General features: G+C 33.0%; 7 protein-coding genes, 1 long non-coding RNA gene, 1 other non-coding gene and 2 pseudogenes across 13 annotated transcripts; 8 read left to right on the top strand and 3 right to left on the bottom strand.

Annotated features, from left to right (window-relative positions):
• The first annotated feature begins 15930 nt into the window (after nt 1–15930).
• Nucleotides 15931–21239, top strand: LOC114416610 (protein LEO1 homolog). The gene is made up of 12 exons (XM_028381541.1): nt 15931–16229; nt 16333–16670; nt 17072–17213; nt 17320–17505; nt 17959–18135; nt 18616–18747; nt 18823–19002; nt 19082–19213; nt 19355–19459; nt 19546–19794; nt 20339–20497; nt 20901–21239. The coding sequence occupies exons 1-11, from the start codon at nt 16104–16106 to the stop codon at nt 20471–20473; spliced, it is 1902 nt and encodes a 633-aa protein (XP_028237342.1). The 5' UTR covers nt 15931–16103; the 3' UTR covers nt 20474–20497; nt 20901–21239.
• Nucleotides 21240–23756: 2517 nt separating this feature from the next.
• LOC114415933 (protein MAIN-LIKE 1-like) lies at nt 23757–26125 on the top strand. Its single transcript, XM_028380793.1, has 6 exons — nt 23757–23768; nt 24039–24080; nt 24171–24392; nt 24486–25145; nt 25249–25413; nt 25949–26125. Exons 1-6 carry the CDS (start codon nt 23757–23759, stop codon nt 26123–26125), a joined length of 1278 nt encoding a protein of 425 aa, XP_028236594.1.
• Nucleotides 26126–34217: 8092 nt separating this feature from the next.
• On the top strand, nt 34218–39107 carry LOC114416611 (chaperone protein ClpB1-like). The gene is made up of 8 exons (XM_028381543.1): nt 34218–34494; nt 34804–35297; nt 35919–36582; nt 36853–37034; nt 37118–37740; nt 37828–38107; nt 38203–38400; nt 38478–39107. The coding sequence occupies exons 2-8, from the start codon at nt 34812–34814 to the stop codon at nt 38784–38786; spliced, it is 2742 nt and encodes a 913-aa protein (XP_028237344.1). The 5' UTR covers nt 34218–34494; nt 34804–34811; the 3' UTR covers nt 38787–39107.
• A 19002-nt stretch (nt 39108–58109) lies between these two features.
• On the top strand, nt 58110–65246 carry LOC114416612 (flavonoid 3'-monooxygenase-like). Its single transcript, XM_028381544.1, has 3 exons — nt 58110–58638; nt 62756–63205; nt 64371–65246. The coding sequence occupies exons 1-3, from the start codon at nt 58195–58197 to the stop codon at nt 65016–65018; spliced, it is 1542 nt and encodes a 513-aa protein (XP_028237345.1). The 5' UTR covers nt 58110–58194; the 3' UTR covers nt 65019–65246.
• A 12047-nt stretch (nt 65247–77293) lies between these two features.
• Nucleotides 77294–77490, bottom strand: LOC114417603. Its single transcript, XR_003667862.1, has one exon. It is a non-coding gene; the product is annotated as a U2 spliceosomal RNA (small nuclear RNA).
• Nucleotides 77491–79437: 1947 nt separating this feature from the next.
• LOC114414282 lies at nt 79438–94410 on the top strand (annotated as a pseudogene).
• Nucleotides 94411–110797: 16387 nt separating this feature from the next.
• Nucleotides 110798–172384, bottom strand: LOC114416613 (DExH-box ATP-dependent RNA helicase DExH14). Of its 2 annotated transcripts, XM_028381545.1 has the most exons (49): nt 172096–172384; nt 171893–171954; nt 171607–171778; nt 169872–170316; nt 169708–169773; nt 161042–161146; nt 160623–160925; nt 160185–160301; nt 159994–160053; nt 147973–148044; nt 147745–147861; nt 147507–147668; nt 146409–146474; nt 146132–146284; nt 145968–146051; nt 145712–145786; nt 145494–145625; nt 145342–145407; nt 142291–142356; nt 141797–141919; nt 141520–141669; nt 140053–140265; nt 139380–139535; nt 139071–139295; nt 138887–138988; nt 138702–138782; nt 138506–138586; nt 133826–134029; nt 133612–133728; nt 133379–133501; nt 133024–133113; nt 132817–132942; nt 132633–132695; nt 131037–131125; nt 130678–130768; nt 130045–130194; nt 129771–129962; nt 129584–129649; nt 128371–128526; nt 128143–128286; nt 126810–126877; nt 126543–126708; nt 126008–126070; nt 124553–124648; nt 124279–124446; nt 116944–117114; nt 112773–112922; nt 112299–112430; nt 110798–111235 (listed from the first exon to the last, which is right to left on the bottom strand). In XM_028381545.1, the coding sequence occupies exons 1-49, from the start codon at nt 172200–172202 to the stop codon at nt 111155–111157; spliced, it is 6267 nt and encodes a 2088-aa protein (XP_028237346.1). In that variant the 5' UTR covers nt 172203–172384; the 3' UTR covers nt 110798–111154. The 2 variants fall into 2 exon arrangements, with proteins under 2 accessions (XP_028237346.1, XP_028237347.1); XM_028381546.1 differs by lacking the exons at nt 169872–170316; nt 171607–171778; nt 171893–171954; nt 172096–172384 and having other exon boundaries at nt 169670–169714.
• Nucleotides 172385–183966: 11582 nt separating this feature from the next.
• Nucleotides 183967–213317, top strand: LOC114416614 (PLASMODESMATA CALLOSE-BINDING PROTEIN 3-like). 4 transcript variants are annotated; one of them, XM_028381548.1, is made up of 4 exons: nt 183967–184233; nt 184536–184772; nt 185495–185528; nt 193234–193602. In XM_028381548.1, exons 1-4 carry the CDS (start codon nt 184182–184184, stop codon nt 193394–193396), a joined length of 486 nt encoding a protein of 161 aa, XP_028237349.1. In that variant the 5' UTR covers nt 183967–184181; the 3' UTR covers nt 193397–193602. The 4 variants fall into 4 exon arrangements, with proteins under 4 accessions (XP_028237349.1, XP_028237350.1, XP_028237351.1 ...); XM_028381549.1 differs by lacking the exon at nt 193234–193602 and adding an exon at nt 208340–208705 and having other exon boundaries at nt 183972–184233; XM_028381550.1 differs by lacking the exon at nt 193234–193602 and adding an exon at nt 192947–192986 and having other exon boundaries at nt 183977–184233.
• Nucleotides 213318–228795: 15478 nt separating this feature from the next.
• LOC114417491 lies at nt 228796–229399 on the bottom strand. Its single transcript, XR_003667761.1, has 3 exons — nt 229319–229399; nt 229148–229215; nt 228796–228878 (listed from the first exon to the last, which is right to left on the bottom strand). It is a non-coding gene; the product is annotated as an uncharacterized LOC114417491 (long non-coding RNA).
• Nucleotides 229400–239222: 9823 nt separating this feature from the next.
• Nucleotides 239223–244032, top strand: LOC114416616. The gene is made up of 8 exons (XM_028381551.1): nt 239223–239504; nt 240496–240548; nt 240892–241244; nt 241730–241888; nt 242107–242230; nt 242975–243208; nt 243322–243446; nt 243691–244032. The coding sequence occupies exons 1-8, from the start codon at nt 239490–239492 to the stop codon at nt 243963–243965; spliced, it is 1338 nt and encodes a 445-aa protein (XP_028237352.1). The 5' UTR covers nt 239223–239489; the 3' UTR covers nt 243966–244032.
• Nucleotides 244033–287245: 43213 nt separating this feature from the next.
• LOC114414273 overlaps nt 287246–288358 on the top strand; it is a 3919-nt pseudogene continuing 2806 nt past the window's right edge.

The following is a 288358-nucleotide window of genomic DNA, read 5'->3' on the forward strand; positions in this document are numbered from 1 at the left end:
GACGTCTAGTTGTTTCATCTTCTTGTGGAACTTCAGATGTTGATACATGAGAAAGAGGGACATTACCAGTTGGGACTTCAGGAGCTTGTGTGGAATCACTTGGTGGGGAAGAAATTTCAGGATTCATTGTTGGAACAGAGTGTGTTGGAGCTTGTGTTAGAGGTCCATGACATTGTGGTTAAGGTGCTGATTTTTGTGGATTTCTAAAACGCTTCACCTTTGGCATGACTACATATTCATGACAACAATATTAAGAGAAAAATAAATAAAGAATAATAAAATTTAAGATGACATACTATCAAAATTAAAACAAGATTAAAACAATTAATAAATGAAATAATAACAACATTTATATGTCAATCAACTATATCATATTTATACAAGTGTGAATTTCTTACTATTTTAGGAGTTACAATTCAATCAACTATATCACCGTTTAGATGACTTGTAGCCAATTGTACATATTGATCATCAAGCCTAGAAAATTGTTCAAGTTGTTGCTCTTGGTATGGCTCATTTTCATATCATTTTCTTCTACTTCTTCTCCCATGTCATATAAATCTCTTGGCTTTATGTGTACAACAACATTCCATCCTTCATTGACTACATCATCTACATAATACACCATTTGTGCTTGAGATGCTTCAATGTATGGTTCATGTTCTTCACGATCACCAATATGAATCAATCTATCAAAGTTAACACAATTAAAATTCCAACAATCCTTTTTATACCCTTTATCTCGTGTAGTATCAGCCCATTCACATTTTAAAAAGAATAACAGAGAATCCACCATAGTAGTTAATCTCAATGATATCTTCCAACTTTCCATAATAAGGTAAATCTGCTTGCCTTAAGTTGCCATCAATGCTACTTGAAACACATGATGTGTTAGATGTTAAGAAAACACCATTGTTTTGTGTTTTTAATCCTTCTTCTCGAGCCAAGGTTCAAAATTTGAACCCATTAATATTATATGCAGTAAATCTTGTTGCATTGTCCAAGGGTCCTCGTGCTAAAAACTTTAGATCAGTAGACATTTCATTCATTGTATCTGGATTCATAATCTAAAAAAATTGGAAGTTAGAGTTTGAAACAAAGATGGTAAAAAAATCTCTATCCACTAAATGACTACTTACCCGCTTTCTAAACCAATCAACAAACTCTTTATTGACTTTTTTCTCTATCTCTGTAGACGAAGGTCTTCTTCCTCTTGAACTCCTTTCTATGAATTCTCTAAATTCACTACATAAATTAATTATTATAATCAATACACATGACTATTATTTATAAGTAGTATAACAATAAAAGTTTATGTCACTTTACTTACTCCACAAATGGTGTGACTATAGTGCAATTAAGGAGCACATATCGATGAGCTTGCAATTTTTGCATTGGAGTTAAAGTGAACATTGAACAAAGGATTTTAAGTGACCTAATTCCCTATAGAAATAACTAACAATTAAAGAGTGTACAAGTAAGATATTTGTAATATAACATTATAAATTTAAATTATTTAAATCTTTACCTCTCTACTGGATACATATATCGATAATGCACTGGGCCTCCAAGTTTTGCTTCCTCTATAAGATTAACAGTTAAATGAACCATAACTGTGAAGAATGATGGAGGGAATAACATTTCTAAGTGGCGTAGTGTAACCACAATGCGATCTTGGAGCAACTGAAGTTCTGGAAGATTTAAAGTTTTACCACAAAGTATTCTAAAAAAAGAACAGAACTCCACTAAGACAGAAGTCACATGGTCTGGCAACAAGTTACGAATTGCTAGTGGTAGCAATTGTTCCATAATAATATGGCAATCGTGACTTTTTAACCCATATATTTTATTAAGTTTCTCATCAATACATCTGGAAATGTTACTTGAGTAACCATCTGGTACTGTAATAGTCTTCAAAGTTTTCAAAAATAACTTTTTGGTACCACATGTTAGTGAAAACAAAGCAAGGTGATACTTTCCATTATCATCTGGCCAAAGATTAGGCCTTAAGCCCATTTCTTTTCAATCTTTTCGAGCATTAAGGTTGTCTTTTGATTTATCCTTCTCATGGAGCAATGTATACATGACATTGTCGCATACATTTTTTTCAATATGCATAAAATCTAGATTATGTCGTAACAAGTTAGACTCCCAATATGGAAGTTCAAAGAATATGCTTCTTTTATTCCATTGTGTGACTTCTTGTCTAGATCTTTTTCTTGTTCCATTTTGAATAGCTCCAGTTCCAAATGTAGTATTAATATGTTCCACTTGTCGAAAAATGTCAGATCCAGATAATTTTAATGGTGGGTTTCGTTCTTCTATGTTTCCATCAAAGCGAACACGATTCAATCTAAATTTATGATTTCTACTTAGAAAATAACGATGCCCCATAAAACACCACTTGTTACAATTTCGAAGGCGACAAGGTTACGCATCTAAATTGCAAGTTGGGCAAGCCAATCCTGTGTGTATGTTCCAACCAGATAAGATGCCTAAGCCAGGAAAGTCACTAATTGTCCACATAAGAGCTGCTCGCATTCTAAAATTTTCATTTAAGGATGAGTCATAGGTGTCCACACCACTCCATAACTCACGTAACTCCTTTACAAGGGGCTTTAGGTACACATTTATGTTATTTCCAGGAGATTGCTTGCTTGGAATGATCATTAATAGAATGAAGGAAGTGTGGTTCATACATATCCATGGTGGAAGATTATATGGAATTAAGAAAACTGGCTAGATGCTATAGGTAGAACTCAAGGTCCTAGCAGGATTAAAACCATCAGTAGCAAGGCCTAAGCGAACATTTCGAGGATCTGAAGAAAACTCAAGATGGATTAAATCAAATGTCTTCTATGCCTCTCCATCTCTTGGATGCCTTAGCAACCCATCTTTATTGTCTTCCAAAACATGTCATCTCATATCTTTTGCAGTTTTACGACATGTCAACAATCTTTGCAATCTTGGTTTCAATGGAAAGTAACGTAAAACCTTTGCAGCTATTTTCTTCTTCTTGTTGGGTTTCCATCTAGATGTACCACAATGCTTACAAGCATCCAAACTTTTTTCATCATCTCCCAAATACAACATGCAATGTTTTGGACAAGCATCTATCTTTTTATAATTAAGACCAAGCTTGTTAATAATTTTCTTTGCCTCATAAATAGAAGGAGGAAACTTTGCTTTTTCAAATGCGTCATTTAACAAATCCAATATCATAGTCATTGCCTTATCGCTTAATCCACACAAAACTTTTATATGATATAATTTGATTATAAATTCTAGTTTTGTGTACTTGCTTCCTTCATACAATGTTTGGCTCCCATCGTTTAGAAGCTCATAAAAGCCATTATGATCTTCTCTTGGTTCATCATTTACTATTTCATCTTCATTTAATGGTTGTGATGCACCTACATTAGGGTCATGTTGCCTATATTGTTCAAATGTGTCATTGATCATCATTTCCATTGGGTTTTGAGGTTGAACACCACTATCTTGGAAAACATCTTCCACTTGAGAAGATTCTAATGCTTGCTTTTCACCATGAAGATCCCATATAACATAGTTTTTGATGAAATGGTTTATATAGCAAGTGATCTTCAACTATGTCTCTAGTTTGCCATTTCATAAACTCACATTTTGGACATGGACACCGAATCGTTTCTCCTACAGCTCCATTCTTAAAAGTAAAATCTAAGAATTTACTCAAACCAATGGAGTAATCAATTGAGTTTCGGGCCTTTGAAATCCATGACTTATCCATTACAAAAGATACCTAAACAAATTTATTAAAATAATTTATCACACTATGATAATATAACATAGTATAATTTGTATTAAAAAAAAGTAAGTCCCCCACAAAATTATAATATAAATTAAGAAGAAAAACTATAATAATTATTCTAACTAAAAAGAATAATTGGTGGGGGAAGAAGCATAACCTAAGATTCAATACCAATTTTTATGTTACAACTACTACCATATATGTTATAAAATAAGAATAGGTATTTAGAATAAAAACCAATGGAACCAACAAAAAAAATGAATTACAAAAAATTATAATAAATTACACTTGTTAGCTAACTAGTAGAGGTCGTAACATAAAAATACTATCATGAAAATGTAATGTACATTGTAAACACATAAAAATAAAGATTACAATATTTAATCAAAATAAGAGAGAGATGAAATACCTTTGAACTTCCAGTAAACGAAAGCAGGAGAATGTGTCTTTTGCTATTGCCGAACCAATTTCAACACCTCTCAAGAACTTCAGCTACAAGCTTTAAATAAAATAAGGAAATTAAGTTAGTATTATATACGACAAGTTAGTATTATATATATATATATATGACCTTAGTAGCCAAAAAAGAAAAAGCAAATTAACCACTTTGTCTAACGTTTCTAATGGAGTACTGCAACATGATTAATCTTTCTAACATTCATAGGTCACTTGGTCAAACATCCCCAAGCCTAAATGCATTTGTAGCTGGCCAAGCAGCAGCTTATAAGATGTTTGAGACAATTGCACAAAAGCCAAAAATTGATGCTTATGACACCAATGGTGTTGTCTTGGAAGACATAAAGGGAGATATTGAACTCAAGAATGTTCACTTTAGATACCTTGCAAGGCCTGATGTTCAGATCTTTTCCGGATTCTCATTGTATGTTCCAAGTGGCACAACTGCTGCTTTAGTGGGCCAAAGTGGAAGCGGAAAGTCTATTGTGGTCAGTTTATTGGAAAGATTCTATGATCCTGATGCTGAAGAAGTACTCATAGGTGGTGTGAATTTGAAGAATTTTCAAGTTAGATGGATAAGAGAACAAATTGGGCTCGTTAGTCAAGAACCTGTCCTGTTTGCAACTAGTATCAGAGAAAACATAGCCTATGGAAAAGAAGGTGCAACTAATGAGGAGGTTACAACGGCAATAAAACTTGCCAATGCTAAAAATTTCATTGACAAGCTGCCTCAGGTGTTTAATTCCAAAATCCAAACTCTTACCTTACGTTAGCAACTATTGCTTCAGGTTGCTTTCTTTTATCAAGTTAGTTAGTGTGTTTTACTCTGTTTGTAAGGCCTTGAGACAATTTTCTTATTTGCCAAAACACATGGCTATCCTTGAAACAGATATTGAAGTTGACGTAATTGATCCTGATACAGCCTCTGGAAAAACTTATCCATATGCATTGCAAAATTTCCAAACAAAGGCGCCGAAGGGTAAGCCTCAATTGTTTTTTTTTTAAATAAGATCAGAGGCAAATGTTAGTGATCAGAGTATCAGAGGGATACATATCATAGGCACAGGCCAAGTAAAACAACAAATCTCAAGAGGTTGCATATTGATTAATAAAAAATACAAAGAAGGTATATGGTGCTCTTCTTTATACTATCTATTAAGCCCTAACAAGTAACTAGCTATAATAAATTAAGTGATTAACACATGCGGGAGGCGATAATCTTTTCATTCCTAGAAGATATCATAATGAGTGATCATCCCAAATTATTGGCTCAAAGACTTTGATGCTTATCTCCAAAGATAAGAACTTACTAGGCACCTCTTGTATACATACAAACATATACCGTGTCAAATATGCCATAGCACAATCTATCATTCATTAGCGGACTAGTTGTTTTGCCTTTTTGCCAAGCAATTGTTAGCATTTTGTTCATGACTGACATTAGCTCTACGGTTTGCTTTCTCCAAACAACTATCCCTAACCAACTCAGTCCAATTATTGATTAACTTTGCTGCATGATGATCGCAGATGCGCCCAGGCCAATATGTACCATTGGGAGATTCCTTGAGTGAAAATAAATAGATAAATCAAAGTCACCATTACTATGGCCTATTAATGCTCTAAAAATTGGTATATTTTATATTTGAAAGTTGAAACGATATAGGTAAATATTTGGACAAAAAAATGAAACAATATTGATTATACTAGTATTCACATAGCAAATATGTGGCTCAATTATTGTTCTTGTAAAAAACATAGTTCTACTTCTGAAATTTATATACTTTGGCAATACCCAAAGATTGAAAACAACTTTATATCCTGACAGAGTATTCGAATCCATGTATTTCTGGGATTGGTTTGTGTAGGGAGGTTATAGCTTGTTTACGTGTTGGGTGGGTATTTTATATGTATCCCTAAATTAGAGAGGTCAAGTAGCAGTTTTAATTTAGATATTCACATGGCTAGATCTTCCACCTAGAGAGCAGTTTCAATAAGCAGAGGTTCATCAGGTAGACACTCCCAGTCACATAGCTTTTCTCTTTCTCATCAAAGTGGGGTACATGAATCTGGAGAAAGAGCCGGCGGGGATGCTGAGAAGCCCAGAAAGGTTTCTTTAAGACGTTTGGTCTACTTATCATAAACTTCTATACAAGTCTATGAACAAAAAGTGTTTAATCAAAATATTCATATGATTCAACATCCTTACATGAATTTGTGGACTCTCATTTCACAAGTATTGAGCTGAAAAGCCCTTTTATATATTACACTGAGCAGACCCAAGTTTGATCGGATTTACTAAAACTTTTTCCAACAATTTCTTCAAAACCATTAAGCACCTAATGCTAATCGATGAATAAACACTAAACAGCAGAATGAGAAGCTCGCAAAGTCATATCTTTCGATAGAAAAGAGCTTTTGAATCTACTCTCCGGTAACACTCTTTGCAACTATTCCCCCTCATCCCCTCAATGGTATTTAGACCAAGCTATAAATTATCCCAAAATCTATCTATCTATATTCGCAAGTTTTCATTCAACAATGGTGAATCATAATGCAAAGGAATTACAGAAGATTCTTAAAAGCAGTTTGTTTTAAAAAAAAAATCTTAATTCTCAGTTTTCACTCTCAACAACTAGGTAAGTAAACTGAACCTGATAACTAATTAAACGAAGGTTAAAGCAATACTTGGCCTTATTTTCTCTTTGCATCCTTCGAATCTCTTCATCTTGTTGTATACCCTGCAAGCAAAACACATGCTTGTATCAAGTGTGTATTGATTTTGTCCGAATATATACATAAAAAAAAAAGAAAAAAAGAAAACGAAGATGATGATTTGATTAATTAAAACAAAAATAAGAAAAGAGCAAGGGACCTTTGAACAAAGAGAGGAAGTACCTTTGAAGAGAGGGGTTTTGGGAAGCGAGAGAAGAAAAGAAAAATCAAAGCTTGGAACGAGAAACCGAGAGAAATTTTAGGGGTAACCTGAAGAGAGGGGTTTTGGGAATCTTTAATGAAGAGAGATGGGAAGTTGTGACTGAAAGAGAGATTTTGTGATTTTTTTGAGAGGAATTTTTTTTTTGCCGGGAAAAAACATGATTTATTTTATTTTAAAGAGAAAAGAGTGGAAAAATAATATTTAATTAGCAGAGGTTATAAACCTCAGCAAATTAAGCAAAAAAAATTTAGTTTTTAATAAATTAAGGAGGTTTCTAAAATCTCCGCAAAATAACCTCCATTATTTAACATTTTTTTTGTGGTGTAAAAAAAATTGTTACAAGAGTGGGAAAATGTAAAAGCAAGTAGAAAAGAAAACCGAAAAATATAGGAAAAAACATAGTTTATTCCTAATGATCATCATCATCTAACTCAAAGATATATCTAAATGCACAACCAACACTTGTGTTAGCACCCAAATTTGACCAAAAAAAAAAAACAACACAGTGGTTACCCTTTGTATGGTGAATACTACAATTTTAATCCTTAGATAAGAGATTATTAATTTTGACAATCCAATTGTTATACGTGTGATAAGCCTTTATCTCATTCATTATAAACTTAATAATTAAATCACAATCGGATAATATAAAGGTTTTTCTTATGACTAGCTTCCAAGCTAAGCTTGAATCTATAATAAACAATCACAATCTCTACCAAGGGTGGACCCAAACTAAAATGACAGGGTGGTCAACAATAAAAAAATAAAATTCATTTAACAAATTTATATATATATATATATATATATCATAAAAAATATTCATAAATTCATTATCAAAAATGTTAATTACTTATTAATCCATCAAATTATGAAACATCTTTCGTGCATGTCATGAAAATTATCTATAACTGAGTCTATACTAAATTTTCAATATATACTAGCAAATTTATATTTTAATATCTTTCAACCTTTATCTCTTATTGATGTTTTGACTCGTTATAACATCTTGTGTTGATGTGCGCTTTCAAAATTTAGAAATTATAACAATTTTCTGACCATCTAACAATACTTTGATAAACAAAAACTCATTTCGTTGCAAGAAAAATAAAGTTTAACAATTTTATATTAACAAAGCTTGAGAAAAAAATGATTATATAATAACTAGAATTACTCAAATATAATATTCAAATAAGATTTCTTAAAAAAAAAAGAGATAAAATTACTAGGGATTTTATATTTAAAATTTAGGAGTTAAGAATTGATTGTATAATAACTAAAATCTAAAAAAATATAATATATATATATATATATATATTAAATATAAGTTTGCTATTGATTATAGTTAGAGAAAAAAAAAGTCAAGAGATAAAAACAATTATACAATAACTAAAAATAATAAAATATAATCTTAAGATGAGATTTCTCTTAAAAAAATATAAAATTACTATGGTTTTATAATTTAAAAAGCCAAAGATAAAAACTGATTGTATAATAAGTAATAACTAAAATTTAATAAAATATAATATTTAAATAAGATTTTCTAAAAAAATATAAAGTTGCTATTGATTTGATAGTTTGAATAAAAATAAAGTCAAGAAATAAAAATATATCATAATATTAAATAACTAAAATTTAGTCAAATATAACTTCTTTTAGATGAATTTTTCTTTAAAAAAAATCATAGATTGATCACTACTTCACGCACCAATAGAATTTGGAGTGATTTTTTTTAATAAAGTAAGGAAATAACATAACAAAATCCAAACAACTACACTACACTAGGTGTATAGTGACATATAGTCTCTCACATAAAGATAAGAGGCTAATCTCAAAAGTGATGGCCTTGAGTATGATTGGAGCAGCTTCTTTACTTTCTCATCAACATTTTACGCACACAACAAAGCTAACAAATTTTACGGAGCCGAAATGATTTGGCTAGATGCACCATACTTATACATTGGTTTTGAAATTTTAAAAAAAGTCAGGGGGGTTCATGGTCTCCCTTATATATATCTTGATCCGCCTTTGATCTCCACATACAAGATAGAGGAATCACCCATGTTCTTATAGAACCCAAACAAAAAATAATCCTTATCAATCCATAATAAAGTTCCCAAAGTTAGATCTTTCAAAGCTACAAGAATACTCCCATCAACATTAACTACAATTGTTCCTTTGTTTGCGCGTTGTCAAGAAATCAAGCACAAACCACTACCAAAATAAGTGGTTGTGTTAGGACTTAGGACTCTAATATGTTGTCAAAATTTGTTGAGTAAAGACTATGGTCTAGCCCACTAGAGATTCTATATTATGGATTATCTTCACGCATGCCCACCATCACTTACGAAACACATTGGTCAAGCAAGTCTCATCAAAATGTACTCATTCTTTGTAAAGATGAGGAAGTATAGGTACATTGTTTGTCCATGCACCTCCAAGACAAATTTATTTAAATAAGTTCATGACACATTTTTTAGGCATTGGTCATTTGATTATCCAATAGGAAAAGTTAGAAAGAGATTTCTATTTTCATCCTTTTTTTTTTACTTTTCTTGTCCCTCATGTTTTGAACATTTTAAAATACCAAAGTTGCCCTTCATTTTTCTAACTAAACTACTACACATCACTTTATCTCTCATACCGATTACTCTTTTTCATCTCTCATACCACCTTCTTTGCCTCTCTACCTCATTACATCTTTTTCACCTCCCTCATTCAATCCTTCACTTTCACTTCCTTCTCTTACTTCACCTCCTTCATCTTATTTTTTCGTCTCTTTCACATTATATCCATCATTATTATTCAATTTTTCACTTTCACTTCCTTCTCTTATTTCACTTCCTTCATCTCATTTCCTTGTCTCTTTCGCCTCATATTCATCACTATTTTGAACCATTATGTAGGTAATTGGTCATTCTCCTCCCTTTTTTCACAATATCATAAAGTAATGTTTTCTATTTTCTCATAAATTTAACAAAAACTAGTTTCATAATGTAGAAATATGTTATGGAAATTAGTTCCATTGCCTACACACAAAAATAACAAAACAAAAACTAGTTCCCATTTTGTTTTAAAATCTAATACTCTTTGTTTTCTTTATAATATCTCATAAAGTTTAAATGTTTGTAGGTTTACATTATGGGCCTGACTTAGCATACATTTTTATACAAAATGGACATGCCAAATATTTGAAGAAACTTAATAGAAGCAAGCAAGAATTAGCGTGGATGTGAATCTCACTCATATGCAAATTGATTACAAGCAAACATTCATTGTTCCAAAGATAAAGTAATTCAATGTTAAATGTTGAAAATTTTGTTGGTTATGATTTTGTCAATATTGTTGAGCTGTGAAGTGTTTATTAATTTCATAATTTTGCTACTTAAGATGATTTATTAAGTTGGGTTTGAAGCATTGAGAGAAAAGTGTGAATTTGTTATCGTTGTAGAGCAATAAATTAAGTTGGGTTTGAAGTTGACATTAACATCGTCCCACACTAATGAAGTTGTGTTCAAAGGATGAAATTAATTCTAAAAATGATTCTTCTAGTTTTCATATTTTCCCACTTCATTTTTTATTCTAGATAAAAAAATTTGAAAGCAAACAAGGTTGATGAGTATTTGTGTTGTCCAATCATGGACAAATTGGGAAAAAAGGAAAGAAAAAAAACATAAAAAACTAAACCATTAATTTTAAAATGATTATACCTAACAAACAAAAATTATTTCTTACTCTGAGGGACATGTTTAAATCTCTCACCTTATCCTCCTTCTTACTCTTAGATTATGTTAAAAATATCAAAACTATAAATTTTACAAAGAGAGTTTTTTTTAATTGATTTAGGTTAAAAAATTCCCAAAACCCTACCCAACTCATGTAAGAGGTAAGTTTCACGTCTCAAATTAACTAGAAAATAGTTCAAAATCATGTCTTAAAATCGAAAAGGAACATGTTTCTAGAAGGATCATTTTGACTCGCTTTAAAAGTATAAAGGACAAATTGAACTTTTCAAAAGATAAAAGATCAAACTAAAAATATTCTAAATCATAAAGGACTAAAAGTGTATTTTAGACTATAATTTTTCATTGGACTTGACTAACTTAAATTTAAAATATAAAATATAACTTTGATGACACATGATCTTTAATTTATTTATATATAGTAAAAATTTATTTATTTTTGGCTCAATTGAATTTTGGTCTCCTAACCCAAATGTCATGTTGCCCTAACCCGTGTGGTAGTTGATGTGGTTGGCTGACACATGTGTTGATGAGATGTTTATATGCTAATGTGGTGTTGACATAACAATTAGGTGATCTTTTGACATGACAAACATAAATTATAAATAAAATATTAGAGTGAATGAAAAAAGGATTCAAACATTGTCACTTATCCTTCACCACCATTCATTTAACAACAACAACTCCCCTATTGGTAATAGTGAGGAATGTATAACATAAAAAGGAAATAAAAATTCCTCATCAATTTATAACCATTAAATATTATTCACACTTTGTACTTATTATTAAATATATAAAACAATATCATTTATAGTTATTAATAATATATATTATCTTATTCCCTATGTATATACTTTTTTACTTTATTGTTTGTCCTTTTTTATAATATTTTCTTTTAAAAAAATTGGCGCATTAAAATTTTTAATCCTATAATACCTTTAATTAATTACAATATTCTCTCTCTAAACATTAAAGTAGTGTTTGGTTTAAATTCCCTTGAGTGAATTTGAGATGAAAGTTTTAAAAATTAGTGTAAGTCCCAAACCTTTACACTCTACTTTATAACAAGTATTTTCCTTTTTTTCTTATCTTTTTCACTTTCACACCTCTTTCATTCTTTTAAACTAAACATATGATAATTATTTCTTGGTAAGAAGTAATCAAGTGGAGAGAAAATGAAGGTAATTTTAGAAGAGAAATATAAATAATTTGGAAATTTAATGATTAACTAAATTGTAAGAAATTATCATTTGATATTTGCTTTCATTTTTTTGTTAAAAATGTCAGTGTTTTATCAATATTTTAAATTTTAAAATAAATTATTTTATCTATTACTTTTTTAAATTAATTATTTTACTTATATTTAGTGTTGTGTCAAAATTTAAAACATTGATATAGTACTAACATTTTTAATGGAAAACATAAGAAATTATCAAAATAAAATTTTGAAATACAAAAAGGATCAAAATGACTTTTTTAAAACTTAATATACCAAAGTGAAAAAACACTAAAACATAATAAACCAAGAGTGACATTTAGCCTCAAATATATTTGTAATGAATGTATTATCATTATTTAATACTCCCTTTGAGTGGTTTTGGACTCGGTCCCCTCAAACAAGGTATCAGGTTCCAACCTTGTAGATGGAAAAAATGTGATTAGAAGGGAAGATCCCACTAAAGGTGATCACTCAGCTTTTCCGACGGAGATTAGTCATCACTAAAATTAGTGGATACTCTGCATCAATATCATGATGATAAAAAAATAAATGTCATCTTAGGTCATTTTACATATCCCAAGAAAAGCTAATAACTATATGAAATAGAGTGATAGTTTTACAAAACCAATCTTATTAAATAGATGAAAGAGAAACATATTAATATTATATTCAAAAACTAAAGTAATATTTAGTAGAAATATTGGTGGAAAAGTGCAATAAATGTTGCATTGAAAAACAAAATGCAACACTTATTTTGGATAATTTTTCTCAAATGTGACACTTATTTTGAGACAAAGGTAGTACTGAACATGTCATTATATGAATACAATAAATATATCATTAAATGAATTTACTACACATAATAAAAAGTTTACTAATATAATAATAATATATTTAATTAATAATAAATATATTTATATTTTACATTACTTTAATTTATTAATAACTATAATTGTAAAATTTAGTCTAGTGGTTCATATGTGTACTAAAATTTGGTCCAACTTTTAATTTAAATACAATATAGAGTAAATAATAGTTACAATCCTTAAGATTTTTTAAGAAGGCACATGATACCCATGTGTTTTTTTAACATTTACAAGAATCTCCTTTATAGGGATACACAATATAATGTTTTTTAAACAATTAGGGTATCAATGTAATATTTTTCAAATCATTAATGAGGTTATTATATGGATAGAAAAAAAAAAGAAAGGGTATTGTGTGCAATAAAAAAACTCTAGGAATGTTATTTACTCTCAAAAAACACAACTGTCATATTTTGATAAGAATGATGTTAGTGTAATGGTTTCATAAAAACTATTAAAATGGTGAAACATGAATTCAAATTCAACCAAAAAATTCATTAAATATTGGGTAAATAATATTTTTCATCTCTAACAGTGTTAAATGGTGACAATATATTTATTGAAAGAACAAAAATTCTAATTTAGTCTATGAATGTGTAAAAAATGTGACAATTATGTCATGCTACTAAGTTTCATATGACCATTATGCCATTAAGATATAAAATTCAGGGAACAATTTGACTTTAAGTTTTAATTTTTAAGGACCAATTCGATATTAAGTTGTATAGCAAAACATAATTGCAACATTTTTTTTATAGGTTTATGGAATAAATTAAAATTTTTGTTCTTCGTGGAACTAAATTGTTATTGCCTTACACTTTTGGGGACGAAATATTTAATTTACCCATAAATATTTAAAAGATGGCTAACTCGGGAATTTGATTCCAAATGAAAAAATGCTCAAGGATCCAATTGGCACGATTACAATACAAGGGCATAAGTGCAATCAAACCTTTACTTTTTTTATAAATAAAATATTCATTTTGTTTCAATTTTTTAATTTATAATTTTTGTATTTATGTTATCAAATATTTAATTCAATAACCAACCCAATTGAACTAGTTAGTTTAATGCCAGTTACATGCTATAATGAATTAAGATAAAAAGCTCTAAATTCAATTCAAACCTAAAAACTAAAGTCCAAACCTAAAAAAAACATTTTTTTTAAAATATTTTATTATCACAGATTTTGTGAGTTAAATCCAAATTGGATCATAATTAAATTTAGAAAAATAATCTTTTAGTAATTTAAATTGTGATTCATTGTCACTTTAGTTATTAGAATTAACAAAATTCAATTTTTTTTCAAAATTGTACTTCATCGCTTACTTTAATCCAAATTTATATAAAACATGTGACTTTAGTGATGATAGTAAGTGATTAAACTTGGTGACTTACACAATGAGCTAATTTTTTATTTATTTATAAAAACAAGTGCTTGTTGAAAAATATTTTTTTTATAAGAAGATAGGATTTGGTTATTAAAAATAAATAGAAATGACCTTTTTAAGCAAACACAATTTAAACAAACATAAAACTGTTTATGTTATTAAAATAATTTTTTAAAGTAAATAAGTTTAAATAAATTGGCCTAATATGAATTGTGGATTTTGGACTTTTTTTAATTTTCTTAAACCTAAGGACAATTCGAGCATTAAATTGGTTATTTATTTTTAGATGAAGACTAAGGTGGAAGACCTAAACATGTCTTCCACCATGGAAAAGTTTTTCTGGAATGTAATATTTGTTTATTTTTAAACAAATGGTTAAGATTTGTTCCATTTTATTTTTTCTTTCTCCTTTTCTTGATTTATGTACCCTTTCACTTGCACACTTGTAGTGCAACACGATACCATTGATTTCAATCATCGAAGATAATGAAACCATCGTAATGGCGACCATACCTAAAATAAACTTCAAGATGAACTTTTTTACTTTAAACGAGAATGCTATATGTAAACCTTTTTGTCAATATACATGAGCTTTCACTTTATAAAGACTAATAGCAAATAACTTTTTATTGGTGGGCCTAAAGTTTGAGCATTATTAATTTTATCGTCGGGCTGACCTTGCTTAACCCCTCCTTCTCGCCATCCTAACCTATCGCTCCATCTGCTAGCAATCCCACTAAACTCAAACTCCACAGTGCCGTCATTCTTGAAACCCCCAACAACATTTGTTGTTTCCAAACCCCAATGAAGTACATTAAAACCTTTTTTGACACTGTCCCACGCAAACGACGAAGTTGTGTTCAAAGGACAAAGGCTTTCCAACAATGGTGTTTTCGAATAAGAGAGTTTCAAATGGACGAGAAAGTCAACATTGACATTGTCTTGCGCAAAGAAAGAAGTTGTGTTCAAAGGACAAAGGAGATCCAACAATGGGGATCTCGAACAAGAGAGTTGCAAATGAACAAGAAGGCTGACATTAACATCGTCCCACGCAGACAAAGAAGTTGTGTTTGGAGGAAGAAATCAAGACTAAAAATGGTTCCTATAGTTTTCAATTTTCCTCTCTTCATTTTCAATTATTGATCTAAAATTTTGAAAGCAAATAAGTAAAATTAAGTATATGTGTTGTGAAATCATGGACAAATCGAGAAAAAAGAAGAGAAAACAACCCCTTAACCTTTAATTTTAAAATGGTTATGCCAGACAAAAAATATTTATTATTACTAGAGACATGTCTAAATCTCCCACCATATCCTCATTCTTAAGGTTAGATTATGTTTAAAAAAAAAACTCAGATTTTTCAAATATTTTTTTTCTTCTATGAATTTAGGTTACAAAATTTCCAAGACCCTACCCAACCCATGTAAGAGGTAAAGTTTTCTAACGAGCCACTACCCAACCCATGTAAAGAGGTAAAGTTTTCTAATCAGCCACGCCAATTTACAATAAGGGGCGTGAAATAATCATCATAATCATATTTCACTGATTTTAAAAACGCGACCCATCACTGTGTGTTTAACACACAGCAGAAAAGAACAAACCGCAGGTTCTTCCTAATCGAAACGGTTCCAAAGTAGTGAATAAACAAATTCTCGTGCCTAGGGTTTTCCCTTTTCTTCGATTCACACTCCCAGAGCGAAGCAACCGTCATGGGAGGAGGCGAGGAGAAGCGACACCAGATGATGCAGAACCTCTTCGGAGATCAATCGGAGGAGGAGGAAGAGCTCGACGTCGATTCCGAGCACGAATCGAACCCGCAACAAAATTACCCCTCCGTACACCCCCGATTCCACGAACCCTAACCTTTTCCCTTACGCAGGGTTTGGATCCCTAACCATTTCCTAACAATTTGCGTGTTTTTTTTTGTAATTTATACAGGACGAGGGGGAGGGGGAGGGTGTGGGGGAGCAGGAGGGAGAGGGCGAGGTGGAGGGCCAGGGGGAGGTTGAAATCGAGAGCGATGGCGACGGAGATGGGGAGCCCGACCGCGAGAGCGAGGGCGAGAGGGAGCAGAGCTCGCAGGAGGTGGAGGTCGTGGAGAGGGAAGAGGAGAGCGAGGGGAGAGACTCAGATAGTGACGTCAAGGACGGCGGGTACAGCCAGCGCGGCGTAACGAGCAAGCGGAGGGACGACTTCGTCGAGAGCGGATCCGAGGAGAATCAGTATGCTCACCATGATGACGGGGAAGAAGAGGTCGACGAAGCCAGAAGCCCTAGGTATCTTGATATCACATAATTCACTCATCATTTTTATGTTTTTGTTGTTTTCTTGTTGATTTCTTATGTTCTCTTAATTCTTATGCTCTTGCATGCATATGTTAATATTAATGAGTTTCTTTTAGATGGAGCTCTCTGTGTGCACGTGTGTCTTGCACAGAGAGTGCCTTAAAATAAAATTGCCTTCGAATTGTATTGTCGAATTATGAATGTTCAATTATGAAAGACACGATTTCAGATTAAGAGTTGTCTGTGGAGGCTTATTGTGAGATATACTTTTTATTGCCAGAAATTTTGGGTTTGATTGTGTGTGCGATGACATTGTTGGATGATGGTGTAAGTGAAGAAAATATAGAATGTGTATTGAGAGTGATAACTTTTGTCCTTTTTTCAAAATGCAGTGGGTCACCCAGGGATGAAAAAGATGAGACTCGGGACTTGCATTCAGCCCCAGAAATTCGTGATGTGTTTGGTGATTTTGATGATGATGAAGAGGAGGAAATGGGGTATGCAATCCAGCAGGACATTGAACAAGATTCGAATGTGAGTTTCTGGTTCTGGTGCCAATAGTGACATTTTTCATTTTATCTTTATCTTTGAATTGCCCAAAATTTTAAGAATTAATGATTCAAGTGATTTCATGCCTCAGAGATACCCTATGGAGGAGGAAGGGAGTTATGGAAAGAATCTGAGACCTGAAGATATACTTGCTGATGAAGATCATCAGTATGAATCGGAGGAGGAAAACATTGAGATAAAAACTAAGGAGAAGCCACTTGGCCCCCCTTTAGAGTTAGAGGTTCCGTTACGACCACCTCCAGCTCTTCCAGAAAAGGTCTGCCTCTAATTAATAAGTTTATATTTTTGAGTGAGAAGCCTGTATTTTAATTTTCAATTAGCTTTAACTTGGTGGCTGGAAAATACAATTAATTTTACCTCTTTTGCATAGTTCACATCGTTATGATTTAGAAGTTGGCATGTGTAGTGTGTGTGAGTGAATGTCCAGATTTCAAAATGTTTAAGTGTATTTTTTAGGACAGTTTCTTGATAACTTCCCAATGTCATGTTGGTGAAATGTTGCTAATTAGATGGGAGTTGAACAATCTCAGATTATGATAACAAGGTTATGATGAATACATTATTACATTTTAATATATGGTATCAATATAGAGGATTTTATCTACAAATGCATTGCCCTTTGTACTGATGTGCATTCTGGTAAGATATGTTGAATTTCAATATTCAACTACTCGTATTTTAAATTTTTAATCTCTCTCTCTCATTGCAGATGAACATGATTAAAGTTTCCAATATTATGGGTGTTGATCCAAAACCATTTGATCCTAAAACATATGTGGAAGAGGATACTTTTGTAACCGATGAATCTGGAACCAGAAAACGCATACGTTTGGAGAACAATATTGTACGCTGGAGGACTACTAAAAATCCTGATGGCACAACATCAGTAAGTAATTGAATATCGTTGTACTTATGCACTCCACCATGATCACCCATTTTCATTAGCTCTAAAGAATTGGGATGAAGGATATTCTGATATTCTTGTGTGTAACTTCTTGCCTTCTTTTACATTGTTTGTATTCCTTTCCAGTTTCTACTACCATTACACTTATAATTATGTCATAAAATGATATCATAAAATGATTGTAGCAAGTTATTGTGAATGTGTGTAATTTTGTTGCTGTTGGGATGGTGTAGGCAGTTTTTATTGTGAATGTGCTATTTGTAATCTTTTGCATTACTGGATGTGAGTGACAATGTGGACAAAATGGGTGCACGCGTTCTTATCATTGCTAGCTGTTTTTCAAACTTCAAGGCTGGAATAGTTAAATTTGAGCTACATCACTTATTTTGTAGTAAAAAACGTCATTTATAATCAGGTTGAAGGATAACATTTTTTAAAGAAAAATATTTTCTATTACTGTAGTGTGAAAGCAATGCTCGCTTTGTGAGATGGTCCGATGGCAGCCTGCAGTTGTTAATTGGGAATGAAGTTCTTGACATATCAGTGCAAGATGCACAGCATGATCAAGCACATCTTTTCCTTAGACATGGAAAGGTGAATTTCTTTATTCTCATGGATTTCTTGATGAATTACTGTTCCCCTCAATGGTCTATGTTTACATGCTTACAGGGTATCCTCCAATCACAAGGAAGGTTGTTAAGGAAAATGAGGTTTATGCCATCTTCCTTGTCATCAAATTCTCATCGGCTGTTGACTGCCCTTGTTGACTCAAGGCATAAGAAGGTTTTTAAGGTGAAAAACTGCATAACTGACATTGATCCTGAGAGGGAAAAAGAGGAAAAAGAGAAGGTATAATCAATAATTCAAGTTACATGCTCTTATTGTGTGTCTGGGGTACCATTATCTAATCTCTCTGTATTTTTAACAGGCTGAAAGCCAAAATATCCGCGCAAATGTGCTTCTTAACCGAAAGCGTGAGAAGGTGAATCGGAAGTATACTCCAGCTGTGGAGAGGAGGCGTCAACTTTCTCCTGGGTTTTTAGAGGATGCTTTGGATGAGGTATAATTTTAGGATTTTTTTTCCTCCCTAGATGTCTATGTTTCTTTTTTGCTTATCTATCTACTGCAGTTTTCTGTAGGGTATAGCTGTGTACTTCAATCTATGTCAGTTCTATTATTTATCCATGTTTCTTTCCTTCAGGAGGATGAAGCGGATTATTATGATAATCGTCGTTCTCAGCATCGCTTTGAGGATGATTTGGAAGCGGAAGCCCGAGCAGAGAAACGAATTATGAATGCTAAAAAGGTATTATTTCTCAGTCTCCAGAAATTTTTACACATGTTGATTTTTTTGCATTTACCATTGATGAGGGTTATTTTCTGGAATTTTAGTCGCAGGGACCTAAAGATATCCCTCGTAAGTCTTCCTTCCCACCTGCTAAATCCTCTCGGAACCCAATGGGTTACCCAGATGATGAGAGAGAGGAGTCTGAGTATGAAACTGAGGAGGAAGATGAGAGGCCTCCTTCACGTAAGAGGGATGAGGATACTGAGCCAGAGTATGAGGATGAGGAAGAAGAGGAAGAACACTATGAAGAAGCTGAACAAGTTAATGATGCATCAGATGAGGAGGAAGAGGAGGTACTGCTTATTTTATTAAAAAAATTAGTCAGCTTTAACTTTGGCAGTAGGCCCATGGAGTTATTTCTGATTAGTTTCAGATTGCTTCTTAGCAGTGCCTCCTTATTGTTAAGTGTTAATAAGGTATTTTACATTTGATTAGTTCATGCAGTTTGGTAGATTTTTTAATCTTCCCCATTTATAATGTTTCCATTCTGTGTTCTGGTTTGTACTGTGAAGCTATTTTTATTTTTGTTTATAGGACTACTGTACATGTGTCCTCTGTGTGCTTGTACATCTTGTAGGGGGATGTTCTTATGATGAACGTATGGTTTGTCAGCAATTTAATGCATGTCTCTTCTTTGCCACAACTGTGGATGAAATCCAAACCTTCTCAAAGCATCCAAAATTTTCCCCTTTTTTAATTTTTATGGTTTTCTTGTAGTGATTCCTGGCCTAATTGTTGTACTTTTACGAGTGTCATAAGTATAGGTGGAAAATAAGGATGATACCATGGTTGATTGCTATGCTGTGGTTTCAATACAATTTGGATGTTTTCTTGCAGGAACCAAAGCAGAAGAACAAGGAGTTTAGAGGCAGTGCCAAAAGGAAGGGATTTGAATCTGATGAGGACTCTCCTCCAAGGAAAACAACCACCCATCGGCGGATGGCGGTTGTGTACGATAGTGATGAGGACTAAACTTCCTTAAGCTAGATTTTCATGGTGAGTAGTCTTGGTCTTAAGAATTCAATTAATTTAGAATACAGTGTATGGATTTTTCTACAGTCATCCCATTGTAGATATCATATATGATATGATAAGATTGTTGACTTTTGTAATTATTATTTTAATAGTCATATCTAAAGTGATTTTTTAGTTGGTAGAAAGTTTAGAATCTTTTATACTCTGAAGGTATATGAAAATTAAACTCTAATCTTAAATATGAAACATACCGGTGATTTTTTTTGCTTTCTTGAACCATATGTTTTGTCCTTTTACCCCTCCCCCCCCCCCACCCCATTATTTTTGCATTTTATTATTGGTTGGTAAGTTATATTTTATTTTAGATTTGCAAGCTTTCAAAAAGAATAAGAATTTCACAATGATTTTTGCTGTGATGTTCCAGGGAAGTGCAGCTATCTGATGCAGCAAAGGCAGAGATGGCTCTTAGTTCCCCCCATATATAGCTACATTTTTAATATTTCATCCTTATATACATAAAGCAGAGCCTGGGACACTAAAGTAGTGTTTATTCTCAGGTCACAATATATGTTTTTTTGACTGTCTTGTTAATGGTGATAAAAGAAATTCAGTGTAAATAAGTTTGTTTTTCTGTATTTTCCGATCACAAATTTTCGTCCAAGGGGCAGGTAATGGTTGACAAGTGCCGGACCTAAGGAACTTGTTCTAGGTCCTTCCCTTTTTTACTTTATCAAATGAATGATGTCATTACTTTGCAACTTTATATGATAGTAACATTTTAGATTTTCTTTAGCTAAGAATAATAATTAAAAAAAAACTACAAATGTCAGGTTCTAATAGGAAATCATAACTCCTAAAAAAAAATAGGAAACAAGAAACCAATAGTTTTTCCTTTCAAGGGAAACGGCCAAATTTCCTTTGTAGGAGTTCAAAAGTTATGGAACTGTTTTGTACTGAAAGCGCAATTAAGTTACTATATTAACACCCCAAATAAGTTAGACGATGTGTAGCATGCATCGTGAAAGTAAGTGGTCTTTGGTGAATCACAACTTTTAGCCATCAAATTAATCTCAGCCTCTCACTCGAGTGCACCCTCAACAACATATATTTTCTTCCTCTTAGATTTGTATAGAGACATTCCCCTCTGTTGTCTCCACCATCGGCATTTCACCGTTGTGCCTCCTCCATCGTGTCGCTCCTTTGTCATAGTTGTGCCTTTGGTGTTCTTGGGTTCTTCCTTTGTAATGCCATCACTCGCTATAGTTATGACAAACAATGGTAGTGGTTGGTTCAGATCAGCTCGTGGCCACGACAAATGGTCAGATGCCGAAATATGGTGGTGACTGGTGAGGAACATCTTATGCCAAAGCTTGCCTTGACCACGATCACGCTCACACCATTTACCCACGATGTAGATCTATAATTCTAAACTTGGGCTTCGAATTGAGACAACCATTTACAATATCATCATTAAACAAAAAGGAGTGCTGCTAGGTGCACCCGGCAATTGCTGTGAAAAGGCCATAATGCCCCTCACTAATTTTTTTTTAAAAAATGAAACCTCTCTCTCCCCGTGTTTGCACTTCTGCTTCTTCTTCTTTCGGATCACCTCTTCTTCTTCCTGCTTCTTCTTCCTGGTTCTTCTTCTTGCTTCTTCCTCATTCTTTGGGCGTCTTCTTCTTCATTCCTTGCGCGTCTTCTTTGTGCCTCTTCTTCTTCTTCGTTGAGGAGGTTGCCGAGGTAGCTTGCGGTAGTGCTGCAAGAAAGCTTTCGCGAAGAGCAACGGTCGTTGAGGAGGTTAGCGCGTCCACCGTCGAGGTAAGCATCGTGAAGCTTAGCTTTTTATGGTCCAGTGTTGCCGGCGATGGCAAAAACCGCTGTCGGAAATCGTTGGGAGCTTTATGGATCAAGTGATCCGTAAAGTATGTTGAGTAGTTTACGAATCACTTGATCCGTAAAATACTCAACATACTTTATGGATCACCTGATCCGTAAAACTCACAGTTTGATTTTAATTGAAAAATTGCCAAATATTATTTGATACCTCTGAATGTATGCTAAATATTTGATAAATAGTGTCATGAATATCTATTGTTTCATACAAATTGCCATGAATGTATGCTAATTATTTGCTAAATACTTTATCTAATTTAATGCGAATATGTAATTGTCTTTTATGTGATTACATACAAATTCATTCCTTTAACTAAGTTATGACTAATATGATTGATATCCCTATAAGCTAACTTCCATGTGCTTCCATATAAGCCAACTTCCATGTACTTCCTTTAACTAAGTTATGACCAATATGATTGATATCCCTATAAGCCAACTTCCATGTGCTTCATATAAGCCAACTTCCATGTACTTCCTTTAACTAAGTTATGGCCAATATGATTGATATCCCTATAAGCCAACTTCCATGTGCTTCATCTCAACATATCGAGGCACACAGTCAACACCCAAGCAATCTGCAACTTCTTGTACCTAAATTCATATCTAACAATTTAATTAGAGGAGAACAACAATGAATAGAAATAGAAAATCCAAATTAGAGGAGAACAACAATGAATAGCAATCTGCAGCTTCTTGTACCTAAATTCAACAATGAATAGCAATGAATAACAATTAATGGATTAAACTAGGAAATAGGAATTTGACATGATAGAACTAGGAATTTGGCATGATGGTAGTTTGCTTAGAACCTCTGAGCTTGTATGTGAAGAAATGCATTTGGAATCATGAACCAACTATCCCAAAACCTTAAGTTATTTAGAACTCTAAGCCACATGGTCAGCTATAATATAATATCACAAATGATGAACCAACTATTCCATACAAATGGTTTTATATCAAACTTTAGAGCAATAAGCATTTTGGTCATCAATTAAGCAGCCATTCTATCACCTAATGCTAATACTAATTCAATTCCCAAAACCCTATCATAATCATCAATTAAATTTCAAAAACTGAAAACATAAAAGGTAGAGAAACAAAACACAAATTCTCAATTAATAAAAGAGACTTTAAATTTAATCACAACCTCGAGATCCTTGAATTGACTGAGAGCAAACCCTTAATCTAAAGATTAAAAGAGAATAAAAGTCTCTACAAATGTGTAAACATTATTTTATTACGAGAGAGTCTCTTAATTTGGGCTACACTAAACACTCAATGACCAAAATGATGAACCAACTATTCCATACAAATGATGAACCAACTATTCCATTTCAATGCAAATTTTAGAGCAATAAGCATTTTGATCAAATTTTAGAGAAATATGGCAAAGCAGGTCAAAAACATATTGGAGTAAACATTAATTTTGGTCATACAACAATCACTTCCATAAATTTACCGTTTAAGTTTAAAAAAAAATCACAACTTGCATGAGATATTAGAATGAATCATAAAAACACTTGGTAAACTACTTAGTAGTTAATATTTAAATTAATATTGCTTGGGGCTCATAGGAATGCACTTCACTGCCAGTATTAGAAAAGAAATAGCTCATAAAGGATAGAGTATCCTTTAACTAAGTTATGACCATGTATTTCATTTGCAGATCATGGTTAGGACCAGAGGATTAGGTCGTGCCTTAGGTCAGGTTACTGGCAGAGGTGTGGGCAGAGGAGATCGTGATGATTCCAATGATGCTCCGTAGCGTCGACGGCCTACTGCATCCGCATGGAGGCAGCGAGTCGCTGTGATTGCGGATCACGTCGATGAGCCAGTCATCCCTGTGCCAGATGTTCAGGATGACCCGATAGAGGCACCAGCTGCTATAGAGGACATTCCTGCGGACACAGGCGCAGAGGCTGCTGAGGACGCGCATGAGGGATTTCCGGGTGGTCCGAGCGACCCATCCGTGTTGACCCTGTATGCGGATCACGTTGCTTGCTGTGTGTGGACGAGAGAGGTATTTATACTATTTAATTTTAGTTACTTGTAATTAGTTTTCCTTTAAATGATGATTTTAACGAATTTTGCGTTTCTTTATACTTCAATTCAGGAGCTTCCTGAATTGAAGCTATCCTCTCATGGGAGGAAGGTCCACAGTTTAGGCAGGCCTGTCCCTACCATTGAGGGACTTGTTGCTGGTATAGGACTAAGTCCTCTGATCGCGTGTTCGGTAGACACCGGCGATCGGGGACTTTTGTTTGCGTTTGTGGAGCGGTGGCACCGGGAGACGTCTAGTTTCCATCTCCCGGTGGGAGAACTCATCATCACATTGGACGACGTCTCCTCGCTTCTCCATCTTCCCGTTATTGGCGACTTACACGCTTTTGAGCCCTTGCACGTGGACGATGCAGTTCAGATGCTGGTGGACTTATTGATGGTCTCTCCAGAGTCTGCTAGGGCCGAGACAGCCCAGTGTTGCGGACCGTACGTACGCCTGCAACGGGTACGTGATATATACGAGCGCCGATGCCAGACAGGTCATTGGACAGCTGCGGCTCGCGCATATCTTCTTCACCTTTTGGGTTGCACTCTGTTTGCTAACAAGAGTGCAACCAATGTCCATGTTGTCTACTTGGAGGCCCTTCGTGACCTCAGTATGACGGAGATGTACGCTTGGGGAGTGGCTGCTTTGGTGCATATGTACGACCAGCTGAACGATGCATCTATGAGCCACAGCCAACAACTCGACGGTTACATCACATTGCTGCAGGTAACAAATATGTTTTTTATTTGTTCAGCCTCAACAATGTTCAACTTTAAATTTTGTTACACTTTCATTATTAATGTTTATAATTTTGATGTTACATCTGTAGTGCTGGATTTACGAGCACTTTCCGTCGGTCGCGGACTCCACTGCTGATCAGGAGTATGACGAGGATTCTCCGCGTGCGTGTAGGTGGATTGCGACCAAGAAGACCGTGAAGAGCATTCGTACGCTGACGTACAGGGAGCGCCTAGACCGAATCCGGATTCCGAATGTCTGTTGGATCCCTTATGGGGAGCACTGAGAGGTCCTGGACTTCCACGTCAGATCATGCTATTCCGGTCTCTTGCGCTGGGGGCCTGTTGTTGTTTATTACCAACCGGAGAGGGTCGTGCGGGAGTTTGGCTACACGCAAACCATTTCTGCTCCTCCTGTCGATTCATGGGTCTCGTATGATGATATACACGGCAGGTGGATGCACTACGAGGATCATATCGTTCCAACAGGTGAGGTGTGCATTGTGCCAGGGGCGTGTTCCAGTGACTACATGGACTGGTTCTTCCGCATCTCCCATCCTTTCATGACACCAGGCCACACACTAGATCCTCTGCCTCATGGTCACGCCCCGCAGCCCTGAGTCGTCCCTCAGGCCCCGCAGACGGATATCCCTCGTGTGCCGGAGCCAGGAGCATCGTTGACATCTGCGGTGGAGCCTAGACATGTAGTGGTAAGTAATACTAATAATTTACGTCATTTACCTCAATATTTGCATAATAATTTGTGTAATTAGTTTGTTTTGTATGTAACAGGAAGTTTGTGATGACATTGCTGAGAGGTTGGAGCGCCATCTGAGTCTAGGGGTGGTCACGCCTGGCTCATCGACACATGAGGTGATCGAAGAATGCCTCAGGTTGGTCAGGAGTGTGACACAGAACCATCTTGTATATGTTAGGTCTAGACGCAGGCGGCGCACGGATCAGGCGTAGTTTATGTACATATTTTATATTGATATTCTATGTATATACAGATATTGTACATGAACTCATTTCATGAGTATTGTTGGTATTCTTTATTTTCATTAGTAATGTTAGTTTTATTTATTTTCATTGATTGTGTATTCCATTTGTGTCTATATGCACGCGTGTTATGAAAATGGTCTAGTTAACTTAGTTATAGTATATGTAAATTATTATAAATGGTCTAGTTAACTTAGTTTACCAACTAATAAAAAATAATTTGAAATATGACTTTAAATATAATTGAAATAAAGAAGTTGAAAAGGGTGTAAAAAAAAATTAAACAAAAAATAGACATCATTCGTTATCTAAGATCCTTATTTTATATAACGTACTAATATTTTTAAATTCTCTTATAATTACTATTTTCCCACTTATACTAATGATCATGTAAAAAATGTATTATAAACTAGTTAGTATTTTAATTTTTAATATAATACTAATTATTTTTTTTATATTCTTTATAATATTAATGATATGATTAATTCTTTATAATATTATCTTTTATGTATTTATTGATTTTTATTAATATGTATAAAATAACCTTAAACAATAATTATAATGGAACTGAATAAGTATTTTAATATCATCTTCTAAACAAATTTATTCTAAAAAAATATATTAAAAAATTAATTATTTATAATAAATCAATATTTATAAATATATTATAATTAATAAAATAAATAAATATATTTAATTATATTATAAATAAATATGCTGTATCTTTAAAGTATATTATAATTATTTTTCCTCTTACGGATCAACTTGATCCGTAGGAGAAAAATCAAGTAAAGACAATTTTGTCATTTTTTAAGAATGCTGGGTGCACTAGCAATAATGCTGGGTGCAACTAGCAACACTCAACAAAAAATGCTATTGTGAGATTATGTAGCAGCGCCACAACACCAACTCTAGGACTTGACCAAAATCGAAGTTTTGAGAAGAATATTCATTGTCGTTATTGCTATTGCTAATGTAAGATCACACATTCAAACCCACAAGAAGGACTAGCCACAAATCATATTTTCTTGCTATCGTACACCGAACAATAATGACAACGATGAAATCTAAAATCGAATTCGGTAGGATAAGATAATCGGATTTATTATTAAAATAATATTTTTTAAAAAGAGGAAAATGATTTTAATAATATGCAATTGAATATATTTAACTAAAAAGTTAAACTGTTAATCTATTATGAAACATGTTCCATTTCAAGTTAAAAATTGAACAATGTCTTATAATTATAGTAATAATTGACCAATAACCTTAAAATAAAAAATACAATCAAATTATTCTAAAGGTTAAAATTGGATCACAAAGATATGCAATCCAGATAAAGAGAGCATAAAAAGCTCATAAGAATGATCAACAGAGGCATGATCTTATTATTACTGAAAATGAAGTATATATACAATGTCAACTAAGGGAATAACAGAATATTAACATTATAGTTCATCAAAACAGAAAGTATAACAGAAAAATTAATAGAAAACTAATTACTGTTAAGAGCCCCCCTCAAGCTGGGAATGGATATTGAGCATTCCCAGCTTGGAACAAAATCCATGAAAAACAGCAGGAGTCATGGCTTTTGTATAGATATCTGCAAGTTGGAGAGAAGAAGCAACAGGTAAAAGCTTGAGAAAACCAGCATGCACCTTGTCATGAACGATATGACAGTCTATTTCAATATGCTTTGTTCGTTCGTGGAAAACTTGGTTAGATGCAATTTGCAAAGCCGACTAATTATTGCAGTATAAAAGAGCAGGACGAACAAAATGAATGCGCAGGTCTTCCAAAAGATAAGTAATCCATTGGAGTTCACAAGTCGTAGATGCTAAAGTCCTATATTCTGCCTCAAAAGAGCTCTTAGAAACTATAGTTTGTTTCTTGGAACGCCAGGAAATCAAAGAGGAACCAAGATAGACAGAAAAACCAATGATGGATCGGCAAGAATCAACGCAGCCAGCCCAATCTGAATCACTAAAAGCTTTGAGCTGTAAAGAGCTATCAGCTGACAAGAAAACACCTAAACCGGGAGTGCCCTTCAAATATCGAAGAACGCGAAAAGCAGCTTGATGATGAGCTGTAGTAGGACTTGAAACAAATTGACTTAAGTGTTGAACTACAAAGGCAATATCAGGACGTGTGGTAGTCAGATATATGAGCCGACCAAGTAGTCTTTGATAAATCAAGGGATCAGTGAGAAGAGTGCCAGAGGATGAATGAAGACGAGTATGATAATCCATTGGAGTAGAAACGGGACGTGATGCAAGCATGCCATTGTTAGAAAGAAGATCAAGAACATATTTATTGACACAAGTGAATGCCTGATGTAGAACGAGCCACCTCAAGACCAAGAAAAAATTTCAGATCACCCAAATTCTTTATCTTAAAAGTATTATCCATAAGAGCTGTAATACGAGAAATCTCATGAAGATCATTACCAGTAAGAACAATGTCATCAGCGTACACCAGAAGAGCAGTGATATTATTCGTAGAAAACTTGAGGAAAAGAGAGTGATCAAAAGCTGATTGCTTATACCCATGAGATGTAAGGAAAGAAGAAAGCTTAGCATACCATTGACGGCTAGCTTGCTTAAGGCCATAAAGAGAACGCTGTAAACGACAAAACTGGCCAGGTTTGGAAACATGTAGACCAAGAGGTGGCTGCATATAAACTTCTTCAAGAAGCTCACCATGCAAGAAGGCATTGTTGACATCAAGTTGCTTAAGGTGCCATTTATGAATGGCAGCAAGAGCAAGAAGCAGCTGAACAATAGTTAACTTGGCAACGGGAGAGAATGTATCAAGAAAATCGACACCCTCCAGTTGAGTATAACCCTTCGCAACTAATTAAGCTTTGTAACGCTTAATAGAACCATCAACATTGTATTTAATCTTGTAAACCTAGCGACAACCGATTGTAGTTTTATCAGAAGGAAGATCCGTAAGAAAAAAGTATGATTTGTTTCAAGTGCAGTAATCTCATCTTGCATAGCTTTAAGCCAACAATCAGACTTGGACGCCTCAGCATAAGTCTCAGGTTCAGTAGAAGAAGAAATAGAGAATATGAAATTTTTAAAAGGAGGAGAAAGAGGATCATAAGAAAGAAAATTATGAAGAGGATATTGAATACCTTCGGAGGAAGTGGTACTAGTTGATATAAAAGCAGTATGAAAATCTTTAAGATAAGTGGGAGGATGATGGGTGCGAATAGGATGATTATGAACAGGTAGGTGGGAGAAGGTGTAGAAGTGACAGAGGGGATAGTTGGAACAATTAGAGAAGGAGAGTTGGTAACAATAGGGTCAAAAGAAGCAGGATGCGTAGGTGAAAAAGAAGTAGAAAAAGGTAATGAAGGGTCTGAGGACAATGTTTGGTGAGAATTTGATAAGTAAGGAATCTGATCCTCATAAAATACCACATTACGAGATACAACTAGTTCATGAGTGTGCAAATTAAAAACTATGTAACCCTTAGTATGGCTTTTAAAACCAAGAAAAATAGATGAATGAGCCCAAGAAGCAAGTTTAGTGCGATGTGCAGTGATAGTACTAATATAACATAAACAACCAAACACAAGAAGAAGATTAATATCATAAGGTTGAGAATGAAGCATTTCATATGGAGATTTATTATGCAAAAATGGTGTGGGAATGCAATTTATAAGAAGAGTAGCATGTAAAAGAGCAAAAGACCATAAGCTTAAAGGTAAAGATGACTGAAATAACAATGCACGAGTAACATTGAGAAGATGCTGATGCTTTCTTTCAACGATACCATTTTGTTGTGGAGTTTCGATGCAAGTAGTTTGATGAATGATTCCTTTTAAAGAAAAATATTGAGACATTGAGAATTCAATTCCATTATCAGTCCGGATAGTTTTAGCTGATGTATTAAATTGATTCTCAATTTCAGCAATGAAATTAGTTATGTGAGAGTGAGTTTCGGCCTTAGAAACCATAAGAAAAACCCAAGTATATCGGGTGTTATCATCTACAATGGTTAAAAAATATCTATGTCCATTCATAGAAGTAGTAGAGCATGGTCCCCAAATATCTATATGTAAAAGTTCAAAAGGTTTAGAAGCATGGGAATGACTTAAAGGAAAAGGAAGTTTTCGTTGTTTAGCAAAATGACATGTGTTACATATAAAAGTACTATCACTGGACAAGCATGAATAACATTGCTTCATGATGAGCATGCATTGATGAGAAGGATGACCCAAACGAAAGTGCCATAAATCAATTGGCAACTTATTACACTGAGGATGGACTATAACAGACTGTATAAAGTGGTTAACAACTGGTTGAAGAACAAGAGTGTAAAGACCATCATGAACATCAATTGTACCAATCTTCCTCCTGGTTTTCGAGCCCTGATTGATACATGAAGAATGAGAAAAAATTAGTTCACATTTAAGGGAGGAAGCTAATTTGGAAACATAAATAAGATTGAAGTTGAAATTAGGAATGTAAAGAACATCAACAAGAAAAAGAGACTCAGAATTTTACTACACCAGAATGAGTGGCTGCAACTTGTTGACCATTTGGAAGTTTGACAACTATAGGACTAATTGAAATATTAGAAGAAAAATTATGTAATGAAGAAAAAACATGATCTGTGACTCCTGAATCTAATATCCAAGGAACCAAAGGGTTTGTGGCAGAACAAATTAAAGAATTACCATATATACTTGCAATAATAGAAGAGGACATTGAACCAATTTGATTGACACAAGACTTGGAAGATGCTGAAGTGCCATTGTTTGGTTGTTGTATTAAAGCCAGCAAGGCTTGAAACTGTTGAGGAGAGAAACGAAGATCTTGATTCTCAGGTGCCTGTTGTTGACCATTCTCCGTGACTCTACCATTACCTGTCACGGTGCTGTTTACAACATTGTTTTTGTTATTGGAGAATTTGTGTCCAGGTGGAAATCCATGCTTTATGTAACAAACTTCAACAGCATGGCCAATCCTATCACAACGTGTTCAAACTTTTCCACCACGATTAGTGATAGATTTTCCACTTTTATTGTTAGTGTTGGAAGGGAATCCATGTTTTCTATAGCAAACAGCTTCAGTGTGACCTACACGAGAACTATTGTTCACAACATTAATCAATGTTTCCTTTGTATCATAATTAACATTTCCAAGTAATTGACGTTCTTGCTGAGCTATATATGAAAAAAATCTTAGAAATAGGAGGCAAAGGATCCATAAGTAAAACATGTGACCGAACATTGTTATATTGATCATTTAAACCACCTAAAAATTGCATAGCTCGGTCTTCTAATTTTCGTTGAGCTATAATAAAAGAAACCTTGCACGAGCACTTGATAGAGCATATACAAATCGGATCCGGACGAAAATTCTCAAGTTCATCCCAAACAACCCTTAGTTTGGTGAAATAGTCAGTGACAATAAGTTATCCTTGTTGCATCGAAGAAGCTTCAAATTGAAGATCAAAGACGTGAAGAAGATCACCTTGCGAGTATCAAGATTTTAAATCCTTCCAAATTTCATCAGCATGATCCATCCATAAAATGCTATGACGAATAGAAATGGAGACTGAATGTACAAGCCAAGAAACCACCATATTGTTGCGCGTCGCCAAGCACTGAACAAAGGATTAGAAGAAGAAGGTTGTGGTGCACTTCCATCAACAAATTCTACCTTGTTCTTAGCACTAAGAGCAGTTAACATTGAACGACTCCAAGAATGGTAATTATTCGCATCAAGTAAAGGAGACACAAGAGGAGTAGCAGGATTCTCACTCGGATAAAGGTAAAGATGGCTATGAACGCCAGGTGTTTGATCTCCATCACCCATGATGATAGAAAGAAGAAGATAACAGAGTGCACAACAAAGCCCTTCAGATGAAGTGCTCTGATACCATCACAAAGATATGCAATCGGGATAAAAAGAGCGTAAAAAGCTCATAAGAATGATCAACAGAGGCGTGATCTTATTATTACAGAAAATGAAGTATATATATACAATGTCAACTAAGGGAATAATAAAATATTAACATTACAGCTCAGCAAAACAGAAAGTATAACAAAAAATTAATAGAAAACTAATTATTGTTAAGATTGGATTGAAATTCATCCAATTTTCTAATATTTTAATCTGATCCAAATCAATTTGGATTTTGGGGTTTGGATCGGTTCAAATTTATCGGTTAATTGGATTGATCTAAGATCGTGACTATTCTTACTTTTCATTATTACTCTTATGAAAGAAAATGGTATTTATAAGATTGAATTGATTTGATAAATTTAATAATATAACCTAAATCAATTAGTTAAGTTTAGAACTTCAGGTTGATTCAATTAGTCGATTGCTTTTATTTTAAATCGAATCAAAACAATTATAATATTTCCAGTTCTTGAATTTATCCTTTTCTAACTCAATGAGCTAATCAACAATTTTCTAACTTTCGTATTAATACATTATAGATTATGAATTTTATTACTTAAAATTTTCTTCTATTTGATATTTTCTTTTATTTTCCATCCATTTCATTCTTCTTTTGATCTTATCTAATATTTGTAAGTGCCTTAATTTAGTCATACTTATGATATAATTCTATAAGCATTTAATATCCAATCATAAATTATTATTATTATTATTATTATTATTATTATTATGACTTTTAAGGTAATATTATAAAAATAAATTTACTTACAATATTGTTGATTTGTAATTAAATGATAATGTAAAATTGTTTTACATTATGAGTAATAACTTTTTTTTCTCTCATTTTTATCACATTTAAAGTAAAAGAATTAATGAGATGCAAAAAGTGACAATTATGAAAAAAGTTAAATAACTTTGTAAGTCTTGGAACTATTTGACAATTTTCAATTAGATGACTGTTTTTTTTTTTGTTTTGTTAAATTGAGTCCTTGAACTTGCTTTTATTTTTTTAATTGATTCCTTTTGGCTAATTATGGTTAAAAAAATTAACCACAAGAACATAATTGCATTGAGTATTATCATCTCTCATGTTAGTATTATCACTTTTACATGGTCTCAACCTAATATATTCCATCAGATTCTTGAACCTTTTGTTACCCAATTTAAGTATTATTTCACAAATCTCTTTAAACTTTTCATCCTATAACAACCTTATTGCAAACTCACAATTAGCTCAAACAATTAAATATAAAGATTCAATTAAAAAAACAGTTACAAGTTTAAGGATTTGATTGGAAAAAATAATTCAATGATCTAATTTACAATTTTCAAATAGTTTTATTTTTTAATGATGCACGATTTTTTTATGATGAAATTGTCAAATAGTTTATAGACATACAAAATAATTTAACCAAAACTAAATATTAAACAATGTAAATTATTAGTCATTAAATAACAATAATTTTTTATTTATGTTAATGTAAAATTAAAAATTTATAAAAAAATAGACAACAACGGTAGACAATAACTCGAATTAAACCGACCTATTCTTAATTGATTTGAATCGACTAAACAAATTTTCAAGACTTGAATTAAACTCCAATTAAATATGACCAAGACAAAAATGTTTTTTAATATGAATTGGAACCAAACAAAAAAAAGTAAAAAAAAAATTGTTTATTCTCTTGCATTGTGTCACTCAAATATGATACATTAATGTCACTGAACATTTGTTATGGTACAATTTTTAATTTTTATGGAATCTTATGTTGAGAATGTACTCTTTGATATTTATTTTAAAAAATTAATATTTATGAAAAATGATATTTCTCAAAAATGTTTTTTAATGCGAGGGATGAAAATCTATCTTTTTTTTAGTTTAATTTTTTATTTACTATAATAAAAATATTACATTACTCATTTAATACGATAAATAATTAAACTATCCATAAAAATATCACATAAGTCATTGATTTCCAAAAAAATTATTATGTTCTCGATCATCAACAAAATGCTCATAAATTATAATTGTCGGATATAATTTTTTTCCCCCGTGAAACGCTTCCTAGATGAAAAAAAATAAAAACTAACCAACAAATCAAACCCCAAGAAGAAGAAAAAAAAAAAAAAAAACACAGCAAAACAAGAAATGGAAGTCTCTAGGAGCTTCTGCTACATCCCCAACCAAACTCTTACTCTCAAACTTTCTGGAAACATCTTTTTCTGTTAATAAATTGGCTAAATCCCTTCTTCCCCACTTATTCAATTGCACACCAAAACGCTCCATACTCGATATAGCTTACACCACTTGGGCCATCAAACCCCAACCAATTCTAACCATTTCTTTTCGTTCCGATCAGTTTTTCGTCTCTCTCTCTCTCTGTTTTCCGAAACCTTAATCTCTTGCCCGATAAGGTACATAATTGCATCTTCTTTATTCTCATTTCCATAAATAAAATCACCAATCATTCATAAATTACTATTATTATTATTGATAATAAGTTTCCATTGACTGTCATTTATTACTTTTTGATGAAAAATCTGTTTGATTAACAAGATTCTCTCCTTTAAAAATATACTATCGAAAATCACTTTAAATAATATTATTTCATTCATAATATTCGAATTCGAGACTTAAGAACATGGAGTCTGAATATGACTCAGAACCAATCACTTTTATTATTAATTGATCATCTAATACTAATCCCTTGTTTTAATGCACAGGGAAAATTATGAATCCTGATAAGTTCACCCACAAGACAAACGAAGCTCTGGTGAGTGCTCACGAAATAGCAACAAGCAACGGTCACGCGCAGTTCACCCCTCTTCACCTGGCGTCCTCTCTGATTTCCGACAAGGATGGCATTTTCTCTCAAGCGCTTTCAAACGCCGCCGGCGAAGAATCCGCGCGCGCGGCGGAGCGAGTCATCAACAATGCACTGAAGAAGCTGCCGTCTCAGTCTCCTCTTCCGGACGAGGTTCCCGCGAGCAATGCCCTCGTCAAAGCCATCCGCAGAGCGCAGACTCTGCAGAAGAAACGCGGCGACACGCACTTGGCCGTCGACCAACTCATCCTCGGCCTTCTTGAAGATTCTCAGATAGCGGAGTTGCTCAACGAAGCTGGCGTGGCGGCTTCGAAGGTGAAATCTGAAGTGGAGAGGCTTCGTGGCAAGGAAGGGAAGAAAGTGGAAAGTGCCACTGGTGATTCAACCTTTCAGGTACCAGTACTAAACAATTTAGGATCATCTTGTGAAAAATTTGAGTTGTTTAGCTTAGTTCATTTCTTTAAATTAGTTTGAATTACAGTATTTTAAAATCTGACTTGTGTGTGACTTATTCATGTCTTAATTATTCTTACTTTATGAAAATTTAATAATAGTAGTAGTACTAGATACTAATCCCTTTCCTTTTTAATTGTCGGATTTTTTAATAATCTTTGTTCGTGTTTATCTGTCGTCTGTAAAGTTCAAGATCATATTAATTATTTTTTTTATCAACTATACCCTTACGTGTTTGATGTTTCTTTATATTTAATTAGTTTACACCGTGGAGTGGAAAGAGAAATGGGTGAAATAAGAAACACCACAGCTTGTTTTATTATAATAACGAAAATTTATTGTATTTCTTGATTCCACAAATCAACCTTAAAAGACAGATTAAAAGGACGGACGTAGTAATAGTTTTGTCGAGTTTGTAAAATTTAGATGTGACTTATTTAAATAATCTAGCTTGATTCTAGTTTGAATTTGCTTATTTAATCAAATAAATGAGCTTATCCAGTATTTAATGTGTTCAAATAGTTCAAGATAGCTCAAGTTCGGTTTTTTCTTAATTTTCAGGCTCTGAAGACCTATGGAAGAGACCTTGTGGAACAAGCAGGCAAGCTTGACCCTGTTATTGGAAGGGATGAGGAAATTCGAAGGGTTGTGAGGATTTTATCTAGAAGGACAAAGAATAACCCGGTTTTGATTGGAGAACCGGGAGTGGGAAAGACCGCAGTGGTTGAAGGGTTGGCACAGAGAATTGTTAAAGGTGATGTACCTAGCAATCTTTCTGATGTTAAACTCATTGCATTGGACATGGGTGCATTGGTTGCGGGCGCAAAATACAGAGGGGAGTTTGAGGAGCGGTTGAAAGCGGTCTTGAAGGAGGTGGAGGATGCTGAGGGGAAGGTTATTTTGTTCATTGATGAGATTCATTTGGTTCTTGGTGCGGGGAAAGGTGAAGGTTCCATGGATGCTGCTAATTTGTTCAAGCCTATGCTTGCGAGGGGTCAGTTGAGGTGTATTGGTGCCACCACGCTTGAGGAGTATAGGAAGTATGTGGAGAAGGATGCTGCGTTTGAGAGAAGATTTCAGCAGGTGTACGTGGCAGAACCGAGTGTTGTTGACACTATTAGTATACTTCGTGGGTTGAAAGAGAGATATGAAGGTCACCATGGTGTTCGGATTCTGGACCGTGCTTTGGTTGTAGCGGCTCAGTTGTCTAGTCGCTACATCACTGGTATGTGCTGTGTGCTGTTTTGGTGTATAGAGATGCTTTAGTGTGTTTGAGTAGTACATTAGTTTTTATTTATTCATTAAGTTGTTTAATTTAAACATCAAGTTTATTGAAATGAGTAAATAGTTTATACACGCTTGTCATCTAATCACAAATTAATTTGATTTCTGAATAGTTGATAGGATAAATTTTTACATTGGAACTATATAGAAATTAGATTTGAATTGAAGTTATTTCTTATGTCTACTTAATGTGGTTATTTTGATTGTATAGGTCGACATCTTCCGGACAAAGCAATTGATTTAGTTGATGAGGCTTGTGCCAATGTGAGAGTTCAACTAGATAGTCATCCAGAGGAAATTGATAACCTTGAAAGGAAGAGAATGCAGCTAGAAGTGGAACTTCATGCACTAGAGAAAGAGAAGGACAAAGCTAGTAAAGCTCGTTTAGTGGAAGTAAGTATTGCTTTCTCTTGTTCTTGTAATTGGGAACGTGCTTGTAGTACACTGTTGTAACTCTCATTCTTTGCTATGTTCAGGTGCGGAAAGAGCTTGATGACTTGAGAGACAAGTTGCAACCTTTGATGATGAAGTACAAAAAGGAGAAGGAAAGGATTGATAATATACGACGACTAAAGCAGAAAAGGGAAGAGCTGAACTTCGCTCTACAAGAGGCTGAGAGGCGATATGATCTTGCTAGAGCTGCAGACTTGCGGTATGGGGCGATTCAGGAGGTGGAATCTGCAATACAAGAGCTTGAAGGGAACAATGAGGGGAATGTAATGTTGACAGAAACTGTTGGACCTGAACACATAGCCGAGGTTGTTAGCCGTTGGACTGGTATACCCGTGACAAGGCTTGGCCAAAACGATAAAGAAAGGTTGATTGGTCTTGCTGACAGATTGCACCAGAGAGTTGTGGGGCAAGACCAAGCAGTTAATGCTGTTGCTGAAGCTGTGCTGAGATCAAGAGCTGGGCTTGGAAGACCTCAGCAACCAACTGGTTCCTTCTTGTTCTTGGGTCCAACTGGTGTTGGCAAGACTGAGCTTTCAAAGGCACTTGCTGAGCAACTCTTCGATGACGAAAATCAATTGGTGAGAATTGACATGTCTGAATACATGGAACAACACTCTGTTTCGCGGTTGATTGGTGCACCACCAGGGTGTGTGGATTGACATTTTCACATTTCAGTTTATTGTTAGTTTTCTGTATGAACTACAGATAACTGACTCATTGTTTCGACTTTCAGGTATGTTGGACATGAAGAAGGAGGTCAACTAACTGAAGCTATAAGGCGGAGGCCTTATAGTGTGGTACTCTTTGATGAAGTGGAAAAGGCACACACATCTGTGTTTAACACTCTCCTTCAAGTCTTGGATGATGGGAGGTTAACTGATGGCCAAGGCCGTACTGTGGACTTCCGAAACACTGTCATTATCATGACCTCCAACCTTGGTGCAGAGCATCTCCTCACTGGACTTTCAGGAAAATCTTCAATGCAAGTAGCCCGTGATAGAGTGATGCAAGAGGTATGTCTCTTGACACCATTTGTTTAATATGTATGACAAAGGTCTTTGTGCTGTGTTTTGACTTGTGACCTTGTCTGTTGAATTTGTTGTAACAGGTGAGGAGGCATTTTAGGCCAGAGTTGTTGAACCGGCTCGATGAAATTGTTGTATTTGATCCTCTTTCACACGAGCAACTAAGGAAGGTCACAAGGTTACAAATGAAGGACGTTGCTAGTCGTCTTGCTGAGAGAGGAATAGCATTGGCAGTGACCACTGCAGCACTTGACTATATCCTTAGTGAGAGCTATGATCCGGTTGGTATCATATCATGATGTTCTAAATTTTGTTTACTGCATAAGGCTTAGTACTAAAGCTTTATGTTATTTTGCAGGTTTATGGTGCCCGACCAATTAGGAGGTGGCTTGAGAGGAAGGTTGTGACTGAGCTCTCAAGAATGCTCGTGAAGGAAGAAATTGATGAGAATTCAACAGTTTACATTGATGCTAGTGCTATGGGTAATGAGTTACTTTACCGGGTGGAAAACAATGGGGGCATTGTTAATGCTGTAACTGGTCAGAAGTCTGATATTCTGATTCAGATGCCTAATGGACCGCTACCAAGATCTGATGCTGCTCAGGCTGTAAAGAAGATGAAGATTGAGAAACTTGATGATGATGAAGATGGTGAAAAGGAAGAATGAGTGCAGAGTGATAACTTTTGGTGATCAAGAGTCGTTCAAGTTGATGTTTTTGCTCTTTTTGAACAACCTTTTCTGAATGGGGCTGATTAAAGAATGGTGAACACCTGAGTGTAATAGATGCAGTTTATTTTAATTTTTAATTTTGTTTTTGTAAATAAGTTTGTTAGAAACTGAGGTGTATATCTTTGCAAAGTTACAAATTTTGAGTGCTAAATGAAGCATATTTGGATTCGGATGTCCAACATTTGAATTCGATTAATGTTGAATAGTGTTAGAACCACAAAAATATATGGAAAAACTTGCTGATGTTGATAATTATAAGTTGAAATGGACTTAGATTCTTTGGTATTACATGATCATCTTATGCTGACAATTATTAAATTATGTATAACAGTTACAGTAATGCGGACGGTAAATAAAATGCAATTATTAATGGAGGGAGTAATTATTAATGGAACAATGGAAGGCTTTTTACGTTAACTAAAAGGAAAAAATAATGTAGTAGAATTATCCGTGAATACGATACATTTTAGTTTTACAACAACATGAAATTCACTTGATGATTTTTCAGTCAAACTGTTTGACAAACACTTGATGATGCCACATCCTGAAACTAATATACTTCTTCGCTTCATAGGTTTATAGGATAGTAACATAGTGTTTCTATCATAAGATCATAAAGAAATAGTTGAGCCATAAAAAAATTGCTAGGTGTGTTATTTCTCTACATCGACTAAAGAATAAAACTAATAGTAATGGATCGGAATATAGGCAGGAAAAGAAAAAGCTAGATTTATCAAGAAAACCTTTTGTAACCATGCAAGAGTGAGAGTAACTCAAGAAAAAAAGTTCAATAGAGTGAGAAAAATCATAAGATAACTAATACCTTAACATCAAATACAGGGAAATTTACATATCTAAAAAATGTACGTATAATGGTGTTAAAAAATGTACGTATTGATAACCATAATTTTTTATAAATTGAATAGCTCTCATGTTTAGCCATTAGCTAGGTCTATTTTTAAATCACAAAAAAAAGCTAGGTCTTTTTTTCTTCAAATTAAATTGGTCTCGATTAATTTGTTTATCAAGTTCAGACTCAAATTAGACATAATTGTTGTGATAAATTAGAACACTTTTTTTTTTAATTTAAATCGCATCTTGAGTCTAAATGTAAGAATTCTATCGTAAAGGAAAGCTTAGACAATGCTCATTTAAAGGGATATATATGGTTGAAGTTGAATTGATATCTAGTGGACTGGTATCAGCCTAATTTTTAGAGTATCACTTTTGTCGGAACCAAATCAGAAGGAAAAAAATTAGGCAACTTAAACTATTGAAGTCATATTGAACTTAAAAGTGATTTAAAGATCTAGAAGAAGGGAAGTTAACTTGAGACCCATGAAAATCTAACCTAGAATGTTACAACTTTTTGATACTTTACTCAAGTGTAAGTTTGGTCTTTAAAAAGTTGTTAAAAAAATTGTAATTAATTCTAGACAGTTATAATAATAGTAAAAAATGATTGCAAGGACAAAAAAATGATTTGTCAATCTAGACAATTGTTCAAAAAATGATTAAAAAATCAAGACATAAGGTAAGTTTTTATTTGACTCTCATTTCAAGTATTCTTAGGCCATCATATTGATCACATTAATGATGCAATTGGATTAGTTAGTGACACACATAGAGTTAGGAATGGAAAAAAATTTGCATTTGTGGATATTTGCCGATAAAATTTTTCATGGATAAAAGATGGATACTTTATATGAATATCTATAGTAATTTTTTTTCTCATTCTTTAACAAGTAGAATATGAGTATCATAGTATCTGTATCTGCAGATACCCAGTCTCCGTTAATTTACTAGTTACTGTTGTTGGGTTGCACTAGTAGGAATTAGGTTCCAAAAGATTCAAAATCATATCATATGTGATATCATTCTTATTTCTTTGTTTTTTTACAATACAAAATCCGATTTCTTTGATTAAAGACATGTAATCTTCGCATACAAAATCTGAAAATAGTATAATTTTATTTTCAAATTTACAGTAAATAAAGGGTCTGTTTGATAAAGTGTCTTTTAAAAAATACCTTTTTAAAAAATGTTTTTTTTATATTTTAAATATTGAAGTATATGTGGGTATTCATGGATATCCACGGCTATAAAAAATTCATGGATAAATTTTAACATAAGTTGAACTAATATGTCAATTATGTTATAAAATAATTAATGTCACTATATATAACACTAAAATTTATAATGTATATATAAATTTACATAATAAATTTTATGACAATTAATTTTATTCTAATATATTTAATGCAACAAAATTAATTGTCACAAAATTTATTATCTAAATTTCCATGTGCATTAAATATATATTAAAAATTAATGCATTCATAAAATTTATTATGTAAATTTATATGTGCATTAAATATACATTAGAAATTAATGCATTCATAAAATTTATTATGTAAATTTACATGTGCATTAAATATATATTAGTAATTTTAGTGTTATATATAGTGAGATTAATTATTTTATAACATAATTGACTTATTAATTTAGTTGTTAGAGTGTTGTGTTAATAATGTAAAAGTCATAGGTTTAAATTTTGCATGGACCATTAATTTTAAATTAATTTGTAAAATATTTTTAAAAAAAATGTTAAAAAAATCTGTAGTCCGTACGTACATACGGATTACGAATCTGTAAGTTCTTCAGGGGTAATTTTGAAAAAATTGAAAAGCGCTGGGTGTACAAGGGAAACTCAGGGTGTACAAAGAAATAGCCCCTTTTTATTGTAAAAAACAATCTCTAGCCTTTTAAATTCACGGTTGATTCTGTATTTCAAGTTTTTTCCTATTAAAACCAACTTCTACTCTTTATCTTGGGATAATTCATAGTCTCACTTAAGTCACTTTTATATGTACAAATTACCACAAAAATTTAATTTTCAACCTCTAGCCTTTTAAATTCACGGTTGATTCACCGTTTCAAGTTTCAACAATCTAATTTATAAAAGTCTGATTAAGGTAATGTTCTTGAACTCGGAGCAAAAGGAGTTGTTGGTTTGTGAGATGGGTGTTTGGGAGGGAGGTCTTTGGAGATGGGACTTTAGGCGGAGAAGGCAATGGTTTTAATGGAAATTCGTATGTTGCATGGTTTTTTTAGAAATTTTTGAAGTTGTCACTTTGAATTGGGATGTGGTTGACTCTCTTTGTTGGAAAACTACCTCAACAGGAATTTATGTGGTTAAGGATACTTATCGTGTTCTTTTTACAACCAATAACCTTGTTGACGAATTTTTCTATAAAGAGATTTGAAAATTACCTATTCCACATTACGTGACAGCCTTCACTTGGAGACTATCTAAGGATAGATTACCTTGTCAGGAAAACTTGAGAAGGAGAGGTGTGCTGGTGCAACCCAACAACAGTAACTAGTAAATAAACAGATGTAAAAATTGCCTATCCCTTTTGAATAGTTTTGATTTTAGAGTTTCCCACATATATAGTCAAAATTGTTTCTCATTCAAATTGGACAAATTCTTATTTACCATAATTTGGTTAGAATATTCACTTGGTATTTAAATATGTGATTGCAAATTCTCATTGATGCATATATACTTGATACTTTGACAAGACTCTTTAGGAGCTTACAAGCTCTTTTAACTAGGTTATAAACTATTTTGACCAAAATTAAATCAACTAATTTATAAGTTTTTAATTAATCTTTACCTTTTTAGCTTCTAAATTATTGCTTATAAGTCTTTATTCAGCTTATAAACTTTTACCTAATTTTATCAAACATATCATAATTTATAAAGAAACAAAATCTTGTGCTATCACTCCCTCAATTCATATTTTTTATTTGCAATTTCAGTTCACTCAAATGGCTTAAAGATGTAACCTATTATCACCACGAAAAACAGGAATTAGACTAGCGAGAGTTTTAACTATATCGCTAGTGTGTGACTTTGTCAAAAAAATAAAAATAAAAAAACACTACTTTTTAATATCTTTGAAATGATGTTGATGGACTCTGAGATTATAATTTCAATTATCTTAATATAGATACATGGTATTTCTAATTATATTAACTTTTATCCAATTTTTTTTTTTTTATGTTTAGGGTAACGAAATCCACACTTCAGTAATAAAAAAATTACAAATTTAAAAAAGGAGTTAAAGGAGAGAGTTGTGTACCTCATGTTAAACTTTGGTGTCCTTGCAAATTTTAAATATTATATTTTAATATTATTTTAAAAGGATTATGATACTATTGTATGATATTAGATGATTTTCATAGTAATTGTAAAAAATGAAAATAAAAAATAATACTCATTCTTATTTAAAATATCTAATTATATCTAATAAGTCCAAATTTGATAGAGACTCTTCATAAATAAATAGCGAATCTTTATCCATATAAATTGAACACAAATATGACCCAAAAAAAAAAATAATTTTATATATGAAATGAATAAACAAAAAATATTAAGGTGGTATTTTTTCCCCTAGTTCATAGACTAGGCATGTTTCTCAATCCTCAAAGGGATTTCCGCTTATAGTGTTATCATTAGTTTAAAGAAATTTTACACACACAAAATCAAATATGTATTTTTTTATTAAATTATTAAATAAATTATTTTCTCACATGTGAATTAAATTAAACATTTAATTAAGAGGATATAACTTAGTTGAACTAGTGAGTTGTTATAACTCCCTAATTCTCATGAATATATATTTTTTTAATATTTTAGTATAAGATGTGAGAACATTGTAATACTTATTGCATCTATCAAGGGATGAAAGTCTTATTTATATATTGAGAAAAACAATGTACTAAAAATTTAATTTTTACTTGATATAATTTTTTTTACTAGTAACTTATTTGTTTATCTCTATTCTCTTTTTCTCTAATCTAAACCAGTAAAGAGAAAATTTATTGTTCTTGTTTTTATCAATCAAACAACACATTATTTTTAGTTTATTTTTATTTTTATTTCTATTCATTTTTTATTTCATTTTTAATTTATATAAATTATTATTAAAAGGCTCTATTATTATATTTTCATAAAAAAATAATACATTTTTATTTTTAATTTTTATCTTTTTATTGAATATATTTTGTCATATTTATTTTTTTCTTATTAATTACTAAATTATTTTTCAATTTTTAATAATTAAATAAATCTAATATTTTCATTTATAATTGAATACATTAATTAATTTTTTTATACAAAATAAAAATTTCATTTAATCTGTTCCTTGCCATAGCCAATCTACAAAAAAAAAAATACATATTGTCAATAATATTTTAGAAAAAATACATGTATTTGAAAAAGTAAATGATGCCAACAACTTTGTGCCTGAATCATTTCAAATTATTCTTATTTTATTTTTATCTCTATATTTGATATTTTAAATTATTTATTTCCATTAGTTTCTTCTCTTTTATATATATTTTTTTAATTTTAATCTCATTCTTAAAAATAGTTATAAATAAGCTTATATTATAACTGAAAAATCAATTGTATAACTAAAATATAACTTATGTATTTAAAAATATTTTTCATTATAAATGTTAATTATATAAATTTATTCATAGACAAGATAATAAAATACTTGTTTTGTTTTATTTTTTTACATATTATTAGTCAACAGTTATTGTTATTATTTTTAAATTATCAAAATTTATAAATTAAAAATAATCAGTATATAAATATTTTTTAATTTTGCATAAATAATTAGAATAAAATAATTTGTATATTAAAATAATTTTTTAAAAATTATGTAAATAATTTACATATTAATTTATGAAATTTAATTATAAATTTATAAAATAAAAATAAAAATATGTAAATTATTCAAAATAAAACATATACAAATGATATAAAATAAAATTAATAGATTTATATATTAGATATTTTTTAACTTATAAATTTTGATAATTTGACTTTGAATTATGATATATAAAAATAATATTAACATACTTACATAAAGAAAATAAAACAAGTGTATTAGTCATTTATTAATTTATTTATATAGAAACGATTAAGAATTCAATTTCTATTAATATATTTTTTATTTTTAATTTCAGTTAATTTTTTTTACATAATTATCATATCAATCATTTACATAAATTATATGTCAGTATTAATATGTGATATTAAAGTTAAATCTTGACTTTGAATGATCAAGAGATAAAATGATTAAAATTATTTATTTTAAAAAATATATGAATTAAATGTTTTGATTTAACAATAAAAAAAATAAAAATAAAAAAATTAAAATTTTAAAAGAAAGAAAATTACAATTAATTTTTTTTCCTGTTCAAAAGACTAAATAAGTTCGAAGAAAATGTCAAATGATCATACTGAAAGCAACCTAATGTCAGTTTTCATCGATGCGATGAGTTATGAGTGTCGGAGGTCAACTAAACAGTTTTTATTTTATTTTTAAGGGGAGCGTCAACTAAAAATTTATGAACTACGACTCTCTCTTCTTTTACTTTTCCTTAGATTCAGGTGGAAATTTTATTAAATTGGAATTTATGAACATAATAATCATATTTATTTTTTTAGCAATTATGAAACTTTGGATTTTATTTATTTTTTTAACGTTAAATTGTTTATTTTTTTTATTTAAAATATTTGGTCACTAAGCAAAAGTTGATTAAAAAAATAAAATTATATATACTTTTTTTATTTTAAAATAGTATTATTAATATAAAATTAAATACTAAAAAATGATTTTTAATGATATTATTTTATTAAAATTTTTATTTTTAAACAATATAAGTAAAATCACCAAATATTTACTATCCTTTAATAACAAAAAATTATTGTCCTATTTCTAAAGATGATAGGATATTAGAAAACTAAATGCAAATATTTAAAATATTAAATAGTAAAATATGTTTGACATTCTTGGAAAATTTAAAAAATATTAATTTTATCTTTATAAATTTTTTTATATTAATTGTGGAAACTCTGCTACGTTATTAAAGAATTTAATTGTTTTTTTATTTATATCTTTTCAAGTAGAAGACATTATAACTTATTATTGTTTCATCTTTATTCATAATTTCATTACAAAGTACGAGAAAATTATTCAGGAAATGATGAAAGCTTGTAATCTTTAGGGATGTTTAGCCTCCAAAAATTATTTAATTCATTGGGGGGAGAGATTAACCATGATAAATTATTTAATTCATTTATAATCAAATTATACATATATGATTGTTAGCCACTTCACATTATTATTAAAATTACTATGGAGGACCAACAAAAATATGCTTTATTTTTATAGGACCAAATTAATAGTAAATTTTTTATAAGATGAAATTAATACTTTTTAAATTTTATAAACATCTCAAACATATTTTATCTTATATTAAATATGTCCTTTTACGGATTACATTAAAACTATCTTATCAGTTTATCTTATCAAGCACTTGTAATTAAATTACCTAGCCTAAAAAATTTTAGTTTTTCAACTTGTAACTTCGTAGTTTATAACTTATATAAGCTTTGAACTAATTTATCCACTAACAAAATCTTTACATTGATTTTGAGAGTTAAATTTACGGCCTTTTGACACATGAATGTGATCCTTACTAATTGAATCCAACTTTTTTTTTTGATACAAGAAGGACCTAAGCCTAGAGACTACGCTCTAACAGAACGCTGGTAGGGCCCGTAACAAGGTCCTTAAACATAAGCATCCTCACTTCAAAGAAATATTTGTTTCCTGCATTTTCCTATTGAATCTTGTACTTCCCATTATATTCTGAAAAGTCAATTCCAAAATGTAATGTTACAAATGCAATGGGAGGTGTAGGATTCAAATAAAAGCATGTATGATTCAAATTTCCTTCCAAGGTAAGAAACTCCATCATGACATGCAACCCCAAAGTTTTGGAGTGGGCAAATGCTGAGACAAATAGCCCCACTAAGGCCTTTTCTATTTACACCCTCATATTTGCTAAATATACCATCCTTTTTTTATTATTTTCCCAATCTACCCTTGAATACACTCTTGACTCCACTCATCTCTTTCTCCCTTTCACGTTACTCTCTGGAAAAATACATCCCCACCCTCTCTTCATTTGAAGATGACATTTAAATATACACAATTCCAAAATCTCAGTAACAAATGCAACCGAAAATAGCTATACACGTGAATGGTGGTTGTCTTTGCACCATCCATATCTTGGCATCAATTTTAGTAAGAACGTAGATAACAAATGCCAATTCTGCATTTTAGGGAAAAAATTACGTACTCCTTTGAGTAATAAAAACTACAAATCTACATGAGTAAACAAATTCATTCATGTACATGCCAGCAAAATATGTCACACATAAATTATACAAAGAAATCAGAAATTAAGTTGTACATGTTAACCCTTTCTTCATTTTGGTGTTATGTTTGCAGTTGCCGAATCTGTTTTGGTACACTAGGGTTTCCAAGCACGCTCCATGCTGCTCCCAACGCTGCCAATGCCTTCGTTCATGACGTTGCAACGCTCTACGACTTCCTTGCCGACACACACAGGGACAACGATACGGTGCAGATCCCCACCCCCAAGGTTCTGCCGCTATAACTACCGCCTCCGCCTATGCTATTCCTTTGGTGCTGATGCACTCGATGAGTCTGCCTTCATGAAGGCGAAGCACATCGCCCTCGAGCGCAAGGGCGTCACCACTATGATCACCACCAAGGAGTATGCTGGTCGCTTCAAGTTCGATGAAATCAAATCCATTTTTAATTTTGAATAGTGCACTCATATTTTTTGTTTGATAAAAATAGAAAAGTGTATTAAGGATTTATAACATTCACATAACCTATTCAATCAATTTAAAATGGTCTCTTTGATTATGGTGCACTCATATGCTATACACAATTTTTTTAAATGCATTTAATTTAAATAAAATTAACAATTTTCATGTTAAAAATCATATTTAATATAGATAAGTTTTACATCATAAATCAAAATTTAAATGAATACATACATATACATGCATGTACATATGTTAAAAGATTTTGCTCTAAAAGAATATTTATATGCCTATCAGCGTTTAGTTCTTATAAAATTACTTTTTTTTTTTCATTTTGATTATTTTAATTTTTTATTTGCTTAAGTTCCTGTTAAATATTTTTTCTTATTTTAATATGTGACGTCAAGGAAATTTTGTAAAGTGTTACGATTACGTTATTAAAACAGGCCTAATTTTGCATAAATATCATGGATTAAAATTTTAAAAAATAATATAAAAAGATGTATGTTAAAAATTTACAGGGACTGTAACAATAAAAGATTAATGGGTTGGTTGCTACTTCAAAGACTAAAATTAAAAATAACAATAAGGATACAAATATAAAATAATTAAGAGAATCAAAACAGGGACAAATTTAGGGAGACAAGCTGAACCATTGCTTTTATAAGCTTTGTTGTGAACACACATATTAAATTGATCATGATATCAATTTGGTGCTATTTATTTTTATATGTAATAAAAATAAAAAAACAAGTATAAGAGAATGAGAGATTTTATGTTCATACTAATTTTATGGTCACAAACTATTTTTTCCAAAATATTTAACGTTAGGTCATGTAGATAAATTCGTGCAACATCAACCATCAAATCATCTTTTTTGTTTATATATTATAATGTTTGTTATTATTATATTTATTATATACACATATATATGATTCAAGTGTTGAGTATCTTGATCAAGTCAATATATAATCAGACCCAGTTTAATAAAATTAGTTTAAGGTTAGGGTTTTCTTAATAAATATCCCAATAACACCAATTAAAAGATTTTCTTATATAATTTTAAGATCGTAGTTAAGTCATTATGCATTCATCTTAATCTCCAACGTCTTACCACTATGTTTACACGAAACTTGATCCTAGTGGGCTATAAAAGGAAATAATATTCTATATTACTATATTAAATTTTCTTAATTACTTACAAAAATAAATATCAAGTATCATTATGTTTTTAATACTTTAGACATTGTTCAAAGTTATTAGTCTCCTTAAGTTAACGGAGTTTATTATTATAATATTATAATATTATATATATAAACTAAATATATATAGAAGTACACATTAACAACGTGATTAAAACCCGTGTCTCAATGGGATACAATTATGATCTTTTCTAATTAGATTAACATTCATTAATTATTAGTTACCTTCTTTTTATTCTACATATACAAAATTGGTTGAATCACCGGCTGTTAATTGCTTGGTGCATCTATCTGCCGAAAACATGAAAAAATGACAATGATTATTTTTCAATGCGTTCATAATTTTTTTTTTTGTCAAAGTGCGAATAAATGTATATAGGTATTCCAGAAGAACAGGGAAAAATATTAACAAGTATTCACTATTCAGGCATGGTTTTGAAACTATCTAGTGCACTTGTTTGAAAAGTAATGAATGGTCAATTGATGAATTCAGCTTTCAGGAACTATTCTTATTCTGATCTTCATCTTCAAACTAAAAATAGATAACGTCGCATACGTCCCTTTTCTTGGTTTTACATGAAACTATTTACAATTCTCTATTGTTTATGTCATCTACAAAAGAATAAAATATCTGTTCTTTAAAATTGCAGCAGAATCAGACCCGTATCCTTTTTCCTGATATTTCCTTAGCTGAATTTCAAAATATATTGCTACCTCATGATATACAAGAAGTCAACTTCTAAGAATATATGAGTTTATGACCCTCATATATTGTTTGAATAGCCTTGTTATACGCAATTTAATTTGAATCTTGGATAATAGAAAAATTAAAAAATGGTGGTGGTCGTTGACCGAAAAAAAACTAAATAAGGGGATTTCATTTCATTCTAATTTTATCTTCTTGGTGTCATATCATTGGTTGCCAAACTTTAAATTAGACAAAAATATAATTAGTGTTCACACACAATACTTAAATAGATATTTTTTTTTCTAACTAGTATTTTAGTTTGAGATTACATAGAAGAAATATTTAATTTTATATAATAGAATTCATAATAAATATATTGTTAAATATATAAATTATACTTTAATTAAATTTATAATAAATAAATAAATGAATATATTTAAATATTAAAAAAAATCAAATTTACAAATAAAGGAGTTTCGGTGAAGGTGAGTCGTCCAACAATGATGACAATAGTTATGGGTGTTATGTTGAATGCTATTGTGAGATGAAAATTATAATTAGAACATCAAAACCCTTTAAACATTCGGGGAGGTTGTTTTACCCTTGTCTATTGTCAAAGGTTGTTTTCCTTTACTCGTAAGCATTGTTTGTTGATAATGTAATTGTTAAAGTTTTTTAATTGATATAATGACTTTCCATTCTTGACTTGCAGGACGATGGAAAATTACTTTTTTTATTGGGTGAATCCTATTGAAGAAAAGTGGATGGAAAAACTGAGGGTGATGATTGATGACTAGCAAAAGGAGTTGAAGATTGTAAAATACTTTCTTTCCCTTTTGTTTTATCTTATGGTGGTTTTGTTTATGGTTGGTTTAAGAGTGGCCACTGGGTGGTTAGATTGTATGAAATGGAAATGTAAGTTGTTGGTATAGGGATTGGTTGTAAATGTTGGTCGGGAACTATTTTGGTAGCAAGTTGTTATATTCAGGGATTTAAATGAATTTAGGTAATATTATTCAAGAATTTATTTGTCATTTTGTTGTAAACGTGAGCCTCTCAAATCAGCTATCTTTTGCTTCGTGCTACCTTATTAAGTTACGATAATGAAAAATTAAAGTTCAAATTGAAAGATCAGTGTCATAAAACATTAAACTTAAGCACTTTAATATTAATACAAATCAAACATAACATGATTAATGTCATTCTTAAACTATTAAAGATAGTAAAATTTCCACTGTGACAATACCAAAAAATAAAAAAAGTGTAAACAATGGTCATAACTCCTAAAATAAGCAACAAATTATGGCCAAATGACAATACACAATGTTGTGACAATGAAAATTCTCCAAAAAACAAACCATCATAATTATTTTTGTTCTAATCAACATATACATATATATCCCAAAAAAACCATTGTCAGCCATTGTTGCATGTTCTGTATTTGGTGTAGATTAAGACTAATCAATCTCATCCTATAAGAGTTAATAACATATATTTTGACGACAATTTATGGTTAGGTGCTATCAATATCCTTGGGTGGTGGTTGTCAATTTTTGGGTTTTAGTGGAACACCGCTATTTGTACAACCCCTTTTGTTGTGACCCGAATGACCACATCTTGTGCAAGTGGTTTCCTTGTAAGTTCTTTTTAGTTTATTGTTGCTAACTTGACTTTTATTTTGATCCCTTCTTTTTTATTTCTTTGGACAATCATATCTTCTTTTCATTGGTGGTGGTGTTGGCTTCTCAAAAGGAGTTTTCCCCGAGTATTGTTGGCTCGTTGTTGGGATGATGTAATACTCATAAGATGTATTGTAGGAACTTGTAGTCAACTTATCATTATAGTAGACTTCGGGTGTGTGATTGTTGAATCTGATAGCAGTAATGACATGTCTACAAGGCAACCTTGTTTAAGACAAAAAAAATAATGAAGTTATTATTCCACATATGTATAAAATAAAAACACATTTATAACTCAACTATTATATATGTGCTTGTGAGTTGCCACATTCTACATGTACATGTTTGACTAAGCAAGTCCACTTCCAGTTTGTTTTCATGAAAATGTACTTCAAATATGTTGCTTTTCAGGTCACCAACCCAATACAGAGTCCACTTGTTGCTTTCAATTTTCTCTTTTTCCAACCTTGATTATTGTATAGGTACCAAAGGTTCCATCCTAGCAGCCATCTTAAGCTTAGCAACAATCATCATGACATAACACTTGATATTTTCACATAAGCCCAAGCCCTGTTATTCTTCCTTTTAACAACTTCCATATGAAAATTGAATTCCATAACTATTGTTGACTATGAACACTTCCACCCTAACCCTCTTAGTTCCCTATCTTTCCATTGTTTATAGAAGTTGCGTCACAAATGCATCACACAAAATCTATGTGCATCACCAAATATTACCTTTTGCATAAATCAAAACACATATTCAATAATGTGTTTTAAAAAATGACACTTTAATCCTTAAACATTAGCACTTAACAATTTAGTACATGATGCATCCAACACCTTTCAATTTCTTTCTTTAGGTCACCACTAAAACCTTTATTGTGTTTTTAACTTGGTCCAACACAACCTTATATAGCACATCAACTACTATATTCGACTTATCATCCACTACACGCTCAAAGTAGACATGCACATCTTTGTTAGGGTGAACAATACTTGTGTTACACATGTGCAAGATGTCTCTTTCATTCTCCAACTAAAGCAACCCACCATCCAAACCTATCAGGTTCCAAAAAATACACAACAAAAAATCTTGAATAACCTCCACAATATTTACACAAGTCAATAATAGTTCACATTATCATCAAATCCACTTCATTGTCCTCCCAAACATAGAACTCACAATCAACAAACTTCATCGTGCCATGATCATCCCTTCTGAATTTACCCTTGTGGGGCACAACAACATTGACGTGATCAAACATCCTACAAGACATTAAAGCAAAGCTAGACTTTCTCCAAAATACAAGATTCTAATAATATTTAAGCACCAACACAAACACACGTACTGACAAGCTTAATAATCCAATAACAAGAACACTTACTTATCAAAACACAAAGACACAAATTTTATAAACAACAACATCATGAATTGAAACACTAATCTCGTATAAATTAGCATAACAACATTTTTTGATCGAAAAATAGAGTGCACCCACACTATAACGCAAATATATCAATACAACCCTAAATCCTAACTTCAATTCTTGGATAGAAAAATGATAGAATTTTCACCATCTTGGATGTCTTCTTATTAAAACAACAACGACAAAAACATAAAACACAACCACACACAACGAAACAACTTCCACAAAAAGGAAGTAAATAATGCACTAAAATATATTCAAATTCTTACCTTGTGACAAAGTGCATAACAAATAACAATGGCCTTTTGTCTTGAAACATCGAGTCAAAAAAATGCTCGTTGACGATACCAATGGTGTCATTAGAGGTTGTCTCTTTGACTCTCACTCACTCAAAGAAGATGGAAACACCAGAAGACTCAAAAGGTAGGCATTGGTGAGAATGAGTAACAAATGTTGTTTTTATGTATTATCCAAGTAGTAAAAAACCAAAATTACATATGATAGCAATTTAGTCCAACCGTGTCATTAACAAGAAATAAAATTTTCGATGACAAATAGGTCTAGTGATGCCATGTAGACACTTTCGTTTGAGTTAACAGAGAAAATTGATGGTAAGGATTTGTTGCATTTTTTGAAAATTCAGGGACAAAATTTTATTTTTCATTTTTAGGGACCTAAGTGTCAAATGCCTTACAAATTCAAGGATGAAAGTGAATATTTACCTTAAAAAAGTCTTAATTATCAATTTGGTCCCCAAATTATTTTAAAAAATTCAATTTGGTCCCCAAATTATTTTAAAAAATTCAATTTGGTCCCTAAGTTATTAAAAGATTCAATTTGATTCTCAAGTTTTTTTTAAATACACCAATTTTGTCTTTTCCATCCAATTAAATTGACATTGTTAGATTACGAATTTCAACAAATTTTATTTACAAATACTGAAATTTTTTAACTGTTACTATATTTATTATTATTTTAAAAAATAATTTATCATTTCTTCTTCTTCTTCAAATGACGGAGTGACATTATCATCTATTACCAAATCCTAACAAAACAACTAAATCCTCAAGTGAAAAGCAACACAAGACATCAAAACATTAACATTATCATTCAAATTCACATTAACATTAATTAGTAATCAATCTCAACCCCCACCCAAATAATATTTCAATGATTAAGTTAAACGAATGAAAAATGAAACTAGAAAAAAGAGTGGTTGAAACATAGGCGCGCAAATGCCAATTCTCGATTGGGATCAAATCTGAGTGAGTCCATCGTCGGAGAGGAACCTCAACGAAACCCTCCATAGATATACTGAGGAAGAAGACAAAAAAAGGGAAATCATTTTTTTCAAATAAGTGTAAAATATGCTTGCAGGCCTTGTAAAATTTGAAAAATATTAATTTCATCTTCATACAATTTTTTGTATTAATTTGGTCCCTATAAAAATAAAATATTTTGTTGTTAGTTCAATGGTAATTCCATTTCATGGTTTTCGGACGTGATTAACAGATTTAATTACTTTCTCTTACTACCTTTCGAAACACACTCGGAAGATACTAGAACCCAATGTTATTTCATCTTTCCCCCTAATGTCATTAAACAGTTCGAGAAAATTTCTCAGAAATTGACAAATTATTACAATTTTTGGGGAGATTTAGTCACCAAAAATTGTTAAATTTATTTTAGGAAATTCTAACCACCATAAATTATTTAATTCGTTTGTAATCAAATTTAATACGTAAGTTTATTAACTAAGTCAATTTTCCGTTTAACAGAGTTATCACTAAGGATCAAGAAAAATATATTTTATTTTTAAAAGACCAAACTAATATGAGAAATTTTTTATAACAAAACTAATATTTTTCTAATTTTACAAGATTCTCAAACATATTTTACTCCTAAAATAATAATAAATATAGTGACGATTTTGATGGTGTTAGCTTAATTGGATCAAAAAGATCGAATTGATGCATTTTAGAAAAAAATGAAGATGAAATTAAATCTTTTAAAAATTTGGAGACCAAATTAAACTTTTAAATTTTCAAGTTGATAATTAAGAAAAAGAAAAAATTATATTTTTGGTCCCCTATTTGTCTCTAATTTCGATTTTAGTCATCCTTAAAATTTATTCATGAATTTAATCCCCCAATTATATTCATAAAGTTGATTCTCAAATCCAAATTTAAACGATATACAAAAAGATTGATTATAACATGTCATGTGTCACGTTTTAATTAGACCATCAAAATGTGTGGCATTTTAACAAGAAATTAAACTGTATAAAAATATTTTACTCGAACCAATCACATCCCTATATTTTACCATGTCATATAATAACGTTTTAATTAAATAAAAAATAACAAAAAACAAAAACACACGTTATGTTCCACTTCACCACGTTCATCAACGTTCTCTGCTTTGCACTTTATTGTTTTGCATTAATCCCTTATGGAAGGTTGGGGGACTCTGAAGAAAAGAAAAAAAAAAAGAAAAGTTATGCAAATAAAATAACTTAATTGTTGTTGAAGGTGTAGGCAAAAGCGTGGATTTATGATTTATGGAAATAAAAGTTCACCAAATAAAAATTCAGCATATGTGGAAAGGAACAAAAGGAAAGGGAACAACTGCTTGCGGAAGAACGACACTGCAGTTGGGGTGAGAATTAGAGGGTGATGAGCAGCTTTTGAAGACATAAAATAATTCACCGCATGCCCACGACATCGCAACCTCGCCGTGGCCAAGGAAGTTAGGAAGGTGTGTGAATCTGAAATGAAGAAGTTGCAGCCAGAGGGTAAAAAAATTACATTTTTATTCTCCATTTTGTCCCCATTTTAGGTTAAAATGACACATTTATTCAATGATCCAATAAAATGTGATACATGATGATAATGAATGTTTATTTTTTAACTTTTAAATTTGGACTTAGAAATTAATCAAATTTACGTAAAAAATTAAATTTCTGAATAAATTTTAAAAATATTAAAATCGAAATTAAATATAACTAGCAGGATAAAAATATAATTTTGCATTAAGAAAATAAAAATAAAAATTAGTGACCTTGTTTCTCAGCAATATAGTTTGAATTGGTTGTAGATTTTGTGCATGGATTCCGGCTACCCTAAAGTTTCAAGTACGTGAAGGTGACGCAGTGCTTACCTAACACTGACACGATGAAATGTCAAACTGCGTAATCAGCTTTGACGAGTAAGTCCATACTGGAACGCTCTCAACTGCCCGTAATCCCAAGACTTGTTCACTCGGCGCACGTTCCTACCTACATTACATACTTAACCTGGTCAATTTCTCAATTTTTTTTTTTTTTTTTCTGTTAGGATCTTTTTGCGTTTATATTATATGCAAAACCTAGTTATCAATGCACTATAACTAATGACAACGACAACAACTTCCTCTTGTCTAAGTTTTAAATATTATGGTCTCCCTCATGACAAATGCTAAACTAAAAATGTCCTTTTCGCATAAAAAGTTATGAAATAATAATTGTGAAAATAACATTTATATTATGTTTGCAATGCTTTAGTTTGAGAAAGAAAATATATAGTGTTGAGTGCAAGTTTTTTTTCTTTAATTTATTGTCAAGAAAATTAATCATGTAAAAAAGCTCGAAGAAAATTATTTTCTATCATCGATCGCTATCGAAAAGGTATCATTTGTCCTGTATAAGCCAAATTAAACTCTTGACAAAACTTAAAACTACTATATTTATTGTCCATCACCATCACGAAAATTGGGTTTGCGATGATCATCCATCCACGATAGTTTCTAACATATTCATTTTAAATAAATTTTATATGAGATTTACAGAATGAAAAAGTTTTATCCCTTATTTAGTAACTACTTCCATTTTCTGTTTAGTGATATTTTACATAATTTTTTTTTATCGTACGTATAATGAAAAACATGTTCGAACGAATGCGTTAAATAATTATTTTTTCAACAATTTGAGGTGTGTTTGTTTTGCTTGTAGCAATGCGGTGATATGAACTCCAACATGCATTCGATGCCAGGGACAGATACAGGAAATCATCGAATGAGGATTTGATTTTTTTTTTTTTTAACTTTAGGATGAATTTGGTTTGAAGGAATGAAAGATGTTTGAAAATGAATTAGGATGAAATATTTAAATTGAAATAGAGTGTAAAAGTGTGTAACCTACATCAATTTTTAAAAATTTCATCTCAAATACATGTAAATGTAAATCAACCAAACATTGTCTTAATTAATTACTTAAATGTATAATTTCTAACAAATAAATATTTAAAAAACAATTACTTTTTGTAAAATTATTTATTAGTTTTACAAGTAAAACTAAAATTGATTTTTATTCAAATCATATGAAAAGAAAACACGTGCATTTATAATTATTCTAATTTTTTATTTTAAATTTTGAAAGATTTTTTGATCTCACACGTACAATAATATTTAAATAGACAATAATTTTAGTCTCATAATAAAAAAGAAAAAAATTATTAAATATAATAATAACTAAAAAAAGTTATCAAGTATATGTAATATAATATTAATAATAATTAATTGTAATAATTAAATATATAGATATATAAATGAGACTTATAATAATGCATAAAACATAATTAGCTAAGATAATAATAATTGATAAAAAAAAGTCATAAAATATCATTATTATTATATCTATTAATATATATATATATATATATATATATATATATATATATCTTTGGGTTGGATTATAACTTATTGTAACAAATATTATTAAATTTATTAATTATTATTATTATTATTATTATTATTATTATTATTATTATACACTTAAAAGCTTTTGGGAGGGGGGCTGAAGCCCCATGCTAGCCCCGTCTCTATTCACCACAAAAGCAAGGCACTTGGTGCTTTCTGAAAATGGATGTTGACGCGCCCAAACCTAAGTTTGTACCGCAAACACGCACCTGATATGCCAAACTGTGCATATGTATAAAAAATATTTTCTGAAAAGTCCTTTTCTATTTATGACTACCACTGACTCAAAGGAGCAATACAAATTTTTCTACTAAATAAATTATTATAATTCATATAAATTAAATATAATGAGACCTTATATCACGATAACAATCTATTGAGTTTGAAGAAGAAACTTTCAATTAAAAATATTCTTAGTTAAAAAAATACTACATTTTAGTATTATTATGAAGAAATGTTAATTATTAGTATTATTAATTTTTATTTGCAAGAAATTTGAACCTGCTATCTTTTCCTATTTTTACAATTTTTTAACATATAAGTTTAAGTGAATTGTATTTCAAAGGCTCATTTATTTAAGACTCATTAAAACTTATAAATCGTTTGGTATAGTAAGCTCCTCACGTAATCGCCAACGAGATTAGCCACATATACGACATATCGGTGGAAGCCTCCAAATCCTACTAGTCTAGATTTTTTAATAAATATAAAAATGACTGTGTCAACCGTTCAATTTGTTGGAAAATTAATAATTTTAAAGACGGTCAGCGAAAAGATTTCTATATATAGCGCCAAGGTTGAGCTTTATGAACAACATATCAACTAAAGATACTACACATAACTACATCATCTCAAAACCTAGTCTGAAACCATAGCACAAAATCAACCATGTCTCCATTGATTGTTGCCTTGGCTACAATCGCAGCAGCAATCCTCATATATCGTATAATAAAGTTCATAACACGCCCATCCCTCCCCCTCCCACCGGGCCCTAAACCATGGCCCATAGTGGGCAACCTGCCACACATGGGCCCGGTGCCGCACCACTCCCTCGCGGCGTTGGCCCGCATCCACGGCCCGTTGATGCACCTCCGCCTCGGCTTCGTCGATGTCGTGGTTGCCGCGTCGGCCTCGGTGGCGGAACAGTTCTTGAAGATTCATGACTCTAATTTCAGCAGCCGGCCACCGAACGCCGGCGCGAAATATATAGCTTATAACTACCAAGATCTGGTGTTTGCCCCCTACGGCCCACGCTGGCGATTGCTCCGGAAACTCACCTCCGTTCACCTCTTCTCCGGCAAGGCCATGAATGAATTTAGACACTTGCGTCAGGTGAATTCATTTTTCCTATATATGTCCACTGAATATCCTATGCATAGATAATGATACGTGAATATTGGTATATAATACGTGCACCTACTTAACATATTCCATTTTACCCTATCTTTCTTGAAATATAATACTATAACTTATTACATGTATAGTTCAAGAGATATAAAGCGGGTGAAACGATTAAGAAAAGAAACGTCATGGATTCAATCCTGTTGTTGATAAAAAAAAATTACATATACAGTTTTTTCTTGTCTTTTCCTCCCCACATCGGTTACTTTGTGTGAAATACTGCCATATTTTGTATAGATTCCTTGCGGTTTTCCTTTTATGTCATTGGATTGATTGTCCGAGTGTCTGTTTGGATATAACTGGCATTCAAACAAAAGTTATAACACTCAGATAGCTTTTGAATTTTTGCATTGGAAAGCATGATTTTTCTGTTCAACGAGATTTGAACGGGTTTCCAAACATACCCTGAGTGTCTTGTATCTACCTTTTTGTCCTTAGTAACTCTGGGTTAACACAAATGATTCTAGATAAAATTATATTAAACTATTATATACAGATATTAATGAATTTGCATTTGCAATATTATATTAAAGTTATGCTTGCTAAAATGAGTTGAAAATTCAAAATGTAGTTTATTAAATTATAAATATTTTATAAAATTAATTGTTTTTATAATAATAAAATTAACCGTTAAAATAATAAAAAAATATAAAATGACAGAAAGAGAATAAAATTATGATTTTATTTATAAGTAATCAGAAAATTTTATAAATATTTTAAGGATAATAAAATATAAAAAACTATAAATTAGAATCTAACATTATAAAAAAATGTTATTTCAAGTTATATTTTAAAAAATAATAAAAGTTATTAAAAAATTATTTATCAAACAGATAATATAAAGTTTCATATAAATGTAGAGTAAATAGTGTATATATTAGGTTATATATATATATATATATATATATATATATATATATATATTAAATTAGTCAAGTGGTTTTTTAGTCTTTATAATTTATATTTTAATTTTTTTTAGTTTTTATAGTTTTAAAAGTGATTTTTTTAATGTTTATTATTTGTATTTTAATTCTCTTTTAGTTATTATAGTTTGAAAATAATCTTATTTTTTTAGTCTTTTTACTTTATATTTTAATTATCAATTATAATTAATTACAAAATATTAATAAATAATTCGTAACTAATTTATCGTAAAATAATTTATAAAAAAATAATTAATAATTTATAATCTAGCTAATTGTTTTTATATTTTTTTAGTAAAAATTTAAAAATAATTAAAATATAAATTATAGAGACTAAAAATATCATTTTTAAATTATCGAGACTAAAAAAAATTAAAATATAAACAACACGGAGTAAAATGTAAACAACAGGGATAAATGAGTAATTTAACCATATATATTAATAAATTAATGAAAAAAACTACGTATTTTTATATTACTGATATTTTTTCTGACACATATCTGTACGTTATTTTACTTTTCTATTTGTACATTCAACTATTCATGATATTTGTTTGTATAAACTTTTTTGACAGTATTTCTGTAAAATTCGTTTTGTTTTACTCATCATAAAAGCTATTTACTTAATTCTTGTTCAACGCCACATTTGAAACGCGTGGTGCCTGGATTTAAAGACAATTTAATTCAAAGGATTTTAAGAATTGTTAAACTAGAAAATTCTTTAATTGCCTCTTGATGTTAAGCTTTTCATTAGTATATGTCGAAAAAAAATTGTCTCGCTTAGTATGTTTTGTTTAACATTTAAAAAAAATATCTTTTCCTAATAGTCTATTAAAAATGTTTTAAACTGGGGCTAGAAAAGAGGACGAGTACTTCGGGTCAAGGACACGCTATTCAATATTTTATTTAAAGAGAAATAAGAAGAAGGAACGAAAAAAGAAGAAGAAAAACTAAAAATTAAAAAAAAAACTTACAAACTAAAAAATTTAGTTCATCAGGATATAGGATCCACTCACGAGTTTCATCCCGGCTCATGATGTTTAGGTTTAGTTATAGAATAAAATAATTAAAGCTTAAATTTTAAATTTATCAATATTTGTTATTAGTTTTTTAAAATAAAAAAGTCATATATCTTAACTAAAAGACCTCACGTATCACTTTTTAAAATAAATAAATTCTCTTAATTTTTTATTTTAGGTCCCATTTTTTTTTCGAGTTGCCCTGTTAATGTTTATTCAGACTACGGTGAGTTTCGTGGGATAGCAAAATTCCTCATGCACCAAATAAGAGAGAAAATCTTCAAGTCGGTTACTTCGCCCCCGATCGATCAAATTAACAGGATATTTCTAAAACAGAAATAAAAAACAATTTTTTAAGAAGTGAATGCATGCTTGTTCCTTGTGATGATTGTTATCTTTAATGTATTAATTTCTTAAAAATATATTTATAAACCGTTTTATATGACTTGGTAAAAAATGTTAAAAGTCATTACATATATTCATAATATATTACTAACTCTTTTTAGGTCAAATTAATATGATATAATGGTAAGTCTTGATTGAATAATAAAAAAGTAAGTCTTGTTCTTTGATCATGAAAGCATAAATAGTCTTTTTTTTTCCTAGGTTAAAATAGTAAATCAGTTATAAACCTTTCGTGTTTTTCGGCCAAGATACACATGACTTATCATAAGGAAGAAATAGGGTGTGTTTGGTTAAATTTTCATCTTCTGTTTTCATTTTTTATTTTTATTTTTTAAAAATTATTTTCATTTTCAAAATATTAGAATTCTGAAAATATGTTTGGTTTGACTTCTTGTTATCTGTTTTCAGGAAATAAAAACACTGAAAATTTATGATATATTGAGTTTCATGTCTTTTTTTATTTTTAGATTTGCTTTAAAATTACAATCTTTGTCATCGCATTTTCATTTTACCTCCAAAATGAGGTTCCTGTTTTCAACTGAAAACACTAAAAACGATATTTTATTGTTTTCATTTTCTAGTTGTTTCCTGTTTTCATTTTTACTGAAAATGTTTTCAAAAATCTAACCAAACACATTTTCATCACCATTTTTTGTTTTCAGTAAAAATCAAAACAAAAAACAGTCAAACCAAACACCCCCTTATTATCTGACCTAATTTCTCACCGACGAGAGATGTTTTCTTATCCATTTTTCAGCATTACCTGACGTTCTTATATGAGCCAGACACGTACAGCTACAATTTATTTCTCAATTCTGAATATCGATTTATCATTTAATTTTTTGCTGTAGGATGACATTGATTTGTCCATTTTTGCTTGTCCCAAACGATTTTCGGCCCCATCTGACGTTCTCACTTATATACTTACGTACAAGTATAACGTCCCCCGTTTTTTTTAATATATTTTTATTTGTCTATGAATCATCGGACAGATTAAAGAATTTTTTTAACAATAATTTCATTTATAAATTTATTTTTCTTTTATTTCATTTCATTTCTATTTCTCTATTCCTTCACTATCACATCAATGATGAGTGATGACGAATACATATATAACTTTTTTTTGCCTTCTAAAGAAAAATACTTTATTTTTGTCTTCAAAACTACACATAACTCAAAATGGATGTCACTTTAATTGTACCTTTTTCAAAAAAAAATATTATGGATACTTGAAGCAGTTTTAGAAAAGATTCTTATAATTGGTATAATTAATTAATTGTTACTTAATTATTTAATAAGAAATAAAAGTATAATTACAAAAGTAATCACTTGATTTTTGTACGTGCCTAGTTTGTTAACCAAGTATATAAACTGTATAAAAAAGTTAAGTGAATGCAATTGAATTTTAAGCGGCTTCACAATTTTATTTTTAAAAGGATATAATGGAAGTCATAATTATTACGTAATGCAAATATGGAAAGACCTAGGTGTTCATATAGTACAACTTTGTTTTATCCTCTTAAAATGCATCTAGCTAGCTCTGCCGACAGCAAAAAATAGGACCGCGTAAAAGCTGCATCTTGTAAGTAGTGGCAATGGCAGCATTACGTTACCTTTTTAAAGAAGTGCCACGTATTCATTTCTTTCTCAAATTTAATGTCATTAATTAATTAATTCTACCTAACTCAACTCCACTTGCAGGAAGAGGTAGCTAGATTGACATGCAACTTGGCAAGTTCAGACACAAAAGCAGTGAATTTGGGACAATTATTGAATGTATGCACCACCAACGCATTAGCGAGGGCAATGATTGGACGAAGAGTGTTTAACGATGGCAATGGAGGGTGTGATCCTAGGGCTGATGAGTTTAAGGCTATGGTGATGGAGGTGATGGTGTTGGCTGGAGTTTTCAACATTGGTGACTTTATTCCTTCCTTGGAGTGGCTAGACCTTCAAGGGGTGCAAGCTAAGATGAAAAAATTACACAAAAAATTTGATGCATTTTTAACCAGCATTATTGAGGAGCACAATAACAGTTCTTCCAAGAATGAGAATCATAAGAATTTCTTGAGTATCTTATTGTCACTTAAAGATGTGAGGGATGATCATGGAAACCATCTCACTGATACCGAGATTAAAGCACTACTTCTGGTACCTATACTCTTCCATAACTCGTTTATAGTAGGATTGCCAACTCTTTAAAATCTTTGGTAATAATCATTTTTGGTAGAACGACATTAGGAATAGGAATAGCAAAAAAGAAAAAAGAAAAATTCGTTTCTCTTCTTGGTTTTATATAGACATTCTTCTTTCTAAAAAAAAAATTCATATCAAATAACTTATAACGTAACTGCACAGAGCTTAAGTTATTAAGCAACAAAGTTAGATAAACCATATCATTAAATTAAGATTATTTTACAATAACTTATTAAAGTGAACTGGATAAGATGAGTTAACCATTGACTTACTTTAATATAAAATCTTTTAAAATTATTATATCCTTCATTTATTTTAATCTAAAGAGTTGATGTAATAATATAAGATATTATTATATTTATATGAATAAGAATGATTTATTTAATAAAAAAATTTGTGTTTAATTTTTATCGTATATAAATTTTTTTTGGATGAACAGCACTCACACATTTTAAATAAAATTAATCTCTAATTTAATGAGTTTAGAAATATTTCATAATTTGTAACTATGGATGAAAAAAACCATCAACTTACTTTAATACAAAATCTTTTAAAATTAGTATTTCATTGCTCATTTGAAAATAATTCTTTTGGTACTAAAGATCATGCATCATCACCGACTAGAAACCAAAAGTTAAGCGCAATTATTGTTTTAAAATTTTCTAAGCAATCCATTAGTCTATTCTAAAAGTTAAGCCACATTGGACTTTTTTTTTCCCATTATTAGAAATCCTTACCTAACAAGTCCGTGACACTTCAGCTTAAAGCCTACTTGTAAGGTGCAACTGCAATTCTCTATTAGAGAAACCCATCGGACATTTCAATCTTAAAAAAAATGAAAAACTCTACCAAATTGTAAGGCTTCATTTTAAATTATACTTGGTAGTAAAATTTCAACCTAATATTTGTTTGTCTACAATTTCAACTTAATATCTTACTTTAATCTATACTTTTGGAGGGACACATTTGACTTTCCAATTTTCCAATTCTTATCCAACTACAACATCTCACCTTAGAATCTACTTGCTAAAAGGTCTAGTATCACACCTTGCAATAGTGTACACCATTTCTCAAGTACAAAAGTATAAATCACTAACTATTGACTTTGTTCATTTTGTAGAATATGTTTACGGCAGGAACTGACACATCATCAAGCACCACAGAATGGGCCATTGCGGAACTAATAAAAAACCCACAAATTTTGGCCAAACTCCAACAAGAGTTGGACACCGTTGTGGGTCGAGATAGGAGTGTCAAAGAAGAGGACTTGGCCCACCTCCCATACTTACAAGCTGTTATCAAGGAAACCTTCAGACTCCACCCATCAACCCCTCTTTCTGTGCCACGTGCTGCTGCCGAGAGTTGTGAGATATTTGGCTACCACATCCCCAAGGGTGCTACACTCTTGGTGAACATTTGGGCCATAGCCCGAGACCCAAAAGAGTGGAATGACCCATTGGAGTTTAGGCCTGAAAGGTTTCTTCTAGGTGGTGAGAAGGCCGATGTTGATGTTAGGGGCAATGACTTTGAGGTGATACCTTTTGGTGCTGGACGAAGAATTTGTGCTGGACTTAGTCTTGGGCTTCAAATGGTTCAACTTCTTACTGCAACCTTGGCCCATTCATTTGATTGGGAACTAGAAGATTGCATGAACCCAGAAAAGTTGAACATGGATGAAGCGTATGGGCTAACCCTACAACGGGCCGTGCCTCTTTCAGTGCACCCTAGGCCCAGGCTCGCACCACATGTGTACTCAATGTCTTCCTAATTTTTAAGTTCTACATTTTGGAGTTTTTCTTCCTTATAATTGTTGTCTTTTCTTTTGGTTAACAAGGATCCTAGTAACAATAAAAACATACATGGTGATATAGTATGTTAGTGTGTGAAGATCCAAAAACATGAAAAGGTGTCATTTCATATGTTTTTGGTAGTGCCTTTAAAATTTACTTGTATATGTATATGAATAATTGAATATATGCTATATGTTCAATGATTAGTTTAGCATGAAATTTCTTTTTGAGAAATGCTCGAAATATATTAATTTTGCTAATACACTTTTTCTTACATACATTCTTTTATTACACCCCCCCCCCCAAAAAAAAATATTTAGGAGAAAATAACCATCACTTTTTATTTTAGTTAACTTTTTTAGGAACAATATTGTAATTTAGTATAATTTAGTTTTAAAATAAAAAAATCATCTCTCTCATCTTCCATTTTCAGAGTTTTTTTGCCCAAATAATACAAAAAAATTAATTATTTACCCAAATAATATATCCAAAAATTATTTACATGGATAATACAAAATACTATTCAAGGTGAGAAATTGGTTCCCTTTCTCACCTTCTACTTTTTTTTTTCTTTTCATTTTGGTAGTTAAGAAATCAATTCCCCAATTGATTTCTTAACCACATTTTTTTTTTACGTTTAGAAGCTTCAGGAATCGATTTCTAAACGTGTTTTTTTTTGTAAACTCAGTTAAGAAATTATTATTTTTCTTAACTGAGTTTTTTTAAAAACATTTTAGAAAATATTATTTTAACTATTTTAAATTTGTTTTTTTATTAATATATATATATATATATATATATATAAATTTTTATATAACAATATAATTTTAAATTGCATATGTTGTTGTTAATTTTATATTAATTTTTTTTAAATCTTTCTATCATGTTGTCAATTCCACACATCATGCAACAAAGATTCATTTTAAATTAATTTATTTTAAGGAAAACACTTTTAATCCATTTTTATCAAATAGTATTTTTTTTAAAAAAATAATCCTTAAATGAAATATTTAGAATATGTGACATAATTTGAGAGTAAACGTACCTAAAGAAAAGAAGAAAAAATAAATGAAATCAAGTTTATCTAGATTGAAAAAGACAAAAAAATAAATGAAACTTAGATAAATAATTCAAGGACTAACATAATTAAAGTACAGACAAAAGTTAGAACAATTAGTTTGCACAATGACTACACAAATTCATTATGCATCAGAGCAAAGATCTTATAAGCAATTCTTGGTTTTCTTGGTTTGTGCAGTAGAGCAAAGATTTTATTTGGAGAATGTCCAAAAGTTACATTAAACTCAATCAAACCTTTGGTACTAAATTCCAAATAGATGAAAAACATTTTTCTCACATCATCGTTGCGTTTGAGCTTCTTGCAATCGTATTCAACAACCATCATTTGCGTAAATTGGTTAACGGTAAAAATATCAAGTAAAATTCTACAACTTCCGTTGGCGTCAAAAATTGTTTTCCTTAAGGCATCAAGCGACATGTCCCCACTTATTGGATGACTATAAGATCACTAGGGCATTCAAACACTATCCCTTCATATAATGGAATCATGCCACCATTGCAATACACAACTTTGCAACATCTGAAAACCCATTTTGAACCAACAAAGATTCAATTTTGGGATCTGGAAGAAGGCATAACTTGAGCATATGACTGAATTACATTATTTGTTATTTGCAGAAATCGAAATAATAACAACATGAATATTTGTAAATCATAACATAATTAACATTGAAAAGTACAAAATGTATTACATACTTCTCCAAATCTATGAAGATGTCGTTTAAAAAAAAAGGAACAGTTGTAGCTTTCATGGTTTAGGCTTTGCTACTAATGTAAAAAAAAGAAGTTAGAGAGGGATATATGAGAATGAGAGAAAATGAGTTTGTATGTGTTTATGATGGTAATACATTCATTGTATTTATAGAAAATTTTAACAATAAGACAATTTATTCGGTGCGATCTTGGTTGTTGATTTTGTCGGTGGTATTTTGGTCGTTCAACATGTGTTGCTCCAATCGGTGTTATCTATGTTGTTGATTTTTTTTCCCGTGGGATCTTGGTTATTTAATGTGCGTTGCTCCAGTCGGTGTTATCTAGGCTGTTGATTTTTTTGGTGGGATCTTGATCGTTCATCATGTGTTGCTTCAATCGGTGTTATCTGAGCAGTTCATTTTGTGGGTGAGATCTTGACCATTCTATTGAAAGTGGATGTGACAAGTCATTAAATATTATAAATATAACTTGCACTGAGGTAGTCAGTAAGACTTGTTTATTAATCAGTGAATAAGTTTGAATAATTTAAAAAGAGAAATTAAACTTAAATTTCCCCATGAATTTATATATATATATATATATACTTGCTTCTATGTGAACTTTTGTAAAGAAAATTTACAGAAATATAATATGAAGATCACCGACAAAGTAAAGAAATACAATGAGATAATTGATAGACAGTCAAAGGACCTAGAAGATGTTATTAGAGACCATTTAACACCTAGAGATATTTTTAAAATAGTCTCGCACTCATTTCATGACCCTTAGTAAATATTGGAAATTTTATGAAGTTTTTTATTTCATAAAATTCATGTATTTCAATAATCTTGACAAATAATTCCAAATAGTATCTGTGTATTATCTTCCAGTACATAAACTATTATTTTTAGCAATGTAAGAGAAAATATATGTGTCATTATTATTTTGAAAAAAATAGAATTTTATTTCCTGTCGGTAGTTCATTTTGGGTCCAAACTAGAATTTATCTGCAAACTTATTTTACCACTAAAATTGACAATGATGACTTTGCAAGTACATAAGTACATGAAGCCATAAATTCAGATTTGATTTTCCTTCTTATGCTTGGTCCTGCATGTCACATTTCCTTAGAGTTTTGGTGAAAAGTTGTGAGTTTTGAGTTGATACAAAAGGTTGTTGATAACTACTGATGCTGCTTGAGCATTTTCGTACTGAACATGTGTTAAAGAAATATGCATAGTTATCTTTTTGTGTTGATTTTTGTTTCATTGAAAAAAGTTGACTCAAAGCCTTTTTGAAAGGACTTAAGATTCATGTTAAAACATTGAGAAATGAGTGAGTTGTACCCTGTGCAAGTTGGTTATGTTGCTAAAACAATGTTGACTGAGTTATGTTGCTTGATTTACACAATTATCTTGAATACAATGAAACTTGCTAAGTTAGTACAACTAAGATTCACTCAATTCGCTCAAGTTTCTTTCGTCCAGTAAGACCAACACCGTTACATCACTTTGTTCGTTTTGTATCATATTATTGTCTTGTGATTCAACTTCTTAATACAAACATCTTCAAGCTTTATATAGACTTCAGAGTTTAAATCTGTTGAGAGATCCCAATTGGCCATTGTCTAATAGCTTTGCCACTTGACATGAGGTCATTATTATGCAGAGAGAGTTGGGGACAACAAACACTTTTTTGCAGCATATCTTCAAAGAAGTACAATCTGCCAGTGTCGCCTAGTACTCAGAGTTGACTTTCAGTGTACAAATTGAAAGAAATGTTAACAATACAAGTCAAAAGGAATTAAGAATGTCAAGACAAGACAATTTAAATCTTCCCTTTTGTGCGCTATGGCACGGGTTGCTTATTGAACCTATGGACGTTACCTTTTGATGATTATTTTCAGTACTTGAGGATCGAGTAACTGTTCCATTTCCTTTGTACTGTAAGCCAAGTGCTAAAGCACTTGTCTTCTTAGGATTGGATGCTAAGGCAGTATGGTCCACAACCTTTATGTTCATGCTTTTATGCTTGTATCTCATAGAGATAGTTGAACCTGTAGCTTAAGTATGAAGGGTTAATACATGAAGTTTATACTTTGTTAACATCAAAACCTTAGGGATTTAATTGTTTGGTACAATCCAATATGACTTGGACGCAACCAGACTTAACAAGGATTGGAACGAGTTTGATTATATTTAAAAGCTAAACATCCTAAGCTTTCTTTAAATATAAAATATGCTCATTTTCATTAAGTTTTCAAATGTATATAATTTTTATAAGATGCTTGATGTGCACTGATTTTAGCTTGTGTCAACTTCTCAAAAGGTTTATAAAAGAAAAATTGTTATAAATAGTCTATCTTATTTTTTTTAGTGATTCCAAAGAATTTAAAACCTAGACTCATTTATCTTTACTGTGATATAAAATTAGTTGCATAAATATTTTGAAGAATTAGATTTATACTCTAATCTTATTGGTTGTTTTGTTTGTCAATACTGTGAAGCAATTTGACTTCTTTGATTTTTATAATTTTTGTATATTTTTGCTTGATAAGTAAAATTTTCTATTATGAAAATAGGCTTAATTATATTTCCATCAAGATATATAGCATGAGCTAAACAAAAATTATTTGAGGTATAAAATGTTAATATCTTTTAGCTGCTACTGCAAAGTAAATTTTAAAATGAATTTGCATAGTTCTATACTATTTTGATGTAAATGATTTCCAAAGTTGATTTATATATGTATGTGAGTAAATTGAAATGTGTTCTTGTTGAATATAATAGATATCATAATAAACTTAACATAAATATAAGTCCTTGTGAAAAAAATAGGTCATTGACTTAATAATTGTGTAAATTGTATGAAAGTTATGTTGTTGTTGGTGGGTTATGAATTTGATGAGTAAGTAATGATGTGATTATCTTATAAATAAGACATGAAAATTGAAACTTTAAGATTTTAAGATATCGAAGGGACATAGGGTTTCCATAGAGTCTTTCTAAAAGGACCTTGTCCAGTGAAAGGACATGTCACCCTCCAGAAGTTTGGTCAATGCTCCGTAGAGTCCTCTTGAGCAGACCTTGTCTAGTAAAAGGACATGTTGCCTTCCTGAACAACCATTTTCCTGGATGCTCTGCAGAGTCCTGCTGAGTGGACTTTGTTCTGTGAGAGAACATGTCATTCTATGGAGGTACCAATGATTTGGCACATCCATAGAGTCCTATTGAGAGGACCTTGTCCTGTGAGAGGACATGTCGTTCTTTGGATGAAACTATACTATATTTCCTATTGATCCTGTGAGAGGGTAACCTCTGTTTTATGTCCTTATAAAAAACTATAATGAAAAAATGTAATAATTTATAAGTCCCTGTGAGAGAGCAAGAGTTAAAATATTTAACCACCATATACAATAATGATTTAAGTCATTGTGGAAGGGAAAAATTGGAAGTTGTTAAATAATTATTGAATTGTCAAACTAAGCTTGTATTTGTTGTTTGACTTGTAAAAATATGTTTTCTTATTTCTTTAATATGAGAGTTCATTAAGTTCATATAATGCATGGATTTTCATATATATATATATATATGCTTTATCTGTTTGGTTAGCTTATCCTTGCATTATTTGTCTGTGTGTGTGATTGTGATGATTCCGACGTTCATGGAGTAGATGGAAGGAACTAGACCTTGTGACATTTTCTTTGTAGAGCTATGCCTTACCATCTAGGGCCCTAAGCATAGGGATGGCAACGGGGGGATAGGTTGGGGACAGGTTTAGCCCTTCCTATCCCATCTTTGCAAAAGGCAGGGCGAGTACATGTATGGGTATAAAAGAGACAGGTTTAGAATTTTAATACCTATTGGCTTTTATTGGCGGGACGAATTTATTTGCTATACCTATCTGAGCAAGGATGGATGTTGCTTCTTGATGTGCCATCTTTTTGTTATGACGTGTTACTTTTGATATGTTATGTTCCCGATGGTACCATTGTGATGACCCATCCCCTTGATATTACTATGACTTTTGAGGAGATTATGTGTACTCTTGGACATAACTCCTTTGTGATTCCTCGTAGGATTAGTGATGCTCGTGATTATAGGGGTTTGTTCCGTGAACGCGAACATGGTCATGGCTTTGGTTATGGACGTGGCGGTTTTGGTGGTCCTGTTGGCAATGCAGGGCCATCTGTTTGTCCTCGTTGCCCTTAGTGGGCAATGACTCTATGTACTTTTTTTGTTAGTAAGTCAGTGTTAGGGAGTAAGTCTTTATATTCCCTTCCCCTTTTGTTGTATTATATATGCTAGAGGGTACACTGATGATTGTATTAAACACACTCTACTTACTTTTTGAGATACTTTTTGTGACACTTTCTACCCTGACATACATATAATCAACAAAAAGATATAAAAATCTAGAATTTTATTAAATCAATTTTTTTAGATCGCTTAAACAAATTCACGTGGATAAAAAGTTCACATTCACTTCACCTTTACCAAATAAAAATTATCAAAAACATTTTTAGCTCAAAACAAGGTTGTTCAAGTTTACAAAAGAATTCAAGTTAAGTAGCAAAACAAAATAAGGTAAAATGTTCAAAATATTATATAAATAATACAGAAACCCATCTCCCAATGTTACATCCTATCATAACATTGTGTTCCAGTGTCCTCTAGCATGAGGTTCTCCATAGTTATCCACCTAACCATCTGCTCCCACGAACACAAAGTTCGAGATCATCATAAGATCCAAACACAAGCAACACATACGGAGTGAGTTATCGCATTCCTGACTAAAATACGGACAAACAAATACATAGGCAAAATACATTATAAAAATATTTATCACATAACTCAACTTAATGCAATCCACATCACTTCACCACTTTATCATTTAAAAGTCATTTTTCAATCACCAATCACAATACACATGAATCACACACTCGATTCAAGACGTAATAGCACTCACCAATTTTATAATAAATAATTCAGTGAAAAACAACAACATGACGCTTAGGAGTACATAACAAGACACAACACACAATGGGTATGTCAGGTCATTCTACTAAGTAAAATCATAAGGTGACCAGTCAGAGTCACTTTGTTTTGAGAGAATGCTCCAAGCATATGGGATTAATATAGACTTAAAGAAGCACTCAGACCGAGTGTATTTACCCCCAAGGCCTAGACTCCAAAAAATCCGTTAGGGCTTCACCTTCCTAATTCAGGTCCAACCCCTAAAACAACTTTTGTATGCAGACACTACTCATGAATTATACAATACCCATGACCTCACACTTATTTTCAAATATGTTTAACATATTGCGCTATACTTTAACACCTCAGGTTCCTAACTTGGAACCCTACAATTTTTCTTTAACACCTCGTGCATTGCACTACAATTTAACACCTCAAGTTCTTAACTTGGAACCCTACACTTTCATTTTAACACCTCGCGCATAAACACTTTTCTTAAGGTAAATACCAGTCGAGTTATTCTATAATTCAATACTCACAACTCACAACACAAGTATTAACCACACACTTATTCACAACCATATCTTATGTCCACAATTTAACATCTCATAATTTCACAATCTACCATCACATGTTTACGTGTATCTCACAAATTAACACATGTTCAACTTTGCACTTATACTCAATCTCAATAACAATGTTATGATCTCAAAACCACATGTTATCTCACAATTCATCACATATTCAATTTATCACTTACACACAATTTCAATCACAATTTCATGATCCCAATATAACAATCTCGCAATTATAATCATACATGAAGAATTACAATATAATAAACATCCCAAAATAAACCTCAATTTGATGCCCTAAGGATCCCTACACATGCTCATTCTAACTTCAATTGCGATAAACTCATCCTTTACCTCTAAGCGGGCTCACATGTGTAGTTTGACAGTGATAATGACATCTCTAGCTATTTCCTAATATTTTCCAAGCTTTTCCTTTGGTTGCTCTCCAAGGGTTTCCTAGCGTTAGAGAAGGAGAAGGGATTAAAGTCTTCATTGCTCTGTTTGCATGTGATTAGCATTTCTCCATCCACATATATTATTTTACAAATCCCAACGGTGGAGATGTGTGAAAATGAATTCCTAATCTGGTGTTCAAATTTCACGATGAACCAATGGTTAACGAGTCCGGGATCATAGTTTTACTGGGATAGGTTTAAGCGTATGGGAAAAAACAAAGAGTTACGTGCGAGGTACATTCCCCTCACCACAAACAGTATTTCACAAATCCCATTGGTGGGTATGTTCGAAAATGAGTTCTGAACCTGGTGTTTTGAACCCGGGATTGTCGTTTTACTGGGATATGTTTGGATGTATGCGAGAAAAATAGAGAGTTTTGAGAGAGGGAGGAGGGAAAATGGATTTGAGAGGAAGATAGAGTTTAGAGATGTATCATTAATGTAAAAACTGACTTAATATGTTTATTTAATGTAAACCCGGGATTGTCGTTTTACTGGGTACTCTCATTCTATTATTTTCTCTATTTTTTTATGTTTATTATTTTATAAATAAGAACTCTATTTTATTTCCTATCAAATGAATAAAAAAATATCTTTTTTATTTTCCTTAAAACCATAATTTTAATTGATAAAATTATTTTTCCTTATTTATTTAATCATAAAAATCTCATCATTTTTCTAAAACTCTATTTATTTTGAAATAAAAATCCTTTTTAATTTATTTTATGAAAAATAGGGTGTTACACTTTTTACTTCCTGGCACGCGCTCACACACACACACACACACACACATATAAAGAGAGAGAAGGAGAAAGGCATGAGGTAGATGTCATGTTGCCTAGTACTCTTAGGATATAGATGTATGATATGTAAAATAGTTTTATGCATGTTCAGTTATCTATATTTTTACGTTGCCATTAAATCACTGTGACGTAAAAAAAATTAACTCAAAATTTATTAATTAAATTAATTAAGAGTTTAATTGGAACTAAAATGAAGTAATAACTTTAGTAACATTGGGGTGTTATAGAGTCTGATACATCACCTCAATCTGAAACCTTACTACTACCCTAAACCTAAACCTAAACCATGACTTCATTATCAGTCATTGTGATTATATATTACAATGACACCATTACAATAACTAAACATGGTTCAACATTTGTAAGCAGTTCATCAAAGATCGTTCAACTTGACAACAAAATATCACTTGATGCCTCAAAACAAGCTATTGGAAACAAGATTAGTCTACTAAATGGTAAAGTGGTCATGCATATACATTTTTTATGTCCCGTATCATTTGTTGGTGATTATTTTCAGTACAGGGCATGTATGCTGCAAGATGATGAGGAAATAATTACTATGTTTTCTATATTTGGGAAACTCTTCAACTTCACATGCCTTGAGTTTTATGTTATCACCGTAGACACACCCACATAAACATATGCACAACCACCACCAGTTTCTGCAAGTTCTTTGAATTTGGAGGGTTTGGGTGAATACCTCGATGATACAATGAACCTTGAATCAAGTTTTGAAGACCCCCTCCCCAAATTATTTGATTGTAATTGTATTATTTAATGATTTGTAGTTGTCATGTGTGTTGTTCATTGTTGTATCACTGGGTGTTTGTTTTATAATAAAAATATTTGTCATGTGTGTTTTAAGGCCAAGCTGAACTAACAATTAATTAGCTTAGGAAGATTCCACAAGAAAAGTGGACTCTCGCATGGGATGGTGGCTGGCGATGGGGACACTGAGTTAATTAATTTGGTACTCAAGAAAACACAAAATCTGGCAATGTGTGTTGGTAAAATCAACCTATACTAGGTGTAATGCATTGTTCAACCAAAGGGGGAGAGAAGTCGCAACAGTGATTACATTTGGTGAAGTTTATACAAAAGTATTAAACAAGGCTATGAAAGACATACAGAAAAAGGCAAACTCTCACATTGTTCTTGAGTTCGATTAATGCGACATACAATTCTTAGTCTAGGAGACAATTAACTGGAGAGAGAGATTCAACTAGTGAGAAATTTCATGGTCAAGCTAGATGAAAGGTAGTGTGATTGTGACAAATTTCAAAAAATGCACATGTTTTGTTCTCATGTTGTTGTTTATAAGCATGCTCACCATGAGTATAGGAACTACATACATCTTGCGTATACGCTGGAAAGTATCTATAACATGTACAAATGATTACTTGGGAAATTGTGCAATGAAGCATGTTGGTCACCATGTCACAAGCCAAGAATTTGCCCCAACCCAAAAATGAAAAGAAATTCTAAAGGTTGTCATGTCTCCTCTCGTATACACACCGAAATGGATATCCAAGAATCAGGTAAACCAAAATGATGTTCCATGTGTCGCATTCCCCCCATTGTGTAGGCTCAGGCCAACAACATTAAGTTTATGCCATATTGTTTGTATTTTAAAATTTTTGTTGTATTGTTTCAAATTTAAATATTTTGTTCTATTGTTTGTAATTTCATATCTATTTTGTAATTTAAATATTTTAGTTCAAGTCAACTTGTCAGTTAAATATTTTTTTTTTAATTTCAATTAAGTTGTTGTTTAATTATGTATTATAATAATCAAATAAAATAAAAATACAAAGGATTTCAACTCTTAAAAAATGATAAAACATAAAATATGCATAAGAAATTAAGAATTAACAACATATGAAAAATAATATTGTTTTCAATTTAAACAGAACACAAATATAGACAATTAATAACAAAAAAAAAATAAAAATACAAACAATTTTAAAACAAAACAAAAAAAAAAAGCAATTAAGAAGTCGTTTTCCAAGGAACCGATTTCTTAACTTGGTTTTGAAAAAAAAAATGAACATTTTGAAATCGGTTCCAAGGAAACCAATTTCTAAATGTATAAAAAAATGTAATTAAGAAATCGGTGTTTCTTAACTAAGGAAAAAAGTGTACGTATCAGTCATGTAAATGATTTTTTGGGTAAATAATTAATTTTTTTTATTATTTGGATAAAAAAACTCTCATTTTCACACATATACATGCATTTCTTTTTTCTTTTTCGATCGGCCACCATGTCCATGCCATGGATTACATCACAACTCGGCGACCCCGACTCTATTGTGAGATTCATGTATGTTGTTGTCGTTGCCTTGTTCCACATATCACACGACATTCGTTCTCTGTCTTGTCCTCCATGGAGACCCCAACTCTATTGTGCGATTCACCAATATTGTCACGTGGCTTACTTTGTTACATTAAATAGTCAAGTTTATTTTTCAATTAAAGTTTAAGGATCTTTTAGCAAATTTGATGTTTTACAACCAATGTAAAAAAGCAAGACGAAAACAACAAGATGGATGCCTCTTGTTAAGTGAACACAAAACTCTATTCAAGGTTACATTTCTTGTTATCTTATGTGGTAAAGCCAACCCATGACATATAAATAGTTATAAAATTACTCTATTTTGGTTCATAGTTTTTTATTACTTGTTTTTTTTTTTTTAAAAAAGTTCAATAACAACGTCCCTTTTCCTCTTCGCCACGTTTTCACCCTGGACTCCTCTAATATATGTGAACCTCTTTCATTTGTATGTCTATTTTGGTTCATAGTTTTTTATTACTTGTTTCTTTGCCACGTTTTCACCCTGGACTCCTCTAATATATGTGAACCTCTTTCATTTGTATGATCAGGCGTAAGTGATTCGTTTTTTTATAATTTTTTTTTCAAAAATATATTTTACAAATTAATTTAAAATTAATGATCCAAGCAAGAATTGAGCTTTTGACTTTCACATTATTAACATAATGCTCTAACCAACTGAACTAATACATCAATTATGTTATAAAATAATTAATTTCACTAAATATAACACTAAAATTTCTAATGTATATTTATTGTACATGCAAATTTAGATAATAAATTTTGTAACAATTAATTTTTTTCTGACAACATGAACCGGGGCGGCTCAAGGACTTGAGAGGGCTCAAGCAAATTTAAGAATAAAACTTTTTATTTACTCATAAAATAATTTATTAAAATTATTGGCTAATGTATCAAAGTAAAATAATAATCAAGTAAACTGAAGAAACATGTGAGAAGACACAGAAGTACGAGAGACAGTGAAAAAAATGACAGAATTAGAATTGAATAGGAACAGAATAAAAATAAAAGAAAAACTTTTGGATTTCTTTAGCTATTAATTATTAAATCTCTTTTTTTCTAAACAAAGCTATGATAAAAAATTTCGTACCCCATTGCCCGGAGACTCTTCAAAACTTTAAGATGTGTTGAAGTACCATTTCTTGCCTTAACATATTAATTTTAGTAGATAGACAAAAGAGTCCATTTAAAATTGTAAGATTTACAGTGATAACTTTCTACATCCATGATGACCTTACCGTTTACATGTAAGTTCCTAAAGAGGAAACAACAAGAACAATAAAAACCCATGACATTATCACACATAAATATACACTGAATCGTAGGGTGCGCCAGGCCCATGCAGTAGTGCAAGACACAGGCTACGCTTAAGAACCCCCAGTAGCAAGCTACTATGTCAGGCCCCACCCTTCAAAAAATAAATTTAATATCATGTGGGCCAATGACCCACATATCAGATATTAAACTGATAAGAACAGATACTACACTTGATCTTAGCCAAAAGGCCGAGAAAGGTATGATTATAAAAGTATTCAGATGTGTTTTTTATAAGACAACTTCAGGTGATAGTTATCTCAACACAACGATATGGGGCTTAATCATGGGTGGTTCAACATTCCATGCTTGTTGATGCATAAAACTGCTGATTTTGATGAATGAGTGAATTGAGAAGACAAAATTTTGAGACTGGATGCTCTTGCTTTGATCGGAATCAAGAAACAATTATGGAGCACAAATAAGAACCTGCACATTTTTCGTACTGTGGATTACATTACTTGTATGTTAAGCTTGCACAATTTTCAACAGTGCAGTTTTCATAAATATGGAAACTGATTAGATAAATCGATACTTATATGTTAAGCATGCTACTAATTTCAGATTCACGTGAGATATACTGGATTTATACAATAGTTGTGAAAAAGTCCAGGTGTTACATTGCCACAATTCAGTCACAAAACAAAACCATATGATCCGTTTCAGATGCAATCCCACAGACCAAACTATGGATCCAGTGAGATCAATAACTTCAACCAATCTTAAGTTTAATTCATCAAACATCACTCTACTATTACTAACTTAAGTAAAATACTTCATAACAGTCAACTAAATCAATTCACTAATTATAGTTGAAGTGCCCATTTGCCAATTGTATTCCAATTATTTAAACTAATTAAATAAAAGAGACTCACATTTAAATACTTATTATACACAAATTTGACTAAGATATTAGATGGTACGATACAAGCTGAATTACAAACTCTGGTTCTGATAAGTGATTACTTTTCAATAATAAATCAATCAATGGGTAAAATTGAGGCTAAAACCTGTACATATGGAGGGTTAACAATTTTGTTCCCTCTTTTTCTATGTATTTTTCCTCTTGCATTCACAACGTGAAATGCTAGCAGCTAAGTCTGCAACTCAGCTGATATGAACCATGTTTGAATTGCTATCATAGGTCATATGTCGTGTCAAGATCGTCAATGGCAACCTAAAGCTTAGAGCCCACACGGTAGGTTTCGCTACTCATCGAAGCTTGACAACAAGAATCTTTGAGATCAAGTGATGGATTAGGCAACCCAACTGCCTGCTCGAGATATTTGAAAGTTTTCTGATATTTTTAATACACCCATTAACCAGAAATCAAAATTGTCCACTGTGTTGGCTTCTAAACATTATTTTCACTTTGGTTCACACACTTGATCTTCTTCAGCGGAATGACAACCTGTACATGATTGAATATAACTTTCAAAACTTCAACAAATTTTGGATCTTGAGAAACGATGAAATATTAAGAGGTTTTGAAGTTAAATGTAATTTTAAAAAGTAATTGTGCAAAAGTTGATTTTAACTTATGGGAGAATTTTGATTCATTTTACTTTTATATTTTGGTCTCTATAAGTACTTGTTGAGAAAGTTTATGCAAATTTGGCCTACGTATATATTACTTCATGACTGACCTTATAACGGATCCTCAACATATGGCCTTAAACTCAACTTTCTCCTAACAGCTTCAGATATGTTTGTCCCCTGCAATTTTAGAGTAATATAAATTGAATTAGATCCACTGACCAAGGTAAACAATTTCAGGTATATATACATATGTCTTAACAAAGTTATATGTTTGTCTGTAAAGGCAAGGAAAATTTTACTTTGCTTTGATGTTGTGGTTGAATATTGGCATTGAGTAGCAGGACCAGGTAAGTACCAATGCCTTTCGTTTCAAAAGCATTCCATTCCTGGACTTGGTTAAGAGACCCAATAAATTGGTCAATTCTAAACCACTTAATAAACTTGACCCCTCAATTAGTTGGTAAATCAATAAATTAAAAGATGGCCAGTCAAAAAATTTCTCTATATATAGCGCCAAGGTATGAGGAGCAACATCAACCGTATCATCAACTAAGATACTACACATAACTTCATTTCAAAACCTAGTCTGAAACCATAGCCACAAAATTAACCATGTCTCCATTGATAGTTTGCCTTGGCTACATTTGCAGCAGCGATCCTCATATATCGTATAATAAAGTTCATAACACGCACTTCCCTACCACTCCCGCCGGGCCCTAAACCATGGCCCATAGTGGGAAACTTACCACACATGGGCCCGGTACCGCACCACTCCCTGGCGGCCTTGGCCGCATCCACGGCCCGCTGATGCACCTCCGCCTCGGCTTCGTCGACGTCGTGGTGGCGGCGTTGGCCTCGGTGGGCGAACAATTCTTGAAGATTCATGACTCTAATTTCAGCAGCCGGCGCGAAATATATAGCTTATAACTACCAAGACCTAGTGTTTGCCCCCTAAGGCCCACGGTGGCGCTTTCTCCGGCAAGGCCATGGACGAATCTAGACACTTGCGTCAGGTGAATTTACTATGTCCTCGTACTGATATGAATGCTACAAATATATACAAACAAACAAACATAATTTTTACTACATATTCTATTTGTATTTTTTTCTTCAAGCCAAGGAATGGCATGTAACTTAATCGTTATTCTCTTTAGTTTTTACGTGTATGCGGTGTTTATGCTAAACCATTTACGTGCCAGTTTTTTGCAAGATGTCATGAAATGCTATTTAACCTCAGTTCGGTTTTGATCTACGCAAGAGTTACTTAATTACTGATTGTACTTTCTTTTCCGAAGAATTATTATGAATGCTTGCATGCAGAAGGATTAGGAAAAATTAAGACTCACTTGATTGAATAGGATGTTTTGGTGTAATAAATTCTTGTCCTAGATTGTTCCTGCCATTAAAGTTTGTAATGCTGAAAGATCAATATAACTATAAATTATATATTTTAAAAACTAATTTGACATTAAATTATAAAAATTTAGAAATTAATTTGTCATTAAATTATTCACAGAACCAATTTATCATACTTTTTATACATTTGAAGATTAAATTTAAATTTTTTATTTTGTAAACACTGATTTATCATCATCTTATACTTTCATCAACTAAAATTAAACTAGTATTTATAGTCCACTAACTGCTAGTTATTTAATAGCAAATAAAACTTATAATGACTAAAATAATTACTTGATTTCTTTTAATAATTTTTGTACATGATACACAAATATTTACTTATTTTAAACACTTCATTAACATCTTTAATTTTTTTTTTCCTATCACATCATAAATTTTATCAAACTTAAATTTTTGTCTTTTTTTCTCTCTATATGTTTCATAGCATAATGAATGTTTATAAAACATTTTTCATATGAAAAGAATAAAAACAAATACTCATTTTGATTCCTGAAATTGTGAAACGGTAAAAAGTTAATAACTGAAAAATAGAAATTCAACTTGCAAAAAATACGACAGATTGTTCCTGCCATTAAAGTTTGTAATGCTGAAAGATCAATATAATTATAAATTATATATTTTAAAAACTAATTTAACATTAAATTATAAAAATTTAGGAATTAATTTACCATTAAATTATCCACATAACCAATTTATCATATTTTTTTATAGATTAAATTTAAATTTTTTATTTTTTAAACACTAATTTATCATCATCTTATACTTTCATCAACTAAAATTAAACTAGTATTTATCCAAAGAGTATGATACACAACATAGGTGCATGTGCACATAATACAACTTTTTTTCCTCTTAAAATGCATATAGTTCTGCAAGACTACAAAACCATTATATTTGAAGTATAGTGTCATTTATATATTACGTACACGTGTTATATATCATTTGACATTCGACGTGTAGACTTTTAACCCTAGTACTAGTATTATTTGCGAAGCGTATGCATGCGCGTGGGAACACTTAGTTGGAGTAAAGGCCGCATTCATGTTACTACTTAAAAAATGTGCCACATATCTATTTCATTCTCAAATATAATTCATTAATTAATTAAGCCTAATTCAAATACACTTGAAGGAAGAGATAGCAAGATTGACACATAACTTAGCAAGTTCACACTCAAAAGGAGTGAATTTGGGACAATTATCAAATGTATGCACCACCAACGCATTGGCTAGGATGATGATTGGACTCCGAGTGTTCAACGATGGCAGTGGAGGGTGTGATCCTAGGGCTGATGAGTTTAAGGCTATGGTGGTGGAGGTGATGGTATTGGCTGGTGTTTTCAACATTGGTGACTTTATTCCTTCCTTGGAGAGTGGCTAGACATTCAAGGGGTGCAAGCTAAGATGAAGAAATTTCATAAGAGTGTGCTTGGATGGAGAAATTTAAAATTATAAAAAATTTTATATTCTAAAAATTTTAAATACTTCAATTGAAATTTTTTTATTTTTAAAATTTTGTGTTTAGATAAAAAAAATTAAAATTATGAGGGTGAAAAAAAATGAATGAAAAAAGAAAAGATATGATTGGTATGCTAGTTATACGTGTTCCCCTACGTTCTCAAGCCCGAACGATGTTCTACGATCTCAAACGGTATTTCTTGAAGAAGACGGTAAGAAGAGAATTTCAATTTCTCACCTTTTAGAAGGAAATTGAAATTCCAGATTTTTAGTTGTTTAAAATTTTGTTTTAAAATTCCAAAATTTTAAATTCTTTCACAAAAAACATCCAAACAATGAATTCTAGATTACAAAAATTCAAATTCTCTGATAAATTACTTTCCTCAGTTAAAATTTTCTATCCAAACATACTCTAAAAAATTTGATGCATTTTTAACCAGCATTATTGAGGAGCACAATAGTTCTTCCAAGAATGAGAAACATAAGAATTTGTTGAGCATCTTATTGTCGCTTAAAGATGAGAGGGATGATCATGGAAATCATCTCACCGATACGGAGATCAAAGCGCTACTTCGGGTACATACTTCTTATACTTTAGTGTAGAAATTAAAAAATAATCATGAATCACTATTTAATTTATGATCTCAACCCATCTTCATATGACACATAATTTTGTTTAGCATTATATGAAATGTAATTAATTATTTTCTTTTAAATTAAAAAACTTAAATTATTGTTATTAAATATTTTTTTAAATTAAATTTTTTAATACATATCATATAGAAATTGATCGAATTATTAACAAATAATACCTAACAATTTTGCCGAGCACATAATTGCCCACTTTTTAAAAATCCATATGGTAATAATAAGTTTTGGTAAAATATTAAGAATATGAAAAGAAAAATTAAAAAGTTTTTTTTAACAGACGTACATTGCCTACAAATTTTCATATCAAATAACACTGCTACAAAAAAGTAAGTTATTAAGTATTATAATTAGCTCAAGCATATCATATCCACTAACTTTAATATAAAATATTTTAAATAATATATATATATATATATATATATATATATATATATATATATATATATATATATATATATATATATATATATATATGGCTTTTTTGAATAGTACTTTGATACTAAAATAACATTAAACTAGGAAGCGTAGTCAATTAGTCTATTCCATACTTAAAGACGAGCATTGAACTTTCTGCTTTTTATTTTTTAAAGGCAGTTCAAGCAGATGCCTTCTTTAAGGGAGTTGCTTGGGGCACTCACAGCTAACTTTCTAAAATTCCGAAAATACTCCTATGGTATTTAGGGTTATAAATAGCAGCTGTATTTTTTCATAGTGAATTTGTTAGGAATATATGGTGATTTTTGGTTGATTTTTGTCATCAAAGAAGAAGGAAAAACATGGTATGCACATCTGTATGTCAATCCGTATAGTCATACGAATCGCTGATCTGTGCTAATCCGTATTGGACCTACGGATAGCCAATCCTTACATGCCCCATAGGATTTTAAAAATTTTTTTTTTCAAAAATATATTTTACAATTTAATTTAAAATTAATAGTCCAAGTAAAGATCGAACTTGTATCACTTGCATCATTAATAAAACACTCAAATCAATTGAGCTAATAGACACATTATCTTATAAATAAATAGTGTCGCTATATATAACACATAGATTTCTAATTTATATTTAATGTATATGTAAATTTACATAATAAATTTTATAATGATTATTTTTCATATAATAAATAATTTGTTTACATATATAAATTATAAATAAAAATGATAGGTTTAATAAGTATTTACATATGTAAAAAAATATTAAATTTATTTAATTATCAATTGCTATAAAAAAATATTTAAATGCATCATTCAATTAAATATCATATTTATTTAATTTTTAATTATTATAATAAACATATAAATACATCATTCAATTAAATATCAATTTTTTTAATTATCAAATTTTGTAAATAAAATAAATGAATAAAAAATTTCTAAAACAATAATTTAAAAAAAAATTAAAACATATGGATTAATAAATAAATTTTAAATCTTAAATTTTGGTTTCAATATTTTTTATAACTATCAAGTTTAATATATTTTTAAATTTGATTTTAATCATTATCTTAAACTAACAATCTTATCATATTTTAAATTTTAAATTTTAGTTTCAATATTTTTATAACTACAAAATCAAATATATTTTTAAATTTAATTTCAATCGTTACCTTAAACTAACAATCTTATCCTACCTTAAATTTTTGTTTCAATATCTTTTATAATTACCAAATTTAATATATTTTTAAATTTGATTTCAATCATTGTCTTAAACTACCAATCTTATCATATTTTAACTTTTAAATTTTCGTTTCAATATTTTTTATAACTACAAAATCAAATATGTTTTTAAATTTAATTTTAATCATTACCTTAAATTAACAATCTTATCATATCTTGGTTTCCATATTTCTTATAAATAAAAAATTTAATATATTTTTAAATTTTATTTCAATCATTATCTTAAACTAACATTCTTATCATATTTTAAATTTTAAATTTTGATTTCAATATTTTTTTATAACTAATAAATCAAATATATTTTTAAATTTGATTTCAATCATTATCTTAAACTAACAATATTATTATATTTTAAATTTTGGTTTCAATATTTTTATAACTTCTTAATCAAATATATTTTTAAATTTGATTTCAATCCTTATCTTAAACTAAAAATCTTATCATATTTTAAATTTTAAATTTTGGTTTCATAATTTTTATAATAACAGATTTATTGTACAATTAAAAATTATGTTTCAATATTTTTATAACAAATTTTAGTTATTAAAAATTTTTCGTTTAAATATTTATTGTAACTAAAAAATTTATTTATTTTAATTATGATTTCAATATTTTTCATAAGTAACAAATTCAATATCTTTTAAATATTTGTTTCAATTTTTTTTAAAGTTAGACAAATATAATATAACAATATTGAAAATTAATTGTTCACCAATCTAATCTTAATTTTAGCAATCTTAATAATAATTGACAAATCAAAATTTTTTAAAAAAATTAGCAGAAGATAAATTGAAAAAAAAATTATTCAACAAAGGAAGAAGGACAACGATGATAGGAACACCGGAAGAGGAACAAGCGGATTAGAGGAAGAGGAAGACGAAGAAGCGGCCACAGGCAGAGGAGAAGGAAAGTTGTACGGATAGATAAGTAGGAGTATTTATAGTATTAGGGTTAAGGGCATTTTGGACTCTTCGCCATCGTTGTTAGGTGCCCCAACAAAAATGCTGGGTGCACCAAGTAACACCCCTTTTTTGAATACTTACCTAACCATAACATCTTATCTTAAAGCCCACTTGTAAGTACTAACTACAATTCTCTAGCGGGTGTTGCTAGGTGCACCAACATTATTGCTTGTGCACCCATCAATTTTAATTAGGGGGGTGTATTGGATTAAGATTTCAAAGGATTTTAAAAAACTTTTTTATGATTAAAAAGTCTTGTGGTATTCAATCAAGACTTTTATAAAATATAAACAAATCTTGTGGTATTCAATTAAGACAATAAAGATTTTTTTTTCAGGGCAACAAAATCTGTTGGTATTCAATTGAGATTTCTTACCACTTTTAAAATATCTTTTGGTATTCAAAAGTAAATAGATTTTGATGGATTCTTTTGTGGAATGGATTTTGAGAGACTTTTTAGTTAGAAATACACATAAAATACTCCTCCAACAATCTCACCCAAACCCTTTAGACTTTTCATAATCTTCCAAAGACTTTTTCTTCTCCTGCCGAACAAGACACAAACCACTACCAGATTCATTCTCTTACAACTTTTCAATCAATTTTACCTATTTTTTTAATGGCAATCGATAGTCAATATTGTTCATACTATATGTATAAAAGAAAAGGGTGCTGTATATGCTTCAAGATTTCGTATTCATATTGTTTTCAACGTCGAGGCAATGAATATGCATCAAAAGAATGGCAATTGATATGCATCAAGATTTCATATTGCTTTTTTTTAGTACTGTATATGCAAATCAAAATAAAAAACTCTTTTTTTTTTTCTGTTTCTTCAACTTGTTTTTTTACAACGTCCATTATTATTATTATTATTTTCTTGTGTTATTATTAAAATGTTAATTATTAATGTGTTATTATTATTTTTTTGACAACGTGTTATTATTATTATTATTGTGTTAATAATTTTTTAATTGTTATTGTGTTATTATTATTGTTATTTTGTTAATAGTTTTTTTTAAATGATTTTATGATAAGAAATTCAAATGATCATAACTTTTCACACGGAGGTCATATCCAAGCGCATAATATATTGAGACGCTCGAAATTGAGCAACGGAAGCTCTCGAGAAATTCAAATGGTCATTACTTTTCACTCGGAGGTCCGATTCTGTCGCATCACATATAGGGATGCTCGAAATTGAACAACGGAAGCTCTCGAGAAATTCTAATGGTCATAACATTTCCCACGGAGGTCATATTGAAGCGCATAATATATTGAGACGCTCGAAATTGAGCAACGGAAGCTCTCGAGAAATTCAAATGATCATTAATTTTCAATCGGAGGTCCGATTCTGTCCCATCACATATAGAGATGCTCGAAGTTGAACAACGGAAGCTCTCGAGAAATTCAATTTTGTTTAAAATGTATTAATCTTTCAAAATCTTAAAAATCCATAAAGTACTTTGAAATCTTAAAAATCTGTGTTAGAAATCCATTAAAATCTTGGGTTAAGAATCCTGATTGTAAAAAGTCTTTTAAAAAAAATCTTTTAAAATCCCACAAAATCAATACAATCCCACATAATCTTTTAAAATCTTCAAGATTGTTTTTGTCAAAATATTCTCTCAAAATCCCAATCCAATACACCCCCCTTAATTTCATAAATGCCCATGTGCTTTCTTTTTCTTTTTTAAGTTGGTTTTGAAGCTTTTTTCATTTACGCTATGCTTTGTTCTTCACTTTCTCGCTTTTGTGTTGGTTTTTCATTGTTGAGAGAGGTGTCACTTCGGTCGAGGTGAAAGTGTTACGGAGGTTCGTCAGTGGTGATTATTGTGGTGGTTGATTCAGTTGTTAACGAACGTCGGTCGAAGGTATGCCGTAAGATTTTTGTGTTTGCATAACATACGGATAAAGTAATCCATAAGTTTTAATATAACTTATGAATTAAGTAATCCGTAAGTTAAATTAAAACATACAGATTACTTAATCCGTATGGTTTATATGGATTTTTAAATTTTTTAAATAAAAAGAAATATTAAAATTTTAAATTTTTTAAATTATAAATGTGTTAGTATTTATTGTTTAAAATAAAAATTATTTGTTTATATTTTTTGAAATATAATTTGTATTGTTGTTTTAAATGTTTTTAAAGAAGTGTAGATTGATAATTAATTTGTAATTACTTTTTTTATATTTTTAAAATGGTATGACTTGTAAGATAATTTATAGTTGTAATTTATGGATAATTTATTTGAGTTTTTGTGGTCTAAAATTGATTGTTTTGTGTTGTAATAATTTGATGAATTAGAATTAAGTTGAATAAAATAATTTATTTGACTACATATGCCGCGGTTATAATTTTTTATGTATTATATGGTTATGAATTGAAGTATAAAAAATTGATGTTATTGGTTTTTAATATATAGGGTTATCAATTTTAATGTTTATAAAATGGTATGCAGTAGAAAAATACGTAAGGTTTTGTGTGACGGTATATGTATGGTGCGGTTAGGGGTTGTTTGTTTGTGATGTTGAAAATTTTGCATGTGTTGTTAAGATGGACAAAGATCAATGGATGTATGACAATATAATGTCTGAAGAAGATGATATGAATGATGAAAATGAAGATGAAGCTGGTGTGAATGAAGAAGAGCATGTTGATTGTTTTGATGTGTTCAATACTTTTCAGGTAATAATATGATTTATTGTTATTAAATTAATAAAATGAATGTCCCTTTGAAGACTAAAATTTTGTGGCTTGCATTGTAGATGTTTGCTGCCCGAGATGATGTTTTACGGTGGGCTCGATCAGTCTTTTATGAAATTGGATTTGTGGCGATGATTATAAGGTCAGACATAAACACTGGATGAGAGGAAGGACTTCATTTGTATTAATTAGTTGTGAAAGGAGTGGTCAGTATAGGCCTAGGAAGAAAGATTTTGTTAGAAGAGATACTGGCAGTAGGAAACGTGGGTGTCCCTTTAAGCTTTGTGGGAAACCAGTGGTTGGAGGGCAATGTTGGATGGTGAAGTTAATGTGTGGAAGTCACAATCATGAATTCGCCAAGTCATTAGTTTGATATCCATACGTTGGTCGATTGACTAAGGATGAGAAGACAATTATTGTAAATATGACAAAGTCAATGGTAAAACTGAGAAACATTCTGCTAATGTTGAAGAAGCACAATGTCAATAGTTGTACAACAATCAAACAAATATACAATGCAAGAAGTGCATACCGTTATTCCATAAGAGGTAGTGATACTGAAATGCAACATCTAATGAAGCTTCTTGAACGAGATCAGTATATTCATTGGCATAGATTAAAGGATGAAGATGTTGTACATGATATCTTCTGGTGTCATCCTGATGCAATGAAGTTATGCAATGCATGCAATTTGGTGTTTTTGATAGATAGTACCTACAAAACAAACAGGTACAGACTCTCGTTACTTGACTTTGTTGGTGTGACACTAACGGGGATGACATTCTCTGCTGGTTTTGCATACTTGGAGGGAGAACGTGTAAATTATGTGATTTGGGCTCTAGAACGGTTTCGAGGTCTTTTTCTAAGACGTGATGCCCTCCCTGGAGTTATTGTGATCGACAGAGACCTAACATTGATGAATGCAGTGAAAACTGTATTCCCTGAGTGTACTTACTTGTTATGTAGGTTTCACATCGACAAGAATGTCAAGGCAAAATGTAAATCCCTAATTGCTCAAAAAAATGCATGGGAGTATGTCATGGATGCCTGGGGGAGTTTGGTTGATTGTTGTTCGGAGCATCAATTCGATGATTGCCTTAAGAAGTTTAAAATTGTTTGTTCACCATGACTAATGTTTGATGACTGTGTTAATGAAACATGAATAATTTCCCACAAGGAAAAATTTGTTAAAGCCTGGACGAATAAGGTGATGCACTTAGGTAACACAACAACAAAAAGATATGAAAATGTTCATGTTTTTTTTATTAGGGTTGATGAATTCATAGATTTTAATTGTTGTATTTGTTTATTGGGATTTGTGTATTTGAAATGTAGAGTTGAATCTGCTCACTAAACTTTAAAAAAACTATTACAGAATAGCCTTGGAGACCTATGTAGTGTTTGGGATGCCACGAACAACAAGATCATGTTGCAACACACTGAAATTAAGGCATCCTATGAGACAAGTACACGTGTGGTTGGACATGTTTATAAAATTACGTTGTCTAAGAGGCTACTTGGCATGGTTTCAAGGTATGCTTTAAATTAGATTGTTGTTGAGTATGAGTGTGTACATTATGCTGGCAAAAATCCTTCTTGTTATGGATGTGTGATGAGAACTACTCACGGCCTTTCATGTACATGTGAGCTATCCAAATATGTTCTTGGTACCATCCCACTTGAGACAATCAATATGTTTTGGCAGAGGCTAAATTTTTCAGACCAAGGGTTATCTGAGCCCCAAGTGACCATAATTGAAGAGAAGAAAATCATATCCAAGTGATTTGAGGAGCTTGATGTTTGTGGCAAAGTAACTCTAAAGAGTAAACTTCGGAAAATTGCCTACCCTGATCTAAACTCTATGTGTCCTCCTCCAAAAAAGGTCAACACTAAAGGTGCACATAATGGATTAAAGAACTTGTCAAATGGTCTGATGAGTATATCAACCTCTTTCGTGGCATAGACAAATTTGAGGAATTAAAAAGGTCCTTACTTGTTGATGGATTATCCGTGGTATGTAATTTATGTTATGTTTTTTTTTTAAAATTTAGTTTAAATAAATGTCATTTGTATACCTGGTTCATGCAGGTTACTATGGATAAGTGGATGGATATAACCGACATGGGATATGTCGTTGCATCAAGGTATAATGTAATCCTTGTATCGTTGTCTCTACAACAAAGCATGACGTATTTTTATTTTAGAAGTCAACCACCAACAGATTTTTCTGTGCATCGCATAATATGTATTGGTCACATTTTTTACAATCATTTTGTTCAGGTACATTCATCGTAATGGTATTTTTAAATTAATGAAAATAATTGTGTTATCATAACTTTAAATTGTTTGTGCATGTGTAACAAGTTTATTTAAGAGATCGTTGTCCGTTACTGCCTCTAGCTTTGTTATGGTCTAGGAATTGTCATCCTTGGGCAAAGCAGTGGCCAACTCCATATATTAGTAGAATCCACCAGTACAAAAATTTGATGATGTTGAAAAGAGGCTATGTTGATTTAAGTGAAGAGTGAACATTTAGGTTTCGAGGACATTGTAATGTCCTACATTAATATATGATTATTTCTTACATTAAAGTTCATTGTTTTGGGTTACTATATTACTTAGGGTTTAGTCTTACGTGTGTTGTTAGAGTTAACTGTGACGTGAAATCAGGGTTTAGTGTTACGCTTTAGGGTTAAATGATTGATGTTTGGCAATAGTAATATTAAAAATAATTCAAATAAAATTGGTAAAACAAAAATGTTGTCAAATAAAATAAAATGATATACATAGTCTACAAATGATAAACATAATCTTCATGCGTGATCCGTGTGCCGCCTTTGTCGCAACCTCACATATACATTGCGATCCACAGTGGCACCCCTAGTGATCCTTAGGTAGTCTTGCATGACCTCGTGTGCTTCTGTGCCTTCAGTCACTATCCTAATAGGTTGAGCACCCACTCCAACCTTTCTACAATTGCTTGACAAGCCTCCTATGACATTGACAACAACATATAAGGTATTACCATATTGCATAATTAAATTAAATGAAATTTAGAATAACATATGTCTCATCTTGCATGACAGGTGGATGTCTAGGTGGATCACAGGGTTGTGTCGGCCTCATGAATGGATGTGAAATCATGTAGAACCAGTCTATGTAGTCCGCTGCACATTGTCCAGGCATAACACAAATCTGAACCACCGGTGTAAGGTAGTAAGAGAAATGCATACATCTATCATCAATGTCTTCGAAGCACAGTCTTGGACCCGCACAGTATGGAGGAATCATTTGAACATACCCAAATTGCCGCACCACCCTCTCTGGTCGGTGTATGGCGATAATGGGACCTTATCAGATATGTCCATAAAAGCATGAAATAAGGTCAAACTCTCGAATTGCATGGTGGTCACCGTAAGGCATCTAGCAAACATCAACATTCGTTAGTTGATCTAGACGCTTCCGATAAGTTGATGCTGGTAGTGCCTTCGTAGAGGCCTTCGTAGATGTCCAGCGACAGGCACATTGTGACCTTTCATCATAGTCTGAGTCCGTAAAAGCCTCAACAATAGATGAAAAATGCTCATAAATCCAACACTACACAAATTTGATTAGAACAAAAAAAAAATTCACATGAACATATTAAAAAAATATTAAAAAAAATTAAATAACAATCATTGACAAATACATATAACAGTGATATATCCAGCAAGTTGTCTACCGCCACTCTTGCAAGCATCATTCAAATTATCATACATATGCACTAGGGCGACAGTTCCCCATGCGTAGCTTCCACTCTGATTGAGATCTCAGAAGGCATCCAAGAACACGACATGCACGTGTGTTACACTCTTGTTAGCAAAAAGAATGCAACCTAACAAATGCAATAAATAAGCTCGAGCTACTACAGTCCAGTGTCCGACCTCACGTTTACTATGATAAATCTCTCATAGCCACGGTAGGCGTACATATGCCCCATGACACTGTACTGTCTCAGCTCTAGCTTCATCTCAAGTGACTTCAAGTAACTCCACTAACATCAACATCGCTTCGTCGATGAAGAGTGTCGAATTTGTGGAATGCGCCTATGATGGATAGATGAAGCAAAGAGGCTACATCATCGAGGGTGATGGCGACTTCTCCTACTGGAAGATGGAAACTGCTCGTTTCCTTATGCCACCTCTCCACAAAAGCTTATATAAGTCCCCGATCTCCAGTGTCCAATGAACATGCGATCAAAGGACTTAATCCTATGGTAGCGACTAACCCTTCAATCTCAATAGCAGGCCTCCCGAATTTCTAAACCTTCCTTCCATGGGAGGATAGCTTCAATTCAGGACGTTCCTAAAAAAATTAAATAATTTTAACAATAATAACAAGTACTTATTGAAATATTATTTATTAAAAACTATAAATACCTCTTCATTCCTAACAATGACTGCAACATGATCAGCATAGGCAGTCATCACTGATGTATCACACAAACTGCTTGGAAAACCCTGGGCATCAACACCAACTTCTTTAGCATGTTAGAAGACCTTTTCATCTGCATCATTCGCATAAGGAGCATCCTAAGCAACAACGACAGCTTCTCGTTGCCTATGTGCAGATGTTGTGGGCCTTCGCCGCTGGGGAGCATCATCTGAATCACGATTATCTTCTCTCCTGAGGGCTCTTCCTATAACTCTGCCTAAGGCACAACCTAAATCTCTAGTTCTAACCATAATTTGCAAATTTGCACACACATAAAAATTTGTCAAAATTCAAAAAATACTTAAATCAATTACAATACAATCATTTGTAAATAAAAAATTATTTTAGAGTTAAAAGAAAAAAAATCAATATATTTAGAATGAAAACAAATTACTATTTAAAAACATAATTCAAAATAAAAAATTATTTATTTATCTAATAAAAATAACTATTTACAAACAAATAATAAAATAATATATTTATATTTCATACAAAAAACTATTTGAAAACAAATACAAAACTAACATATTTACAGTTAAAATAAATAACTATTTCAAAACATAATTCAAAATAAAATATTTTTATTTAAAACACAAATAATGCATATTTTTAAAACAAAATTAAAATTCAGATATTTAGAATTACAAAAAAATAACTATTTAAAATCATAATTCAAAATACAATATTTTCTATAAAATAAAAAATAACTATTTACAAACAAAAAAGAAAATAATATATTTATATTTCATATAAAAACCTATTTAAAAACAAAAACAAAATAATACTTTTTATATAAAAAAACTTTTACTATTAAAAAAATTTTAATTCTTTTTTTAATAATTTAAAAACAACATACTGATTACATAATCCATATATGTTATATGGATCAAGTGATCTGTATAACTCATACGAATTACATAATTCGTATGAGTTTTACGAATCAGGTAATCCTTATAACACATGCGGATTACGTGATTCATACATAGCATATGAAACCCAACCACCACCCAACAACCATTAACGAAGGAGAAGGAAGCTTACCTTGATGGCAAAAGTGGCGGAGATGGAGATGTCCTCAATGCCGACAACGAAAGCAGCCAATGCCGGCAACGAGAGGAACAAAAAAGATGAAGGCGAAGGTGTTGGGTGAAGAAGAGGAAGCGACGATGCAAATTGTACGAACGGTGAACAGTATCGCAACAACGTAGGGTATTTAAAATTTAAGTGAATGGCATTTTTGTCACTTCACTTAAATTGTTGGGTGCACCCATAGCAACACCCTTCTCTAACTAGTTAGATAACCCCATGGGTCATTTTCTTTAAAAAAGAAAAGAAAGGAAAAAAAAAAATCCTTACCTAATTGTAAGGCCTATGTCTAAAGCACACTTGAGAGTTATAAATTTCAACCTAATCTCTTACTTTCATCTTTACTTGGAGGGACACATTTGACTTTCTATTTATTTTTAATCCTTACCTAACCACAATATCACATCTTAGAATCAATGGCTGAGAGATCCAGTATGCACGATATGCTTGAAGTACAAAAATACAAATCACTTATTGTTGATTATGTTCAATTTTTGCATAACATGTTTACGGTTGGAACTGACACATCATCAAGTACCACAAAATGGACCATCACAGAACTTATTTGAAACCCAAGAATCTTGGCCCAAGTCCAACAAGAAATTGATACTACTGTGGGTCAAGAGAGGAACATCAAAGAAGAGGACTTGAGCCACCTCCCATACTTACAAGTTGTGATCAAGGAAACCTTTAGGCTCTACCCATCAACCCCTTTTTCCCTGCCACGTGTTGCCACCGAGAGTTGTGAGATATTCAGGTATCACATCCCTAAGGGTGCCACACTCTTAGTGAATGTTTGAGCCATAGCACGCGACTCAAATGAATGGGTTGATCCGTTGGAGTTTAGGCCTGAAAGGTTCCTTCAAGACGATGAGAAGGCAAAAGTTGACATTAGGGGAAATGACTTTGAGGTGATACCCTTTGGTGTTGGACGAAGGATTTGTGTGGGTCTTAGTCTTGGGCTTCGAATGGTTCAACTTCTAACTGCAACTTTGGTCCATTCGTTTAATTGGGAATTAGAACATGGGTTGAACCCAAAAAAGTTGAATATGGATTAAGCGCATAGGTTAACACTACAACGAGCTATGTGCCTCTTTCAGTGTGCCCCAAGCCTAGGCTTGCACCAAATATATACTCAATATTTTCTTAATTTTTAAGTTCTACATCTTGGAGCTTTGCTTTCTTATTATTATTGTTGTCCCTTCTTTTCTTAACGTGGATTTTAGTCACAATAAAACATATATGGTAGTATAGTATATTAGTGTGTGAAGAAAGGGGAAAAGGTGTCGTTCTAACTATTTTAAGTGTCTTTGAATTTTTCTTGTGTATGTATATGAATAATCAATATGTTGTACTAACGGGATTTGATAACTAGTTTGAATCAAGGATATTTTTTATAAATGTTATTAATACATTTTCTAACACATTCTCCAACTCCAATAAAACACATTCTCTTATCAACTGAAATTTATTGGAAATCACATAAATGCTTGGGTCTCACTTTATATTTAATGAGTTTGACTCATGAAATTATAGTTTTGACTAAGTTTTAACTAGTAAGTTAAAGTTGTTAGAAAGAATATGTTACAAAGTGTATTGTTGATATTTTTCCTTTCTTTTTACTCATTTTTTTGTTGACACGATGTACGAAAGATATTTTTGTTGTAAACAATTTTTGTGCATGTAAGATAAGAGAAAAAAGATTATACATTACTAGAATAAAATAGTTTTATATTGTATCCAATTATAAAACACCATAATATTAAATTTGTTAATTTTTAAAATAACTATTATAAAATAGTGATATGCGATTAGATAAAAAATATAGGGACTTGCTATATACACTCCCCTTTTTTGCTTATCCACTCCCTTTTCAATTTGTTTTCCAAAAATATCCTATTTCAAAAGATACACTCTCCTAATGACAATTCCAGAAAAGTCACCCACCCCCCGACTAAGACATCAAGATCGTCCTTGCCCTCCCTAGATTTGACCTCTAGTCCACCTATGTTCTCCTTTCCCACTGCAACTAGCTCGACCAGTTCATGCATGTTATGATTATCAAACTCTCAAGTTAACTCTTCAACTCTTACAATTTTATGAGTCTGCATAGGCAAAACGAATTAACTCTTTAGTAAAAAAAATTTGGGTAAACTCTAGTAGACTTGGTGAACTTGTGTAAACTCTCAAGTCAAATAGCGAGTCAATAAGATTGAAATCAATTATAATTCTTACCCCCCTAGACCCCATGACTATTTTACCCTGACTCAAACAATTTGAAGAAATTAACTTCTTAAAATGTTTTCACTTTAATAACATGTTTTTATGAATTCATATATAATTTGGTCATTTATGTATTTTCATATTATTTAGTACTAACGTACTATTACACTTTATTTTTGTGATTTGTTATTTGACTTTATTATGTAGTTCAAATGTTAAATTATTGTTGTGGGAAAAGTATTTTGTTAAATGTATATGCCATTAATAGGTTTTTAATATTATTTTTTCTATCATGTAAACTCTTACGAGTTTATGAGTCTACTCTACGAGTTGAGTTTACGGAAGCTCTACGAGTTTACATAAACTCTCAAGTTTGACAACTTTGGTCCATGTCAATCACTTCCACCTCAACTCCCCCCTCCCTTTCAAAATTTGAGTTCCGCATTCAATATCAACAAACAAAAAACAAACATTTTTGTTGGTGTTAGCTCCTAAAAAATGCATAGCTCAATTCAATTATATTCAATACACAAACTTGAGATTTCGACGCTACACCATAGCTAGAGAGCGAGTGCATGAAAAGAAGGAAGCAAGCAACGCTAAGAATGATGTCGTTTCATTTGAAGAATGAGAACCCTAACCCTAGTCCCACTCCTCCATAGAAGAAATGATGGTCCAACATATGGATGAAATTGAAACACATAAACCAAATGGTAATGACGATGAAGCTTCACCCCCTCTTTTATTCTTCTCCTTCACTCAGCGAAACTCCAACTCTTTGGTCTGCAAGTGGTGGCTCAACCTCTTAGGCCACCTCGTCAGCTCCCTCAAAAATAACAACCACAAAAAATCCTCAATCTCTAACCCTATCTATGAAAACCAAAAACAATAACACAAAGACTACAAAGATTAAATCTCTAGATTGCCTCTTGGGCCTCGCCGAAATGTGTGGTTTTGAGACTTGTCTCAACGTGCAAGGAAAATCGAAAGGTTTCTAGGGAGCCGACGATTATCATGTCGTCCTCTTCCAACATCCTTTCCGACCAAGAAGAAACAACCATTGTTGAGTCCCAAGAGGGCTTCACTTTCTCCCAATAGGAGGTTGTTCGATGGACTTTAGGTTTCACTTTCTCACGAGAGCACCCAAACATTAACGATTTTGATTTGGTTCCTAAGGAAACTTTACAAGGAAATATATACACAAACTAAAAAAATTCCCATTTTCTCAAAAAGAATAGTACTCAGGATTTGTAATGGGTATGTCGGTGGAGGTTGGCCGGTTGGATCGTCAATGACCCATAGTCCTACCTTATGGGAACTCGTTGCACAATCAGCCTTTGCATCTACTTCTCCACTTACAAAAATGTGTGTTTTGTATTCCTGCTTTCACCACTTATGCTTTGGTGTGGTCGTCAAGGAATGAGGTCAAGTTCATCACCGCAAAGGAGGATAATGAGAAGCTTGTAGCGCCATCAAGGAACATGATGGACATAACCAAATCTTGTTCTCGACATGTGCATGACTACGATTTCGGATCAGGAACAGGAACACAATAAATCACACTAGAAGGAGGTTGAATAGTGTGTTGGTTAAAATATAAAAGCTTTTCTAATGGAAGATGTTTATTAAATAAACCAATTTATAAAGACTATTGTCCAGTGAATGAGATGAGTTTTCTTAAGCACAAGTGGACTTTCATCCAATGATGTATAAAACTTATTTCCAGTGAAAACCTTGTGCGTATAATGTATCAATAATGGACTTTAAAAATACTTTCACATGCTAAAGAAAGGTAGTAAAAATACTTCATTTTATACTAGTTCACTCAACCTGAGTCATGTCTAGTTTTCCTTTACCAACTAGTAAAGGGTTCCACTAATCAAACTGGATTATAACAAGTATTCTTTCCTACCACTTCTGACTTACAAGTATTCTCAAAGCCACTACAGGTACAACCCTTAAACTCCTCTGAATCTAAGAACACCCAAGTATTATTTTGTCACTAAGTCATTTCTAGCTTTCACAAACAGAAGTTTGATTTAGAATAAGATATTCTTTACATCACTCAAAGAGTGAATTTACAATAAATTTATAATCTTTCAATACTACTTTGTATATTACAAAGAATAGACTCTTTTAAGCTTAGTGTATTTCTACAAATGTTGTTCTTTTCTCTTTTTTCTTGATTCACGACTTTTGTTTTTTTGTATGTTTTGTCTTTTTTTTCTTTTAATCCTTGATGTCCTATTTATACAGAGAGACTCATAATTGTGGAAAGTATCTTCAGTATCAAATAGGATAAGATATTACACGTTTTTGTCTAATAGGATCAGAACTTTCCATAACTATCATTCATAACTCGATATGGTTGTTAAACATATAAAAGAAAACATAAGATAAATTTGTAGTTATGTTCCTTTTAAACAAACTCCTATCAAATGGCATAAACTAATAAATTCAAATAAACATGCGTATTTCAATTAGTGTTTATATGGATTAGACGAGTATTTTCTTCTTCCAGTAGACAAGGTATTCATTCATGGACAAGCCTTACCTAGTGTTGCTTTCAGTCATCAAATCTGTTGACTTACATGCAACATAATGGTTAACACCAATTTATATCTTTGTTTTCATCAAAATCTTAAGAGATGTTTGGGTTGTCTAGTGATGGATCGTCCAATGTCTAACAATCTCTCCTATTTTGATTATGACAAACTATATAAATTTGGATTAATAAGTATAGCATGAATATGTCAGAATAAGTTCAATATAAATGACAAACGATTAGAATGGCATGTGTGGTAGCTTCCAACTCCCCCTAAGTCTAATATTCTAATGCATGAGCGGATGCAAATATGAACATAGATATATTGGACTCTTTCGAAACACCTTATTTTATTAATAGTCTGGTGTTTACATAAAAAATTCTTTCATAAAACTTGCCCCCCTTTTGTCATTAGCAAAAAGATAGTGGGTTTGAAGGTTAAAAAAGTGATGGAGGACATCATTGTTAATTCTAAGTAGGAGGTGAAGGTGGTTGGGATAGTGGTGGGTGGTTTAGAGGTGGTGGTATGTTAGAGATGGTAGATGGTGGTAGAAGTGTTTGGGGAATGGTTGTTGTGGTGGAGGGTCAAGGCTAAGGGTTTTTGTTTGGGTAGAAAGTGGAAGAGTTGATGGAACTCTTACTGGTGATTAAGCTTGGACGGGTGAAAGCGGCATTGGAGTAGTAACAACAACATTTAAAAAATGCATATGTGCTTGTGGGAGGTTTAGAATGAGAGATTCACCAAAACTATTAAACTAAGTAGTGATGGCCTATTGCATGGTGCATTTGAATTCTTCATTTTCATCCCTTTGCTTATCAGAAAAATTGTCCATTGCCAGTCCAATTATCTCCTTGATCGTAGCTTTAGTCTCAACTTTTGGAGGAGCAAAATTGATTGAAATAGGTCCAGAAGTAGTGGTATGGACTGTGACAGTAGTGATATCCTTACATATGGCTTCATGTGAGGTTGGTTAGGTTAGAGCCTCATCAACCTTATCTACCTAGTTCTCAGCAGCAGAAATTGCAGTGGACTCAGCCACTTTTCGTGCTCCAGCAATCACAACAACTGTTTCAAAACCATCTTGTTGGGTCTAGTCTTTTTTGCCTATGCTTCAGCCTTTCTCTTAGCAGCAGCTTGCCGTCTAGCTTCTGCATCAACTTTCTACTTAACTTCAGTGGCCAATTTTGCTTTCCAGGCTACTTTATACTGAGCACTATCTGCTATCTACAACTCATGAAAGTGTTGGACCCGAACTTCCAGTTCCTATATGCTAATCTTTTTGAGGTTGAAGACATGATGATTGAAGATGATGGGCAGTTTCTTCAGATGCTCGATGAGGTTGTCCTCATGGTTCTTCACAGAACAAGCGTTTGTATCGTCAAAGTGGTATACCTTGGTTGGACGCAATACTTGAATAGAATCCCTTTGGTTGCTGGAAGGCACATGTTCATAGTTGGAAGAGTCTACACTTTTGGCGTCTTTCCACATAGTCTGATTCTATGAGGTCTTGCATAATCAACATCAAGCTTCCTAATGAGCCTTTGACTCTGGAACAGATGCTTCCAGTCTCGTGGATGGTTGACCAATTGTACCTTCTAACCCCTGTTGGGCATTTCTTTGTTGATGTAAAGCTTTAAGCCCTTCTTTTTGCCTTCATCACAAATGGGTAGCCTTGGACAAGTTCTACCTGGCACCATCTTGATGTTAGTGCTTCTATTAATGTGGAGTCCCAGAGGGTAAGTAGTGGCCTAATTAGATATGTACATATACTTCAGAATGCCTCCAATCATGTCAAGATCTCGAGGAAAGGGTCTTAAGCATGCAGGATTTTAGGGGATGTATTTGGTGAGATGAGCCTAGATATGCACCTCCTTAGACCATTGGACTTGAGGAGTAAGATTCTCCTTTGACAGGTCCATTCTGATGGTTACTGTAGGAGTGGTGAACCTTGGTGTCTTGGCAAAGAGATCATTAGAAGTGATAGCTATCTTATGCTTTTGCTTTGCTTGCTCAGAGGATGGATGAGTGGTTCTAGGGGTTCCACTGGACATCCAATGAGGACACATTTTGACTAGTTGGGATACACTGGTCTTGTCCATGAAGGGGTATCTAGAGCCACTATAACATCTGGAGGCAAGGCTTATATGCATTTGATGGAGTATGGATGTGATCATACCTTATCCATTGTGGTGTTGTCACAACTTCATACTGTCGTTGGATGGGCTCCATTTGAGGACGTTGGATGATCTCACTTGGCCTGCCATAGTTCTATTGCTTTCTTGTGAAGAAGGCAACAAGAAACTTGTTGCATGCAATCTCCTCAGCTGTTGGTTGCTCCCATGGTCTCTAGCTTCTCTTTCAAATGGATCCAAGTGTTGGAAACTTAGATGTGTTTATGGGGGAAATATGTTTCTTTGGCTGTGTTGGAGGTGGACTTGTTGGTTGTGGAGTGGGAATTGAAGTTTCGTCACTGTCAAACGAACTAGAGTTGTTGGAGGATGGTTGTCTTGCTGCTTCTTTTAAGGGGATGGGCTTGCGTCTAGCTCTAGTCTTCCTCTTCCTTGGAAAGAAGGAAGGAATTATGGGTTGCCCTTTTCAATTTTCTGGACAGTAGGTATTTGTTGCTCCACTTTGTGCTTCCTTGGGATTATTAGAGGGTCTTTGTCCTTTATTTCACTTAGATCCCTCAGCTTTTGAGCCTTTAAGGCTTGCTCAAAGATCTGTCTTTGACTCCTCCTAACTAGAGTGGCCTGTGGATGAGTCTTCTGAGTTTGCACTAGAAGAGAGGGTTTGAAAACTTCATGTTTCTTCTTCATCTGTTGCTCCTTTGTGACAATCTCTTCCTCCTCCTCAAGTTGTTGGGCTTATTTTCTACTTTGGACCTTGTCTTTCTGCTCCCCGAGGATCTTTTTGACTTTTTTGGCAAGGCCAAAGGCTTCCAGAGCCTTGTCTTCATCAACAATAGTCTTGGCTAGTTTCTTCTGCCTCTTCTACTGGATAACATCATGGTTCACTAGAGGAATAGACATGTTCCTCCTTATGTCTACCTTCATTACCTTTAGGTTGACAACACTAAAGTGTTGGTGATGAAGGTTCCTTTGCTGTTGATGATGGATTGGTTGGAGTCCTTGTCCATTCCTTCAAAGACATAAAACACTTGGTATTCCTAAAGGAGTTTGTTGATAAGGGTGAAATAGTAGATGTTGTACGCTCTTCATAGAGTCTTCATGCCCCTTAGGAAGTTGATGTAGATTGTGTGTGGAAGGTTGAACGAGATCTTGTCCATTAGATGGAAGAGCACAAATTTTTGTAGGTCAAACACAAAGTCTTTGAAGCCTATTTTATGCATAAATCTCTTTAGAGTGACGTTGGACCAAACTTTTGCCATATCACATAAAAGATTGTATTGAATCTTCTTCTTCCCATCTGTTTCCTTGAGATTCCTGTCATAAAGAGCTTTTAGGACATGACACTCATAGGACTTCTCCCAGTCTTCTTGGTATGTGTTTCCTTCCCTGATGCACCCGATGACCTGTGCAATGAAATCCATGGACAACATACCTCCTTGCCAAGAACCTTGGACACAATGGTCTTCCAATCCTTGAGTTGTGCATTCCTCCAAAACATCTCGATGAGTTCTGGGTCGTTGAAGTAACCACGAATGCCACAATACATCAGTGTGTGTTGTATGTTGAGGCCTAGCCCTTCTAGCATTCCTATGTCGAAGAAGAGCTCAATATGAATAGTAGGTTCACCCTCAGTGTAGACGGTGATTGCATCTTTGGTGATGATGGGCATGGCAGGAGCAGTGTTTTCACTGAAGCTTGTTATGGTGATTTTGTGAAGAAAGTTAGGGTTTTTGTGAGATTTTTCTGAGAGAAATATTGAAGATTCTTGAAAGATTGCAAAAATGATAGAGATAGACTGTTGTCTTGAATTAAGGTGTTTATAATGGAATGTGAGCAGTTTCTCTAGGCTTTTAAAAGGTAATTAAGAGGCATGTTACTCAAGGATAACTCAACAGTAAAAAATGCAACGTTTTAATAAAGTGTAGAGTTTTGAAAATATCCCTCATCCACTTATTAGTCGTCCAGTCATGCATGTATGTATGGCCATTGGACGATATGTCCTATGGATGCAAAATGTAACTTTGTCAAGAATTTAGGCATTAATCGTTCATCTACAAAGTCTATTCCAAGTTGACTCCTTAACAAAACCAATCTTTCTTCAATAAGGGGTTTTACAAAAATGTTAGCAAGCTGACCATCATTGAGTACAAACTATAGTTCCATTATTCCCTTCTGAACACGATCTCTAAGAAAGTGATGCTTAATCTCTATCTGCTTGGCTCGTGAATGCAAAGTTGGGTTTTTAGAAATACTTATTGCAACCTTATTATAAAAAAAGATAAAGATGTTTCCTTCAATTATGTTGTAGTTTTCCAGTTGATTATTTATCCAAATCAATTGAGTACAACAACTTGCTGCTGATATGTATTTTGCTTCTACAATGGATAGTTCTACTTATCCTTGCTTCTTGTTGATCCCACTGACTAGGTTTCCACCAAGGAAATGGCAGCTTCCACTAGTGCTTCTTCTTTCAAGCTTGTCACTAGCATAGTTAGCATCACAATAACTGATCAACCTGAATTCCTTTCTATGCTTAAAGAAAAGACCAAGGTTATGAGCTCCAATTAACTATCTAAATATTCTCTTTACAACAATTAAGCGAACTTCCCTTTGGTCTTTTTGGGATCTGGCACATAGTCCAACACTGAATAATATGTCAGGTCTGGATGCAGTTAAGTATAGTAAGGATCCAATCATGGCTCTATATTGTGAGTTATCAACTTTATTGGATTCCTTGTCTAGTCCAAGACTTGTTGGATGCATAGGTTGTTGGACAAGTGACCTCAATAACTTAAGGGGGGGGGGTGAATTAAGTTTCAAAATTTTGCCACTAACAAACCTTAACCCCCTTTTAAATGATAAGCTCAGAATGCAGAAGAAGAAGCAACAATCAATTTAATCGATGTTCTTTAAACGTGCAAGACAAAATTGATTGCAATAAAATAAATGAGATAAGGGAAGAGAGAAATGCAAACTCAATTTATACTGGTTCGACCACTTCCTGTGTCTACATACATGGTTTTGAGATTTTCCACTATCTCTGTAAATCCTTTATAGACTTTGAAAACACCTTGGGATCCCTCGCCCTTGTGTTCAATATTCTCATAATCCAAGAGACAACCAGTCTCTAGATTATAACTGAGTTTCTGAGATGAACATAAAGATTTCTCTCCTTTAGAGTAGATGATACAAATTGAAGATCCTAGAAGAATTCTCAATAGATTTGCAAGTGTTTGATCAAGAGTTGTTTAGAGAGCATTTGACAATTAAATTCTCTTTGAAAACTCTCTCTCTTACTTTTTGAAGTCAGACACACATATATATAGGCTCATCGTGCCTTTTCAAAATGGTTTGAAGAGATGTGTCTTTTCAAAAAAGTTTTTCTGAAGTTTTTTCACTGGTAATCGATTACATAGTTATATTTTGAAGGATCATGACTTTTCCAAGTGTTTTTTGAAGTGCCGTTACTGGTAATCAATTACAAACATCTGGTAATTGATTACAAGATTCAAAATTCAAAACCCTTTTGAAAAGTTTATTTCCAAATTTGTCTCTAGTAATCGATTACACTGCCTGGTAATCGATTACCAGTGCCTTTGATGTCTTGGAAACAATTTGTTTTGAGGAAAAAAACCAATCAACCAGTGAGATTGTTTGAGGCCTTATCTTTTTCTTGATCTTGTTTGCTTAACCTTGAATTAATCTTGAAGCAATGCTTAACCTTTGAATGTTTGTTGAAGCAACCTTGTTTGATTCTACTTTGGCATCATCAAAACCCTGTCTGTATTCATACATTCACATGGGAGTCTTCATTTCTTTTGCATCTTTCAATTTGAACTTCTTAAGAAGTTCCTTTATATATTTGGTTTGAGGAATATGGATTCCATTGTTGGTTTGTTTAATCTGTAGTCCTAATAAGAACTTAAGCTCTCCCATCATACTCATTTTTAATTCAACATGCATTAACTTAGAGAAATCCTTACATAGAGGTTAATTAGTAGCACCAAATATAATGCCATCCACATAAATTTGAACTGATATAAATTGCAAGTCATAATTCTTGTGGAACAGAGTTGTATCCACTTTCCTCTTTCAAAGCCATTGTTCAAAAGAAATGAACTAAGACGTTCATATCAAGCTTGAGGAGCTTGCTTTAGTCCATACAATGCTTTATTGAGTTTTAAAACATAGTATGGAAAACTGTTACTCTCAAACCCAGGGGGTTGTTCTACACAAACTTCCTCTTGTATTAGTCCATTGAGGAATGCACTTTTTATGTCCATTTGATATAATCTCATTTTTGTATGAGCTACACATGATAGTAAAATGTGAATTGCCTCTAGATGAGAAATAAGAGTAAAAGTTTTTGCATAGTTTATATTTCTCACAACCTTACTTGCCTCTAGATGAGAAATTAGATCTAATCTTATCATTTTTTTGGAATTGTTCGAGTTCTTCTTGCATGGGTTTGACCTAGTTCTCATCTTCCATTGCATCATCAATATACTTTGGTTCAAAATTTGAAATTAATGTTATATAACCTTATTGCCTAAGAGATCCTCTTATTAGGAATTTGGTTGAGGGATCTCCAATGATTTTACTTTCTGGATGATTCTTCCTTAAGGTTTGTCTAGTTGGTTCTCTTTCTTCTTGAGGTTGTTCTATTTCTTTATTGGACATGTTTGCTACTATAGATTGTTCTATTAGTGGTCCAATGCCTTTGTCTAGTCTCATATCTACAATAGATTCATCCAACTTTGATATTTTTGTATTAGACTTTGTGTCATTAAATCTTACATGGATAGCTTCTTCCATGATTGAGGTTTTAGAGTTGTAGACTCTATATGCCTTGGATGTTTTTGAGTACCCAAGTAATGTCCCATTATCACATTTAGAGTCAAACTTTCCCAAGTTGTCTTTAGTGTTAAGAAGTAAGCATTGACTTCCAAAAGGATATAGATATGAAATGTTATGTTTTTGTCCTTTCCCCAATTCATAAGTCCTTTTTAGAATAGGTCTTATATGACAAAGAATAGACTCTTTTAAGCTTAGTGTATTTCTACAAATGTTGTTTTTTTTTTCTCTTTTCTTAATTCACAACTTTTGTTTTTCTGTACGTGTTCCTCTTTTTTCTTTGAATCCTTGATGTCCTATTTATAAAGAGAGACTTGTAATTGTGGAGAGTATATTCAATATGGAATAATGTAATTATTTTTGAGCTTGATCTTGTTTCTTAGAATAATTAGATATCGCGTGTTTTTGTTTGATAAGATTAGAACTTTCCATAACTATCATTTATAACTCAATATGGTCGTTAGACATATAAAATGAAATATAAGATAGATTGGTAGATATGTTCCTTTTAAACAAAATTATATAAAATGTCATAAACTGGTAAATTCAAATAAACGTGCATATTCCAATTAGTGTTTGGATAGACTGGACAAATACTTCCTGCTTCCAGCAGACGAGATATTCATTCATGAACAAGTCTTACTTGGTGTTGCTTCTAGTCAATAAACCTGTTGACTTACATGTAACATAATGGTTAACACAAATTTATATCTTTATTTTCATCAAAACCTTAAGAAATGTCTAGGTCGTCTAGTGATGGATCATCTGGTATTTAACAAGGGTTAAAATATATTTGTGAACTGGGGATAAATTTCATGAATAATTAGCTTACTTGAGTTTATTATATTGAAAGAAAGGGAAACCAAGTCCAACCCTGGTAATCCAAACCTTCCATTTCTCACAACAATACAATGATCATTCTATTACTACTCTCTTTTACATTGTTTTTGTTCTTACATTAGTCATTTATTATTCAAACACAAACCCTTTTGAGAAAATACTTTACAAAACCTTAGTCTTTTGATTAGAATTGTCTGGATAACCACTAGTTCCTTGGGAGACGATTTAGACATAAGTCATAATATTACATCGAAACTTGTAATTTCACTTGATCATACGAAAAATTCTTAATAGTCTTCATCTTTATACTATAAGATAGTGATATGCAAGCTTCCTAGGGTCGTCAAACAAAGTATATCTATATTCCTCAATCAAAGTAAATTGGACTAGATAGAAGTCGTTCGACAAATCAACTATTATCAATCTTCCAACCTTGCCCAGTCTTTTTGAAGATTAACCTCCAACTTTTGAAATTTAAACGTTTCCCCAAGACATGAGCCACTAGTGATCCCTTCCATGGCCTACACCAATCTTCAAATTCACTATTAGGTACCACTGGGCATGGGAGGAAATCTTTCATTGTTTTTTTATCCTTCTCCCCACCTTCTCTAGCATCCTTATCACCCCCTGGTTCCATTTTCAGCAAAAAGTGGTTCAATAATAAACTTAGACGTACCTAGTGTTTCCAAATCCTTATCACCTATTTCTCCCTCATTTACACTTGTGTTTCCCTCCCCAAATACTTTTTTCTGGCTCCTTTCTCTTTACTTTTTTAGTGTTTCTCGGTGGTATTTCTCCCTCCGCCCCTTGACCCATGTCTCTCAATAAAACCCTACCAGAGCTCATTTTTTTATTTGACTAAGATAGCAATGGATTGAGATAATTCTTTTGTTACTAAAACTTCATGCATCACCAACAAGTAGAAACCACATGTTTTGTGTGGTCACTCTTAAGTTTTCCAAGCAATCAATTAGTCCAACACTTACTTATGAGCTGCATTGGCCACTTTTTTCTTTCCGAGACATTGGCCACTTTTTTTAATCCTTACCTAACAGCAACAACTCAATTAAAGCCTACTTTTTTTTTTTTTTTCTCACAACAATTAAAGGCTGCTTGTGACTACATTTTCTCGTTAGAGAACAACATTAAACTTTTCAAAACCAAAAATTAGAGGAAAAGGAAAAAAAAAATCCTTACCTAACAACAAGGTCTCATTTTAAATCCCACTTGTTTGGGACTAAATTTCAACATTATCTTACTTCAATTCTTACTTAGAGGGAGACATTGGACTTTTTCTTTATATAATGCTCACGTGAAGGCAACACTCAACAAGAAAATTGTCTTAACAACTAGAATAATGTGTGCAGTATGGGTGACGTTAGGCCTGGACCTATGGTCAAATATGACTCATGGTGGTTAGAATAAAAAAATCTAGAATAATTCATTATCGCAGTTATTTTTTATATATTTATATATTTTGTTACTAATAAAAAATAAAATATTTTATATCACTCATCAAAACTTAGGCTATGTTTGGTTAAAGGAAAGAAGAGAAAATAGGAGGAAAAAATGTGTTACATGTGCATCCTACACCTTCTACATTATATTTTAATTAAAAAAGTATTTTTATTTTCTCTATTATTATCCTTTAAATCAAACAATATTAATTTTTAACTTTTAGATTATACAACACTGAACTATTTCATTTTAGTTTTATTTAATATATTATTTAGTATAAAAAACCATTATTATAGAACAAAGTAAAGTAATTTTAATTATCATTTCACAACCATATTTGATTTTGCCTTTACAAGTAAATGATTTTACTTAATAAAGATAAGTTGACATAATAGTGGTAAGAGATTTGAATAGGTCATTTAAATTTTTGTTATTAAATACACAATTAGAAAATGAGATTTTTCAATAAAAAATTATTGAAACAAGTGATTCGATAGTTGGGTCCTTAATCAAAGTTTAGGGTTCGATCTCCAACTTGGACATGAAATGACAACTAGATGTACCACTTTATCTAAAAAATGACCCTACTTGATAGGATGTGGATTACACCATCATTGCGAGCGATAAATTCTCTTTTCAAATATTTAACATAATTATATATAGTGGCGGATGACCGTTTGGGACAGAGGGGGGTTTTGGTCCCCCGTGATTATTTAAAATTAAAAAATTAATAGGTTATTATTTAATTTTTTAAAAAATAAATCTATTTTTTCTATTCAATAATTAAAAAATATATTTTGAAACTGAATAATGTATTTATTTAAATTTAAATTATTGTATAATTAATTTTTATCTCTTAACTCTTTTTAATTATAAAATCAAGAGTAATATTTTATTTAAAATCTTATCTATATTTTATCAAATTTTAGTTATTATATAATATTTTTTATCTCCTAACTTTTTTAATTATAAAATCAATAATAATTTGATTAATGTTTATTTAATGTTGCAATATTGGCAAGAGAAAAATATATTTATTTAATATTTTAGTGATAAGACTACTCTTTGTAATCAGATGAAAGATGAATTTTTATTGACTATTTGTTGGTATACATTGAAAAAAAATTGTTAAAAAATTAACATAAACTCAACCATTAATTATTTTTGTTGACATTCAATTTTTTTATATATTATTAACGTAATTTAACGTATTGAAACATCAAATTATGAATATTTTATATAAAATGGATGGTATAAAGTTGTCTAGATGATTTTTATTTTTTGTGGTTGATCTCCTGGTAGTTTGGGTCCACCCATGATTTATATTCAATACTCAAATTTAAGACTACTAGTTTCATTCATAAACCAAGGGGGACATTTGGTGTAAGAAAGGTTATTTTATGTCCGAAAATCATGTTTCTTAAAAATCATAAATACGAGAATCATGGTTGAATAACTAAAATTTGTTTAGTTAGTCATAAATATTGAAATAGACATTTATATAAGATTTTTGGGAATCAAAGATTAACATGATATTTTTACCAAAATTATAAATTGTTTACCAAATTAAATGATCTAATAAGAGTAACATGAAAAACTTGAATTATTTTTACCATATTAAAACTCTTTTTTTATCTCGTAAAAATTAGATTTCCGCCCCTTATCATGGGAAAGTTTTAGTAGAAAAATTAATTAAAAAAATGATTCCTAGGCAAGTTAGATTTCTAGGAGTGATTTTTAGAATATACATACTAAACATAAGAATTTAAGGTTTTAAACCTTAGATTCATGGGGAACTTAAGAGAATCTCCCTACTAAATGCCCCACAAGTGCTACATTTAGTCTCTTCAACATTAACACAAAATATTGTCTAAGTTTCTTTAGGCTCTACAACAAAGAAATCGAGATTTTTCAAGTATTCTTTAAAATTAAGCCTCTCGAGACTTTCACAAAGAAATATCTTTTTGAAACTTAATTGTGAGAGTTTAAAAATTAAGCATGTATTTAAAGCTTTGTGAATACAAACCTTTATATGAGATCATCTATATAAAGAGTGAGAGAGTGAGAGTATGGACGAACCAAGAATTGTACAACCAGGGAGGCAATTATCATAGTAATTAAACATAAATTATTTTTAAAAAACCCAAAACTACAAATGTTAATCATCTGTTTCATATTTTATATAAAAAAAATCTTCATGATTTTATAATAAAAATTATTTACATCAACTTTGTTTTTTATGAAAAAGCCGTGTTAATTTTGTTATAAAATCTGTTAAATCAGAATTAATTACATTACTTTCCGTATTATCCTTTTTAATAATAGTAGCCAAAAAAACATGAAAGAAAAGTTTGCTTTCAAATTGTTGACAGGTAGGAGAAGAAAAATATTGTATTGTTACAATGATCAATGTCCTACAAAGTAAATTTCGACAAACATCTAGTACCAAATACTTCCTTTGTCCTACTTATAAGAATCAAATTAAAAGTCTTGCTTGATTCTTTTGAATCTAAAATATTTCATGCATTATTTTTTTTTTACAATAGTATCTTTAATTATTTCTCTAAATTTAATAAATAATAAGTAGAATATATTAAGGTCATTCTTTATACGTCATATATTAATGTCATTGATTCTGTGAGTCTAATTTTTTTCTCATAGGCAGAGCCTATTCACATATATATCCAATACAAAATTAAAGTAAGTATATTAATGATGAGATATAAAAGAACTAAAGTCAATAAAAATATTTGAAAAAGAACAAGAATATGCCTTAAATATTAGGGGTAATGACATATATGACAATAAGAATAAAAGTAAAGTTGACATAAACAAAAAAGTATATGCAAGAATAGTGATAAAAGGATAGAATAATTGTTAGTTCATCTCAAAATTCAAACATCAAATTATGAATCCCTTATGTTCATAAAGACAAACTTAACTCATTGGCAAGGTTAATAATAAAGTCTTTAATTCTAAAACATAGTTGTAGTAAAATCAATATAAAAATAAGGTTAATAAAGTCATAACTGCAATTTCAATTATTTATACCCTGAGTGAGGGATAACGTATTTGAGTGTACACATTGTGTTTGTCATCGTAAGTTCTCTTATTATAAAAGTTTGAAGGAATGTCTGCTCTAAGATGCATTAAATGCATGTGAGGGGATATCATTTAAACTTTAAAGTTGAGGAGAGAGAGATTTACTCCGTATGTAACATAGACCGTTTATAGTTTATACCAAAAAGATATTCTTCTCTTTCCCGACACGCATAAGGCACATTCTACATTTTTTTCTTTGTTGAGTTGCTTTTAGTACTTACTTTTGAAGCGACAACTTGATATATAATCAAATAAGCGAATAACGAGTTTCCTAGCATGTTTTTTCCCCAGGCAAGCAGTTGAAGCCACTAATTCTTACTGTTTCTTTATATGCTTGAACATCATAATATGTATTTACACTTGCATCCGAAAGACCACCCCATTAGATAACGTGTATTACTCGCATATAAATGCTGGATTTTTTATGCTTGCGGAGATCCATTCCTTCACAATTTATAAATGTTCAGACATCTTTCAATCCTTGCACTGTAAACCTTTATACTTACAAATGGCGACACGACTTGGAAAATAAATAAAGAAAATCTAAAAACAAGATCATTATGATTACCTATAAAACAATTAAATGCAAGAGATTGCAAATCCTATGGATATACATATTGACTTTTTCTCAAGTTAAAAAAAAAACATTTTTTGGTACAACCTGGGCAGCCCCAACCCTCTTCAAGAAATCTTACGTTTACGTTGTATGTACAATGGCACTGACCAATGGTGTCTCCACTACTTAACATACATCAAGTTCTTCAATGGAGTGTTCTTGTTCAAATCCAATGTAACAATCGGAGACTAAAATCAGTTTTACGCCCTGCAAGACAATATTAGCAAAACATACAAGCAAAAGGTATTCAGTAACAACGAAAGGTAAACCTGATGGCAATTTAGTCAAATTACAAATTAAATAGCTGTCAAAATAAATCTATTAAATCGAATGTTTGCTTCTTAAAATTATCCATGCTTAAGACATGCTACAAGCTGAAGTGGAACAAATTTACATGTGTGTAAATATGCACTAGACACTAATGCCAAATGTATGTCTCTAAAGTTTCCACAAAAAGGTTTTTTCTCAATTGAAAAATAAAAATAAGGAATTGAAGGGAGAGGTCATAAATAGGGAATAGAAAAGAGCAGGCGGCAAAGCTCAGTTTGTTACACTTTCAAGGCCAATTTTGTTAACCCAGGCTTTTTCTGTTAGTGCCAAAAGCTTTTCATGGTTCTAAAGTTGGTGTCTTCCATTCTATTGTACATCATACATGAAGAACAAATATTGGCTACATATAGAAGCACAGGGAAGCCCCAAAGCTACGGAAGTCAAGTAATCTTTTAACTTTCTTACTCTCTTGTTTATAATACTGTGGGAACAAAGTTGTTGAAATAACATAAATCAAAGTAGATACTGTTGCAAACCATTATAAATAGAAGCAGAATTAAAATCTTCATAGTTTATAAGCACAGGGCTATCTTGGTCAAATTACAAGGGCCTGAGTGACAAAGTTGCTGGCACCTCCGCTGCCAATCTTTAAAGGTGTTTTTGGCAAGAAGTTCAAAATGAACAGTTGAAAATTAGGGAGACAAATGTTTTAATTTTTAGTTGCTGGAAATAGGTTATAGGTAGAAATGGAAATGTGATGGTTGAATATTTTCATTTGAGCTTCTGACATTATCCCTTTATTATTTCCAGGCCCATTTTGGATGTTAAAAGGCCTTGCTGATGGAATGCAAATGGTGGACACTTCATTTAAACCCTGTTGAAAACAAATATGCGAGAAATTGTGTTTCTTGTGTATGCAGTCCATGTTATTTACACCATGAGTGCAGGAAGTACAAGAGCTGAAGGGGGAACACAGTTTGGATGAACAGAATCTATTTACCTGAAGATTAGCTGGAGTCAGAGGCAACTTCATTGAGGTAACTAAGTGATCTGAAACAGAAACTCTTTTCAAAGCATATAGCTCAGACGTAGAGGTATTACCAAGAACCAACCACCATTGTTCCTCTTTTATCTGTAGTAAAGAAAATTGTAAATAAAATTTATGGCACAGACTACAAATCATAAAAAAAAAAAGGCTTAAATACCTTTTTAGTCCTTACAATTTAGCACCTTTTTGCTTTTTGTCCTTGTAATTTATGTATGTTTTGATTTTCGTTCTTAAAGCGGTTTTAGATAGTGTTTTTTTCACTTTTCAAAGCACTATCTAAAGTGCTTAAGGATAGAAGGCAAAAAAACAATTTGCAAGGACTAAAATAAAAAAAAAAAATTGCAATGGTAAAAAGCAAAAACGCGCTAAATTACAAGAACTAAAAATGTATTTAAACATTAAAAAAAATTCAAAAGAAAAAGAGACCTTTGGAAATCGAGGTACAAATGCTCTAGAAGAGTGTCGTCTAGAATTGGTCTTCTCTAATCTAACAGATAATATGCGAGACCTGTCACCATCAGTGTCCTTCCTCTGAACTTTTAATTTCATTTTAACATGAGGGAAATGCTGAAGATCCTGGTCCAAAAAAGAGAAACAACATATATAAACAGAAAGAGGTGATATGCCAGCCAGATAATTATTTTTCAAACATATTTTTTTTATATATAAAAACACCTGAAAAGGAGAAAAATTAGTTGTCCCAAACACGCTCATTATGAAAATATAACATCTATATGCAGCAATTACCTATAACATATAAAAGATGCTCAAAGAAAAATAACTGGTATATATAAGACAACCTATAATGTAGTTATTAACTTCATCATTAAAGCCTGGTTTTGAGGAGAGCAAGCTTAGTAGCTTACATAGTGTTTGTAAAAGAGGGAAGGATTGCCAAAGTCTTACAAGGAGTATTCTAGCCATATTTAGGGTGTGTTTGTAAAAGAGCTATGTTTAACATAACTTAAGTTCATCCGATGAGATTAAAAAAAAAAGAAGTTACTTCTTCATTGCGAGCATTGGGATGTTTGAATTCTGTTTCAATTGGCAAACCAAACGCACACTTAGTCAATGTGGGACATCTTAACACACTCACCTTACACCACATCTATAGCCTATAGGTGACCCAAGTCCCACAACATCAAGACTATACTAGAAATGGGTTTTTCCAAACTCAACTACAAAAGCTAGCTCATAAAAATAGATTGCCCAAGTCGTGTAAGGAGTATATGGGCCAGATTACTAGACAATGTGGGACATCTTAAGAGGGTAAAACTCTACAGTTCTTGTAAACCACAAACATCTAATTATCAATTATTCTTTTTTTTTTTTATCTATGGGAATCGAAGACAGTGTTAAGGGGTTTATAATATCTCATGCACTCTGCTCAATCAACCGAGCTAGACCCCCTTGACTATCAATTATTCTTTGCAAATAAAGTTAATATTAATAGCATTATTTCAAAATTTGATATGGTGCAACAATTTATATTTATCATTCCTAAATATTGGCATGAGGCAACAGACACCAAAACTGCTATGGAAGAATGGCTTTTATATTAAATTTTGGATGAAAATTAAATCATTAATAGTTTATACTATATAAATATAAATGCTCAAAAACAAAAAACAAAAAAAAATACCCAAAACTACACATTGATAATTAACAATCAAACTCAGTTTTAAGCTAAATACAAGTATTGAAAGACAAAAACAGAGAACAAAAATGAAATCATGAAAGATGAGCAGGAGTGAGAATGTCTGCTGCAACAAAATGAAAAGCCAGAACAGTCTCAGAGAGAACAGAACAGAAATGGCATAACAAAGCACGAGAGAACAAAGCAAGGCCAGAAAAACCAGGATGACAACAGAAAATGTCAGCAATAGCTGGAGATCGCACCATAGAACAGTTGGTCAAGTTTCAGACATACAAGGGCCACATGATTGTTTCAGATTGAAAATGGGAGGGATGTAATCCTGAGATTAGGGTTGTTCAATTCAAACTGAACCAAACAGTGGCAAACTGTTTCGAACAGCATTTGTAGTTTGCCCAAACTGAACTGTCAAACAGTTGGTGCGAACTGAACCGAACTGTTTTAGATGCGGGTCGAACTGAACTGAACCAGTTCAAACTGAACTACTCTCTGAAATGCTCCAAGCTAGTCCGAACTGTTTTTAAGAGTCATTTATTTTGAAAAAAATAACTTTTTATTTTCACTTTTAATTACAAAAATATCACATTGGTTAAACACTTAAACTTTATAGCTTTAGATTTTGTAATAATTCCTATTCTCATTGAAGAATTATCCATAACACTAGTTTCTTTAATTATAACATTATTAAAATATAAGTTCACGTTTATTTTGACACTATTATTAAAAAAATACCACGTTTTTTTTACTTGAGAAGATTTTTTTTTGACATTTATATACTGAGATTCATATTGGTGTCCAGTGGACTACACATAAATATATATAACATAGAAGTTATTTTATTTTATTTAAATATTTTTTATGTTTTTCATTAATAGTATATGTAAATAATAATATGTCAGATCTTTTTAATATTTATTATATTATCATGCTATTAATTAATTAACAAACTAAATAATTTACTTTTTTTATATTGGTAACTATAAATTTAATAACTGTTTAACCAACTAAATAATATTGCTATAAAAATAATAAATTAATCAATTAACTAACTATTATTTATGCCATATTGTTTGAGATCTTCCACATTAATGATCAAAAAACGGTTATTTGAAGTAAATCTCGAAAGCCCTGTCACTGTGCTAGAAAGATGCCATGCCCATGTTCAAAGCAGAGTCGTAACTCGAGCGAGTAGATGGTCTTCCGCACAGCAGTTTTCTTGAAGCAGATCAGTTTTTTAAAAACTGAACTGACTAGCAGTTTGGTTCAGTTCTTAATAAAAAATAGTTTAGTTTTTTTCTTACCAGTTCAGTATCAGTTCAATTCAATTCTTTTTGCCCACCCCTACACCCGTGAGGTCTCTAGACACAGTGTTTTCTGTTCTTCAATAATATGGTATATGGGGGTAATGGTAGTTGCAACTGCAACAGAATTGCACAATTTCTGGCCCTACAGCAGCCATGACATGGAAATAGAACATAAATTGAAAGTGGTTGCTCTTACAAATTGGTCATAGGGCCTAACTCAACCCCAAAAAACTAGCTTGTAAGGTGAGGACTGCCCAATCTTTATAAACTTTATATAAGCCACATGTTTAGTTGATGTGGGACTAATCCACCACCCTTGAGGCTGCAATTAAGGCAACCCAAACTAAATCAGGCTAGGGGTGACCGCAATTAGGTGGCTTCTAACAGTTGCATACTCTCCATGACGATAGTGGCACAATTCACAGGCCCAATAGAAAACAAGGACAATCTATGTATGCCAGGAATTAGAGTATCAGGCTCCTAATCCCAGTCAAATAAGGGAACAAAATCAACAAATGACTTCCTAGAGGTGAAATTCCTAAAAAATACAAAAGGTTTAGGTTTCAATATGTTTCTAGTTCCTGCAAAGACGACGAGTTTTGGCTGTGGTCCTTCAATTTATTTTTGTTGCATTTGGTCTATCGTCAACATTTACTATGACTTAACATGCCACATCAATGACCACTCTAAATTGGTGTGTCACATCACCAGTAAATAATGCTAGAGATCATTTTCAAAAGTTTTAAAATTTATAAGGACCAAAACCAACAAAAACAATTTAAGGACTAAAACCAATATTCGTCATTGCAGGGACTAACAAACATTTTTTTTTTGGAAGGCAGAAAATATATATATTATTAATATGTAAGCCAGTACCAGTGGTACCAGAGATAAAATTTACAAGGCACCAAGGTGCTACCCTCCAAAAAAACCATCCAACCTAAGCAGCAAAAACATACAAGCCCAACCCTAACTAGGCAACGGAATTCGTTATATTAGAAGACCAGTGGTTGAAACTAGTACTAAAGTCTTTATCATTAGCCTTTAACCATGACCAAGCTAAAAAAATAGCATGGTCCATGACTTTATAGCAGGGACTAACAAACATATTAAACCTATAATACAACTATCCACAAGTTAACCTAATTTATTAGGCATCATTCTCCTTCTAAAATATTTTGTAGATATTCTAACCCGTCTCAACTCCCTGCCCAAAAGCAAAAATGTTTTACATTTTAAAAAATTAAATTGATTTGAGATGACATTGATTTGTATAGATTGACAAAGGAAAAAATGTATAGAATATTTAAACAAGAACAAAAAATTGGCTTCATTCCCCTCTCTTTCATCATTCCAAATGAAGCATTTTTTTTATTTTTTTAAATGCTTTATAAATTTTATCCTTTGTCAATCTATACATGACAAAACCATGTCTAACCTCCATTATATTCCTGTTAACTATTGGATGGATAAGGAACTTAATTCTAACAAATAAAAAGCTATGAGGACAAAATGTGAACAATTAGAACTAGAGGGACTAAAATAGCACATAAACCAAAATATGGGAACTAAAATTGCCATTAGACCAAATAAAAACCTGGACAAGCATAAATTAAGAAAAAAATTTAGGACTCTTTACCTGGTACAATCTTGAAGCTGGGAAATTTGCAGTTACAGTCTGCAATGCTGCTTTTGGAATGTCTAGTAATTCCTGTACACTAGAAATTCCTCTTCTGCTTAGTGAACTTATCAGATCTGTATTCATGCATGGCAGCATCCATAAGGAAGATTCCTTGTCAAACCACAAACCCTACAACCAGGTCACCAGATTTCAGAGTGAATCGTAAAGGATATTCTAGATCAAGAAGTGTATGATATGTCCCTTTAAGGAGTAAATGAATGCACAATTTTATTGAAAGCATATTTTGTCCTTTCACCATCAGATCTGCATGAGAATCAGAGTTATGTTTTGAAGCATATGTGAAACGATCAAAGAAAGAAAGGATATTTTTGAGATAAAATGATGACTGCATATATAGTTATAGTAATTTCACTTGATTGACACATGTTACAATCTAAATCATGAAAAGGATTATGCTGCATCTAGTTCTAATCTCCTTCCCCCTCAAAGTAAGAGCTAAGAAAATTAAACAGAAATAATAATATTAGACTGCAATACGAGAATATTTCCATTGCCTTTAATACTTAAAATCAAGTACTCATTTGTCTAAAGGTTTTGTAACTATCATTTGTATAATGAAAGGTAGAGAGAGAGAGAGAGAGGTAGAGAAAGAGAGTGTAGAGAGAGAAACACTGGGTGGGGGAGAGACAGTCTGAGAGGTAGGAGAGCACGGAGAGACAGAGCGAGCCTCGGAGAGGTTTCCCGACGGCCCTATGTCGGAAACAGGGGAAGGTCTAAGCTTTCTAATTTGGTGACTAACTGGAGAGACCACAAGGATATCACATCCTTCTACTTTTCTCGCTTCGCTGAAGATGTCACAGAGAAAGAACTCTGGTATCATTTCAAAAAATGGGGGGATGTTAGAGAAATCTTCATTCCCAAAAGACGTAACTCCTCGGGACGAAGATACGGTTTTGTTAGGTTCAAAGGGGTTCATGATATCCCCTACTTGGCGAAACAGCTCGACAGCATGGTTATAGGGGGGTTGAAACTGTTCGTCAATCTCCCAAAGTACGGTAGGGTGTCGCAGAGGGAGACAATGACGGCGCTCCAAACACGGCAAGGCCCAGACAGTAACAAGGATGAGGAGCTTCGACGTCAACATGTTAAGCCTTCATCATATGTTGAGGCGCTGAAAAGAAACATAAGAAGGCCAGAAAATCAGAGGACAGCAACCAACATCATCAATGACATATCTTCATTAACCAAGATTCACCTTCAAGTGGAGTCAGAAGACACGCTATGGTTAAAGGATGCATGGGTAGGCCGCCTTAAAAATCCGGCTTTGTTTGAACGATTGGAAGACGAGTTTCGTTGGGGGCTTGGACTGGAGGCGATCCCCAGATATTTGGGTGATGATAAAGTGTTGTTTTTGGGTCTCACTGATGACGACGCGGACAATCTCATCAATGGCGGAACAACAGGGGGGTCAAGTGTGCTTTCTTCCATTTCAAGGTGGAATCCTCGTTTACGAGTAGGATGTCGACTTACATGGATTCAATGTTGGGGGATTCCTATTCAAGCGTGGAACCAGAAATTTATCAGTCAAATTGTTGCGGACGTGGGCGAATTGATGGATTTGGATGACTCAGTGGAGGAGAAGAGGAGATTGGACAGAGCAAGGGTCCTCGTTAAGACTACAAGGAGGCCTTTAATTCAACATACGGTGGAGGTGCAGATTGGAGAAGAGCAGTTCATGGTCCAGATTGCTGAGGAGTGCTGCGGTGGATGCCAAGATCGTTGTCGGAGAGGGAGAAACGCGCGTGGGTCATCGGAGGAGCTTAACTCCGATGACAGCTTCCTCGACAGCTCATCTTTCACCAACTGGGGTATAGGGGATAACGACTCATTTGTGCCGGAAACGGAATCATGCAGCGGTCGTCCTAGCACAATGGCCGTCGACGGCGCAGATCACAATGGGGAGCAGCAACCGCAACATCTGCCGGTTTCGGATTTGCACATCGCCCATCACGGCATCGTCGCCGAGACCGAAGTCGGACCTGAAGTCCGACAGTCTCTCCCTTTACCCACTGGTCAAGTGTTTACAGGTTACCCGCTGGACAATGTTTGTCGGGCTGTAGGTGGAGACCAGCGGACAACCACGCACGGACCAAATTTGAATTTCTTGCAGGTCCCGGCCACCAATGACACTCACGATATTGAAAAAAAAGGGGCCATGCAGCAGGTAACTTTGCTGAACAGAGGAGATGCTTTTCAGTCATATCACCAATTTGGTAACGAAGAACATGGTGAGTCCAGTGGATTGGAAATGAATCAAAAGCTGGATATTGAAGTAGGGGGTGACGTGGAGAAGGTTCATGATATGACCATGACACGGGGCATAGGTAAACACAAGGAGGTGGAGGCCCTTTATGCTGGAGAGGAAACACGTGCAACTCTTAATCATCAGAATTCCAGTTTTACCCCCAAGGATAAAAGATCCAATTTGGGCCTTAACCCAACAGCAGGGGGGGTGCAAATATTTGCCAGGTATATTCCAGGCATAGAAGGTGCAAGAAGAAACCATTTATGGGCCTTATCTCATCGGGCTCAGGTGCTGAAGCAAAGGAAAGACTCTCACAACCTCCAAACACTCAGCTCTCGTCACTTCAAAGGGAGCCAGTCAATGACAACCTTGAAATTTCACTCCAGCCACAGCTTACTAATGGAATCAAAGAGGCAACTATTGACCCTGAGAAAACAGGTAATCCGGATGCTTTTCAGATGTGGAGCATGGCCAAGCAATTGGGCCTCACGGGAGAGGGAAGCAAGGAGATTATTATTCAAAAGTTTAAACATATGGAGGAGAGAGACAGGGCAGAAGCTATTAGCAGGGAGACAACAGCTGACATTAATGAAAATAATTTCATATAATGTTAGAGGCCTTGGGAGGGGTGTGAAGTGGGGCGCTATCAGAAGATTAGTAAAGCTGGAGGGCGTGGACATGCTATGTCTTCAAGAGACTAAGAAAGAGGTGGTGGACAAAGCCATGTGTCAGGCTTTATGGGATCATGCAGAGGTAAATTGGGATTTCCTTCCAGCTATAAGTTCAGCAGGTGGCATTCTCTGTTTATGGGGTGAAAATTCCTTTAGGTTGCAGCGGAAAATCAGTGGTCCTGGTTTTATTTTATTGATGGGAGAATGGGTTCAGGAAGCTCAACTAGTCACAATCGTTACTATTTATTCACCTTGTGATATAAATAGGAAAAGAATCCTGTGGGATTCTGTAAAACAATTGAGACAGGCATTGGTTGGAGGGTTGTGGTGTATTTTGGGGGATTTTAATTCCATTAGAAGACCTGATGAAAGGTTTACATCTGGCCATAGCTTGGCTGAGGACAGTTCATCTACAGAATTTAATGAATGGATAGAGGATTTGGAGGTTTTGGAGGTTCCGTGGCTTGGTAGAAATTTTACGTGGTATAGACCTAATGGTGCCTCTAGAAGCAGACTTGATAGGTTTCTTATCTCTCATGAATGGCTTGAAAAATGGCCTAACAGCATTCAAACTGCTCTCGCAAGGAACTTTTCGGATCAATGCCCAATTGTCCTTCGTTCTAATGAGATTGATTGGGGCCCCAAACCTTTCCGGATAATGGACTGTTGGCTTCTTGATAGATCCTTCAAAGAAACTGTCCGTCACAGCTGGACATCCTTCCAACAACCAGGGTGGGGAGGTTATATCCTTAAAGAGAAAATAAAGAATTTAAAGACCAGCTTGAAGAGATGGAATAGAGATCACTTTGGAGATACTCTCACAAAGGTCAAAAAGATTGAATCTGAATTGAATAAGCTGGAGGAAGACACAAATCAAAGGCAGCTATCTCATCATGAAGTTCAGCAAAGGAAGAAGCTGCAGGAACAGCTTTGGGTAGCAGCCCAAGCTCATGAGTCTATTTTGAGACAAAAATCAAGGTCAAGGTGGATTAAGGAGGGAGATTGCAATTCCAAATTTTTCCATATGTTGATAAATGCAAATCGGAGCAGAAACTCTCTAAAAGGGGTTATGGTGGATGGCGCTTGGACAACTGAACCTCTTAAAGTGAAGGAGGAAGCTAAGGCTTATTTCTCTCAAAGATTCAGAGAATCAGATCTGCAGAGGCCTAAATTGGATGGCATTCATTTTCCATCTATTACCCATCATCAGAACAGCTTGCTAGTGGCACCTTTTTTGGAGGAGGAAGTGAGGTCGGCAGTTTGGGATTGCGGTAGTGACAAGAGTCTGGGTCCTGATGGACTTAATTTTAAATTCATCAAGTATTTTTGGCAGCTGATTAAACCTGATGTCCTTAGGTTTTTAGATGAATTTCATGTCAACGGGGTCTTCCCTAGGGGTTGTAATGCATCCTTCCTAGCCCTAATTCCAAAGGTGGCTGACCCGCTTTATTTGAATGATTACAGACCTATATCTCTTATAGGCTGTATGTACAAGATCGTGGCAAAGATTTTGGCTAAGAGATTGAAGAAAGTGCTGCCTACTATTATTAATGAAACGCAAGCTGCATTTATTGAAGGAAGACATCTCCTCCAAAGTGTTCTTATAGCTAACGAAGTGATTGATGAAGCTAAAAGGAGTTCCAAACCTTGTTGCATCTTCAAAGTTGATTTTGAGAAGGCTTATGATTCGGTATCATGGGAGTTTTTGTTTTATATGTTAAGCAGAACAGGTTTTAACTCTAAATGGATAAGTTGGATGGAGGGCTGTTTGAAATCTGCCTCTATTTCGGTCCTCATAAATGGCAGCCCCACATCGGAATTCTTACCCCAAAGAGGTCTTAGACAAGGAGACCCTCTTGCTCCATTTTTATTTAATGTGGTTGCTGAAGCATTGAATGGCTTGATGAGGTCAGCTGTGGAGAATAACATGTACAAAGGTTTTAATATTTCAGGCAGTGATGTGTCCATTAGCCTTTTGCAATATGCGGATGACACTATTTTTTTTGGGGAGGCCTCTTTGGATAATCTGAAAGCTATTAAAGCTATTCTTAGAACTTTTGAATTGGTTTCTGGTTTAAAAATCAATTTTGCTAAGAGTAGCTTTGGAGCTTTTGGAATGAATGACCTTTGGAAGCAAAGGGCAGCTAGTTATCTGAACTGTAGTCAGTTGGTCCTTCCTTTTATCTATCTTGGCATACCTATTGGGGCTAATCCGAGGCGAGCTCGTGTATGGGAACCAATCATTCAAAAATGTGAGAGAAGGCTAGCTAGGTGGAAGCAGAGGTTTATCTCTTTTGGGGGGAGAGTGGCTCTTATCCAATCAGTACTTACCTCTATTCCTATCTATTATTTTTCATTTTTCAGGGTACCAAAATCAGTTATCAACAGATTAATCAAGCTTCAAAGGAGTTTTCTTTGGGGAGGGGGTCAAGACAGCAAGAAGATTGCTTGGATAGCTTGGGAGAAAGTGTGTCTTCCTAAACACAAGGGGGGTTTAGGCATCAAAGATATTCTGACTTTTAATTTGGCCTTGCTTGGTAAATGGATGTGGAACCTTATGCAGCACCAAGGGTCTCTTTGGGTAGCAGTTTTGGAGGCTAAATATGGGGGTTGGAGAGGTTTACTTGAAGAAGGAAGAGCCAACACGCAGTCCATTTGGTGGAGGGATTTAAAAAGAGCAATTCAGCACTCTCACCATGGTATAAGTCTTCAACAGCAATTCAAATGGAAGGTAGAAGCTGGGGATAAGGTAAAATTTTGGGAAGATAGATGAATTTGTCATGATCAATCTCTAGCTGAAAAGTATCCTAGGCTATATCTGATTTCTTCCCAGCAGCAGCAGCTAATTGGTCAAGTGGGGGAGCATATTAACTCCTCTTGGGAGTGGCGTTTTATTTGGAGAAGACCGCTGTTTGATAGTGAAGTTGACTTGGCCATCACTTTCCTCTCTGAAGTTGATGGTCAAGTTATTCTCACTCATGGGGCTGATAGGTGGGTGTGGGTAGCAGATCAGTCGAGTATTTACTCTACTCAAAGTGCTTATGAAGTGTTATGGGAAGGGGTTGCAGAGGAGAATTTAGAGGATTGTTTCCGGGTGTTATGGAAAATTAGGATTCCAAGTAAGATAGCGGTTTTTGCTTGGAGGCTCCTTAGGGATAGGTTACCTACAAAATCAAACTTGCAGGCTAGACAAGTGCAGATTCCTGATTTAAATTGTCCCTTTTGTGGAAGGATGGAGGAGGATGCTTCCCACCTTTTTATCCACTGCAGTAAGATCCAACCTTTATGGTGGGATTCTATGTCCTGGATAAATCTCAAAGGTGCTATGCCTTTGAGTACAAAACAGCTGTTCATGCAGTACTCATTTTTGCAAGAAGATGGTAGAAGGAATAGGAGGTGGCAATACTGGTGGTTGGCTATCACTTGGTCTACTTGGCAGCTTCGAAACCGAATTCTGTTCTCTGGAGCGACTTTTGATGGAAACAAATTGGTTGAAGACGCCACTTTCTTAATGTGGACTTGGCTTCATAATTTGGAGAAGGATTTTACTATTCATTTCAATCACTGGTCCAGTAACTTCAAACATCATTTTTTGCAGTAGTAGGGGTGTTTTTTGGGTTCATATCACATGTATTTTCTTCCCATATTTTGGTTCCTAATCAGACTTATGTTGCCTGATTGAGGAACCATATTTATGGTGTCTAACTCTGTATTTAGTACCTCTGGTACTTTTCTAATATATATATAGTTTTATCTTTGCTGATCAAAAAAAAAAAAGTACTCATTTGTCTATTCCTGTAAAGTGGCAAGGAAATAATCAGTAGCTTTAAAATCATCTGATGTGTGGATGTGACACAAATTACAACATAAATCATGTTAAGGATATGAAAAGTATGTACTCATTAGTCTCTTCCATCAACTAAGCAAAGCAACATGGAAATCATCTGTAGCTGAGAGTGACTATTAAATTGTAAGATTTGGAGGTCATGGACCTCATGTTTATAGGGACAGTAAAATTATCCAATTACCCAAACCTTTAGACAATCTGAAATGCACACATAATATGGTACAACAGTTCTAAATGGGGCAGGTAAGTAGCATTCATTGCTCAATATGTCTATAATTCAAGAATGAAGCTTTACATTTAGTGCATATTTGGACCTCAGATTGGCTTATTTTTGCTTTAAGAAAAGCTTATGATCAAAATGTTCAATAAAAAACTTAAAGCTTCTTTTTTTTTTCAGTGTAAAATAGTCAGAAATTCAGAACCAGATTGCACTTAGCCAGTTGTATATAAAACTATCCAATGGCCATGAAAGAAGACAGATCAGCTGCAGAACAAATCGGAATGAATACCTGCATGACCATTTGCAGAAGATGCATGCAAGTAATTGAGCTTGAAAGCCACCCACTGTTTGCACAAATATCAATCATGGCCTGAATTACGCGTATACTCTGATCTAATACTGATTTCAAGTCTGTGACATAGTCACTAATTGGTAACTCCAATTGAGAAAAATGAGCCTGTGTCCCAAAAACTTGCATGATCACAAATATAAACAAAAAAATATAAAGAAAATTCAAAGAGAAATTCTAGCATGCTAAATTCATGGTTATTAACATGACTGACCTGAAATAGAAGAAGTGCTTTGATGTGAGGGTCATCTAGACGGTTCTTATCCACTGGATATTTAACTTTCTCAGACAGTGCTTCATTGTATTTTTCCTATGAAAAAAATAACAATATATGGTCTGCTACTTTGATGGACGAATTTGATTTTAGATCAAGAAAAGAATAATTGACATATCATAAAAGGTAGCAAGTAGCAATAATCACATTATTACAGACAGGAAATGAAAGTATTTACCAGTAACAAAATGGGTTGTTCTGGTGCATGGTACAGGAAAGGGGATGCAAAACATTATTTAAAAAAGAATACCATACATCATGGGCAGGATTCTTTGGTATGCTTCACTTTTTCTGGTAGATAAAATGTTAGGATATAGGGATGGTACACCAATTGAAGGCAGAAAAAGCCTCTGAACTCAGACCACTTATAAAGGGCTTAAATTTACTTTTCCTTAAAGGGCCAAGTGGGGCCTAACCTACACTTGTCAAAGGCAAGAACCTGTTTAGCCCCACTCAACCAACCCCTTAGAATTTGGTATGCTTCAATTGGCTATACAGAATTACAGATTTATTAAAATAGTTCATATTAACTTCTTTTTTTCCCAAATTCCACTTCCATTTTTTCAAACCACTAGTTCTTAATTTATTTGATAGAATTTTAAACTATAAATTGAAACCATGAGTTTCATTAAGCTTTTTTTATATAATATTTAATCATTAGTTGAAAAAACAATGCATTTCATTTAGCCCATTTTTTAACCAAAATTTGAAATGAGGTATTTCACGAGGCCTAGATTATTTTCTATACACCAGGACCTTCCTTGACCAACAGTTTGGGAGTTCCATCTCTGCAACAGCCACAGCTACCACTTATTCCTTGTTTTCTGATATCTTCACTGGCTTTTGTTCATTTCAACTAAGCAAACCAATTTGCTTCTTTATACCTTACTGATCTATCAAGCAAAAGTACAGTAATATGCTATGCACAAACTAGATCAACAGACAAGTGGGACAGCCACAAATCTGGTAACTGTGGTGTAGGGTTGACTTTAGAGATTAAAGTAGAAGTGATAATGAAAAATCAATGGCTTGGTATTTTACATATCCATGGTTTGTTATCCCTCTTCTCATATTTATAAAAATCTGAACTGTTGAATATTTTCATTAATGGTCATCAACTCCACAATTTACTCTCGAAATTACACCCTACACTTCATAGGATCCAAATATTCAGCATGTAATTTATAAAATGAAGCCATTGAATTTTTTTTAATGGTTACCAACAATACAGTTACCAAATCCTGAAGTTCCAAACTGAATTTTAATGAATCTAAAAATGTATTGCATTCAAAACAGAAAAAATTAGATGACAAGAAAAATATAGCCCATGCAGGTTTCTGTATTTGTTATCTTGAATAGTACTTTATTCGGAGATAAAAGAAACCATAATGTTACCTCATTATGACGCACAGGTAGTTCATCAAATTCAGAAGCAGCAGATAAAATATGCAAAAAGACCTACCAAAAAAAAAATCAAAGCATAATGATTAAAAACAATTAATTTTTTTTTAATAGTGCGAGATTTGCAAAGCATCAAGTTAACTCCCTTAATCCAAACTAGGTTGGCACCAAGGGCAAGGGAGAGAAGCCTCATCTGCTATATCACTGAATTAAAAGACAGTAAATTACACTAACATCCCCTTAGGTTTCGTCAAGTTTCTCCCAATACTTTTCATTTTTTTGCACCTACACTAATTCCTTTAATTGTTTGAAAAACATTACACTGACATTGCTTATACATTACATTGACCCCCCTTAATTGTTTGAAAAACATCACACCATGACCATGTACCCCTATATGGGAGGTAGCTGTAAATGTTGAAGAAACGGGGGTTATATGTAATTTCAAGAAATCTCAGTATTTTACTCTAAAAGAAATGATAATTCAAACAATGATGTCAGAAAGACAGGAAACAACTGTAAGTCTTACTTCAAGTGATGTATCTGGACCTATGTTTGAACCAAACATTGATACAGTCATGTAGCTGAGGTAATACTGAGATGCAATTGTACCCAACATCATGGGCTCCACCTTGTCTTCATCCATCTTTATGCATCCACTGTCTTCCAAATCCTCAAATGTGGTCTGTACTAGGCTGCCAAAATAAAACTGTCAGCAAATATACTACTATTGAAAAGAGTGACAACATTATCATAACATGGGTTTAAGAAATATTTAGCATTTTCATTTGATTACCTGGACAAATATGTATTTAGAAATTCAGATTCAGCATCCTCCAATCCATAGTAAGCAGGATTAACCATCTGTAAAAAAAAAATGGCTATTAAGAATGTCTGTACGACACTCACACAACAACAATGGGTAAATCTTCAAATTACAAATAGTATTCCTTTCTCCCCAGTTTTGGAAAGATTGATTTTGATGGATTTCAGGTTGCACAGTCTTCTGATTTTCATTCCTATTTGTTCCCAAACAGGATAATATAACTGATTTCTGATCTTCGTTCGTCATAGCTGTCATGCTTCAACTATTCCAGAAGTTAATATATTAAGTGAAGGCAAATATTTGTATTTTTATAACATCTCTAAGATATTCCCTTATGTCCTTTGGCCTTGAGGCATGGCTAATGGAAAGGCACACCTTTCTCCTGCTCATTTCAACTTTTTTATTTAGAAAACTTAGGGCAACAAGAATCAAGCCCTTTGGCCTCAAGGCATGGATAATGCAAAGGCCCACTTATTTCCTACTTAATTTCAACGTTTTTCTATGGAAAATAAGGGGAACAAGAATATCACTCACTGACTGACTCATTGACTCACAAGTCACTCACTCACTCACACGTGCAACACACACACACACAGACCAATATTTCTTACAATTCATATGCTAATTTCATGCCAAACTCAACTACAAGGATAATAATAACTCATGCAAAGGCCTACCTTTGTCCTGCTTAATAACTTACTCACAACTCACACACCCAGAAATAGAAAGACCAATATTTCTTACACACAGAGGACTATAATAACTCATGCAAAGGCCCACCTATCTCCTGCTTAATTTCAACTTCTTTAATTAGAAAAACAAGAGCAAAAAGAATTAACACGCACACACACACAGACCAATATTTCCAGCAATTCCTATGCTAAGTTTATGCCAAATTCAACTACAACGACTATAATAACTCAGTTGGCTAGAAGTTATAACATGTAATATGCCATTTTTCTGCAATCTTTCTTAGCAATAAGCTTCCTTTCCCACCCAGTTTTCTTGGCTGTACTGATGAACTAGAACTTTCTATTTCTCATGCTATAAATCACTGTTAAAAATAACAGGTACAGAAAACAGCTTTTATTTTGATGGTGAAGGAGGAGCATATCAGAAGTTAATATCTGAAATGCACTAATATTAAATGGAATTGAAGTATCCAAATATGGCTTTTAATATGGGAAATAACTCCATAACTGATGACTCTGATATTTTTGAGACAAGCATATAAACACTCACTACTTTAGTACTTTTCCCCATTTTCTATTTTCAAACTAGTGAAGCACCAAACCATACTTACCAGTCTACGAAATAAGTAAGTCCATGTAAGATAATGGACTGCATCTTGTTTATGGCAAATGGTTCCAGAAATAATTTCGGCATTAATGTGATCATGCAACTGCTCTCTCAAACTACTCTCAACCGGGAAGGGTTCATACAAGAACTGCAACATAAAAGAGAAAACAGTATTCTCAGCACATTAGGCTAATCAGCAAAGATAAGTATAATCATCAATCTCAATTTTGACCTTTTTATAGAAGCTCTTCTTGGGTTCATGAACAAGAATCACAGCTTTCCCATGTTGATCAAATTGAGGCCGTCCAGCACGACCCATCATTTGCAAAATATCAGTGATTGGAAAATCAACATACCTCTTTGCTTTTCCATCATAGTATTCTGTCCCCTGCAAACGATACAAAGTATTGTTAAAATAAAAAGTTGAAGATAACACCAAGTGAGATTCAAATCTTGACTGATTTTCCTGTCCACCTAATTAAGATAGCTTTTTTTCCTGAGTTGTTAGTATTTAGTACGGAGACAGGGAAAGTTGACAATATTGAATTCCTACGTGGTGATTCTGGTTCACTGCTCACTTTGTAGAATACCAAAATACAATGATACATTTTAGGTTCATTTAGCATGCAAGAATTTGGAGGAATCATGGACCCATGTCATGGCAACCCAATCTGAGATCACAACTCCTTACGAGCCAAGAGAGAAACAGTATCCCCCCCCCAAAAAAAAAAATGGATTAAAAAAATCTATTCTTGAACATTGTTAATAATGGCGGAAAGCCAAAATTCCACCATATAAACACACCATTCTGCCTTATGGCACCGCCACAGCGGGTTTCCCTTCACAAATTGCCTATGGCAGTTGGCAAAATATCCACCACGCCATTCCGCCATGGCCACTATTTAACAGCAATGTTCTTGAAAGAAGTTGCCTGCTTACACTAGTCATCCCACACAGGTAAAAATATAAGGAATTTAGTTGTTAAATTAACAAAGGCATAATAATAGGAACATGTTAGTGGTGTAAAAGGGAGAAAGGAAAACTAAAAACTGATATATGGAAAGAGAATACTGCTGAGGAAGGGCACTAAGTGCCCAATCTTAACAACATTGCAGCAATGCTGCCCAGCAGTTGCACATCAGAAATGAAAACTTATATATTAATTCAATATAATCATATTAGCCTTTCACTTGGAAATGCCTTGGATTTTTTAGTTTAATCTATGCCGAAAAAGCACTCAAGGGAAAGCCTTTTAGTAAAGAAAACCTTATCACAGTGAAATCCAATAATAACTCTATTTCAAAGCAAAGTCACAGCAGCTAGAATATCATGAAGTTAACAATTCAATAAATAAAAACCAACCAGGACTGATACAGGAAAAGACAATTTCAAAATGATTGCCGACAAATTGTATAAAAGGGAAACAGCTTCTACAACTATCACACCTTGATAATCACTAGATGAGCTGGAAGATTCACACCCCAAGCCAAGGTGCTGGTACAAACCAATATCTGCATCAATATCATACAACTAACCAGTTAAGGGCAAGCTAAAATAAATATAATTTTAATTTTTTTTTCTTTAAAAGAAAGAAAAGAGCCAATTTCAATTTCTATGGTAACAAATGTATGCCTGAATTTTGTTGTTTGCAAAAAGTTCCTCAACCAGAGATCTGTCTTTGTCATTCAGGCCTGCATGATGTAATCCAATGCCAAATTGTAAAGTATGCCTTAGGTTTAGGTCAGAGACTTGAGACAGAACCATCTGTAGGGTTTCTTCTGGCAAATTAAGGAATTGTCTGGATTGTTCATCTGATGCAGCAAACTTCATTCACAGATAAGAAAGATTAATAATAGCAAACCATTATGGAATAAAAACTATTTTTCACAAGAGATTGGGCCTGCACCTGAATTAGGTCAAGTGCAGTAAGTCTTGTCTGGCGTCGTGATGAGACAAATATAAGAACTGGTTTTGCAGGTGAATGTGTGCATATTGCAGCATATGCTGGTTTATTCATGCTATTCATCCTTGGGCAGTAATATTTTCCAGGATAACCCTATAAGAAAACCAAGTGATGTTAACATGTTTGTAAAAATTTTGTTACGAGTATGCAATGCTTGGGGTTTGCTTGTGTGAGATTATGTTTTGATATTATTCCTGATATTGTATTTATTATTAGAATATTCTATTTCCTATTAATCAGTAATTGATTGATCTTGTAATCAATACCGATTCCCTTTTCCATATTATAAATAGCATGAGGTGTGGTCTACATTGAAGCACAACAGTTTTTTTTTGCTCAGCATTGAAGCACAACAGTAAATAATTCTTACAACATTACACCATAAAACACTGTCATAGCTTGATAGGAGTAGAGGAGCAGAACTGTTTATGTGAAAACATATATATGCATACCAAATTTTCATTCCTCTATTACCACCATTCTTACTCATATCAGTCACACCCTTTTTATATAATAAATAGACAAAGAAATGGACATGTTAAGGCATGATCTATGTGGAACACCAAATCCACTTGCCTGAATATGAACTTCCAGGGGTACAGGCCTCACACTTGGCTTGAAATTGAAGAGTCCAATTTCCTCAACGCCTAACCAATCAGCTAGATCACTACATATAGAGGGTAAAGCAAGGAAATATAAGTTAATTGAACAAACTCCTTTCCTGTGATCTCCCTCTCCCTATATTCTCACATACTCAGACACTCACAATATATTGATGAGTGTGCATATAAAAACTTAAAAGAGGCTGGAGAAGAAAGTGGCACGATGATAAACAAAAAATAGTGGAGTGGAGAAGAAATTAAGAATATGGAAAATGTTTATTTAAAGAAAATCGAACTTATATTTACAGAATGGTGGAGAGAAAGGAAACTTACCCAGCATTAGCCAGAGCTGTAGAAAGACCTACAAACCGTACTGCACGTTCTGTTTGGGATGATATGTATCTCATCCTAGAAACAATAACCTAGAAACAAAAATCTCCTCAATTCAGCACTCAAAGAGTATCTATATAGCACAAAAAACAGTTATAATATGCACAGAAAGTTAACACTAGTAAAGAGTAGCTTTCAGTTAAGAAATATTATTATAGAAAAAATGGGTACAAGAGCAGAAATTAGACATCCTCCAAAAAGAAACCCAAAAACACAAACCACAGCACAAAGGAAAGACACAGCATCAAATAAGCAAAGTTTGTCAATCTATATGCATGAAGCACTATTGTCCAAATAAAGAATTAACTTAGGACAATGTTTTACACTTCTAAATAGGTTTATCAAAATGGAATGTAACTTGATTTAAAGAATGACTTTGGAATTGAAAATAAGTTCACAAGAAAACACCCAATGAAGATCAAGAGACCAAAGCACCTGAATGAACAAAATCAGGGAAACCCGAGAGAGACTACAATTTAAAGAACTCCCTTTTGTTTAAATTATGAGAAGAAGAAGAAAAAGAGGAAATCACAAGTAAGAAGTGTGGACTTGAACACCAAAGATTGTGGATTAAAAAATTGTGTAGGAAAGCCAGATGAAATAAGGAATTTCATACGCAATGTCCTCCCAAATGTTGGCATGAAAACTATTGCCTACCTTCCGAAAGCAAAAATTTTAAAGGTAGTATAGCCTAGTGACATAAATTTCCACGGTATTAGAGTAGTTAGTTTGTCCTGCATTATGCATGTGTAGCTAAATGAAGCCTCTGTTAGGTTCTGTTACTGATATAGCTGACAGACCAGTCAGTTACATTTTTTAGATGGATTCTAGAACAGTTAGGCTTGAATAGATATGATTTTTTCATTCTGATAGTAAAAAGCATAGCTTCTCTTATTCTGATCTTTCTCTTGCTTTCCATAGCTTTCCATCATTTTCTAACTCCTCTATAAACTCCAATTCTATCACAGGCTAAAATGTTAAGCTTGGACTGATATATTAGCATCCTAATCATTCAGATTCAAGTGCTATTTCATCTATGGTTTTTTCCCTTCCTATTTCTCTGTTCAGTCCCTAGAAGGTATCTTGGCTATTTTCTGTTAACAGGAAACAAGAGCCTTTTGGGCTTGCAGTGTGGACAATGTGCAGGTCCATCCTCCTACCTCAATCTAAAATCCATTTCTTTTAACTGAAAATAGAAGAGGGGGCGGCAAGGATCAAACTCTGGACCACTTGTTATAAAGGTTCTGATACCACGTCAAATACCATTTTCTCCCAAAAGCTTAAGTTTTTAGGTGAAAGGTTATTAATAGTTTTAACACCAGTGTTCTGTGTTTCAAAGGAAGATTGACAAATCAAATAAGATTAGAGCTCAAGATAGCGAGGATTCCTTATAAGAAATCACCTAAAAAAAAAAAAGACTGCTGGTAATCACCAGTCTCTAATTTTAGTAGAGGATTCACAGTATCCAATGTGCTATCCAGAAATAAGATAAACAAATCAAGTAGCAGCAGTACATCACTACTGTTCATAAGCATATACCTCAAGAATGGGTCCACGATCAGCCCCCAATAAGTGAATCTCATCCAATATCATAAGTCCAACCTATTGATCAGTTCCATCAAGATTAAAATATGAAGTAGATGGCATTAATATTGATATAGTTTCAATAAACAACATTAATATATTACACACACCCACACACTCAAGACATATATGGATTCACCTTTGTGACATAGCTACGGCTATGCCAATTACGACTTATTCCATCCCACTTTTCAGGAGTAGATATGATGATATTGGCCGACAAGAGAGCCGTCAAATCAGGAGTATAGTCTCCAGTCATTTCAACCTGATGAAAAGCATAATATCATTAGCACCAATACCATATATAGTTTATGCACCTTTTTTTCGTTAAAACAAACATTAGTACCATCTTTTTCCCTAGCTGAGAGACAAGACGCTTTTGCCAATCACTCATTCTTTCCCTGACAATAGCTTTCAAAGGAGCTATATAAATAACCTGCATGTTCATACAGCAAAGAAGTTTATACACTTCATAAGATAATGTGCAATATACGTAAGCAACAATCTATTTCTGTATGAAATAATAAATAGCAAAAAAATTACACAATGTATAAATAAAGTTCACCATTTATCCACAGAAATAAATAAATGTAATTTGTATTTTATTCTTTCACTTAGGCTCAAGACAGTAACATCAGAATATGTAAGCACCTTTAGTTCTTGCTCTTTCTCTAACTGCATGAACAAACTTAAGTACAAACCTTCATATCAGGCTGAGTATTAAAAAGACGAAGCATGGCAAGCTCAGCAGATATAGTTTTTCCACTTCCAGTTGGAGCTCCTAACAGAACATTATTGTCCGTGTGATACAGGACATGAAAAGTCTGCCCAAGTACAGTAAAGACATAACAGAACAGTCTTCATATGTTATTTGTGTATTCAAACCCACAGTGCATAACCTAACAAACTTTGCAGTGAGGCAAATGAACCAAACCTGTGTTTGTATAGGATTAAAATGTGAAAATTTATATAATGCTTCATAAGTACTGTTGCCAAGGGAAGACATGGGAAGCGGTTTTAAATCAAGGAGTTCTGTGTGAGCAGTACGAGCCTGAAAAATATATTTTTACGTAAGAAACAGATCAGTCAGGAGCAGTTTCTGTACAGTAGCCCTAGAAATAAAAAAGAAAGAAATGGATATCTAATACCTCTGGCAATGGTAAATTGTGAAAAGTAATAGTGTAGAATGCCTCGGCATGAAGCCAAGAATCAGAAATAGCATGAATGTAATATTGTGGTGGATGTGGTTCAAATATTGGTACGGTGAAGGAAAGCTTGTAAGGTTCACCCCTAGCCATTCGCTTTGTCAGCGTAAAGAGTTCAGAGTGGTAGATGTGGTCATTCTCAGAATCCTGCTTGAAATAGTTGATCATCCATCCATTTGGAGTTAACAAATATCAAGATATAACTAGTTAAAAAATTTGTTGTGTAACTATGATAAGGTATTAAGGAAAAAGCCTACATGACAAGCTTCCCCGTTCCAGCATTGATATAGTAGCACACATTCTCCAAATACACATTAGATATTTCATATGCCAAAGTACTTGAGCTAACAATTTAGGTAAAATCAAACAGCAAATGGAGACAATTTAGACACATGAACAACTCCTAAAGTTTTTAAAACAAATGATCCTCACTACTAAAAAGCCTAACACAATGGATAACACAGCCAAAATATAAATACTTATTAACAACCAACACTTATCCCATTAGGTGTGGCCAGCTACAAGGATCAATCAATGTCATTTGCATTCTATCAAAAACAAAGGTTTCAGTGAAACCAGTCCATGCAAGTCAAAATACAGGCATTTGGGCTAGATAAAAAGGAATAACATTCGGACATGGCATGAACAGCTTAGCAATGTCCAATGTTTCTTTGTCTGAAATGCAATTCAGGACTAAGATTAGGCTATTGGCTCATATGGCACAGAGAACTCGAACATTTAAGGGAGCTTCCAAAAGGACCCAAACCAATAAGCCGATGAATTAGAGATTGATGTCTTCCCTTTTTTATTTTATTTTTTTCTATTTTTCATTATGGGAAACCCTTACCCTCCAATTCCTTTCAATTTCTTCTTTTCAACTTTTAAAAAAATTGACATGAAGAATGAGTGAAATCCTGTTAAAAAATGGTTAGCCACAACAGTCAGCAGAATTCACATCATCTTGTAAGAAGCATAGATCCTTCTAAAGAACAAATGAGTCTCATTTATGTCCTTTAGGTTAATGGAAAATGATAAACCAAGAAAGTGAGAAAATATTTGATAGAGATCAGAAAATTGGTTGGGAGTTTAACATCTGATAAGTGTTACTACAAGACCTCTGAGAGGTTCAAATATTTATACACAGATTCCATTAGTTTAGATCTAACAGAATTGTAACTGACTTTCAACTGTCTATAACAGACTCTAACCAACTCTAACAGCTAACTAACTCAATTATAGCACATGCAGAAATACTTGTAACAGAACACAAGCAACAGAACGTCTGTGCACACACATGCATTATAGTCTAAGATTACTAATGAAGATAAATTTTCCTGCAGATGATCATGTAAATTCATGTAATAGGTCCAATAGTATTTGGCATGACAGACTTGGTCATCCAAATAGCCATGTTTTACAACTTGTTCTCAAACATTGTAATATTCCCACCATAAATAAAAATTTGCTTGAATTTTGTTCAGCTTGTGCTGCTGGAAAATCTAATAGACTTCCCTCTTTCCCCTCAAATTCTGTTAATTCCTTTCGTTTGGAATTAGTATATAGTGATCTTTGGGGTCCTTCTCATGTTCCTTCCACAAATGGTTACCTATACTATATTACTTTTGTTGATGCCTTTTCCAAGATTACTTGGATCTTTCATCTTAACCAAAGATGAAACTTTTGCAGTATTCAAAAGATTTAAAGCCATGGATGAGTTACAATTTATTCATGTGTGGAATATTACTAAGTTGCATTACAAGTTTTTGAGTAACAGCACTTGGATGCCCTAATCTAGAGCGCCAAGTGTTTGCTGTAATGGAATTAAGAGAAGCAGATCTGACAAGAGACTAATCAGCTTGTTCAGAGGAAGAAGGTAAAACAGAATTCAAAGACATTCCTAAATAAGATGGAGGTAAAAGCACTTGCCATGGATGAGTTACAATTTATTCATGTGTGGAATATTACTAAGTTGCATTACAAGTTTTTGAGTAACAGCACTTGGATGCCCTAATCTAGAGCGCCAAGTGCTTGCTGTAATGGAATTAAGAGAAGCAGATCTGACAAGAGAATAATCAGCTTGTTCAGAGGAAGAAGGTAAAACAGAATTCAAAGACATATTCCTAAATAAGATGGAGGTAAAAGCACTTGAAGAAGACAGCATGCAAGGGAATGTATACAATCCATCAGACCCTAGATGACCTTTGAGAAGAATCTCATGGGAGACCTGAAATTTCACCAAGCAGGTGTTAGGATGAAATCCCAAAATAGACTGAATTATCCTTTGCAAACTAACTGACACAGTAGAATTTTGGAAATAGTAGGAATATTCAAGAGTTTATGAAGCATGAGACTAGTACTTCTATTAAAAGGGAAAGTGGAGCCAGTAGAGTGAGTAGGCAAACCTTGACCATTGCCTACAACAACCTGGTCAGGACCTTCAAAGGGAGCACACTACTGGATATTCTCAACATTGGAAGTCACATGATGGGAGGCACCTGAGTCAGGATACCAGTTGCTGGATGAGCCAGCTGTGGAACCAATAGTCATGGCCCGAGGATTGCAAGAGGCCATAGGATTGAATGTAGACATTGGTTGAGTTTACTGAGGCAGTGTAATTTGAGGAAGAGCTCCCCAAATAACTTGAGGGTGTTGTTGCTGCATAGTCTGCATTGGCTGAGGCATAGTCTGTTGAGCAAAAGTAGTGGCTGCTGGCATTTGTTGAGGAACAGGAGCCTGCATAAACAGATAAGAGGGAAATTGCAGAGCAGCTCCAAAGAAATTGGAATAAAGCTGAGGCATGGTGGGAAATTGTGCCAACATAGGATAAGGAGCAGAGCATAGGAAGTTGAGGGCCTGTGCCAGCAGTTGGCAACATCATGACCAAACTTCTGACAGATGTAACACTGAATACTGCTACGTCCTCTGTTTTTATACTGACTCTGATTCTGATTCTGAAACCTCCAAAATTAGCATGAGGTGGATTAGTCACAGAAGACACAGTGGATGTGGAAGCAACATTAACCGAAACCACTGCCTTCTTCCTGAATTTGTCAATCTGAGCCTCATGACCGAGAAGAACAGTTTTGATTTCATCAATAGTGAGAGGTTCAGATCTATTATTGATGTGCGAAACAGAGGACTCATAGTTTTCTGGTACACATTCTTCAATAATAATGTCAACATGTTCGCAAATAGAAATTGGATCACCAATAGCAGTAAAAGAATCAACAAGATTCTGAATCTCAGTCAAATAATCAGAAATAGTACGACCTTCAAGAGTGAGTTGATGCAGCTCTGTACGAAGTGGCCGTGCCTTTGCATTTGTATGAGCATGAAAATAGTTGTGGATTTTGTCCTAGAGAAGCCACAAACTAGTGCAGCCGATGAAATTTCGAAGAATGGGAGCAGAAACGGTGGATTGAAGCCACGAGAGGAACAACTAATCTTGTTGCTCCCAGGCGCGATACGCAGGAGTGACACGACCAGAGTCACGATCTTCAAGAGTTGCAAACCGTTATGGAATCTGCAGGTTCGCAATGAAGTGATGAAGACAATGTCCACAAATCCCAGGCTCAACCTGTGATTTCCAGAAGAGATACTTCACGTAGTCGAGCTTTTCTGTGATGGAATGGCTGAAGTTCGTGTGCACTGAACTCTGATAAGGCGACACCAGAACTCCATTCGGTGGAGGATCGCTACCTCCATGATCAGCAGAAGCAGGCATAGCCATTACTTCGTAGATCGGTGAAAATCAACAAGATTGGCGGAAGCTGGTGGTGGAGGAGGGACTAGGATCGAAGAGAAGAAGAAGAAGAAATCAATCAAAGATCAAGAAAAAACGAAAAAATCTATGGCACGGATCACAACCCGAGTGCTCTGATACCATAATAGAGTTTGGGAAAACACTGATTTCTCATTGATCAGAAAATGAAAAGACTTGTTACAAAGAATAAAGTCATATCTATATAGAGAGAGGGACTTGAAGTCTAACTGTAAACGAGCCTTATCTGTTACAAACTAATTCTAGCTAGAGCTATAACAAAATATGAGTTAATTGACAACTCACAGATAAAAGAAAACAAAAAATACACAAAGTAAAAACACTCGGTGGTGTAAGTATACTCTAATATGCTGCAGTCCCTCCCTGGCATTACTTATTCAGCATTTTCAGTTAATGTTGGGTGTGTTCTAAGTCTCAAAAACAATTATCGATGATTGGTTTTCAAGGTTTTGACAGAAGTAAAGAAGCTAATTTTTTGTATAAATCTGCTACATATGCTACAAGCTGTTCTAGTATTTTTAAAGGAGGTTTCTTTAGCACGTCACATGATTTGGTATAAGATCAGGTGCTCAGTATCTATTTGCTTTAAAGGGGGTTTCTTTAGCATTTTCACTGAAAGTTATATCGAGCAACTGGGAAGATTTGTTTCTCTGATTATCTCTTTCTTCCTAGTTGTTTTCTGTTTTGTTCCTTTGTTTAGGAGGATTCCTCATCCTCCTTTCTCTTTGAAAGTCTTTCTCTTCATCTTGATAAATTTCTCCTTTTATAACAAGAGATCAGAGTTTTTAACAAAAACCAAGGAATTTACAATGTGACCAATCATCACATGAAAATTTATTCACCTCTACCAAAATCCACCAACGTTGAGCAGTACCATGAAAACGATCTTTCCAAATGAAAACAGGCGTAATGACCAGATCAACCTGAAAATAATGAGTGGTGATGCAGAATTAGGTATCAAGGCTTTTTGATGTGATGAAATCAATGAAAAAATGTCAACTGAGCAGTCTGGAAAAAAAATTCTTCATCATGAAATACCTTCAACACAGTTCTGGTAATTGGACTCACAGTTGCTGATAACTGAAGTGATGGAAAATACCCTAGGTGTTGCTTGACCAACTAAAAAGGGGAAGGGATAAGAAAACATTAATCAGCATTTCTTCAACATCCGAACCAACCTCTGATGGAAATCTTCGAAAATCATTCTAGTAAAAGTTGCATACCCTTCCTCCAGGCGCATAACGAATTAATGCCCCAATGTCTTTTTCCTCCATCTCATACAAGCGGTCTAGGTCAGCCCCACGTTCTTCAAGCTTCCGCAATATCTATGAACAAAAAAAGACTGTCACACACCAGTCTGAAATATAGCTAGGGAATACAGTGAAAAAACATTAGTTAAGAGTGAACTTCTGCAGAAAGGTCCTTGTCAAATTGTCTAAGAGGATGTTGATGCGGCCAAACTTGGCGATCCACAGCTTTGCAATATTCCAACATGAACAAAGACATCTCACACCAGCCTCTTCGTAAGCAAATCTCAAATAAAGCCCGTGTTATTCTAGCCAAGCTTGCACTTATATATGAAGCATCAGATACTAAAGAAAAAGAATCTATAGAACCTCGAGATATGTACAACTGCAAACAACAAGGCATATGTTATTCATTCAATTATTCAAGTCTCCTAACTAGCAAACAGAATCAACAACTTAAGAACAAAACCTGAATCAAAATGGAAATCTTTCCATGTTTATTGGAAGGACCACCCTTAATTTCTAATGGACATGATGTGCGTGCCAACATCTCTAGCTCATTCTGTTCTTCTTCCCGAACAGCAATATTCTCAAATTCAGATGAATGTGCAATCATGTTAATCACCTAGATTGACAAAAAAGGTAAAAAAGGAACATAAAAATACAAATCCTGATAGTAATACATGAATGGCATTCAGACTGGATACATGTTTTCATAGGCTTATGACAGAGAATTGAACAAAGATACATTAGATAACTAACCACCAAAATGCACAGCTTTTCCAATCTTACAGGAAAAAAAATATATATAACGAACAATAAATAAACACTTTTATTGTAGAACAGCTTTTTTATAGGGAAAAGTTATGAGAGAGAAAACAATTAAAGTACAAGAGGCAGGCTCAGGTATCATCAAAAGCATTAAAAAAAGGGGGGGAAGGGATAAAAGGAATGCAGCAATGCTCCCCAATTTCTCTGCATAACAGAGATGGCATCTCCTTTGATACAGTAATGAACAAAACACGTAAAATGTCCCATATCAAATTTTAGGGAAAGGAAAATCCTATAAATAATATATAAAAAGTATGAAAATCATTAGCAGTAATTGAAACTTCGCTTAGAATAGATTGCAATCAAATTACCTCACTGTCATTCATGTGGCGTCTCAACATTTCATTGTACGTTTCAACACTGGAATATTGAATGTAAAAATGGCTCGCAATGCGACCAAGCTCAGTACAATAAAAATTGCCACTTTTCTCATCAAACCGCATCATTTTTGCTTTATCAAGTGCACGTGCAGCATCAATTACAAGAGATCTTTGCTTAGAACTCAAAGCAGGATCCACCATCACCTGAAGCATAGAAGATTAAAGAAATCATTTGTCATATTCTAAACTAATACAGTAAATAAAAAAAATTATCGATGGAAATCCTTTAAATGCAAATAGACAATCTCTGAAGAAAAAAATTCATAACGATAAGTCAGAGTAATTCATTTTCAAAAATCAGTCAAAAGCAGCAAATTATCAAGTTTCAATTTTAAATTAATGGTATATTCTTCCCACACACACCTTTGTAGAATATGCTAATAAACAACACTACTGACTATGAACATATCAGAAAAATAAAATACAAGTTATTTATCTTTTTGTATGTGTTCTTATTTTTTAAGTCGGTGCAAATATGGTCATTAGAAGCACCACTGAGGAGAGTAGTAGATTGCATGATTTTTAGTCCTATGAAAAGGAGGAGAGAGACCAAGAAGAACATTTGAGGAGATTGTTAAGAAAGATATCATGGTGAATAATATCCCTTGAGAATTTGGTCTTCAAACAAGCGCAATGGCATCGTGGTATCTATGTAGCCAGTCTTACCTAGTGGGATCAATCTGTTGAAAATTGAGAGAAGCAGAGAGCACAACTCATAACACATCTGAAATACCCGTTGACAAGTACATCCCCAAATCCAAATAAGAAATATGTATTAGTAGTTTGTACGATACCAATTTTTTACAGAAAACAATAGTATAGCTTCTTAAGAAGAGCCTTCTCTTCATATCACTACTCCCACATTTAAGGTTAGAGTTAGAATTAGTGAATTACCATCTACATTTTAATGATTACAGGACATTAATAGAAACTAGATCTGATTGAAGATGGAGAAGTTAACACTATTGATGGAGCTCTTCAATCCCTGAATCTGAATCAATCTGATACAGGATCAAGGATGGACTGCACAAAGGAATTATGGAGGAATAACAGAATAAGTCAGCTACTCTAGCACACGGCTTCCAGGATGTTCAAGAGCCCTGTGGCTCTCCCCATCCTCTTCTTTCTATCCACACAAAAACTCCCTTTCTCAACTGAAACACCCTCCTGTTTCTATCTAATCAGTTTGAATTCAGTTAGCTGCCAGTTAGACAGTTGCTGATAACATAATTAGGTTCCAATCCACCGTTCTCACCCACCCCTACCCTATGCTTTCTAACATACACCCTTAACATCAGAGGTCAGTTAAGTGCAAGCATACATAAAACATAAACAAGCTAAAAACTTGCAAATATATCATATAACTGGTTCAACAAAGGTAAAGTTGTAGTTAGGTACCTCATCCCACCCAATACCGTATGCTAAAGGATTCATCCTCATCCTTATGAAAAGATATGTATAGCCAAGCCATGCACAGGCTTCCTTAACATTAGTTACAGTACCCAATGCCACCTCTGCATTTAAATTATCTTTCAAGGAGCTAATAAACTGCAATTAATAAAAGTCAGTGAACACAATGCCAAATACATTAAGAAAATCTTATGCATGACACTATAGGCAAAGATTCAAAGAACAAACATGAAGATGACTGCCTCCCCATTTTCCTTATCATTACCTGGCTTTCTATAGGGAGTTGGCTTGTCAGCAGTCGCAGATAATATGCTAGTTTGTCATGAGATGTAATTATGATACCTTCACCGCTTTTGTCAAACTGAGGTCTTCCAGCTCGCCCAAATATCTACACCAAAATGTAATAGATAGAGCCTCTCAGCTAATGTAGAAAAAATAAGGGGCTGTTTGCTGTAAGAAAATGTTTCCAGATTTGATTTTCTATTTTCACTTCTAACGACAAAATGTTATCCTATTTTCAATTTGTTTCCTATTTTCAAAAGTTTGCATGGGAAACAATGAAAACCATAATAGTTGTTTTCACTGTTTCTGTTAGGTTCTAACAGGTTTCTATTAGTTTCCTATACAGACTTTTGGAAATATGAAACAAAAGAAAATAAGGTAGTAGCATTTTTGTATCTAAAAGTGAAAACATTTTATCAAGGCAAACAGGCCTTAAACAGTTCATATTTTCTTTATACAGGAAATTTCATGCCTTACCTGCATAACGTCAAGCATACCCAGGTCTCGCCACCCACCAGCTTTTGGATCATATAATTGGGTACCCTGGAGAATAACAGCCATCAAGTTAATTTACAAATTACATAACAAAACCAACTGAAGACCCAAAAGAACCTATTGGACATAATAACTTTGATACTGAATCACTGCGAAGAAATAATCCAAAAACAAGCCGTAGGGATAGACATTGCAGAGAATATGATCAGTAGCTACCTACATAAAGTTTAACATATTAACACTTATGACTCTAGTACAACACTATGTCTTAGCAGTCGGATTTGTTTCAAAATCCACTTCCTAGGACAAAGGCATATTTATAAAATTTATAAAATAAAATACCTGGACTGTAGTAAATTCAATTCAAAAGCTAATACATACTCTGAAAAACCCACTCAGTGTAGCATTCAGATTTCTAATATACTCCCACAAAAGCCCTCAGAGCCAAAGATGGATAAAGCACAAGTCCATCATACCTCATGGCTCCATTTATGAAGAAATGAGAACGACAAGAATCAAACTCTTAATGTTAAGGACCAACACTCATAAAACTAAGACCTCAAAGCTCTGAGGTGCAGGCTCAAAAATGGCTTTTAACTCAAACAAACTGTAATAGGAAATAAGTTTACAACACATGATAGATCACATCACACTTGCATCTAGCTGACTCATATAAGATAATTAGGTAGGCAAATTGTAAAGGTTGTAGAACTATTATGAAAATTGTGCAAGTCAAGGAGACTAGGAACCAGTTTGGATAAGGCTCAATTTGGATAAACTTCTCAAGAAACACTTATAGGAAAAGAAATAGGAAAGTAAACTAAACCAAACTTCTCACAGAATTTACAATCAAGTGATTCACCTTAGCTTTTAGGGAAGTTAGATGAAGGAGCTTCTATAAAGCTAAGGTGCATATTTTGATTTTAACTTATGAGAGAAGTTCGATTTATTTTACCTCTTGAGTTTCTTCTCCTGTAAGGATGCATTTGGAAAAGCTTATTTGTACTTATCATTTGACATAAGCACTTGTGTAACGTCTTGTTTTGATACACTTCTCCATAAGTACTTAGGGGGCATTTGGTATACGGAATCTTTTTCCACCCTTGGGAATAATTTCCCGAGAATTACATTTCCTGGGAATCATATTTTCGGAGAATGATATAAATATGTTTGGTATGTCTAAAATATTCCCGGGAATAAGAGACATAATTATAACAAAATTTTCCCTCTTTCATGGGAATCTTGGATTCCCACCCCCTCACATGAGAAAGTTTTAGTGGGAAACTTAATTAAAAAAATAATTTATAGGGCTTATGTAGAAGTTTATCCAAACAAGACATCTGTTTCAGCGAGCTTATGAAAAGCTATTTTTGGCTTATTTCAATAAGTTCTCCATGATAGCTTATAAAAATAGCTTACAACTTGTATGAAAATAGTTTAATTATATTTTCTCTCCTCTATTATAGAAACAACTTATACATAAGTGCTTACATAACAAGATAAGCACTTATTCAATATCACTTAATTAAGTTGTTTATCCAAAAGCACCCTAAGCGCTTATCAAGAAGTTTATCTAAATTGGGTCAAACTTCTAAACAAGCACTTTTAGGATATGAAAATAAAAAAGAATCAAAAAGGTAAAGTGAATCAAACTTTTGCCATAAGCTAAAATCAACTTATGCACCTCAATTAATAGAGAAGTTAGATAAGGGAGCTTCTAAAAAGGTTTATATGCATAAGTTAATGTTAACTTATTGGAGAAGTGTATCTAATCTAGTTCTAGATCAGATTGGCCAATCAATAAAATTTGAAGTGTAATCGATGCAAATTGATCATCAAGAAAGTGAATAATTACAAACCAAAACCGTTCTCAACTTTTTTATTCTCATTAGTAAAATAATATTTGACACATTCTCACTAGAATCCTAACATTCTATTTCTTATTTTCTCCATAAATTCTTGTTGTATCAAAAAAATAAAAAACAGAAGATATCAAAACCATATATGTTCGCCATTCAAATTCTCAATGCTGTAGTACTGATGGCTCTAAAAGAACTCTAGTGTCACACAATACCATGCACATATGAACTTGTTTTCTTTTCCAAGAACTGAGAAAAACAAATGCAGAATAGGATGATACAGGCCCAAAGAAACCCATTATTTCTAAAGTGTATGTGAGGAGGGCCAGAAGGTGTGATCCTCCCAAGTGCCTAAGGATAGTTTTTCTTATTTCGTAATCCCTCGTTTTATATCTCAGGATCTGGTCCTTAATCCCAGACTTGAATACATAAACAATAGATACATTCAGTCCTTATATCTACTTGATGATACCTATATCATAGGATCTATCAACAGCAGGAGGAAGTGAGAAACAAAAGTTACACCATTATATAACTCTTTGCAGAATAAGCTTTCCATGAAATCTGTGATTGGAATAAAAGCATGGAAAGGGTTTAATAGCTCTTTGGATGAGAAGCTGAGACAAAATCATATATGTCATGCTCATAAAATTTTAGCATAATTAAAAACTGGTTTGGGTTCTACTAGTCCACACAGTGTATAATTAATGTTCCAAAACTAAAATGTTAAGATAGACAACTTTTTATGTGGTTGACTGATTCAAGAATATCCCAGAAGATATCTAGTAAACTACACTTTCTTGTCCTTGTGGTCTATGCTAGTGTGATAAGCGCCCAAGCACTTGGGGAACCCACCCTTAAAAGCTAAGAGGGGAGAACCAAGTACATAAATACTTCACCGAGCATCCAATACTAGTTGATGTGGGACATAGGCTCCTCATAATACCCAAGTCCCTATCACAGTCACTTATCCCTTTTCCATCTAATTCCCAAATTTCAACACAGAAATTATTCACTACTAGTTCTTCAACTTAGAATAACCAATTATTTGAAATTTGAAATACATGATCAACAATAAAATCCGATGATTCAACAATTGGATTAAAGAAAATGAAACCATATCTGTATAAAACAAAGAAGACTTCTCCATACCAGAGTTGCTGTAGATACAAACCTTAATGACAACTGTGTGTGCAGGTAGATTGACACCCCATGCCAAAGTTGCTGTACAGACAAGAACCTAAAAGCAGCAAAAGACATTTTCATGAAACTTAAGGGAAATTCTGAAACTCGTATCTGGAAAAATAAGAGAGTGATAAGGTCTACCTTCAGAAGTCCATCGGAGAAAAGTCGCTCAGTAAGTCCTCTATCTGCACGTAGCATCCCAGCATGATGTACACCCACACCATATTCAAAAAGTTGCACAAGATCTTTGTTTCTGGATTTAATGACTTCTTTCTGGAATGCATTAGATAAATATCTATGAACTCAAAAGAAACATAGATATCATAAGAAAAATGCAAATAAATGTTTTCTTTAACCACCTTCATGAAGGTATATTGTGGATGTGTATTATTACTAAAAAGTTCAAAATCCTCATTCCTTCGTGCTAGTTCAACCTGTCAAACACAACATACAAGTGATGATACTAGAAGCAAAGCTTAGACAGATAAAGTACAATCGGAGCAAATGCACAGAAATATTTAGTGACAACAATAATGCTTCAAGCAACACTAACACATGCTCAAAGAACCTTAAATCAAATAACATGACTTATAAAAAACTTCAAAAATGACAAACCAGTTTATCAGCTGTCTTTGCAGTGTCCTTTCGTGAATGGACAAACACCATTGCCTGATGGCCTTGCCTAAGAGAATCAGCAATCTGGCAAAGGCCAAAGCTAACAAATTAGCCAACACTGCAAGATTTATCATGTTTTGAAGAGAAGAGAGATGGAACAATACCTTTGTATAGCATATATCATTCAACAATTCATTACGAGCTGCAAAGTTTGGCTCACTAATTCCAATATACTGTTGTGCAAGAGGCACAGGACGATAACTAGAATCAAAGAAGAAAAGACCCGTGTCTGGATTTACCCTGAGAAATTGTGCAACCTGGTGACATTGAATTGTCACTTAGTCAGAACTTGCAAGTGATGTCCAGCAAATACTTTGGAATACAGAACTACAAAGTCAATAGAGGTAGTAGCAACAATTATATATTATTTGGATCAAAAACCTCCAAGTAATTGGGAAGAGTGGCAGAAAGGCCCACAATGCGTATCATTGTCTGAGTAGATTCCACCTGGTAATAAAATGATGGAAGAAAAGTCAATTATCAAGCGAAGAAATATAATATAATAAATGGTAATAGTGGCAGTTTGGCAAAACAAAGTAATGGGAATATCACCACCACACAGATTGTTGTATCATACAAATCACACCAAAACCATAAGCATTATCCGTCAGATTGATCTCATAAAAATAATTTGATTTCTGATTATGCATTATAAGTCTTTACAATGTTAACTCAATGCAACTGTAGCAAATAAAATAAGTGTTAGTTGAAAAAATACAGATTTCTTTCATTCTTTCCCACTTCTGTTGGCATATAAAACTACATCTTTAAGATCATAACCACCACAGCGAGGAACCAACCTAATCAAAATTCCATTTTTAAATTTAAATTAGGGCAAAAAGAAACACAAGAAACATTATTGGAGATAAGCCCCTTTAGTTTTCTCATTGTAAGCTCAATTCACCAAGTAGGCAAGTACAGAAATGTTTTGTAGAATTTAGAGAAAACAGAGAGAATTTGGAGAACATTCAGAAAATTGAAAATGAGAAAAATGAACAAAAGGTACGGCGCTTGTGCTTACAACAGATATGTATAGTACAGGAAATAGAGAGCCTATCTAGAGTCTAATCTGGCAGTTACAACTGTCATTGAGACAATTGAAACTGATTTACAACCAGCAAACTGAATTAAAAGTCAATGAACAGCTGTCACACTAACTCCAGCTAGACCGGGAAATGTTATTCTCTCACATGCTTCATGCATATTAACTTCACCAAAACTCACTGACAATTAGAAACATACCCTATAAATATGAGAAGTTGCATATTGTTTCTGATGATCAAATTGCGCAAGGTTGATAACAATATATGCAGGTTAATAAATTAATGCTAACCAAGGAATTATGCGAAACAAATTTGGCTCAATTACAAGTAATAAGGAAATTTGTCCTAACTACAAAAGAAAATAAAATAAATCTAAGCAGATCTCCTAACTAAATTTGTACAAGAAAAAAAAGAGGAAATAAGACACATGCGTTACCTGCCGTAGGGTCCTGGCAACTAGAGCCTCTATCACAGGACCTCTATCATCATTGAGTAGATGGACTTCATCAATAATTAAGAGCTTTACCAGCATTGACAGTGACATGTCACTGCTCTTGCGTGTAATGACATCCCATTTCTCAGGTGTTGTCACTATCATCTGATTTAAACCATAATAAAAAAATTAGTTTGCATGCCGGCAAAGAAATCCTAACCCTGCAATTTTAACAGTAAACCTGAGTTTCTTCAAGTTCATTTTTAGAGAGCTGCATATCTCCAGTAAGCTCTCGGACAATCATATTCAAAGGAGATAAACGTTGGCTGAATGTTGATGTAACTTCTGCAGCCAAAGCCTGGAAAGGACAAGAATCTATACTTAGAAATGAGTAATGGCACACAAATGCAGGGAACAAAAAGCAAATCTGAATAGAGAAATGTAAAGAAAAACAAAAGCATCAACATACCTTCATTGGAGCAACATAAACTATCTTAAATTCTTCTTTATGCAAGTAGCCATCCCTAAAGTGTTGTCCAATCTGCATACAAGTCATTAATAAAACTAAAGGAAATAAGTTGTTTTTTTACTAAAAGCGCTTCTTCCTTGAGTAACTCCTCTTCACAAAGCTATAACATGAAAAGGCACAAACAATTTGAATGATTAAGAAGCATCATGAATACAATAAAACCCTACAATTGCTCTAGATATCCAACAATCAAACTCCTTGAAAATGTTTTATCTCCTCAACACTTGTTAGATGTTACATCACTTTAGCCCAAGAAAAAAAATGGGCCGGTTAAAATACTCTATTAGATTGTATCAAGTAATCAACAAACTTATGGACTCTTCATCTTCAAATCCTCTGGCAGAAATTTATTACCAACATCCAAACACACACACACACATGTATAAAAGAAGAAATTTTATTGAAGGAAAGAGAGGTACCAAAAATTTGAGTATAAGAAATCTGCAGCAAAGATAATAAAGAGAGAAATAGAGAGAAGTAAAGGTAACTCCTAAAAGCTAGTCACTGTACTGTATGAGAGACATCCAATCCCTTTGCATATTTGAAAGGCTAAACTATGTTTTTCGTTCGTATAAAATTAACATAAGTTCAGTTTTCATCTTGTAAAATTTTTTGTTCATTTTTCGTCGTTGCAAAATTAAAATGTGATTTTTTGGCTCTGACCTAGGTTTGGATCCAACCCTATGCAAACCTACATGGCATTTTTTAAAATGTTAAAATGCAATTTCGGGGGATTAAAATTGTCACAAATTGCAGAATAAAAATAAAATAAAAAATAAAACACGATTTTTTAGGGTTAAAAACTGCCACAAATTACAGGAAAAAATTAAAAAAACAAAAAACCCCTTTCTCCTAAACCCAGGTCGGACTCCTAATCAAACTATGAGGAACCCAGGCAATACCACTTTCCTAACTATAAATTTTTATTGGCTTCTCAAAAGGGTGGCAATTCTGAAACAAAACCCATGTAATTTCAAATGGTCCATGTAATAAAACAAGTTTTTTCAACATCAAAACTAAAACAAAGTATTGTCAGAACAGTTGTGAAACAAAAACGGATCCTTCCAATACAAGTTTTTTCAAATGGTCCGAGAAACAAAACCATTGTCAACATGCTCAAAACCAACATACAACTCTTGTGCATCATAAACATCTCCCCCCTATTACAAGATCCAATACAAGCATAATGCAAACACAAATGGATCTCTCTAACTCCACCACAAGGGTAGTGGGCGAAACGAGGTCTTGTAAATTTAAACCGTTTGTGTCGTCGGTGGAGGAGAAAATGGACCTGACATCGTTGTCCACGCAACCTCCTCCACATTTTTTTTTTTTTGATCGGCAAAGATAATATATATATATATATGAATATAAACCAAGTACCAGAGGTACCATGATTACAAAAGAATCCAGTGGGATGGTTCCCAAGACAGACTACATAACAGTCTCGGAGGGAACCAAACTGGAAGATAGATAAATACAGCTACTGCTACACTATAAATTCTACCCTCAACTAAGAACAAAAGCATCTCTAAGGTTAGAGGACCATTGATTATAGTGAATTGTGAAATCTTTCTCAAAACTTCTAAGCCATGACCACAGTAAGAATAAAGCATCCTCCAACAGTTTGTTTCCATCAAAGGTGCCATTTGAGAATATGATCTTGTTCCTCAACTGCCAAACGTTCCAAGTAAAAGCCATCCACCATACCCTCCATCTATTACCCCGAATTCCATCCACCCAATCAATCATATGTTGGGAGAAATTTTGCCTTGGGTGCTGAGGGAACACACTAAGCATGTTCACCCAAGACAGAGCTTCCCCCCATATCGGTGTAATTCTGCTGCAGTGGAAAAAAAGATGAGCTGCGTCCTCCTCCGATCTCCTACAAAATGGGCAATGAAGGTCATTAATCTCCACATTCCTCCTACGCAAGTTTAGCTTGGTTGGCAATCTGTCCCGAAGTAGCCTCCAAACAAAAACTGCAGCTTTAGAAGGGATTCTTAGTTTCCATAATACTTCAAAATCTGCAGTATCGTCCCCCTCTATTACATTTCCCCTCAATGCAAGATAAGCACTTTTTACAGTGTATTGGCCAGTAGGGTCCTGCTTCCAAACCCACTCATCCCGACTTCTAGGTTGGATTCGGATGCCTCCCACGTCCTTTAGAAATGAGTCAGCCATGGGTATCTCGCTGTCAAACAAAAGTCTCCTCCACTTGAAGTCCCATTCCCAACCTATGTCTTTGAGGACTCCCATTTGCTGAATGAAATGATTCTGTTGACATGAGTTGAGATAAAGCCTCGGGTATTTGGCTATTAAAGCTGTCTCCCCATCAATCCACCTATCCTCCCAGAACTTGACTCGCTCACCACACCCCACCTTCCACACCATTCCATTATGAAGAATCAGCTCTTGTTGCGGATGATGGATAGCCAATTTCAAATCTCTCCACCATATAGAATCATTAGAGTCTCGTGATGCTTCATCTAAGCTCCTCCAGCCACCATACTTTGACTCCAATACTCTAGCCCACAAGTCTGAATGGTTTTGGAATAAGCTCCACTTCCATTTGCCGAGCAATGCAAGGTTGAAACTATTGATGTCCTTGATTCCCAGCCCACCTTTTTCTTTTGGAAGACAAACAGTCTCCCACTTGACCCAAGCGATTTTGTTTTGATCGGGGCCTCCTCCCCATAGGAATCTACGCTGAATGCCCTCCAGTCTTTCCACCACCCTTCTAGGAATCCTGAAAAATGAAAGAAAATATATGGGAATAGATGTTAGAACAGATTGTATAAGTGTGACTCTCCCCCCGAACGATATGTGTCTCTGCTTCCATTTTGCTAGTCTCCTCTCACACTTTTTAAGGATAGGGTCCCACAACTGACATCTTCTCGGGTTATTTCTCTTCGGATCTGATGCTTTTCTCTTCGAATCTCATTGTCTTCCTTCATGAGGTGCCTCTGCTCTTCAGATCTGACGCTTGTAACACCCTGATTGAATCACACCAGAATGAGAGAGATCCAGAGACTATGCAGATATGGGACTGTACAACTGAGGACGGCTTAAAGGAATTAATTGGTATTACCTATACCAACAAGATGCATCTACTTTTCGGTAGCCCATCACTTAAGAACTTCATAATTAAGCGTGTTTGGCTTGGAGTAGTTGTGGGATGGATGACCTTCTGGGAAGTTTCCCATAAAGCGTGTGAGTAAGGACAAAACACGCTAAAAAGTCTTATTTTGGTTTGTGGGATCAATCATTGATCCTGGAAATGGGCAGAGCTGATTTTCGAGGTCTCAAAAAAGGCTACCTATGGAAAGTTCTGATCGATGGAGGGTTTTGACCAGCAAGGATGTTGAGTGAAGTGTCACCGCGTGAAATGCCGTAATGTGAAAGCCGTTAAGAAGTCAAAAATCAAGGATGTTACACTTCTCTCTTCATATCTCACTGCCTTCGTTCACGACGGTACCACCGCTCCATTGCCTCAGGAATCATCTTCTATCTTCATCGTCATCGTTGTTTTGTTAGTGGGTTAGGGATGAGGAAGGGAGTGGGTGGGTGGGTGAGAGGATGAATCGTTGTTGGGTTTGAAGGAGAAAAGATTGTTGTCGCGCTATTGTTGAAGAAGGAGATGGCCTCGACGGAGTTGTCATGGACCCACCAGATGCGGAGATAGTTGCCGGAGGTGGCAAGAAGATCAAACAGGGAGATTGGGGATTTTGTTCTTCACGAGAAAGGGAAAGAGAAAAAAAATACCGAGATGCACATGTCCAACTTTTAGAAGTGATACATAAGACACATAGGTTCAGATTTGTCCAAACTTAACTCCGGACCAAAAAGTCACACATTTTAATTTTGTGAGAACGAATAACGAACAAAATTTTGTAGGAACGAAAAACATATTTCTTTTTTACTCAGCAAAAATAATATTGTATTATATGTTAATCAGTACAAGTTGTACTGTTGAAATTACACACTGGGCCAAATTTAGCAGGACTATGGATCCCTAATATAGAGTATCTAAATTGAATTAGGAAACCATAATTCTGACAGTTTGCTTGGTCCACAACTACCCAACATACATATAGACTCCCACCCTAATCACATAAATGCCTCTTTCATATTGCTGGACCAGTGATGAAGCGATACGTCAAAGTCCTTATTCAGATTTTTTTGCCAAGTCCAGCAAAGAAAAACTGCATCCTCCAGTATCTTACTACCATTAAAACTGTCCCCTTCAAAAACAATGTTATTTCAATGCTGCCAAATACTCCAAGTCAAGGAGATCCACCAATATTTCCAAATCTGAGAACTAGAGCCATTTTGATTCCAAACCACGTGCTGGAGGAAATGCATTATTGGGAGCTGTAGAAGTGGTCCTGAAGTGTTTGTCCACGATACTAATTCCCACCAGAGTGGCAGTATTTTGCTGCAACTAAAGAATAGATGTGTTGCATCCTCATCTTTATATTTGCAGAATGGACATGTGGGATCATTTATTTCCACATTTCTCCTGTGCAGGTTCATTTTTGTTGGTAATCTGTCCCTGAGTAGTCTCCACGCGAAGAACGCAGCTTTGCTAGGAGCCTTGACCTTCCATAACTCAATAAAAACACCATCCTGATTTTCATCAGTTTGGGTTGACATAAGCTTCTTGTACCCGCTCCCTGCTGAATAGACACCTGATGCATCTTCCTTCCAAATCCACTTGTCTTCTCGGTCCGGGTGGATGTTGATATCTTCTAGATCTTGTAAAAACTTTACAGCCATCTCCATCTCATCATCGAAAAGTTGCCTTCTCCATTTAAAGTCTCATTCCCAACCTGTAGCTATGAAATCGCCCATCATCTTTATGAGATGTTGTTGCTGTTTGGAAATAGAGAAAAGTGAGAAATATTTCAACTTAAATGGTACTTCATCCTCCTTCCATCCATCCTCCCAAAATTTGGCCTTTTCTCCACACCCCCTTTCCATTTTATCCCTTTATCGAAAACGCTATCATCTGCACTTGAAGGATCTATGATATTTATATCCTTCCACCATGTTGATACTCTACTGCCCCTTGTTGCTTCCTCCAAATTTCTCCAATCGCCATATTTTGAGTCCAATATTCTATCCCATAATTCTCCTTTGTTATGGAAAAAGCTCCATTTCCACTTTCCAAGGAGTGCATAGTTAAACTTCCTTAAGTCCCTGATCCCTATTCCACCTTTCTCCTTTGGTAGGCACACCGACTCCCACTTTACCCATGTTATCTTCTTCTCCTCCACACCTATGTCCCACAGAAATCGTCTCTGAATCCACACCAATTTGTCTAGATTTTTATTTGGAGCCCTGAAAAAAGAAAAAAATATATAGGAATAGAATTTAGAACAGACTTTATGAGTGTTACCCTTCCCCCAAAAGATAATTGCTTTTGCTTCCATTTTGCCAATTTACTCTCACATTTCTTGACTATAGGATCCCATGTGTCGGACCGCCTTGGATTTGCCCCAATCGGGAGGCCCAGATATAGAAATGGTATGGCCAATAACCTACAAGTTAAATACCTAGGAGCATCCTCCTTCCAACTCTCTAACATCCCAATTGTCCCAAAACTACTCTTTGAGAAATTAATTTTAAGGCCTGAGACAAGTTCAAAGCTTCTCAAAATCACCTTGATCGCTTTAACATTTTCCATGGATGCTTTCCCAAAAAAGAGTGTATCATCTGCATATTGTAATATGCTAACCTCCACCTCATTTCTACCCACTAAGAAGCCTTGAAACAGATTTTTCTTCGTCGCCTCTCTCATCAATCCATTTAGTCCCTCCGCAACAACGTTGAATAATAACGCAGCTAGTGGGTCCCCTTGTCTTAGACCTCTTTGGACTGTCATTAATCAATATGGAGATAGAAGCTGATTTTAGGCAGCCCTCAATCCATAATATCCATTTTTCACAAAAACCCATCCTCCTCAACATATATAGCAAAAAATCCCAAGAGACTGAATCGTAAGCCTTTTCAAAATCTGCTTTAAAAACCAAACACGGCCTATTTCTTGACTTTGCTTCATGGATTACTTCATTTGCAATGAGGGTGTTGTGTAGCAAATGACGGCCTTCTATGAATGTTGTTTGTCTCTCATCTATTAGTGTTGACAGCACCTCCTTCAACCTCCATGCTAGCACCCTTGACACAATTTTGTATATGCTACCTATTAGAGAAATAGGCATGTATTCATTTAAATTTTGTGGATCAGATACCTTTGGAATGAGCGCAATGAAGGAAGCATTGCAGCCCTTCGGGAGAGTTCCATGAACGAGAAACATATTTTAACCTATTTGAAATACTAATACTGATAGGACCCAGCTAATTGAAGAATTGCCACATGAGCAGCTGATTCACCAGAGATCAAGTGGACCCAAGACTTGGAAGGTGTATTCTAGAAGGAAGGGTAGAAAGGGTATTGGTGGCTAGTTAGTTACAATTGTGTGACGTGGTTAGGAGTGAGGAGAGTACCATTGCACTTCCTGGATATAAGGAGTGGGAGGGGGAATATTCAAGGGGGGGGATTATTGTAATATTCTAGAATGTATAGGGAGCTTTAGCTTCCTATTAGGAGCCCTGCTCTTGTCAGATCTGTGGATTGTTATTCCCTTTTCTGTTATTGTCTCCATTGTTGATCATAATAATAAAGCTCTCTATTCCTCCATTTTACTATTTTTACTGTTTGATTGTTTTATTGCTATTCTGGTACGTATCAAATACCCTTAAAAAGACTGAATGTTGAACGCTAGCAAGAAATCATGAAAATGATTATATCTCACATCAAAGAAGTAACATCCTTGAAGATGCACGTATCCCTTTTCAACCACAAAACCCCATAAATAGCACATTGCCACAAAACTATTAATCACATACCCCTCTCATGTTTGAAGTGCCATAGTGTAAGACATGTTTCCAACCCCAACACCTTCATACAACTTGGATATTTAAGTTGAAACCTCCATATGGATGGAAAGACATTATTGTTATTAGAAAAATATTTATTTTTTAATTTTTAGAGAAGTCGACTTCAAATATAATATAAAATACAGATAACCATATCTTTTCTTTTGTTTGGTTGAAGAGAAAGTGGAAGGAAAAGAAAGAATCTTAGAATGTGGATTTGGGCCTAACTTAAACCCAAAAGTTAGCTCATAGAGTAAGGATTGTCCCCCACTTATATATTCTATATTGGCCTTATCTCTAGTCAATGTAAGACTTGTGTTTTTCCCAATACACCCTCTCACGCCCAGCACTTTTGGTCTTGGTGCATGAATGACATGATGGGTGACTCATTTAATGGATCTAGGATAAGCTCTGATACCATCTTAGAATGTGAGTTTGGGCCTAACTCAACCCCAAAAGCTAGCTCTTAGAGTGAGAGTTGTCCCTCACTTATATACTCTATATTGACCTTATCTCTAGCCAATGTAGGACTTGGATTTTTCCCAATAGAAAAAAACTGACTTCTAAAAAGAAAAACTTTCTTTGAACTCCCTTTCTATTCAAATTTCAAACTTTTATTTCCTTCCTTATTTTCCAACCCACCAAACAGACTTGGAAAAATAATTTTTCTCACATTTTTTTAGGCTCACTATCATAGAAAAAACTTAGAAAGTTGGTTTAAGAAGGTAAATATACTTTTCTTAAAAGATATAGCTTCATTCTCTTATTTTGAGATTTTTTGTTAAGAGACCAAATTCTTTCATTGTAAATTAGTGTCTCTTGATATTCTTATTGAGGCTCATTATCATAAGAAAGAGGTGAATATACAAGAATATGCAAATATTACTAATATTTTATTTCATTAGCCTTTTCTCTCTCCCTATCTTTGTATGTGTGTGTGTGCTATCTCGATGTCCTATAGTATAGACATTATTAGTCAAGCCAAAGTGTCAATGTTGTACCCGATGTCCATATCAAAGTTTGTGCTTCACAATCACACACCCACTACTCACCGAAAATACCTAAAGCTTATTTCAAAGGGATCACACAATTGGGCAACGGAGAAATAAATGAGGCATAGTTTTAGAAGCATATCCTCACATGACAAATGTCAGAAGAGAGATCTATGTTAGCCTATCTAACTTGCAACAAGTCATCTATACTATTATAAAACTGTCTACACTATTATCAAGTGTTAATCACAAGACTTCGTTTCCTTCTCAATTCATGGATGGCATTTTTGTCTATATTTGGTTTTCTTTTGTCTTTTTCCCCGTGCCTTTCACAGAGGGCCATATTTTTTGTAGCAGTCTAGTACAATCAAGGATCCAAATTCTTATTCAAAGATGAGAAGAAATGGGAGCACAAGGACTGAAGGTAAGGCCAACAAGGACTGAAGTTCAATAGCTTGTCTATCATTAAAGTTTCTAAAGAAGTGGGCATTCCAACAATGATCAGAATCATGGAAACAAAAGGGTTAACTACGTTTTTAGTCCTTGAACTTTTTTGAATTTTCACTTTTAGTCCTTGAACTTTAAATTGACCAGTCTAAGTCCCTGATGTTTTAGTCTATCAATGGTTTTGGTCCTTGTCGATAAATCTCACTGTTAAGTGATGATGTGGCGCTAGATTTATTATTATTTAATTACATTTTCCGACAATTCATTTTCTGGCAGTTAAAAACCGCCACAAATTGCCTTTCCTTTTTCCCCTTTCCGGCCAAGTAAAATTTCCAATCAAAAACTTGCTTCCAATGTACATAAGATTCAATCACAAATTCAACAAAGTTTCAATCTCCCGGTGATATATTCCTAACTCAAGTGGTCTTTAACCTTTTATCAATAAAAGCATTGTCCCTTTCACCTTATGCCTCCATTGTAGCTCGTAAGCATATGGAATCAACACCGTGGTCAACAAAATTAGAACTACTAACGTTTGTATATGATTTGGAGTAATCTATATTTGAAAGAACAAGGATGAACAAAACAAGTTGGTTGAGTGATTCAAGTCAAACATGCAATACACTCGCTGTAAACTGGAAATAGCAATTGTATGATTCAAGTCAAAGTAACAAAAAATGCAGGTGTGATTTGATTGCAATTGGAATGTGGAAAAATCCAAGGACGAGACACAAAGAAAATCATTGCATAAATGATTGATTATTAGATTTACCTAGAAGCAACATTGGCAACAAAGAGCAAGTACAACGTGCGGCCAAAAACACAAGAAGCTACAACGTGACCAAACCCTCTTAACCCTACAACTACGCGGGGGTCCAATGTGAGCAAGACCACATCATTCTCTCCAGCTTCTCCCTCTCCAGTGAAATCCACGTTGATAGATTCGACAAATCTAACCCAGCTTCGCACACTCAGTCTTGATTTCAACGCGCAAAGGAATTCCCTCCATTCAAATCTGGCCTCTTGCATCAACCTCCACAACCTTCAAATTTGGCCAACGTGGTCGACATTGCTATTGTGAAACATCGTTTGTGCGTTTTGCTAGCAAGAACCAGACTGAGACCGAGATTCACGTGCGTCACTCATCTCTGTTTCATCTGCGACGATCATCATTGTTGCATTTGCAAGACCTCGTATTTGTCACAAGGGCTCTTGAGTTTCTGGGATTTTTGTTCTGATTGCAGGTTTGATGTTGGTGATGTTGGGATTTGACGAGTGTTTTGCGAATTAAGAGAAAGGGGAAAACAATTTCTAGTGGTTTACAAACCGGCAGAATTTGTTTAATATGTTTCAAAAATTATCGTCAAGCAATTCTTGGTAGTTTTTAACCACCAAAAAATGAAGAGTCGAAAAATGTAATTAAATTGTAATAAACCTAGCGCCATGTCATCACTTAACGGCAAGGACTAAAATCATTGACGGACTAAAACATCAGGGACTAAGACCAGTCAATTTAAAGTTCAAGGACTAAAAATGAAAACTCAAAAAAAGTTTAAGGGCTAAAAACATAGTTAAACCAAAACAAAAACATGCTTTCCTTGGAGATTGTGAACATCTGAGAGCCAAAAAAGATGAGGAAAATCTTCCAACCAGGGTATATCTTCCACATCCTCCCAAAATCTAATTTTTGAGCCATCTCCCAACTTTAAACAAATCAGATTGATTAAAGAAGAATATCCTTCACAAAGAAATTTACAAGGATCATGAAATCACATTCAATAGTTGATTTTTTTTTTCTGCAAAAATAATATTCTATTAATTGAGTACCAGTGGTACTAGAATTACAAACTACATTCCAGATTAGTCCCAATACATAAAGGTTGGGACCAAAATCTGGTATAATATCATTTTACATTCAATAGTTGATGAAAAGCAACTTATTGTGCTACTAGGTTTCTTCCTCTTTCTCTTCCTCCTAGGTCATATATACCACCAGTCAAGATTCCTTGTAGTCTCATGTCTAACTTATTTCAATACCACTATACCCAATAGTTTTTAGTACCTATACCCTGCTCAAATAACCTTAAATGTCTTCAGAAACTACTATTTTGCATCCAATATAAGACCTGCAAAGCCATCAGGTTCATGTTTTATTCAAAAACCAGATTTCCTTATGCCTTTATCAATCTGACAGAATCTGATGTTTATTTATAATAGAACAGTAGAGGCTAGCTCCATATAGAACCTCTGCTGAGAATACAGAAGCCCAGACTCCTCCGGCGAGAGCTGAGCTTCCTACCTCCAAAAATCTTCTCTCTGCCTCCTCAGTCACGTTATCCCCCTTATACCATTTCCCTCGCTTATTCTGGTGTCATTCCAGAATATTCATTTCCCCATGCCCATCATGCTCATTCCATCTCTCATCAGCAGAGACAATCATGAGCATGACCCCCTTCAATTAACTTCTGTTTTGGCCTAATTATTCTATGCCCGTAACATCCCCATTACTGCTCCCCTAATTTCTTCTTTTGTGCACCCTCCTCATCCTTTCTTTTTCCTGACCTATACTTTAGTAATTGGAAGAGGTCTATCAAAATTCTACAGCCTAGAGTTCTGGTCAAATAAATCCAAACTTTGAAAGTTGTAAATGAAAAGAACTGGAGAAAATTGAAAGAAGGCGGAGCTAGGACACTAGCCTTTTAACAGAATTTCTCATTTACCTTCAAGTTTGTGATACATATGCAGTGAATAATATCACATCCAAGGAAAAAAATGTCGATCCAGTTAGTGCAATACACAACAAAATGATGGTGAACACAACAGAAAATGAATTGTAAATTAAACTATAACCTCAGACAGATTTACAATCAAGGAAGAATGCAGGGAATAAACAAAGTAATCAGCCAGTAAATCTAGTGATGGGCATGGATCCGGATTGATCCGATAACCCAACCAATCCAAACCAAATTGAAGGGTAAAAAGATACAGGTTGATTCGGATCATTGGTTTAGATTGAGGAGTGGGTACAGCAAAAGGATAGAGAGGTGGATTCACTGCCAGTGCTCAAAAGGGTTAGCTGCTGGGTTTGTTGCCACCACTGCACACTAAAGGAACCAGCTTGGGTGGCGATAATATGAAGGGACTTGCACACTGAACCCGTTAGCCTTTTGCATTTGTCTGGTAGTGGAAAGAACTGGATCTCTCTCTCAAATCATAAATTAATGGGAACAGTGGTGCATGGAAGGCCAAAAGGTTATTTTTATTATTAGAGAATGATTATCAAGTCATATTAATATGCAAAAGACGTTAAAGAAACTAAAAGCTGCCTGCTTGAAACACTGCTTTTTTCAATTTTCATTTTGGGTTAATGAAAAAAAATAGTTAAAATTCAAACCGATTACAGTTGAATGGTTTGGATCTAAATATCCTGTAAATCCAAACTGACCAACCCATGCCCAGCCCTTACATCCACATCTTTCTTTGTCCCATGACACCAGGGAAAGAAATCAATTCAAAACAGAGATAGAAATAAATTATATCTTTCGGTAAAAGAGTAAATATAAAGCAAGTGATTATTCACCTCGTGTAAAATGGAAACCATAGCTATGTTAGTTTTGCCCGCTCCTGTGGGAGCACACACCTGCAGGAACATGATAAGCACTTCATTACACTAGAAAAGTAACATTTTTTTCTCTTTTTGCTAAATGAAGGGCTTCTATAATCATTTTTAATTATTAACTATGTTTGAAAAATAGACCATAGATCACTCACTAAAATATTCTCATTAGTTCCATAAACAGTTGGAAAAATCCTGCTCTGAATGCGATTAAGTGATTTGTACCCACGGAACGCAGCTTGTGCAAAGTCATCTAACTCCCTGATTTCAATCTGAAAGTGCATAATTGTGGTAGATATGCATTAATAGTGCTATATCATAAACCAGTACTCAGAAGACCACTTGGGTATTGGGGGAAGCGATAGTCATGCATTTGTTAATATCTAATTAAAAATAGAAAATTTGCAAAGGTGAGTTTTAATTTTTTTAATTGTGGCATGGTATTCATAACCAAAGATCCAAGGGCAATAGCACTCCATGCATCACACCCTTCACTCACCTCATATGTTATTAAAGTTACAGTGAACAAAAATACTTTTAATCTCTCAATGAACAGTTGAATGAAATTCACAAATCATAAATAAGAGATATACCAGCTTTTCTCCAGGTTTCAATGGTGCAGTTGGTTTTGGGGGAATATTAACCTCTTCATACCCCTTAAAATGCTTCCTTACAGTTCCTTCAGGAAGAGCAGTAACAGCTATTGACTCGAACTTATCTCCAGAACCAATCATCTCATCAAACATTTTTTTCCTCTCACTTGCTTGATGTAAAGATGAGAAATCCAGTGCAGACAATTCACCATCACCAGCATGTTCTACTCCCCGTCTATTTCGTTTTTCCTCCTTGCGTCGAAGCTTGTCAATTTGCTTTTCTGATTCTGTTTGAACAGTCACCTACAAAACGCAATTCCTTAAGGAAGGCAGTGTTTTAAATAAAAAAGGAAACATGTCTGGATTTTACTTTATACAAGTGAAGAAGTACAGATAATTATAAAGAACATGATCAATACCTGTGTTCCATAACTAGGCATGCGAGACTGAGCATTTGAAGCATTTTTATCAGACTTCAATACCAATAAGCCATGATGAATAGAATCAACAATCTCCTTTCGATGCTGCAAATTATCACAAAAATGTCAACTATGACTCGAACAAATCCACAAACAAAAAAAACAAAAAAAAAACTTCAGTATCTTTCACTGTTTCTGTCAAAACTGTGTTACTCCTATTTTATGAAGTTTTATATTTTATCCCTGCTGTATTTTTATTCTGTATCTGTTTTGCATCTTGCTATTAATACTAGGTGTGTATATTAGGAAGCAATCCCATAATCACAGGGATTTGTCCCCTAGAATTAACTGTCCCTATTTCCTAAAATAGACAACAGGCTTGTGTGTATATATAGGCACCTGATGTACCGCATAAAACATATACAATAATATTATTCCTTCTAAAACTGAGATGGTATCAGAGCTCCTGATCTTTGGGAGCCTCTGACTACGCAACCCTAATCCTTATCGCAGCCTTCATTGTTGCACACCCTAATCCTTATCGCAGCCTCCATTTCTGCACACTTCACTCTGTACCTTGATTGCACCTATCTGTGATGGTTGAAATCGTGAACCCTATTCTGGAAATTGGGGACAAATCCCAGACTGCTGGTGAATTGCAGAATGTTCATTCTGCTTATCGATAAACTGGAAAGAATTATCTCAAATGACCTCAACTCATTAGGACCATCTTGAAAGGAAAAGGAAAGGTCAGTCACCTGATTGATGCTGCCCCTGATGAAAAGGATGTCAAGTTCAAATCATGGGATGAAGAAGACTCCATGATCATGGCATGGTTGAGGAATTCAATGGTCCCAAAAATCAGTGATACCTACATGTTCCTCAAATCAGCAAAGGAAATTTGGGAGGCCGTAGAACAAACATATTCTAAGGCCAAGGATGCTGCTCAAATCTATGATGTAAAGGTGAAAACCGTGGCTGCCAAACAAGGGAATATGCCAATCAACTCAAGTCTCTATGGATGGAACTGGACCATTACCGAGTTATAAAAGCTAAGTGTTCAGAAGACTCAGCAATCCTTAAGGAGTATATTGAACAAGATAGGGTCTATGATTTTTTGGTGGGCCTGAATCCTGAATATGACCAGGTCCAAATCCAAATCTTGGGAAAGGAGAAAGTCCCAAGGCTTAATGAAGTGGTAGTCATTATCCAGAGTGAAGAAAGTAGGAGAGGATTGATGCTGGAGACCCCAACTACCAAAAGCTCAGCAATGGTGGTCGAAGGAGGAACAACCATGGTTGCTGATCAGAAAAAATACGAGGGGGTCTGGTGTACCTACTACAACAAGTCACGCCACACAAGGGAGAAGTGCTGGAAATTACATGGAAAACCCCAAGCCAAGAATGGGGGCAGAAAGGAGAGCGAGAATGGGGACACAAGGGAGGCCCTCCAAGAAAGGGGGGACAAGCACACATTGCTAATAGACAAGGTGAAGGATCTGTCCAGCTAAATCATGAAGAGATAGAAAGAGTAAGATTCCTCCTTAGTAAATTGGAAAAGCCCACAAGTACGTGCTCCTTAACATATTCTAGTAAGTTTCTAGTTTCCTTTGGATTTAATGTTTCAGATACACCTTTTACCCATTAAAGTAAAAGTGCTGAGTTATAATATGCAATGAGAGAGAAGAGAGAGAAACAGCGAGAGAGACAGAGAGAGATTAGAGAGAGAGAGAGAGAAAACGTGAGAAGGAGAGACAGTGAGAGAGAGTGAGGCCACTCACCGTGTCCACGAGAGACAGAGAACTCATCGTGTACAGGTGAGAGGGAGGGGAAGTGTGCGTGTAGGGAGACCGAGGGAGAGAGTTCGATCACACAGAGAGGCAAAAGATGAGATATGGGAGAATCAAGGGCGGAGAACATCGAACGCTAGAAGGTTCCCTCGTTGGCAGGAGGAAGGTAGAGTCCGTCAGAAAAGAGCATCTTCTCCAAGATGTAGCCTGGTGACTAAGTTTCAAACTGGTCATAACAAATGGAACAGTAACGACGGACGACATGGCCATTATCGAAGGCATGTAGTAAGCTGGAATGCAGAGAAGGAGAGGGTGCTTCAAGATACCACTGATCATGGTGACTGGGTTGTTGTATCACGAAGAAGAAAAAGGAATAGAGAGACCAGTAGAGGTAGACTGGGTACGAACATTTACCAACGGAAAGCGAAGAGACAGACATGGAGGAACAAGGAGGACGTCACGACCTTTTATTTCTCCAGATTCCCGGAAGAGATCACCGAGCAAGACATGTGGCAGAAGTTCCAGAAGTGGGGGAAGGTTTGGGAGGTATTTATATCCAGAACCAAAAACAAAATGGGCCATAGGTTCGGCTTTGTAAGGTTCAAGGAGGTGACGGATGTACAGAGTTTGGAAAGGAGCTTAGATAGCAATCTATTCATAGGGGGGCAAAGGGTGTTTGTCAATAGGCCGAAGTTTGATAGGGAGAAGATGCTTTGCACAAACCAAAGGGACAATGTCACGCGAGGTAATGGTAGAGACAGAGGTGCCCACATGGATAACAGAATAGTGGTTGAACATGGAAGACCTCGATCATATGCTGAGGTGGTTAAGGAGACTGAACCTGGACATCTGAGTTCCCTGTGTCGGAATGAAGTAGCAAAATGTGCTGATAAGGACACTCACAGTACAGTGGTCCTTAATACGAGCAAGGTGAAAACGGAATGGCTTCACAAGGCGTGGGTAGGTAGACTGAAGAACAGAGGTATGTTTGAGAGGGTGGAGGAGGAGTTGAAGTGGGTGTTGGAAGACGATGATAATCCAACATACTGGGGCGACGACTGGGTGCTTTTCCCCCATATGGAGGATTCCAGGGCTACTCGTCTCATCCAACGTGAAGAGGAGACTGGATCCTCCCCCATCATGGAGCTTCAGCGATGGTCTCCGACGATACGATTGACCCATAGACTCACCTGGGCTCTTATATGGGGACTTCCTCCCACAGTATGGGCGGATGAATACATGGCGAAGGTTCTGGTGGAGATCGGAGAGGTGGTGGAAGTGGATGAGTTTGTAGAGGCCAAACAGAGGATGGACGTGGCGCGTGTTCTTATTAGGACGAAGATGAAGCCGATGTTTCAGGTGACGGTGCCGGCAACCATCGACGGCGAACGTTATGATATCCACGTGGCGGAGGATGTTTCGAGCTTCGGGAGATCGAAGAAACCCGGTTGGAACTCGTGGCTCCCCCCCTCGCCTTTCTCCACACAGCCAAACACCCCCGTTTCAGAGGGCGACGACATCTCCGGGGTTATGGTCGGTGATGATACCTCCGACGGAGTCTCCGACGACATCCTCGGTGGTTTCTCTGACCACACGAACTTTTCCTCTCTACCCATAGAGCGTAGAGACCAATGGGTTCAACCCCTTGGTCGTTCTGGCAAGGACCGGTCCGACTCTCCTAGCGCTGACGTGGACCAACCAGCAAATGACAACGCTCTAAGTCAACAAAGCCCTCATGTCCAGAAGGTGCAGGCTACTCACAACGGCCATTTTTCCGAAAATGGTTCAGCATTTAATGCTCCTGAAGAAAGCCCTACTCTGGTAAGCCTTTTATATGAAAAGCCTACCTCTATCGACGGTCATGTTGTTGAGATTCAGGGGTTTAACACTTGTGGGGAAGCCTCGGGCAACGAAAAGAAAGTCATTGAAGAGGAGCACCAAAAAGCTTGGCCACGTGAGTTTTTTGAAGGAGAATCTGCAGTAGTGGGCCAACAGAGAAATGGCCCATTACTTTCTGCCAAAAAGGTCTATGTTAGAAGAAAGGAGGTGTTGACAAGTAAAGGTAAGGCCCATCAGTCTGAGTCAAACGTGGACCTCAACCTAGCTTCTAAATATGCTATTCTGCCCCCAATACAAGAGGATTCTATAGAGCTCCAGTGTGCTCTCCTGAAGGAAGTGGGTATGTCTTATGGGGAAGATGACAATAGGATAAAAGGAATGTTGCTGGACATGGAGAATAAGGACGTTGTGAAGGCAGCAGAGAAGGGAAATAAAACCCAGCAATTATGATCATTTTGTCCTATAATTCTAGAGGCTTGGGGAGGGGTGTCAAATGGACTGCTGTTAGAAGGCTCATTGCAAAGCACAAAGTGGATATTGTGTGTCTCCAAGAAACCAAAAGGGAGACTTTTTCTAAAAATATATGCCAAGCTATTTGGGGGGACTCCTCTGCCCAGTGGGATTATGTTCCCTCTGTGCAGGCTGCTGGTGGCCTTCTTTGCATATGGAATAACTCCATTTTTGAAGTGGAAAGAAGGGAGAAAGGTAGAAGTTTTTTAATGCTGGAAGGGAGATGCATAAGTAACAATCAGAAGTTGACAATTGTCAACGTTTATGCCCCTTGTGATATGGTGGGGAAGAAAGCTTTATGGGATGATCTGAGGCAATTAAAGGCTTCTAATCCGTGTGGTCTGTGGTGCCTGCTTGGTGATTTTAACAGTATCAGATGTCCAGAAGAAAGAATTAGTCTATCTCAAAGAAGGGCAGATCCTTATGATATTTCTGCTTTTAATCAATGGATTTCTGACATGGAGATTCAGGAAATTAAATGTGCTGGAAACAGCTTTACTTGGATCAGACCTAATGGTTGTGTGAAAAGTAGGCTGGATAGATTTTTGGTCTCAGAAAACTGGCTATCTTTATGGCCTGAGAGCTGCCAACTTGTCCTCCAAAGGAACCTTTCTGATCATTGCCCAACCATCTTGCAAACCAGCAAGGTGGATTGGGGTCCAAAGCCGTTTAGAGTCTTTGATTGGTGGCTGCAGCAGAAGGGATACCAAAAAATGGTTAGGGAAGCTTGGATCAAGGACCAGCAGGGGGGTTGGGGGGGTTTTGTCCTTAAGAACAAGCTGAAACACCTTAAAGCTAATATCAAGCAGTGGAGCAAGATTGAGGGGAATATTAATGCCCAGAAGATCCTTAACATACAACAGAAGTTAAATGAGGTGGAGAACCTAGCCTCTCATCGAAACCTGACTGCCCAAGAGTTGGTGGACAGAAAAGCTCTTCAGCAGGATCTTTGGAATGCTTCAATTGCCTTTGAATCTCTAATGAGACAAAAATCCAGGACAAGATGGTTGAAGGAAGGGGATTCCAACACTTCTTATTTTCACAAATTGATAAATTTCAGGAGAGTTTATAATGCTATTCCAGGTATCCTTATAGAGGGGGAGTGGGTTCAGCAACCTCACATAGTGAAGAATGAAGCTGCTAAGTTTTTCCAGAATAGATTCTCTGAACAACTGCAATCTAGACCTACTTTAGATGGGGTTCACTTTAAAACTATCTCTCAAGGGCAAAGTGACCAGCTGATTACCCCTTTCTCTGATCAAGAGATTAAAGAAGCAGTGTGGGGCTGTGGAGGGGACAAATGCCCTGGGCCTGATGGTTTAAACTTTAATTTTATCAAACATTTCTGGGATGTCCTGAATCCAGAGTTCAGGAGATTTGTGGATGAGTTCTATGCCCACGGAAGCTTCCCTAGGGGCAGCAATGCTTCCTTTGTGGCCTTAATCCCCAAAATAAATCATCCGCAATCCTTCAATGATTACAGACCTATATCTTTGATAGGCTGCATGTATAAAGTGATAGCTAAGCTGCTGTCTAATAGACTAAGGTCTGTTATGGATGATATCATTGATGAAAGACAGTCAGCTTTTATCAAGGGAAGACATATTCTTCACGGCATTTTGATCCTTAACGAGGTGGTGGAGGAAGCAAAGAGAAGTAACAAGCCAGCAATGATCTTCAAGGTTGATTTTGAAAAGGCTTACGACTCTGTTTCTTGGTCCTTCTTGGACTATATGATGTCTAGGTTGGGGTTCTGCCAAAAATGGAGGAATTGGATATCATCTTGCCTTCAATCAGCAACCATTTCAGTCTTGATTAATGGTAGCCCATCTAAGGAATTCAGCCCAACGAGAGGCTTGAGACAAGGGGACCCTTTAGCCCCCTTGCTTTTTAACATAGTCGGAGAAGGTCTCACTGGTATGATGAGGGAAGCAGCTCAGAAAAATCTCTACAGAAGCTACTTAGTTGGGAAGAGGAAGGAACCTATTAATATATTGCAATATGCGGACGACACTGTTTTTGTGGGTGAGGTTGCTTGGGAGAATGTTTCTGCTGTAAAGGCTCTCCTCAGAGGCTTTGAAATGGCTTCTGGCTTGAAGATTAATTTCACGAAAAGCCAATTTGGGATAATTGGTGGAGGAGCTAACTGGGGTGTGGAAGCAGCTCATACTCTGAACTGTGGTCAAATGGACCATCCTTTTCTATACTTAGACATCCCCATTGGTGCCAACCCCTCAAGTCTGATGGTGTGGGAGCCTCTCATCAATAGGTTCAAATCTAGATTATCCAAATGGGCCAGCAAAGATATATCTATGGGAGGGAAGCTCACTTTAATCAATTCTGTCTTGAATGCCCTCCCAATTTACCTCCTCTCTTTTTTTAAGATACCTCAAAGGGTAGTCCATATTCTCATTTCCTTACAAAGAAATTTCCTGTGGGGTGGTGACAATACCCATCACAAAATCCCTTGGGTGAAATGGGAGGATATTTGTCAGCCCAAGCATGAGGGGGGTTTGGGTGTAAAGGATATTTCGAAATTTAACACAGCTCTAATGGGAAGGTGGATTTGGGCCTTTGCCTCTGGTCAGCAGCAACTCTGGGTCAGAGTCCTAAAATCTAAATATGGGGATTGGTCAGAGTTCCAGCTTCAGTCTAACAAGAGGGGCCATTCTCACTGGTGGAGGGATATTAGAAAGATTTACCAGCAGTTGGATCCTAATATTTTCAGTCAGAATATGACTTGGAAGGTTGGGAGTGGGGAAAATATCAAATTTTGGACAGATAGGTGGCTTGGGGCAGATTACACTCTTGAGCAAAAGTATAATCAGCTTTTTCGGATTAGTAGACAGCAAAGCTCCTTCATCTCAAGCATGGGCAACTTCATTAATGATAGTTGGGAGTGGGACCTCAGGTGGAGGAGAAATCTTTTCGATCATGAAAATGATATAGCTGTGCAGTTCATGGAGGAAATAAGCTCCATTCCTATTCAGAGGAATAGTAAAGACTCTATGGTGTGGTTAGCTGAACCCCATGGTCAATACACTACTAAATCAGCTTACAATGTCTGCACTAACCTCAATACAGCAAACACAGATGGGAAGATATATAAGCAAATCTGGAAATTGAAAATTCCCCCTCGGGCAACAGTTTTCTGTTGGAGACTCCTTAAAAATAGACTCCCCACCAAGGAAAATCTCCTAAGAAGAGACATTAATATCCAGGACCAAAACTGTCCTTTGTGTGGTACTGCACTGGAGGATGTGGCTCACCTTTTCTTCAATTGTAATTTGACAAAAGGTTTATGGTGGGAATCCATGAGATGGATCCGGGTAGTAGGCCCCCTGCCAAGTCATCCAAAGTGCCACTTTACTCAATTCTGTGAAGGCTTTGGGGATCCTGTAAATCAGGATAATAGGGGTGGTTGGTGGATTGCCTTGAATAGTTCTATTTGGCACCATAGAAACAATCTGATTTTCCAAGGAAGCCCATTCGACCCCTATAAAGTCATGGATCATGCCATTTACCTTCTTTGGTCCTGGTTCAAGGCTAAAGATAAAGATTTCAATACTAGCTTCACCCACTGGTCTTCCAATATTTCGAAGTTCTTTGGATAGATTTGTTGGGTTTCCTTAATCTCATGGTTTAGGATGGGTTTTTTGGAGGGCAGCACTCTGGTGCTTTGTATCTATCTCTAGTACCACTGGTACTAGTTTTTCTATTATTAATAATATATATATCTTTTGCCTTCCAAAAAAAAAACACCTTTTACCCATTATTGGATACTAGACTCAAGAGCCGCTGACCATATGACACCACTCCCAAAATACTTCTCCACATATTCTCCATGTCCTAGCAACAAGAATCTATGTATCATTAGCTTGTTGTAAGCGGTTCTGTTATAAAACAGCAACCAAATGCACAAATTTATCTACAATGTAACCTTAGTACCTCTGGTACTTTTCAGAATCTATGTATCATTAGCTTGTTGTAAGCGGTTCTGTTATAAAACAGCAACCAAATGCACAAATTTATCTACAATGTAACCTTAGTACCTCTGGTACTTTTCAATATATATAATATCTAATTTTGCTGAGCAAAAAAAAAAATGTATCTATTTTGTATCTTGCTATTAATACTAGGTGTGTATATTAGGAAGCAATCCCATAATCACAGGGATTTGTCCCCTAGAATTAATTGTCCCTATTTCCTAAAATAGCCAACAGGCTTGTGTATATATAGGCACCTGATGTACCTCATAAAAAATATACAATAATATTATTCCTTCTAAATTTGAGAGTTTCACTATAAGATAATTGATAGGCATGCCTTCAGTCTTAAAGTGAAGTTCATCAATCATTACAAAGAATTATTCAAACAAAGAAAAAAAATGTCAGATTTCAAGAAAACCTAACACAGCATATGAAGCAATCATTACTTGGATATGGATGAAGGAAGAGAAAAGTTCACAAAGAATTATCAATGGTAATAACCTTTTGAAAAAACGAGAGTGGAATTAGCATATTCTCACCAATAAAAAAATTTGCACAGTTTCAAATGCACTATCGCCAACAAGATCCAACAGATCTCCAGCTATCTTCAAGGAGAGAGGGAAAAAACAAAGTTTCAACATTGCAGAAAACTGTAGTTATATATTATATATACCTGTTAAAAAGAGATTGAGACAAGCAATACCTCTTCACCAGGCTTTTCGGAATAAAGAACCCGACAAATGGCCATTGCCAATTCATCTTGGGATAATTGTGAATTACAATTCTTAACTATTTTATCACATGCATCTCGTAACCAAGTCAGGTTGAACTTTTCCCTGTTAACAACAGAATGATCTGTTGGGACATTATGGCCATACTGTTCTTTGTGAAATTCTAATGAAACAGTGCTTTCAAAATCCATCATATCCCCATCATCTAAGGATACATCAACCAAGAAACGAGCTGGTGCTTGAAAAAACAAATCAGCTCCAAATTCTAAATCCTCGTTAGCATCTAGATTTCTTTCAAAAGAAATGGCAGAGTTTTTATTGCTCGGCTGCAAATTTAAAAGTCGCTGTGCTAGAGATGCAACTTGCCTCAACTTGGCATCAGTAACTGTGCGTCCAACAAGTTTTTGTAATTCTAACCTGCATACCAATGTTGCACACTGAAAGTTTAAAATCTTGAACAAATTCTCCAATCTCTCCATATTCAAGACACATAATAATCAATCATATATTTACGCCATATTATGGCCTCTGTATTTGGTAACATGCACCTGGCAATACAAATAAGAGAACTTCCACAAACAGTGTACTCAAAATCCTCTATACAATAGTTAGTAAGGCTCATTAAATTCTTTAGATCCAAAAGCCATGCAAAATTGAATAATTACTTCATGAAAAATGCAAAGGCACTGGTTAATGAACTAAAAGTGGAAAGCTCTTATTAAAAAATGTTATTAATGCACCCCCACCATGATTTCCAATGCATCCCCAACATAATTTCCAATAAAAATCTTCTACTATTGATTGCTTAACCAGAAACCTAAGGCCACCAACCAGCAGGACCCTTATTTCAATAAAGTGTGAAAGCGAGATCTCAAAAACCAACTATCAATGTGTGTTTGTTTACCAGTTTGAGCAGCAGTTTCAAATGTTCCAGTTCCACGAAATTAAGCGTGACAGGAGATTTTTGGTGGATTCATTCAACGGGATGTTAACACTTTTACAAACACCCTCAAGCATTTCAGAATTCAGATTACTGACAACTATTATCAAGGTTGTCAAACTCTCAAGTTAACTCACCATCAAACTCTTTTAGATAAAGATAAACTCAAGTAAACTCTTTAAACTCACGACTCAAGAAGAGAGTTAGCAAGTTTGAAATCAAATGTAATTTTTGCCCCCCATTGACCCTACAGTGTTAGTGTTTTACTACGGCTCAAATGATTTGAAGAAATTAACTCCTTTTTTAAATGATTTTACTTTAGGAACGTACGAATTTATCTATGATTTGATCATTTATATAGTTTGATCTTATTTAGTACTAATGTACTATCACACTTTATTGTTGTGATTTTTCATTTTACTTTATTATGGAGTTGAAATGTCATGTTAAGAGTAATATGTTACACATATAAGTTTTTTTAATATTATTTTTTATAGGGTCTTGCTAACCCATGCCCTAAGGCATTGGTTAAGGAACTAAAAAGAAAAAAGTATTTAGTGGGAAAATCATAGGAGAGTGCAAAAAAGATCATGCACAGCACAATTTTCCACCTTCTAATAAAAATATTTCTACTTAAGTTTCTTAACTAGTGCCCTTAGCATTTGCCTTTCTTATAATAGGTAAACTCTTACAAGTTTAAGAGTGGACTCTGCAGAAGATCCCCGAGTTTATGTAGACTCTCGAGTCTCGAGTTTGAGAATACTTACTTTTTATCTGAAATAATTTTATCAATGTGATCCTCCTCCTCCATTGGCCTGCCAAATAGCCGGTACATAGTCAGCGCCACCTCGTGGAACTCCTCGGAGCGCGTTTCTCCGTCAACCAAGTCCACCACCGCTCCTATAAACTGCTTGTAGGCCTGCCGCACGTCCGACGAAGCTGCTTCACCAATTCACCAAACACACAAACAAGTCATCGATCGCTATCAACATTCATTTTTTGCATCAATTGAAAATTACTAACACACTGCTTTTACAACCGCACACAACGTACCTTTTTCCCACCCGTGCACAATCTTCCGCGCCAGTTCCGATTCATCGAGTGAACTTGCGGAACTAAATGCCACAATTCAAAGAGTAAATATTAAACAATCAATTAATTGCACAAGCAACATGAAGCAATACCAAACAGGACGTAGAGGAAAAAGAGGAGAGAAAATGGAAAAACGTAATTGAGAATGCGATTAAATGGATTACTTGCTAGGTTTTTGGTTGTGGAGAATGGTTTTGCGATGAAGATAGTACTGGTCCACGTCGAAGGGATCTCTGAGAGAGTTGGTGAGGCGAGGAATCTGAAACAACATTTTCGACGATAACCTGAAACTCCTTGATCAGAACCGGTCGCTCCTCGAAAGAAGAACGAAGAAGATGATGATCGGTGGAGACGTGATACTGCGCTGTGATTCAACTCAAGTTGCCGGTTTCAAGGTCCGGGTTATGCTTATGTCTTGGACTTGAGCGAACCCTCACAGCGTAAATGGAGAAGATTTATAGTTACATGTCCATAAATTTCAAACACTTATAGGATATTTTTGACAAAACCAAAGTTAAAAGTTAATTAGAAGTTGAAAAGTTGGGTGACTTAAAGTTTTTATAACTTATTAAATAATAAATATTTAATAAAATTAATTATTAAAGTAGTTAAAAAAATAAAAAAAATGATATATTTTAAAAGAATAATAAGAAAGTTGAATAAATATTTTAAAAATAAATTGAAATAAATAAAAAGTTAAAAGTTAATGTTAAAAAAAATATTTCAAGTTACATTTTGAAAAAAAATGCTAAAAGATACTAAAAAACACTAGGATGTACTTAAAAAAGATTATTTATCGAACAGTCAAGTAAGTTTTTCAATTATTAAAAAAAAGTTTGAAACTAACTAAAATTGTTTGTCCAACATACCCTAGTTGACATCTTTGTTTTCTCTTTATCTCTATTTTTTCTATTAAATCATATCACTCATCATACATGTTACATAGCATATAGGTGTCTATGTATATTTATTTGTGAATGAATCTTCTCTCATCCAAAATAAAAGGAGACACTCTTATTTGATAAAGGCATATCATTTGATCAAATGTGCAATTGAGATTAAATATCAACTAAACTCTTCGTATCACTCCCCCTTAACATATATTTTTCCCCGCAAACTCATCCAATGAGGACTATGAGAATTAGCATACATGTGTTTATAATTGGACATGCTGATAAGCCCACCCATGAAGCCCACATTTTAAACGGGCTTATTTTTTTAACCCGCACCCGTCCTGCATAGCATGTGGGCTTTGCGAATCGGCCTGTATTCACACAAGAAAAATTACCCCATTTTAAAAACAATTGTGAATTGTCTAAAAAAAACATTTTAAATGCACATAAATACAATACAAATGAATAGTGTCAAGTCTTAATCCAAACAAGTCTCTAGTGCAAATTTTAAATGCACATAAATGCAATTCAAATAGGTAATATCAAGTCCTCAAGTCTAAATTAGGTGAAATGTAAAGTCTAAATCTAAACAAGTCTAAGTGCAAATAATACAATACACATAGATATTCATTTTTATTTTCAAAATAACACAACATCAAATAATCAATCTTCTTTATTGACAATGTTTGACCACATCCTTGATGCAGTTAGTTCCTCCAATTTTTCAATCTAAGATTCATTAACAAATCATCATTAAAAATAAAATAAGAAAACAAAATTCATGGGAAATTGAGAATCATTGAGTGGTATCTCTTCATTTTATTCATTATTTATTTCATCCACCATATCAACACCATCATTTACGGAATCATGGTAGTAATTCATATTTCATAATACAAAGCTGAAATCAATTCAAAATATATATTCCAATTTAGTAACAATTAAATAAGTAACCTATATTCAGATTTCAGAGTAACAAAATATATATTCCCAATTCAGATTCAGACTAAAAATACATAACAGGTCATATTTAAAATTAGAATCCAATACAACTCACAAGTCACCCAAAATTAAACTACAATATGTGGGTCCATATTTAAAATAAACCAAAAGAAACTAAGGGGTGTATTCAATTAGGATTTCAAAGGATTTTAAAAGATTTTTTTTTTTATAAAAAAAATCTTAAAATATTCAATCAAGATTTTTAAATAATAGAAATAAGTCTTGTGGTATTCAATTAATATTATTAAGATTCTTTTATGAATTCAATAAAAATCGTTGGTATTCAATTAAGTTTTTTTACAACTTAAAAAAAGTTTTTTGGTATTCAAAAGTATATAGGTTTCAATGGATTCTTTTTTAGGATAGATTTTAATGGATTTCATAAAACTTTTTAATAGAAAATACACATAAAACAATCTCACTTCAACCCTTGAGATTTCATGAGACTTTCTTTCTTTCTTTTTTTCCTACCAATTGACATATTTTTATTTTTCTATCATACATAATTTCTTGTTTCATTGTTGAATGCAGTAAACATTCATAATTTGTTTTTACTCTTTTGACCCATGAACATGTCCTAGAATGTGTGATACCAGAGATCTTCACAATTTTTTGAATTTGGGTCATCTTGATTACATGTTTATTTTTAATGAACGTGAAAAGTCAATTCATGTATAATTAGATACATATATAAATGGTTTATTTTTTGGTGCATGAGTTTTTTTGCTACATCTATAAATGGGGTTTAAAACAATTGTTGGGTATGATTTTTGTTTGGTATGATCGTTATTGTGGAAATGACTGCAAGTATCCATGCTACTGACAAACATTGCGATATATAATTTTTATACAATTAACATGATTGATGATTAAAAAGGAATGAGCCTATTGTACTTGCAAATATGTTAGGGGAAATTGATTTGTTATGTAACAGGAGGTTTAGGGTTTTTTATAGATGATTTTATTTAAATTGTTAGGTGAGAAAAATTCATGCATTTTTATCAATAATTTTGAATGTTTTTTAAAAATTTACGGAGTCCTTTAAAATCTTAAAAATCCATGTCTTTTTAAATCTTATGAATTCCTATTTTATAAATTCTTTAAAATTCTAAATGCAAAATTCTAATCGTAAAAGTCTTTTAAAAAAATCTTAAAAGTCTTACATTCTTACAGTCTTTTAAAATCGACAAGGTTTTTTTATACTAAAATAATTTTCTAAATTCCTAATCCAATACACCTCCCCTAAGTCACAACCGTACACCACTTAAAAGAATAAAAAATGTAAAACATCCTTTTACATGTAGTTTAAATCATGCACGCCCACACTCCACACCTATTAGAAGCATGATCTTGCTTGACGCAAATGCGCTTTGGCATTCACAACGCACGGTCATGTACAAAGACAACATGTCTGTGTTGTGTTTGTGGAAACAATTTTCTACCAAAAACACAATAGATACGTGAGAAACAAAATCCAAAAAGGGTTTGACAAGTACAAAAGCACATATATCACAATTAGATCAAACATTTAATAAATATTATTCAACAAACATATCATATATGGAGATAAATCATGTTAAACATACTTTCACGCAAAAGAAAGCACTTAAGAACTCATGGTAATCATGCGACCAATGCTCTGATACAACTATTGGGGTTTCATGGTCTATAATATAAATTTCTTTTCTAAATAAAGCATAAGCATAAAGAACTCCATGTAACATCTCAAGTTTTGAGTACTAGGAATATACCATAGAGAGAACTATTATTAGGACCGTTCTGTTATATTTTTTGTAAATATTTATTAATTATTTTTATATTATTAGTTTTGTCCTAAGCATGACTTGTGTTGTGATAGTGTGTTTCTATACACATGTGTATTTTGTGTATATTATTGTTATTATTATTGTTGTTGTTGTTGTATTTATTATATTATATTATATTTGGTGTTATAAGAGTATTAGATTAACTTTTTATAGTTAAAATGCTTGAAAAGTTGTCTTAGTGATAGTTTTATGATGACAACCCTAGATAGACCACATCATATCTTGAGTTATAATTGTCTGTTGAGATGTTTTTTGCTTTGTTGGAAAGCTTGTTGAGCATGCTACAATTCATCCATACACCTTAAAAACCAAAATCAACTTCTATCTTAGAGAAAATTAACTCCAAAGTAGGTATTTGATCATGAAAAACTCTCTAAGTCTCACATTGGACAAAATAACCTTATGAATCCCTTTCTTCCCTTATATAGAGAGGAGATCAACAAGCCTTATAGGCACCAGTGGGCTTAGAGTTAGGCACGGAGCCCCTCATACAATATTTTTATATTTCCCTTTGAGTTTTCAAACTCGGGAAATTTAGACAACTGGAGATTGTGTTTTAAATCACAATCAAGTTTTTGTCATAGTAAGAGTTGTCGTGGAGATCGTGGTGGACAAAGTCATTGGATCAATGCGTTCTTGGGAGTGGTCATGAGATCATCTTCCTTTTTGTTTTTGAGGAATTGTTTCATTTGAGGTTAGGGGGAGTGGGTTCTCTCTTTTTCTTTTGTTGTATGAGTGGTAATGAACCACAGGTAGATTGTATAATTTTAGGTTTATGATTATAGTAAGTTTATTTTCTTGGATGGGTTGTGAATACCCTAAAACACTTTGTTTTGTTATGATTTATGTGAATTTGGTTGTTGTATGTTTTGATGTTTTTTCATTTTGATGTTCTTGAAATTGAATTTGATAATTGATGTTGGACGCATGTGCTGATTTTCTGATAGAAAATGCTAACTTATAACACCAAAACGTGTACTTAAATGATAGAATTAGACTTTTTTTTTCTTCGTAGGAGTTGTATCCCTGGATGTTATCTAGTTAAGGGATTTGATTTCACTCAAAAAGGATTTATATAACTGCATATATTGCAATTTTAGTGAGTAAAGGCTAAGCTATCAGAATTATGCAGTCAGTTTGTATATTTTCTAATTTTAGGTTTCTAAACGATTCAAAGGGATTTTGAGGTCAACATAGGAGTTGTAGACAACTGTCCTATCTTTCTAATTAGATAAGAAGCAACTTAATAGGATTAGTAAAACTCTAAACGTGATTATTATACTCTATGAAGGTCATAGTAATGTAGGAGGAAAAATGAATATGCAATATAAATATCATAATGAGTGGTAGTACGATGGATGAGGTTTATACTTATGATTTGACGAATGAAGTGATGCAATGATATTGTTGTGTAAATGAATGAATGTGCTTATGTTTGATATTATATCTAAATGCACGAATGAAGTTATGCAATGATATTGTTGTGTAAATGAATGAATGTGCTCATGTTTGATATTATGTCTAAATGCATGATGTCCATGAGTATATATGAAAGTAATATGTCATGGTATGTGTATGTGTTGCAAAAAATGTTAGGAGAACCTATCCTAGTGGAATAGGAATCTCCAAGGGAATTTGAAAATAAACCATGTGCATATTATCTATGAACCATACATCATGTTGTGTATATGTGTTTTAAAGTGAATGACGTTTATGAACCTAATCGGGAGGTCATGAATGAGTTGATGTGTGACTCTGACCTTGGGGGTGCAACGGTTTGGAATCTCCTTTAAGCTCATGTTGATCACATGTGTTGGAGTATCTTTGCAAGGTTGAAACACCCTAACGTGCCACCAACAATGTCATCTCAGTGAGAGTGATAGTGTCGAGTTGCTCATTGTGTGGCAATTCATCGACTACATGGACTCCCGGACTACATTCACAATGTTTTTCAAAATGGTACCACATGCATACGAGTCTACGAGTCTAATCTGCATCTCATTTCATTTATGAATTTGTGTATGGAATGCTTGATTTGGATGAGGCATGTGTATGTTGTGGAACATAATTGTTTATAAATGTATCTTATATCTTTATAACTTCCTTAATGTTTTAAATTTATTGTGAGATGTATCTCACACCCCGTCTATTTGTATTGTTTGTGTTTGGGCCAAAGGTCACCCTTGTAGGTGAGTCTCCGTAAGGTTATGATGATGATGTTACATGAGAGATTTACGTCTCCACTTTATATTACTATTAATTTTAGGGTTATGGATGTTCTGAAACAATGTAATATTGGGACAATGTTTTATTCATTTATCTAAGGATTAAACTAAAAAGTAGTTTTTCACCATATTTTATTTAATATGGTTTGTATGGACTTTGGAGCACCAAGATTTGTTTAACATGGAGTTAGGTTATTTATTGATTTGTTTTCTTTAAGTTTACAAATTTTTGACATGTAATACTTTTACCGTGAAATAAGTGTTTTTTTTTAAGTTAATGCATCCTTTTAATTAAATTTCACTACCAACGTATTTAGAAAATATTATAAGTGTATACATCTTGGGGTAGAAAGGTGTTACACCACAATCGAATCACACCAGAATAAGAGAGATTCAGAGGTTGTGCAAGTATGAGACTGTACAACTGAGGATGACTCAAAGAAATTAATTGGTACTACCTATAAAAACAAGATGCATATACTTTTCAAGAGCTCATCCCTTAAGAACTTTATAGTTAAGTGTGCTTGGCTTGGAGTATTTATGGGATGAGTGACCTTCTGAGAAGTTTCTCGAAAAATGTGTAAGGAAAAAACACGCTTAAAAGTCTTGTGTTAGTTTGTGGGGTCAATCATTGATCCTGGAAACAGGCAGAGTTGATTTTTGAGATCTCGGAAAGAACTACCTATGGAGGGTTCTAACTAACACAAATATTAAGTGAAGTGTCATCGTGTAAAGTGTCGTGGTGTGAGAACCACCAAGAAGTTGAAAATCAGGATGTTACAAATGGTATAAGAGCATACCTCTCTTCCAGTATGGTGTGGTTCGAGGACGAATCAAACGAAAGTTGGTGGACATGTAACACCCTGGTCGAATCACACCAGAATGAGAAGGATCCGAAGGTTATGCAGATATGAGACTGTACAATTAAAGATGACTTAAGAGAATTAATTGATACTACCTATAAAAACAAGATGCATCTACTTTTCAGTAGCCCATCACTTAAGAACTTCATAGGTAAGCAAGCTTGGCTTGGAGTAGTTATGAGATGGATGACCTTCTAGGAAGTTTTTCGGAAAATGTGTGAGTAAGGACAAGACACGCTTAAAAGTATTGTATTGGTTTGTGGGGTCAATCATTGATCCTAGAAGCAGGCAAAACTGATTTTTGAGGTATCGAAAAGGGTTATTTACGGAGGGTTCTAACTAAAAAGGATGTTGAGTGAATATTAACCGCGTGAAGTGTCATAATAAAAAAGCCATCGAGAAGTTGAAAATCAGGGATGTTACACTCCATCCCATGGACCACACATTATGCAAGAGTCACTAAGGGTTTAGATGTTACCTTTGTAGTGCGCTTTCAAACAATGAAGAGGTTGTCTTTAATCACCAAATGTCGAAAGTACGTCGCCTCTACTTAGTTTCATGTGCATCATCAGTTTCACTCTCTCTCTCGCTCTCATATATTTAGGAGACTGATATAATCCAAATCTCAATTATAGTTTATCTTATCAAATCTTATTTGATTACATATACAAATAAGGCTAAAATATTTTTTTCTTCCCTATAAATATCAAAATGTTCGAAATTTGTCCCTACAAAATTTTCAGTATGTTTTTCGTCCTTGTAAAATTGAAATGTGTTATTTTTTGCCTAGAACTAGGTTGGACAAATTCGAACCTAAGTGTCTAATGTGTGTCCACTAAAAATTAGACACATGGAGCTATATTTCCTATTTCTCTTCCCTGATTCTCTCTCCTTCAACCCCCTCTTGAACCACATCCACCAAATCTCTTCTCCTCCCCTAGCGACGAAGACTTCTCCACTGCGCTCTCCACCCTCCACCTCCCCTTATTGGAGCGCCTCATCCTCCGCCACAACGTCAACCCCTCATCCACCACACATGCGGCACCTTCGTTGCCATCTTCCAAATCCTCGTTGTGTTAACCTCAAGCCCCTCGTCCTCGACACCTTAGCCGCATCTTCCACCACTGCGTCTACTTCCATGACATCCTCGTCGTCGGCTGCTCCATCGCCAGAAAACCCCAAACAACCTCCATACTTCCTCGGGCTAGACCTTGATTCCTTCGCCTACCGCGTCTTTGTTAGACGCCCTGTCGAGAAAACTACCTTGGTGCATTTGACATCGTTGTGAGGCAAATTTTGATGGTGATGTTTAGAGGCAAACATGGACGATTTGATTTGATGGCATGTTTGGTGTTTAATGATGTAGGTGGTCTACTAGTTTTGCTGGTGGTTCTTATGGGTGGTGGCGTTAAGGTGGTGGTTGTTATGGGTTTGGGAGAAAGGGGTATTTTGCCAAAAAAAAGAAATCCTACAATTTGCTGTGGTTTTTAACCGCCATCAAGGTTTTCAAACTCTAGAGTCAACTCGTAGACTCTTACAAGTTTAAAAGTTTACTTCAGCCCTGTGAGTCGACTCGGAAGCAAACTCGTTTTTGGGCAGTCTCAGAGCAGACTCGGTGGACTTGGGGTAGACTCGTGTAAACTCACGAGTCTGGACCAAGTCACACGAGTTTAGTTGGAAATTTTTTTTTCCGCAAAACGGCATCGTTTTTGTGAGATTGTGTTGTGTCTGATTTAGGGATTTGCTTCGTGCTCATGCATTTTGTCTTTCTCCCTCAAAGCCTCAAACCATATGAGAGTTGGAGGAGCTGCTCAAAGCCTCAGACGAGACGAGATGAGATGACACACACTAGAGTGCGATTCGCGACACGTGACACCAGGCGACACGCGACACAGCGACGCGCAGTGCGGTGGCTGCCTTGTTCTGTTGGAAGCCACAAGTCCCACAAGGTCCACGACGAGCTAGAGAGAAGCCACGACCCACGAGGTCCACGACGAGCTAGAGAGAAGCAGAAGCCACGAGTTTGGGGGGTGAGAATTTCAGAAATTTCATGGTGTTAGGCTGTTAGCTTAGTGCTCTAAGTCTCCTTTCTATTGTTGACTTGTTGTGAACTTGTTGTGAACTAAAAGACATGTTAATCTGAACAAACATATGGTTCCAAGTGAATTTTTTAAGTAACAAATTGCCACTAGGAATTAGGAAAAGCCAGAGAGGGAAAAAATGAAGTGACCTTGTCGAATTTGATTCCTGTGGCTTTAGAATTTGATTCTTTGTGACCTTGTCGAATTTTATTCATTATGCAATTATGAGTATGACACATAAATCACTCAAGCTGGTATCATTGTATAATTTGTATCAGTAAGAGATTTCAGATTTATATACATATAAAGCACTCAAGCTGGTATCATTGTATCAGTAACTAAGAGATTTCAGATTTATTATTTATATATGTCAAGCACTTGAGACTGGTAGTGGTATCACTGTATCAGTAAGAGATTTATATATGTCAATTGTCAAGCACTCAAGACTGGTAGTGGCTACATGTTAAATTCTCTAATTGCCTATTATATTTTGTTCCTGTTAGTACTCTTAGAGAACAATATATAGTAAATTAGTAATACACAGTACACACACCTTGTGGTTGCCATAATTGCCTCTTATATTATGTTCCTGATAATTTTCTAATTGCCTATTATATTTTGTTCCTGTTAATCCTGTAATTGCCTCTTATATTATGTTTCTGTTAATTCTCTAATCTCTATTACCACCACATAACTGCAAGTAGGATTTAGGTGCATTTACCACCACATAATTGCCTCTTATATTATGTTCCTGTTAATTCTCTAATTGCCTATTATATTCTATTACTGTTAATTCTGTAATTACCTCTTATATTATATTATGTTCCTGTTAATTCTCTAATCTCTATTACCACCGCGTAACACATAATTGCAAGTAGGATTTAGGTGCATTTACCACCACATAATTGCCTCTTATGGTGCATTCTGAATATATTTACTTATTATCCATATTTTTTTTACAAAGTAGACTCTTACGAGTCAACTCTACGAAGCTCTCACGAGTCTGCGTAGACTCTTGATATTGATAACCTTGACCTCCATAAATGGTGATTTATTTGTTTTTATTTTTTTTTACAAGTTTTGGCCATTTTTAACCCCCATAAATTACATTTTGTAATTTAAATTAAAAAAATCATGTCTAGCTTAAGGCCAAAAAATAACACATTTTAATTTTATAAGGACGAAAAACATACTGAAAATTTTGCAAGGACAAGTTTCAAACATTTCATTATTTATAGGGACAAAAAACATATTTTAGCCTACAAATAATTATCTTATCTTATTAGATATATAGATGATGAATTAAATCATATCTAATTAATTATCTTATTTGATTGGATCTCATTTAATTAAATATGGTGTTAATTAATTAAATCATATTTTATTAATTAACTACGAACTAAATTAAATCACATTTATCTACTCCAATTAACCACTCTACATGTGTGATCATGTAGGCTCTCACTAGACTCACAATAATATTATCCTTATAATGTTATTTACAATGATTGGTATCTAACAATGTGTTGTTGCCACACATCCCATGAGAAAATTAGTGATTTGATTTTAACCTTACCGCAACCATTTCCACCATGTAACCCTTGTCCCTTCATCCAAATGTCTTGATTCAACATGAGGCTTAAAAGTGTCATCAAAGTGTCAATGAGATTGAACATGAGTCCCTCAACTGATTCAAAATAGCCAATGAATGGGCTTTTATCAAAGTCTCAAATTGAGTGTTAGAGGTTTGTTAGTCATTTTTGTTTCTTGCTTCAAAAATTTGTGATAACTAAAAATCGTTACAATTTATTTAATTCTTTCAAAACACACGTCATGTTATCACTTGACGGTCAAAATAGACAAAAAAGACTAAAAGTCATGACGGAGAAAAAGTTGAAAGACGTTGACCAATCTTCAAAATGTTTAAGGACTAAAACCATAAATGTGAAAAAGTTCAAACACGAAAAACATAGTTTTCCCTTCTTATACACTTCTTTCTTTTCTCTCTCTCATTTTCCTCATTTCTCCCACTTGCCTATGCCTGCCCTCTCTTCTACCTTTTGTTAGCATGCTCTGCTGTCGTTAAACACCAAGGTGCAAGACTTGTCTTCCTATTGCATGCTAGCCTTCGTCATGTTTAGATTAAAGTCGAAAAAATATTTTTTTGCAAACTCTAATGCAATTACAAGTTTCAATGTAGAGTATAAAAAAGATTGTTCCTTTGTGGGGAAACAAAATGTTAGAGAAGAAAACATGATTTTTTCTCATATATACAAAAAAATTACCAAAACATACAACTTCCCCCATTATATACACAAATATACATATTTACTATTCATAGTGTAAATTTGGGTTTGAGTGACCCAAATTTACACTGACTTTGAAAAAAATTTGATTTTTTATGTTGAGAATTTAGGTCTCTCAACCCGAATCTCAATGTATTTTTTGTTTTTTTTTTAAATAATTTTTAAAAATATTTTTAGAAATATATATAAATAAATAAAATTAATAATATTTTTAAATAATTTTGTTTAATTTCATAATGTTCTCTAATTTTATTAATTTCTTTTATTTATATATATTTCTAAAAATTATTTTAAAAAATATTTTTTAAAAAATTTAAAAAAGAATAAAAAAACACATTGAGAATTTGGATAGGAGAGACCGGAGTTCTCAACTTAAAAAATCATTTTTTTTCAAAATCACAATCTAAGTTTGGATTCCTCAATCTGAATTTATACTATGAATGATAAACATGTATATTTATGTAAATAATAAGGAAAGTTGTATTTTTTGGTAAAAAAATTATATATATGAGAAAAAAATCAAGAAAACATTTATTTTGATCTCCATTGTCTTTGGATGCTAATAAAAAAACGTTTTTTTAGAAATATATATAAATAAAAGAAATCTTAATAAAATACACACTCTTATAACAACACAGGAGGTAAGAGTTCTCTGTTCCTCTGCTCATGCCACGCACTCTGTTAAGCCTTCCACGAGTCCCTATGCAAATATTTTCTCCCTTTATACAAGTAAAAGAACATGAAACCATAAAAATAGCATAAATCAACTCATAGCCGTAACTATATTAATGCAATGCAAGTGTACCAAAACCAAAAGTACTCACAACAAGAGACACCAAACGGGTCCATCATTCCACCACACACCGTTTACACAACTTTCTTTCTTTTATTGCTTCAAAAATTCAAAATCAAAATCATCTCTTTTATTTATTTTTATATTTTTGTCTTGGTGACTCTCATTTTCTGATCTCACACCACTTTCTCTCTCTTCTACTCTCTAGCAACCATTCCAAATAACCCCTTCTCTCTCCTTCCACCTCTAAAAATCAGCAACATGGCCTTGTTTGCTCTTGCAGTGCTTCTTTTAGCCTTCACTGGCTCTTCAAGTAAGCCCTTTAACTATTCAACCACCACATTATATCTTCTTTCATCTGAACCAACAAAGCATCTTTTTTTTTTTTTTAAACTCTTTTTGGCTAAACACGGGGTTAAGATCTTCTTTTTTTTATGTTAGAACATAATACAGTTACCGTGTATCAATCATATGCATAGAGTGTAACAACATAATTCCACGTTTGTTGAAATATGATTTAAACACGTTTTGCTTTATTTGGAATATATATGTGTACTTGTAACTTGTAATTTCTTTTTTTTGGCTTAAACTTGTTTATGTGGAATAATGTAATAGGTGCCACTTGGTGTGTTTGCAAGGAAGGAAGTGATGCAATATTGCAGAAAACCTTAGATTATGCTTGTGGAGCTGGGGCTGATTGTAACCCTTTGCATCAGAATGGCCCTTGTTTCCAACCCAACACTGTGAGAGCTCACTGTAACTATGCAGTTAACAGCTATTTCCAAAGGAAGGGTCAAGCACAAGGATCCTGTGACTTTGCAGGAACCGCCACTGTTACTGCATCAGATCCCAGTAATTCCTCCACCCCACTGTTTTCATCCTTTTTCTTTCATGAAAAAAAATAAAAATTGGTCATAATAAAATTAAAAAAAATTAAAGGATTCTAGTAGTTTTTTATTTGGTTTTTACTGTGAGACTCAGACATATGTTTACCTTCCGTGCTTCTTTTAATTTATTGGGTAAGAGAGTAATCTTATTCCTTGTTTGATGTTAATCCAAAATAATCTTACATAATGAGAATTAAACACAAATTATTTTATTAAATAGATTATTTTTACTTAAATAAATATAACAAAATCTTAGCCCACTATCCATCCTTTAAAACTTCATTATTTTGAAGTGATTATAAGATTAATCCTCCTAAACTTGGTCATATTTAAAATTTTTTACCTCTCCACAATGTTTTGTAGAAATCCAATTTAGATTGTTCCCACAAGTTGAATGCCTATTGTCTACTGGGTTAGACCCAAATAATTTATGATTTTAGTACTACTTTTTAAAAATCTTTCTCTTCTTTAGTGTCCTTAAACTTATTTAAATTTACTAGTGACCCAATATTAAAATTGTTATATTTCCAAGGATAATTTACTAGTGACCCAATATCAAAATTGTTATATTTCCAAGGATATCATAGAAACTGTCTAAAAGAGTAAAACCAAGGAACACAAATTGTTTTGAAAAATAACATCTGACCCTGGTTTTTGATTCCCTTGTTTGTTGTTTTTTATGAGCAGGCACTGGAGGTTGTTCCTACCCTGCAAGCGCCAGGTATGCATCTTAAACCCCTCTTGCTCTTCTTCTTTTGTTTCCTTTTTTTTTTTTAGCTTGGAATTTGATTCTTCTAACCTTTGAACAATTTTACAAATTTCCCCTTTAACTACCTAGTTTAATTTTTATTTTCCTTTTCTTAAAGTTGTAGTATATGGTAGCTGGTATTGTCTATAGTACACACATGTAGTAGAATAGTGGCTATTGACTTTATGTGGTAGCAAGTGACTTTACTTTTCTCATAATAATAGAGACTGTGAGCACTGCTTAAATTAAAATTATCTATCCCCCACAAAAGGTTCTCTTTTGGGGGGAAGTGGGGGGAGAGTGTGCATTATTCATTTGTTTGGCATATTCTCAGCTTGACCAACGAGTAATGTAGTTGGATTTCCAAACCATATTCATATGAAAGGGTTGTTCCTAGTCTTACAGATTTTGTGAGCTTTATAAAAAAAATTTCACGTGTTACATTTTGATTCAGAGAATAATGAATTATGATAAAAAAAAGAGAACAATGAATTGAAACGGTCGATTATGTCGTAGGGATTATTTTAATAAAATATTATTTATTTTTTAAAATTTTCTCGTAAAGTTAAAACAAATATAAATATTTTTTTAAAGATAAATTGAACTAAACACAAATATATTTATATTATTTATATAATATTTTTTACAACATTAATGTTTTTCATTTTTCTTAACTTATATTTTTTGTTGCAAAAATATTTGTATAAATAAGTTATATCAATCTGCCATGGTGATAAAGGTTCAGATGTTCGATATTACTATATAGTATTTAATATTTAACTCAATTACATGTATAATATTGTTTTTTTCTGTGAAGTTGGGTTTGTTGTGCACTTACAATTTATTAATATTTTTTACAATAATGGGAGTAATATTTTAAAATTTACCGAGCTTAAACAAGTTAATAATTAATAATGATACAGGTTCTGTGACTTAGAGTATGACAGTGTAAATATGTGAATAAATGAAGGTCATTTGATAGAGTTTACCTGAAATATTTTAAGTGCGGATTAAAACCCTGATCTTTTTAAAGTTGAAAAAGAAAAATATCTGATTTGGTAATTCATCTTTTCTACTTTCACAATCAAAATGTATGAGTGGAGGTATTTCATATATTCCCATATATAAAAGAATTATAATGATACTAACATATAAAAAGATTTACATTGCTATTACATTATTTTTTAAATAATAAAAAAATAAAAATATACTCTAAAGTCTAAACGTATATTCTTTTTGTATTTGTTTTTTTAAAATTAAGTTAAATAAAAACTGTGAAATTTTAATGTTAATTGTCATTACTACTTATTTTTTAAAGGAACGCGCTTCATTCATCCATAATTAATATCTTGATCTGAATAATTGATATTAAATGTCAGAGGAGGCTACACAAGCAACATATAAAATCATATGTTGATGTAGGACGGCTAAATTTACCATATGTCATTTCTCTTTTTTTACCAATGTCAAATATTTATGAGTTTGTGACGATGCTCATCGATGGAAATTAAAGTTTCGTTCTAGTAATTTGAACATTAAAGTTCCACATGAGCTATTGAGGCAAAACTCTTCATTTTGATTAAAAAAATAACACTACAGTCCCTTAAGCAACAATACTTAAATTTTGTTAATTAAAAGCAACGACCTAGCTAAAAGGGATGGGAAGTGAATCTCGATCCCAAATTTGATTTGATTTTCTGTTTTCTTTTTGCAAAATAATAGATACGTAATGTTTTATTCAAACGTTTATACGTATTACTTTATTTATTTATTTATTCATAATTTTTTAAGACCAGGTACCTTCCATTCTTGTAGTGGGAAAAATATAACACTGCCTTTTCGTAGGATAAGTCCAAATCTAGCGCTACTTTTATTTCTTTTGCAGTAGCTACGTGGTCCATTGTAGGCCAACCTCTTTTTCTCATTTGACCAATACTTCAATTGCATGATGATGCTGCAGACCCATTCATTGCTCATTTATTGGTGGCAAGAGTGATTTTAATATATATTCTTTGATTCTTTAATTAAATACATTTTTAAGTAAGCTTGTTAAATAATTTAAATTTACGTTTGTGCTATCAAGATTGATTTATAATATTTAATTTAAGAATAAAAAATATCATAACAATATTAAAAAATATATGACTTGACTATCTCAGCGCAAGAATAATGTAATACCATAGTAGGAGTGGCAGCGAGTTTTAACCCTCCATAGTTACTGTAGTAATTGGGACCATATGATATCTTATCAAGAACGAAAAAGAAAAATTAAAAGATAAATATGACCAATTAAGCTCCTCTTATCTCATTTATTTACCTTTCCGAGAACAAACTTACTAATGGGATGTAAGTTAAAAAAACAACAAAGGAGTAGAAAACAGGGTTTGGAGTACCCATCATCTTTTTCACGGAACAGTAGTTATTCTGGGTACATGATGATGATATAACTTTAATAAAAAAAATAACTTGTAGGATAATGCTTGGAGATTTGAGCCAATAACTTTGGAAAAGTGTAGATTTTCTTGATGAATATGATATGACTGATGACCCATCTTGTGTAAAAATTATTATTTGATTCAGAATAGTAATGGTTTGGTTAATTGTTAAGTGGTAGAAATTTTCAATTTATAATAAAATTATTAAGACTATATAATCCAAAATCATATAATAATTGCTCCATTATGTGGGAGCACTTTGGACCCCAAGAGATTTGCTTCATTAATGGGCCTTCTTTGTTGTTTTAAATTCGAATCTATAATTTCGTCGTTGTTCTTTAAGCTAGTTGAAAAATATTTTCAAACAAATTGAATAATTTTTTTTTTGTGTGTGTTGTGGGGTGAATGAACGTTATACATATACTCAATAAGAGTGGCATGATTAGGCCATAATTTGCAATAAAAAGAAAAATAAAAGTCTACGTATTTTAATTAAAATAAATTTTTTAAAAATAAACAATTTTGACCAAACTCAAGTAATTTTGCAAGCTTTGGTGGATATTGATTGTTCTTTTACTTCCATGTGTAAAAATGTTGTACCCAACATAATTGTTTTAGAAGTAATATAATAATTAAAAGACATAATAACTAATGATTCAGAAATCAGAAATTTTATTATCCAATTATCTACAAACTGTAATATCTTTGGCAATAAAATCTTTATAAATAAAGCAAATGTTGAGGACTTGCAACTAACCAAAGAAAAAAGATTTTAAGACTTGATTTTATCGTACATGATAACATATCAGTCACTATTACCAAAGATTACTTATTAATTTCTACAAATTCACAAATGTCATCGATAATAGACGAACTTATATTAGAGTTACGAACAAAGCGTGGTGATACACCCACTAATGTTAGTGATCAATGTCCTTGTGACACACCTAAAAGCTGTAAAATAAAAGAATCACAAAATTATAGTAGGATGGACACTTTAGAAACTTCCCATGATTCTTACCATGAAAATATTTTAGAAAGCATAAAAACAGAAATCGAAATACAATATGAATTATCCGTAGCATAATCTGATTAAAATTCCGTCAAAATTAATAAAATTATAACTTTCGATAATATACAACAGATTAAACAAAATAAGCATAATAGGAGAACACCCTACAAAATATTGAGAAAAAGATCTTGTTATATGTAAATTATAAATTATAAACTAAGATCTGATAATTAAAACTAAAGATATTCAGTATGGGAACTTCAAACAAGAGAAATGTAAAAACCACATAAAAACCCTCTTGAATCTAAAAGTTTAAGTACCCAGCACTAGTCTCCAAAGAAGCCCTGCTTTTATTGTTAATAAACATTCAGAACAAAAAAAAGGAAAAACTATAATGGTCTATAATTACAAAAGGCTTAATGACAAGACTCACATAGATGGATACACTATTCCTTCTAAAGATGTGTTGATAAACAAGATACTGAAAGCCAAATGGTTTTCTAAATTTGATCTAAAATCTGGATTTCACCAAGTTAAGATGTACCCTGATTCTATAAAATGAACTGTCTTTTCTTGTTCAAAAAGATTATTCGAATGGAAAATAATGTCTTTCGGATTGAAAAACACACCACAAATTTTCCAAAGAAAAATGGATAATATTTTTGGAAATTACAAAGAATTTACTTGTACATATATAGATGATGTACTCGTCTTTTCAAAAACTAAAGAAGAACATTATCTACATCTCAAACAAGTTCTTCATTTATTTGAAAAATTTGGCTTAATTATTTCAAAGTCAAAAAATGGAGATTTGCAAGACTCATATTTCTTTCCTAGGAACAGAAATAGGAAACAGGAAAATAAGGCTTCAACCTCATATCTCCCAAAAAATTCTTAGTTTCCCAAATAAAATGGAAGACATAAAAACCCTGAGAGTTTTTCTAGGCCTGCTCAATTATGCAAGAAATTTTATTAAAGATCTAGGAAAATACACCGCTCCTCTTTACAACAAAACATCTTTGACATGACAAAGGAAATTCAATACATAGGATATAAAATTAGTCCAGAAAATAAAAGAAATGATTAATAATTTGTCATATCTATCTTTACCACTAGATTTCGACTATTTAGTCCTAGAATCTGATGGTTGTGAACAGGGATGGGGAGCCATCCTAAAGAAAAGAAAAATAAAAATGAAAAAATTCATGATGAAGAAACCTGTAGGTATGCTTTAGGAAAATACCACACAAAACCACAGGTATACTTAACTTCTACATATTACAAAGTAAATGTCGTAATAAATGCTTTAGAAGGATTTAAACTCTTCTTGATTAATAAAAGTGAAATTACCATAAAAACCGATTGCGAAGCAATAATTGCTTATGGTAGCCAACAAATAAATACTAATAAAAAGCCTCACAAAAGATGACTTTTGTTCCAAGAATATGTTTATCATAACGGAATAAAAATAAATTTTGAACACATAAAAGGAGTTAAGAATGTTGCTCCTGATATTCCTTCTCGTTTTGTTGGGATACAACAAGATAAAGCCCTGTAAGTCTCTTACCAAAATATAAAACAAAAAAATGAAGTTTGGTAATCAAGAATTGTCTGTACTTACAAACGAGTTTCACTACCCTGGTAGGGAAGTTGTCAATGACAAATTTAATTGCCTTATTGATAATATTTGGAATATTCCAAAACATACAAACAATAATGAGCAATTCGTTTGTTCAATGAAAAGGGCATAATTTTTGTCTTATACAACTTCTGCATAGCAAATAACCAAGGAGTCTCTCTCCTTACAAAAGCCTCTCCTTCTGGGAAAGGTTATACAGCTTGTGTCTTGTCATGAGGCCCCATAAAGATGTTTATACCAATTTTAAAGACCTTTGCTTTGCAAAGGAGGGTATTCAAAACCCAATTTACAAAGGATTCTATTCAAGGGAAGAAGTAGAAAAATTCCTTGAACTAAATACCACATACATCAATAAAATAAAAAAGGCCCTTGAACCAAAAAATACGACTATAGTCATAAATGCTGACCAAATCAAGACCAGTCACAAAACCTATAAAGACTCAGTCAGCCCAAATATCTTCGGACCAATAAATGGCTTGAACCTAGACAATTTCAAGAAAATACAGAACTTATTGTTTAAGGTACACAACAACCAAACCCAAATTCCGAGTCTCTACATAGGTGTGCATGCTTATTTCAATAAAAAAATTTGTATGCACCAATAAAACCCCATTTTGCAAAGACAAAACCAATTGTCCTTGCAAAATAAAATTCCTTTTTAGAAAAGTCAGATTAGACCTAGACCAGTTTAAGTCCTTTGGATATGAGGACTTAGCGATCTCCACGAAGAGTCTACTAGATTATAGATGTTTGGAATCAATCTTGATTCCTCCATCGGATAGATTTGAAGGATTTAACCCCTCAATTATTGAAGCTATAAACCTAATACAAGCAAAAATGATGGATTACATTACCATCAAAATAACAACTTGCCCGAGCAATTTTTTTGCTCAAAATTACCCCTGCCATGTCATGAAACTCCTACCAGAGGATCATAGAAACTTTTCCTGTCTGTTCAATGATGAATACAAAAGTTGGGATGTACAAGGTAACACACAATACTAATATAGCCTTATCAGGGCACAAATACAAGGGTATCAATGGTTCTTCTTAGAATCAGACAAACGAGAGTTTGACCTAATAAGAGAAACTCATGACACAAAGCTCTTCCAACCATCATACAATGGGAAGTTCTTTATTCCCTTCCCGATTAATCACAACAATAAATTGGTCCAATTCTTCCAAAAAGAGAAGAAAGATAAAGAGATTTATGAAGCTAGTGGATGTCATAGACAACAAACTCCTCCTTTTCCATTCACTGATCTCTCAATGGAAGACTCATCAGACATTTTCTATTATGAAAATATCTAAAAAGAAGAAGATGTTACTATTACAAAATCAACAAAGAACTGAAGACAGAAGTATCTTGCCAAAATACAACTGTAAATTCAAGGTGGGAATCTTTACTGTTGCAAAGACTCTAACACTGGGTCTATCTATAAAATTTTTTTAGTAAAAAGAGCCCTATGACAAATTAAATGAACAGTAACTTTACTGTTCTTGACTGAAGGGACTTTTGTCTTTTTCTTTCTGTTTTCTCTATATAATGGGTCTTCGGACTCAGTTGTAGGCACGTCAGAAAACAATAGAAAAACAAGTGAGAGAAACAGAGAGGAAAAAGTTTGTAATAGTGCATTATGCAATAATATCAAGCTTCTTTTCGAATCTTCCCCCTCTTCCCCCTTGATTTTTCCGTCAAACTGTAAGTATGATATCCAATATGTCTGGCTAAATTCTTTGAAGGCACCCTCAAGGGGCTTTAGTTATCTTCATTTAGAAAATGTGAATATGATTTAGAACCCAGATGTTTACTTTACTTTTGAATTTTTCTTTTTTTTTTGTTTTTTTTTAAACCTGGGATTTGTAAGCTTGCAAAAGTGTGCTCTTGATATCTATTTTTGAAAAACAATGGAAGTCCTTTATGGTTAGGCTGGTGCTTAGAGAAAAATAAGATCATCGTAAGATCCAAAGAGTGTGGGCTGGTAAGGATCTTCAATACTCGGCTTAATATTCAGAAAATCGATAAGGATCTTGTAATTTTTTTAAAAAAAAAGAGAGTCTGAGATCATCATATTCTATATTTTTCTTAGATGAGATAATATATAGTGTCCACTTGAGGAGTGTCTTCTATCCATCTAATTTGATCCTTTCTTCCGCTTATCGCTTACTCTTAACTGTGTATTTTATTTATTTGTTAAAATATAATATTTTCACTTTTTCGTTGTTCAAAATACAAGCTTGATATTATTGCACAATGCACTATTACAAACTTTTCCCTCTCTATTTCTCTCACTTGTTTTTCTAGTGTTTTCTGGCGTGCCTACAACTGAGTCCGAAGACCCTTTATATAGAGAAAACGGAAAGAAAAAGACAAAAGCCCTTTCAGTCAAAATCAGTAAAGTTACTGTTCATTTACTTTGTCGTAGGGCTCTTTTTACTATAAAATTTTATAGATAGACCAAGTGTCAGAGTCTTTGCAATAGTAAAGATTCCCGCCTTGAATTTATAGCTGTATTTTGGCAGGATACTTCTGTCTTCAGTTCTTTGTTGATTTTGTAATAGTAACATCTTCTTCTTCTTGGATATTTCCAGAATCAGAAAATGTCTGATGAGTCTCCCATTGAGAGATCAGTGGATGGAAAAGGAGGAGTCTGTTGTCCATGACATCCACTGGCTTCGTAAATCTCTTTATCTTTCTTCTCTTTTTGGAAGAATTGGACCAATTTGTTGTTGTGATCAACCGGGAAGGGAATGAAGAACTTCTCATTGTATGATGGTTGGAAGAGCTTTGTGTCATAAGTTTCTCTTATTAGGTCAAACTCTCGTTTGTCTGATTCTGAGAAGAACCATTGATACCCTTGTATTTGTGCCCTCATGAGGCTGTATTGGTACTGTGTGTTACGCTGTACATCCCAACTTTCATATTCATCATTGAACAGACAAGGAAAGTTTCTATGATCATCTGGTAGGAGTTTTATGACATGGCAGGGGTAATTTTGTGCAGAAAAATTGTTCGGGTAGGTTGTTATTTTGATGGCAATGTAATCCATCATTTCTGCTTGTATTAGGTTTATAGCTTCATTAATTGAGGGGTTAAATCCTTCAAATCTATCCGATGGAGGAATCAAGATTGATTCCAAACATCCATAATCTAGTAGACTCTTCATGGAGATCGCTAAGTCCTCATATCCAAAGGATTTAAACTAGTCCAGGTTTAATCTGACTTTTCTGAAAAGGAATTTTATTTTGCAAGGATAATTGCTTTTGTCTTCGCAAAATGGGGTTTTGTTGGTGCATACAAATTTTTGATTGAAATAAGCATGCACGCCTATGTAGAGACCCGAAATTTGGGTTTGGTTGTTGTGTACCTTAAACAATAAGTTTTGTATTTTCTTGAAATTGTCTAGGTTCAAGCCATTTATTGGTCCGTGGATATTTGGGTTGACTGAGTCTTTATAGGTTTTGTGCCGAATCTTGGTTTGGTCAGCATTTATGACTATAGTCGTGTTTTCTGGTTCAAGGGCCTTTTTTATTTTATTGATATCTATGGTATTTAGTTCAATGACTTTTTTTGCTTCTTCCCTTGAATAAAATCCTTTGTAAATTGGGCTTTGAATACCCTCCTTTGCAAGGCAAAGGTCTTTAAAATTGGTATAAACACCTTTATGGGGCCTGATAACAAGACACAAGCTGTATAACCTTTCCCAGAAGGAGAGGCTTTTGTAAGGAGATAGACTCCTTGGTTATCTGCTGTGCAGAAGTTGTATAAGGCATAAATTATGCCATTTTCATTGAACAAACGAATTGCTCATTATTGTTTGTATGCTTTGGAATATTTCAAATATTATCAATAAGGCAATTAAATTTGTCATTGACAGTTTACTTACCGGGGTAGTGAAACTCGTTTGTAAGTACAGACAATTTTTGATTACCAAACTTCATTTTTTTGTTTTATATTTTGGTAAGAGACTTAGAAGGCTTCATCTTGTTGTATCCCTACAAAACGAGAAATAATATTAGCAGCAACATTCTTAACTCCTTTTATGTGTTCAAAATTTATTTTTATTCAGTTATGATAAACATATTCTTGGAACAAAAGCCATCTTTTGTGAGGCTTTTTATCAGTATTTAATTGTTGGCTACCATAAGCCATTATTGCTTTGCAATCGGTTTTTATGGTAATTTCACTTTTATTAATCAAGAAGAGTTTAAATCTTTCTAAAACATTTATTAGGACATTTACTTTGTAATATGTAGAAGTTGAGTATACTTGTGGTTTTGTGTGGTATTTTCCTGAAGCATGCCTACAGATTTCTTCATCATGAATTTTTTCATTTTTCTTTTTCTTTTTCTTTTGGATGGCTCTCCATCCTTGTTCACAACCATCACATTCTTTGACTAAATAGTCGGAATCTAGTGGTAAAGATAGATATGAAAAATTATTAACCATTTCTTTTATTTTTTGGACTAATTTTATATCCTCTGTATTGAATTTCCTTTGTCCTATCAAAGATGTTTTGTTGTAAAGAGGAGTGGTGTATTTTCCTAGATCTTTAATGAAATTTCTTGCATAATTGAGCAGGCCTAGAAAAGCTCTCAGGGTTTTTATGTCTTCCATTTTATCTGGAAAACTAAGAATATTTTGGGAGATATGAGGCTGAAGCCTTATTTTCCCGTTTCCTATTTCTGTTCCTTGGAATGAAATGAGTCGTGCAAATCTCCATTTTTGACTTTGAAATAATTAAGCCAAATTTTTCAAATAAATGAAGAACTTGTTTGAGATGTAGATAATGGTCTTCTTTAGTTTTTGAAAGATGAGTACATCATCTATATATGTATAAGTAAATTCTTTGTAATTTTCAAAAATATTATCCATTTTTCTTTGGAAAATTTGTGGTCCGTTTTTCAATCCGAAAGACATTACTTTCCATTCGAATAATCCTTTTGAACAAGAAAAGGCAGTCCATTTTATAGAATTGGGATGCATCTTAACTTGGTGAAATCCAGATTTTAGATCAAATTTAGAAAACCATTTGGTTTTCTATATCTTGTTTATCAACACATCTTTAGAAAGAATAGTGTATCCATCTATGTAAGTGTTGTAATTAAGCCTTTTGTAATTATATGTATTTATATAAGTTTTATTTTTATTTTTATTTTCTATATTATATTTATCTTTTAAAATAATGCTTGTGATTTAGTGACAATATTTTTTTATCTATATTAAAAGATTCATGTTATTTATTATAATATAGATAAAAATAATGTCAATAAATTACATACATAAATATTTTAAAAAATAAAAAATACTTTGATTTTATTTAATAAATAACAAGAATATCTTAATATAGGTAAAAAAATATTGTCATTAAATCACATATATAGATATTAAAAAGATAATAAAATATTGTCATTTTATGAAATTATAATTTATGTAAAAAATATACATTAAAGATAAAATTTATATTATATATTTACTTTATAAAATAATTTTTGAATAGTGTAATAAAAATACATAAGATTATAAAAATATAATATATAAAATAAAAATATATTTTGAAATATAAGAGACTCAAATAGTGAATTAAAAAATAGGAGAACCGATTTAGTGTAATAGACAAAATAGGAAGATATACTTTTGGTCGTCCTTTTGTTCTTGGTTGTATGTTGTTCTAGGTATACTAGAAGTGGTATCTAAACCTTGGAGGTTTACAATAGGGAACTGATTGTGTGACTCAGATCTAGTTAATCCTACTGGAATTGAACGGGTTCTCATCGAGAAAGACCTTCTTGCTAACTCATATTTAGACCAAGAGGCTTCTATCCTTGATGAGAAAGAATTTCTCCTGTTAAAGGTTATTTCTACCTTACCAGAATTGTCTTGTGTAATTTGTTCTATGGTTGGAGCAGGTCAGGGAACAAACAGTGTGGCCTTATCCATGACCTATTTTTCAGGAAAAGTTACCTCATCCCATTTTATTGTTCTCGGGAGAGAAACATTGGCCTTTGTCATATCAGTAATAAACAAAGTTGTCTCTCCTCTTTATGGTTTTAATAGGACTCTTGACGCACAAGTGTTCATGACTTTGTACTGAATCCTGTAGATTAAGGCCGTCGAAATTGATCATTCTTTCATGTCAAGGCCATGAAAGTGGATATTTAAGAACAGAGGGTCAAGAATGTTTCTGTCCATCAAACTCACTGTTTTGCTTGGATAACAATTGAAGTATACCGGACCTTGTCCTAGGCTTGTTTCTACTGTTCCTATCAAGGAATCTTCAAATTTGTTATGCCTAACATCTCTAAGGCACATTAATATTGCTGCATCTATGTCCATCTCAATTCAGGACTTGATGGCTACTTGTACACATCCTATGTGTAGATATTTGTATTTACGACTATGCTCATAAATTGAATTTTTTGAAAGTAAATGAAATTCTTCCCCTATATCTTATCCTAGAGGAATATTATTCTCTATAGTTTTGATTATGTAATCAAAATTATGTTTGCCTTTAATTATCTCAGGAACATATAGTGTATCTTGAGGGATTTCTGGAATATTCTAGTCATCCATATTTTGATTTATATCTTCGAATCTGACTTCTCATCGAAGAGATTATGTTTAGGAGCGACCTTGTGGGTCTGGTTTTCTTGCTCGTTGAGCAAATTGGTGTTTCTTGGGAAACTTATTGAGGATAATGATGAAGATGAGTTAGATCTAAAATAAATACGTGAGAAAAAACGTAAAAGACGTGACATAATTAATTCATCCTTAGTATCTTTGCCTTCATGTGGTTCCATAGAAATGTTTTCATAAGGTTATATGTTACTAAATTTCTTGGATCTGAAAAAAAATTAACTCTTTTTTTTATCGGACAATATAGTTTGAACATTACTCTTATAGTCACTAGTATATTATGCCTTAATATTTTATTTGAACAATACACCTTAGCCTTACTGCCCTTTCTCATCCACGAGACTTACTGCTATAGTATCATTTAACTAAAATATCAGACTGATGTACTTCCAGAAATATTGTTCAAACATATACGGCTTAAAAGTACTGTACATCCATGAAAACAGTTACCGTACATAAATTCAGATCCATGAAATCAGTTAACATATGTCCTTACAGACAATATTCCTACTTCCCCATCTGGCTCTGATACCAGAGATCAAACTTAAAGTCATATGGGGAAGTAGGAATAGTGTCCGTAAGGATATATGTTAACTGATTTCATGGATTTGAAACTATGTACAGAAAATATTTTCCAATGATGTATAGTACGTTTAATTTAAACAGTACATGTTTGAACCATACTCTTGGAAGTACAACAGTCTGGTATTTTAGTTGAATGGTACTGTAGTAGTAAGACCAGTGAATGAGAAAGGGCAGTAAGGCTAAGGTGTACTGTTCAAGTAAAATATTAAGACAAAATATACCGGTGGCTATATGAGTAACTTCAAATTGTATTGTTCTTAAAAAAAAGAGTTATTTTTTTTAATTTTTCAGATCCAAGAAATTTAGTAACATATAATCTTATGGAATTACTTCTATGAAACCAAATGAAGACAAAGATACTAGAGGATGAAATTATTATGTCGTGTTTTTTTACGGTCCTTCTCCCGTATTTCCTTTCGTTCCAATTCATCATCATCCTCCTCAAATAGTTCTTCTAGACACCTAAATTTGCTCAATGAGCAAGAAAACCAGACCCACGAGGTCGCCCCAAAACCCAATCTCTTCGATGAGGAGGTCCGATTCGAAGAAATAAATCAAAATATGAATGACTGGAGTATTCCGGAAATCCCTCAGGACTCACTGTATGTTTTTGAGACAATCAAAGACAAACATAATTTTGATTACATAATCAAAACTGTAGAAAATAATATTCCTCTAGGACATGATATAGGGGAAGAATTTCATTTACTTTCAAAAAACTCAATTTATGAACATAGTCGAAAATACAAATACCTACACATAGGATGTGTACAAGTAGCCATCAAGCCTTTAATTGATATGGGCATAGATGCCGCAATATTAATGTGTCTTAGAGATATTAGGCACAACAAATTCGAAGATTGCTTAACAGGAACGGTAGAAACAAGCTTAGGACAAGGTCCAGTCTATTTCAATTGTTATCCAAACAAAACAGTGAGTCTGGTGGATAGAAACATTCTTGACTCTCAGTTCCTAAACATCCACTTTCATGGACTTGACATGAAAGAAGGATCAATCCCAACATCATTAATATATAGGATTCAGTACAAGGTCATGAACAGTTATGCATCACGAGTCCTTCTAAAACCACAAAAAGGAGAGACAACTTTGTTTATCACTGATATGATAAAGGCCAATGTTTCTCTCCCAAGAACCATAAAATGAGATGAGGTAACTCTCCTTGAAAAATGGGTCATGGACAAGGCCACACCGTCAGTCTCCCGTCCCGCTCCAACTATAGAACAAATTAAGCAAGATAACCCCGGTAAGGTAGAAATAACCTTTAATAGGAGAAATTCCTTTTCATCAAGAATAAGAGCCTCAAGATCCGAATACGAATCGACAAAATGGTCTTTTTCGGTAAGAACCTGATCAATTCAAGTAGGATTAACTAGATCTATGTCACAAAACTAGTTTACTAGTTTAAACCTCCAAGGATTAGATACAACTTCTAGTATACCTAGAACAATATACAATCAAGAGCAAGAGGACGACCAAAAGTCAATCCAATCTCCAACATACTCTTCTATGCATGAACCTTATGATGCTATCTGACAAATTTAGCATTGATAAGGATACCCTTAAGAAAGACTTTTATTCTCCAGAGAATGAACCTCAAAGGAGATGGTTTTTTCAATATTTTAAGGGTTCAAATAGAAAACAAATCCAAGACAAGTTTTATAAATTTTTCAAAAGAGTCAAGATCAACATATTTTTCTTTGATTGGTTCCATGCCTATACTAACAACCAATGTCATTACAAACTAGCAAATCAAAGATGATGAGTTGATCCAATTGGAATTACCTCCAACAACTCATTACCAATTACCAAAGGTCAAAGACAGTAATGATAATCCTGTCATGGCCACGCCATTCAAAACAAAAGATGTCAATGAAGAAATAACTTCCAAAGACATCAAGAGCCTAATGGAACAGGCTAATTATACCAATAAATACCTTCAAGTTTTAGGAGAATCCATTAAAACAAAGGCAACTCCTAAATAGAAAACTCATGAAGAATCTTTGTCAAATGTCCTTATAGAAAAACCCTTATTCAAACCTTTTAAGGTTAGTGAAAAGGCAAAACAAAAAATTAGGGAACTTAGGAAAAACAAATCCTTTACGAAAGAAGTAGGTGACAACAATAGTGAATTATTAAACAAGATTGATAGTTTACTTAGAGTCATCCCTGAAACTCCCCAACCTTCGGAAGAAACATAAAAAATGAGAACAAGAAGCACCTCCAAATTAATTAATGATATTAATGAAGATATTGATCAAAATTCAAAACCCGAAACTGAAATAGGTTCAGTATCTGAGAAGGATATAAATCCAATAAATTCCAGACATTGGAAAACACCCTCCAAACTTTATTACCAAAGACCAACCGCCCTTGACCTCCTGTTAGAAGAAAGAGGCGAGAATAATTTTAAAAGTTTCAGCGTAAACAACATCTGTGAATGGAATATAGATGCCCAAACAAAATATAATATTATGAATACACTCCAACACATGACAATGGTAGTCACGGCTTACCAGACATCCCATGAGTGTTCAGAGGAAACAATCATCGATATCCTAGTGGCAGGATTTTCCGACCAATTAAAGGGATGGTGTGATAATTATCTCACTAATGATGAAAAATAAAAAATTTACGACGCAGTCAAAATGGATCTCAATGGAAAAGTCATTACAAATGATGATAATAAGAAGATTCTTGACACTGTTAATACCCTTATTTTTACAATAGCTCAACACTTTATCGGTGACCCATCACTTTAGAAAGATAGGTCAGCATAATTATTATCCAATCTTAAGTGTAGAACTTTAGCAGATTTTAGGTGGTATAGAGACACCTTCCTAACTAGAGTTTACACAAGAGAGGATAGCCAACAACCTTTCTGGAAAGAAAAATTTCTAGTCGGTCTTCCAAGATCATTAGGAGATAAGGTTAGAGACAAAATCCTTAGCCAATCTATCAATGGAGACATCCCATATGAGAATTTAAGTTATGATCAATTAATTTCATATGTCCAGAAAGTAGCTTTGATCATCTGTCAAGATGACAAAATCCAAAGACAATTAGCCAAAAAGAAGGCCCAGACAAAGAGAGATTTAGGATCTTTCTGCGAACAATTTGGACTACCCGCCTGTCCAAAGCAAAAGAAGAAACAAAACCTTAGCAAAGAATCCCATGGAAGTAAAACCTTCAACCAAAAGAGATTTCCAAGAAGGAAATACTCGCATAAACCCCCAACCAGCAAAGAGACTGAAACTTCAAAGCCAAAACGTAAAACCCAAGATAACATGCTACAATTGTGGGAAACAAGGCCACATTAGCAAATACTATAGGTTAAAGAAAAAAATTAAGAAACCTTAACCTAGATCCAACTATGGAAGATCAGATTAATAATTTGCTTATCGAGACCTTAGAGGAAGAATTGGAAAATACATCCTTTACATCCTTTACATCCTCTGAAGAGAATCTAAACCTAATTCAGCAAGATGACCAACCATCGTCTACAGACGATGAAGATATACAAGAAATCAATACTCTAACAAGAGAACAAGATCTCTTGTTCGAAGCAATCAATTCCATACCAGACCCCCAGGAAAAGAAGGTTTTCCTGGAAAAACTGAGAAAGTCTTTGGAAACCAAACCCAAGCCAAAATACTTTATTACAAATAATAATTTTGATGTTAGCAATATATTCAAAAAATTAGAAAACATTTCAGAAAAACCAACCATAATCCAAGATCTCCAGACAGAGATTAATAATTTGAAAAAAGAAGTTAAGGAACTTCGACAACAACAAGCAATTCATCAGATCATCCTATATCAACTAGAAGAAAATAGTGATTCTGAGAAAGATGTAGAAAATGAAAATCTAGAAGATGAAATGTTTATGGGATTAATCAACAAGATTAAGATCCAAAAATTTTATATAAACATTAGAATCATTATTAATGATTTTGTTTTAGAAACAATGACCCTATTTGACACCGAGGCTGAATCAAACTATATTTTGGAAGGATTAGTTCCTACTAAATTCTTTGAGAAAACCTCAGAAAAACTAAGTACGGCCAATGACTCAAAATTAAAGATTAATTACAAATTATCAAGCGTAATCATAGAAAATCAGGGTTTTAGGATTAACACAAACTTTCTTCTGGTAAAAAACCTAAAGAATGAGGTTATCTTAGGAACACCCTTCATTAGAGCCTTATTCCCCCTTCAGATATCTAGGGAAGGAATAACTACCACTCATTTGGGAAGAAAAATTATATTTAATTTTTCTACTAAACCAATCACAAGAAATATAAATTTCATAGAAAGGAAAATTAGTCAAATCAATTTCTTAAAAGAAGAAAACTCTTTTAGTAACATTTAGTCACAATTGGAAAAATCAAAAGTAAAAGAGAAAATCCAAACCTTGTTACAACATATCCAATTAACCATTTGTTCCGATTTGCCACATGCATTCTGGAATCGTAAGAAACATATTGTTGGTCTCCCTTATGAGAAAGATTTTAGGGAAAAACAAATTCCGACAAAAGCTAGACCAATCCAAATGAATGAAGAACTTCTCCAATATTGCCAAAAAGAAATTAAAGATTTGCCTGATAAAGGTTTGATTAGAAAGAGTGAAAGCCCATGGTCTTGCGCTGCTTTCTACGTCAATAAACAATCAGAGCTTGAACGGAGTACACCTCGTTTAGTCATAAATTATAAACCTTTAAACCAAGCTTTACAATGGATTAGGTATCATATTTCAAACAAAAAAGATTTACTTAACAGATTAAATTCCACAAAAATATTTTCCAAATTTGACATGAAATCTGAATTTTGGCAAATCCAGATACAAGAATTTGATAGGTACAAAACTGCCTTTACAGTACCTTTCGGGCAATACGAATGGAATGCTATGTCATTCGGTTTGAAGAACGTCCCATCAGAATTCCAAAAAATCATGAACGATATTTTCAATCCCTATTCAAAATTTGTCATTGTCTACATAGATGATGTTTTAATCTTCTCCCAAAACATAGACCAACATTTTAAACACTTGCAAACTTTTATTCACATCATCAAACAAAACGGTCTCGCCGTCTCCAAAATAAAGATCAATCTATTTCAAACAAAGATTTGATTCCTTGGTCATAACATTCACCAGGGTACAATCATACCTATAGATAGATCAATAGAATTCGCAGACAAATTCCCCAACCAATTTTTGACAAAACCCAGCTACAAAGATTTCTTGGTTGTTTGAACTATGTAGGAGAATTTGTATTATACTTAAACAATATTGTCAAGCCATTGCATGATAGGTTGAAGAAAAATCCGCCTTCTTGGTCTGACATTCATACTCAAACTGTCAAAGACATCAAACTCAAAGTCCAATCCATAAAATGTTTGTATCTCCCAATTCCGCAGGCATTCAAAATTGTTGAAACTGATGCATCTGACATAGGTTATGGTGGTATCCTTAAACAAAGAGTCCATGACCAAGAACATGTCATTGCATACACATGAAAGCATTGGAATTCTGCACAACTAAAATATTTAACCGTTAAAAAGGAAGTTTTAGCAATTGTTTTGTGCATTTCCAAATTTCAATCTGATTTATTAAATCAGAAAATTTTAATTCGGGTTGATTGTAAATCAGCCAAAGATATTTTACAAAAATATGTAAAAAACCTTACCTCGAAATAGATTTTTGCAAGATGACAAGTAATTTTAAGTGTTTTTTATTTTGATATAGAATATATCAACGGCACCTCAAACTCTCTATCTGACTATCTTACCTATGAATTCTTATAGAAAAATTATCATGCCGCCTAAGGGGTCCGAAACCTCCCTACGGGGAGGAAAAATCACAGGTAAAGGTTTTAAGTTGGCCCCACCGGAGCCAACCATCAAAAGGAGTTCTTCCATATCCTCTGGGTCACCAATCCAGGCCGGGGCATCTTCCTAGAAACCCAAAAAAGAAGGGTCATCGACCCAAATAGTCACCATCAAACTTGAGTCATCCACTCAGGATCTCCCAAAACTACAACCGCAAAACAAACAAAGGCCGACTATGCCTTCTCAGTACAAACTCTGTAGGCCCTACAAGAAATAGGTCTAACCAAACTCCCAAAAATAGTTAAAAAGACTTGCACAGACATTGCCTCTGAATCTGATGATGATTCTGAAAGAGACCTACAAACCATGATTCAAAATTCCTCACAATCGAAAATAATTGCCAATCCTAAAGGGAAACAAACCCTATCTCAACCACAAACACCACCAAACAAACTAATAGTTATGTTTATAAAAAATAAATTTTCAACTATTTTGCAGATGAAACCGGAGTATTGGGACAAAAATCCCTTTAAGGCTACAGCTAAGGCTTTCCCTCCAGGATTCCATTTCAAACCCACCACTATCAATAAAACAAGGACTTTTTATGAGTTCATACTGATAGACTCAAACTCAGTGTCTATCAAACATTTCAAAGATCCAAAAGACCAATCTTTAAGCACTCATTCAACAATCAAGATCCTAAAGGTAATGCAACCAAGACAATTTGGACCAAACCTAAATCAAGCCAAGAAATTCTTTGCACCCTTTGATCCTGTAGGTTATACCTATTGGGATTATATCGATGTCTGGACCAAAGTATTTTGGCACCAAAATACCAGATTCAAACATTAATGGCTTATTTACTTTAAGACTAACATAGTCTACAATTTTCCCAATTGGTTTCTTCAATGGTGGGACTTCTTCGGCCCAATACCTGAAATTTTCCTGGAACAAGTCCAACAAGGATATGCTCAATTTAACAAACTATACAATTCCCAAGAATCGAGAATTCCAGCATACCTCAAATATTTTTCTAGTTTTGCTTTATCCTGGATTTTCTCCTGGCAATACAGGTATAGCAAAACCGAAGGAAACAAAAATTTCTTGTCACTTCAGAGACACACCTTTGTAAAGTGGTGGGCACAATTTGATGTATCCAAAGTAGAACCATAACAGGTCAAGCTTTGGTTTAAGGCTCATCCAGAGCTCCTCAAAGCAGCTGATCCTAAGACTTCATTGTTTCTTAACCAGAAGTCCCAACTCGCTGCATTCCTTGCAAGTTCCAGATCAAAAGAAAGTCTGGCCAAAAATCTCAAAGAAGTCTTACAAATCCTTCAGCAAGAAGAAGATGAAGGTTCCTCCTTAAAGAAGGAAGAAACTAACTCTTCAGAAGAAGATGATCCTTTTTACCAAAACAAAGATGATTGTTTTGGTATTTCTTTAAATGATGATTAATTGCTATTTACCTGTACTATACAAATAGTTCCGATCTCATAACCGGTACTGTTGCAACAGTAACACAATTTGGCTATAAAAGGAGTCCTCGACTCAGTTTTAAGGCACCCTTCCAGATAGTTAGATTTGAGATATTAGAGAGAGAAGCTCTATTAGGGAAAAACTCTGTAATTTTTCTTTCGATTTCAATAAATTCAAGTTTTCTCTTCATATATCTTCTCCCTCTTGACCAATCCTGTGCGACTCTGCCACCGCTTCGGTTTCTTCTCTTCTATCCCCTTACCGATCCTCTGCGGCTCTATCGCCGCTTCGGTTTCTTTTATGTTGCTTTCTTTTTAATCTATTTTATAGTTTTCTTTTGATATATATATCAACGCCAAAATGGAGGCCATTATTATGAAGCCATTGATGAGTACAAAAGTAGTTGCTTCATTTCATGACCATAACACAAAAATCAAATATTCTAGCATTTTTATAGAAAACATAAAGAAGATAAGCATTTTTTTTTGTTTTGCTTACCTTTATTTCTCTTGTGAGCAATCCTCAACCATCAAATAGTGAAATCCTCATCATACAATGACAATTAGTGGTGAGATTTAATACATTTTACATTCTTGTGGAAATGAACATATGCCTATGCCTAAAACAGTGAAGTTTATTAAAAAAAAAAAGAATCAAAACTATGCAACTTGGAGGTTGGAGTTGGTCTAGAAGATTGTTGTTGTGTTAGGACTTAGGAGTACCTGGTAATAAAAATAGGAGAGCAGAACATAGTATTTTCTATGCTAAAATATAGTTTTATTTTAGGGATACTGATCATAAATATATAGTTTCTCATTATCTTTTGTGAAGAAGATCAATAGTACTTTCATTTTATTCACCAAATTAGAAGTCCAATGTTAAACATTTTTTGATAAGTATCACGAGTGTGAACCATATCATAAATTTGCAGTTGCAACTCCTCTTTATCTACAATTAAAGCATTGATCTCATGCATGCTCTATGATATTATATATCTCAATCATTGATCTACCATGTATATGATCATATGAAAAAATAGCTTTGTTGGTAGAAATATAATTATATCTTCATGTTGGAATTTAGAGGATCCTTATGAAATACCAATATAACCACCAGGAACACATTACGTTAGATTATTAAGAAGAGTTTTAGGAATACCTGGATCCATAATGGTTGATCAAACAAACGCATCGGAATCTGAATCCGTATGTGATTTCTTTCTATGTATTCTTCTTAGGATCTGTTACGGAACGGATAATCGGCTAACAACGTAATCGGTGACTTCATGGTTCTTCCTCAAATGGAACCTCTTTATTCCTTAATAGGACCTTCATAACCCTTTAGATAGGGAGAAGAGAAACTATATGTGACGGTTCGGTATATTGGAGACCATAGCTTTCTTATAGTGTATCAACCTAATAGGGTTTCCATTATCCCCTAATGGACCAACACTGACATCTGCTCATTTAAGTCCTTATCCTTTTATTTAGTTGTCTAGCAGGCTCACTTAATTTGATCACATAAAATAAAACTCATTAATGATAAATAACTAATATAATTGTCTTATAATTTTAGCCCACATTAATTATTGGAATAGAAAATTCTAACAATCTCTCACTTGGGCTACATATTGTAACAATTATATCAACCTTTAGACATCTACCTTTAGTATGTATGCTATTTACCTTTAGACTTCCACCTTAACAACCTGATCCATCTCATATATCAATAATGGAATCACTACATCTTTCGTCACTACAACAAATGTAACTAGACCCCAATGACCACCACATCAATACACCTAATAACATAGGTCAATATGGATAAACAACATGAAAATTACATGCAATGTGATCTTAGTCATGCCTATTTCCAATTGGTCCAAACTTTATTTTTTAAAGAGATCAATCCAAACACAACATAAATATTGCAAACAAAACAAGCTTATAATGAAATGATAAACTTCAACTTTATTTTTGCAGAAATCCAAACAACAATATGTTTGTAAACCATAAGATATAGAACATAAGTAAGACTCGCACTAAACTAAGGTACTATCAGGAATTACACCCATATAAGCAGTGTGCTCATGAAAAACTTCAAGTTTCATACCTTTAGTAAGTGGATCAGCTAGCATGGAATGAGTCTCTATATGTTCTATACAACTTTGTATTTTCAGGATTCTTTATTTAACAACCAAATATTTTATGTCAACAAACTTTTACTTGGTTGAATCCTTAATAAGACCGCTAAGATATTGTCCCAATAAACATTCGATGACTACTTAATGTTGGCAACAATAGGCAAACAAGTTACAATAATTTAGCAATCATAAATTCTAGTATGGTGTCTCATAGCAAAATATTAACTCCACCAACACGGTTAAATATGGATCCTTATGTGGAGTGATTACTATTAAGACATTCTAAAAAAGTCAAAGTCAAAATACCCAATGATCTCTAAACTTCTAGACTTTCAATATGAAAACATGTAGTTTCTTGTTCTCTTCAATTAACGCATAATGTGCTTTACTACTTTCTAGAGTTGTATACCAAGATTACTCATATATCACCTTAGGACTCCCACAAAAAATTATTTTATGACGATAAAAAATAAACTTAAGAATACATGATAAATTGCAATATAACTGTTTTGCAACAATAAACCGTATGATGATAGTAGGATGTCATCAACATATAATACCAAAATAATATGCTCCCACTAATCTTTTAGTATATGCAATCATCAACCAAATTTATCTCAACATCATAAGAAGTAATCTTGACGAATTTTGTAATACCATAGACGAGAGACTTGTTTAAAAGCATAAATGGATTTATTTAGTTTGCATACCACAGACTTTAGATCACCTTAAACAAGGTTTTCTGGTTGCACCGTATAAATTGATTCATCAATATTTTCATTTAGAAACGTAATATTTACATCCATCTATGCAAAACAATTATCTATAGTGTCATTATAGTCCTAAGAAAGTCTTTATAAGAAATCAAAGAGAATGTCTCTTTGTGAGCAATGTCTTCCTTCTTGTAAAATTTTTGGCGACAAGACAAATTTTATATATCTCAATATTACCCATTGAGTCGCTTTCGACTATAGATATTTATCTACAATTTATGAGTTTCACACTTTCAGGCAATTTGACGATATCCCAAATGTCATGTTCAACCATCAGTTTTATTACATCATTTATGGCATCAATCCACTGGAGAGTTAGAGCACAACATGACTTGAAGGTCAATTAGACCTTCTTAGTCAACCTAATGTTATATTCATGTTCTTCAAGAAATATGACATAATCATATCAAATTACATTTTTCCTTTCTCTGGTGAATCTTCTTAATGACACTTCTTGAGGCTATTGAGTTTGAACTTTAGATGGTGCTTGAGAGACTCTTAGGGTTGTCTTGTCTTTTAATAAGGTTAGGAGTAACATCATTATTTAATTATCATATCCATTTCTTGAACAATGGTAAGTACAAGGACTTATCTATTATCAATAACAGATTATTCTTTAAAGACAACAATCTTTGTGTTTCCTTCCCCTTCAAACTCAATTTCCTCAAGGAGTCTTGCACGTCTCAAACATGATCTTAAAGTGAGATTGTAAAACTTATACATTTGAGAGCTTTAAATGTAACAAAATTTATAACTGGATTATCTTTAAGTCCAACTTACCTTCATGCAACCTATAAGACATTGCTTCGACTGAACATCCTTAAATGTGTATATGTCTAATGTTGGAATTTCTCCGACTCATACCTATAGGGTTTAAGTCCAACTTACCTTCATGCAGCCTATAAGATATTGCTTCAACTGAACATCCCTAAATGTGTATATGTATAATGTTGAAATTTCACCGACTCATACCTATAGGGTAGTGACTACTTTAATTGGTACCCTAAAATGATATAAATTGCATTCATTAATGTCTTTCCCCAAAGTGACTTTGGTAGAGAAGAATTAGACTTCTTACCATATGTGTACAAGTCTAGTTTCATCATTCTTCAACTTTGTTCATGCTAGGTTTGCTTAACATTACATGTTGTAAAACAATTTCACAATTATTGAAGAAAAACACATGGGAGACTCCAAACGTTGTACCTTATGTCATATATTCCATAGTATTTCCCACGGTCACATTTGACAACCTTAATTTTCTTTCTTTTTCATAGTTGAAGTTCAACTTCATCTTTGAAAGACTAAATGTCTAGAGACAAAACTTCTCATAATTTAAATAAAAAGGAATCCTATATGAACATAATAAAATAGATTTGTTCATTCCATGAATCCATAAGGAATAGAACACAAATATATGTATGTATCAGTTCTAAGACATCCTTAGTTCTTTCAGCACCTAAATTTCATTTTGTTTGTTTATTTTTCCTTTATATACTCAATATAGACTATAAGGTCCAACCAATATAAAGGATCTAGAATTTCTTATAACACAAGCATCCAAATTTTCTATTAAGAGATATGACTTAAGCACTTATGTTAAACAAAATTTTAATTTTAAGTTTCGTACCACCCAAAATTGTTTGCAATAGGAAACTTAAATATCCATAAAAGAACTCATAACTTGCAACATTTGAATCACAAGAGAGACAAACTTTATTATTTCTAATTGAACAAGAATAATTAAATTTGTCTAAATTAGAAATAAATTTTGGTTTAATAAACAACTCAATATATGTCTCAACCAAATTCAAATGAAATAGAGTATTTTAAAGCAACATAAAAGTTCTCATAGGTTCAACTGCAACTTTATGTCATCGCCCACATAGATGAATCTTTCATTATGACTTGGCGGATGACTCCATAGATAGCATCGTATAGACATTCTTTTGTGAGTAGTAGAACCAAAATCTACCCACTAACATCCTTCGATACAAAACTAAATTAACTTTAAAATAAACAAAAATGAGAAGTTTACCATTCTTCACACACTAAATAGTATATTTGAGACTCCATTTTTTTTAATATGCCTCATCCTACAAAATTAACAAGAAAATTTCTTATCTTGTTCTCTTATTTCTTCTCTAGAAAAAAAATATGCAATATCAACTCTCAACTGACTCCTTTTCAAACTCTAAATTCTATACATGCAAATTTGGGATTCAAATAATGAGTAATTTAAATCATAGTCATAACAACAACAACAATTAAAAAAGAGAATAATAAACATAAAATGCACAAATAATCTTTATGGTAATTTTCAAGACCCAAACAAGATACCTAGTGCACCATTAATCATCAATCTTTGGATTGAAAAAGACTAACTGCAAATGGTACTCCCAACACATTGATCAAACATTGGTGATAAGTCCTATCAAACAAAGGTTGTCTTTGGACACACCATTGCTTACATGGAAAACTTATTTGATGATTACTCCGATCAAATAATGATTGTCTTTGAACATTTCATTATTCACATGGAAAATCACACTATTTATAATCGCCACATGTTTACCATCACAAGCATGTAATTATTTTGTCAAATTGTGTCTTCCTTTGAGCCGAGCACAATTCGCATGAATAATTTCATGTAACATCTATGTAAATTCAATGAAATCAACTTATGCAACAAAGGTTACTTTGACAACATGTTGTTTCAATTAATTTAACCAAAAAATATAAGATAATTTAATATAATAAAGAGGAGGTCTTAAAATTACATCACTTTCATATATAATTTAGTTATATAAAAATATATATGATAGAACATGCAAATATTTTACAGAACAGACTCATCACAAGATACCTAACACAACATTAATTCCTAGAGAAATTAATTTGTAATTGATACTCTTAATGCAATGATCAAATATTGACAATAAATTATGTCAAATAATAGCTTTTCTTTGGACTCACTATTATTCACACAAAAATACCTTTATAATTATCACACATTTATCATCAAAGGTACAAAATATTATTTCTTTGGACTCACTATTATTTACACGAAATTATGTGAAATTTTAATTAAATCAATTTTCACAATAGGGGTTACTTTTGCAATATATCGTGTCAATCTATTTAAATAAAAAATACTAGACATACAAATAAATGAGAATGATCTATTATTGTTAAATTTACATTCAATCATGATAGCAAAAAAATATAAACATGAATTACGACAAGTAAATATCATATTCTTAAACTATATTTAATGCTATGATTGATTTATAGTTAAAATACCCCAAGTAAATATTGCATCCGTAAATAACGTTAACACTAATTTATGAAAGAAATTAAAAAAACATGTATAAATTCCCAAAAGAAATCTTTAAAATATTTTATATAAAAAAATATTATTCATAAAAAATATTTTCTTAGTACTTATTTATAGTTGTGATGTTTGTGCAATGCACCTTAGAGATCAGAACCTTCAACTTTAACTTTAATTTGCTCCCATGTTAGGAAACCAGAGTTATATAAATAAAATATATAATAACGTTTCTCCTTTGATTTATTAGCATTACAAGAAACATGAAGCACAAATTTTACCCAAAAGGAAGTAAAACAAACCAATACACGATTAGATGACGTTACAAGCCAATCGTTAAAAACTATGATCAGGAAAACAGCAAAGCAACATTTTTTTTTGGACGAAATAGAAAAACAACCCAATTCCTACAAACCAGTCTATTGCAAAAAAATAAAACTTTAATTCCCAATAATCTAACACTATTGGTAGCTATGATACCACTTGTTGGAATTTTAGAGGATCCTTATAAAATACTAATATAACCCCTAGGAACACATTACGTTAGATTGTCAAGAAGATTTTTAGGAATACCTAAATCTATAATGATTGATCAAACTAACACAGCGGAATCTAAATCCATAGGTGATTTTTGATCTATGTACTCTTCTTAGGATCTGTTACAAAACGGATAACCGGCTAACAACGTAACCAATGACTTCATGGTTCTTCCTTAACTGGACCTCTTTATTCCTTAATAGGACCTTCATAACTCTTTAGATGGGGAGAAGAGAAACTATATGTGACGACTAGGTATATTGGAGATCATAACCTTCTTATAGCCTATTAACCTAATAGGGTTCTCATTATCCCCTAATGTGCCAACAGTGACATCTGTTTATTTAAGTCTATATCCTCTGATTTAATTGTCTAACAGACTCACTTAATTTGATCACATAAAATAAAACTCACTAATGATAAATCGCTAATATAATTGTCTTATAATATTAGCCTACATTAATTATTGGAATAGAAAATTCCAACACTTCAAGCATATCTACCATGTATAGTCTTTGAGTATTCAATTGGAAATATCTTGTTGCATACTAAATTGATGTGTATGATAAATTTATTTATTATTGTAATAATTAATTTAAAATTATAATTATAATTATCATGATTTTTGTTGGGTTGATAATCTTAAAAAAATATCATACTTAAGAGCACATAAAAATTGAACTCAAAAGGAAAATTAAGCATGTGTTTTAGTCACTTTAAAACATTTTGAGATGGCTTTAGAGAGGCTTAATTAAAACTATAGGTTTTGAACATTAACCATGTCCTTGTGATTGTGTTCTAGTAATAACATTCTGACCCTTGGTGTCCCTTTTCCTATATAGCACTGCAGGCACTGCCACAACCAGTGGCACCACCACTTCCTTTCCATACAGTTCCACCCCTGGAGTATTGGGAGGGATTGGCAGGGGTATGGGCCCTTCTGGAATTGGCACCAATTCAAATGATAGCCATGGTGGACTTAGACTTGTGGACACTAGTTTCTTCTTCATGCCCCTCTTTTCAGCCTTGGTGATGATCATGCTTCTTTGGTGGGGCTAAAAAAAGTGGTTACTAGCTTTTGCATGACTTTGACCATGTTAATTATCATGATGGACAAATGTTGATGTTGTATTTTACTACGCATAAATGGGTATGCATGTGAGTCTAGTAATTAGTTATGTTCTTCTCTAGGTATTTAATTAATTAGAGACATTAGTTTTGGGTTACTTTTTATAATCACTATTTTTCTCCTAACTTTACCTCTTCTACTTGGGTGAAAAGGGCTAAATGGTTCTTTCCAAGTAGTGCTAAGGTGTTGCAATGGACTCACTCTTTGCTTATTGTGTATTTTTTCTCCATTTTGGCTTTTTTTTTTATTAATTTTCAAAATAGGTAGATTTAAAAAAAATATATAAAAACAAGTAAGTCATCTTTTGAAGGACGATTTCAAATATAAAAAAAATCATGTTTCAAAATATGATTTCTTTACATGTATATCTAGTCTAGAGGTGTAATAGTTATAGGGGTGTTCATGGGTCATGGTTGACGTGTGACCCAACCTATCCAATTATATTGGATTAGGTTTAAAAATATTTGGATCAAATTCCATCCGACTCAATATAGATCCAATTATATTTAAATTAGATAAAGAGTTACGAATTGTTAACCTGTGATCCAACCCAAATGATCATATAATAATAATAATAATAATAATAATATTATTATTATTATTATTGATAAGAATATAATAAAATACAAAATGAGAATCTGAAATTTCTTTATGCAAAAAATTTAAATATTCTATGCAATTATTATGTTATACATTTTAAAGAAAACTATTTTATTTTAAAAAAATTGTTCTCAAATTTTTAATTTTTAAATTTTATGACCCAATTGATCAAATCCAATCATGATATGATTGAGTTGGATTGAGTTTGACAAAAGAATCATTGGAACCCAAAATATTTTAATTGGATTGGATGATGAGTTTCTTTAAATCTAATCCAACAGATGTATACTTCTAAGTAGTTGATATAAGGAGGATAATTTGGGTCCCTTATCCCTGTGGTGTTTATAGCTAGCTTGGACAAAGAATCACTTGAAAAATGTTAATAATTAACAAGGATAATGAAATACTCAACTAGGTTCATGTGTCATTTAAAACAGCTAGTTGAATTTTTTACAATACATAAAAAGGAAAAGTTTTAAGAATTTAATTTTTACAGTGTAATTTAACATTGTTATTCAATGAAAATCTTATTATATTAAAAGTAAGTTTAGGATTATTTTTTACCTTAACAACTTTCCCGCCTAAAACAAGTTTTTTTTTTTTTTTTAATTTATCCATAGACTATATGTTCATAGCATAAGTTTATATCTATATTCGTTAAGAAAAAGGTTTACCTCTACGTGTATGAATGATTTACTTTCATATTACTGTTAATTGTTTTCTTTATTGTCAAAAAACAAATACCAAACAAGATGAAAGTAAATCATATTATTGAAATGATTAGTTTGCTTCTTGGACATAAGAACTTAGGAAAATCTTGAAAGATTAAAAGATAAAATATGTTTGAGATCCCTGTAAAATTTAAAAAAATATTAATTTAATCCTTATAAAAAAATTATATTAATTTAGTTCTTATAACAATAAAATATATTTTTGATGGTTATTAATGATAATTTTGTTAAATAATTGTCTGATGTGACTAATAGACTTAATTATTTTTTTTAACTTTTCAAGTATATTTAGAAGACACCACAACCTACCTATTTTGTTATTTCATCTTCCCCTAATCTCACTAGAAAATGCAAGAAAATCATCAAGAAATAACTAAAAATTATAATTCTTTGGAGTTTTAGCCGTTAGAAATTATTTAATTTATTTTGAGTGATTTTAACTGTCACATATTATTTAATTCATTTATAATCAATATTTTATATTTTTATAAGGACGAAATTAATACAAATTTTTTTATAAGGACGAAATTAATATTTTTAAATTTTACAGGGATCTTAAATATATTTTACCCAAGATTAAATTATTATGAGTCTTTTTTGTTTATTCCATCTTTCCATTTTAGATATTTTTTTGGCCCTTAATTTTTTTAAGGTATGCATAAAATATAATGAATAAGGATAAATACTTCATAATAAAATTAAAAGTTTACTAAAAATCATATTAACATGTCAAAAGAAATTATATTGTGTTCTAATTTTTAAAAAATTTCAATTAATTTAATAGAAATTTTATTATAATGTAGTTTTAATTTCCTTAATTTCTTCTTAATTAACTTTCCTTTATATAATCAAAATTGAATTCTCTTTGAAATAATTATTTTATATTTATTTAATAAGACTATGGAAAGTCAAGTTTAATTAAAGCATTTTTATAATATTTCACATAACATTTAAAATTTTAAAATCTCTAAAAATGGAGGCAAATCATTATTTATTAATTTTCTTAATTTTAAACGTTAATGTCTACATATAAATTGATTAATATAGAAAACGTGGATAAAATAAGATACGCAGGACTAAATATTTTGTAAAAAAGCACACTAACATATCAACTACCGTATAAATAATTTTTAAATATATTTTTAGTTACTCAAATTTAGGGGTCGGTCATTTTTAATCTTTTGAATTATTTTTTTAGTTTTTTAATCCTGCCATAATTTTTTTTTGACACGAATTGTACATTTAAAGTTTTTAACTATAAAAAATTAATCAAGAGAGATTAAAAATAATATTTTTAAAATCTGAGGTACTAAAAAATATAAATTTTAATTTGAAAGATTAAAAAAGATGAATATCAAATTTATCATATTTAAGTCTAAAAATTATAAATGTTTATGGTTTTAGTATCCTTCTCTGATTCATTGCTTTAACAGGTTCAATATGAATATATTTTATTTTTAATTTTTTCTCAGCTAAATAATTTCTAATTTATGTTGTATATTAAAATTTATAACTAAATTTATTAATATAGAAATAGATGTCAAATATAACCCCGTAGGATGATTTTTTTTTATGAAACCAAGTAGGAGAATTTGCATTTAAAACATATTTTTTAAAAAAAGAAACCTATTTTTTTCTATTCAAGGTATTGAAATTAAATAATTATTTTTTTATATAAATATAAAAATATTTATTTAATTTTCATAAAAAAGAAAATTACAAATTTCATTTCAAAAATATTTACCAATGATATAAATTATAATTTAAATAATGGTAAATGATTTGGTCCCTAAATATATAGGTCAGTCATAATTTAATCCCTAAAAGAAAAAAATTTATTTAATTCCTAAGAGTGTATAAAATGCGACAATTACATCATGCTATTAAATTTTGTAGGACCATTTTATCAAGTAAGCTGAAATATTCAAGAATTAATTTGAAATAAAATAATAATAAAGTTCAAAGACTAATTTTTTTTATTAATTTATACCACAAGACATATTTGTTACAGGTTTTATACATTAAGAAACTAAATTAAAATTTTTATTCTTTCAAAAACTAAATTGTCATCAATTTACTCATTTAAGACCAAAATGATAATTTAGCTTTTAAAAAACTACCACATTCTTCCTTCAACATACAAAGACATAGAAAGCCTGATGGTCATTTTGCCTTTAAATAACTATTAGTGGCATCGTGTAATCATGTTACAAAGAAAAACTTTAGTTTAAAAGAACACTATTATATTTTGTTGAGAGGTAAGTCGAGTCTCACCCCCAACTACATTCATTTTAATTGTTTAGTTACAACCTTTATTTTAAAACTTTCAATCTTTCATCTCATCATCCACTCCTAATAAATTGTGAGTGAAAGAATGAACCTCAGTAACTGCAATGTGTTGTCCTCACTGGTCACTATTATCACTAATAATCTAATAATAATAATAATAAACCTTTTAAATTATCTATAATATATATATATATATATATATATATTATATAAATATATACATAATAATAATTTAATATTCAACAAGTTTGAATTAGTCAAATTGGGTTTGATTCAAACACACTAAATACTTGATCCAAACTGTTATGGTCAATTCAAATTCATGTAAGTGATGCATACCTGTGAATGCTCCTACTCTTAAGGTTGAGTCCATAATAATCAAATATATATATTTTTTTAATATGTGCAATCAAATAATTTCTAGGTGATTTTTTTTTTGCTTAAATATATTTGTAACCTCTTAAATTTGGGGTTTTTTTTTAGTTTTCATCCCTCAATTAAAAATTGTTCTTTTTAATTTCTCAAATTCGTGAAATATTATTTTGTAGTACTCCAAAATGAATTTGAGGATATAAGAAGACATGTTTTTTGCTTTTCTTTAGCCCCTAAAGTGAAGTTGAGGGACTACAAATATCATTTAATGAATTTGAGTGACTAAAAGAATAAAATTTTAATTGAGGACCAAAACAAAAAAATATTTTAAATTTAAGTAACTAAAAATATATTTAAACTTTTTTATTCCTTATAATCAAATTTATATTTTAAAAACAAAATTAAAAACATTACTTGCTTAAATGGAGTAGCACATGAAATGTCTTGTAAGGTGTAATTGAAATGTCATCTTCCATAGAAAAACGTCACATGATAGATGTATGTATGCAATAAATAATATGATTTATTCGATAATTATTAATAAATGTAATTATTCTTATTTAATGTAAATATTTTCTTAAATCTTTTTGTCCTTTAGTTAATTCTAAAAACGACCTTTAAATCAAATAATTATTAGAAAAAAATAACTTCTCAAATAAAATTATTAAAAAATAACTCCTCAAATGTGAAGTTATTTACATCTTTTAAAAAATATTAATTTAAAACTAAAAAAGAAAATAAAAGAGAACAGATGATAAAAGAAAAATAAATAAAGTAAGAATTAAGGTTGTTTAATTGAGATGAAATAAAGTTCAATAGAAAAAATATTTAAATTAAAGTTGTTTTTGTATATAATAAATGAAAAAAATACATTGTTAAATTACTGAAAGAGTCACTTTATCCTTGAGTACATTAGTATTTATTATTGTTAATAATATTTTATTACTATTATTTTATTTTATTTTAAAAAAACATTATTTACTTTTATAATATACGTTAAAATGGTAATTATTGAGCATGAAACAATGAATATAAAGCAAACATGCACAGCAAAGGCTCACCACATATTTTGTAACCACAGGGTCATTTTTAATTGTCAATGCAAAAATCGACTAGGAGAGTGGAGGTTTTTAAGTTTTAACTAGGAGTCCAGCAGGTTTTTTAGAGCATTATCTTCCGAATTTAACCATGCTTTTGATATTCTCTTTCTTTCATGCTCTCCCATCTTTACAATGTACCGATTTTTTTATTTTTTTTTTGAGAGGCATGCACCAAACATATAATTAGTGTTGGTTGTGTTGCCCATAAAAAATTAACATACTATTTAACTATTTTTTTTAGAATATTATCTTCCCATTATCAAAAAATAAAAGAATATTATGTTCTTAATTTAATCCTGCCTTTTGGTATTTCTTCTCTTTTCTTGTTCTCTCCTTTCTTTCTAATGTACCAAACGCATAGTTAGTGTTAAGTAGCATGTAATATTTTTTTAATAACAGTAACATATATTAATTAACACTTATAACATACTCAAAAATAAATATCACACATTGATATATATATATATATATATATATATATATATATGTGTGTGTGTGTGTTAATTAAAACAAATTTTGTTCTATTAGATGCAGAAACATATCTTAACATTATTATGTATAATCTATTTTTTTATGCAAATGTATAATCTATTTTAATAACATAATAAATTTGAATACAAAGCATATTTTTTTAAAATAAAATAATGCAGATTAAAATTAATAAGTATATTTTAATTAAACTAAATAATATATTTCAAACCAAATAATATTTATTAATTTGTCTTTGTACTCGAGGGGTAACGATTTTTTTATGCTAGAAGTAAACTATAATAATTATTTTTTTGCCGATATTTTTAAAATATTTTTTTTAATTAAATATCATGTCTGAAAATTAAAGAAATAATTCTTTAAATACATTATATGCCTATAAATATGTAATTATTTAAATTGACTATTTTAATTTGCTAGAATATATATTCTATTCTTTATTGCTCTAAAAAATATAATTCCTAAATTTAATTTTTTTTATGATATATAATAATAATTTATTTCACAGTAAATAATAATAATAATTTATTCATTTTAAAAATATTAAAACAAAATCAACGTCAGTTGATTACATAAAAGATACTCCCTGAGTCCCATTATAATTAGAAGAGAATATTTTTCTTACTAATTAAATATCTACATTCTATTAAAATAAATGTCTCACTAATTAATATCTTTTTGTAACATCTCATTAATTAATATTACATTTATTCCTATTTATAAGACTGGATTATTTAATTCATCAAAATTAAAAAAATAGTTAAATTAGTTCATCAAATTAATTTTATTTTAAATTATATATATATATATATATATATATATATATATTTAAAAATCATTACAATTAATGTTCTTCTCTCTCTTAACAATAAATTTGTCATAATGTTTGCTAATGCCACATCTTTCTTATTTTTAATTAGAGACAATCTAATCTAAAAAACAATCAATATAAAAAATATTATGGATTTGATATTATAAAGGAACAAACAATATTTTTCATTTAGGTTTTATAAACATAAAAAAGGTAGTATGATTTATTAAATGAATGAAAAATAAAATAATAATTTTTTTTCTAAAGTCCCCTTATTTTGTGCAGAAAAAAGGGCACCAAAATTTTCTTACTTTATATTATAAAAGATATAATTCCTTAATCGAATTATTTTTTCGATATATATATTATTATAATAATAATAATAATAATAATAATAATAATCTATTTCTTTTATGAATATTAAGCCAAAATCATTGTAAATTGATTTTATAAAAACTAGTCTGTAACCCGTGCATACGTACGGGTCGTTTGTAATTTATTTAGCATGCATGCTTATTTGTTTTGCAAGACAGAAGTAAAATGAGAGGCAATATGAAAATTAAAATAGATTTAATGTCAATAATAATTTAGTAGGCAGTATGAAAATTAAAATAGATTTAACATCGATAATAATTTAATAGGAAGTATGGAAATTATAATAGATTTAAAATGAGAGGCACTATGGAATCTGTCAGAAATCTCCACCAAACACCACCAGCTTACCTCCAAAGATTTTACCAGGACTGGACTTGGCCTTAATAATATCTCTTAGACTTTGATCAAGTGCTTCAAAACAAAATTTGTGAGCCATGGGGACTTCATCCCAAATAATTAGGCTTGCTTCATTCAATTATTCAGCTATACGCACGGGTCATTTTGTAATTTATTTAGCAAGCATTGTAATTTTCAAAGTGAGAAAAAACAAACATGCTACAAAAAAAAATCAATTTTTGAGAGTAGAGAAATCAAGTTTGTAAAAAATTAGTGACTAGAAAGAAGCATACAAACTCCTGTCATCACAACATAAAAAAGGACCTTCAGCTAGAGCCTACATAGTAATAATAACAACAACAACAACAACAACAACACTACAAAAATAGAACCGAATATTTATAATAATATTGTGATTAAAAATAAAAATATTGGATTTGTATTTATGAGATGTGAAAAATGAATTAATGAAACGCAAATTGAATTTGATTAATAGTAGATTGTAATCTTAGAAGTAAATACAAAATAGAATGCAATTGTCTATCAGCAAGTCAGCTTAAACTTAAGTTGAATAAATGTTATAAGTTAGAAAATTCTTAAAAAATATCAGTGTTTGAATTCTGATGATAAAAACTGATAGAAAACCATGAAATTATGTATATATACTAATTAAATTCATATTGTGTTATATATAGGTTTGCCATATCATTTGTTTATTATATTCGAGACACTTTTAGTTTCATCTTCTAATTACAAATTAAATTTGCAGAATTTTGTTTTTAGTTTACAAAGTGAATTTGAGGGACTGAAAATAATAATTCTTTAGTCCTCCAAAATGAAATTGAGACACTAAATGCAACATTCTGAAAATTTAAAGTACTAAACAAATAGATCTATAATTGGAAGATCAAAACTTAAAATGTTTTATTTTAAGAAATTAACAACACGTTGAATCATAATATATTTAGATTTACCTTGTGTTATTAAGGACTTCTCTTTCTTGTGGGCAGAGAAGTGTTTGTTGAGTTTTTTTTTAAATATTTTTATAATTAAGACATTCTAAACTCATATATACTTTTTTTATTAATAATTTGAATATTCATTTGTTGTTATTGTTATTATTATTATTATTATTTGTGGAAGCAATGCCTTCCAAGATTATTTTGATGATGCCAAAAAATCAAGAGTCAAATAAGTTTCAAGAATTAAGATCAAGATTCAAGAATAATCAAAATCAAGATTCAAGATTCAATTAAAGAATCAAGACTCAAGATTCAAGAGAAGACTCAATCAAGATAAGTATTAAAGAAGTTTTTCAAAAACTATTGAATAGTACAATTTTGTTCAAGAGAATTTTTCAAAGAGAAAAATCTTTTACCAAAGAGTTTTACTCTCTGGTTATTGATTACCAGAAGGCAGTAATCGATTACCAATAGTCAACTTTCTTTTCAAACTAATTTACAAAGCTGTAATCGATTACCATAATCATGTAATCGATTACCAATGTTTTAAAACGTTAGATTTCAAATTTCAAGAGTCACAACTTGTGATAAAACATTTTCAAATCATTTCAAACTTGTGTAATCGATTACACAATACTTGTAATCGATTACCAGTGTTTTTTAACGTTTTGATTTTCAAATTCAAACATGAAGAGTTACATCTGTTGATGTGTAATCGATTACACTATGATGGTAATCGAATACCAGTGACTTATTTTGAAAAATAAATTACCAAAAGTCACAATTTTTAAAGTGACTTGTTTTTGAAGAATTTTTCAAAAAGTCATAACCTTTAAGTGACTAGTTTTCAAAAAGAGTTACAACTTTTAAAGTGACTATTTTTTTAAAAGAGTCACAACTTTTAAAGGGACTAGTTTTAAAGAAATTGCCAAGAGTCACAAACTTTAACTTGAGTCATCAAATGATTATAAATATGTGACCATGACACGAATTTCAATAAGAGATTCCTTTCATTCAAAGTAACAACTTTCATATTTCTTTCATTCATTCAAAGCATTCTTCTAAGAGTTTTTGTTCAATACTTTCTTTATTCAAGAAAAGTTCATTGGCCAAAAACTTGTGTTATTCTTTTTCTTCATTCCTTCTTCCTCTTGACAAAAGATTTCAAAGGACTAACCGCCTGAGATATCTTCTGTTTCTTACAAAAGATTTCAAAGGACTAACTGCCTAAGATATCTTTTTCCCCTTCCCTTTATACAAAAGATTTCAAAGGACTAACCGCCTGAGATATCTTTCGTATCCCCATCACAGAGAATTCAAGGGACTAACCGTCTAAGAATTCTTTGTCTTAAAACATTGGAGGGTACATCTACTTGGGTTGTAATACTGAGAACAAGAGAGGGTACATCTCTTGTGGATCAGTTCAAGTGGAGGGTACATCCACTTGGTTGTTCAAAGAGAACAAGGGAGGGTACATCCCTTATGGATCTTTGCTTGTAAAGGATTTTACAAGGTTATTGGAAATCTTAAGAACCGGTGGTTGCTTGGGGATTGGACGTAGGCACGGGATGTGGCCGAACCAGTATAAATCTTGTGTTTGTCTTCTTCTTCCCTACACTCTTTATCTTTCCACTATGTACCTTTTATTTCTGCTTTACTTTTGTCTAAGTTATTGTTTTTTTTTTCTTTACTTCCTCATAACTTAGTTGTAAAGCCTAATTGAATCTAGTAATATTAAGAAGGATAAATTTTTAATTAGTCAAGACACGTTCATAATTAATTCAACTCCCCATTCTTAAGTATTCTGATGCCACTTGATCCAACAAGTGGTATCAGAGCAGGTATCTTGAGAAAAGTTTCACAACTTCAAGATAAATGACCTCTTTAAATTCTCTGTTTTTTTTAAAAGTAATTTCAGGAATAGGTCAAATCAAAAATCATTTCAAGATCATGATGAAGATCAAGCCAACTTATGTCTCATGACAAAATATCATGAGAACAACGAGGAAGAATCTGTAAGGAAGAAGTGATACATCGACAGTGGATGTTCCAAGCATATGACGGGAGATGTATCCAAGTTTACAACCATTTCCCCCAAGAAAAGTGGACATGTTACATACAACGACAACAACAAAGGGAAAAATATTGGAGTCGGCAAAATAGGTACGAGTTCCTCTACTCCTATTGAAAATGTGTTACTTGTAGAATGTTTAAAGCATAGCCTATTGAGTGTTAGTCAATTATGTGATAGAGGATATAAAGTATCTTTTGATTCTGAAAAATGTGTTATCAAGCATGAGCATGACAAAGATATTGAGCATATAGGTTTCAGAGAAAATAATGTTTACATGATTGATTTGAAAAAAAAATCTGAAAATGATAGATGCTTTCTAAGTAAAGATAGTGATCCTTGGTTATGGTATAAGAGAATTGCTCACATTAACATGGATCATCTAAATAGATTAATCTTAAATGACCTAGTTGTTGGTTTACCAAAATTAAAGTTTGAAAAAGATAAATTATGTGATGCATGCCAAAAAGGTAAACAAACAAGAGCATCTTTTAAATATAAAAATATTGTTTCTACCACTTAACCATTACAATTACTGCATATGGATTTGTTTGGACCCTCTAGAGTCATGAATTTTCGTGGTAGTTACTATGCATTAGTAATTGCTGATGATTATTCTAGGTATACTTGCACTTTATTTCTTACTCACAAAAATGATGCATTTCATGCATTTATGAGACTTGCCAAAGTCATCCAAAACAAGAAAAGTCTCAAAATCATCTCCATTAGAAGTGATCATGGAGGTGAATTTGAAAACAAAGATTTTGAAATGTTTTGCGATGAACATGACATAGAACACAACTTTTCTGCACCTAGGACACCCCAACAAAATGGTGTAGTAGAAAGGAAAAATAGATCTTTAGAAGAAATAACTAGAACCCTTTTAAATGAAACTCCACTTCCAAAATATTTTTGGGCTGAAGCTGTCAACATCACATGTTTTATTATGAATAGAGCCTTAATAAAACTCATTCTTAAGAAAACCCCATATGAACTATTTAACAATAGAAAACCAAAATTGCTCATTTACATGTTTTTGGATGTAAATGTTTTGTCCTAAACAATGGTAAAGAAAGCCTAGGTAAATTTGATGCTAAGGCGGATGAGGGCATCTTCCTTGATTATTCCCTACATAGCAAAGCCTTTAGGATATACAACAAAAGAACCATGACAATTGACGAATCAATACATATTTCTTTTGATGAAACTAATATTACCTCTCCGAGAAAAGAGTTTCTTGATGATATTGCAGATTCTTTGGAAGATATGCACAATCAAGAAAGGAATCTAAAAAGGAAGAGAAATGAAGAAAACAAGGATGTTCAAGATGACATAGCCCAAGAAAATGATGATCTTCCCAAAGAATGGAAAACCTCAAGAAATCATCCTCTTGACAATATCATCAGAGATATCTCAAACGGGGTAACAACTAGACACTCTCTCAAAGATTTATGCAATAACATGGCATTTGTTTCTATGATAGAACCTAAAAACTTTAAATAAGCCATAATAGATGATCAATGGATAGTTGTTATGCAAGAAGAGTTAAATCAATTTGAGAGAAATAATATTTGGGAACTAGTTGAGAAACCACATAACTACCCCATTATAGGAACAAAATGGGTATTTAGAAATAAACTAGATAAAAACGGTATAGTAATTAGAAATAAATCTAGACTAGTTGCAAAAGGGTACAACCAAGAAGAAGGGATAAACTATGAAGAAAACTTTGCACCCGTAGCTAGATTAGAAGCCATTATGATGCTTTTAGCTTATGCATCTATTATGAACTTTAAACTATATCAAATGGATGTCAAGAGTGTCTTCCTAAATGGTCTAATCCAAGAGGAGGTATATGTAGAACAACCTCCCGGGTTTGAAGACTCACAAAAATTAGATCATGTTTGTAGATTAAAGAAAACACTTTATGGGTTAAAACAAGCACCTAGGGCTTGGTATGAAAGATTAAGTAAATTCCTATTAGAAAAGAATTTCATTCGAGGAAAGGTAGATACCACCTTATTCATAAAGAAGAAGAATAATGATATCTTATTGGTACAAATTTATGTTGATGATATAATCTTTGGATCTACTAATGAATCGGTGTACAAATTTAACTTGAGTCATCAAATGATTATAAATATGTGACCATGACACGAATTTCAATAAGAGATTCCTTTCATTCAAAGTAACAACTTTCAGATTTCTTTCATTCATTCAAAACATTCTTCTAAGAGTTTTTTTCAATACTTTCTTTATTCAAGAAAAGTTCATTGGCCAAAAACTTGTGCTATTCTTTTTCTTCATTCCTTCTTCCTCTTGACAAAAGATTTCAAAGGACTAACCGCCTGAGATATCTTCTGTTTCTTACAAAAGATTTCAAAGGACTAACCGCCTGAGATATCTTTTGTATCCCCATCACAGAGAATTCAAGGGACTAACCGCCTAAGAATTCTTTGTCTTAACGCATTGGAGGGTACATTCTTTGTGGTACAAGTAGAGGGTATATCTATTTGGATTGTAATACTGAGAACAAGAGAGGGTACATCTCTTGTGGATCAGTTCAAGTGGAGGGTACATCCACTTGGTTGTTCAAAGAGAACAAGGGAGGATACATCCCTTGTGGATCTTTGCTTGTAAAGGATTTTACAAGGTTATTGGAATCTCAAGAATCGGTGGTTGCTTAGGGACTAGACATAGGCACGGGTTGTGGCCGAACCAGTATAAATCTTGTGTTTGTCTTCTTCTTTCCTACACTCTTTATTTATTTCCGCTTTTCTCTACTCTCAAAAAGTGATTTTTTTGTTGCATGTTTGTTCATTTTTTGTGTGAAAGGGAATAAAATGGATAAACAAAATATTATTCCTAATAAGGAAGGAAAGAAAATTTTGAATTCCATAAAAAAATGTCCATAACCACAAAACTATTTGTAAAATATCAATAAAATTATAAAAAAGGGAAGCATGCATTCACAAATTACTCATAAAATTTATCAGTATGAGAACAAAATATACATGTCTTGCAAATGGAAACAATTAGTAGCGAAGAAAAATTAAAAGATAGGAAATATCAGTGTTAACTCCTGTCATGACAACATAAGAAAGGGCCTTCAGCTAGAGCCTACATATAATAATAATAATAATAATAATAATAATAATAATAATAATAATAATAATAATAATAATAATAATAATTTAACATTTTATTTTATTTGTTAAATTCTTTGTATCATTGATCGATGATAACTTTTTTCCAGTATAACTTTATTTTGATAATTTTGTGATCAAATGACAATATCATTTATGTACACTTTATTCATTAATTAAATTATTGTTGAATAAAGTAAAGTTATCAAACTTTATAAGCTATTTTTATTTATTTTTTAGATGAACAAATTGGACCGCAACTATCCTATATTGTATCACCTAGCTGAAGAAAACCGAAGAAGGAAAAACTAAACAACAATACAAAAGAAGAAATGGCTTTTCTCGGGACATTTCGATGGAGACCAGAGGAAGCAAGCGTGTTGCATAATAGAAATTGACACACTCCTAATTTATTTAAAGATCAAAATGAAAACTCCTTCAATTCTTATATTACATACACCCCAACAAAAAAGGAAAAAAAAAGAAAAGGATAGAGAAGCTTAACTTTCCTAGTCTAGTCATTTATCGTTGGGCAAAAAAAAAGTTTTTTATTTTCTTCTCTCTCTCAAAGCAATCAAATCTACATCTTTTTTGTGATTAGATATTTTCCTCTACTGTGTAACTTTCCTAGGCTAGTATTTTATTGTTGGGCAGAGAGAGAGAGAGGTTTTTTATTTTTTTTCTCTCTCTATCAAAGCAGTCAAATCTGCATTTTTCTTCTTTGTCCATCACAATCACATGTTTCATCTATCTCAACTTGATCAATTTCTTATTCTTCTTCTTCAATATTGATAAATTTAACACCTTCATCATGATCACCATGATAGCATCCCTATAACAACAAAATCCCAAAAATAAAAAAGCTTCATTAGAAAAGGATTCACAATAGAAAACAATGATACAATTTCCAAATATAAACCAACTTCAAATCCTTTATTTTTTATTTATCGGTGAACAAATCAAAAGAAACAAACAAAAACAATGTTTTTTGATAGGGATCATTAACTATGGAATGCAAATTACGATAAAAGAACATAACAAAGCAAAAATGATTAAAACAGGATGAAAAATTTTGGGCTTTTCTAGTTCGGTCAAAAGGAAATTTCCTTGTTGCCATTTCAAACGTCAATTCATTTGATTGATCATTAAAAAAATAGAAGAATAACAATCACATGAATGAAGAGAACAAATAAAATGTATGATATCATTCTCGTAGTCTTGAATTGTGAACTTAATCATGTGAAGAGCACAAACATCTTGGGTGCAGTGGTTGATGCAACCCACATTAGGCTGTGATTGTGGACCAAAACCAAGCCTTAACTGCAACTACAATTTAAAGCCTTTTTTTTTTGCATATGCAATCTGGTTTCTCATTCTTTACAAAAGGATAAGTGCCATTCAATAATCAGTTAAGAAAATACAAACATATAACAAGAGCTTGCATCAAACATCACAAGAGATCGAGAAATGGCAAACTTAGAATAAGAGTATGATATAAACAATATAAATAGCAGAATACTTTTGGAGACTCCAATAATTGTGTCCTTAGTTTTGCTATTTTTGTCTTGAGCTGCCCAAGATGATACTATGCACAATACCCATATTCAAATTCAAATGCATTAAATTATCAAAGACATAGAAGATAAACCCAAAACCAAAATTAGACCATAAGGCAAAGTGAGAAAAAACAAACATGCAAAAAAAAATCACTTTTTGAGAGCAGAGAAATTAGGTTTGGAAAAAATTAGTGACCAGAAAGAAGCATGCAACTCCTGTCATCACAACATAAAAAGGGCATTCAGCTAGAGCCTACATAATAATAATAATAATAATAATAATAATAACAACAACAACAACAACAACAACAACAACAACAACAACAACAACAACCAAATTAAATAGAATCTTTATCCAGCTTCATGCAACAACAATAAAATTTATGATTTAAAATGCAAAATTGCAGTATGATGTAAACAGTATAAATAGCAACATACTTTTGGAGGTTCCAATAATTGTGTCCTCAATTTTGCTATATTTGTCTTGAGCTGCCTGAGATGATACTCTGCACAGTACCCATATTCAAATTCAAATGCATTAAATTATCAAAGACATAGAAGATAGACCCGAAACCAAAATTAGACCATAAGGCAAAGTGAGAAAAAACAAACGTGAAACAAAAAAAAAATCACTTTTTGAGAGTAGAGAAATCAGATTTGGAAAAATTTAGTGACCAGAAAGAAGCATGCAATTCCTGTCATCACAACATAGAAAAGGGTCTTCAGCTAGAGCCTACATAATAATAATAACAACAACAACAACAACAACAACAACAACAACAACAACAACAACAACAACAACAACAACAACAACAACAACAATAAAATTAAATACAATTCTAATCTATAAATAACAACATACTTTTGGAGGCTCCAATAATTATGTCCTTAGTTTTGCTATTTTTGTCTTGAGCTGCCTGAGATGATACTGTGCATGGTACCTATATTCAAATTCAAATGCATTAAATTATCAAAGACATAGAAGATAAACCCCAAACCAAAATTAGACCATAAGGCAAAGTGAGAAAAAACAAACACGCAAAAAAAAAATCACTTTTTGAGTGCAGAGAAATCAGGTTTGGAAAAAATTAGTAATAACAACAATAAAATTAAATAGAATCTTTATCCAGCTTCCTGCAACAACAATAAAATTTATGATTTAAAATGCAAAATTCCAGTATGATATAAACAGTATAAAATAGTAGCATACTTTTGGAGACTCCAATAATTGTGTCCTTAGTTTTGCTATTTTTGTCTTGAGCTGCCCAAGATGATACTCTGCACAATACCCATATTCAAATTCAAATGCATTAAATTATCAAAGACATAGAAGATAAACCCAAATTGCAGTATGGTATAAACAATATAAATAGCATCATACTTTTGGAGGCTCCAATAATTGTGTCCTCAGTTTTTCTATTTTTGCCTTGAGCTGCCCGAGATGATACTCTGCATAGTACCTATATTCAAATTCAAATGCATTAAATTATCAAAGACATAGAAGATAAACCAAAATTGCAGTATGATATAAACAGTACAAATAGCAGCATACTTTTGGAGGCTCCAATAATTGTGTCCTCACAACATAAAAAAAGGTCTTTAGCTAGAGCCTACATAATAGTAGTAGTAGTAGTAATAATAATAATAATAATAATAGTATGTTTGAAAACTCGAGGAGAAGTAAGAAATTACTTCCAAAATGTGAAAGTTATAACTATTAGCTTCCGAGTAGGAAACATATGAGAAGTGGAACTACACACACTACAATCAAAGTGAACAACACATACCTCATCAAGCATACCAATTAGTTTGGCTTTCTTCATCTGAATTTCTTGTCTTTCTGAAGTTGATAGATTTGAAAACCTGTTCTCAGTTTGGATTTTATCATAAACCATGCTAAGTTCTATCATATTTCTTGGAGCACAACCTTTATTTTTTCCTTGGAGGGATTTTGATTTCAGCAAGATGAACCATCTGAAAGTTTTCGTTTCCCTCTATTATTCTGGATGCTAGCTTTGTATGTTAGACCTTCAAGGCTTCAACATATAACTATTTCAATTGGCCATCAATTTGTTTCCTTACAAAATGTAGGATGAGAAAAGTCATTAGTAGCTTTTAAAATGAGTTATCTAAATATATTTTCTAATATTTCTGTAAACCATTTGCTTAAAACGATAGTTAAAATCAGATAAAAACTTTATGCCAGTACCACATGAGCTATCGAACATCAACTTATCAGGCCAAAAACAAATTAAAAGGACAATTTCTGATTGAAAAATTGTCATTAACATTGAAGAACTCAACTACAAACCAGAGAATAAAACAGTTCAAAACTATAAAGATGAGTGTGTGAATTTAATCGAAGAATCTACATGAAATTAAACAAATGAGTTAAAGAGTTGATTTAAGGTGAACCCTTCAACTTCACCCTCATGGAAATTTTCACTTTTGCATCATATAAGGTCGTCACAATTTTAACTCATGTGTAACTCATAGAAAAATCAAATTTATAATGCCACAAACACACAAAAAATAAAATAAATATAATATAATAATCAAGAAAAAAGAAGAAAATTATCTCATAATAGAAAATTCAAGTTGGGTTAAATGAACAGAGTATTTATCCACCAACGAATCATTCATCTCATGGTAAATAGTAAATATCAATCGAAAATCACAATTTCTCCATTAAATGACCCTTAAGGTGTTTTTGTTTTGTTTCATTTTTAAAAAATTAAAAGGAAAAATACACAATTGATTATACCAAAAAAATAAAGCTTCTTAATAATGAATGCACTGAGCAATCCAGCCTGAAAAACATAATTATACCAAAAAAGTATATATCAATAATCCTAAGCAAATTGCAAGAACATCAGGAAAGAAGAGGAGATAGAATTAGAAAGTGGCAGGAAAACTTACAAAGATTCCCAACATAGTGCTTGCAATGAATAAATACAAAAAATTCGCTAATAATTGTAAGGCAGTAGTTAAGTCAATGTGAGAGAGGTCAAAATTTTGAATTTCTTTGAAGAGAACTACGGAGGTAGCATCATTTACTACCCCCTCCTCAAAGACCAGACTATATAGTAAGGGAGTCTCATCTTGATTAAGAACCTGAAGCATCCACATACAGATCATTATTTTTAGTACAATAAAGGGAAAATTAAAACAAAGATTTGATGTGCTTGTTTTGACATTTATACTTGCAACGTGCAAACAGAATCTGTTGCTGAAAATATTGCTCCAATTGCTGCATTCAGTTGACTCAGGTAAGTAGAGATAGGAGGGAAGAAGGAATTGTTCCAAGTTTGCATTTAAGTCCTGCAAATTGCTGTAAAAGAAGGAGGTAATTTAAGCACACCTAGAAAATCTCCAATCTTGAGGGAACCAATGTCCAATTTCTGAAAAAAGTGTATGGTAACTATTCAAAGTAAATAAGATTTATAATCAAATTGGGACACAAAGGCACTGAATACTAAATATGAATTGTTACTACTTTGTAATGTAATTTATAAAAGAAGCATTAGTTGATGACTTCAATTACCTAGTGATATTATGCAGAATGATATCAAAGTACCAACTGCACCAAAGAGCATTATAGCCATAAAATTGTGGAAAAATTGTTTCTTCTTCACCTAAAACCTGTAACGGTTAAAGAATAAATTGAAATTGAAGTCAGTCTAAGAGAAGCAAGGACAATCATTCAATTAAATCCATTCTGATTGAAGTATCAATTCAGGGAATAAAACTATTGATTTTCCTAAACTGTTAGAATCATTGTTTCCAACAAATCATAATGCAACTTAAATTATATAGTTCAACATGTAAATGAAAGCTGAATAAGGAAAATAATAAAAAAGAAGCAAGAGTGGTGAACTAACCCGACATTGAAGATGATGGGTGGAAGAAGGTAAATGAAGAAAAGATCTTCACTGAAGACAAGTATATGAGAGCTTTTTCCTCTAGTAGGACATCTTTGGGGGACTACAAAATAGACCAACATGAACAATATCACTAATAATCTTAAGCTGCCAAAGTCAAACAAATATTACTTAAAATAACAGAATTATCAATACTCTAAAATCTAAAAATTACTTTAGGGGTCAATCTAAAACAGAGCACAACAACAAACTAAATGGACAATCGATCCACTTCAGGAGAAAATTATTTTTAAAATAGAGATCTATAACAATATTAATGATTATGTTATTGACAGAGACACAAACATAACTATGAAAGATGATATTATGTGATACAATAATAATGAAAAATGAAAGATATTGACAAACATTTTAAGGAGAATGATTGTAAAAAACAAAATAAAATTAAGGAGAATGGAGTGTCTAAAAATCATTACTGTTCAAAAATAATAAATCTGAGGCAGACAATATATTAGCCAAGAAAAAGAAAAGAGAGATATTATTGAAAAAGTAAAGCATGCATAGTTCCATTCTTAAATACCATCAGGCAGCCAAGATGAATGTCACAACAGGAAAAAATAACTATTAGTTAAGAAGAAAACATGCATAACAACAAACAAAATTAAAACCTTACAAATAGAGACAAATAGTAATGAAACAAACATGCATAACAACAAAAGGGAAAAAAAACTTGCCTGCTGAATGCTTCTTCGTCGATAGCCTGATAAGCGGGAAAATAAAAAAGGAACCAAAAATAAAATGAAAAAATCAGTAAGAAAAAATGACTATTAGTTAAGAAGAAAACATGCATAACAACAAACAAAATTAAAACCTTGCAAATAGAGACAAATAGTACCGAAACAAACATGCACAACAACAAAAGGGAAAAAAAACTTGCGTGCAGGATGCTTCTTCCTTGATAGCTTGGTAAGCGGGAAGATAAAAAAGGAACAAAAAACAAAGTGGAAAAATCAATAAGAAAGAAGAAACATGAAACAAAGAACTATAAATTACCAAGAAAACATGCATAACAGAAAAGAAAAGTAAAACCTTGACCCTGAAAAAAATGCACAACAACAAAAGTAAAACCTTTATTCGTGTGGCAAACGCAAAATGGGAAACCTCAGCAACCGGAAAACTCAACATAAAACAAAAGCAAAAATTGCAAATGAAGATGGAAGAGATGGACCACAAAAATGAAGAAGAAAGAAAGCAAATGGAGGAAGCAAGTTGGTGAGGAAATGATGCAAACAGAGGAAGCAGGTTTCAAGTTGGTAAGGACATGACAGGAGAAGGCTGTAGAAGAAGGCACGTGGAGCAACCAACAGAGGTTGAAGTCTCACATGGAAATGCCCAAAAAACCAACAAATGAGCTACATGTCAAGCTCTCAGGTATGGGCACAACAGGAATTTCCATGGCCTTCTCTTTTATTAGATAGAGTATATAGATAGTAATTTATACCATATAATAAATGAATGTGTGATAACCGATTAATTGAATATATGAAGTAAAATACTACTATTCACTAGTGACACCATTAAAATTCGTTACCCTTCCCCAATCACTAATATTAAATGTGTATTTAAAAATTAAATTCTATTAAATGTATGGATTAATGTTTTTTTTTGTTTAAATAAATTTTTAATCCTTACAAATTAATATTTTTTTCATTTTCGTTCCTATAATTTTTTTTGTTTTAGTACTTGCAAAATATGTTTGTTTTATTTTTCATCCTTAGAGTGTTTTAGATAATATTTTGAACAGTAAAAAAAAATGTCATCTAAAATAATTTAAAGATAAAAAATAAAATAAACATATTTTAAAATAACTAAAATAGAAGAAAAAGAAATACAGGGACAAAAATTATTAAAACACTAATTTGAAGAATCAAAAATATATTTAAACATTTTCTTTGTTGAAACATCTCACCAATTAATATGATTTATTTAATGAATGAAAAATTAACTAACTATAAAAGAATTTTCTAAAGTACCCTTATTTTGACCCAAAAAAGTGCGCCAAAATTTTCTTGCTTTATATTAAAAGATATAATTCCTTAATTGAATTGTTTTTATGATATATATAATAATAATTTCTTTATTTTTTATATATTAACCCACAATCAATGTCAATTGATTATATGAAAAACACTCAGCAAAAAAAAAGATTATAAAAAATAGTACTATATATCATATAATAAATAAATACATAATCACCAATTAATTCAATGTATGAAGTAAAATATTCACTAATTACATCATTAAAATTCATTATCCTTTCCCGGTCACTAATAACAAATATGGATTTCACTGATTAGTATTATTTATTAAATGAATGAAGAATAAAATAACGAAATGGAATTGTCCAAAGTGTTATTTTGGGCGAAAAAAAATGGCCAAAATTTTCTTGAATATAAAAGATACTAAAAAATAAATATTGAGCCAACATAAATGTCAATTGATTATATAAAAAATATTACTCTTCCTGCTTTAAATATAAGGAAAAAAAATACTTTGGAGTTGAATTTTAAATATGAATAAATATCAATTAATTTTACTTTATTTAATGAGTTTATCTCTAAAATATCTTTAATTTCAATGACTCATTCTTCTTGTTTTATATCAAATTTGATTGAAGGACATTTTAAAAAAATAACTTGGTTCTTTTTAGCTGGTATTGGTGCAATTAAATCTTGTTAATAAACTTTTTAGTTAGGATGAAATAATTTTTTGTTATATTTAAATGCGTAAAGAGTAGTTTTTATCATATAATAATAATAATAAGCGATTAAATGTGCTTTTTCTTGTTTATATATATATATATATATATATATATATTAGTTGAAAAAGAGACATTTTTTATATAAAAAAGTAACTAAAGAAAATAGTGAGAACAATTTTTTTTTTAAGGAAAGTGACAACAGTTATATCTCGAAGGTTTGACAGGGAAATAAAAATAGTTATATATATATATATATATATATGTGTATATATATATTCAAAGATAATTTAAGAATAAAAAATATGTACACCAAAGAGAGTAATTATCTTTATTCATAGTTATAGATTTAACGAGTTTATCTTTAAAATATCTTTAATGTTTATGCAATGGAAAATAGTTTTATATTTTTATCCAATCATGAATTATTGTTTAAATTATTTAAGATAATTATTTTAAAATTAAAAAAACTTACCATGATGGTTGTAGTTAGATGACTATGAAATTGTATAATCCTTTTTTCTCTTAATTTAATAGGAGTTTTAATTTTAATAACTCATTTTTTATATCCAATTTCATTGAGGGACAATTTAAGAAAATAACTTATTCTTTTAAATGTTATTGGTGCAATTAAATGTTAATAAATTTTTTAGTTATTATGAAATTTATTTTCCTTGTATTTAAATCTATAATGATTACTTTTTATCATATAATAATAATAATAAATAATTAAATGTGTTTCTTCGTGTTATAGTCATATATATATATATATATATATATATATAATTATTTTTTAAAATAGTTAAAGAAAGTAGTCATAACAATTTTTTTGGAAAAGTGACATCAATTAGATCTTCAAAGTTTATGAAAAAAATAAAAATAGTTATATATATTAAAGGGTAATTTAAAAACATAAGATAATTATCTTTATTATTAATTATATATATTATCAGATTTTTTATTTAATAATAATAAATTAAATAAATAATAATAAGGTATTTTTTGTAGTATTAGTTTTTCTTCTCTTCTTACATACTAGTACTAAACAACTTTAATTTAAGTATTTATTTATATTTTTTCAATACTACTTTAAACATATAACCTTTATTTTCATCCTATTTTTTTTTTCTTTTCTTTTTTCACTAATTTATTTTTATTTTCTTTCCTCACAACCAATCACAACGTTAGTGATGGTGATCAAATGTTGTATGTGACCAAGTAAGATAGAGATAAAATAAAGATATTTAAACTAAAATAAAATATAAAAATTATAAGACCCACCTAAAACTCATTCTATTCATTTTCTATCTCAATTATTAACCATATACCAAACACAAGCTAAAAGACAATAGCAATCCGATCTTGGGGATAAAACAATCTTGACAACAGGATTATTTTCTTTCCGAATAAAACTAAAATGCGCGGTTGCTAATATATGAACCGTAAATGATTTTATTATGAAAAAAAATCAAAACAATAATTTTCGAGGAAGTTACTATATTTTTTTAGTACCAAGATTCTACTTTTTTTTATTAAAAATTATAAAAATGAAAATGCAACTAAACAGTAAAAGATACAATTCCTTAATTGAATTGTTTTTTATGATATAATAATAATAATAATAATAATAATAATAATAATAATAATAATAATAATAATAATTGTTTTTTATAGATATTAATACAAAATGAATGTCAAATGATTATATAAAAATAGTACTACTACTTTATACTTCCTTCGACTCAAAATAATTACAGTTTTAACCTTTTAAAAAAATATCAAATTGATTGAGGTTTTTTCTTTTTATAATCAAACATCTATTTTAATTTTTTCTTAATAAATAATGTTTTCCTGGAAGATTTAATAATACATTTCTAAAATTAGGAGAGAATAAGAATATTTTGGTAAAGCTATCCCCTAATAAATATCATTTCTTTTGGAATATTTGCTTTCTTAGCCTATAAAAAAACCTTATAAATAATTTTGGAAGGGAAGAATTATCATATAATAAATCATTTCATAATAACCAATTAATGAATACATGAAAAACTATTTATTAATGACACCATCAAAATTTATTATGATTCCCCCAATAACTAATAATAAATGTGCATTTAAAATATACATTTTTATTAAATGTCTCACCAATTAATATTTTTTTAACATCCCATTAATTAATATGATTTATTAAATGAATGAAAAATGAAAAACTAAAAAGGAATTGTCTAAATTGTCCTTATTTTGGACAAAAAAAATGTACACCAAATTTTTCTTACTATATACTCGATCACAAACTTTATGTAAGAAATAAATAACTAATTCATGAATACCAATAAAGTAAGTAAGTTAGTTAACGAGTTAAATAACCATTTTTGTTCCCAAATGTGTAGAGTGATTTACACATTCAAGAACGAAAATTGTTATTTATCCAAAATATAATTTAATGTTCATCTTCCTTTTTTTAATCATTGCAGGTATAATATTATAATAAGTACTTGAAAAAAAAAATAAGAAAACAAACATAGTTAGAACAAATATAATAATAAACATAATATTGATTAATAAGCATAATTTGTCTAAAATTTCTAATGTGAGAGTGTTTTACTCAAAATATGAGATTCAAACAAAAATACACAACTATTAAGTTAATCATTAAAAAAAAATGAGACCCAACTTAATTGTAATGACAAAATCAAGTTTGATCTCATTTTTTTTATAAAGATTTACTTAATGGTTGTGTATTTTTTGTTTGAGTCTCATATTTTGGGTAAGATATTGTCACATTAGAAATTTCAGAGTAACAAACAAATTATGTTTATAAATCAATATTATGATTATTATGTTTGTTATAATTTATGTTTGCTTTCGTATTTTTTAAAATGATTATTGTAATGTTATGCATGTAATGATTAAAAAAGGAAAAAAGATGAATATTAAATTATATTTTGGGTAAATAACATTATAAATTTAAATCTTATTCCAAAACTACCCATAAAAAGTAGTAGTGATATTTAATGACACTACACATTGTTCAAGGGATGTTGCTTCCTTCACCAATGAATGTGTTTATATTATTAATAGGTCAATCAACACATACACTTGCATGGTGAATGAATGGACATTTATCACAATAAATTAAAAATATAAAAAAAATTAGTAAGTAATATTTTAAAGTGAATCCATACTTCTTATAATTAGAACAAAAATAGTAGATTTATATTATTTTTTTATAAAAAGAATTTGAGGGAGTATTATAGAAGATAAAAAGAGAAATATTAAGCCAAAATCAATTTATTATATGAAAAATAGTATTCCTTCCTGCTTCTAATATAAAGGAAAAAAATAAATAGTAATAATAATAGAAATACAAAAACACAACAATTAATAACAATAATAGTGTAGTTTTATTTAACATTAATATCCCTTCTCTTCTTACATATTAGTACTAAACAATTTTAATTCCATTAACTTATCAATATTCTTTTCGACTTTTCTTTAAACAAATAACCTCTATTTTTCATCATATTTTTCACTTATTTCTTTTTTCACCTAATTATTTTTATTCTCTCCTTTTTTTTCCTCACTGCCAAACACAATGTTGGTGGTGGTAATTGATGAATTACCATGTCAAGACACCATGTCAACATCACAATTAAAAAACATATTTTTCTACAATAATACTATTAATATTTTTATTTTATTTTATAATAAATTACTTTTAAAAACAATTAATTTGGTGGAGACAATGTTACATGTGACTGGGGAAGACATGAGTTAATGGTTTCCTTTATATCTTAAAAATGTGTTGGGTTAAGAGGATGAAAATAAAAAAATAATAAAAGAAAGATATTTAAATTAAAATAAAATATTGAAAATATAAAACATGACTACGTAAAATTCATCTTATTTTATTCTTTTTTTTTCTCCTCAACTAAACAAAAGCTAAAAGACAAGAGTAATACCATCTTGGGGAATAAAGGCATAAAGCAAACCCTTAGACAACTGGATTATGATTATTTTCTCACTGAAAAAAAACTAAAATGTGTTTTTGCTAATATATGAACCGTAAATAATTCTATTATAAAAAAATTAAATCAAAACAATAATTTTTGACAAAGTTACTATTATATTATTTTGGGTGTTAACAAATGTATAAAGAGTATTGCTTAACAAATTAAAAAAGGAAAAATATGTAGTATGAAAATTATAAGAAAAACGAAAAAAATAATACTGTAATTTTTCTGATAAAAATATTTTTAAACTTCATCAAAAAAAGTTTAGCATTTTTTATCTCTATTAAAATATTACAAAAATCCAAATGAAACTAACAGTGAAAGACACATGTTTAGCATTTTCCACTTCCAAATATTTTTTATTTTTTGTTTTTTTCTTGAAATGGTGGGAGCACGACATGGGCATGCAATGAAAATGATCCGAAACGGGTGCCCCTGTTTTGTTATTCTGCCGTGACTATTCTTTGACTTGACCCATAGAAAATGCCAAAACGGTTTCAATGTTCTCTCTCTCATATTTGTTTTGTTTCCTTGTTGAGGAAGTTTCAGAGTTGAGAGTTAATGAGGTTTTTGGCTATTTAACTGAAAGAAGCCAGCAAACTAACTTTCATTCATTTAACACAGTGACGCCCAAGTGAAGAAGAAGAAGGGGAAGAGTGAGTTTCTTCTCACTCAAACTCAAACCCATTTTTCCGCATTATTGAACTTTTTTTACGTCAAATGTTAATTATTAATTATTAGTTTTTATTAGTGGTGAAATGGAACTGGCATCCTTCCCTTCTTTTTTTCTCCTTTCACCATCCAACTAACTCTACAACTCTGCATTATTTGGTTTTTAGTTTTTAAAATTTGTATTTCAGCAAGTTCAAACCCAGAGCAAAGACTATAGAAACCGTCAAAATGCAGAAACCCAAGGTAAACGAAAAACAGGGCAAAAGCTCTTTCTGCCTTTACTTATTTATATCTTTTTTTTGTTTGGTTTTTCGCTGTTACTACGAACTTAACATTGGGAGTGAAGTCGCTGCTGGGGTTTGCTTCGTTGATTTTGAAAATATTGTTAGAGCATCGTGTTGTGTTTTTTTTTTTTGAGAGAAATTGTGTTGTGTTGTAAGAGCATAGTTACTTCATTGATTTTGAACAATGTTGTTAATTCTTCCTTAAATAAATGTAACAGTGTGAAACTTTTTATGTCACGCGTCGAAACAGAGACTATTCTGAACAAAAAACACCTTAGGGTATATTAGTAAATAGATGGAGAATGTTAATCACAGCCATGATTATTAATTATGCTTAGATGACTTGTCAAAATTGCTCCTTTATTACCCAATGAGTGTAGCTTAGTTGACAATACACCGTGAGTTTGTGGGGGGCAACCTGAGTTCGATTCCAACAAAATGCATTCTTGGAGAGGGACGAAGAGCTTCAAGTATGACTAAGTCACGGACTTGAGATTAATTCCATTACCGACCCAAAGGACCAAAGTTTGTGGGATACCTTGGGACCCAAGCAAGGAGCCAAAGGTCCAAATTATGGTGGTTGAACAAAAAATAAAATTTGCTCTTTCATTTGGGTGCTAATTGGTTTTACACCTTTTTTTAGTTAATTAGTATCATGTTTGTTGGCACCGAATTTGAAATATATTGAGATTGGTGAATTTAAGAATGCAATAACAATTTCTTCAAACTCATTTTTTCCCCCTTCTTACAAAGTGACCATGTGATAGGGGCTTGGGTATTAAGCCGCTTAAGTTCCACATCGACTAGTATGGGATTCTTGGTGGAGTATTTAAGTGCTTGGTTTGCCTCCCTTATCGCAACTTGGGTGCTTGTCACTTTGCATGACCCTTATTTTTAATGGAGTAACACTTTTCTTGGAGTTAATCAAATGTGTTCATTATTCCTTGCAGGTTGAACTATGCGATATATGTGGTGATCATGGTTTGGCCGAAGCAATTGATGCGTAATGATCTCCCATTGGCCATTCTCTTTCTTATACTTGTATTCGTGTTTTTTTTTGTATTTTTCTGGCATAACCACTTTCTTATTAAGAAAGCTTATTAATACTAAAAAAATCAGGCAAGTGGTATACGTGTTTACTTATCTATTTGAATTTGCATACTTTTGTCGGGAAGCTTGAGAACCTTAAAACCTGTAAATATATTATTTGCATGATTAGTAAGATCAAAGAAAGAGTAAAATCATTTGTTTTGGCTTTTGACCAATGGTTTTGTTATATGCCTTTGCAGTATAAGTGCAGCACAAAAACTTGTTTCTTAATCAATGCTATTTCCATCCCATTTCAGTTATTGCATCGGAATTATCACCACAATAATTCCTAAAGACTGGCTTTGTGAGCCTTGCCAATCCAAGCATGTTCCAACTTCACCATGTAAAGTGAATCAGGATATTGGCTCATGGGCTTTTAAAAAGCATCGAGCTGTCAAAACAGCGAAAGTGAAGTTCCGTCACTTGGATGAAGTCATTAGACTTTCTTCCCAGAAGGCTTCTGCTGTATCCAAAAATGTTACTTTCTCCCTGGCTCCAAAATCAAATCCTCAAACTTCACCTCCTAAAGTACTTGGGAAGCTTCCAAGAAATGATGAAGTACACAAGAAGCCAATGACTAATCAACATGTTTCTTGCTCGTTAGCAAAAAGTGAGAATTTCTCTTCATCTTTGCTGCCATCCCTATTCTTTTTTTCTCTTCAGAAAGAACGCAAGTTCCTCTTAACATTGAGGATACACGTTCTGAAAAGTGCAAATTTTAAGTGGATGCTGAATTTGATGCAATTAAAATGTTGTGCACTTGTGCTTGCTCCTGTCAAGTAAGAGTTTCTTATACTTAGTGCTTGGATTCGTTTTATTTGTATCATATAATTAAATTGGAGGTCAGCAAAAAATATAATTTAACTGAAATAGTTTTGAAGTTAATAACTTGACTGGATTGCTTTTAAAAAAGTTATTATACATTTAGTCTAGATTTAATTTTCATTCATACACCACAACTGTATAGAAGTTTACACTATCATTGACGTAGAAGCACAGTGTAACTGGTTTAGAAAAAATGTTTAAAGCCTCTGCTTTTCAAGTTTACCATGAGATATGTTTGTGATTTCTTTTATGAGACTATGGATCTTGTAGGACCAACGAAGGAGTGTATTGGAGAAAATCAGCAACCACTTGGTGGATTAGTAGCTGATAAAAAAGTTCGACCCCATGTTCCTCAGAAAGAAAAGCCTACAAAAAGGGCACCTTTTGAAGGTTTATCAGCAAAAAAATCTTCCCCTTTTGTCAATTCAGGTAGGATACTTTTCTTGTTATCATTTAATCCTTTGTATTGTGTCTGATGCTTTTTTCTGTTTGTTACATTTACTTAAGTCCTAACATCTCTACATGCAAATGTGGGCATGTATGTTAGTATGTATCATGATATTAATCTCTTGTGGCCTGTGGGTTTCGAATGTATCATCTTTTATTTTATTCCTTTTCCTTTTGCTTCTTCTCTCTCTCATCTTTAGGTGGTATATTTAGCGCTGCTGCTGAATCTAACCAGTTTAATATTGATAAAGGCAACCGTCAAAGAATTCAGAAAAACTTAAACCTTCATCGTAAATTTTTACCCTCATCAATTCCTTCTTGGAGGTATGTACCTATCTTCCCTTGTCATTGATAACTTTTCCCCCTTAAATTGCTCATTCTAATGCACATTCCAATCTGTTGTAACTAGTGAGAATGAAACTCTCAGATTTCCCTTCAATTTTATCTTTTACTATTTTATGACAACTTCTTTCAATTAAGTTCCAGAAATGACTGCGTACATGGGTGCATAGAAACTATTTACTTTTGTGATGTTTTCTATAATTTTAAATATCTATGTTTGGAAAACTAGTTTTGCTCCTTCCTTTTAGGTGATAAAATATCCATTCCGTTTGACAAACACTGCCATGTTGGGGCATAATTACAAGCGATTGCAATTCTAAAACTTGTATGCTGCTTGTTGTTAGATTAAATGGTTTTGACCTTGTAAAGTTTGTGATTAATTCCATAGACTTCAAATACTTTTTAAGTTTCTCCTTCTAAACAACAATTACATTCTGTTAAGTGTTAACAATTGGTAAACTATAGGAATCTCTGAAAACTCAAATAAACCATAGGCTTGATCCGTTTTTATTTATTTTTAAAATAAAAGCAATTCAAATCTTGGTCTCTTGGATCTAATCTTTGGTTGCCAAAGCATTATTCTGAGAACGGAGGTTATGGGTACCATCTTCACGTGTCAATCATTTGAGGAATTTATTGGAAGTTGCAAATGCTTTGTTCATTTAATTGGCTGAAGGTTAAAGTTTTACTCATCTGAAATTTAACATGTCATTGACCAATTTCTAGGGGTCAAATCCAAATTCTTCAAACCGCTGCATCCGGAGAAACTTATGATGGGTTTGAGGCCCAACCACCATGCGTGGTTAAGAGGAAAGCATATGAGTTTTCAAGAGAAATGCCATCAGTCCTTCAACTGGAGTCACTTTCGGCATCGAATGTTTTGACTGACATATTCTGGGATGGTTCTCCTAAGCTTCAAGATATTGCATTGTACTTCTTTCCATCAAAACAAACTGAGAAGTCAGCTTCTACTTCTTATTTGGATGATCTTTTTTGTTTTTTTTTGGTGCCAGCCTAACCATTTTTTTTGGTTGTTTAAGCTACTTATATTACATGTTCTCAATTGAATGTAGGTCCAAAGAGAACCTGAATAGCATATTGAAGTTTATGAATGCCAAGAAATCAATGTTGAGAAGTTATATTGATGGAGTGGAGTTGATGGTATTTACCTCAAATCAACTCGACATGGACTCAAGGGGTATGTAAACTGTTTCATGCATTAGCTCTACTCTGCCACTTCCTTAACACCCTGATCTACATTTCCTTTCCATGAATATTGATATCAAAACTCAGATTGGAGAGAGCAGGTTCAAAATATTAAAATTTTCTTTTAAGATTGTGTTTGTTGAATTTGTAAGTTTGTCCTATTTTCATGCATTGCTCAATCTGCATCTATTATTACATTTTGTTTTGGCCAAGATGACATCAACTGGTGTGCGCAGGTGCTATTGCTGCAGTAAATGCTGGACATTTCCTGTGGGGACTCTTTCGCCAAAATAAGATTGATAAAGCTATCAAAAGAATACCTGACATGGAGCCAGTCGATATGGACATTGATATGATTGGGGGAAAGGATGTGGTGGGGAGAGTTGATCATGTTCGAAAAGATAAACCAGAGAGTGCCTCTATGACGGAGTATCGTAACAAACTAGATGTTCCACCAGGTTTTGAAGCATTTTCCAAAATGTCTTCATGCAATATTGTTGTGGAAGATTAGAGGCTAACAACAACACATAAACATGTTTTGTAATATTTATAATACGCGGTGCAATTACATTGAAGTATATTTAAGTTTTTTTTTGGTGAAATTACATTTTAAGTATATAATTGATTGTAGTTACATGCGATACAATGACAAGCTTTCATGCCTTGATAGTCATATTGCATAATTACAAACCAAATGGTCTTAAAGCTATTACTAGATATCCTTCTCCTGAAACTCTCGATTTCCAAGGTTCCCTTACAGGTCTCCAAGTGTGTGTTTTGGTGAATATTGACGGTAGTAATAACATTATCCCATCACATTTGGTTTCTCACTTCCACTTACCCACTGACCCTATCTTGAGTTTTCCTGTTATGGTGGGTAACGGAGACCACCTTGTCTGCTCTGGTTTTTGCCCCACGATTTTTCTCATTATCCAAAATCACCACTTCTCTTTACCCATGTATATCTTATGTAACATCTCTGATTGTCGATTTGTCAGCGACTCTCACACTATGACACTTCATGTGGTGACACTTCATTCAACATCTTTGTTGTTTAAAACCCTCCACCGATCAGAATCCTTCGTAGGTAGTCTTTTCTGAGATCTTGAAAATCAGCTCTGTCCACTTCTAGGATTAATGACTAACCCCACAAACTAACACAAGACTTTTCAGCGTGTTTTGTTCTCACACGTTTTTTGGAAAACTTTTCAAAAGGTCATCCATCCCACAACTACTCCAAGCCAAACACGCCTAACTATGAAGTTCTTAAGTGATGGGCTACTAAAAAGTAGATGCATCTTGTTGGTATAGGTAGTACCAATTAATTCCTTTAAGTCATCTTCAACTGTACAGTTCCATACCTGCACAGCCTCTAGATCCCTCTCATTCTGGTGTGTTTCGATTGGGGTGTTACATGCCCACCAACTTCTGCCTAATTCGTTCTCGAACCACACCATACTGGGAGAGATGTTTGCTCTGATACCATTTGTAACATCCTTGATTGTTGACTTCTTAGCGGCTCTCACGCTACGACATTTCACGCAGTGACACTTCACTCAATATCATACCTGCACAGTCTCTAGATCCCTCTCATTCTAGTGTAATTCGATCGGGGTGTTACATCTTATCCATTCATGGGGTTGATATAGTGCTTGGAATAGAATGGCTCCAAACCTTGCAATCCTACCCCGCAAGGGCATTGGATAGAAAACTCCAAGTAGATTGGGCCAGAGATGCAAGAGAAGGCCCTAGGGTTCTTATGAGCCTTAGGGTAGATTTCGGGCCTATGGGCTAAGTACGAGCCCACTTATCTTTGTAAATATTAGATTAAGGTTTCATTATTTTTGGGCCTTGTATTTAGGGCTCCATAATGTAGGTAGGGTACCCTAGAAATATAGGATTTTTCAGCCCTTGTATTTTAGGGCACCTAGACTAGTTTTTGTATTAGGGGTAGTTTTGTAATTTTACATGCACTAAGTGGATATTTGATGTGTGTGGTTGGAAATAAATTTAATTGAATTGGTAGAAGCCCAATCCAATTAAATTTTAGAGGGGGAGGTGAGCATTTGCTTACTACACCCCATTGCCACATCATATAGTCACACTTTGTGCATGTCCTTCATGCTTTTCATGCCTCATGACACCTAAGCACACTTAGTGGAGAATCTTGGAATTGATCTTGGATTAGTGGGCTGAACCATAACTAATATTCACTAATCATAATTAGTGAAATTTTGGCTCCAAAGTTTGGCTCCACAAATTCAATTTCAAATTCAAGTGAAATTTGAATTTCCCTCCAATTTTGTGTGACACTTAGGCTATAAATAGAGGTCATGTGTGTGCATTTTTTTGAACTTTGATCATTTGAATATTAACTTCAGATTTCAGAGCTCCTTTTGAGCACAAAATTTCGTGCTCTTCTCTCCCTCTCCCTTCATTCATCCCCTTCTTCCTCCAAGCTCTTATCCATGGCCTCCTATGGTGGTGAGCTTCTTCTAGACTCATCTTCTCCTTGAAGTGGCGTCTCCTCTCTCTCTTCCTTCTCCATTCCGCTGCCATTTATCTTCCAAGAAGCAAAGGAATCCATTGATGAAGAAGATCCTAGGCCTACAAGCTCCAATGAAGCTTGCATCATGTGGTATCAAGAGCATCTTCATCTAGGTGATGTTCTTTTGCTTCCTCTATCTTTTTGTTCGGTGAATTCTCTTTAATTCCTTGTTCTTCATCTTATTCTCCATGTATATCCTCCATTGTCTTGTGGTTTGGTGCTGTTTAGAGTAGATTCAAAAAAAATAAAATAAATAAATAAACCGATTAAATCTTAGATCTACACTTGTTCTTGCATTTCTATGGTTCAAAATTTGTAGATCTACTCTTGAATCTTGTTTTTGTGTTGATTTTAGGTTCTATCAATTTTCATTCATAATATTCTTGTGCTGAACCTTTAGATCTAAATTTTGTTCCAAAATATTGATTAGAAAAAAAAAACACAAAAATCTAAGTGTAAATCACTTAATCCATGTTGTCTTAGAGTCATGTTTAGTCATAGTAATTGTCACATTATGTTCTAAGTTTGTGTTGAATTTTATTTTGTTAATTGAATTCTAGATACATTTGTTCATGTATTCTTGTCATTCTTAGCCTATCTTTTGAATTTTGAGTCTAATTCATGCATGTTATTTAGTTCATAACATGTTCTAAATCAATTCCTAGAAGTAGTCTTGTTCTTGAACTTTTTTTTTGCTTTCTAAGTTTCCTACATGATGCCTATGATGAAGTTGAGTTGTGGTGCTGAGTTGTGGCTGGATTTGTGAATCAAAATAAGTCTTAAGCTCTCTTTAATTGTGTTATTCAAGATAATTGAGCATAAGCAAACACAAATTGTAACTATCCAAGCCTTAAGCAACATAAACACTACTCTTGATTTCTAGGTTGAAATCGCTGGTGCTGGCAGCTTGAACATACGAACTTGTATAAATTACTGGGAATTGGTCACTACGTTTTTTGAGCTGAAACTTTTACTGAATTTTCTAGACATCTGGACGAAAATTATAAAAAAAGAACCAAGCGATTTGGATTAAAGGAAAAAATAAGAAAAATCTCACAAGTTGGCAGAAAAATCAGTGTCCAGGGAAAAAAAAAAAAAGAAAAGTGAAAGGAAAGTGTGCTTGTTGTTTTGGCTCAAAATTTGTTCTATAATTGGTGCCTATTTTATACCAATCCTAGTTCTGAAATTTCAATTGAAAATTATTGTGAAAACAAGTGCCAAAACTAGAGGTTTCTTGAATCTTTTTTTTTTTTTTTTTTAGAGTTTTTCTACTCTACTCTAGAGCCATTCTAGGTTTCTCTTTGAGTCCTAGCTTGCTTTTTTGTGCTTTTCATTGCTTTAGTTGTTGAATAATCCTTGGAAATTTGTCTTGTTAAAACTCTATTGGTTTAGATTTCATTTCATTTTTTTTTGTCTTTGGTTATTGCTTGTCTCTTTGTTTCCTTGCTTGTGAGTTGCCATATAGGGAATTGGAAAGGAGGATTGGTGCCATATCTTGAAGAATTTGAGTCAAGAAGCAAGGGGCCAACCACCTTAAGAGCTATTGGACTAAGAAGCACTCCAAATTGAGTGAAACACTAAAGAGAGAATAGCCACCACAATTGAGGACTTTTTTCTTTGTAATTTTGTAATTGGCAATTTGCTTTGCTTTCAAATTTTGTAACAAAAAGGCCTTTCATTGGAAGTAAGTTGGGAGCCTCCGCTAGGTCACCCTACTTCCATTTGTGTGTAATAATTTTAGGCAATTTTCCCTTAGGATAGTGAGTGTTTTGTTGGGAACCTTAAATGAGGTCATCCAAACACTCTTAGGATCCGCCTAGTTTGCATTTCTTGCACTTTAATTTCTTGCTTACTTTCATAGCTTATTTCCTTTACCCTCCATTGTCAAACCGCCTAGATAGCTTTCCTTTTACCAATTAGTTTTTACCTTATCTTTCACACCTTTTTTTAGTGTTTATTTTGGCTAGTTTCAACCATAGTTTCTTTTACCTTTTTTTCAAACCCCCAACAAGAAAGAACCATAACTTAGGAACCAACATGAGTCTTCATTCTTCATCTAGTGTTAATGGTGAGGGTTCTACTCCTAAGGACCCCTTGTATAAGATATTAGATGAGTTGAGATCCCTTAAGTTGTGGAAAGAAAAACAAGAGAGAAAAGATAAAGGTAAAAAAAGAGTGGAAGAAATAAGTCAAGATGAAAGAGAGAAAATAAGAGAGGAAGAAAGAAGAAAAATAATGAAAGAAATGAAAAGAGAAAAACATGTCTCCTATAGTAGTCATAACTCTTGCAAGAGCCTAAGTGAAGAACTTCGTGACTATTATGAAGGAAGGCATAGGTCACATCTTAGACCTCACTCCCATAGGAGAGAAAATGAAAGAAAGCCTCAAGAGGTTAACATTAAACTCCCATACTTCCATGGGAAGGACAATGTAGAGGCTAATATAGATTGGAAAATAAGGGTAGAGCAACAACTTAAAAGGAAGTCCACTTCAAAATCTTATGGCTCTCACTCTTATCAAAAGAAAGACCAAGGTCAAGGAATCTTAGGGGTGAGACCTTCTAAGCCCAAAGATGATAAAGGGAAGACAATAGAAAAGCAACCCCTTAAGGCTAGTATGCAAGAGAATACTAGCTCCATGAAGTGCTTTAAATGTCTTGGAAGAGGACACATTACTTCTCAATGCCCCACCAAGAAAACCATGATTATGAGGGGCCAAGACATTTATAGTAGCCAAGATGAGGCTACTACTTCACCTTCCTCTAGTAAAAGTGAAGAAGCAAAAGGGGAAGAATCTAGTGAAGAGATCTACCCCCAAGAAGAAGGACAACCTTTAATGGTTAAGGAGGAGTGTAAGGAGGTAAGTGTCTCCTCCAAGAGGTTAGCTAAGAAGGAAAGACATTTTGAAATAAAAACAAATATTAAAGAAATTTCCCTTCTTAGAGAACCTCCACATTTTCTCCTTTGTAAAAAGACACTTGTTAGCATTGCCACATCTCTTAGGCTTGAGTTTAATCCTCAAGTAAAGGAGTTGTTGGATGAGGGTTTGGTTCACAAGAGATTAAATCCTTGTGCTTTGTTGGTGACCAAAATAGGTATTATTAGGCACCAAATCCCTAAAATAGGTGGTGTGATGAATGTTTTGGGTAGTGCAACACTCTTTTGTAAAATCACTCGTGCACCGAACATCTTCATGATTTGTGTACATAGGGACTCATTAGGTAGGTTTGTTCTTATTTTTAGTTTCAATACAAACTTAGGCACTCATATGGGACACCTTAGGTTTGTCATACTTTTTGGTAGGAATAATCAACATGAAAATACAGAAAAAGGTATGTTCTATTGCTTTACTTTTCTTAATTTTTTAAATTGTGATCAAGGGGTTCCCATGAACCCTAAGAGAATAAAGGTCATTCCTGAGTGGCCCGCTCCACCAAGTGTAAGAAAAATTTGGGGCTTCCAAGACTTAACAAACTTTTACAAAAGGTTTGCCCCATATTTTTCTATACTTGTAGCACCACTCATTGAGTTGGTGAGGAACCATGTTCCTTCATGGGAAGATGCCCAGGAAATGAGTTTTCAGACCTTACCTTACTTCAACATACTAAACACCACTAATACATATGTTTTTGTTCTTTTTACAGGTGTTAAGGAAAAAAGCCCAGCGTTTCAAGAACCTTGGGATTTGAGGTCAAATCCTTTTCAAGGGGGAGGGAATGATGCAATCCTACCCCGCAAGGGCATTGGATAGAAAACTCCAAGTAGATTGGGCCAGAGATGCAAGAGAAGGCCCTAGGGTTCTTATGAGCCTTAGGGTAGATTTCGGGCCTATGGGCTAAGTACGAGCCCACTTATCTTTGTAAATATTAGATTAAGGTTTCATTATTTTTGGGCCTTGTATTTAGGGCTCCATAATGTAGGTAGGGTACCCTAGAAATATAGGATTTTTCAGCCCTTGTATTTTAGGGCACCTAGACTAGTTTTTGTATTAGGGGTAGTTTTGTAATTTTACATGCACTAAGTGGATATTTGATGTGTGTGGTTGGAAATAAATTTAATTGAATTGGTAGAAGCCCAATCCAATTAAATTTTAGAGGGGGAGGTGAGCATTTGCTTACTACACCCCATTGCCACATCATATAGTCACACTTTGTGCATGTCCTTCATGCTTTTCATGCCTCATGACACCTAAGCACACTTAGTGGAGAATCTTGGAATTGATCTTGGATTAGTGGGCTGAACCATAACTAATATTCACTAATCATAATTAGTGAAATTTTGGCTCCAAAGTTTGGCTCCACAAATTCAATTTCAAATTCAAGTGAAATTTGAATTTCCCTCCAATTTTGTGTGACACTTAGGCTATAAATAGAGGTCATGTGTGTGCATTTTTTTGAACTTTGATCATTTGAATATTAACTTCAGATTTCAGAGCTCCTTTTGAGCACAAAATTTCGTGCTCTTCTCTCCCTCTCCCTTCATTCATCCCCTTCTTCCTCCAAGCTCTTATCCATGGCCTCCTATGGTGGTGAGCTTCTTCTAGACTCATCTTCTCCTTGAAGTGGCGTCTCCTCTCTCTCTTCCTTCTCCATTCCGCTGCCATTTATCTTCCAAGAAGCAAAGGAATCCATTGATGAAGAAGATCCTAGGCCTACAAGCTCCAATGGAGCTTGCATCACCTTGGGCCTAGTTACTTCTGATTTTTCCACACCCTGCATAACTTTTCACCACCAGGGCCAACCTATAACTTTGATGGGTCAACTTTTTCCCACTTCCCAACTGGCATCCCCAACCCAGCTAGCCCAAATTCCCTACATGGATGCTATTTCCTTCGTTTACCTCCTTTGTTTTCAACCTTCCTCACTAACTGCTCATACAACACCTTTACATCCTCTGTTTCTCCCATCCAACATTCCCCAACCATTTCAGGACCTCCTCATACAACGTTCTTCTTTGTTTGTTGAACCTAAAGGGCCACCCCCACCCTGTCCACACAATCACTATATTCCCTTTATTTCCCATTCATCCCCTGTCACGTCCAAACCATACTACTACCCACATGCACATAAGGAGGTCATGGGCAAACTCATCCAAGACATGTTACAAGAGGGCTTCATTTAGCCAAGCAACAACATTTTTTCTTCACCAATTCTTTCGGTAAGAAAAAAGGATGGCTCTTGGCATTTGTGTGTTGATTATCGGGCTTTAAATGCCATTACTATCTAGGATTGTTTCCTTATTCCAACTGTGGATGAGCTCCTTGATGAATTGGGCAAGGCTACCGTGTTTTTTAAAATTGATCTTCGTTTGGGCTACCATCAAATTCGGGTTCATCCTACGGATATTCCTAAGACGACATTTTGAACCTTCGATGGCCATTATGAATTTTGGGTGATGCCTTTTAGGCTCACGAATGCTCCTTCATCTTTTCAGGAAACTATGAATGATATGTTGCGTCCTTTCCTTCGTAAGTTCATATTTTTATGATGTCTTGGTATATAGCCCGAACCACATCGAGCATCTCCACCACTTATCCATTATTCTACTGGTTTTGCATGATCATTCCTTTTATGCTAATTATTCTAAGTGAGTTTGTGGTTCCTTTGGTGCATTATCTAGGCCATATTATCTCAGTTGTAGGGGTGCAACCAGATATAAGGTTAAAGCCATTTTAGATTGGCCTGTCCCTCATAACCATATAGGTCTATGTGGGTTTTTAGGCCTCATAGGATTTTATAGGTGATTTATTCACCATTATGTTATTCTTGCGACCCCTCTCACTGATTTATTACAAGGCAAGGTTACAAAAATTAATTGGACAACAACAGCTAAAAAATTATAAACAGCAATTACCTTTGCCCTAGTTTTGGCCATGCCAGATTTCACACTGCCCTTTGATCTTGAGACAAATGTTTCCACCATTGCTATTGGCGCCTTCCTTTCTTACGTTGGTCATCCCTTGGCTTTTTTCAGCAAGAAGTTAAGTCCCCGCATGCAAGTTGCATTAGGTTACACCCTGAGATGTATGCAATCACGAAAGCCGCGAAGAAACGGAGACAATACCTTATTGGGTCTAAATTTAGAATCTTAATAGACCAACAAATTCTCAAACATTTGGTCTCTCAAGGATTTCAGACCCCTGACTAACACGAATGGGCCACAAAGCTTCAAGGGTTTACCTTTGATATTTTACAAACATGGGAAAGAAAATCGAGCTACGAATGCTCTTTCCAGATACACAAAGGAATATACTATGTTGATTTTCTCCATCACCTCCCTTTTTCCACAATTGCTCACTAATTTGCACAAATTCTTTGCCATTGATCTTGTGGGAATTTCTCGAGTCCTGAAAAGCCAAACAGATAAATCCATGACTACTCATTTTGTTTTCACTAACGGTTTATTGTTTTTTCAGGGCAAGATTTTCATACTTGACACTCAGGATTTTTGCAAGCCAAAATCATTCATGAATTACATGATACTCCTCATGCAGGACATTCCAGAATCAAAGTGACTTTGGCTCACATTTTGGCCTCTTACTTCTGACCTGGTCTATATTTTGATGTCAAGTGCTGGGTTGCTTTGTGCATCATTTGTAAGACCAAATATTTGACAAAAAAAGGATTATTACAGCCACTACCCATGCTGCAGCAAGTTTGGGAGGACCTTAGCATGGATTTTATTACCTATTTACCCAATTCTTCGGGTCACTTCACGATTTAGGTCATTGTGGATCATTTGAAAAAATATTCCCATTTCATCGGTCTTTCGTGCCACTTCACTGTGGCCTCTCTTACTGCCCGCTTCTCCTCTGAAATTTTTGCCTCCATAGTTTTCCTAAGTTGATTGTGTCATACGATGATACCTTGTTCCTCAGTACCTTCTGGCACGAGCTATTTTGCATCCATGGCACCACTCTGAAGTTCTCATCTGCCTACTATCCAGAGATGAATGGACAGAACGAGGTGGTCAACAGTTCATTACAGGCTTTCCTACACTGCTTCACTGGTGATCATCCCCGCAGTTGGTAACACTTTTTTCACTTAGGTGAATATTGGTATAACACTACCAATCATTCTTCCATTGGCATGAGCCCCCTTCTAGGCCCTCTATGGCCGCCAACTCCCTGCTTTCCCTGATTATCTTCCTTGTTCCATTCATATCCACAACTTGGATCAACTTCCGTAAAGTCACATACTTGTCCTTCCAACTCTCAAGGAAAACTTGTTTCGCACCAAACAACCAATGCAAACTATGGCTAACCAAAAGAGATCATATATCTATTTTGAAGTAGGTGATTGGGTGCTCCTTAAGCTCCAACCATACTGCCAACATTCACTGGACACCACCCCCTCTCAGAAGCTTCGTCGCCACTTCCATGGCCCTTACCATATCCACCGCCACATTGGGGAAGTCACGTATGATCTAGAACTCTTTCCCTCTTCACAAGTTCATCTCATTTTTCATGTGTCTCTCCTTTGACACTTCAAAGGTGATCCCTACACTTTCCCTTCCTGCTACTTTGGAGTCTTACCACTCTACCATTCCTAAGGACTCTCTCCCCTTGTCTTCTATTAACCCACTTCCCACCATTCCAATGACTAATTCCAATATTGAGTGAGAAAGAGTTGTGTATCTACCAAATCTCAATGTGCCTACTGTCGGTTAGCACCAAGACTTTTCTGATTGATCGAGACCTGCTCTGATTATTGTTCGCGTGGATTTCGACGCTTGGCGATCAAATATAACCCATAAGTTGAAATCATGCTACAAAAGTTTACTGTAATATATGTTTGTGGTTTTTTTAAGATTATGAATCTTGTGGGACCACCAAAGGAGTGAATGGGAGAAAACCAACAACCTAACCTTTGAGTGCAATGGTACTTCATTAGAATTGGTTCAAGCCCATTATCTTAAGAAAGAAAAGCCTACAAAAGAGGCACCTTTTGAAGCTTTATACTAATAATTTTAAGAAAATGTCCTATTGTTGGTTCATGTAGGAAATTTTTGTTATGAATTAATATTAGATTGATTATTATTGGAGAAATCGAGGGGAGCAAACACCAGTAGATTTATATCAATGGGTCATGAACAATTACATAAGTAAACTTGATATCACACTTTAACCAAAAATCTAAAGACTTGGATTTATGAGTCTTCTCCTCACTTATATCAACTTTTTCATTTCTACTCAATGTGAGACTTCAGTTCATGCTTATAGTCTCCCCTCTTGAACGAAAGCCATTACCTTCAGCATACCACCTAAAAACAATTATCTTTTGTGTTGATGCTATTCTAATTTGAAAAAGGTTTATGTCTAGAGCTATTTAGGAATACTTCAACCTTCCAATTCTTTCCTAGAGGTATGTACCTCTCTTCCCTTATTATTGATAACTTTCCCTCATAAATTTCCCTTATTGTGACTGTCAAATGCATTTTAAATTCTAGTCTCTAGTAACTTGTGAGAATGAAACTTTCAGATTTTCTTTATATTTTATCTATTACTATATTTGATGACATCTAGCCAACAAAAAAAAATAAAATTCGATGACATCTTTAAAGCAATTTTTTAGAAATGACTATGCACTTAGGTGTGAATATTTATGTGATAATCTTGGGTTCAACTTTGAAGTATCAATATTCTAACAGATTAGGATTTTCTTCTTTGATAGCCTATGGAACTCATTTGTTGGGCACTTATAGAGTATGTTTATTTAGTATGAAGTGAACATCTACAGAATGATAACTTGTGATATGTCGTGTCTCACAAATTTTTTATCATAGTTGTAACATCCTATTTTTCGTAAAAAAAATTAAAAAAGATTTTATTTAAAAATAAATAGAGTTTTAGGAAAATAATGAGGTTTTCTTTATTACGTAAATAAAAAAGAACTAATTTTATTAATTAAAATAATGATTTAAAGGTAAATAAAATAAATATATGTTCTTATAAAATAAAAAAGGATGTTTTATTTATTCATTTGATAGGGAGTAAAATATAATTCCTTTTTATAAAATAATAAAATAAAGAAAGATAAAGTAAATAATAGTGTGATAGTACCCTAACTATAAATAGAGACAAAATAGGTCAGTTTTACATTTATGATACGCTCTCTCATCCTCTCAAATTCGTTTTCCCTTCCCCATATCCCAAAACCCTATCTTTTCCTGCATACACTCAAACCTGTCTCAGTAAAACTATGATCCCGGACTCGTTAACTGTTGGATCGTCATAAAATTTGAATGCCAGGTTTGGAACTTATTTTCGCACATCTCTGCCATTGAGATTTTCTAAATAATACTTGTGATGAGAGAAATATCCCTCGCACCTAGTTATCTTTTTCTCGCGTATATCCAAACCTATCCCAATAAAACTACAACCATAGACTCGTTGACTGTTGGACCGTCATGAAATTTGAACACCAGGTTTGAAACTCATTTATGCACATCCCCAGTGTTGGGATCTACAAAATAGTGTCTATGGAGAGAGAAACGTCCATCGCACGAAGACAGTGAAATGGAGGCTCCAATCCCTTATCATTTTCTCTAACGCTTGGAAACCCTAGCAGAGCAACCAGAGCAAAAGCTTGGGGAATCTTAGGGAACTGCTAGAGATCCTGCTATTATTGTCAGACTACACACGTGAGACCAATTAGAGATAAGGATGAGTTTATCGCAATTGTGGTTAGAATGAACATATGTAGGAATCCTTAGAGGATCAAATTGGAATTTATTTGGGGTGTTTATGCAATTTTGATTCTATCTTTATAATTATAACTGTGAATTATATATGTTTAACAGACCGATTGATGTCCTAATGCAAATTGGTTAATAAAATTGAGTGATTTTGGTATTTTTTTGTGTTTTTGAACCTATGATTTTGATTCATTTGATTTTGATATGATTATGTGAAATCATTTGAGGGGTTTTACTCCCCATGCTATGAGAAATTTTTTTGTATAATTTATTTGTATTTTGGGCAAGATTTACTGGAGTAGCACGATAAATTGTTGTATTGTGATCATGAAATTGTGAGTAAGTGATAAATTGAATATGTGACAAATTGTGAGATACATGTGTATTGAGATATTGTATGTATTGAGTTGTGGGCTAAGAACTGTGCAATCACACAATTGTAAGACCCTTTAAGAGCGACAAGTTTTTGCACGACGAGTATTGTGATGGGATCCACTGTGGGAACACGACGAGTTGAATCACTTTGAGGCGTGGCGAGTTAAAATGATTTTGAAAACAATTGAGTAGCTATGTGTATTGCATAGTTCATAGGTAAAGTCTATGTGTGTGCCACGTATATATTAATATTGTGTGATGTGTATATTGTTAGACAAATGACCTCAGTTATCTTAAGAAGGGGGGGGGGGTTGAATTAAGATACAAAGACTATTCCCCAATTAAAATTTCACTCTCTCTTTTTGGATTAACAATGCACCCTTAACATGAATTTCTCAAAAGATAATTCAGAATAAACTTCTTTAAAACAAAAGATAAATAGCAATAAATAAAAGAAGTTTATGGGAAGAGAGAAATGCAAACTCAATTTTATACTGGTTCGGCCACTTCCCGTGTCTACGTCCAGTTCTCAAGCAACCCACTTGAGATTTTCCACTCTCTTTATAAAACTCCTTTTACAAAGTCTGAACCACATAGGGACAACCCTTCCCTTGTGTTCAGGAATCCTTTACAACAAGAGACCCTCAGTCTCTTAATCCCTTTTCAGAAGTAAGAAGAAGAGAAGAAGAAATCTCACTTGAAAGAGATAGATTGTACAATGAAGATCAATCAAGATTCCTTATTGAATATGCAAGTGTTTGACCAAGGAATCTTTTTGAGAGGATAAGACATTTTAGTTCAGAAAAACTCTCTTAATCTTTTGAGAGGATAAGACTTTTTGGGCAATAAAAACTCTCAAGAATTTTCACATCCCAAGTCACTTATATATAGGCCTTTGATGGCCATTCAAAAACATTTGAAAATATGTGACTGTTAGGAGTTATATTCGAAAATCCTTACTGGTAATCGATTACAATAATGGTGTAATCGAATACACAGTTACTTCTGAAGAGTTATGACTCTTCTCATTTGAAATTTGAATATTTAAACACTGGTAATCGATTACCAACTTACTGTAATCGATTACACAACTTTGAAATTTAAATTCAAATTTCTTGTGGCTGTTTTAAAACATTCCAAATCTCTGGTAATTGATTACAAGCCATGTGTAATCGATAACATGCTTTCTAAAATATTTAAAACCTTTTCACAAAGCATATTGGCCACTGGTAATCGATTACATCCTCTGGTAATCGATTACCAGAGAGTAAATCTCAATTTAAAATGATTTAGATAAAATTCTTTGGCCAAACCTTTTGCTTTTTCAATTTGGAACCTTCTTCCTAAGATTTTAGAGATCAATTTGATCATATATCTTGATTTTCTTGGATTCTTGGATTCTTGTCTTGAATAAAACTTGAGAAGCACTTGATCCTTTGGCATCATCAAAACATCAAAATATCTTGCTTCTACATATATGATTCATGAAGTGTGATAACATGTTGCTTTGGAATTATACCATTGTCATTGAGATTGAGTGTATATGATAAATTGAGTATGTATTGAATTATAATATACATGTGTATTGAGATGTTGTGTGCATTGAGTTGTGAGCTATGAACCATACAATCATACGACTATAAAACCCTTTAAGGATGATGAGTTAATGCACAATGAATATTGTGATGGAAACCACTGTGAGGACTCAACGAGTTTAATCACAGGTATGGCGAGATAAAATTATTTTGAAAATAATTGAGGAATCATGTATTTTATATAGTTCATAGATAAAGTCTGCATGTTAAAATATTTTCTGAGTTGGACTTGAATCAGGAAGGAGAGGCCCTAACAGACTCTTCGGAGTCTAGACCTTGAGGGTAAATACACCTGGTTTTAGTGCTCCTTTAAGCTTGTGCCGATCCCATATGGTTGGAGCATTCTCGCAAAACAATGTAACCCTGATTGGTCTCCATATGATTTTACCTAGTGAGAGTGGCCTGACTTACCAGTGTATGGTCTGTCTTGTCATGTACTCCTACGCGCCCAACGAGATTTTTCACTAGCATGGTACCACATTGCATATAGGATTGAGTCTTAATGTATTTGTTGCATAACATATGTGTAATGATATTTGTGACTTGTTACGTGATGATGTGTAATGAATTGTGAGTGTGAGATGTTGTGTTGTGCTTGAGATGTGTTGTTTTGAACATATGATTACTGTGAAGGTGTGGAATGTGATTTTGTGATTAAATCCTTGGGACAAGTGATGTTATGCAATGAATGGTAAAATGATGTGAATTGTGCCAAGTGAAGCCTATTATACTTATGTGTGTGTGTGTGTGTTTTCGTTCATATCTACCCGTTTAGGAATGTGATAACTCACTTCCTATGTGTTTCCTGCATTTGGATCTTGTGATGATCTCAAACCTTGTGTTCGTGGGAATATATGGTTAGGTGGATGACTTTAAAGAATCTCGTGCTAGAAGACGCTGAGACATAATGCTCTGATAGGATGTGACATTGGGGCTTGAGTTTTTATTTCAATTAATGATGTTATTTTACTTTATTTTATTCCATTGCTTAACCTGAGTTCTTTTGTTAACTTTGACGACCTTGTTCTGAGCCGGATATGTTTTTAATAAGTTTTATTTGGTAATAGTGAAGCGAATGTGATCGTTTTACCCACATGAATTTGTGTACGTGATTTAAATAAAATTGGTTGTAATTAAATTCCACATTTTTATATGTTTTTCTTATTTATATGTATGTCGGGGTAAAGGGTGTTACAATAGTAACAAACATGGTTATTTTGTACCAATGGAGTGAGTGGCCATGTTTCTAATGGATTTGGATTTAAGCTGAATTGGTGATAATTTGATTTCTAACATTTTGTTCGGTTGAATGTTGTAAATGTCCTATTAATTAGTAGAGTAATTACACCTAATTTCTTTTATATCTCATTTTTCTTCTTATTTCTATATTCATTTTTATCACAACATTTGTTACATTTATTAGTATATCTCTTTTTTTTTCCTTCATTCCTTTTTACTTTCATTTTTTTCTTAACTAGTAAATTTCAAGAATGGGATCTACATTATTGAACTAGAACGTGCTATCATGGCACATATGTATGGCTAAGTAAAAGTAGTAATTTTTGTGCCCGAGAGGTCATATTTTAGAGAAGTAATCATAAGAAGGTAGCATTGTTATGTATCTTTCGTGAATGGTTAAACTTTCAATTGTTAAAATGTGTTTAACTTAATTATTTTAATGTAACAACATTTTTTTTCTTTGCATAATTTACTATTTCATTAATAATTATTTTTATACTAACTCCCTTTGTCCCATAGTAATAGTCGTCTTAATTTATTTTATACGTATCAAGAAAAAAAAATGAAATAGAACAATAATTTTTCAAAATTAACCTTATATCATCATTAACTTATTTATAGATATTGCATCAAGGCATTAGGAGCAAGGTCAGACCATATGACCCGAAAGAGTTGTCTTGTGATATAGACGAAGCCAAAAAGGAAGAGAAAAGCGTTGGGGATTTTTGGAATCGCAATGGGGGTACAGGATCCAGGAACCAAACTGCGGGTGGAGTTGTTTCAAGGAATGGGTCTTATGGAGGATCGAGTTAAACCCAAACGTCATAACAAGGGTGGTTCAAGGTAAATAAAATTACAATTGGGATTTTGTATAAATAGACAAGGAGAAAATGGGTCATGGGGGCCAAGAAATAGAGGAACATGAAATTTGCCTTACCAAGAATAAGTGAGGAGGAGGGATGAAAAGCTATATTTTCAGTGTGCAGGAGCTTTTGGGATAGGTCATAGATACCCAGAAAAGAGCTTAAGGGTGGTGATTTTAGCGGAGGATGAGCAGATCAATGAGGAAGGAGAAATTACAAGTATAAAAACTGAGATGGGTGGTGAGGAGGATGATAATGAGGAGGTTGAGGTAGTGTGCCAGTGGATGGATTTATCTTTATGTTCAACAGAAGGACTCACCTAGCCGCAAACTATGAAACTTGAATGGTTGATCCAAGGAAAAAAGGTATTGGTTTTAATAGATAGTGGAGCAAGCCACAATTTCATTTTCATAGAACTGGTACAATGGCTAGGGTTGGTGGTGGAACCAACTAAGCCTTATAAGGTAAGGCTAGGGGACGGAAATAGGAAAAATAATCAAGATTGTTGTAAAAAGGTGGGTGTGAGATTGGGAGAATAAGGAGTAGTGGAAGATTTTTCCTATTTGAGATAGGAAGGGTGGATGTGATATTATGAGTAGCATGGCTAGCTACTTTGGGATAAGTCAAAGTGAATTGGAAAACTCTTACAATGAAATTTGTAAAGCAAGGACAAGTTCTAGAGGTAAAGGGTGACCTGGGATTATCTAGAGCATTGGTGTCTCAAACTTTATTAAAAATGATAGAAATAAAAGCAGTTTCAATGTTATGGATGATAGAGAAAGAATCGGTGAGGGAGAAAGGGCTAGTTCTGGAGTAGTATGAAATATTAGAAGAAAAGAAGGAGGAGTTGAAAGAGTATGCTTAAGTCTTCTCTGAACCAAAGGGGTTGCCTCCAAACAAAAACTGGATCATCGCATCCCTATCAAGGTTGGAATAGATTCAGTAAACGTTTGTCCTTACATGTATCCTTATCTATAAAAAAAATGAGATAGAAAAACAAATAATTAACATGATGGGTTTTGGTATTATAAGGCCCAATAATAGTCCATACTCTAGTCTTGTAATATTAGTTAAAAAAATGTGTTTTGCTAGGTGCACCCAACTCAAATTCTTGTGCACCCAACATTTTAAGTGAAGTGGTGAAATTGCCCTTCACTTAAATTTTTAAAAAGGTCACTCTCTCCTCTCCTTCTTCGTGCACGTTGCTGTTGTGCTTACTTCTTCCTCCTTTGTTGTTTCTTCTCACCGCACCGCCGCCATTTGCCTCCATTTGTGCTCTCCCACCAATCCCTGCCACTGTCGTTGTGTTCACTTGTATAAATAGTGTTTGGAAGTATAAAATTAAGATTTCTTCATTTATTTAAAAATATTTAAAGGTATTGAGATACTAATGTTGAACAAGTGGCCTCAATAACTTAAGAGGGGGGTGAATTAAGTTTAAAAAATTTCCCCTAACAAATTTTAATTCTCTCTTTAAAAGAAAAAGAAACAATGAATAATTTATTTGATGCTTCTTTAAATGTGCAAAATAAAATTAAACTGCAATAAAGTAAAAGAGTTTAGGGAAGAGAGAATTGCAAACTCAGTTTTATACTGGTTCCTCCACTTCATGTGCCTACGTCCAGTCCTCAAGCAATCCACTTGAGATTTCCACTATCCTTATAAATTCCTTTACAACTTTTGAACCACCCAGGGATACCTTTCCCTCGTGTTCAGAAAAACTTATAAATCAAGAGACTCACTGCCTCTTGATTAACAACAGTTTGCTTTTGAAGTACAGAAGATGTTTTTCTCTCTTTAAGAGAAGAATGATACAACTTGAAGAACTTATAAGAATCCTTAATAGTTTTGCAAGTGTTTAGCCAAAGGTTTTCTTGTGAGAGAATAAGACAATGAAGTTCTGAAAAACTCTTGAAGAATTTCGAACACAAGTCACATATTTATAGACCTTTGGTGGCTTTTCAAAAACTTATGAAGGGATGTGACTTTTCAGAGTTATTTTTGAAATTTCCTCACTGGTAATCGATTATAGATCTGTGGTAATTGATTACATAGTTAATTTTGAGGAGTCATGTCTTTTCAGTTTGAATTTCAAATCGTTCCATTACTGGTAATCGATTACACAAAAAGGTGGTAATCGATTACAGCCTTTAAAATTCAAATTTCAAACTTTTTGAAAGCTTTTCAAAAACATGTTTACTTCTGGTAATTGATTACAACCTTTGGTAATCGATTATCAGAGAGAAATATATATTTTTCAAAGATGTAAAATCACTTAAAAAACTTTATAAGAGATTTGAAAACTTAAGTCTTTTAAGGCCAAACCTTTGCAATCTTTTAAGAGATTCTTATAACAAATAATGGACTATTGTGAATCATTTTTCTTGATCTCTTGATCTTGACTTGAATCAAATTTGAATTGCTTCAATCTTTTGGCATCATCAAAATCTTCACAGCATATGCACTTATAATCTTCCCCTTTTTGATGACGACAACAATCTGAAAGCAAGATAAACGATATTCGATTTGCAAGCCGAGCACTCACCCTTACTCCTCCTTAATTTTGTAATTTATTGCCTAGTTTTAGAAAAGATCTACCCTGAGTTTCTCTCCCCCTTTGGCAACATCAAAAAGCCAAAAATACCGGACAAAATGTTAAAGCCACAATATCCAAAGCAAGTATCACAACATAACCAATAGCTAATTACCCATAGCAATCCAAAGCAAAACACAAAATAACCAAGTGTAAAATATCCAAAGCAAAGCACAAAATAACCAAGTGCTAAATATCCAAAGCAAAGCACAAAATAACCAAGTGCTAAATATCCAAAGCCAAATACAGGGCATAAATAGTAAAATGTCTAGAAAATTAATGACTTATAATACTAGAAAAAAATAGGATGGAAAAGAAACGTCTAAGAATTTGCAGGAGGATCAAAGCAACGTCGAATGAAGCTTATGTTATCTTCAAGACGCATGATACATGAGTCCATTGCATCGAAGTGATCGCCAACGAAAGCCCGAAGATCCTGTAGCTCAGTGAGAACATCATGCAATAAGGAAGAGGAGATATCTATTGGGGTGGTGGAGAGGGAGTGCATTCATCAGGAATGAGAGGTGGCAGGTCTTGTTTACGCACCCATTGGCCATCCATATCCTTCCAGTATCCGAAGGAGGTAACAACACCAACACCAATAGCAAATGATATTTTAACCTTAACAAAAGGTTCATCCTCTAAAGGAACATTGAAATACTGAAGAAACATAGTGACAAGATGAGGATATGGAAGAAGTGCATTGACTCGTAATGCCTTATGCATATGGTACCTGACAAGATGGGCCCGGTCAATTTGGCGACCAGTTTGAAGAGCCCATAGCAAGATTAAATCCTCCTCAGAGGCCTGAGCAAGACTGGTGGAATGTGGAAGCATAACTCGACAAAGGATATAATGCATAATGTGACACTCAAAGGTGAATGAGCCAGCAAGCAATTTTCCGGTCATATCAGCATGGTAATTACCGACCATTTTATGGGCATCATGACTAGAATAGACATGCTTCCAATCATCAACTAGAGTGCCCTCAAAAGGAACACCCTGACTGCTCAGTTTTGTCATAGAATAAAATAGAGATTGATCAACAACAATGGGTATGTGATGCACCTCAGAAAAAATGACACCATCCTGAATTTTCAGATTATTGTAAAAGACTCGAACTAATTCAGGATAATACGACAATTTTAGAGACATAAACTCAACTAATTCAGAATTTTGAAACACTTGATAGCAATCAAAGGTTTCCCCATCAAAGAATTCTACATCTAGATACTTAGGATCGAGAATGACACGATTAGAGAATAGGGAATAGTACCTTTGACGCTGGTCATCAGAAGAAAATAGAGTCAATGACCTTGGAGAAGAAAAAGAAGGAGGGGGTGGTGCTGGTGGGTCACCGGATGTGCCATGATGACGTTGGCCTGCAGCAGTGGTGGTGAAGGATGAACCCTTTCTCTTCTTTGAGGGTTCTGCCATTTGAGCTTGTTTATGCAAATTCGGATTGGTGGGGTTTGTAGAGAATTGAAAAAGAAGAAATTTGAGTTTTGTTTGAAGTGATTTGGACAAGAAATGAGAAAGTTATGAAGATTTGAAGTTTTGAGAGGGAGGGGTGCCGTCAAGGAGAGTGAGGAAGAAGAGGGTATGCACAAGGAGAGAGAAAACAAAGTATTTATAGATAGGGATGAGTTGTAATCGATTATAGCTCATGGTAATCGATTACAGGCGTAACCTGCAGCTGCCCAAACCCTCTGGTAATCGATTACAGCCTGTTGTAATCGATTATAGGGGTTGTTCTATGGTAATCGATTATAGGGAGTGGTAATCAATTACCAGACCCTAAAAACATGGATTTTTCATTAAAACTAACTATTTTTCACCCACGAAAACATACACATTCAGTATAAATAATGAAAATATACAATAATCAAAAAACAAGTATCGAAAGCAATCAATAATCATCATAACTCTCAAATACATTCATCAAAGACAATCAAAATTTCAAGAACAATCATCAACAACAATCAACAATCATCATAACTATCAAACATAATTATCAAAGACAATCAAAACTCAAGCAAAAACAATCATCAAACCTCAATCAACAATAATTATCAAAAGCAAACACAATCATCAAGGATAATCAAAAGTTAACAATCATAAGAAAAAAATAATCAAAAATAGACAAACAAAAAAACTATTTATCTAGGTTATTGATATCTAGGAGTCCTAATTCTCTTCTAATAGCAAAGAAGGTTTCTTTGGGGAGATGTTTTATAAAGATATCAGCTAACTGATTCTTTGTGTCAACAAATTCTAGTACATAATCCCTTTTTTGAACATGATCTCTCAAGAAATGATGCCTAATCTCAATATGCTTGGTTCTCGAGTGCAGAATAGGATTTTTAGATAGATTTATTGCACTCGTGTTATCACATCGAATGGGAATATGATCAAGAATTAATCCATAGTCAGAAAGTTGTTGTTTCATCCAAAGTATCTGTGTACAACAACTGCCAGCAGAAATATATTCCGCCTCAGCAGTGGATAAAGTAACACTATTCTATTTTTTTACTATGCCATGAAACTAAAGCAGAGCTAATGAAATGACAGGTTCCACTAGTGCTCTTTCTATCAGTTTTGCATCCGGCAAAATCAGAATCACAGTATCCTATTAGATTATAAGTGCAATTTTTAGGATACCATAATCCTAGATTGATAGTGCCTAATAGGTATCTCATGATTCTCTTAACTGCACTAAGGTGAGATTCTTTGGGATTTGCTTGAAATCTTGCACACATACACACACTAAACATTATATTAGGTCTACTTGTAGATAAATAAAGAAGATATCTGATCATACCTCTATATTTCTTTATGTCTATTGTCTGACCGGTCTCATCTTTATCCAAATAGCAAGCAGTACTCGTAGGAGTAGTCATGTGTTTAGCATTTTCCATCCCAAACCTGTGAATTAGGTCTTTTCAATATTTTGATTAACTGATAAATATTCCATTCTTTGTTTGCTTGATTTGCAGTCCAAGAAAAAAGTTTAACTCACCCATCATTGACATTTCAAATTCATTTGCATATCTTCAGAGAATTCTTTGCAAAGAGAATCATTAGTTGACCCAAAAATGATATCATCAACATATATCTGTACTAAGAGTATATCATTCAATTTTCTTTTAATAAAAAGGGTGGTATCAACCTTGCCTCTTGAAAAACCCTTTTCTAAAAGAAATTTACTCAAACGTTCATACCAAGCCCTAGGGGCTTGTTTTAAACCATATAAAGCCTTTTTCAGTTTAAAGACATGATTAGGCTTTTCTGAGTTTTCAAAGCCAGGAGGTTGATCCACATATACTTCTTCTTGGATAAAACCATTTAAAAAGGCACTTTTCACATCCATTTGATAGAGTTTAAAGGCCATTATGGATGCAAAAGCTAATAACATTCTAATGGCTTCTAATCTGGCTACTTGAGCATATGTTTCCTCATAATCTATTCCTTCTTCTTGATTATATCCTTTGGCTACTAGCCTAGCCTTATTTCTAATTACTATTCCATGTTCATCTAATTTGTTTTTGAATACCCATTTAGTTCTTATAACTGGATGATTATCAGGTTTGTCAACTAATTCCTAAACTTTATTTCTTTCAAACTGATTTAACTCTTCTTACATAGCTATAATCCAATGTTCATCAATTATGGCTTCTTTTACATTTTTAGGTTCAATCAAAGAAACAAAATCCATATTATTGCAAACATCTTTAAGAAAGTGTCTAGTTGTTACCCCTTTAGATATGTCACCGATGATGTTATCAAGAGGATGGTATCTAGAAGTTCTCCTCTTTCTTGGAAGATCTGTACTTGTTTTTGTTTCATCAATTTGAAAATCTTCATCATTTGCCTTTCCTTTGCCTTTGTGCTCTTCACCATGAATATGCATACCTTCTAAAGAATCTAAAATATCATCTAGAGTATCCTTTCTTGGCAAAATTGGATTAGTTTCATCAAAAGCTACATAGATAGATTCTTCAATTATCATAGTTCTTTTGTTATAAATTCTAAATGCTTTATTGTGCAAGGAATAGCCAAGGAATATACCTTCATCAGATTTTGCATCAAACTTACCTAAGTTGTCTTTGCCATTGTTTAGCACAAAACATTTACATCCAAACACATGAAGATGAAAAATGTTCAATTTTCTTCCGTTATACAATTCATATGGAATTTTCTTTAAGATTGGTCTAATTAAAGCTTTATTCATTATATAACATTCAATATTTACAGCTTCAGCCCAAAAATATTTAGAAAGGATTATATCATTAAGCAAAGTTCTGGTTATCTCTTCTAAAGATCTATTTTTCCTCTCAACTACTCCATTTTGTTGAGGGGTTCTAGGTGCAGAAAAATTGTGTTCAATGCCATTTTCATCACAAAATGATTCAAAATCCTTATTTTCAAATTCTCCTCCATGATCACTCCTAATAAATGCAATTTTGAGATTTTTCTTATTTTGAATGATTTTAGCAAGTTTCTTGAAAGCATGAAAAACATCTCTTTTATGAGTGAGAAATAATGTCCATGTAAATCTTGAGTAATCATCAACTATAACAAGAGCATAGTAGTTTCCTCCAAAACTCATAGTTCTAGAGGGGCCAAAAAGATCCATATGCAAAAGTTGTAAGGGTTGAGTTGTAGACACAATATTCTTTGATTTGAAGGAAACCCTTACTTGTTTTCCTTTTTGACAAACATCACATAATCTATCTTTTTTAAATTTAAGTTTTGGTAAACCAATAACTAAATCCTTAGAAATTAGTTTAAATTTAAATGTTCCATGTTTATATGGGAAATTCTTCTATGACATAACCAAGGATCATCATCTTTACTAAGAAAACATTGATCATGATTTGATGTTTTATCTAAATTCATCATGTAAACATTATTTGATCTATAGCCTATATGTTTTATATTTCTATCATGTTTGTTTTCAATAACACAATTATGAGAATCAAATGATACTAGATAGCCTTTGTCACATAATTGACTAACACTTAGTAGACTGTGCTTAAGACCATCAACAAGTAGAACATTTTCAATGGAGGTAGATGAATTCGTACCAATTTTTATGACTCCAAGGATTCTACCTTTATTGTTGTCGCCATAAGTCACATGTCCATTATTCTTGGGAGAAATATGAGTGAACTTTGATGCATCTCCCTCATGTGTTTAGAGCACCCGCTATCAATGTACCAACTCTTCTTCAAAGAAAACTATATGATCATGTTTATGACTTAGGTACCCAAACTTTCTTGGGTCCTTGAATGTCAATTTTGATAAAAGATCCTTTTGGAACCCATATCATTTTAATATTATTACTATTTTCCCTAAAATAGCATGTAGATACACCATGTCCTTTCTTTCCACAGTAAAAACAAGTTAAGAAAGGAGAACTATTCTTTTGAGTGGATGCAAAGAAATTTTTATATAATTTTTGTTGTTTATCAGGTCTATATCCTAATCCAGCCTTATCAAACACACATCTTTGCTTTCCTAATATAATATTTATATTATTTTTTCCAATAGTAAATTTGGCAAGAGAATTTTTTAGATCCTTGATTTCTTCTATAAACTTGCTACAACAATTACATGAATTAGATGCTTCTTTGCTATCATGTATTACTTTTATGGTGGAAGATTGATTTGTGTCAATTGGTTTTAAAGTTTTGACTTCAGTTCTAAGATTTTCTAATTCTTCATTTAATTTTAAAACTTCATTTTCTAAGTTTGAAATAGTTTTCTTAGAAAATGAAACTAGTTTTGCAAGTTTGATTGATTCTTTATGTAAATCAGTGAATGCATCTTGAAGTTCATCAAAGGAAATAGATAAGTTATTGTTAGAAGATGTTACCTTTACATCACTTTCATAATTTTTGGCCATCAGACTTAGATTCACGACTTCATTTTCTGAGTCTTCAGATGAATCCATATCGTTGTCTTTCCAAGTGATGTAAGTTTTCTTTGCTTTCTTATCATTGAAGGTTTTCTTTTCAGATCTTTCTATTTGTTTCTTGAAACTTGGGCAATCAACTCTCAGATGTCCTGGTTGATTACATTTACAAGACTTTTGAAGAGAGGATTAATCTTCTTCTCTTTTCTTTGGTTTGAAGTTTGATCTTCTTTGATTTCCTTTGTTTCTTAAGAATTTATTGAACCTCTTTACGAAGAAACTTAAATCATCATCTTCCTCTATTTCATTCAAATCTTCTTTATCACTTCCTTCTTGAATTGAAGATGAAGCTTTAAGTGCGATTCCTTTCTTTTTCTTGTCATTTTCCTCATGTTGATTTAGTCTCATGAGTTCCATTTCGTATTCCTGAAGCTTTCCAAACAAAGTTGCAAGAGACATGTTAGTAAGATCTCTTGATTATGTAATAGCCGTTACCTTTGGTTGCCATTCCCTGCTTAAACATCTTAGAACTTTGTTAATAAGATCTTCATTGGGAAATATCTTTCCTAATGATGCAAGATGATTTACTATATGTGTGAATCTCTTTTGCATAGCATGTATAGTTTCATTTTGATTCATTCTAAACAATTCATATTCATGGGTTAGGGTATTTATTCTAGACCTTTTTATATCTATTGTTCCTTCATGGGTTACTTGTAAGGTATCCCACATTTCTTTTGCATTCTTGCAGTTTAATACTCTAAAATATTCATCCTTGCCTAATGCAGATGTAATTATATTTTTGGCTTTTAAATTATATTGTACCATTTTCCTTTCTTCTGCTTCCCATTGTTCCCTAGGTTTTTCTATAGTTGCATTTTCTGCTACCATAGTAGGGATGTAAGGACAGATTTCAATGGCTTCCTAGATGTTTAAATTAATAGCCTCTATGAAAATTTGCATACGGGTTTTCCAGTAATGATAACCCACACCATTGAATATAGGAGGCCTATTTATAGCGTTCCCTTTGGGAAATAAAAAGTTTGATAAGGCCATAACTATTCTTGAAGTTTCTAAACCTTATACAAGAATTAAGCTGTCACACTACTTGTTGAACAAGTGACCTCAATAACTTAAGATGGGGGTGATTAAGTTTAAAAAATTTCCCCTAACAAATTTTAATTCTCTCTTTAAAAGAAATATGTAGACTTAATAAGCAGAAAAAGAAGCAATGAATAATTTATTTGATGTTTCTTTAAATGTGCAAAATAAAATTAAACTGCAATAAAGTAATAGAGTTTAGGGAAGAGAGAATTGCAAACTCAGTTTTATACTGGTTCGGCCATTCCCTGTGCCTACGTCCAGCCCTCAAGCAATCCACTTGAGATTTTCACTATCTTTGTAAATTCCTTTACAACTTCTGAACCACCCAGGGATACCTTTCCCTCGTGTTCAGAAAAACTTACAAATCAAGAGACCCACTGCCTCTTGATTAACAACAATTTGTTTTTGAAGTACAAAAGATGTTTTTCTCTCTTTAAGAGAAGAATGATACAACTCGAAGAACTTATAAGAATCCTTAATAGTTTTGCAAGTGTTTGGCCAAAGGTTTTCTTGTGAGAGAATAAGACAATGAAGTTCTGAAAAACTCTGAAGAATTTCGAACACAAGTCACATATTTATAGGCCTTTGGTGGCTTTTCAAAAACTTATGAAGGGATGTGACTTTTCAGAGTTATTTTTGAAATTTCCTCACTGGTAATCGATTATAGATCTATGATAATCGATTACACAGTTAATTTTGAGGAGTCATGTCTTTTCAGTTTGAATTTCAAATCATTCTGTTACTAGTAATCGTTTACACAAAGGTGGTAATCGATTACAACCTTTAAAATTCAAATTTCAAACTTTTTGAAAGCTTTTCAGAAACATGTTTGATTCTGGTAATCGATTACCAGAGCAAAATATATATTTTTCAAAGATGTAAAATCACTTAAAAAAATTTATAAGAGATTTGAAAACTTAAGTCTTTTAAGGCCAAACTTTGCAATCTTTTAAGAGATTCTTATAACAAATAATGTACTATTGTGAATCGTTTTTCTTGATCTCTTGATCTTGACTTGAATCAACTTTGAATTGCTTCAATCTTTTGGCATCATCAAAATATTCATACAGCATATGCACTTACAACTAATTTGTTAAAAAATGAAATTGTACTTCAAGCAAAATTTGTTAATAAATTTCTTCATTTATTAGAAATAAAAACCAAAATTGTACTTAGATTTTGGTCATTAATTTAAGTTTACTAGAATTAGTGATGCCAACTCTATAAATTTGAAAAAAGAATTTGTATATTCATTTATGAATATATAAAAGTAATAAAAAATTTATTTAAAAAATAAAAAAATGTTTATTTATGAATTATTAAATAGTAATTCATTGAATTAAGTATTATTTGAACGATGTCATTAATTGTTATGACTGTTTAAATGAGTAGAATATGGTCAGAACTAGAGGATTGAGTCGGGCTTTAGGCAGGGTTATAGGAAGAGCCTTAGGGAGAGAAGTTAGTGGTGATGCGAATGAAGCCCCTTAGTGGCGAAGGCCCACAACATCTTCACATAGGCAACAGGAAGTTGCACATGTTGCTGTGGATGTTGAGCATGTGGATCATGAAGCTGACGAGGTCCATGAATAGTCCGAAGAGGCAGCTTCTGATGAACTATGTTCATCATGTGACAGTCACATTTTAGAATGGAGAGGTATTTATATTTTTAAATAAATAATATTTTCATAACTATTTCTTATTCAAGTTAAAATGATTAAAATTTTTATTTACAAGAACATTTTGAGTTGAAGTTATCCTCCCATGGAAGGAAGGTAGAGAAATTGGGCAGGCTTGCTCCAGAGATTGAAGACTTAGTGGCTTCCACAAGATTAAGTCCTCTAATTGCATATTCCTTGGACACTAGTGACAGGGGACTTATATCGGCTCTTGCGAAAAGGTGGAAAAAGGAAACTTGTAGTTTTTATCTTTTGGTAGGAGAGGTCACTATCACTTTGGATGATGTGGAATCATTGCTATATCTGCCCATTACAGACGCCTTCCATAGCTTTGAGGCTGTTCATGTGGACGAAGTTGTGGACCTGTTAGTTGACTTGCTTGAAGTTAGTTCAGAAGAAGCAAAAGATTAGACATTGCAATGCCATGGGGCATATGTGGAAGCAATGACTTCCAAGATTATTTTGATGATGTCAAAGAATCAAGAGTTAAGCAAGTTCCAAAGAATCAGGAGTCAAAAAGCTTCAAGAATCAAGATTCAAGAATAATCAAGTTTCAAGAATCAAGATTCAAGACTCAAGATTCAAGAATCAAGAGAAGACTCAATCAAGATAAGTACTAAAAAAGTTTTTCAAAACATTGAGTAGCACAAGAATTTTTCACAAAATCTTTTACCAAAGAGTTTTACTCTCTGGTAGTCGATTACCAGAAGGTAGTAATCGATTACCAGTAGCCACCATTGTTTTAAAAACTGATTTACAAAGCTGTAATCGATTACCATAATCATGTAATCGATTACCAATGTTTTAAAATGTTAGATTTCAAATTTCAAGAGTCACAACTAGTGATAAAACATTTTCAAATCATTTTTAACTTGTGTAATCGATTACACAATACTTGTAATCGATTACCAGAGTTTCTAAACGTTTTGATTTTCAAATTTAAACATGAAGAGTCACATCTTTTGATGTGTAATCGATTACACTATAATAGTAATCGATTACTAGTGACTGATTTCGAAAAATAAATTTCCAAAAGTCACAATTCTTAAAGTGACTTGTTTCTGAAGATTTTTTCAAAAGTCACAACTTTTTAAGTGACTAGTTTTCAAAAGAGTCACAATTTTTTAAAGGTGACTATTTTTAAAGAAATTTCCTAGAGTCACAAACTTTAACTTGAGTCATCAAATGATTATAAATATGTGACCATGACATGAATTTGATAACAAGTTTTTTACAGAAATTTCTGATTCATTTCTCAACTTCTTTCAAAGATTTTTTGTTCAATACTTTCTCTTCCAAGAAAAGTTCATTGTTCAAAAAGCTTGTGTTATTCTTCTTCTTCATTCACTTCTCCCTTTGCCAAAAGAATAGAAGGACTAACCGCCTGAATTCTTTTGTGTCTCTCTTCTCCCTCTGCCAAAAGAATAGAAGGACTAACCTCCTGAATTCTTTTGTGTCTCCCTTCTCTCTTTCCAAGAGAATTCAAAGGACTAACCGCCTGAGAATTCTTTTGATTCTTCCCTTCCCCTTAAACAAAAGATTTCAAAGGACTAACCGTTTGAGATATCTTTTGTTTCCCCTTACAAAGATTCAAAGGACTAACTGCCTGAGAATCCTTTGTCTTAACGCATTGGAGGGTACATCCTTTGTGACACAAGTAGAGGGTACATCTACTTGGGTTGTTGTACTGAGAACAAGAGAGGGTACATCTCTTGTGGATCATCAGTTCAAGTGGAGGGTACATCCACTTGGTTGTTCAAAGAGAACAAGGGAGGGTACATCCCTTGTGGATCTTTGGCTTGTAAAGGATTTTACAAGGTTGAAAGAAATCTCAAGAACCGTTGGTTGCTTGGGGACTGGATGTAGGCACGGGTTGTGGCCGAACCAGTATAAATCTTATGTTTGTCTTCTTCTTCCCTACAGTCTTTAATTTCCGCTGTATACTTTTAATTGCCGCTTTTACTTTTGGTTAAGTTTCTGTTTCTGGTCTTTACTTTCTTAACTTAGTAGTAAAAGCCTAGTTGAATTTAGTAATGTTAAGAAGGATAATTTTTAATTAGTCAAGTCACATTAATAATTAATTCAACCCTCCCTTCTTAATTATTCCGAGGCCACTTGATCCAACAAGTGGTATCAGAGCAGGTTTCTTGTAGAAAGTTTCGCAACTTCAAGATTCATGGCCTCCTCAAATTCCATGTTTCCTGAAGGAAACTCCACCCATAGGCCACCTATCTTTAATGGTGAGGGTTACCACTATTTGAGAAGCAATAGAAATAGGACCGTACATACCCACCATAGTAGATGTAAGCACTAGCACAAGAACACAAAAACCTAGAGATAAATGGACTGAAGAGGATAGAAGAAGAATCCAATATAATCTTAAAGCCAAAAACATCATCACTTCTGCCCTAGGAATAAATGAATATTTTAGAGTGTCAAACTGTTCAAATGCAAAGGAGATGTGGGATACTCTCCAACTTACACATGAAGGCACCACTGATGTGAAAAGATCTAGAGTCAATACCCTTACACATGAATATGAATTATTTACGATGAACCCTAATGAGAACATCCAAAGTATGCAGAAAAGATTCACACACATAGTCAATCATCTTGCCTCCTTAGGAAAAACCTTCCCTAATGAAAATTTAATTAATAAAGTTTTAAGATGCTTAAGTAGGGAATGGCAGCCCAAGGTAACTGCCATTTCTAAAAGTAAAGATCTTTCCTCTATTTCTCTTGCCACTTTGTTTGGCAAACTGCAGGAACATGAAATGAAACTTCAACGTCTCAACCAAAATGAAGAAACCGACAAAAGGAAAAGAAGCATAGCACTCAAAGCCTCCTCCTCAACGCAAGAAGAAGAAGAAGAAGAATCTGATGATGAAGAGGACTTCTCACTATTTGTGAAGAAGTTTCATAAATTCATCAAAAATAGAAGAATGGTGAGAAGCCATAACTTCAACAATGGGAAGAGATCCCAAGAAGTTTCTCCTACACTTAAATGCTATAAGTGTAATCTACCTGGTCACATAAAGGAAAACTGCCCCTCAAATGAGTCATGGCCCGAGAAGAATGAGAAGAAAAGCTATAAAGAAAGAAGATCCAAGAAGGCGTATATTGCCTGGGATGACAATGACTCATCCAATGGTTCGGAGAAGGAGATCAAACTTCTATCCAAGGACTATGAAAATGATGAGAACATCTCTCAAGAAGTTTAAGTAAGAAAAACAAAAGTCTGACTTCCATCTTTAAAGATCTAAGCACTTGAATCATGAAAAAGGTAACATCAAAACCATTATCTTTTAAAATTAAGTTGGTTGAAATTTGTCTTTTATTTAACTTATTTATATGATGACTAAATTTTTTATTTGTTTGTCTTGTTTGATTGCTATAATGAGTTTGTGCTCATATGTTTAGTTGAGTTATCTTCCTTTTTCAAAATATGAAGCTTATCATTAAAATAAATCTAAATGGTTGATGATGCCATGATCTATATCTTTCAATTGTTGTATGATTACTTGTATGATATGTTTAAAAGTATTTGATTGATTGCTCATGTTTTTTTTTAAAACCATTTTATTATATAAAATTATTTTTTTTGATATATTAAAACTTTCTATGTTCATCTTGGTAAGTGTTGATTTTTTTATTGTTGTTTTAGAAGAAGTGTCTTGTAATCGATTACCTTGACATGTAATCGATTACAGGCAGTTAGGTTAAGTGTAATCGATTACAACATTCCTGTAATCGATTACAGAGCGTCTGTGTCTATAAATTCGAAATTTCAGAAACCGCGAGAACGCGATTTCTGCAGAAACTCGAACCCAAAATCCCTAAATCTTCAAAACTTGATTTCTCCCTCAATTCTCAACCAAATCACGTCCCACAAAGCCCAAAATTCATCATTTTTAATTTTCTTTCATCTCCACCGATTAAAACTTCCAAAAACACCTCCAAATGGCAGAACCATCGAAGAAGCAAAAGGGGGTTGCGACTTCATCCGCAGTCTCTGGAACATGAAGCCACGGAACATCGAAGGCGCAGACATCTCAAATTCCTCCCTCCATATCATCTCCTACGTTGTTTTCCTCAGAAGAACAACGCATCCGGTACAATTCTCTTTTCTCTTCTTGTTCCATTATCGACCCTAAGTTCGTAGACTTAGCCTTCTTTGATGATGAAGTGTTTGATTGCTTTCAAGCATTTCAAAATTCTGGTTTAATTCAGTTTATCTCCATGAAACTTCCCTTTTACCCTGAATTGGTTAAAGCCTTTTATTCTAACTTGGAGATTCAAGAAGATTCCTTGATTTCCGAAGTTTATGGGATTAAGATGGTCATAGACCAGTCCCTTTTCTTTGATCTCACTCAATTATCAAGTGACGGTGTACCATTTGAGGGTTCACTTGATGATGAGTGGAAGTTTGATTTTTTTGTGTCTGATGCCCGCCGGATGGTTTGCACCAACCAAGCGGATATGGCCGGAAGGCTTCTTGCCAGTTCATTGGCATTCGAATGTTGCATCATGCACTACTTGATTGTGCCATCCTACTCTTTAGATCTTCCAACCTTGCACAGGTTTCTGAGGAAGATTTGATAATCATGTAGGTTTTCTTAACCAGTCATCAAATTGACTGGGCCCATCTTGTGAGATATCGCATGCATAAGGCATTACGATCATATGCTCCACTCCCATATCCCCATCTGATTACTTTGTTTCTACAACATTTTAATGTCCCTTTTGACTCTGAGCCCTTTGTCAAAGTCAAGAGATCCTTCTCTATAGGTGCAAATGTAGTCTCTTCCTTCGGTTACCGCAAAGAGAGGGATGGCTCTTGGGTAAAGAAGGATGCTCTAGTACAGGTCGCTGAAGACCGCTCTCCATCACCACATTCTCAGAGAGATGACTCTTCATCTCTTATGCACAACATTCTAGAAAGGTTTGATGGACTTCAAACCTATGTTGGTGAGAGGTTTGATGCTTTGGAACGACAAGTGGACACGTGATTCGAAAAAATGGACTCAAGGATCACAAAGGTTGAAGAAGATGTCACCATCATTCGCGACTGCCTTGATTTACCTCCACCACCATCAGTTTAGACATTATTATTATTAGTATTTTGATTTCTAGCCGTGTATTTGGCTATATTATTATGACATTTGAACACTTAATATTTCTTTTTATATTTGCTTAGTATGACTGAACATGATGATTATATTTACTTGTTTTTGGTTGTTTATGGTTATGTGTGTTAAACTTAATTATTGTTGATGATATATATGTCTAGTGGTATGTAATTACATTTGGTATTGTGCTGTATGTATGTTTTTAGAATTATTTATGTATGATTTTATTTTTTCACGCACTTTGGCTTTTTGATGTGTTCAAAGGGGGAGAGAAAATTGGGTATTTTAGAAATCAATAAATTATATTTTCAACTTACAAGATATATCACACTTTTACAGGTATTTATAATTTATTTATAATTTAGTTTTTAGTTTTGTAGTTTATATTGAGTATTGTTTTTATTATTTTTATTTTTTAAATATGTGCAATGTTGGATTTATGAGCATTTTCCTACTATTGCTTTTTCTATTGCTGCTGAAGATTATCATGAGAGGAAACCACATGCTTGCCGTTGGAAGTCTGGAAAGGCATTACCAGTGTCGACATATCGTAAGCGGTTGGATAGATTGGCGTCTAATGTTGTGTGTTGGATTCCTTATGGTGACCACCATGCATTTAGAGAGTTTGACCTGATCTCTTTATTTTTCAAACATATTAGATGGGGTCCATCTATTGTCATACACCGACCAGAGAGGATTGTGCGATAGTTTGGGTATATGCAAACCATTTCTCCACACCCTGCTGCTCCATCTCTATGTATAGAGGATATTGATGATAGATGTATTCAGTTTTCTAAATACCTTGCACCGGTGGGTCAGATATGTGTTGTGTCTGGAAAGTGTGCAATAGACTACATGGAGTGGTTCTACATGATATCTCATCCCTTCATGAGTCTGACACAGCTTGAGGATCCCCCTAGACATCCACTCGTGGTGCACGATGAGACATATATTCAACCAGATCCTCCTCAGTAGCCGGTCGCTGTAGCGGCTATGGCAAAACCACCTGAAGCTACATCCTCTGATGTAGACATGCCTTGACATGCATTGATATAATATATTTTCAATTTTCACTATTACTCATTTTATGTGTTACACTTTAAGTGTTTACTTTTGGAACGCTTGATCAACTTAAGGGTACTCACTAAAGGAGTAGAAGCATACACTATGATCGAGGAGTGCCTAAGGATCGCCAAAGGTGTGACTGTGCAAGGGAATGTATATGTTTGATCGAGACGAAGGCGGTGTATGTCAAACACATGAAGATTGTTAGGATTTTTTAGGTTTTATATGAATTATGTATGTAATATGGCTGAACAATGTTATTATTTAATGTTATTTGATAAGGTTTTTATTTATTTTCGTTTATATAGTGTGTGAATATTAAATTAATGACCTACTTACATAATTATGTTAAACCTTAAATAACCTTAATTAGTCAAGTAACCCTAAACCTTAATTAGTCAAGTAACCCTAACCTCAAATTAGTCAAATGGCCATAAATCATAATTAGTCAAGTAATCCTAAACCCTAATTAGTAAAACAACCCGAAACCCTAATTAGTCATGTAACCCTAAATAAAAACACTAAAACATAAATAATTATATACCGTTTGATGTTTTCTTTAAGCAACCCTAATTTGGCTATGCCACCAATCAAGTTGATATACTCATCAAACCATTTTGCAAGTTCTTTAAGCAAATGGTTGCGAACCAAAGACCATGAATCTTCACCCATACCTAATAAGGCAGCAATTGCACAATATCCACAATTACCATCAACTTTGACATCGACAATGTTTTCAATGGAATCATGAATGCATGGATGAAATTGATCCAACATCGGCATGATCCTTCTTAGTTTTGCTTACTCAGATGATGATGCACTACGTTTGACTGCAGAATTATTATTTTGCACAGAATGTAATGCATCAACATACTCATAGTAAGACGGATCACGCTTTGTTGATCTTTGATGTTTGGTCATCGGTTTTTTCTGAGCACCTTTTCTTTTGACCTTTTATGTAGGAGCACACATAGAGTTTAGATCACGGTAGGCAATTTTCCGAAGTTTACTCTTTAGAGTAACTTTTCCACAAATATCAAGTTCTTCAAACCGCTTGGATATGGTTTCCATATCTTCGGTTATATGCTGACTTTGAGCTCAAATAACCCTTGGTCTGAAAAACTTAGCCTCCGCCAAAACATATGGATTACGCCGAGAGGTATGCTACCGACAACATATCTACCTAACTCGTATGCACAAGGAAGACCATGAGTAGTTCTCATTACACATCCACAACAAGAACTGTCAATACCAATATAACTTGCACGCTCAAACTCAGCAGCAATCTGGTTTAAAGCATACCTTGATACCATGTCGAGTAGTTTCTTGTATAAGGTAACTTTAAAAACATATCCAAACACATGTGTACTTGTCTCAAAAGATGTCTTAATTTCAGTGTGTTGCAACATGATCTTGTTGTTCATGGCTTCCCAAACACTACATAGGTCCCAAGGCTATTCTATAGTAGTCTCTTTAAGGCCTAATGAGCAGACTCAACCCTGCATATGAAATACACAAACAAGTAAACAAAGACAATTATTTTTATCCATTAAATCCTAAACCCTAACAACAACAAAAATTTACATTTTCATACCTGTTAGTTGTTGTGTTTCCTAAATGCATCACCTTATTCGTCCAGGCTTTAAAAAATCTTTCTTTATGAGGGATCAACCATTTTTGCTTGACATAATCAACAAACATTGGCCATGGTGAACAAGCAATTTCAAACTTCATTAGGCACTCATTGAACTCTTGCTTAGAAAGAATATCCACCAAACTCCCCTAGGCTTTCATGACATAATCCCATGCATTTTTTTTACCAACCAAGGTTTTACATTCTGCCTTCACATTCTTATCAATGTGAAACTGACACAACAAATTGGTAGACTCAGGGAATACAATTTTCACTGCATTCATCAATGCTAGATCTCCGTCGGTAACAATAACTCTAGGGAGTCCATCATGTCTAAAAAAACTACCTCGAAACCCTTATAGAGCCCAAACAACATTATTTAGACGTTCTTCCTCCAAATAGGCAAAAACAACAGAAAAAGTCATTCCTGTTGGTGTCACACCAACAATGTCAAGTAATAGTAGCCTGCACCTGTTCGTTTTATATGTACTATCTATAAGAAATACCAAATTATAGGCATTAGATAATTTGACTGCATCAAGATGACTCCAAAATATATCACATACAACATCTTCATCCTTCAATCTATGCCAATGAATATACTGATCCTGTTCAAGAAGCTTCATTAGTTGTTGCATTTTAGTATTATTGCCTCTTATGGAAGAACGGTATGCATTTATTGCATTGTATACTTGCTTGAGTGTTGTATAATTGTTGGCATTGTGCTCCCTCAACGTTAGAAGAATATTTCATGGTTTCACCATTGACTTTGTCATATTATCAATAATAATCTTCTCATTCTTAGTCAGTCAACTAGCATATGGATGTTCAACTAATGACTTGGCCAATTCATGATTATGACTCCCACACATTAACTTCACCATCCATCCTTCGCCTCCCACCACTAGTTTCGCACGCAGCTTAAAGGGACACCCACATTTTCTACTGTCAGTAACTGTTCGTATTAAATCTTTCTTCCTAACCCATATTAACCACTATTTTCCAACCAATTAAAACAAATTAAGTCCTTCCTCTAATTCCAGTATCTGTTTCTAACCTCATAATCACTGCCACAAAACTAATATCATATGCAACAGATCGAGCCTAATGCAAAATATCATCATGGGTAGCAAACACCTACAATGCAACACATGTTTAGTCTTCAAGGGACATTCATTTACTTTAACAAAAAAAAATCATTTTAATACCTAAGAAGTATTGAAGGCATCAGAACAATCAACATGTTATTTATTCACACCAGGTTCATCTTCATTTTCTTCATTCATATCAGCTTCTTCAGACATTATATCGTCATGCATCCACAGATCTTCGTCCATCTTAACAAAATATTGAAAAATTTCAATGACAAACAAATGACCCCTAACCACACCATACATATACTATCACACAATTTTTTATTTTTTTTTACTGCATTTAATAATATTACATTAAAATAATAAGGACTAAAAAAACCAAATTTAAAATAAAATGACTAAAATAAATTAAAATTCTAAATTATTTTAAAATAAATATCACTTTCAAACTATAAAAACTAAAAGTTTTGAATGAATTATGAAACTATACCTATTTAAAATTATTTTAATTAATAATACTAATTATATTTAAATAAAAAAATAATTTTTTTAAAAAAAGTTAAAAAAAAAACTTATGGATTGGTAATCCATAAGTAACTTACGGATTGGTAATCCATAAGTAACTTACGGATTGACAATCCGTAAGTATCATACAGGTTGTTAATCCGTAAGGTTTGTACAGATTGATAATCTGTAAGGTTCGTACGGATTGCTAATCCTTATGGTACTTACATATTATCAATCCGTAAGTAACATACGGATTGTCAATCCGTAAGTTTCTTACGGATTGATAATCTGTAAGTTATATAAAACTTATGGATTATCAATCCGCAAATTGTATATAACTTATGGATTGTTAACCTGTAAGTTTTACGTGGAAAAAAAACTAGATCGAAGTTACAGACCTTACCTCCGCCGTTAATGGCCACACCACCACCACCACAACCACCACTTGCCAACAAACCACCGTAACAATGCAAATGCACCTCGATCAAAGAGGACACAACAACGAATGATTACCTCTCATGATAACCTCTCACAAGAATGAAGGTGAAGGCAAAGAAAAAAAAATATAGTATGCAGAAGGAAAACGAAGAAAAAGAAGTTATAAGGGAAGGGTAGTTTCAGAATTTCAAAGTGTTGCTGGGTGCACAAGAAATTTTACTGGTGCACAAAGAAACAACCAAAAAAGGATGGTAGTTGGTGATTTTTCATAGATTATAGAGCCCTTAACAAGGTAACTGTACAGACAAATTTCCTATACTAGTTATTGAGGAACTGCTAGATGAATTGAATTGGGCTAGATATTTTTCAATGATCTAAGGGTTGGATATCACAAAATTTGCATGCACATGGATGATATACCAAAAATAGCCTTTAGGAGCAATCAAGGTCACTATGAGTTTGTAGTAATGCCCTTTGGATTGACAAATGCGCCTGCAACATTTCAATGTGCTATGAATTCAACATTACATAGCCTTTCCTTTGGAAGTTTGTTTTGGTCTTTTTTGAGGATTTCTTAATGTATAGCCAGTCTTGGGAGGATCGTATAATACACTAAGGGTTGTATTGGAGACATTAGTGAAGCAAAGTTTTTTTGCAAATTTGAAGAAGTGTAGTTTTGGAAAAACTGAGGTAGAGTATTTAGACCACACTATTTCACATCAGGGGGGTTTCTATGGACAAGCAAAAAATGGAAGTTATTCTGATGTGTTACAAGCTATTATAGGATATTTATTTGTGGATATGGAAAGATAGCTCAACCGTTGATGGATATGTTGAAGAAAGGAAATTTTAAATGGTCCCAAGAGAGTGCTAAAGCTTTTATGCAATTGTAGGAAGCTATAACTACTGCTCCTGTACTTACTATGATGGAATTTTCTCAGTCTTTTTTCATTGAGTGTGATGCATCTGTAATAGGGATAGGTGTCGTGTTGTCCCAAAACAAAAAGGCGATAGCATTTCTCAGAAAGCCATTATCAAAATTATCTTTAAACAAGTCATTTTACGAGAAGGAATTGATGGCATTGGTGGCCATGCTTGCTAGGACAAAAATTTATTGTATATACAGACCAACAAATTTTAAAATACCTGTTAGAGTAAAGGATTACTACTCAAAATCAGAAAAATTTGTTGGTTAGGCTTTTGGGTTATGACTTTGACATTGTGCATAAAAAAAGGGCTACAAACAAGGCAGTTGATGCTCTATCAAGGAAAGGTAAGGAGAAGGAGTTTCAAGGTTTATCTAGACCTTAATAGAAGTTATCAAGGTGCAGTGAGGTGTACACCATTCAAGGTGGTGGGTGGTAGAGTTCCTTCTTCACTAGCAAGATTCATTTCGGGGGAGATGTTGGTAGAAGTTGTAGCACAAGATATGATGGAGAGAGATAAAGCTTTGAAACAATTGAAGTATCATTTAGGGAGGGCTCAAGATCATATGACAAGGTATGCAAATGCTCATAGAGTGCCATCCAAGATAAAAGTTGAAGATTGGGTGTACTTAAAAATCAGGCCTCTTAGGAAAACTTCAATGCCTATTAGATTGTATCCTAAGTTGGTAGTTAGGTACTATGGTCCTTATCAAGTGGTCCAAGCAAATTGGAGTAGTGGCTTTTCAACTACAACTACCAGAACATGCTCATATTCATCCAATTTTTCATGTCTCCCAACTCAAGTTAGTTGTTGGAGATCATCCGGTAGAAGTCGAGCTGTCAGCAGAGCTGCAAGGCCATTCCAATGGTGTGCAACCGCATCAAGAGTTGGGGAGAGACTAGGATGATTGAGCAAGAAGGGGAACATATGGAGCAACTTTTGATTCAATGGTAGGACAAATTACCTGAGGAGGCAACATGGGAAGACAAAGATACCATTTATTAACAATTTCCAGAATTTAACCTTGAGGACAAGGTTCTTTTTAAGGGGGGAGGTATTGTTAGGAAAGAGGATCAGGGTTAGCCAAGGGCTAAACCAAAAGCTTAGTTAGTTTGCACAAGGAGGAAGTAGTCCAATAATTGGAGTTAGTTAGAGATGAAACAAATTTATTAATTGTAGTGTGGTCATGTCATTATGTAGTGTTTACAAAGGTTTATTTTTAGTTGAACTTTATAAAGTTAAGGAAACAAGAGTCCAAAGGTTTATTTTTTTGAATGATGAGCAACTTGATTAACTGGTTTCATATCACACATCCTTTGAGTTAGAATGTTGATGGTCTAGTAGTGTGGTTACATTCTCTTACATTATAAAAATTATATATGGTATTACTTTTGGTTTTTTTCCTTCCAATAAATTCTTCAATTATTGCTATAGATATGTAATTGCTTTAATGTCTCTAGCTTGAAATAACCTGGATAAACCTGGTTTTAAAAAATGGATTGGATTTTAATCCAAACCACTTTAAATGGTTTGGTTTGGATATGGATTGGATTTGTAAAAATCCTAACCATGCCCACCCTTAGTGCGTGTTTGTTTAAGTTCAAATTGAGAAGGAAATGGATGAAATTTTAAAAAATCAGTGTGGATCCCACACCTCTTTCTCTCTACTTTAATTCAAATATTTCTTCACAATTCTCTTCCATTCTTTTCTCTTCTACACAACCAAACTCACCCTTACTTCTTTCTTATTGATTGTTCACTTTATTGTCACCATGGGATCTGACTACACAGGTACAAAATGGCATTGAAAGGTGAAGCAAATTTGAGAATCATCCGGACATAACATCATCACAAAATAGGAATTCCATCTACACCTCATGTTGGAAATCGCCAATCGATCATCGTCTAGCGACCTCTCACAACATCCAACACAACCCCCTATGTGACTCTTTTGAAGAAAATATTTGCATTGTGCCTTGAGTTTGCTTTCACTTGAATGTCTCTCAAGTGCGTTATTCTCTCAGAGAAAATACCTTAGTCACATGGGCACTCATTCTTGAGTTCTTGTGAACTAACACAAAGCATTGCATGTCGTTCAACACACACAATGTCCACTAGAACAGGGTTATAGTCCACACTAGGACTCATGCTTCAGTCCCTACATCGATCACACAAAGGTGCACATCTTTCGAGACACCATGTGCCCACTAGATTGGGGTCCTAGTTTACTAAGACTTGTGTTTGAGTTCCTATATCCACCCCCACACAGACCTTAACACACAAATCATTATCGTCCATAACGCATCACATGCAACAGTTGTCCGAGGTCACACCTTCCAACTATATAGTTGCTCAGGATTCACACTCGTTGAGGCTTTCAATCATTAACAAACAGATCCTAACTCTAATGGAAATCATCAAATTCAACACACAATACTTAGACAAAAAATAACAAGGCAACACATCAACACTTGGTTGAAAACTTTTTATACAAACTTAAAGGAAAATTTCTTATCTTTCCAACAACGAAAATACTTCATTAGCAAAAATCTTAAAAAAAAAAACACTTCACTTTGAACATAGTTCAAAGATTTGTGCATTTCTACCTCTTCCCAAATCCAAAAGACTTTACTTTTTACAACATGAAGTTAAAAGAATCGTATTTTCAGAAAGGTAAAAGTTAAACAAAAATTTCTCCTATGTTGCTCCCAAACTTGTGGACAAAGCTAGAATGAAATAAATTAAGTGAGTAGGTGGGTGGAGTATTAGGGGTTTGCATGAATTTTGATTGGTTAGGAATGTGGGGTATGAAGGTTGAGTGTTGAAGTGATTAAAGAGATGTAGGGGAAGTCATTTTGCTCCGCCCCTTCTCCCATTGTTCAGCTTGTTATGATTGTTAAATGAGGTTTACATTGTGTAATTAATTTACATAGTGTAACCTTACACTCTGAATTTATTTTTCTCGCACAAAAAATACTTTTCTACTAACTTTAATAATTAAATCTAATCAATAAATATTTTTTATAAGACTCAATACTTGAGACATTAAACAAATTCCAACGATCAATTATTTAATCTTTTCTTAAAATAATTAAATTACAATAAAATATCTCCGGCAAAAGAATATGCGGGCAAACACTTATCCACAATTAATCACAAAAAACTTAGTTCTTAAGAAAACATTTCACTCACAAATAAATAAATTAACAATTTGATGTCTAATCAAATCATAGTCCATAACTTATTTTATCACAGTCCATTATATAACTTAACACTGATTTTTAATTAAACCACACACAAAAAGACAGTTCAGTCACAACAAGAAACATAGACAATTACATGCATTTCACACAATTATTTTTTATAGACATTCCTACTTAACCATTATTAGGAATTACTAATTTCCTCTATTTTCCTTTATTTCCTTTAGTTACGAAATTACTTAAGACACATATTTTGTTATTATAAATAATTAATTAAATCCTAATTAAATTTCTTACGTACGTAACAGTAACAATTTACAGGGTTGTAAATTTGAGGGTGTTACGAAGGTGGCCTTGAATACTTCTCATAATTGCATCCATGAGTCTATTGACCGAGGTGCCAAGGAGTGCAGTTTGTTTAAACGATAGAGGGAAAGCTTTGCACATCAGCGTGGTAGAGGCTCTACAATAGAAAAAGGCGACGCTTATTTGATTGTTTAGATCCACCATTGGGAGATGTTGCAAATGTTTTGGGACTCCAACGTTCATGACTCTCTCCGAGAAATGCATGGTGAAAAGAATTATCTTGTTTTCTATTGCTACAATAGTGAAGACCCCATCTCCTTTCGTTTTCTTGTTCATCGATTCTGACGTGACTTCTTCGCTCAAGGATCCCGGATCCAAGCCATGATGTGTATTCAGCTGATTATTTCGTTGTTGATTCTTCCATTACAGCTCGTTGATTATCATCTTTTGTGCCTCCAGAGTGACTTCTTGTTGTTGTATCATTGAAGCTAGGGTTTTGACAGACGAATCCACCTTATTCATCGTTGCATATGCTTGAGTTCAGATGTGGCGGGTGTCGTGTGACTTTGGAAGAGATAGGAAGTGCTCCCTCCTTCTTTTCCTTTTTGCTTCAGGAGTTGTTCATTAACTGTTGAAGACTTGTAATTGCGTGCTTCCACCATTTTACCGTACAATTTTTCAATTCGACTTGAGTTAGCGAGTCAGCATTGGAGTGTTTGATGTTTTGGTTTAGTTGTTTCCCACAAACGGCGCCAATGTTCGGTAAGGTTCGTGGAATGGCCTCCGACATGGAGGAGTAGGCTTTGCTTCAGTCGTGTATGGCGGACTATGAAGCACGAACACTCCAGCCCCTTATCGTGTCCAGTGTCCGTCTCAGTGTCTGGGACATTACATGTGTTCACGTGTCAGTGTCCATGTTGTGTCCGGTGTCAATATGGGTGCTTCATAGATGGTGGAGGACCAAGAGAGGCAGAGAGGAATCTTGAGATCTCTTTTTGATTCAAATCTGGTGTAGATCCAGAATAAGTTAAAGTTCTCCAAGTCTTTCAACCCAGGGTCTTTTATAAGAGTGGCTCCTTGCGGAAGAATCTCTTGAGGGCATGCTGCCACGTGGGTAGAGCCACTATGTCGGTATTCCACGACTCTCTAGATATGGAGATGGCATATCTGAGGTAGAGCCCTAGATACCCTCGTAACAGATTAGAAAGGCGGAACCATAAAAATAGTACACATTGAAGTTATCATCTATAATAATAATAATAATAATAATAACAAGGTATTTGTATTTATAAAATAGGAATCCATAACATTAGACTTATTTGTGTTATATGGAAAATATGTATGTGTAGTGTTAAGAAAATGAGTTATTTATAAAATTTTATAATTTTAAAATTTTAATTTCAATATGCTGAAATTTACTATAATTTATTGTTACACATTCTAAATGTTGATCTTTTATAATTTTAGGTAAAAGGCAAGATGATAAATTAAAATAAATGAATTCTTTTTAATGGATTCCAATTGTAAAAGGTAAGTTTTGTATATCTTTTATCCATAAATTATATAATTGTTTCTAAACATGGAATTTGTCTGAATCAAATTAAATCACCTTAAATCTACTTTTTATAAATAATTAATTTTCAGGAAATTATAATAATAGGTTATTAACGAGTGATATAAAATTAATTGTTAAAAATTAAAACGATAAAAAATCAACCAAACAACTAAAAAAGGAAATATATATTTAGATAATAGTTGTTTATAACGGTTTATGGTGTTCAAGCCTCTCTACTCTAATATAAATATATTCCAATTATACTCAAATCAATTCATTCAAGAGAAGCGCAAAAATAGTGTGCCAGAAACAAAAACAAAAATAATATGAAGTTCACTATAATCACAATATTTTTTTCTTTATTTCTAGTCGACTTTGGTATTGCACAACAAAGGGGATCTTGACATATCAAGATTTGGAGGAAAACCAAATTCAGATATAAGCCAGGTATCAACATGTAACAAAAAAAAAAAATTGATTTCACCATTTGATATAAAAAATAGGTGTAGTCTTTAAGGTAGGATCTTTTTAATTATTATCACTTCTTTTTTTTAATTGATTTGTGATTTGCACATTCTAAAGGCTTTCTTAGGTGCCTGGACTCAAGCATGTGCATCGACAACTGCTGTCAAAATTGTGATTCTAGCTGGTACATATCAAATGGGTGCAGTTGATGTAAAAGGTCCTTGCAAGGCTCCTATTGAGGTTCAAGTTGATGGAACAATTCAAGCACCTACAAACTTAGCTAACCTTAAGGGGGCTGAACAATGGTTTAAGGTTCAACATGTTAACTCTTTCACCCTGTCAGGGAAAGGAGTTTTTGATGGTCAAGGTCCAATTGCTTGGAAACAAAATGATTGTACAACAAACAAGAACTGCAAGATGCTTTGCATGGTAACTAAATATTAATATTGAAATTAAACAGTATAACATAACTTGTGTAACATCCCAATTTTTCGTAAATAAATTTAAAAAAACTTTTTAGTAAAAATAAATAAATAAATAAATATAGAGCAAATAATAGGCTGAGTACCCTAGGTATAAATAGTTATGTTAAGTCAGTTACCTCCTTTTGGCCTCATTTTCGTTTTTCCCCTTCTCCTCTCAAAACCCTTTCTTTTTCCCGCAGTCCACCAAACCAGTCTCAGAAAAACGACGATCTCATACCCGTTCACCGTTGGATCGTCGTGAAATTTGAGTATCATGTTCGCAACCCAATTCTGAACATTTTAACCGTTGGGAATTTCAAAATCATATCTGAGAGCTTAGAGGAAAACCCTTCGCATTGTAACATTTTAATTTTCCGCAGAAACCCAAAAACTGTCTCGGTAAAACTACGATCCCGGTTTCGTTAGCCGTTGGATTTCCATGAAATTTGGATATGTTGTTCGAAATTCAATTCCGCACGCTTCCACCGTTGGGTTTTGCGATATAATATT

The sequence above is a fragment of the Glycine soja genome, chromosome 6, assembly GCF_004193775.1.
Source record: "Glycine soja cultivar W05 chromosome 6, ASM419377v2, whole genome shotgun sequence".
NCBI classification, from domain to species: Eukaryota; Viridiplantae; Streptophyta; class Magnoliopsida; order Fabales; family Fabaceae; genus Glycine; species Glycine soja.

Coding starts and splice junctions, on each gene's coding strand:
- LOC114416610 (XM_028381541.1), top strand. CDS start 16,104: ATGGGAGGAGGCGAGGAGAAGCGACACCAGATGATGCAGAACCTCTTC. Junction 17,214..17,319: donor ACATTGAACAAGATTCGAAT/GTGAGTTTCTGG, acceptor TTCATGCCTCAG/AGATACCCTATGGAGGAGGA. Junction 18,748..18,822: donor TTTTCCTTAGACATGGAAAG/GTGAATTTCTTT, acceptor ACATGCTTACAG/GGTATCCTCCAATCACAAGG.
- LOC114415933 (XM_028380793.1), top strand. Junction 24,081..24,170: donor TAGGTCGTGCCTTAGGTCAG/GTTACTGGCAGA, acceptor GCATGGAGGCAG/CGAGTCGCTGTGATTGCGGA. Junction 25,146..25,248: donor GTTACATCACATTGCTGCAG/GTAACAAATATG, acceptor TTACATCTGTAG/TGCTGGATTTACGAGCACTT.
- LOC114416611 (XM_028381543.1), top strand. CDS start 34,812: ATGAATCCTGATAAGTTCACCCACAAGACAAACGAAGCTCTGGTGAGT. Junction 35,298..35,918: donor CTGGTGATTCAACCTTTCAG/GTACCAGTACTA, acceptor CTTAATTTTCAG/GCTCTGAAGACCTATGGAAG. Junction 37,741..37,827: donor TTGATTGGTGCACCACCAGG/GTGTGTGGATTG, acceptor TTCGACTTTCAG/GTATGTTGGACATGAAGAAG.
- LOC114416612 (XM_028381544.1), top strand. CDS start 58,195: ATGTCTCCATTGATTGTTGCCTTGGCTACAATCGCAGCAGCAATCCTC. Junction 58,639..62,755: donor AATTTAGACACTTGCGTCAG/GTGAATTCATTT, acceptor CTCCACTTGCAG/GAAGAGGTAGCTAGATTGAC. Junction 63,206..64,370: donor AGATTAAAGCACTACTTCTG/GTACCTATACTC, acceptor TTCATTTTGTAG/AATATGTTTACGGCAGGAAC.
- LOC114416613 (XM_028381545.1), bottom strand. CDS start 172,202: ATGTTGTTTCAGATTCCTCGCCTCACCAACTCTCTCAGAGATCCCTTC. Junction 171,955..172,095: donor CACAACCAAAAACCTAGCAA/GTAATCCATTTA, acceptor TGTGGCATTTAG/TTCCGCAAGTTCACTCGATG. Junction 112,431..112,772: donor TTGTACCTCGATTTCCAAAG/GTCTCTTTTTCT, acceptor TCTTTACTACAG/ATAAAAGAGGAACAATGGTG.
- LOC114416614 (XM_028381547.1), top strand. CDS start 184,182: ATGGCCTTGTTTGCTCTTGCAGTGCTTCTTTTAGCCTTCACTGGCTCT. Junction 184,234..184,535: donor AGCCTTCACTGGCTCTTCAA/GTAAGCCCTTTA, acceptor ATAATGTAATAG/GTGCCACTTGGTGTGTTTGC. Junction 185,529..212,812: donor TCCTACCCTGCAAGCGCCAG/GTATGCATCTTA, acceptor TTTCCTATATAG/CACTGCAGGCACTGCCACAA.
- LOC114416616 (XM_028381551.1), top strand. Junction 240,549..240,891: donor TTGGCCGAAGCAATTGATGC/GTAATGATCTCC, acceptor ATCCCATTTCAG/TTATTGCATCGGAATTATCA. Junction 241,245..241,729: donor TTCTTGCTCGTTAGCAAAAA/GTGAGAATTTCT, acceptor TGGATCTTGTAG/GACCAACGAAGGAGTGTATT.